General features: G+C 45.1%; 2 protein-coding genes across 3 annotated transcripts; both read left to right on the top strand.

Moving 5' to 3' along the window:
• The first annotated feature begins 62461 nt into the window (after window positions 1-62461).
• Window positions 62462-248889, top strand: mapk8ip1b (mitogen-activated protein kinase 8 interacting protein 1b). Of its 2 annotated transcripts, XM_078204367.1 has the most exons (12): window positions 62462-62580; window positions 133319-133424; window positions 182717-182944; window positions 192332-192413; window positions 196797-197609; window positions 219203-219278; window positions 229862-230034; window positions 231110-231222; window positions 236253-236372; window positions 242097-242167; window positions 244806-244904; window positions 248323-248889. In XM_078204367.1, exons 1-12 carry the CDS (start codon window positions 62501-62503, stop codon window positions 248393-248395), a joined length of 2034 nt encoding a protein of 677 aa, XP_078060493.1. In that variant the 5' UTR covers window positions 62462-62500; the 3' UTR covers window positions 248396-248889. The 2 variants fall into 2 exon arrangements, with proteins under 2 accessions (XP_078060493.1, XP_078060494.1); XM_078204368.1 differs by lacking the exons at window positions 62462-62580; window positions 133319-133424 and adding an exon at window positions 162128-162214.
• An 18332-nt stretch (window positions 248890-267221) lies between these two features.
• On the top strand, window positions 267222-286742 carry LOC144486343 (ARL14 effector protein-like; the record flags this gene model as incomplete). Its single annotated transcript, XM_078204369.1, has 4 exons — window positions 267222-267336; window positions 269875-269921; window positions 275177-275313; window positions 286064-286742. Coding segments are annotated over 4 exons (528 nt in total), but the record flags the coding sequence as incomplete, so codon positions are not given.
• Between the last annotated feature and the right edge of the window lie 1616 nt (window positions 286743-288358).

Below are 288358 nucleotides of genomic sequence, written 5' to 3'. Positions count from 1 at the left end.
CTCCGCAAGAATTCATTCATACATTTACAGATTACGAGCAAACGCCTCCAAACCCAGCAACCACTGGATCAGTCAGTGGTTATTTATAGGGGTTTTAATTTTTTTTTTAAAGTTACAAAGCCAATGTGCAGAGTGGATTGGGCAAACCCTTAATCCATTCCTTGCTTGCTCCAAAAATCAAGTTCAAATTGAATACAATTCACGGTCCCCACAAGAGAGACATACAAGATCCAAGCTGACAAGAAAAGGCATTACTCCTGATATTGGGCTTGATCTTAGCTAAAAGGCTGAGAAGTGATGAGAATGCACATAGCAGAGGATGGTTTCCATTGATCAACCTCTGGGTTATGAACCCAGCACATTTCTGTTGAGCCACACTGCTCAATAAGTGAACCATTACGGAGACAGAGCAAATGTATCACCAATGAATCTCCAGTTAATGTTCACCACCTGCCAACAATTAATTACAATTAACATACATTTAACATTTAGGACTAACAAATGGGGACAGAGAGGAATCTTGGATTAATTCAGGTCCCCACAAATTGGAGGAAGAAGATTGAAACCAGCCAAAGGTTAGGAGTGTTAGGTTAGGAGCATATGAAGCTGGTCGCCCTTTCTCAACCTGAACACACAAACATAAGTAAGCTGCTCTTATGTTGCTATTCTACTATCAGCTTCAGTGTGTTGACTTTGGACAACCAGCAACAATATCAAAATAAAGGTACTGCATTCTTTAAGGTCAGAGGCCATGAAGACTGATATTTTACTGTGTGCTGTCCAACTGCTGCTCATCTTCTTGAGTCATCAATGGTCTTCTTTTGGCTGGGGAACTGATTTGGCTATGATGGACTGGAGCACATAGTATACCAAAACATTTTGGACAATGGCCTGTCACAATAAGAGCAGTCACAGTGTCAGATTGCTGTGTAAGAGAGTGAAACTATTAGTTCACTTTGTCAGGATCCAGTGGCCCCACATTCTGCAAGATCAGCTATTTTGCCATTTGCATCATGCTTCATACAATAACCTTTAAAAGGACTTCACTGTATAGCCGTTTGGGATGTTCTGAGGTGATGAAAGGTGCTATTTGCTTTTCTTCTTTTTTTTGCAGGTTTTTCAGAACAATAGTCCAAAAGAGAGTAAGTGAGAGAGAAAGGATAATGGAGAGAAGAAAACAACTTGAGAAACATTGAGGTGAATGTTCAGGTGAATACTTCCTTTAGGTGAGTGGTCCAAGAGCCAGCTAGTTTTCATGGCCAGGCTTCATTGACGTACTGTTGTGAAAGTGGGGGAGTTGGGTGGGAGGGGAAATAAATCATTTTCTTGTTTTTAAAGCTATTTTGTGAAATTTCCAATGGATCTGCAAAGAACATTACAACACAGGAACAGGCCCTTCAGCCCTCCAAGCCTGCACCGACCATGCTGCCCGACTTAACTAAAACTCCCTACCCTTGCGGGGACCAGATCCCTCCATTCCCATCCTATTCATGATGCCTCTTAAAAGTCATTATCGTATCCGCTTCCACTACCTACCCCGGTTAGATCTAGTTCAATCCAAAAACAAAGAGGAACAACATTTACATGATGTTGGATGTTTCAAAAACACTTCACAACCAATGAATTCTCTATCTTTGTATGTTACCAAATGTTGTCCGATGACTTTTAGTGCAGTCCTTGTATGTTGGAAGGATGATGCTAAAGCCACTTTACTTCATCAGATAATGTGGAAACAACTGCCTCGGTGTTTGTTTATAAACTATTGTTTATGTTGGTAAACATGCCAGCTAATTGGTGCACAGTAAACTATGTCAAATAATGAAACAATTGCCAGATAAACCATTTTCTCAATAATGTCAGCTGAGGGATAAACCAATTAAAAGCCACTGGTCAGAGAACATTATAGTCCAGTAAGAGGGCAGTCAACTCACTGAATCCATGCTGGCTCCCTCTAGAGCAATCTTGTCATGTTCATTCCCCTGCTCTATCCCTGTGGCCCAGCAAATTTATTCCCCTACAGTGTTCATCTAATTTCCTGTGGCCCAGTAATGAAATCATTGATCATCTTTGCTTGTTGTAGGTAACAAGTTCCAGGTTATTACCACTTGCTGCATAAAAAAATTCTGCCTCACATTCCACGACATTTATTGTCCAAAACCTTAAATGTATGTTCCCGAGACCTTATATCATCAGGTAATGGGAAAAGGTTTACTTCGTCTACTTTATCTAAACCTGCCATTGCCATGTTTGCCCACTTCTGGTTTACACAAAAAGGAACAAAAGAATCAGGTCAGTACATTAGTCTATGCAGTTGGAGATATTGATAATGACACAATAACTGAGGCAAGGATTCGATGAGATTTCAAACTCTGCCGAGGAGTTCCTCCATTCATTTGACATTATTTCAGCATTCACAAAAATTTTATTATAGAATGGGCAAAATCCAACATGCAAAAACAATGACCATGTGAAAACATGGATACATTCATCAACAATCCATACAGGCTGGTAGATAATTATGACTATGGAATTTTTAGGGATCAATTAATTCTAAATTGCATAATACTTGGAGTCATAGATGAAGCTCTGTGAAATCCCTTGCAAATGGGAGAAGATCTAACTCTAATTAAGGCAATAAAAATCACGAGACTAACTGACCTCAGAAAGCAAATTGGAATGTTTATTCATGGGGAAAATGATGTTCCTGCTAAATGAATGAAGGAGGCCTTTCAATAAATCGGCCAGAAGAGGAAAAGTACATCAAAAGAAAAGCCATGAAAATCGGAATAAGTGTAGCAAACACCATTTTGAAATGCTCTCGGTGTGGCGGGAAAAACCTGAACAAACGGGAAACATGTCCATCAGGGGTGACAGAGTGCCACAATGGCGGGCAGTTAGAACATTTTAAAATTGCTGATTTAAAACACAGCCTGAAAATAGAAAGGATAATATTAAGGTCAAACCACGTTCACATGTGGAAGAACCACAGAAAAAGGAAATAACTTTTCTAGGAGAAGTACATGAAACAGAAAATAAATACTAGAGTATTAAACTTGAAGTGGATGGACACTCCACAGAGTTTAAAATTAGACACCGGGGCAGGTGTTTCAATCTTATCTGCAGAAGTAAAGTGGCTTTAGCACATTACACTACCGGTATCATCCTCCCAATACACAGGGTCCAGATAGGACAGCACTAAAGAACACTTGGTAAAATACAAGGATAGAGAAACCTCTGTATGCCAGACAGAACCAAGAATCATCGTTATTAAGCAGAAGTCATGCTTGCAATTGAAGCTAATCTATAAGGTCGATGAAGTTGCTGATGATCAGTACTCTAGTGCGTTCAGGAATAAATTTCCACAGTTATTTACAGGCTTGGCAAAACTGAAGACCAAATACCATGTTACCCTGAGAGCTGATGCTAAACCAGTTTGCCTTTTCACACCAAGGAAGGTCCCTTACCCACTCTTGGACAAAGTCAAGGGTGAAATTGAACACATACTATGCCAGGGGATTATCTCTCCAGTAACCACACAGGCAAAGTGGTGTTCAAGGATGATCATGACCCCAAAGCCAAATGGCTCAATTAGAATCTGTGGACTTAACTAAACAAATCAGTTGAATGTGAGATCCACCCAATGGCATCAGTGGATGGGCATCTTGCCAAACCAGCTTAGAGTACCCTATTCTCCAAATTAGATGCGCACAGTAGATTTTGGCAGATCCCTCTGGACAGTTATATAACGCCATTTGGTCACTATTGCTCTAACAGATTACCATTTGAAATTTGTCTCTTCTAAAAATAGTGCAGGGAACAATGCCTCAGATCCTAGACGGCGTGGAAGGAGCAATATGACAGATGGATGACATACTTGTACACGGCTCCATGAGAGAAAGCATGACTGCAGAGTGGGAGCAGTTCTGGATGCAGGATGTGGGTTCGACATTGAACGGAAAATGTGAACTTACAACCCCTGTGATTAGATTTCTAGGGCATGTCATGCAAGCTTTGGGAATAACAGCCGACCCATAGAAAATAAACGTGATTAGAAAGATCCACAACCCAGGAACATTACAGAGCTACAGAGATTCCTATGAATTTGATTTGATTTATTATTGTCACATGTAATTGTATTCAGTGAAAAGTATTGCCAAGTAGACAATTCCTACCAAATTTGGCAGAAAGCAATGAGCCGTTGAGACAACTGTTGAGATCAAATCAACAGCGGTGCTAGAATGCAGACCAGAAAATTGCTTCTGTGCCAATCAGAAATCTTCTACTTTCTCCTGAAAATGCTATAATCCTGAACTGCTGACCATACTAGGAGCAGATACATTGTCTCTAGGTCTGGGTGCAGTTTCATTCCCAGTACAAAGAGATGGTAAATGTAAACCAGCTTATTATGCATTAAGATCCCTCACAGAAAAAGGATATGCTACAATTGAGAAGGAAGCATTGGCAGCAACCTGGGCATGTGAGAAGCTCTCAGACAATGTGATATGTTCGGCACAACTTGTGGGGCCGAAGGGCCTGTTTGTGCTGTAGTTTTGTTTTCTATGTTTCTAACGTGATGGGATTGTGGTTTAAAATTGAAATTGACCATAAGCCATTAATCACTCCTCAGAACTTGAAAAAGATTGTGAAGATGTCATCTGGGACGGTACGGTAGCATAGTGGTTAGCACTGCTGCCTCACAGCACCACGGTCCCAGGTTCAATTCCGGCCTTGGGTCACTGTCTGTGTGGAGTTTGCACATTCTCCCCGTGTCTGCGTGGGTTTCCTCTGGGTGCTCCGGTTTCCTCCCACACTCCAAAGATGTGCGGGTTAGGTTGATTGGCCATGCTAAATTGCCCCTTAGTGGCAGGGGGATTAGCAGAGTAAATGTGTGGGGTTACGGGAATAGGGCTGGATGGGATTGGTGCAGACTCAATGGGCCAGATGACCTCCTTCTGCAGTGTAGGATTCTATGATTCTAGTGAATTTTGAATATTGAATTTTTTGATATCTGTAGTGAACAGCCAAGAGGAAAGAAAACCACTGTCACTCTCCACTTGCCCATCAAGATCGTGGGAGTTCGTGGGATGGATTCATTTGACTATCAAGGCCAGTTATTTCCCATTGTCATTGATTTGCTACTCCAGTTGGATTGAAGGGAACAGATTGCAGTCATTCACTCACTGAAGAGAGTCTCTGCCAAACATGTCAGAAAATGGTCCACAATTTGCGAAGGAATTATTCAACAACTTTGTGAAGAAATGTGGATTAATTCATGTGACCAGCTCACCTCAAAATCCTCAAGTGAATGAAGAAGCTGAGAGAGGTGTTTGAACCATTAAAAACTTGGTGAGTAAGAATGAAGATCTCAACTTAACTCCTCTTCATTGGTGAATCTCACCGCTACAAAATGGGTTCTCATCATCAGAGTTGTTAATGGAAAGATGACTGAGAATGCAGCTTCCAGCTCTACAACAGAAACTGCATTGAATTATCACCTCAATTGATCATGAAAGGGTTAAAATGCATGAAGAGACACAAACAACCCCATAACTTCAACTTCAGGCACGGAGCATGAGACTTATCAGTGCTGCAAACCAGGAAAGAGTGCGGATGCATGACCAACAGAAAGAGGCTTATTAGAAAGAGCTCTGCAACCAAGATCTTACAGGATTAAGACTGGATCAGGGAAATATAAGAATAAACAGCAGCCATTTTTATTCATTCGTGGGACACAGGCATCACTAGCTGGCCAGTATTTATTGCCCATTCCTCGTTGCCCTTGAACTGAGTGGCTTGCTAGGCCATTTCAGAGGGAAGTTGAGAGTCAACCACATTGCTGTGGCTCTGGAGTCACATGTAGGCCAGACCAGGTAAGGATGGCAGATTTCCTTCCCTAAAGGACATTAGTGAACCAGATGGGTTTTTCCGACAATCAACAATGGTTTCATGGTCATCAGTAGATTCTTAATTCCAGTTATTTTTTGTTGAATTCAAATTCCACCATCTGCCGTGGTGGGATTCGAACCTGGGTCTCCAGAATATTAGCTGAGTTTCTGGATTAATAGGCGAGTGATAATACCCCTAGGCCATCACCTTCCCTCAATATATCTTAATATAAGCAAATTACTGCAGTGCTGGAGCTTTGACAAAGGGTCATCTGGACTCAAAACGTCAGCTCTTTTCTCTCTTTACAGATGCTGCCAGATCTGCTGAGATTTTCCAGAATTTTCTTTTTTGGAGCCATCTTAATATCCTTGAAGAAAACCAATAGAAACTTGCGTTTACAATTCAGATCCAAACAGAGATATGGAACAAGAAGCAAGACAAAGGTCTACAATCACCCAGGCGAGGAACACTCACAATGTGAGAGTGCAAAATGTCCTCAACCTCAGAAATATCTGAACAAAATGAAGGAGAATGGTTAATGCACCTCAGAGACTAACCCTGTGAAATTTGAGACATTGGAGGGTGGAAGATGTAGAGGGATGTATATAGTTGAGATAAAGACTGGGGAGCAGAGTAAATTGTTAACATCAGAAAAACCTGATACTGATGGAACCATGATGTAATGGTACATGACTAAGTAACAGAGATCTGAAGAGAGGAAAAGTCCAACTTCATGCAACGTTCCTAAGATGTACATAGAGCTATAAATAAATAATCATGGTGTTTTGCGAACTACAGTCTTGGATAACTTACTCGGGGAAAATAGGAAAATTCCGAAGAACCCCATCTAGACTCCAAACACATGACAAAACAACAATTCAACAAGTGATGTCCAACCAGAAGTGATCTACACTCCAGGCACAGTTTCTGAGATGGACAGATGCTTAAGATACAATTTCGTGTAGACTTCTTTCAGATCTCCCCTTGGTCTCTTTTGCTCCAAGTAGAGCAACCACAGCTTCTCCAATCAAACCTTGTAGCCAACTCCCTCTCCCTAGTATCATTCCAGTCAATCTCCTCTGCACTCTCTCAAGGACCCTCACAACCTTCTTTGATTGATTGATTAATTGAGACAGGGATATTTGCCAAAGAACCTCCCTACTCTTCACATCAACCTATAAAAGCAGACATTCCACCTGAAGGACACTTTGACGACTCAGCGCACCATCAGCCCTGTGAGGAAGTGTCAGCCTAGATTAGGTACTCATCCATCTTAGAATTCACACTGAAGAGAGTGCTACCAACTGAACCAAGCTGGCAGTAAATGGGCAATTCATGAGGGAGTTCTCAGTTTCTGTAATATATTAGGTTCTATATTTCCAATCTTTCTTACTTTGCTGACTGATGACCCTTTAGTCACACTGTACAAAGTCTGTGTGTTGAGGTAGTTATCCGATGGTGCAATAGAGAAACACAGACATATCTTTATTAGTGCGATACAAATCTGTACAAAGAACTTACAAGGTGAATAATTAGTGAAATCACACAGGTTACTGGCAGAATGTCTCACATGAATAAAGTTGGAAGTCATGGCACTCTCTTGGAACTTCCCAATGACATTCAACAACAGAATCTTGGCTACTAATCAGGCCCATTTGCTCGCTTTACATGACCTACTTTATCAACAACAACAACAGGGAATCATTTCCACAGCTCATTCTCAGGTTTATTTTTGAATGTACCAAACAAAGCCTTTTTTCTATTCACCAGATGTGACTTTATAATGTTCTCTTTGCGAGAGAAAGAGTAACTCACTCTTATTTCTTTTACTTGGCACAACCCGATTCTTGGACCGTCACCCTGCCTACGGAAAACTCCACAAACACCAGATCATCTGATTTCTCAATGCCGTCAGATGAGGGAGTTCTGAGGCTTCTCTTCAAAAGGGAGTCTTGGGCTTGTTTGCAGTGGCCTGAGAGAACAGAGAGAGTGCCTCAGCTTAATGTTTCAGTTGAAAAATAGCGGGTGGGATTTTACAGCTTCGCTCGGGCGAGACCGGAAATTCCCGCCCAAGGTCACTGGAGATTGCAGTTGTCAGACCCTCGCCCGGGGCCAATTCTGTGGCGGGCGAGGTGGTAGAGTTCCAGCCAGCATCTCTGATGGTGCAGCAGCACTCGTACTCAAGATTAATTGTATCCTAATTCATACATTCGTATAGATTCCTGATAAGCAAGGGAGGGGGGGGGGGGGGGGTGAAAGGTTATAAATGGTAGGTGGGAATGGGGAGTTGTGATGACAATCAGATCAGTCATGTTCTTGTTAAATGGCGGAGCAACCTGAGAGGCCGAGTGACCTGTTCCTGCTCCCAACTTGTATGTTCGTGGGACTTGAACCCACAACCTTCTAACTCTGAGGTAAGAGTATTATCATTTGTAAATATAGAAAGTTGACAGTGTGGAACTTTTTTCAAATTAGTTAGCATCTAATAATAGTATTTGGGGAGCAAATCAGCCAAGAGGAGTTTCTTCAAACTATTCTTCATGCAGGTTCCCTCTTTAGAATGCATCTCTTAGTTTAAGAGGGTGATGCACCACCTAAGTATTGGAGTATAACATTTTAATTCCCCTGGTAAATCAGATATATGGCTAAAGTCCCATTTAATGACTGGGATTTTCCAGCCTGCCCATAGCTGGTTTCCGAATGGCGGTGGCGGCTCGCCATTGGTTGCCCACGGGATTTTTCAGTCCCGCTGAAGTCAATGGCCATTTGCGTTGCTCACCGGACATGCGGCCAGAAAACCTGCCGCGGTGGGTGGGGGGTGGAAAAACCCAACCAATTAAACTGGAAGTTCCAGTTGAATGAAGCACATTAGACATGAATTGTGGGGATTGTACCATTTCAGGGTTAATACAGAAGGAAGCTTTAGGGTAGAGAGTTCTGGGGAGGTGGGGCACAGAGCTGGCTGAGGAGTTAGCACATTCTCCCCATGTCTGCGTGAGTTTCCTCCGGGTACTCCGGTTTCCTCCCACAGTCCAACGATGTGTGGGTTAGGTGGATTGGCCGTGCTAAATTGCCCGTTAGTGTCAGGAGGACTAGCTAGGTTAAATGCATTGGGTTATGCGGATAGGGCCTGGGTGGGATTGTGGTCGGTGCAGACTCAATGGGCCGAATGGCCTCCTTCTTCACTATAGGATTCTATGATTCTATGAAATTATGAAATGGTTTGCAAGGGTAGAGATAGAAAATATATAGACCACTTGCAGGTGAGACCAGAACTAAAGGCCACAAGTATAAGATGGTCACTAATAAATCCAGTAGGGAAGCCAGGACAGATAACTTTACCCAGGGAGTAATGAGAATGTGGAAGCCACGACCACAAGGACTGGTTGAATTGAATAGGTAGATTCATTTAAGAGGACATTCGATAAATGCATGAGGGAGAGAGGAATAGAAAGATACATTAACAGGAGGAGGCTCAAGTGGAGAATAAGCACCAACATAGACTAGTTGGGCTGAATGGCTCATTTGCGTGCTGTGTTTTTTCCTGGGAAGCAGGAAGGTGACAGGAGAAACAGCTGGTCTATTGGATGATCAGCCAATATGGATATTGATATCCGTATTATTGATGGGCTGAATGGCCTACTCCTGCTCCTATGTTCCATTAAAAATGTCACAAGAGGTGAGAAAGAAGGCATTATTGGTGAAGGAGGAAATGAATGTTGAGATACTGTAGAAACAACACGTACACAAAGAAAGAGGCTGATAAAGAGTTAATATAGCAAGAACTCAAATAATAAGAAATAGATTGTTAAATTAATGAGAGTGAAAGAAAAGCAGATGTCTGAAGACAGACAAACACGATGAGTAAGGATGCTAACATTTATGTTGGCTGCTGCTAATTATTTTCCTGCTTGTTCAGTAATTTCATCTTTAATTAAAGGTTCTCTGTCACTGAATGGAAATTCATCCTTATGGAATATTAAAGACAAATACAATGGAGATGGGTCCAATAGAAGGATTTTGAGTCAATAGAGAGGGTACAGCACAGATACACTGAGATGCTCCTTGAAGTGAGTAAATGCAAGAAAAGTCTGGAAAAATACAGAATCACTGCAACTCATGGGTGGCACGGTGGCATAGTGGTTAGCACTGCTGCCTCACAGCGCCAGGGATCCAGGTTCAATTCCAAGCTTGTTTGACTGACTGTGTGGAGTTGGCACAGACTCCCTGTGTCTGTGTGGGTTTCCTCCAGGTGCTCCAGTTTCTCCCACAGTCCAAAGACATGAGGTTAGGTTGATTAGCCATAGTAAATTGCCCCTTAGAGCAAGGGGGATGAGCAGAGTAAATAAGTGGAGTTATGGGGATAGAACCTGGATGGGATTGTGGTCGGTGCAGACTCAATGGGCCAAATGGCCTCTTCTGCACTGTAGGGATTTTATGATTCTATGAACTAATTGAGGAGCCTGGTATTATGACCGAGAGGAATTAATATGGGTTGGGTTGGAGCAGCTAAGTACTTGACAAAATCAAACTCTGTGAAGGGTGCTGTGGAAATAGGTGCTGAAAGTATAGATAAAAGTTTTGGAAGTGACAAGATCAAAGTTAGAATGGAGATGAGTGACCTTGTGGAGATGAGCTTAATTTGTTAATGGTGATGTGCATGAGAGTCTGAAACATAGCTCTTTTCAGGACAGGACATGATGGCTAGGCTAAGAGCTATTGGATGGAAATGTGATGAAAGGCAGGGGCTCAGATAAATTAACAAGTGTGTCTGGGGTCTGAGGTCTGTGTATGATTGTCCTGCCTAGACACTGGTGGCATTTATATTTTTCACAGGTCAGCAGCTCCCTGATACAGCTCCGCAGTGGCTGTCTCCCTGAGAGAGCATATTGGAAATGCCAGCCCACATCCTCCCTTCTCTCGGCACCGGCCCTTTCCACCTTCCCCAGCAGCACATAGCCTTTCACAGCGGCGTTGCAGGCTGACTGGCCATTAATTAGCCAACCAGTGTGAAATAAGACCATAAGATATAGGAGCAGAATTAGGCCATTCAGCCCATTGAGTCTGCTCCGTCATTCAATCATGGCTGATCTGATTCTCATCCCCTTTCTCCTGCCCTCACTCCGTAACCCTTGATCCCCTTATTGATCAAGAAATCACGCTCCGGGCCAACCATGGCCAGGAGTGCTTTTCGTTCCCGCTTCTCAGCCTGCCCAACGGGTGAACAATTCAGGCCAAAGCGTTTATTTGTAACAGATAACTTTGTACCTATATACATGGCATAGTCCAAGCCACGAGCTAACACCATGTTTGCTTTGACACAGGTCTCTGTCCAGTCCTCAACTGACCCTAGTCTCAGTTCATGTGTCTCTTTCTATCATACTGTGAGCGGCTCTGCTTCCCAGTCCCACATCAATGCTTGCTCTGATAGATACCCTTTTATTACATTCAGGAGAACTTCATTGAGGTGGAGCGCTATCTTAGTATCTCATCAGAAAAGCAGTTTCCCTGACAGTGCAGCATTCCCTCAGCACTAAACGGCTGTGCTATTGAAGGAACCAAAGCTGAACTTGTCCTCTAGGCCACTGCTTGCTTCCTTGTTATTCTCTGCGCATATTCTCATCTCGATCTACCAAAGAAAGAACAGTTATGGTGAGAAAATGGAAACAGGTTCAGAAGGATTTAGTCGATAGATAGGTGGCACAGAGGTTAGCATTGCTGCTTCACAGCGCCAGGGACCAGGGTTCAATTCCGGCTTCGGGTGACTGTCTTTGTGGAGTTCGTACATTCTCCCTGTGATTGTGTGGGTTTCCTCCAAGTGCTCCCACAGTCTAAAGATGTGCAGGTTATGTGAATTGGTCATGGTAAATGTGCGGGGCTACTGGGATAGGGCTGAGTGGAGGGCCTGGGTAAGATGCTAAGTCAGTGCAGACTCATTGGGCTGAAAGGCCTTCTTCTGCACTGTAGGGATTCTATGGTAATTCTATGGTAATAAGCTTTAATGGGAGCAAAATCAACACAATTCACAACTTGTCAGGGTGTTAATATATAGTCTCATTGCATAAAGTTCTACAATTGGAACATGAACTAATAAAATATATCTACAGCTTGTTATGGTTCAGCTCAGCAACGCCAAAGTGTTTTATGAAGCCTGCCTAAATCATAAGTTTTGCACCTTGAATTTGGCTGGGATAAGCATGATACGTTTCACCTCAGGTATGAATCAAATGACCCACAAGGGAGCTTTTATCAAACAAAGTTTATTTAAGAATATAGTTAACATATATAGCAAGAATATTAGTAATAGCTGTTATCAATGACAAACAAATCCACAATAATGTATAACCCTTAACAGATATATCTAAGATGTTCCAATCAAACCAATGCTATTAACAAAAAATCCCTTCCACAGGTTTAACACAGCAAAGACTAGTGCTTTGCACCCTGGTTTTGCACCTTGAATTTGGCGAGGATAAGCATGATATTTTTCACCTCAGATATGATTCAAATGACCCACTTTTATCAAAGTTTATTTAAGAATATAATTAACATGTATAGTAAGAATATTAGCAATAACTTTTATCAATTAGAAACAAAACAAAACAACCACAATAATGTATAACCCTTAACAAATATATCTAAGATGTTCCAATCAAACCAATCCCATAAACAAAACCCTTCCACAGTTTTAACTCAGCAAAGACTAATGCTCACGTGATACTGAAACTGAGTCCTTTGGATGAATGCTGCAGTTCTCTTGATACACTCACAACAGTTTGAAGTCGGAACAGCTTCTCAGAACACCAGGGAGAGACTCTGGTCAAGCAACCAACAGCAGATTTTCTCTTCCAGGAAGGTTTTCAGCTCACCAGCAGAATTTCCCAAAACCAGAGAGAGAGAGACTACTGTGAGTCTGATGTCCCTTCCAAACTAAAACTAAACAGCAGGTCAAAACAGAAAAAGAAAGAGCTCCCATCACCTGGCCTGTAAACATTCTTCCTCCTGACAATGCAGGATCATTAAACTAATTCCCAAAGTAAAAATAAACAACCCCCATTTAAACCACAGAAGGAGCAATAAAAGGGTTTCTCGTAGACAGCCTGGCAACAATGACATCAGCTAGGGCTGTGAGCTACAGAGAACATGATATAAAAAAATCTCTTAAAGGTGCAATAATGTCACAAGCTAAACAAACTACAGGTGGTAGAGTTCGTACAGCAGGTTTTAAGCAAAGATTGATCAAGTTTTGTGCGTTGGGCTAATGCCAGTTCTTTGGTATGTGGCTATTGCGAAGATTTCCTATTTGAACTAGCAATCAGGTATGCAGTGTTTACACTTACCTTCAGTATGCAGCAGCTGGGTACAAAGTCCAGGGCTGAAGGAATGTCCTTTGCTGAGAAACAGGGAGCATACCAGGAGAGCAAACATGAACTATAATAGTCGCGGTCCGCTAGGGAATGTTCACTCTGAGCTACTGCACAGGCATGGTAACCCATACCTACAGCACATGTAATTGCAGAATAATTGTACAGTGCCAGCAGGACTAAGGTGGAAGCAGATTCAACAGTAATTTTCAGAAAGAGATTAGATAAATAATTGAAGGGGAATATTTTTGCAGGGCTCTGGGGAAGAAGCAGGGGAGTGGGACCAATTGGATAGCTCTGTCAAAGAGCTGGCGCTGACATGATAGGCTAAATGATCTCCTTCTGTGCTATACCACTCTCTGATTCATGTCAGGGCTCATCCCGAGGTAGCCCAGTTCCCGTTTCTGTGCAGCACTGGAGGCAGGTACGTTCATTGTTGTATGATCTGTAGAATGTGCAGAGATTAGGGGAACTGAAGGGACTTTGCCACTGTCAGGGACTGAACGTCACTGTCTTGTTTTTGCATTGGTTCTCTTTCAGTTTAGTTCTTGGCCACATTTCCCTTCCCCTTCTCCTGATGTCTGTTTTACTTTTACTGTTTTCACATATTTCACAATGACTGAAGTTCTGATGAACTCAGTGTGGATCATTTAACCCAACTCATGCCTTTGTTCATTCAAAACCTGACTATTCTAACATATTCCAGGCTGCTCTCAAAATACTACCCTCTTGTAAATATGAGGTATTCCAAAACTTTGCTGCCCCTGTCTATACTTGCACCACGTCCCATTCACTTATCTGCCCTGTGCTTACTGACTTACACTGACTTCTAAATGGAGTAAATAGTGATGTAGGGTGTAGGGACTTGGAACTCACTGACTGTTGTGGTCGAGGCAGAAACTTTTACTACATTTAAAAAGCACTTGGGTGTCCATTAGATGACCTGTGACCTCCAGGACCATGCACCTAATTCAAAAAGGTGGAATTAGGCTGCCAGTATGGACACAAGAGCCAAATGGCCTCCTTCTGTGTTGTAGATTTTCTATGATTTCTCTGACTCCCAGTCCAGCAACGCATTGATTTTAAAATTCTCATCATGTTTTCAAATCCCTCCATGGTCTCTTAAGTTTAAATTTATTTATTATTGTCACAAGTAGGCTTACATTAACACTGCAATGAAGTTACTGTGAAAATCCCCTAGTCGCCACACTCCGGCACCAATTGGGGTACACTGAGTGAGTATTTAGCATGGTCAATGCATCTAACCACACATCTTACGGACTGTGGAAGGAAACTGAAGCACCCGGAGGAAACCCACGCAGACACGGGGAGAATATACAGACTCCGCACAGACAGTGACCCAAGCTGGGAATCGAACCCGGGGTCCTTGACGCTGTGAGGCAGCAGTGCTAACCACTGTGCCACCCTATCTCTGTAACCTTCTGCAGCCTCACAGCCCTCCAAGATATCTGTACTAATCTAATTCCAGACCCTTAAGTATTCCTGACTTTAATCATTCCACCTTTGGCAGTCGTGTCTTCTGCTGCCTGGTCTCCCTCCATAAACTTCTCTGGCCCTCTACCTCACTCCAATCCTTTAAGATGCTCCTGACAACCTACCTCTCTGGCCAAGCTTTTGGCCATTTGTCCAAATATCATCTGATCAAATTTAGTTTTATAACGCTCCTATGAAATAGCTTGAGATGTTAGTGGCACTCTAACTTGTAACTTGCAGCCAGGAATCACACAGGATTAGGGGGGGAGCACTGTCCAGTGTAGGTCTCTAATTGATGTCAATGGCCATGCATCATGGTAAATTCACGCCCATCCGTTCCAACTGGTAGGTCATGGTAAAATGGTCACAGGCACTTTCGTCTGGGCCCAACAACCTTTTGTTTAAGATTCACCCTCTGTTGGAGTCGTTTGGCACAAGTAGATAGGGGTCAGCATTTATATGAACTTTACTCCAGTTGTTGAACTTGGGAATGGTAACATAGTGCTTTATGTGAGTGGACTAGTAATTCAGAGAACTTGGAATAATAACTGGGGGCAGGAAGTCTAAGCCACACCTTAGCTGGTATCAGTAATGGTGATCATGAAATTCCCAGATTGTTGGAAAAGTCCTCCTGGGTCATTCATGTACTTTAGGGAAGGAAAACTTCTGACCTTACCTGATCTGGTCTATATGTGACTTTGGATCCATAACTGCTCTCTGAAAAGGTCAAACAAATTCCTCGGTCATAGCAAAACTGCTGCAAAAATGTATACATGATGTGGAGATGCCGACGTTGGACTGAGGTGGGCACAGTAAGGAGTTTCACAACACCAGGTTAAAGTCCAACAGGTTTATTTGGAATCATGAGCTTTCAGAGCGCTGCTCCTTCATCAGGTGAGTGATGAAGGGGCAGCGCTCTGAAAGCTCGTACTTCCAAATAAACCCGTTGGACTTTAACCTGGTGTTGTGAAACTTCTTACTGCAAAAATGCATAAACAGAACAGAAACTTTGATCTCTGAGCATCCATTATTTATAGGAGTAATCAGAGAACTGGGTGGTGGAAACTGTGATGGTGGTCTTTCCATCAATAATGAGGTTGCAACTTTAGCACAAAGTCACTTACAGATCAATGTTCTTGCTTTACCAGGCACATCCAAAGTCGACACACCCAAAAGCAAGTCAAAGGCATCATTCCTTGGGATAAACCAATCGGGCCTCAAACTGTCTCCAACCCACGACTCTGGAAAAGACGACTGGAAAACTGAAACAAAAGAAGAAGCGGCTGGAAATACCCACAAGTCTGTCAGCCTCTGAACAAAAGAAACGCGGCACGGTAGCACAATGGTTAGCACTGCTGCTTCACAGCTCCAGGGATCTGGGTTCGAATCCCGGCTTGGGTCACTGTCTGTGTGGAGTTTGCACATTCTCCCTGTGTCTGCGTGGGTTTCCTCCGGGTGCTCCGGTTTCCTCCCACAGTCCAAAGATGTGCGAGTTAGGTTGATTGGCCATTCTAAATTGCCCCTTAGTGTCCCGGGATGCATAGGTTAGAGGGATTAGTGCGTAAATATGTAGGGATATGGGGATAGGGTCTGCGTGGGATTGTGGTTGGTGCAGACTGGATGGGCCGAATGCCTCTTTCTGCACTGTAGGATTCTAGGAAAGGATGGTTTTATGTTGCGGGCATGAGCCTAAGTCAGAACGTTTGAGCTTTTGCGAATTTTCTTTCAAACTTTAAAGTGTTGTAATTAGTACACTGGTTGTAATCTTGTTCTATTACGTTTGATTACTGTGGGGGCTTGTGCAGTTGGGAGAAATTAAGTGAAGCTTAACAACACCAACAACATGGGAAGACTTGCATTTATATAGCGCTTTTTGTGACCTCAGAGTGTTCTAAAGCTCTTCGCAGCCAATGAAGTGATTTTGGAGATTGCAATGTACATGTTGTCATACCAAGCACGTCAGGTCATTCCTTTTGCTAAATCTATAAACTGTTTATCTCCTGAAGGATTTATATCTGAAAAAGCTGCCTATTTTGACTTGTAGCTGATGGATTTTAACTCTGCCCTTTACCTCATGGTCATCAGTAGATTCTTAATTCCAGTTTTGTTTTCATTGAATTCTAATTCCACCATCTGCTGTGTTGGGATTTGAACCCAGGACCCAGAACATTAGTTGAGTTTCTGGATTAATAGTCTAGCAATAATACCACTAGGCCATAGCCTCCCCCGTTGTTTAGTGAATTGATATAGTCTATTTTATACCATTGCTCAAAATCAAAATGAAACCTCGTATCACTTAAAGGGGTGAAGTTCCACAGTAGAATATACTACCTTCCAGAGGTAGTAGTAGAGGCAGGTATAATTTTGTCTTTGAAAAAGCATTTAGATAGTTACATGGGTAAGAAGGGTAGAAAGGGATATGGGCCAGACGCGGGATCAGATGGTTAGGATTTGGAATACACTGTCTGATAGGGAATTCAATTTAATAGTAGCCTCCAGAAGGGAATTGGATAAATACATGAAGGAGAAAAAAAATCCAGGGATATAGGGAAAGAGCAAAAGGTGTGGGATGAACTGGGTTGTTCTTCAAAAAAGCTGGTCCAGACTCGATGGGCCGAATAGTCTCTCTGTTGAGTTATTTGATGATTCAATGCTTCACCATGTAGCAAAATGTTTTGGAACTAGCTTAGGGGTTAAAAAAAGGGGCGGCATGAACAAGTTGGGCCGAAGGGCCTGTTTCCATGCTATAAACCTCTATGACTTTATGACTCTATAAATCCTACCTGTCGCTTGTCAGGAAAAACTCATCTGGTTCACTAATGCTCCTTAGGGAAAGAAATCTGCCACCCTTACCTGATCAGGTCTACATGTGACTCCAGAGCCACAGCTATGTGGTTGATTCTTAACTGCCCTTAGGCAACTAGGGATGGGCAATAAATGCTGGCCAGCCAGTGGTGCTAGTGTCCCATCAATGAGTTTCATTTCCATTGACTTGAAAGGAATTTCAATGCTCAAAGTCACAAGAGGTTTAGACAGGAGAAACTGTTGCCAATGGCTGAATGTCTGATGAAAGGTCATTGGCAATCGAACCAGAGGCAACAGATGGTTAGGATTTGGAATACACTGTCTGATAGGGAATTCAATTTAATAGTAGCCTCCAGAAGGGAATTGGATAAATACATGAAGGAGAAAAAAAATCCAGGGATATAGGGAAAGAGCAAAAGGTGTGGGATGAACTGGGTTGTTCTTCAAAAAAGCTGGTCCAGACTCGATGGGCCGAATAGTCTCTCTGTTGAGTTATTTGATGATTCAATGCTTCACCATGTAGCAAAATGTTTTGGAATTTTTATGCTGTGTCATCTGACATGTTTTTGAGTGCTCACCTCTAAGACACAGAATGATTGAATGGTTCTGAGATATCCTGCAGCCAGACAGGCCTTGCAATATATAATGACCCATCATGAGTTTGACATTAACTCTGAAAATCCCGGCTAAAGGCAGCGACAGAAATATCACTGTGTCGCACCTGTTGGATTCAATGTCGAACTTAGGATATCCTTTCATACAATAGTTAGAATTGGCAGTTGTTAAGCGCATTCAGTTACTCAGGTCTGCAGCTGTCTAGACTGGTCTGGTTACAGCTTATTGCCTCATTAATCTCCTTTCCCTGCCCAAAATCGATGGGAATTCAACCTAGTCTGTCCACCCCCTGTCTCAGAATACAGCCTTATTAAATGTACTCAGTTCTGCTGCCCCACGCCACCACCTAGTCATAAAGAAAGTAAGATAAACTGAGAAAACTGTATGAAATTATTGATCAATTCAGAATGGATTGAGCAGGTGGAACTCTGACCCCTGTGTTCACTCTCTAATTACATAAATCCTCAGTCCCATTCAACCACTGTGGTTGCTTCACAATTCTATTGCTAGAGCTGTTTGTGTATTGTCAGAGCAGTGCTGTGCTGGCACTTTCATGTCGATCGAGCGAGCAATGACCTGTATTGTGATTATGGATGATGATGGTAAAACAGGGAGGCCACGTGACTGGGAGCATAATTGTCTGTAATGAACACAGATTCGACCGGCTGGATTCAGTTTTCGCAACATAAGCAAACATTTTCGTCGGACTTTACTGAAAATACTTAGCTGTTGGGGTGTCAGGCTTTGATTTGGTTTGATTTATTATTGTCACACGTATTTGTATACAGTGAAAAGTACTGTTTCTTGTGCGCTATACATACAAAGCATACCGTTCATAGAGAAGGAAAGGAGAGGGTGCAGAATGTAGTGTTACAGTCATAGCTAGGGTGTAGAGAAAAATCAACTCAATGCAACCAAAAGAAAAAATGTTGGAAAATCTCAGCAGGTCTGGCAGCATCTGTAAGGAGAGAAAAGAGCTGACGTTTCAAGTCCAAATTGACAAAGGGTCATCTGGACTCGAAACGTCAGCTCTTTTCTCTCCTTACAGATGCTGCCAGACCTGCTGAGATTTTCCAGCATTTTCTCTTTTGGTTTCAGATTCCAGCATCCGCAGTAATTTGCTTTTATCAACTTAATGCAAGGTAGGTCTATTCAAAAGTCTAATGGCAGCAGGGAAGAGAGAGTTTAAAAGAGTTAGAATAAAGTTTTAGAAGCATAGAACGAGAATAAAAGATAGAATTAGAAGGTATGCTGGGCACAGTTTGCAAGAAGTTGTCTCGCTCCGGCGCCATCATGGGAAATCTGGTTTCTCTCAATGGTTAGCACTTTCACAATCCTCTACACCTTCAGAGTCTAAGGTTGTGGGTCCAAGCTCCTCTCCAGAGACCTGAGCACAACAGTTATGCTGACATTCCAGTGGGACCATTGTACTGACAGAGGAACAAGATCCCGCATGGTGTCATTTTAAAGACAGATAGGGGAGTTCTCCCCAGTGTCTTCACCAATATCTCTCACCCAGCATTGCAAAGGTACTTTAGTTTTGTTTGTTAATGTGATGTGGCAAAGTCAACATTTATTGCCCATCCCTAAGGCGTGAGAAGGTGTTGATGAGCTGCCATCTTGAAATGTTACAGTCCATCCGGTATAGTTACAACCACAGTGCTTATAGAGAGAGAGAGTTCCAGGATTATGACCCACTGACAGTGAAAGAACCGCGATATAGTTCTAAATCAGGATGGCATGTGATTTGGAGGGGAACTTGCAGGTGATGGTGTTCCCATGTGTCTGCTGCCCTTCTTCTGGGTGGTAGAGGTCATGGGTTCAGAAGATGCTGCCAATGGGAGCCTTGGCAATATGTTGAAACAACTTGGACCCACAACATCCCCTAACCAACACATAAAATGAGAAGGAAAGGTTATAAGATAAGGTTTTTTTTTCTCGAGAAAGGAGAAGGTTGAGAAGTGACTTGATAGATGTCTTTAAAATTATGGAACATCTAGAAAAGGTAAATATAGAGATGTGCCCACTTGGTGTGGAGGCCAAAACTGGAGCCAGAATTTTACCACCACGGAAATTGGAGCGGGCGAGGGGCGGACCATAGAAAGGCCTGTTGATCTCGGGTGGGATTTTCCAGTTTTGGGAGAAGCGAAGCAGTAAAATCCTGCCCCAGATGCCACGAATGTATTCAATGATAAAACCAATAGGAAATGCCGGAGAAATCTCTTTACCCAGAGATTTGTGAGAGTGTGGAACTCACAACCGCAGAGAGTAGTCAAGGCACATATCAAAATGCATTTAAGGGGAAGGTGGATGAACACAGGAGGGAGAAAGGAATAGAAGGAATTGGTGGTGAGGGTAAATGAAGACTAGCAGGAGGAGACTCCTGGGGAGCAAAGTCACCAGTTGGGCCGAATGAACTGTGTGGTCAAAGTTTGTTAAACCAAACTAGCTGACCACAATAAAGCAAGTTCCCAAAACCCAGTCCCAGGTAAGTTTAATGCAAACAAACATACAAGCGATGACATAAGAAAAGGCCATCTGATCCATCCAACCTGCCCCACACGCCGATGATGTCAAAATATATATACTCTGCACCCCAGGCTTATGGTGTCCAGGGAAAGGTGAAACACCAGGTAAAAACCACGGGGATAGAAAAACTGGGAATCCCTCAGCCTTTCATCACTGATCTAATGTCCATTAGGGAAGGAAATCTGCCATCCTTACCTAGACTGGCCTACATGCGACGCCAGAGCCACAGCAATGTGATAGCCTCTCAACTGCCCTTCGAGAGCAACTAGGGATGGGCAAAAAATGCTGGCCAGCCAGCTACGTTCATGTCCTATGAATGAATTTTTAAAACTCCCCTTGAAACCGGTCCAGGAGACCCCACAGGCACTGATTGGACAACAATTATTCAATCTTATTCAGAGTCAAAATATCTTTAACATCTCTGCAATGTAAAGATTTATTATTATTTGGTTTATCTTCATTTGATTAAAAATGACAAAATGGCCACTCATTGACTTCCCTCGAAGTGTTCGGAGGGGCTGGACTACCTGGGCAGGATTCTTGTTTTTAATTCGCTGACAGAAATGGCACTTTTACACATGTAGTACTCACTTTGTGTCATTAGATGGGGCTATAGAATGGCCAAAATAGCACCTCCTATTGACAGAATGGCAGTACTATGGTTTTAGGCAATGTTATTACAGAATCACTACAGTACAGAAAGAGGCCATTCGGCCCATCGAGTCTGCACCGACCACAATCCCACCCAGGCCCTACCCCCATATCCCTACATATGTTACCCACTAATCCCTCTAACCTACGCACCCCAGGACACTAAGGGACAATTTTAGCATGGCCAATCAACCTAACCTGCACATCTTTGGGCTGTGGGAAGAAACCGGCGCACCCGGAGGAAACCCACGCAGACACGAGGAGAATGTGCAAACTCCACACAGACAGTGACCCAAGCCGGGAATCAAACCCAGGTCCCTGGAGCTGTGAAGCAACTGTGCTAACCACTGTGCTACCGTGCTGTCATTGATAAATGGATGTACTGTGCCCATGCAACCTCCACGATGCCAAGCGCCATGATGCATAGGCAAGTCAAGCTCCGGACAAATGCTAAGTGATGCATTTTGGAGGATCAAATTCAGGTGTGAATTATACTGTAAATGGCAGAACCATTAGGAACATTAACATATAGAGGGACCTGGGCATGCAACTCCACAGTTCTCTAAAAGTGGCAACATCAGTGCCACTTTTGTGCTTTCATTGTCTAGGGCAGTGAGTACAAGTGTTGGCAAATCATGTTGCAGCTACGTAAAACCTTATCTGGCCGCATTTGGAGTATTGCATACAGTTCTGGTCACCAGAAGGACATGGAAGTTTTGGAGACAGTGCTAAGAAGGTTCAGCAGGATGTTGCCTGGTCTCAAGGGCGTTGGCTATGAGGAGAGATTGATTAAACTAGGATCGTTTAAAGACGGAGGCTGAGAGGAGACCTGAAAGAAGCTTACAAAATTATGTGAGGCACAGACAGGGTGGGTAGTCAGAAGCTTTTTCCCAGGGTGGAAGAGTCAATTACAAGGGGGCACAGGTTCAAGGTGAGAGGGGGAAAGTTTAAGGGAGATGTGCGGGGAATGCCTTTCATGCTGAGAGTGGTGGGATGTGCTGCCCTGAGGTGGTGGAAGCAGGCACATTCGCAATATTTAAGGGACATCTGGATGGGTACATGGATAAGGAGGGAATAGAGGGATACAGACCAAGTAAGGGCAGAAAGATTTTTTTTAGTTTAGCCAGGGCATCATGATCGGCTCGGGGTTGGAGGGCCGAAGGGCCTGTTCCTGTGCTGTACCTTTCTTTGCTCCTTGTTGGAAGAACCTTCTGTTTGAAACTCTCTGAAACCTTTGCTGTATTGATTGAACTAATGAATTTACACCGTGATGCAGTCAGTGACTGACCGTTGCCATGTAAACACTAACGGCTGGCAGATTTATACTTGGTCAGGTCACCAGCTGCATCATTGCTACATTCCCTCCCTTCCCCCACCATGCACCCCGCCCCCCTCCACCTCACCCCACCCTGACAACGACCATGGCAGTGTGAGATGCTCGTTCACCAGTTTACAGAAAACACAACTCATTAATATACAGGTTAAACCTATACAGAGGCTTGCAGCCTCGTGGCTGCAATCGGCTCCTGAGATGACTCTGAGTACAGAAGCCCATACTTACCCAGGTGATCCCCCCCCCCCGACCCTGTTCCCCCATTGAATCCCTGGGTCATGTAAAGATTGATCCTTAAAGGGACAATCACCATTGACAGGTTAAAGAAAAAGGAAAGTCTTCCATTTATATAGCACTTTTAAAATCTTACACTTCACAGACAATGAAATATCTTTTATGAAGTCACTGCTGCTATGCGGGAACCATGGCAGACAACTTGTGCACATTTCTGCATCCCATGAGTAGCAAGGCTCTAATGACCGGATGCTCCACCCTTAAGAAGAATGAGGGGGGATCTTATAGAAGTATATAAAATTATGAAGGGAATAGATAAGATAGAAGGAGGGAGGTTATTTCCACTGGCAGGTGAAACTAGAACTAGGTGGCATAGCCTCAAAATAAGGGGGAGCAAATTTAGGACTGAGTTGAGGAGGAACTCCTTCACCCAAAGGGTTGTGCATCTGTAGAATTCCCTGCCCAGTGAAGCAGTTGAATGTTTTTAAGGCAAAGATAGATAGACCTTTGAACAGTAAAGGAAGTAAGGGTTATGTTGAGCGGGTGGGTAAGTGAAGCTAAGTCCATGAAAAGATCAGCCATGATCTTATTGAATGGCGGAGCAGGCTCGAGGGGTCAAATGGCCGACTTATGCTCCTAGTTCTTATGTTCTTTGGTGTAGATTGAATGATAAATATTCACTTGATGACCAAGGAACATTGCTGAAACAGTGTCATGGGATCTTTTACATCTTCCTCTGCAATCATCCTCAACATTGGTGCCCCACAAGGCTGTGTTCTCAGCCCCCTACTCTACTCCTTATACACCGATGACTGTGTGGCCAAATTCCCCTCCAACTCGATTTTCAAGTTTGCTGACGACACCACCGTACTGGGTCTGATCTCAAACAATGACGAGACAGAGTACAGGAATGAGATAGAGAATCTGGTGAACTGGTGCAGCAACAATAATCTCTCCCTCAATGTCAACAAAACAAAGGAGATTGTCATTGACTTCAGGAAGCGTAAAGGAGAACCTGCCCCTACCTACATCAATGGGGATGAAGTAGAAAGGGTCGAGAGCTTCAAGTTTTTAGGTGTCCAGATCACCAACAACCTGTCCTGGTTCCCCGATGCTGACACTATAGTTAAGAAAGCCCACCAACGCCTCTACTTTCTCAGAAGACTAAGGAAATTTGGCGTGTCAGCTGCGAATCTCACCAACTTTTACAGATGCACCATAGAAAACATTCTTTCTGGTTGTATCACAGCTTGGTATGACTCCTGCTCTGCCCAAGACCGCAAGGAACTACAAAAGGTCGTGAATATAGCCCAATCCATCACGCAAACCAGCCTCCCATCCATTGACTCTGTCTACACTTCCTGCTGCCTCGGCAAAGCAGCCAGCATAATTAAGGACCCCACGCACCCCAGACATTCTCTCTTCCACCTTCTTCCTTCGGGAAAAAGACACAAAGTCTGAGGTCACGTACCAACTGACTCAAAAACAGTTTCTTCCCTGCTGCCATCAGACTTTTGAATGGACCTACCTTGCATTAAGTTGATCTTTCTCTACACCCTAGCTATGACTGTGACACTACATTCTGCACTCTCTCGTTTCCTTCTCTATGAACGGTATGTTTTGTCTGTATAACGCGCAAGAAACAATACTTTTCACAATGTTAATACATGTGACAATCAAATCAAATCAAAAGAGGGACATTGGTTTCCTATCTCATATGAAAGGACAGAACCTCTAATAGTGCAGTTATCCCATTGAATAGTGTACCAACTCTGAGCGTGTCGACTGACATTTCACTATCCTTGGCCACAGTACGATCTTATATACAGCAGCTGAATTAGCACAGGCCTAATCCCCTCTATCAGAGGTTAGAGGCAAGACGCTGATTTTGCAAGGTTTTAGAACCAAGGCTGAAGCAATGTTCTGAGTGGGTCAGTTAATGACTAACACACTGGATGCACAGCAGGAGTGGAAGAGGTCTAGAATTTACTGTTAGTGAAAGGATGTGTTGTCCGTTTGCATCACAGTTGTTTGTCAGCTATTTTAACCTGTCAGCTATTTTAACCTAAAGAGGTTGACTCCTCCGCTGTTCCATGTGAAATACAAAATCTGTCTATTAAAATATTCCATTTGGCTATGGCATTGACAACACAAACAGCTCACATTTATATAGTGTCTTTAACAGGAGAAAAGACACTTCAAAGGAGTAACCATCGAACAAAATTTGACAGAAAGTCACATCAGGCGATATTAAGGCAGGGATGGCGATGGCCTAGTGGTATTATCACTAGACTATTAATGCAGAAACTCAGCTAATATTCTGGGACCCCGGGTTCGAATCCCGCCATGGCCAAAAATCTGGAATCAAGAATCTACTGATGACCATGAAACCATTGGCAATTGTTTGAAAAACCCATCTGGTTCACTAATGCCCTTTAGGGAAGTAAATTTGCTGTCCTTACCTGGTCTGGTCTACATTTGACTCCAGACCCACAGCAATGTGGTTGACTCTCAACTGCCCTCTGAACAAGGGCAACTAGGGATGGACAATAAATGCTGGCCAGCCATGGTCATCCATGTCCCACGAATTCACCTATAAAAAAAATGAAAAGCTTGGTCACTGAGGTTGGTGTTAAGAAGCAGCTAACAGGAGCAGAGAGCGGTAGAGAAGTAAAGAGGTTTACAGAGAGAATTCCAGAGTTTAGGACCTTGGCGGTCACCAATAGTGGGGCAGAAGAAACTGAGAATGTTCAGTAGGCCAGAATCAGAAGAACTCAGAGATCTCATAGAAACAGAGGGAATAGGCCATTCGACCCTTTGAGTCTGCTCTGCCATTCATTATGAACTTGGATGCGCATCCAACTCATATATAGCACTGTCCCTGCCTTTCCCCCATATCCTCTGATCCCTTTAGCCCCAAGAGCCATGTCAAACTCCTTCTTGAAAGCATACTGACCGGAATTTTACGCCCCGCCCGCCACAGGAATTGTTGTAGGTGGGACATGGACTATGCAACGGTCCATTGACTTCGGCAGGATTTTCCGACCTTGGGACGAGCGCAGCCGGAAAATCCCGCCCGCAATGTTTTGGCCGCAACTGCTTTCTGTGGTAGCAAATTCCTCAGGCTTACCAGAGTTGTAGGGGCTGAAGGAGTTTATGGAGATAGGGAGGATGAGGCCATGGAGGGAGGAAGGGGGGGGGGGGGCAATTTAAATGCTACTAACAATCGCTCATACATTGGAGCAACAAATGCGAAAGATTTCCAAAACTGAAAAACAGTCTGACTGAATTGGGATCCTGGGGCCCATTTTCCCAGTAATTTTCCAAGCAGTTGTTTCAGCATCTATCACAGTTGGGGAGAGGGAGAGAGGGGGTGGAAGGCTGGTTCCAAACTCACATGAGTTTCCAGGGAGGTGAAGAGTTAATCATTTCTAAAACGTGACTCACTCGAGTGATAGAGTGCTGCCATGGGTTTCTTTTATGGGTTTGGTCTATAATTAACTTCCATTCTATCCAAGTAACCTCGCTATCATTCATGTGATCTGCATCTGCCCCAAAGCGCTTGTTGAGTCTGTTCCAGTCATGTTATGTGTTGCTGTTGGGCTCCCGCACTTCCTGAGTTAGACATTAGATTACATTGCATTAGGAGTGACAGGGGGGGTTATTTTTATGTTACTGGACAAGCAATCTGGGCGCCTGCATTAATGATCCTGTCTGGAACCTCGCCACCTCGGCAGTTTTCAAATTTAAATATTGTTCCTTTCATTCACATTTTTTTTTAAACAGTGTATCAGGAGAAGCCGCAGGAGAGGTGTAAAAACTCAACTGGCCCATTTCTGTCCACTAGGGAGACAGGAACCTGCTGACCTTACCTGGCCTGGGCTGATAGGTGACTCCAGTCCCACACCAGTTGGGTTGACTCTAAACTGCCCTCTAAAGTGGCTTAATAAGCCCACCATTACAGGGCAACAAAGGAAGGGAAATAAATGGCAGCCTTGCCGACGATGGCCTGATCTCAGAACTGAATGAATTGTAAAGAATCAATGATCAATAATGAATTGGTAAGAACTGGCAGATTTTAAATTATATTTCACGCCGTGAATTGTTAGGATCTGAAATGTTACTGCCGGAAAGGATGGAGGAAGCTGATTCAATGGGAGCTTTCAAAAGGGAATACAGAGCGGGATTTTCCGATTCTTCCGGCTGGTGGGATCTTCCAGTCCCACTGAATTCGACACCCCCCTCACCCCAGCAAATGCCCTGGTGGTGGAGCTGGCAAGGCATGCAAATTGCCATTGACTTCAGCGGGTCCAAAAGATCTTGCCGGCAGCCAATAGCTTGCTGTGCCCATAGCGGGGGGCAGTGGGGGTGAGGGGAGACAGAAAATTCTGGCCGCAGATTTTAAAATCAGAAAATCCTGTGGGGAAAGACTGGGCTATGCAGCCGACTAGATAGCTCTCCCAAAGGTGGGCTGAATAGCCTTCTTTGGTGCTGTATGATTCTATGAAAGAGGTGAGGTACAGCAATTCACCAAAGATGCTTAGGCAGCACCTTCCAAACCCATGACCACTTCCATCTAGAAGGACAAGGGCAGCAGATAATGGGAACACCACCACCTACCTGCAAGTTACCCTCTACTCACCATGCTGACTTGGAAATATATCACTGTTCCTTCCCAGTCGCTGGGTCAAAATCCTGGAATTCCCTCCCTAACGGCATTGTGGATCAACCCACAGCGCATGGACTGCAGAGATTCAAGAAGGCAGCTCACCAGCACCTTCTCAAGGGCAACTAGGGATGGGCAATAAATGCTGGCCATCCAGCGACGCCCATGTCCCATGAATGAATTTTTAAAAAGCAATACAAAAACCCTTAAAGACTTCCACCTCTAGTAAGTGCCACAGCAAACATCAGCCCACTCCTTCCCCACCACCCTCACTCTTCCCCACACCCACACCCCCACATCAGGCAGGGATGATTGCCTTTAGCAAGATGCTTAAGCAAATTTTAAAAAACTTGCAGGACCTCTGGGTTGGAATGTACTGCGCAAAAGAATTTCCAGTAATGGCAGGAATAACCTGGAAAAGCAATTCATTTTTGACTTTCCCTAGAGCCAAATGATCTGGAATGTTTTATAGCTACACAGGCAGGAGCCAGATCATCTTTCCCAGCAGGCAGTGTCAGAAACACAAGCAACAATCTTTCTTTGGTACTTTATCGCCACTCGATTTTCTCAGCACAGGCAGAAAACAGCACCGATTTCAATCAATAGAACGCCCCGGTTTAAATACATGGGAATGCACTGCAGTGCATCCCTTGCGAAACAGATTGTGTTTTGGTGCAGCAACAGAGCAGGGCCAGGAATTATGGGCCAAATGTCCCATTTCCCCTGCGCCAGGGAATTCCATGCTTCTTAAAGTTGAAATAGCCTTTCCGTGGTTAACGGATAAATTAACCACACTCATTAACAAATCGGTGGTGTCTAAATTAGTTGTCTCCATACCCATCCTCTCTTTATCACCAATGCCACCCACTTCTACTTTTTTTTAATTCATTCGTGGCACAAGGGTGGCCAACATTTATTCTCCACCCTCGTTGCCCTTGACCTGAGTGGCTTGCTAGGGCAGTTGAGAGTTAACTACATTGCTGTGTGTCTGGAGTCCCATGTAGGCCAGACCAGGTAAGGATGGCAGATTTCCTTCCCTGAACGACATTGATGAACTAAATGGGTTTTTTCGACAATTGACAATGATCTCATGGTCATCAGTAGATTCTTAATTCCAGATTTTTGTTATTGAATTCAAATTCCACCACCTGCCAAAGTTGGGATTCGAACCTGGGTCCCCAGAACATTAGCTGAGTTTCTGGATTAACAGTCCAGTGATAATACCACTAGGCCATCGCCTCCAAAACATTACCTGTCTCAGTCCCTGTCTCAATCTATTGGCTGCTGAAATTCTTGTCCTTGCTTTTATGACCTCCAGACTCAACTACTCCAGTGCATTCCAGTGCTTCCCACTCTCCACTCTTTCTGACTTCAGCTCATCCGAGTCTCTGCTGTCCCCTGTTCTAATTTGTTTACACATCACCTCCCCCCACCCCACCCCCCAGACCCTAGTCTAGCAAAGTATTGGATTTTAAATTCTCAATCTTGTGTTCAACTTCTTTCACGGACCCGACCCTCTCTTTCTCCCACCAGCCCTGCGACCCTCTGAGGTCTCTGAACTCCTCCAGTTTTGGCCCTTCGCACATTCCCAATTTTCTCGCAGACCCTGGATTACAAATTCAGTGATGTGATACACGCACCCTCATACTGCGCAGAAGGTGGCAACTGCACCGGGCATGAGGTGATTTCTGAGAAGGTTTAATTCAACTGTAACCAAACCTGTATTCTGTGCAGGTCTATTAAGATCCGTTTGGAGGGGAAACGTATCCCTCCTACCCCCCATCTTTCAGGTACCCTGTCCTAAAATGGGGCATTGAGCACCCATGCTCCATTGTTTGGCAAGTTACTACAGTGCCTTCTGCAGTATGGCTGATCAGGAAACACTCCCACTCTTGCCACTGGCATGTTGGAAAGATTTACCAGCTGATAATCAACCTGTTCCAAACACATCCAGACCTGAACCCTGAAATTCTAGCCCTAAGGGAGGGACACTACCACTGCACCACAAAACCTCCCCTGAAGCTCATATATGATGATTAAAGGGACTAGACACATTAGAATCCCTATAGTGCAGAAGGAGGCCATTCGGCCCATCGAGTCTGCACCGACCACAATCCCACCCAGGCCCTATTCTCGTAGCCCCACATATTTACCCCACTAATCCCCTGACACCAGTGTCAATTTAGCATGGCCAATCAACCTAACCCACACATCTTTGGAGTGTGGGAGGAAACCGGAGCACCCGGGGGAAACCCACGCAGACATGGGGAGAACGTACAAACTCCACACAGACGGTGACCCGAAGCCGGAATTGAACCCAGGGCCCTGCCGCTGTTTGCACATTCTCTCCATATCTGCGTGGGTTTACTCCGGGTGCTCCGGTTTCCTCTCACAGTCTAAAGATGTGCAGGTTAGGTCCATTGGCCATGCTAAATTGCCCCTTAGTGTCAGGGGTACTAGCTAGGGTAAATGCATGGGGTGCTAACCACTGTGCCACCATGCCGCCCTGAAGCTGATTACAAACTGACGGGCTTGAGCTGATTTTGACCAGATTAGGTTTCGCTTTTTGAGGGACATTGTAAAACGACGTCATAGTTGGCAGAAGAGCGGAATCTCAGAGCTCAGGTGGAAGTGACGGCTCTCGATGTGAAGGTTGGTTCACTTGGCTGATTGGCGAGTGTGGATTAGCCGGGTGAACAGCACAGGGGTGGATTCAAGACCTGCCTCCTCGCCCTACCCTGTGGTGCAAGTTGTGAGTTGGCACCGCGTTCGGACAGGGAACCAAGGAAAAAAAATTAATTATCTGAGGAGAAGGGCTAACTGCATTGCTCTTGCAGAGAGCCAGTGCAAACACAGTGAGCCAAATAACCTCCTTTTGTGCTGTACCCATTCTATTATTCCAGACAAAAATTGGAAATAGGATTTAATGGGCACAGTGGTTAGCACTGCTGCCTCACAGCGCCAGGGACCCGGGTTTGACTCCTGGCTTGGGTCACTGTCTGTGTGGAATCAGCACGTTCTCCCCGTGTCTGCGTGGGTTTCTTCCGGGCGCTCCGGTTTCCTCCCACAATCCGGAGGGCGTGCTGGTTAAGTGGATTGGCCATGCTAAATTCTCCCTCAGTGTACCCGAACAGGCACCGAAGTGTGGCGAGTAGGGGATTTTAACAGTAACTCAATGTAAGCCTACTTGTGAGACTAATAAATAAAATTTAAACTTGATGGTTGTTTGATAGACAGAAATGAATCATCCGATTGGGGAATAAATTGTCTGCTCATTTTTTGATTGGCTGAGGGGAGATGGGTTGCGGCGATGGTGGACGTATCACCTGACCAATAGTTGTTGGTTAACACTGGGCGGTTAGGTGATGAAACCTCGAGGGATGCCTCAACCAGAGTTGACAACCATCGCACCTAGAGCAGAGGTTCAATAACCCAGGCCTACATAACGCTAATCCCTATCTGAAAAATAAATACTGGCGTTAAGAGATTAAAGAAGAGATTGTGTTCAACAAATAGAAATTCAAGTAATAGAAAAGTTTGTTATAGAGAAAAAGAGATTGAACATGAAAACTGAGGAAGATGTATTCAGCAGTTTTTGACTACCCTCTGGTGGTGATTAGAGCTTATAACAAGAACCTTTGGAAGAAAGAGAAAAGGGAAGAAAGAGAAGAAAGGAAGGAAAATAAGGAAGAGAAGAAAGGAAGGAAGGAAGGAAGGAAGGAAGGAAAGGAAAGGAAAGAGGAAGGAAGGAAGAGTTTTTATTTATTTAGCACATTTCATGACTTAGGGGGCGGCACAGTGACACAGTGGTTAGCACTGCTGCCTCACAACGCCAGGGACCCGGGTTCGATTCCCGGCTTGGGTCACTGTCTGTGTGGAGTTTGCACATTCTCCTCGTGTCTGCGTGGGTTTCCTCCGGGTTCTCCGGTTTCCTCCCACAGTCCAAAGCTGTGCGGGTTAGGTGGATTGGCCGTGCTAAATTGCCCCTCAGTGTCAGGGGCACCAGCTAGGGTAAATGCATGGAGTTATGGGGATAGGGCCTGGGTGGGATTGTGGTCGGTGTGGACTCGATGGGCCGAATGGCCTCCTTCTGCAATGTAGGATTCTATGACTTTAGGAAATTCCAATCATTTTACAGCCAATTAGGGGCTGTTGGAATTTTGGATACAATGTTGATCAAAGGCCCTGTCTGCTCTCTCAGGTGGATGCAAAAGATCCCATGATGCTATGTTGAAGAAGATCAAGTGTGTTCACCCCAGTGCTGTGGCCAATATTTAATCCCTCAATCAACATTGTTTAAAGAACTGATGATCGGGTCATTTTCACATTGCTCTTTGTGGAAATTTGCTGTGTATAAGTTGGCTACCGCATTTCCTACATTGCAACTTTTCGTTCGCTGAAGGTTTAAATGTGGAGGCCCTGATAGACAGGACACAAAACGTACCATTGCTACTGGTCATTGGCCTGTAAATGGGCTTGATTTTAATTTGGTGCAAGGGGGTGGGTTTTGAATGGGTTAAAATTGGGCACCAGTGCTAATTGTCACCGACTCATTAATTGTGTTATCGGAGATGAACCAGGAGACTCAAAGCACAGTCCCCCCTTGGCGCATCGGACAAGTTGGTCATGATGCAGGTTGCCATGGCAATGCGGACAAAGCAAACACAGGCATCGCGACCCACTTTATAATGGGATGGAGGATGTGCTGAGTTGTAGCCGAGTAACAAATAGTAAATGCTTCTCTCCCGACATCCTCATTCATCATTTTAATGAGCACACAGACACTGTCTCAGAACGCACGTAAGAAAGGCTGGCTATATTGACTCCATGTGTGTCTGAGTACTTGTTTAGCATTGGTAAATGAACCAGAGGCAACACGAGGAAACGTTTCTTCTGTGCAGTGGGTTGTTGTGATGTGGAACCGGCTGCCTGAAAAGACAGTAGAAGCAGATTCAATAGAAATTTTTGGACTGTAAAAAGATTCGCAGGACTATGGGGAAAGAACAATGGGGATGGCAAGGTCATTGGATATCTCTTTCACAGAGCCAGCACAGGTATTGGGCTGACTGGCCTGGCTCTGTACTGTGGCATCCTATGATTCTATGAATTGAAACCCACTGCAGGCTCAGGAACGGGCACGGTTAAGGCAAGCAATTTGTCATCGTGTGAACTGTGATGAGATGACACCCAATAATGCCTACAAGCCTTGACAATTATGGAACGGCATGGATTCGGAACTCAAATCATAAGAGAACCTGTTTCTTTTATATATATATAGTCTATATATAGATTTTTAATATAGAATTACAGAATCCCTACAGTGAAAAAGGAGGCTATTTGGCCCATCAGGTCTGCACCGACTCTCTGACAGAATATCTCACCCATACCCTCTTCCCCTGCCCTATGCCTGTTACCCCACACATTTACCATGGCTAATCCATCTAAGATACTGTGGCCAATCCACCCAACCTGCACACTGTTGGATTAAAATATTAATTGTCCTGTTACCTTAGTTTTCCCCAGGCTAGAGAAAGTACACATTACTACCTGATATCCAAAAGGTCACTTTGATTATTCCGCTGCAGGTATATCTTGATTTTAAAAAGATTCAGTCTAGGAATGGCAGAACTCCCCTGTGCTTCTTTGAAATATAAGATGTAAGATTTTGAGAAGACAGACAGGGCCTCGATTTAAGGCCTTATCCGACATGGTAAGATATTCCTCAGCGCAGTTGAGCTTTTTTTGACAGAGTGTGACCTGAACTATGGCCTCGGGTCAAGAGGTGAATTTTCTACCCACTAAGTCGCAATTTGGGAGACTTAATAGAGGTTTATAAAATGAGGAAGGGGATAGATAGAGTGAACGTTCAAAGACTATTTCCTCGGGTGGATGGAGCTATTACAAGGGGGCATAACTATAGGGTTCGTGGTGGGAGATATAGGAAGGATATCAGAGGTAGGTTCTTTACGCAGAGAGTGGTTGGGGTGTGGAATGGACTGCCTGCAGTGATAGTGGAGTCAGACACTTTAGGAACATTTAAGCGGTTATTGGATAGGCACATGGAGCGCACCAGGATGATAGGGAGTGGGATAGCTTGATCTTGGTTTCAGATAAAGCTCAGCACAACATCGTGGGCCGAAGGGCCTGTTCTGTGCTGTACTGTTCTATGTTCTATGTAAGCCGCAATTGGCACCAGCGTGGCACCACTGGCTTCAGCATACTGGTGCACAGCTTCAGATGACACCTCCGCTTGCCAGTAAGAAAATGCCCAAACTCTGACCTTCACCCTTCACTAACTCAGGGAGCCAGGGCATAAGGAGGGTGTGGTACCATTCAGTCTCCTCGTTTTCTCAGCAGCTGACTTGAAATGAATAATTCCACACAGTCAGGAGAGTTTCTGGTGGGGGAGGAGGAGGGATGAGAGGGAGTTGTGCAATCACGGCGTGAAGAGGAATCTTAGTCGATGACCTTTCCTCTCAGCTGCTGTGGGCTGACAAGGCCTGTGTGCCCTTCTGTTTGGAAGGAAACACAAATTAAATCCCCAGTTCCTCCTGTACATGTTATTACCATGTTATTTCCAGCATGGATGGATGTGTGCTGGACCCTGTGATTCTCTCACAGCTGCTTGTGTAGAGAAAGCAGCAGTCCCTCTCAAAAGCCCACATGCACAAATTGTAACTGGTAAGACCATAAGACCATAAGACATAGGAGCGGAAGTAAGGCCATTCGGCCCATCGAGTCCACTCCACCATTCAATCATGGTTGATTTCAACTCCATTTACCCGCTCTCTCCCCATAGCCCTTAATTCCTCGAGAAATCAAGAATTTATCAATTTCTGTCTTGAAGACGCTCAACGTCTCGGCCTCCACAGCCCTCTGTGGCAATGAATTCCACAGACCCACCACTCTCTGGCTGAAGAAATTTCTCCTCATCTCTGTTCTAAAGTGACTCCCTTTTATTCTAAGGCTGTGCCCCCGCGTCCTAGTCTCCCCTGTTAATGGAAACAACTTCCCTACGTCCATCCTATCTAAGCCGTTCATTATCTTGTAAGTTTCTATCAGATCTCCCCTCAACCTCCTAAACTCCAATGAATATAATCCCACGATCCTCAGACGTTCATCGTATGTCAGGCCTACCATTCCTGGGATCATCCGTGTGAATCTCCGCTGGACCCGCTCCAGTGCCAGTATGTCCTTCCTGAGGTGTGGGGCCCAAAATTGCTCACAGTACTCCAAATGGGGCCTAACCAGTGCTTTATAAAGCCTCAGAAGTACATCCCTGCTTTTGTATTCCAAGCCTCTTGAGATAAATGACAACATTACATTTGCTTTCTTAATTACGGACTCAACCTGCAAGTTTACCTTTAGAGAATCCTGGACTAGGACTCCCAAGTCCCTTTGCACTTTAGCATTATGAATTTTGTCACCGTTTAGAAAATAGTCCATGCCTCTATTCTTTTTTCCAAAGTGTACGACCTCGCACTTGCCCACGTTGAATTTCATCAGCCACTTCTTGGACCACTCTCCTAAACTGTCCAAATCTTTCTGCAGCCTCCCCACCTCCTCAATACTACCTGCCCCTCCACCTATCTTTGTATCATCGGCAAACTTGGCCAGAATGCTCCCAGTCCCGTCATCTAGATCGTTAATATATAAAGAGAACAGCTGTGGCCCCAACACTGAACCCTGCGGGACACCACTTGTCACCGGTTGCCATTCTGAGAAAGAACCTTTTATCCCAACTCTCTGCCTTCTGTCTGACAGCCAATCGTCAATCCATGTTAGTACCTTGCCTCGAATACCATGGGCCCTTATTTTACTCAGCAGTCTCCCGTGAGGCACCTTGTCAAAGGCCTTTTGGAAGTCAAGATAGATAACATCCATTGGCTCTCCTTGGTCTAACCTATTTGTTATCTCTTCAAAGAACTCTAACAGGTTTGTCAGGCACGACCTCCCCTTACTAAATCCATGCTGACTTGTCTTAATCCGACCCTGTCGGTAAGAAATATTATTGGACTCTACATTGGAAAGAAACTCACCAAGGATCACAGCTAATTTTTTTTAAGGCGCAGTTGTACAAGTTAATTTCAGGTCAGTTCATCATTTTTTTTTGGATTCACTCATGGGTCACTGGCTAGGCCAGCATTTCCCGCTGCCTCGGAAAAGCAGCCAGCTTAATCAAGGACCCCACATCCAGACCTACGCCCTTCCACCTTCTTCCGTCGGGAAAAAGATACAGAAGTCTGAGATCACGTACAACCGACGCAAGAACAGCTTCTTCTCTGCTGCCATCAGAAGTTTGAATGTTTCTATCATTCAAATATCTGTTGGCAGCAGGTGGCACAGTGGTTAGCACTGCTGCCTCACAGTGCCAGGGACCTGGGTTCAATTCCTGGCTTGGGTCACTGTCCGTGTAGAGTTTGCACGTTCTCCCCATGTCTGTATGGGTTTCCTCCGGATGCTCTGGTTTCCTCCCACAGTCCAAAGATGTGCAGGTTAGCTGAATTGGCAATTCTAAATTGTCCCTTAGTGTCAGGGGGATTAGCAGGATAAAATATATTAAACTGATCTTTCTCTATCTATATCTGCAACACTACATTCTGCACCCTCTCCTTTCCTTCTCTCCTATGTGCTCTATGAATGGTATGCTTTGTCTGTATAGCACGCAAGAAACAATACATTTCACTGCATCCCAATGCATGTGACAATAATAAATCAAATCAAATTTATTGCCCTTGAGAAGATAGAGGCCCACTGGCCTCTCTGATTGCTTGGAGTGGGGAGGGCAAGGAAAATAGGTTCTGGGATGATTGTTTGCCCTCCTGCTTCAGATGGGAAGCTGATGCCTGATGGCATGTTTCATCCGGCATCCTACATTCCGGTGTCACTCCGCAGGGCAGGCTGCCTTTCCCTGACTTCATCTGATGAATGGGATGAACGGTTATTTTTTTTCATGCAGGTTCTGTGCATGACAGACAGGGATTTTTAAAAGAGGATCCCACTCAATTTCCTAAAATAAAATCATCCCAGGCTGCCTTATTCCTGCACGGAAAGCTGTGCCCAATTAGTCTTATCAATGAGCCAAAAATCCATTCAATGTTAAATAACATAATTAGACAGGGCTGAGTGCACTCAATCCCACCTGGATTGCACTGCAGGAGGAACAGATGGCCTCTCCCTGGGTCTCTTAAAACACAATGTTAGCGCCTGCCTGCCACTGTAAAAAAGCAAAAAAATTGCACAAATCATTTCAAAGGTGACAATTGTTAAGTCTAAATTATCCCAATGTCAGCTTTAATAAAAAGAACACGTGACTTGAAGAGTGATACCCACCCCACTTATTCTAAAAGCCTGTGCTACCCATTGAAACGGGAGCCAAAATACATTTGCACAATGAGCCGGGTAAAGCTTTCACAGAGACACAGCGGTCCAGTGCTCTCCTCCTGTGCTGCAGGATTCGACAATCCCAAGCTGCACCTAAGCGGGCATCGATGACAAATCCTCGGATGGCAAAGATGCCAAGGAGGCAGTTGCTGCCGTGTTTGGTGCTGGCATGATATGGGCAAAAGGAAAAGCTGCCCGGTGACAGCAACAGCAACCCCTCTCACCCCAATGATTTATCCTGCACTATAACTGTCAGAAATACTCAAATGACCCTGAAGGCTCTTGCTGTTGTCTGGGACCTGACTCCCTCACTTTGACTGAATAAATTAAGGCGGCACGGTGGCACAGTGGTTGGCACTGCTGCCTCACAGCACCAGGGACCCGGGTTCGATTCGCACCTCAGGTCACTGTGTATGTGGAGTCTGCACGTTCTCCCTGTGTCCGCGTGGGTTTCCTCCGGGTGCTCCGGTTTCAAAGAACAAAGAACAGTACAGCACAGGAAACAGGCCCTTCAGCCCTCCAAGCCTGTGCCGCTCCTTGGTCCAACTAGACCAATCGTTTGTATCCCTCCATTCCCAGGCTGCTCATGTGACTATCCAGGTAAGTCTTAAACAATGTCAGCGTGCCTGCCTCCACCACCCTACTTGGCAGCGCATTCCAGGCCCCCACCACCCTCTGTGTAAAAAACGTCCCTCTGATGTCTGAGTTATACTTCGCCCCTCTCAGCTTGAGCCCGTGACCCCTCGTGATCGTCACCTCCGACCTGGGAAAAAGCTTCCCACTGTTCACCCTATCTATACCCTTCATAATCTTGTACACCTCTATTAGATCTCCCCTCATTCTCCGTCTTTCCAAGGAGAACAACCCCAGTCTACCCAATCTCTCCTCATAGCTAAGACCCTCCATACCAGGCAACATCCTGGTAAACCTTCTCTGCACTCTCTCTAACGCCTCCACGTCCTTCTGGTAGTGCGGCGACCAGAACTGGACACAGTACTCCAAATGTGGCCTAACCAGTGTTCTATACAGCTGCATCATCAGACTCCAGCTTTTATACTCTATACCCCGTCCTATAAAGGCAAGCATACCATATGCCTTCTTCACCACCTTCTCCACCTGTGTTGCCACCTTCAAGGATTTGTGGACTTGCACACCTAGGTCCCTCTGTGTTTCTATACTCCTGATGACTCTGCCATTTATTGTATAACTCCTCCCTACATTATTTCTTCCAAAATGCATCACTTCGCATTTATCCGGATTAAACTCCATCTGCCACCTCTCCGCCCAATTTTCCAGCCTATCTATATCCTGCTGTATTGCCCAACAATGCTCTTCGCTATCCGCAAGTCCAGCCATCTTCGTGTCATCCGCAAACTTGCTGATTACACCAGTGACACGTTCTTCCAAATCATTTATATATATCACAAATAGCAGAGGTCCCAGTACAGAGCCCTGCGGAACACCACTGGTCACAGACCTCCAGCCGGAAAAAGACCCTTCGACCACTACCCTCTGTCTCCTATGGCCAAGCCAGTTCTCCACCCACCTAGCCACTTCTCCTTGTATCCCATGAGCCTTAACCTTCTTAACCAACCTGCCATTTCCTCCCACAGTCCAAAGATGTATGGGTTTGGTTGATTGGCCATGCTAAATTGCCCCTTAGTGTCAGGGGGATTAGCAGGGTAAACAAGTAGGGTTACAGGAATAGGGCCTGGGTGGGATTGTGGTCGGTGCAGACTCGATGGGCCGAATGGCCTCCTTCTGCACTGTAGGGATTCTATGGATTCTATGAAAATGATATTTGCAAGACTAAGGAATTGGCCCAATGGTTGTAAAACCATTGCTTGTAAAAGAAACTGCCTGTGTGGCGTAGTGGTATTGTCACTAGACTAGCATCCCAGAGACTGGCTGGAATTCTCCGGCCGTTCACACTCCGTCACTGCAGCTGCAAGCAAGAATGGAGAACTCAGCCAAATCTCCATTACTGCAACGGGACTGGAGAATCCTGCTGGCGTGAACGGCTGGAGAATTCCGGTCTCTGTTCCATTCAGTGCAGAAGGAGGCCATTCGGCCCATTGAGTCCGCACCAAATAACTGACTGTGTTGAGGCCCTATCCCTGTAACTCCAAGCGTTTACCCCGCTAATCCTCCTAACGTACACATCTTGGGACACCAAGAGGCAATTTAGCATGGCCAATCCACCTAACCCGCACATCTTTGCTCAATTTTCTTTTGAGACCGCTGTGGAGAGGGTGTCCCCAGATCCACTGCACATGTTGACCCAGGCAGTACGTCACAAAGATGGATGTGTTGGCTGACTCATGGCTGGAGCATGGGGGCAAGTCATGTGGTGAAACCTCCAGGAATATATTCCAACACAATTCTGAACTCTATTCACACAACAAAAAAGCAGTAAAGAACGTGCATTACATCACATGTAATTTATCACACAGAAACAAATCAATTGGCCCAACAGGTCCAAATCAGTATATATGCTTCACAGGAGCCTCTTCCCACCTACTTTATCTCATCCGATCAGTATATCCTTCATCCTTACTCCCTCATGTATTTATCCAGGTTCTTGTTAAATACAGCAGCCACACCCTGTGCTAGCAAGTTCCACATCCTAACCATCCTGGATGAAAATATTTCTCCTGAATTTCCTATTGAATTTATTCATGACTATCTTATATTCATGGCCCTTGCCTTGATCCCACCCATATATGGAAATATCTTTTCTGCCCAATCAAACCCCTTCATTATTTTAAAGACATTTATGAAGACACCCCATCAGCCTTCTCTTTTTAAAAGATACCCAGGCAGTCCACAGACCTAAAATACAATTGGTTCCTCAAAACTGTGTCCTAAGGACGGCATGGTGGCACAGTGGTTAGCACTGCTGCCTCACAGCACCCGGGTTCAATTCTGGGCTTGGGTAACTGACTGTGTTGAGTTTGCACGTTCTCCCCGTGCCTGCGTGGGTTTCCTCCGGGTGCCCCAGTTTCCTCCCACACTCCAAAGATGTGCAGGTTAGGTTGATGTGCTGTGCAAAATTGCCCCTCCGTGTTAGGGTAAATAGGTGGGGTTACGGGGATAGGGTCTGGGTAGGATTGTGATCGGTGCAGACTCGATGGGCCAAATGGCCTCTTTCTGCACTGTAAGGATTCTATGATTCTAAGTGGAAATGTCATTAGTCGGAACCGATTTTCTTGTAAGAAGAATGGTATAAAATGAGAATTGATTCCTGAACAAAGGCCCAGTGCCCTACTTTCATTCTGTTCATGTCTCTGGGAGGCAGATATTGTTTCCTCGGCATGCCCTATGGGAGCTCCACTGGCAGTGAGGGTTTTCCAATGGTCTATGGATCAGCTCCATGCAGGACAACCCTATGAAATCATTGTTGATGCCATCCTAGTCGAGGGTTATACAATGCAAGAACATGATGCACATTTACACTGGGAGCATACAATTGAAACTCAACCCTGCTAAATACAGATTCACGGTCAACCCAATCCCCTATGTGGGCTACCTGCTCACAGCCGATGGTGTGAAGCCAGATCTGGTTAAGACAAAGGCTACATAGCAAATGTCCGCTCCTGAGGACAAGCATTCCCTGCAGTGCACTCTTGGTATGTTGAATTATTTATCTAAGTTCATTCCCAGTTACAATGCAATGGTTGGATCCATCCATCAGCTTCTCCACCAGAATGTCAAATGGTGTTGGCTGATCACACTGCCGCGTTCAACAAACTCAAGCACCTGCACTCAGACCCTTCGAGCACCTGTACTTATATCAGCAGATGCCTCCCAGCATGGACTTGGTGCTGTCTGTATCCAGAATGGCAGGCCAGCAACCATCCCATCAAGGGCCCTCGCTGACATTGAGACTCGCTATGCCCAGATCGAGAAGGAGCTCCTTGCCTTAATCTTCGCGCATCAGAAATTTCATGACTTCACCTCTGGTCGCCTTGCCAACTTTGAAACAGATCACATAGAAACTAGAAGCAGGAGTAGGCCATTTGGCCCTTCGAGCTTGCTCTGCCATTCATTATGATCATGGTTGATCATCGAATTCAATATCCTGACCCCCCCCCTTTCCCCATATCCCTTGACCCTTTAACCCCAAGAGCTATATCTAATTTCTTCTTGAAATCACCAGCCGCTCATAACTATACTTAAAAAGCTTCTACACACTGCGTCACCACGCCTGCAGCGATGATGTTCAAGCTACAACACAACAACCTCAGTGTCCTCTACAAGCGTGGTAAGAGCTATTCCTCACTATTGCCCTTGCTGGAGTTTATCTACCTATCACTGATCAGGTAGATCATGAGGAGGACATTGATATCATGACGATTCAAGTATTGTCGCACCGTAGAATTGACAAACTCAAAGGTGTCCGACAGATGGATCGCAGGCAGTTCCATGACGTCATTATGAAAGGTTGGTCAGTGCCATTGAAGGAGCTTCCCAATGAGCTCTGTGCCTTCTACCCCATGAGAGAGGCGTTAACCATGCAAGACAGCCTGATACTGCATGGCCAGAGATTCATCATCCCTATTTCTCTGCAGAGGTACTGCACACAGCAACTCCACCAAGCGCATCCAGAGGTTCAGTTTTTAGGTGGCCGGATCACCAACAACCTGTCCTGGTCCCCCATGCCGACACTATAGTTAAGAAAGCCCACCAACGCCTCTACTTTCTCAGAACACTCAGGAAATTTGGCATGTCAGCTATGACTCTCACCAACTTTTAAAGATGCACCATAGAAAGCATTCTTCCTGGTTGTATCACAGCTTGGTATGGCTCTTGCTCTGCCCAAGACCGCAAGGAACCACAAAAGGTCGTGAATATAGCCCAATCCATCACGCAAACCAGCCTCCCACCCATTGACTCTGTCTACACTTCCCGCTGTCTCGACAAAGCTGCCAGCATAATTAAGGACCCCACGCACCCTGGACATTCTCTCTTCCACCTTCTGCCATCGGGAAAAAGATACAAAAGTCTGAGGTCACGTACCAACCGACTCAAGAACAGCTTCTTCCCTGCTGCTGTTAGACTTTTGAATGGATTTACCTTGCATTAAGTTGATCTTTCTTTACACCCTAGCTATGACTGTAACACTACATTCTGCACTCCCTCGTTTCCTTCTCTATGAATGGTATGCTTTGTCTGTACAGCACGCAAGAAACAATACTTTTCACTGTATGTTAATACATGTGACAATAATAAATCAAATCAAATCAAATCAAAACAACAAAGTGTAGGGCAAAGGAAGTCAAATACTGGCCTCAGTGTACATGGACATAGAGAGGGAAGTGTCTCGATGTGTACAGTGCAACGCGCTCAGGACTCATCTAACCAAAGAACTGCTGCACTTCCATGAGTTCCCAAACCTTCCATGGTCACTCACAATGGCAGATCCCTTAAATATTTTTTTAAAAGTCCTTTCATAGAGGCAGCGCATGGAATGGTGGGCTGACTGATCTCTGGTGTGATAATAGATTAAACATCAAAGTGAAGAAGGCCAAACAATTTCTTTCCAAGTCAGGTCATTAAAATACCAACCATTTTTAGTAATTGGATAGATAACAATAACAAGGAGATGAAGTGAAGCTCCTTGCAGCCCCACAAATCTCTGTCTCTGTTTTTCAATCTTTCCTGACCATACAATTATCATTGAGTTGTGGAATTATACAGCACAGAATAAGACCATTTGGTCCATTACCCCTGCTGTCTCATTGCAAGATTAGTCTCACGTCCCCACCCTTGGTCTTTTCCTCATAATGTGGAGATGCCGGCATTGGATTGGGGTAAACACAGTAAGAAGTCTAGCTTTCAGCTAGTGGCTTTTGCTACCAAATAAACCTATTGGACTTTAACCTGGTGTTGTGAGACTTCTTACTGTCTTTTCCTCATAACCATGGAATTGTTTTTCTATCTCTCTCACTGAAATTCTGTGCAGCAAATGTCAAATACACAAGTCCATTCTCTTTTGTACAAAAAAACAATAACTTACATTGATATCAAGCCTCTCAAACTCCATTCGCAGGAGTGATTATCAAATAACATTTGACGCTGAGCCACATAAGGCAATACTAAGACAGATGACCAAAAGCTTGGTCAAAGTAGTAGGTTTTACAGAAGGGAAGCAAGATGGGGTTTAGGAAGGGAATTCCATCGCTGTCCATACTACATAATGGTAACTATACTGAGCTGTGTGTTGGTTACTTGCTGCAGACGAACTCAGTTCATGTGATGATATATATTGAAGAATAGACATACTTCGCTCCCATAATTCTTCCACAAAGGGCCTGATGAATTGCCTATTTCTTATAATTTGAATGCTGTGTCAAGGGTTTTCTCCGGGTGCTCCAGTTTCCTCCCACAGTCTGAAAGACGTGCTGGTTAGGTGCATTGGCCATGATAAATTCTCCTTCGGTGTACCCAAACAGGCGTTGGAGTGTGGTGACTAGGGGATTTTCACAGTAACTTCATTGCAGTGCTAATCTAAGCCTGCTTGTGGCACTAATAAATTAAAAAAATTTATAATGGCGTCTGTTACAGAGTGTGATTTTGAGTACGGAGTGTTCTGATAAGCCTTTTCTCTGTGTAATTATTTAAAGGCATTCTTTTAAACAATGCACCCGATGACCTTATTTGTTGTCTCAAGGTCACCATGTCTTTGTGGTGATGAGGAAAAAGCGGCAAGAAAACAAAATAAAGTTTTTTGATGTTCAGCGTGGCAACACGAGGTTGCATACAGTAAGTAGCTAGTTTTTGTCGTGGGTTTATTCAACGGAATTTCAAGTTAGCAGCACCATGGCTATGTTCGGGGCGGTCGGTGAGTTCAAAGAGTGCAGCGAGAACTGGGCTGAATAGTCCAGAGGTTGCAGCATTTCTTTTTAGCGAATGGAATAGAAGAGGAAGTGAAGCAGTGTTCTAGTCGCCTGAGTGCGGGTGGGGCAAAGACTGATAAGTTGATGAAGAATCTGCAGATGCCATGGATGCCAGGGAGATTCCATTATCAGATTTAGTTGCTCCAGTCCAGAATCACCATAACTCGAAGACTTTGGCCATTGTTCAAAGATTCAAATCTTCAATTCAAATTGAAAAGCAGGTCAATCGATTGTTAACTTTGTGGCAGAGAGACGCCAGCTTTCAAAACAATGTGATTTCAAAGCACTTTTAGAAGTTATGGGTGGCACGGTGGCACAGTGGTTAGAACTGCTGCCTCACAGCTTCAGGGACCTGGGTTCGATTCCTGGCTTGGTTCACTGTGTGCGGAGATTGCACATTCTCCTTGTCCCTGCGTGGGTTTCCTCCAGGTGCTCCGGTTTCCTCCAACAGTCCAAAGATGTGCGGGTTAGTGACTGGCCATGGTAAATTGCCCCTGAGTGTCCCAGGATGCTTGGTGAGAGGGGTTAGCGGGGTAAATATGTGGGGTTAAGGGGATAGGGTCTCGGTGGGATTGTTGTCGGTGCAGGCACGATGGGCTGAATGGCCTCCCTCTGCACTGTAGGATTCTAGATCTAATTCTATATCTATATGCTCAGAGATAGGTAGGGCTGTGACATTCACGAGGACAGCATTCAGCATTGGTTGTTGGGCGAAGCTACACTGACTTTTAAGAAGGTTCTAGAAATTTTGGTAGGATAGGGAAATGGCTGCCAGTAACGCTGAAGATAATCCGAAGGCTAATGTTGATAACCGACCAGAGGCACGGCATCAAATGAAGGAAGAGGTTGCAAGCAAAATGGTGAAAGCAGTGGGGTGCTGTAGGTGTGGAGGACCACACAATGAGAATTATTGCATATTTATGGACGATGTTTGTCACTGGTGCAATGAGAGGGACATTTAGCGAAGAAATGTATGGGTGCGAAGAGCAAGGCGAAGGCTGAGCAAGAAAGTTTAAATCTGAAGAAATTTCAAACAGCTACACATCACCTGGACAGCTCAGAACAGGCAGAGGAGCTAACATTACGACATGTTTCATGTGAATAAGGCACGAACAGAGTCTATTTTTACTACAATGTTGGTTCAATGGTAAGCAAGTCAAGATGGCGGTGGACGCAGGAGCCTCCCCGTTCGTAATTAGTGAAGAGACCTGCAGGTTGATGTTGGACTCTAACCGAGCATCAGCCCTTACCCCGGCAGAGATTAATCTTTGGATTTATACCTGAGGGCCCATATTGGGTATTAGAGTCAAGAAGCAAGAGCACGCCTCCTTGTGGTCAAAGAGAAGGAGCTGAGTTTGCTGGGACATGACTGGATCAGGAAAATTCCACTGAGGTGAAGTACGGAAAATTGAATGAGGATGTTGTTAGCCGGTATCTGGACATGTTTGATGATGAACTGGATACATTGCCTGGTGCTACTGTGAAGTTGTACATAGATCCTCAGGCTACTCCTCATTTTTTCAAGCCCAGAACCGTGCCCTATGCCGTGAGAAGGAAAGTGAAGGAGGAATTTGACTGGCAGCAAAGGCTTGGAATCATTGAGCCTCTTCAGTTTTCCCATTGGGCAGCTCCAATTGTTCGTGTCCTTAAAAATGGCGGTACGGTCAAACATGTGACTGACTACAAACTCACCATTAACCAGGATTCCAAATTAGATACATATCCATTACCTTGGGTGCAAGATTTGTGTGCAACTCTTGCGGGAGGCAAGATGTTTTCAAAACTGGACTTGAGACAGGTATATCAACAGCTCTTGCTAGGGGAAGATTTGAAGCAGTATGTGACCATCAACATGCATTAAAAGTTCTTTGTTAAGGACCAGATCAGAAACTCCAAAGTATCTTAGATCCTAGCCTTTACATTTGATTTTGGCTTTAGGGGGAGTGTAAGGTGTTTCACTCCAGGTATGATTCAAGTAACCCACTAGGGAGCTTTTATTGAAACAAAGTTTTTTGAAGAACACAGTTAGAATAAAACAAATTAGCATAATGTTTACCAATAAAAATACTCAAACATGATTAAACATAATTCTTAACAGCTAGCTATCGCTATTGTTCCAATTTCACAGTAGACATGGACATAAACCACCCCTTTAGAACCAGCCGGCACAGAAACCAAATATGCTTATTTAGGTCCTAGATTTCTGGCCTTTTTACACCTCTGGAGAGTGACCCAGACAGACACCAGTCTTCTAATTCTCCTGCAGCAATTTCCAGAGAAAGCTTCACCCCAAGCAGTGGAATCTCAGAGAAAAAGGCTTAATTCTTGGCAGATTCCAGTGCCAAATTCAGACAGAGCAAGAGATACAGAGAAAGCGACCTCTCTAAAAATCCAAAAAAGCAGACTGCCTTTAGTTCTCTGTGAAAGCCTAGCTGTACCCAGTCATATGACCTTACTTGTCAATCAACCTAATCAAACCCTACTCTGCAATATCCCAGAAACACAAGTCAACAGAACCCCGCATTAGTTCAGGTTAAAACAAACATTGTATCAATTAAGATCAATTATGTTGCTGCAGTAACAATAATGTGCATCTAGATCAGACAAAACAGCTCTGATAATAAAAACAAATTGCTGCAACAGATCCTGCACAAACAACATGACAAATACATTTCTTAAAGGCACTGTATCAGCACATGTTCAAGTACAATCATTTTGCCGTGTCCGCCAGTCTGGCAATTTTTCAACAGATGACCTGTTGCAAAGCATTCCTCATGTTGCAGTCTACTTGGATGACATCTTAATTATGGGAAGACCGAGGAGGAGCACTTCAGCAACCTGGATCAAGTTCTAAAAAAGGTTTTCAGAGTCTGCATTTTCCAGACACAGCATGGAGTATCTAGGCCACTGAATCGCTCCACAAGGCTTATCTCCTATGAAGGGGAAACTTCGAGCCATTAAGGAAGCTCTGGGGCCCAGGAGTGTGAGCAAGCATAGGCCAGTTATATGCTTGGTAAACCATTATGGAAAGTTTTTGTCAGACCTGTCTATAGTGTTGGCTCCACTAACCTACTTCAGCACAAAGAAACCAAATGGAAGTGGAAGGCCACACAAAAGAAAGCTTTCAAGGATGTGAAAGGGCTGCTGCCATCGACAAGTCTGCTAGTCCATTTTGATGTGGAGATGCCGGTGTTGGACTGGGGTAAATACAGTAAGAGTTTTAACAACACCAGGTTAAAGTCCAACAGGTTTATTTGGTAGCAAATGCCATTAGCTTTCGGAGCGCTGCTCCTTCATCAGATGGAATGGATATCTGCTCTCAAACAGGGCAGTCAGAGACACAAAATCAAGTTACAGAATACTGATTAGAATGCGAATCTTTACAGCTACATTTAAAGATACAGACAATGTGAGTGGTGGGAGCATTAGGCACAGGTTAAAGAAATGTGTATTTGTCTCCAGACAGGACAGCCAGTGAGATTCTGCAAGTCCAGGAGGCAAGCTGTGGGGGGTTACCGATAGTGTGACATGAACCCAAGATCCCGGTTTAGGCCGTCCTCATGTGTGCGGAACTTGGCTATCAGTTTCTGCTCAGCGACTCTGCGCTGTCGTGTGTCATGAAGGCCGCCATGGAGAACGCTTACCCGAAGATCAGAGGCTGAATGCCCGTGACCGCTGAAGACCCAGACAGGGAACTTATCCCTGTCGCGCAGTGCCTTGCCCTACGATGTGCGGGTGGTACTCTCTCATTTAATGGAGGACGGGTCTGAAAAGCCCATCGGTTTTGCGTCTAGGACACTGACAAATGCTGAAAAGGGACATTCGCAGTTGGACAGAGGGCCCAGCTATTGTTGTTGCGATGAAAATATACCATTGTTAACACTATGGTTGTTTGTTCACCATATATACCGACCACAAGCCATTGATGAGTTTTTTCAGTGAAGTGAAATGTACTCCTTCCATAGCCTCAGCAAGAATACAGTGCTGGGCACTTATGTTGTCAGTGTATCATATTGTGTACAATACGCAGACAACACAAATACAGAGATGTTGAATTGTCTCCCTTTACTGGATTTGTCACCCAAGGTATTGTGTCTGTGATGTTAGTCTACTTTTAAGAGATTTAAAAAAGAATCATGTTCTCTGCAGCTCTCAGCTCTCATTGCTGCTGAGTTGTCTGTCGGAGTCCTTTTATTGCTCCTTCAGTGGTTTAAATGGGGGTTGTTTATTTTTCCTCTGGGTTGTTTTATGGCCCTGCATTGTTAGGAGGAAACCTGGTTGGCAGGTCAGGTGACAGGAGCTCTTCCGTTTTCAGTTTTGAGCTGCTGTTTGGTTTTAGTTTAGAAGGGACTGGACATCAGAATGATCTCGCTCTCTCTCTCTGTCCTTGTATTTTGGAAGTTCTGCTTGTCAGCTGAAAACAAAGCTACTTGACTTTTTGCAGTAGAAAATCTGCTGCTGGTGGCTTGACCAGAGTCTCTCCCTGGCGTTGCGGGAAGCTATTCTGACTTCAAGCTGTTCTGAGTGTATCAAGAGAACTGCAGAATTCATCCAAAGGACTCAGTTTCAGTATCACGTGAGCATTAGTCTTTGCTGTGTTAAACCTGTGGAAGGGTTTTGTTTATGGGATTGATTTGACTGGAACATCTTAGATATATTTGTTAAGGGTTATACATTATTGTGGTTGTTTTATTTTGTTTGTCATTGATAAAAGTTATTACTAATATTCTTACTATACATGTTAACTATATTCTTAAATAGACTTTGATAAAAGCTCCCGAGTGGGTCATTTGAATCATACCTGAAACATGTCATGCTTATCCTAGCCAAATTCAAGGTGCAAAACCGATGATCCATGCGGGCTCTATAAAATATTTTGGAGTTTCTGTCCTAAACCCATAGCATGTCCTCCTGAAACAATCTTCTTACTCAAGAGTTGCACTTTTTCCAGAAAGTGCCAAGCGGATTAAGCAATGGATAGACAGAGATCCTATGTCGCAAGTTAAAATATTTCTGATGCCAAGATGGCCACCATCATAGAAGATGATGAGTTAAAACCTTAAGTAAAACATAAGAATGAGTTAAGTGTGCAAGATGGATACCTACTGTGCGTGTCAAGAGTGGTCGTTCTGTCCCCTGGTTATACATAAGTCATGGATAAAATTCATGAAGCTCATCCCAATGCTTCTAGAATGAAAGTCTAGCCAGGTTTGTGTCACAACTTGGTATGGCTCCTGCTCTGCCCAAGATCGCAAGAAACTACAAAAGGTCATGAGTGTAGCCCAATCCATCACGCAAACCAGCCTCCCACCTAATACATGTGACAACAATGAATCAAATCAAATCAAATGTTTGGTAGTCTAATATTGATCTGGACTTGGAGAACAAGGTAAAATCCTGTTTGACATGTCAAATACACCAGAAGATGGTGCCACCAGCACCATCTGATACTTGAGAGTGGGCTGACAAACCAAAGTCCCGACTGCATGTGGACCTCGCAGGATCTTTCATAAACGACATGCTTTTGGTTGTAGATGCACATTTGAAATGATTGGAAGCACACATCTTGAGTAATATTACAGTGCCTGTGACAATTGAGAAGCTACCTCAAATTTTTGCGACACATGGTCTACCAGATTTGATTGTTTTGGATAAAGGCACTATGTTTACAAGTGAGTTGTTTAAGGAATTCATGCAAAAGAATGGTAAACACCATGTATGTACTGTACCATCTCATCCGGTTTCGAATGGTTTGGTGGAGTGAGCTGTTCAAATCTGAAGGAGAGATTGTAGACAATGGCAGATGATACTTTGAGTATAAAGCTCTCAAGATTTTTATTTTTATCACAATCCACAACCAGGCTCTCTCCAGCGGAATTGTTGCTGGGTAGAAGGCTGAAGTCTCACCTGGATCTGCTTCATTCAATCTCAGAGTGAAGGTGAGCAGGAATCAAAAGATGGCACGGTGGCACAGTGGTTAGCACAGCCGCTTCACAGCGCCAGGGACCTGTGGAGTTTGCGTGGGTTTCCTCTGGGTGCTCCGGTTTCCTCCCACAGTCCGAAAGACGTGCTGGTTAGGTGGATTGGTCATGCTAAATTCTCCCTCAGTGTCCCCAACAGGCACCGGAGTGTGGCGACTAGGGGATTTTCACAGTAACTTCACTGCGGTGTTAATGTAAGCCTACTTGTGACAATAATAGATAAACATAAATCTTAATCTTAATCAGAGAAGCAGAAGGAGCGGCACGGCTACCATGCCATAGTGAGGCAGTTCAAACCAGCTGATCAAGTTTACATCAGGAACTTTGGCAGTAACCAGAAGCAGTTACTGGGAATAATTATAAACCAAAGTGGTCCAGTAGCTTAGATTGTGTGACTGCAACAGGAAAGAGCTGTTCAGAGACACCAAGACCATATTCCTTTACATCGTGATTCAGACAGGAAAAGTTTCAGAGTCAGCAACCATTACAGGTAACAGAAGGTAATGCCGCTGTGGGCGTTCCCACCAGGAAGTGGTTCCTGTGTTTTCATATTTGCCAGTTGACTCTGCTGGGAGAGCTGGAGAGGAACATTCATGGACAGATCCTCAATCCACCTCTTCATCTACCTTTCCGGATCAACTGTTACAAGATTCACCAGTGGCATTGTAAAGGCCATAACGCAACTGCAAAGCCCGTGACAGGCTCTCGTATAGTTAAGACATTATTTTTGTTGCATTTCTGTCCTGATGAGGGATTGAAATTTAAGAGCGGGGGACGGGGAATGGGGGACAGGGGATGGGGGACGGGGGTGGGGGGGTGTGGGGGGGAAGGGGGGTGTGCAGTGTTACAGAATGTCATTTCGAGTACAGAGTGTTTTTATAAACCTTTTCTCCTATGTAATTGGGGGCGGCACAGTGGTTAGCACTGCTGCCTCACAGCGCTAGGGACATAGGTTTGATTCCTGGCTTGGGTCACTGCCTGTGTGGAGTTTGCATGCTCTCCTCGTGTCTGCATGGGTTTCCTCCGGGTGCTCCTGTTTCCTCCCACAGTCCAAAAGACGTGCTGATAGGTGCATTGGCCATGCTAAATTCTCCCTCAGTGTACCCGAACAGGTGCCGGAGTGTGGCGACTAGGGGATTTTCACATTAACTGAATTGCAGTTTTAATCGAAGCCTACCTGTGACTAATAAATAAACTACTTTACTTTACTTTAATTGGGCATCTCTTGAGGGTTGTTTGAGCCTCTTGGTTGCTGTAGAGTAAAGGAGACACGAGTTCTGCTTCTTCATAAAATACCTTTATTTCTTTGATCCAATTCAACACACAACTCTCCACCAACAACCGAGTGTCACCTGTAGCCCCTTTATATGTCAGCAACTTCTATTGAAGAATTGACATCAAATTAGGACTTAATTATACCCATTTCTAACAAGGGTTCTGAACATGTGTTGGCCTTGGCGGGCTTTTCAGTCAGCAAAATCTGTAAGCAAAACCTGTTTTACTGGTGCTCCTGTTTTCATAGTTATTAGTGTTATTACTGTTCTGCTGAGTTATTGTTAAATATTGTTATTTATTTATACAAAGAAGTTCCATCTTTTAAACAATGCATTTGACTACCTTATTCACCACAGTGTCCACGCACTCCGATGAATCGCAGTCCTGTCAAGTGACACACCAATTTCTCAGGGAATTTTCTTTCTCTCCTTGATCTCCCTTGTGGAAGTGGCCTCCGTCTCCTCTGCTGTTCCAGTCCCTCGCCGCCGAGCAATCCAGTTTGTGCCAACACATTATTCCATTAGTCACTTCTCTTGGAAAGTATGTAAATGAGAACATACTAACATATTTCTAATTCTAATTTAAATCCCAGTGAGTATCTGGTGGAATAATAGCAAACTGAAAATTAAAGGGAAGCAAATTAATTTGAAACATTAAGGGAGTGGACTCTTATTTTCTTTTAAATAACCGAGATAAGAATCTTTTGTTGCTTTGAGAAGCTGACAGTAATAATTGCTTTGTATATTGGAATCTTAAAGACACAAGACCTGAATCTTAAACAGTGTTTAATTATTTAATTTAATCCCGACTACTGGCTTCAGCTTGCTTAGATCTTTTTGAAATGAAAACTGCACCCAGCAACATTTGATGTTTGATATCTAAGCATTTGTTCGGCACTGTTCTATTGATTACACGCAGGGGCTGGGTTTTATCAAAGCAAAAATAAAAAGGGAGGAAGAAAGTTTAAATTTCCATAATGCCTTAATCACGATCTTGGAGTATCCTGAATTACTCTCTGAAGTGCAGTCACAATTCCCATGCTGTAAAATGCAACAGACACTCAAATGAATAGACATGTATCTGGATATAAATGCAAATTGTTCTGTCTTTCAACTAGCTTGTTTTTACTGACACTGGTTAAGAGCAAAAATGTTTGCTCTGTAATTTGTAGCTAATACAAATCCCTCCTAGAATGGAAATGATTGGGTCATTCTCCTGTTAATTATACCTGTTGCCTCCACTGCTCTAAGGTCAGAAGTGGAGATGGCTGATGATTGCACAATGTTCACTAGCATATCCAATTCCTCAGATACTGAAGCCATCTATGTCCAAATGTAGAAAGACCTGGCTGATAAATTGCAAGTGGTACTTGTGCCACACAAGTGCCAGAGAATCACCATCACCAACAAGAGAGAATCTAATCTTCTCTCCTTGACATTCAATGGCATTACCATTGCTGAATCCTCCACTATCAACATCCTGGGAGGTTACAATTGGCCAGAAATGGTGTTCAGCACCATTTGCAACTCCTCAGATACAAGAGTAGTCTGTGTCCAAATGCTACAAGACTTGGACGATATCCAGGCTTGGGCTGACAATTGGCAAGTAACATTCAGGCCACATAAGGGCCAGGCAATGACCATATCCAGCAAGAGAAAATCTAATCATCACCCCTTGACGTTCAGTAGCATTACCATTGCTGAATCCTCCACTACCAACATCCTGGGGGTTACCATTGACCAGAAACTGAACTGAACTAGCCATATAAATACTGTGGCTGCAAGAGCAGTTCAGAGGCTAGGTATCCTGTAGTGAGTAACTCAACTCCTGACTTCCCAAAACAAGTCCACAATCTACAAGGCACAAGTCAGGAGTGTGATGGAATACACTCCACTTGCCTGGATGAGTGCAACTCCAACAAGACTCAAGAAGTTTGACACCATCCAGGATAAAGCAGCCTGCTTGATTGGAACCCCACCCACAAACATTCACTCCTTTCACCACTAAGCCAAACAAGCAGCATTGGGTACCATCTACAAGATACACCGCAGGAACTCACCAAGGCTCTTCAGACAGCGCTTTCAAACCTATAACCACTACTATCTAGAAAGACAAGGGCATCAGATACATTAGGAATACCACCACCTGCAAGTTCTCCGCCGAGCCACCCAGCATCTTGAATGTAAATATATCGCCATTTCTTCACTGTCTAAATCCTGGAACTCCCTCTCTAACAGCGTAGTGTTTGTAACTACACCACGTGGACTGCAGCAGTTCAAGAAGGCAGCTCACCACCACCTTCTCAAGGGCAATGTAGGGCTGAGCAATAAATGCTGGCTTAGCTACCGCAGCCCACATCCCTTGAATGAATAAAATTAAAAGAAACTTAACTGAACTAGCTATATAAATACCGTGGCTATAAGAAGAAATCAGAGGCTGGGAATTCGGTGTCAAATAATTCACTTTCTGATTCCCCTAAGTCTGTCCACCTTAAACATTCACTGCCTCCAGCACTGATACAGTGCCAGTAGTGTGTACCATATGCAAGATATGCAGCAACTTGGCAAGGCTCCATTGAGAGTATCTTCCAAACCCACGACCACTGCCATCTCGAAGGACAAGAGCAGCAGATACATGGAGACATCACCACCTGATGTTCTCCTGAAGTCGGTTACCAACTGGAGTAGTGAGTCCCTTCACGGGGCATTCTTTCAGAGGGTAATGTGACCCCTTCGGCCAATCAGGCTGAAGCATGTAAATCCTGGAGCTGAGCATGGGGTCTTTCAGGCAGCCTAGATTATGAAATCGAAGAAATCAGTAGCATCATTATCACTCTCTGTAAATAGTTATTGTGGTTAAATAAATAGGTTTTTTGTTACTCCAGTTGGTGGTTGCCACTCCTTCTATTGGATTACACTGTCCTTCTCATCATTCACTACATTTCCAGATTTCATGTCCTCTGCGAATTGCCTCCGATACCCAAGTATAGATCCTTGGTGTATATCAAAGAGAACGGTGGTCCTCAGTGAATGATGACACCTATTAAATCCTCATGTTCAATGAATTACAGAGTAAGAATACATATATGAGACAAGCACCTTATTAATAATTAAATATTGATTTCTTGTCGTTCATCACACAATTAAAGGACAATTATAACACCTGATTTAAAACCCTTGATAAATATTGACCAGATAGAATTTATTAAACGGAATGTTTTCCCAGTAATATTTGATGTAATTTAAAATGGCTGATTTTCAATACCTAAAAGAGTAATTGAAGGATGAATAATGTAATATAAACCAACAAAGGAAAGTCATATTGTTATCATGTACAGGATTTGGATAGTCCTCAACAAACTGGCAAATCTAATGATCTATATTCCATGTTAGTAAAAGCCAAAATGCAACTCAAGGTTGTTCTGAATGATCAGAGCAAAATCTGGCTTCCCTGACACCAGATCCTGATGAAAAAGCCAAGGAAATTATCTGATGAAAAAGCACCTTCTGATGCTCAAAGGCTTTTAAATTATTTGTTCTTGTGTCCCAGATATATCTATTTTTTAAATTCAATGAGTTATAGAATAATAACTCATTGAATGTTAAAAAATAATATAGAACTCTAACTCATTGTAGTTATATTTTTATATAACTATATAAAAATATAACTATAATGAGTTATAGTTATAAAGCGGTTACAGCAGAGAAGAAGGCCATTCAGCCCATTGAGCCTGTGCCATCACTCTGTGCAAGCAATTCAGCTAATCCGGCCCCTTTCCAGCCAAGCCCTGCAACAGCTTTTCCCTGATCTAATCTTTGACCCGGTTTCGATTCCGGACTTGGGCCACTGTCTGTGCAGAGTCTGTACATTGTCCCAGTGTCTGCTTAGGTTTCCTCCGGGTGTTCCAGTCTCCTCCCACACTCTGAAAATCATGAGGCATCAAGATGGAATAATTCCCATTGTTAATTGCATTTAATTGGTTGCAGTGGGCATTAACTGGGGACTGATTTGTGCTCCTGCAAATATGAACAGACTGTGGTTGTTCGGTTAGGAGGTATGGATTTGCACTGTGTATTCCTGTAAATAAATGCTTATAAAAGATTGGCTTCATTAGTATCATTCACTGTCTGGCTTTCTGGGGTATAATATCCATTGGCATAAGTGTTGAAAATAAGAGGACTGGTTAGGTGCATTGGCCATGCTAAATTCTCTCTCGGTGTACCTGAAAAGGTGCCAGAGTGTGGCGACTTGGGGATTTTCACAGTAACTTCATTGCAGTGTTAATATAAGCTGACTTGTGACACTAATAAATAAACTTTAAACTTCTGAAAGGCATGACTGAATCTACTTCATGATGTGGAGATGCCAGAGTTGAATTGGGGTGGGCACAGTAAGAAATCTCACAACACCGGGTTAAAGTCCAATAGGTTTATTTGGAATCACAAGCTTTCGGACTGCTGCTCCTTCATCAGGTGAGTCCTTCATCAGTCATCTGATGAAGCAGCAGCGCTCCCGAAAGCTTGTGATTCCAAATACACCTGTTGGACTTTAACCTAGTGTTGTGAGACTTCTTACGGAATCTACTTCCACAACCCTTCCAGATGGTGCATTGCAGATCAGAACCACTCATCACATAAATTATTTTCCCTAAGATTACCTTTGGTTCTTTTGCTAATCACATTAAACATGTGTCCTCTTATTTTCAACACTTATGCCAATGGATATTATACTCCAGAAAGCCAAACAGTGAATGATACTAATGAAGCCAATCTTTACAAACTTTTATAAGCATTTATTTACAGGAATACACATTGCAAATACATACCTCCTAACCGAATAACCATCGTCTGTTCATGTTTGCAGGAGCACAAATCAATCCCCAGTTAATGCTTACTGCATCCAATTAAATACAATTAACAATGGGAACTATTCCATCTTGACGCCTCTTGATTTTGAGTAATTCCATCAAATCTCTTCTCAACTTGCCATCTACAGAGAACCGCCTCAGCTTCTCCAATTAATCTAATTAACTGAAGTCCCTTATCCCTGGAACCGTTCTCATAAATCTGTCATACTCTCTAAGGCCTTCACATCCTTCCTGAAAACGTGCTGCTCAGAACAGGACTCAATATTCCAGTTGTTAACATCTGGAATGGATTGCCTGAAAGGATGACGGAAATAGATTCAGTCGTAACTTCCAATACATAAAAATGGAAAATAAAATGGAAGAATATGGGCAAAGAGGGGGTGAGTAGGATCAATTGCATCGCTCCTTCAGATAGTCAGGACAGGCCCCTTGGGCGGGTTTTTACAGCCTCGCTCACCCTGAAACCGCAAAATCCTGCCCAAGGTCAATGGACCTTCCCATTGTCTGCCCCTCGCCCGCTCCGATTCCCGTGGTGGGCAGGGTGGTAAAATTCCAGCCCTTGTGTATTCTATGATTCTATGATGGATAGTTCTTTTCCGTGTTGGGTTTTTCTTCAAAAGCTTTGCCGCTCTGACTCATCCTTTTCTGTTGAACATAATAGAAAATCCCAGAATCAAATCTCCTCTCTATTAAGCAAGAAGCTAAAAGGTTTCAGAAATACTTTCTTTTCTTCCCTGGAGAATGTGAGGATGCAATTTAAAACTCATCTCAGGAGATGGCTAGATTAAAGGTAATTGGCTCTCATGACTGATCCACCCCTTTTTGAAGTTCACTTAATGACATTTGGAGACACAAAGAATTGTATTTATGTGGTATCTCTCTTGTAAGGAGGAGTCCAGGTGTGAGAAAGAGAGTACTTTCATTTATATAACACCTTACAGAACCCACAAGATTTCCCAATTACCACCAATTAAATATATTTGAAGTGTCTTCACTATTACAGTGTAGGACATACATGCAGCAAGTTCCCAAAAACAGCAATGTGAGAATGAGCTTTGGTAATGTTGATTGAGAGATAAATAGGACCATGGAATCCTTTATGGCCACACAAAAAGTTACATGTGACGAATGCATTACAGCCAAGGAACTTGCTAGGCCACTTCAGAAGCAAGTCTAAAATGAACCAGGCTGGTGTGGGACTGGTGACAAATATAGAATAGACCTGGCAGGTGTCTCTTCCCGAAAGAAAGACAGACTTGCATTTCTCCATCACATTTCATGACCTCAGGACACCCCCAAGAATTTTACAATGAATTATGTCTTTTCGAAGTGTCACTGCTGTTGCATTGTAAGCAATAATGGTCCGTACAACCTTCAGGAGAGGTGGGCACTGCAGATGTAGGAGGAAGACTATGAGGGCATCTCTAGATAGAGGCACTCCTGAAGATTTCTTCAATCGTTAGAAGTATGGCCATGGATTGTAGACCATCATTGTTGTGGGGGAAACCCTTCCACAGGATGGCTGTAGCCACGGCTGTGACTGTCTGGCATCCGTGGCACAGAGGAGAGTGAGAGTTAAAGGAGACAAAGGATCATCTAGACACAAAACATTGGCTCTGTTCTCTCCCCACAGATGCTGTCAGACTGCTGAGATTTTCCAGCATTTTCTGTTTTTGTTTCAGATGCCACTCTTAGTTGGGTATATCCTTGGATATACGCTTGGCACATTGGTTAGCACTGCTGCCTCACAGCGACAGGGACCCGGGTTCAATTCCGGTCTTGGGTGACTGTCTGTGTTGAGTTTCTCCCCATGTCTGCATGGTTTCCTCCAGGTGCTCCGGTTTCCTCCCACGCTGTGAAGATGTGCAGGTTAGGTGGATTGGCCATGTGAAATTTGCCCTAGTGCGTAGATTAGTGGATTAGCTCTGGTGGAAGTACTGGGTTCCGAGGATGGAGTCAGGGTTTGGGCCTGGGCGGAATGCTCTTCAGAGGGTCTGCACTGTAGGGGTTCTATAATTTTATCCCATGATCACATCAACTGCCCCACCCAACACTTTCATTGTTCCATCTTCTAGGAGCCCTGCTTCCCCCACGGCCAATCGGAAGGTCAACAAACACTTTGGGCAAAATTTTAATTGGCAAGTGGGAGGTGGGTTCACAGGGAGGCAGAGGGTCTAAGGCCCTTAAAGGTGCCGCCAGGTTGGGAACATATTCCTGTTCACTTCTGGGTTTAGCAGGTTTGTGTTTTGCATTATTTTGGGAGCAGAGCACCCATGAGAAGTTGTCAAGTCAATAATTAAATAATCAACTGATTGTAAATGGAAGCCAGAGTTCTGGCTTTGAACAGCCACACACATGGGTTTCCCAAGGTGCTGTGAAACTCATCAGGGTCAACAAGGCACAAGAATTGTACAGAGGAAATAATCAATTAAATTAACAGGCTGGAAAAACCTTCAAATAGAGTGAAAGTGAACAGCTGCTGCCTTTGGCTCACTTGTTCAGAGAGCCTACTTTTACTGTTTCAAAGGTGGTTTCCAACCTTTTAGACATCAGTTTACCTGTCTTGGGGCTTCCCCCACATTGATCTGCAGTTCCCACTGCCAGCCTTCACTGGAGCATGGGGGCAGCACCTACAGCCCTCCATTGGACCTCTGATGAATAACATCACCAGCAGCAGCACTTGCTGCCTTCTCCTCGGCCACATGCCACTCCCTGGAACAAAGGGAATGGGCAATGAGATTCACCTGGAAGGTCCCCAACACAAGATTAGCTTTCTCTGAGGATCAGTGCCTCAGGTTTTCATGACAAGTCACTTCTGTCATCTTTAGTCGTTGGATGGAGCAAAACCTCCTTTAGTATGGACCATGTGGGCATGCATTGCCTTTAGCCATCAAGGTAGCACTCATTGGAGGGCCAGCCAAGTTTTTGGTGAAGAGACTGGGTTTGGCACCTGTGTTTAGCACCCACCTTTCATGCCATTATTACTTAATTGAATCTCTTTGGACACTGCATCTAGGCTCAAGGCACCATTCTCCTGCTGGCTGCTTCCTCAACCACTTCCATCCATGCTTGGTTTAAGATGCTAGCCTCTACCCCTCATCTGCAGGACTTAGCTGGACTTCCAGGGAAGAGTCCGAGGTCTTCTCAGTTTTGCTCTCCGTTTCTGTGGTTGTTGATGCCGGGAATCATAGAGTCCCTACAGTACAGAAGGAAGTCATTTGACCCATCAAGTCTGCACTGACCACAATCCCACCTAGGCCCTATTCCAGTAACCCTCATTTACCCTGTCAATCCCCCTGACGCTATGGTCAATTTATCATGGCTACTCAACCTAACCTGTGGGAGGAAACGAGAGTTGTCAGGGAGAAAATCGGACCTCTCAGGGACAAAGGAGGGGAATTATGCTTAGAACCCAAGGGAATAGGGGAGATCCTAAATGAATACTTTGCATCGGTATTCACGAAGGAGAGGGGCGTGTTAACCGGGAGTTTCGGAGGGAGGTGTTGACCCGTTAGAGAAAATCTCCATTACAAGAGGGGAAGTGTTAGGTTTTTTAGGGAACATTAAAACTGACAAAGCCCCAGGGCCTGATGGCATCTATCCTCGACTGCTCAGGGAGACGAGAGGTGAAATTGCTGGGCCTCTGACGGAAATCTTTGTCGCTTCTTTGGACACGGGTGAGGTCCCTGAGGATTGGGGGATAGCGAATGTGGTCCCGTTGTTTAAGAAGGGTAGCAGGGATAACCCAGGAAATTATAGGCCGGTGAGCTTGACGTCCGTGGTAGGGAAGTTGTTGGAGAGGATTCTTAGAGACAGGATGTATGTGCATTTAGAACGGAACAATCTCATTAGTGACAGACAGCATGGTTTTGTAAGAGGGAGGTCGTGCCTTACAAATTTGGTGGAGTTTTTTGAGGAAGTGACAAAAACGGTTGATGAAGGAAGGGCCGTGGATGTCGTCTATATGGATTTCAGTAAGGCATTTGACAAAGTCCCACATGGCAGGTTGGTTAAGAAGGTTAAGGCTCATGGGATACAAGGAGAAGTGGCTAGATGGGTGGAGAACTGGCTTGGCCATAGGAGACAGAGGGTAGTGGTCGAAGGGTCTTTTTCCGGCTGGAGGTCTGTGACCAGTGGTGTTCCGCAGGGCTCTGTACTGGGACCTCTGCTATTTGTGATATATATAAATGATTTGGAAGAACGTGTCACTGGTGTAATCAGCAAGTTTGCGGATGACACGAAGATGGCTGGACTTGTTCCGCAGGGCTCTGTACTGGGACCTCTGCTATTTGTGATATATATAAATGATTTGGAAGAACGTGTCACTGGTGTAATCAGCAAGTTTGCGGATGACACGAAGATGGCTGGACTTGCGGATAGCAAAGAGCATTGTCGGGCAATACAGCAGGATATAGATAGGCTGGAAAATTGGGCGGAGAGGTGGCAGATGGAATTTAATCCGGATAAATGCGAAGTGATGCATTTTGGAAGAAATAATGTCGGGAGGAGTTATACAATAAATGGCAGAGTCATCAGGAGTATAGAAACACAGAGGGACCTAGGTGTGCAAGTCCACAAATCCTTGAAGGTGGCAACACGGGTGGAGAAGGTGGTGAAGAAGGCATATGGTATGCTTGCCTTTATAGGACGGGGTATAGAGTATAAAAGCTGGAGTCTGATGATGCAGCTGTATAGAACGCTGGTTAGGCCACATTTGGAGTACTGCGTCCAGTTCTGGTCGCCGCACTACCAGAAGGACGTGGAGGCATTGGAGAGAGTGCAGAGAAGGTTTACCAGGATGTTGCCTGGTATGGAGGGTCTTAGCTATGAGGAGAGATTGGGTAGACTGGGGTTGTTCTCCTTGGAAAGACGGAGAATGAGGGGAGATCTAATAGAGGTATACAAGATTATGAAGGGTATAGATAGGGTGAACAGTGGGAAGCTTTTTCCCAGGTCGGAGGTGACGATCACGAGGGGTCACGGGCTCAAGCTGAGAGGGGCGAAGTATAACTCAGACATCAGAGGGACGTTTTTTACACAGAGGGTGGTGGGGGCCTGGAATGCGCTGCCAAGTAGGATGGTGGAGGCAGGCACGCTGACATTGTTTAAGACTTACCTGGATAGTCACATGAGCAGCCTGGGAATGGAGGGATACAAACGATTGGTCTAGTTGGACCAAGGAGCGGCACAGGCTTGGAGGGCCGAAGGGCCTGTTTCCTGTGCTGTACTGTTCTTTGTTCTTGTTCTTTGAAAGCACCCGGAGGAAATCCACGCAGACACAGGGAGATCGTGCAAACTCCGCACAGACAGTGATCCGAGACCGGAATTGAACCCGGGTCCCTGGCGCTGTGAGGCAGCAGTGCTAACCACTGTGCCACCCTGCCGCCCAAGGGAAGTAATGTAGAATTCAGCCATACTGCCCCCTGCTGGAGCCCCTTTAACTAGAGACCCTCCCTTTGACGGAGTGTGGGTAGTAGTCACGCCTGCCCCCAAGTGATTGGTCTAGAGACATGGATGCTAATGCCATGGCTGAGTTAAAGAGATCCAGCAAACCCCTTCAACAGCCCCTTCTGAACCCGTGACCTCTCCCACCAAGAAGGACAAAGGGTAGCAGATACATGGGAACATCACCAACTGTAAGTTCCCCTCCAAACCACTCACCATCCTGACTTGGAACTATATCACTATTCCTTCAGTGTCGCTGAGTCAAAATAATAGCACTCCCTCCCTAACAGCACGGTGGGGGGCAGGGTACCTACACCACACATGGACTGCAGACAGTGGTTCAAGAAGGCAGCTCTACACCACTTTGTCAGGGACAATTAGGCAATAAATACTGGCCTAGCCAGTGACACCCAGACCAAGAAAGAATCTTTTAAAAAAAGAAAACTATCTACTGTGTGAGGGTCTATTTCAGTGAAATTCTGCACATTGTTACCCAACTGGATTAAAGGTGACATTTAGCAAAGCAAACCTCTGTATGACACCTGCAATATTTTTCAGTTGTTATTGTTCAAGGGTGTTTATTTTTGGGGGGTGAAATGTCATTTGTCTTATTTTTTTGTTTCTCCCTCCTGTGGTGGAACAAATTAATTTATATTTCATGTAGACTCCAGACAGTCCTTGGGGGTGAGAGGGGATTGAGTCAACCCCTCCACCCCCCCAAGTGCCTGGCTTTTAATGGGTCCCAGCAGTTGGCAGAATGGTTAGGTGGGGAGGTGGAGCCGACACTGATCCCATCACGCCGTATCACGGTGACACACATCAGCAGACTGTGTGTGCCTCCTCTGCTTCAACAGGGTGGAGGAGGGAGCGACTTGGGCAAGCGTGCAATGGACCAAAAGCCCTGATGGAGTCCCTGAACCCTCTTGCAGCGATGGGCAAAGTGGGTTAAATTTCTTTGCATTTGAAAGCTGTTTTTCTTCTTTCTCCCACCTCCCTTCCTCCTCCTGCCCGGTCTGACGTCGAGAGAGAGAGAGAGAGAGCTGCCAGCCTCTGTGCAGGATATGAATGGAGAATGGCGGATGCAGACTCAATGAACTCCCCGGCTGCCTCTCCCTATCTGGGGCTGCACATCGCCTCTCCTCCCAATTTCAGGTAAAGCGAGGGACACCGCCAGTGAAAGCTGGGCGGACGTTGAGGAGGGAGGGGGCTTTGTATAAAATGCTGTCCTTGCTATCTGGCAATATTTTATCTCCAGTGTAAGCAATACAGGGAGGAGGAGAGGGAAATATTAAAAGCATTTTGTATCAAAAAATATAGGGGGAGAGATGCTGAAACCTGCTCACAGCAGGGCACGGGAGCATCGCCCATCCCTGTTCCTAGTTGATGCCTCAATAACACTGGCAAATTGGGTTTAATTTCACTTCATTTCTCAGCATTTTGTCAGTAATTTTTTTTTGGGGGGGTTTCGTTTTTTTGAGAATCGCTGTTTAAAGTGCCGGAGAGATTATTTCAGGGCGTGGACAGCTCCCACTCAGAATGAACTGGGAAGGGAAGCAAGGGAGCTTTGCTTTTTCAATGCTTCGTTGATTCAGCTAAAAAAAAACACAATTGAAACATTTTTGGAAATTGCAACTTTCCTGGGGTGGAAAAAATAATCCCAAGGATTGTTTTATTGAGCTGTCATTCCCCTGAAGGTAAACTGGGATTTGTGTCGGTCAGGTCAGGCTATTCCTGGGCTTGGTGAGCTAGCTATACGTATGTGTGTGTGTCTGTCATTAATACATGCTAAATATTGGGATGATTATAACTCTGGTTGGGGGGCGGGGGGTGCGGTGGTGGAAAGGGCAGTCCAGAAACCAATTGTGTGTTATTGTGAATTTAAAATCTTGACCTGATGCTGAGGCTGCTTTGGGAATATTATGGATTTAAGTCCCAGTCCATGGTACTTGAGCAAATGAATCTAGGTTAAGGCGGTGGTGTATTGCAAGTGAGAAGGACTCAGGTGCTGTCTTGCCCCCATCTGCCCCCCTCACATGGGTATTAAAGATCCTATTTGACGCAAAGCTAGGGAGTTCTGGCAGCATCACAGCTGGTGCTTAAGGCCCAGCCAACACACTTTAAATATAATAAGGTCGTTAGCATATTGCTGTTTGTGGGATCTTGCTGTGTGTAAATTGATAGCTGTGTTTCCCAAATTACAGCAGTGGCTGCACGTAATTGGCTGTCAAGTGTTTTGAGGCGTCTTGAGCGATCAAAGGAGCTCCATATAAAATGCAAATCTCCCATTATTAACTCAGCTGCTGCACAGGGTCTGAATTCCGCTCTCCATATGTGGGATTTTCCTGGGAATTTTATGTGTTCTTTTGAGAGAAATCACTTCCCACTATTCAGTCTCATCAGGATTTAGGCCAGTTAGTTCATGGAGGCACAAATCAGTCAAATTTCTTTATTATTTAGGATTTAAGCATTTTCCCAGGATTTTTAAATGAGTGGGATGGATTCCATTATTCTGTCAGACCACAATACAGCATAGTAACAGGCCCTTTGACCCACCAAGCCTGCATTGATATGTGGTTTCTCTCCCGTTCATGTGTCTTATCAAGATACACCTTGAACGTTGCTAATGTACCTGCTTCCACCACCTCCACTGGCAGTGTGTTCCAGGCACCCACCACCATCTGTGTGAAAAACTTTCCCTGCACATCTCCCCTAAACTTAGCATCTCTCATCTTAAACCTGTGCTGACTTGTAGTCGACCCTGCCGCCGTGGGAAAAAGTCTCTGACTATCCAATCTATCTATGTCTCATAATTTTGTAGACTTCTATCAGGTCACCCCTCAGCCCCCGTCTTTCCAGTGAAAACAATCCAAGTTTATCCAACCTCTCCTCACACCTAAAACCCTCCAGACCAGGCAACATCCTGGTAAATGTTTTTTGCGCACTCTCCAAAGCATCCATGCCCTTCTGGTAGTGTGGCGACCAGAACTGCATACAATATTCCAAATGCGGCCCAACTAAAATTTTATATAGCTGTAACATGATTTGCCAACTTTTAAACTTGATGCCCCGACCAATGAAGGCAAGCATGCTGTATGCCTTGTTGCCACTTTCAGGGATTCATGGACCTGTACACCCAGATCCCTCTATATGTCAATGCTCTTATGGGTTCTGTCTTTTGCAATTGGGACCACTGGTTTAGGGCTTTTCCTCAGAAATGAAAAAAACTGAAGGGAGGTTGACCTGATAGAGGTCTTTAAAATGATGATAGGGTTCCATAAGGTAGGTGTGAAGAAGGTGCGGTGATTCTCCCAGTGGGCTGGGAGACTCAAGTGGAGGCTGTATAGCGGCTCCCTGCTGGGCGCCGTGGTAGATGGTAGTGTTTGTGGGTTTGGAAGGTGCCACCTAAGGAACCTTGGTGAGTTCCTGCAGTGCATCTTGTAGATGGGACACAGAGCTGCCATTGTTCATCACTGGTGGAGGAATTGAATGTTTGTGGAATGAGTAGCAATCAAACTAGCTGCTTTGTCCTGGATGGTGTTGAGCTTCTGTAGTGTTGTTGGAGCTGCACTCATCCAGACTAGTGGAGAGTATTCCATTAAGTGTCTTACTCAATTTCCAATAACTATTTAAGTGTTTAATTGGATCTCCATCAGTTAGGCAGTGTCTGTATTGGCTCAGTGGGTGGCACACTCATAGAAAATCTAAGCTGACACTCCAGAGCACTCCAAACTTTTCAACCTCTATAATGTTCGGATGAGGGTGCACTGGGCCAAGGCTAATGCTCCTCTTGGCTCCATATTAAGTAATTTAAGAAAACAATCTTGTTTCTTTCTTCAAGGGCCTCCAGCAGTCCATTTTAAGCATCTCAAATATTGGAGATAGGTGATGCAGGAACATCGACATGGTGCTTTGCAGCAACTTGCCACGCTTCCTTCGACAGCTCCTTTTCAACCCACAATGGGCAGCACGATGTTACGATGGTTAGCACTGCTGTCTCACAGTGTTAGGGCCCAGGTTCAATTCCAGCCTCGGGTCACTGTCTGTGTGGGGTTTGCACATTCCGCCCGTGTCTGAATGGCTTTCCTCTGGGAGCTTCGGTTTACTCCCACATTCCAAAGATGTGCGGGTTAGGTGGATTGGCCATGCTAAATTGTCCCTTAGTGTCAGGGGACCAGCAGGGTAAATGCATGGGGTGATGAGGATAGGGCCTGGGTCGGATTGTTGTTGGTGTGGGCTCGATGGGCCAAATGGCCTCCTTCTGCACTGCAGATTCTATGATTCCACCATTCCACCACCTAGGTCAAGGGCAACAGATACAATTGATGGTATTCCAATGCAAGTTGCCCTCCAAGCCACACACCATCCTGACTTGGAATCATATCACCACTCCTTCACTGTCACTGGGTCAAAATCCTGGAACTCCCTCCTTCCTTAACAGCACTGTGGTTGTAGCTATTCCATATGGACTGCAGTGGCTCAAGAAGGTGGCTCACCACCACTTTCTCAAGGAAAATTTGTGGTGGGCAATGAAAGCTGATCTATATTAGGAGTGAATAATCCTTGCATATAGAGATAAATTACAAGATATTAAAGATAACAAGGCATTATAGGGATAATTTGGTCAAATGGCATTGAGGTTGAAGATCAACCATGATCTTGTTAAATGGCGGCGCAGACTTGAGGGCTGAATGGCCCACTCCACCTATTTCCTATATTCCTATATCTGGGGATTGAGGGAGATCTTCAGAGATAAGAGACTTTAATTTGACCTGGGGCAGGGGGATAGAATGAAGTTTAGGCTATTTTACCTCAGACCTCACTTTAAAGTGACAGCAAACATGTCAATTGTCCCTGTCCCACAAGAGAATGCTGGGAAAAATACATCGAATTGACTAAGGAAACATTGTTCTCTACTCCCACCCGGTTTCTCTGGTGGCTATTGTGCACTGTGCCATGGGTGACTGTCCGTGTGGAGTTCACACATTCTCCACGAGTCTGCGTGGGTTTCCTCCGGGTGCTCCGGTTTCCTCCCACCTCCAAAGATGTGCGGGTTAGATGGATTGGCCATGCTAAATTGCCCCTTTAGAGTCAGGGGGATTAGCAGGGTAAATATATGGGTTATGGGGATAGGGCTTGGGTAGGATTGTTGTCACTGTCAGGTTCGATGGGCCAAATGGCTTCCTTCTGCACTGTAGGGATTCTATGATTCAATTCTTTGTCAAAATTGTGTCGGTGTCCATATTGTATCATCACACGCTAACTTTGAATATGAATGATATGTCTGCATTTCCTGTGGCACCAATTGGTGGCATTAGAACAGCTATGTGTGTTATGTTTTAAGAACAGTTTGGACCATTCCCACCATTTGAACCACACGCTTGCCTTCCTGCCTATTAACCACAGGCCCACACTATTCCCATTTTAGCCCTATTCCTGCTTGGACGAGAGGTTATTGAAGCTGCTTGCTCCAATGCCAGATCAGCATTATTATGGGGGCGGGGTAGTGAGTATTTTAACAAATTTAATTTAATATTTTCTCAGAGCTACGGCATTGATTCATCCACAGTGGCAATGAGGGAGTAAAATTGTCAGCTCGTCACTTTCATTATTCGTTCCTGGGGTGTGGGCATCACTTGGCAAGGCCAGTGCTTATGGCCCATCCCTAATTGTCCTTGACATGCCTGTCGTAGAATCATATGTGGTGCAGAAGGAGGCCATTCGGCCCATCAAGCATGTACTGGCAACCTTCCCACCCAGATCCTATCCCCATAATCGTACTTATTTACCCTCTGCTAGTCCTCACTAAGGGACAATTTACCATGGCCAACCCACCTAACACGTCCATCTTTTTGACAAGTTCCGAGCTCCACTATTTCAACTAATTTTGTAAATGACTTAATGCCTCTAAAACATTGAGAGGGGATAAAATATTAGTTCCTAGAATAACACGACTGACTGGATATTCTATCCCAAGAAGAGGGTTGAATCAACGGAGAGCATGCAGCAGCAGAGCCTGCTCGCAGAGATACTGATTGCATAGTGTTAAGGAACAAAGGCCGTTATTATTGTTCAGATCATTTGGAGACAGTTTGAGCTGGCACTGCACTATTCAGAACAGAGAGCTAGAGCGAAAGTGGTTAAAGGGATGGGTCTATGACGAAAGGGAACCCGGAGGTAGGGAAAGTGACAGAGGAATTTACTCCAAGGTGCAGAATAATTCAGCAGGAATTACCCAAAGAAATCCATATTCCCATGAAAATGCCAAGCACCGAGAGAGGGTAAACATCTGCCTTCAACAACAGGCCATCTCTACTCAGTAAGTGACCAGCCTGTTGCTTTGCTGCAAACAGTTCCCTTCAAAGAGAGAGCATCATAACATACTTGACGATCTGTTATCCATTTCCACCATTGCCGTGTTTTCAATGGGGTGTTAATTATAGATTGCAGAAAGAAACCATTCAGCCCATTGTACCTGTGCCAACTCTTCGAAAGAACCGTCCAATTGGTCACTGACTCCCTTACTGTTCTTTCCCAATTGCCCAACAGATATTTTTCCGTTTGTTATTTGTCTAATTCCTATCTGTGGACACTTACCATTAGTCCACAGCCGTGACTCTTGCCCACCGCACCACCTCGGTCTGCAGTTACACTACAGTCGCAGAGTCAGTGTGTGAAGTGGTTTCACTTCACTTCAGAGCAACAGTTGCAAAGGTAATTCTTCAGCACCAGCTGAAAAAAAAGCTTGCATTTATATAGCTCCTTTCACCATCTTGGGACATCCCAAAATGCTTTACAACCAATCAGGTACACCTGTGGCATAGCCATTGCTGTAAATGTAAGAAACATGGCAGTTAGCTGTGCACAGCATGCTTCCATCAAACTAAGAGATAATGGCCTGATATGTTTTTTTTTGTGGTGTTGGTTGAGGGATAAATATTGACCCAGGATTTACCTCAGAGGATCATTTGAATGTCTCCTCTGGAAGATGGCAGCTGTAGCAGTGCAGTGCTCCTGCTATACTGCGCTGGAGTGTCCGTCATAGAAATTCTGCCACTGTCTCTGGAGTAGGACTTGAACCCACAATCTTTGGAGCCAGAGAGTCACGAACTACATGGGCAACACCCATGGTGCCTAACTCTCGCACTTAGTCATGCTTGTGAATGAGTGAAATCACAGCTTTATCAATTTTTAATTAATGTTACAGTTCCTTTTTTATTGGAACATGTTGTGGTCAAGACTCACCACAAACACTAAAGTGTTGGCTCCAGCACAGCACTGGGTTAAATAGTGATTTGGGGTTGAATAGACATACTTGACGATCCTCTCAAGTTTAGAAGATTAAGGGGTGATCTGATCGAAGAGTTCAAGTCAATTTTAAAGAAGTTGATGGGGTGAATGGGGAGAGAAAATATGCCCTATAGTGGGGAGTGCAGAACAAGAAGGCACAATCTTAATCTTTAAGTTAAACTCTTCAGGGTGATGTTAGGAAGATTGTTTCTTCATAGAAAGGTTGGAGGAAATCTTCAACTCTCTCCCACAAAAAGCACTGAGGGTGATGATCAATGGAAAAGTTTGTAGCAGAGATTGGTAGATTTTTTTTGTTAGGCACAAAGATGTTCAGGGATATGGAACCAAGGTTGGTAGATGAGTTAAGATGCAGATCAACTATGATCTAATTGAGATTCAATGCTACAACAGGTTCGAGGAGCTGAATGACCCATTACAGTTCTTGTGATGCAATGAGTGTCGGTTTTCTTTTCACTGAATCCCATTGAGCCTCTTTCACTGTGAAATGAGTAAATACATTGGTTTTCTTTGGTTAAAATTAGTATGCCACTGAAATTCTAAACTTGCTTAGAGGGTTTCATCTATTTCCCATCAGCTATGAATGTGCAAAGAGGATCATAACAAAACTCCATAGGCTCTTGCACCCAAATTCCTCGAGCACTCTTCCAGTGTAAATAGTGTAAATGTCATTACTGTTGATGCTCTTACACAAACATTCAACCAGATTCCCTTCCTCCCCTTACTTTATTAGAGGTGTTTACCTTTCCATTTCGAGTGGTGAGGGTCTAGTGGAGTAAGAGATACCAGAATGGTGTGTAACCACAACCGGAGTGACTGGGACATAAATGCAAATATTGAAATTTTCATTTTTATGTTGTACTTTACATTGAGCTTAACTTTAATTGATTTGAGTTTAGCTACGCAACACGAGGCACTGTTTAAAATTGCTTATTTGTTGCTGCATTGCTGGAGATGTCAACCTTGGCTTTGTGGATACGACTGATGCTTTTCAGTCAGGATATTGTGGGATTGAGTCCCATTCCAATCTCTTAGGCACGTAATTTAGGCTGACACGGGCCATTAAAACTTTGGAAAGTGGAAAGTAGATTCATCAGGATGTTGTCGGGGATAAGAATTCATTGTCATGAGTAGAAACTTGACATATTGTAACTATTTCCATTAGAACTGATGTGGAGATACCGGCGTTGGACTGGGGTGAGCACAGTAAGAAGTCTCACAGCACCAGGTTAAAGTCCAACAGGTTTATTTGGAATCATGAGCTTTCGGAGCGCTGCTCCTTCATCAGGTGATCCACTCACTGTATCTACTAGAACTGATCAGGCTAAGCGGATATCTAGTAGAAATGTTTTTTTTAAATTATGAAGAGCTTTTAAAAAATTTGGGAAGGATGTTTCCTCTGGTTGGGGTGGCAGTGACGAGGGGGTCCTTAATTTTAAATGGTTACGACTAAGACAGTGAGAGGAGGAGAAATTTCTTTACAACGAAGGCTGCTGGAATAAGGGGTGGAATTTTCCTGTCCCACCCGCTATGGGAAAATCATAGCGGGTGGGGGGCGCGTGGACCATGCAAAGATCCATTGACTTCAGGCAGGATTTTCCAGTCTTGGGGTGAGCGTGGCCAGAAAATCCCGCACAGGATGTTTTGCCACAAGAAATGGTCGATGTTTAAAGGAAAAGAATGGGCGTTTATTTGAAGACGAGGAAGATACCAGGTTCTGTACAGGAGCACGATTAGGTTGGGGTTACTTCAAAGAACTATTGCAGACGAGATGGACAGAACGGCCCTCCTGCTGCGCTGCAAACGTTTTAATGTTTATTTCAAATGGATTAACAGCTTCAGAGAATAACAGAGAGAGAGCAGCACCCACTCACGGTGCAAGAGCATTCAGCTTTTGTGCAATAACATTGTCAATTGTCTATCCTTAAGATTTTTCTTGCATATGCAATGTGTGAATGCTGCTATGAGGTTTGGCAACGACACAATGTTAATGTTGTTTACCAGAGAATGGTTTTAAGCAGCATTGAGATTAAATTGCTGTGAAATTCACGATAACAGAATGAATTGGCTACTATTCAGCTGGTAATTGAATGTTCCTGGTGGAACCACTGTGGGAGGAGAATGGGTCCGTGCGCGCATCTGCTGTGAGCCCGACCCTTCACTCTGGGAGGTAGGGGTAGGTGGGTTTGTATTACACGGGCATTGCAGGCTGCCTCTCCCTCTGGCAGCTCGAAAGGGTCTGACAGATGCAAGCAATCTCACTCAGGTTCTCAGTGGAGATGTTCGACAGTATGGACATGCTTCTTATTATACGCTCTGACACTGAAAAGATAAATGTGCGAAATACAAGTCTCGATGGAGTTTTCATAGAATAGGAGCCCTGCAGCGCAGAAGGTGGCCATTTGGTCCATCAGGTCAGCACCGACTCTCTGATAGAGCTCCTTATCTCGGTCCTATCCCTGTAATGCAATGTATTTACTCCACTAATCCCACTAAGGGGCAATTTAGCATTGCAATCAACCTAACCTGCATATCTATGGATTTGCAGCACAGGAGCAAGCCCCTCAGCCCAATGAGATTGTCCTGGCTCTTTGAACGTGCAGGCAAAATGCTCTCACTACCCTTGCTCCTTCCCCATAACTCTGGAAATGACTTTTTAAACATATATATCCAACAGCAACAACTTGTGTTTTGTACGGTGCCTTTAACAAAGTGAAATGTCCCAAGGCACATCCGGTGTGCAATTTTGTCATACAAAATTTGAAACTGAACTACGTAAAGAAATATGAGGAACCAAATAATAAATAATAGGGGACTCGCTAGTTAGAAGCACAGACAGGCGTTTCTGTGGCTGCGATCGAAACTCCAGAATGGTGTGTTGCCTCCCTGGTGCCAGGGTCAAGGACGTCTCTGAGCGGTTGCAGGACACTTAAGATGGAGGGTGAGCAGCCAGAAGTCATTGTACACGTTGGTGCCAACAACATAGGTAGCAAAAGGGATGAGGTGCTGAAGTATGAACTTAGAGTTAGGCAGAAGGCTAAGGGTAGTAATTTCTGGACTACTGCCAGTGCCATGTGCTAGTGAGAGTAGGAATAGGAAGATTAGGGAGATGATTGCGTGGCTTGAGAGCTGGTGCAGGGGGCAAGGATTTAGATTTGTGGATCATTGGGAACTCTTCTGGGGCAGGAGTGACCTGTTCAAGAGGGACGGGTTACACCTGAACTGGAGGGAGACTAAGATCCTGGCAAGGAGATTTGCTAGAGCCACTCGGGAGGGTTTAAATTAGTTTGGCAGGGGGTTTGGGACCCAAAGCAATATGGAGACAGAAGAGAAGCTTGAGGACAGCACAGACGTTAAAGAGAGCACATTAAATAGTAAAAGCAGTGTAGGTAATTCTAGTACTAGACAGGTCAGGCAAGCGCAGGGCAGAGAGCAAGGGAAGTCCAGATTAAACTGCATTTATTTCAATGCAAGAGGCCTGACGGGCAAGGCAGATGAACTCAGGGCATGGATGGGTACATGGGACTGGGATATTATAGCGATTACTGACTCATGGCTAAGGGAAGGACAGGACTGGGAGCTCAATGTTTCAGGGTACAGATCATAGAATTATAGAAACCTTACAGTATAGAAAGAGGCCATTGGGTCCGTGAAGCCTGCACCGACCACAATCCCACCCAGGCCCTACCCCCATATCCCTACATATTTACCCACTAATCCCTCCAACCTACGCATTTCAGGACACTAAGGGGCAATTTTTAGCATGGCCAATCAACCTAACCCACACATTTTTGGACTGTGGGAGGAAACCAGAGTACCCGGAGGAAACCCACGCAGACATGAGGAGAATGTGTGAACTCCACATAGACAGTGACCCAAGCCGGAAATCGAACCCAGGTCCCTGGAGCTGTGAAGCAGCCGCCCCAGGCTGGTGGAAAGATAGAACAGGAGGTAAGAGAGGAGGGGGAGTAGCGTTTTTGATTAGGGAGAACATCACAGCAGTACTGTGAGGGAATATTTCAGAGGGTTTGGCCTCTATGTCTATATGGATAGAAATGAAAAATAAAAAGGTGGAGATCACTTTGATAGCATTGTACTATAGGCCCCCAAATAGTCAGCGGGAAATTGAGGAACAAATATGTAAGGAGATTACAGATGGCTCCAAGAAAAATGGGGTGGTAATAAAAGGGAACTTTAACTTTCCCAACATTGACTGGGACAGCCATAGTATTAGGGGCTTGGATGGAGAGAAATTTTTTGATTGTATTCAGGAGGAACTTCTCATTCAGTATGTGGGTGGCCCGACTAGAGAGAGGGCAATACTTGACCTCCTCTTGGGAAATAAGGAAGGGCAGGTGACAGGAGTGTTAGTGAGCGGTCACTTTAGGACCAGTGACCATAGTTCCATTAGTTTTAAGATAGCTATGGAAAATGATAGGTCTGGCCCTAAAGTTAAAATTCTAAATTGGGGCATGGCCAAGTTTGATGGTATTAGACAGGAACTTTCAAAAGTTGATTGGGGGAGTCTGTTGGCAGGCAAAGGGACGTCTGGTGAGTGGGAAGCTTTCAAAAGTGTGTTAACAAGGGTTCAGGGTAAACACATTCCTCTTAGAGTGAAGAGCAAGGCTGGTGGAAGTAGGGAACCCTGGATGACTCAGGATATTGGCCATGCTAAATTGACCCTAGTGTCAGGGGGATTAGCAGTTTAAATATGTGGGGTTACAGGAAGAGGGCCTGGATGGGATTGTGGTTGGTGCAGACTCGATGGGCTGAATGGCCTCCTTCTGCACTGTAAAGATTCAATGATTCCATGATATTGAGGCCCTGATCAAGAAGAAGAAGGAGGCATTTGACATAGGCAGCTGGGATCAAGTGGATCCCTTGAAGAGAATAGAGGATGTCAGAGTAGAGTTAAGAGAGAAATCAGGAGGACAAAAAGGGAACGCAAGATTGCTTTGGCAGATAAGGCGAAGGAAAATCCAAAGAATTTCTTAAATACATAAAGGACAAAAGAATAACTAGGGAGAGAACAGGGCCTCTTAAGGATCAACAAGATCCTCTATGTATGGATCCACATGAGATGAGTGAGGTCCTAAACGAATATTTCTCACCAATATTTAGTGTTGAGAAAGGCATGGATGTTAGGGAACTTGGGGGAATAAATAGTGATATCTTGAGGAGTGTCGATATTACAGAGAGAGAGGTGCTGGAAGTCTTAAAGCACATCAAGGTAGATAAATCCCCGGGACCCAATGAAGTGTATCCCAGGACCCTGTGGGAGAAAATTGCGGGTTCCCTAGCAGAGATATCTGAATTATCCACAGGTGAGGTGCCTGAAGATTGGAGGATGGCAAATTTTGTGCCTTTGTTTAAGAAGGGCTGCAGGGAAAAGCCTGGGAATTACAGGCCGGTGAGCCTAACATCTGCGGTGAGTAAGTTGTTAGAAGATATTTTGAGAGACAGGATCTATAGGCATTTAGAGACACAAGGACTGATTAGAGACAGTCAGTATGGATTTGTGAGTGGAAAATCATGTCTCACAAATTTGATGTTTTTTGAAAGGGTAACCAAGAAGGTAGATGAGGGCGGTGCAGTTGATGTTGTCTACATGGACTTTAGCAAGGCCTTTGACAAGGTCCCACATGGTAGGTTGTTGCATAAGGTTAAATCTCATGGGATCCAGGGTGAGGTAGCCAATTGGATAAAAATTGACTTGATGACAGAAGACAGAGAGTGGTTGTAAAGTGTTGTTTTTCGAACTGGAGGCTTGTGATCAGTGGTGTGCCTCAGGGATCGGTGCTGGGTCCGCTGATATTTGTCATTTATATTAATGATTTGGATGAGAATTTAGGAGGCATGGGTTAGTAAGTTCGCAGATGACACCAAGATTGGTGGCATAGTGGACAGTGAAGAAGGTTATCTAGGATTGCAATGGGATCTTGATCAATTGGGCTGATGAATGGCAGATGGAGTTTAATTTAGATAAATGTGAGATAATGTGTTTTGGTAGATCGAACCAAGGCAGGACTTACTCAGTTAATGGTAGGGCGTTGGGGAGAGTTACAGAACAAAGAGACCTATGGCTACAGGTTCATAGCTCCTTGAAAGTGGAGTCACAGGTGGACAGAGTGGTGAGGAAGGCATTCAGCATGTTTGGTTTCATTGGTCAGAACATTGAATACAGGAGTTGGGACATCTTGTTGAAGTTGTACAAGACATTGGTAAGGCCATGCTTAGAATACAGTGTACAGTTCTGGTCACCCTATTATAGAAAGGATATTAGTAAACTAAAAAAGAGTGCAGAAAAGATTTATTAAGGTGCTTGATGGATAGAGTTATAAGGAGAGGCTGGATAGACTGGGACTTTTTTCCCCTGGAGCATAGGAGGCTTAGGGGTGATCTTATAGAGGTCTATAAAATAATGAGGGGCATAGATCAGGTAGTCAACATCTTTTCGCAAAGGTAAGGGAGTCTAAAACTAGAGGGCATCGGTTTAAGGTGAGAGGAGAGATACAAAAGGGTCCAGAGTGGCAATTTATTCACACACAGGGTTGTGAGTGTCTGGAACAAGCTGCCAGAGGCAGTAGTAGAGGCGGGTACAATTTTGTCTTTTGAAAAGCATTTAGACAATTACATGGGTAAGATGGGTATAGAGGGATATGAGCTAAATGCTGGCAATTGGGACTAGCTTAATTGGGCGGCATGGACAAGTTTGGCTGAAGGGTCTGTTTCCATGCTGTAAACCTGATTCTAAATGCTTGATCAAAGAGTTCTTAAGAGGCATCTTAAAAGAGCGAGAGGGAGCAAAGGCGAAAGAGAAGTGAAAAGATTTAGGGATAGCTGCAGTCACGACCACCAATGGTGGGATAGTAACATTGGAATCAGGAGCGGAAGTAGGCAAATTCAGCCCTTTGAACCTGCACCGCCATTCAATCAGATCATGGCTGATCTCTCCCTGGTCTCAAATCCACCTCCCCACCTGTTCCCCATATCCCTCTTTCCCTTTTTTTATTAGAAATTTATCTATCTCCCTCTTGAAACTATTCAATGATTCAGACTCCACTGTGCTATGGGGCAGCGAGTTCCACAAATTCACCACCTTCTGCAAGAAGTTGTTCGTCCTCCTCTCAGTTTTAAATCTACCACCTCACAACCTATACCTGTGACCTCTTGTTCCAGATTGCCCCATAAGAGGAAACATTTGGTCTACATTTACTTTATCAATCCCTTTTACAATTTTATATATCTCGATCAGATCTCCTCATATCCTTCTAAACTCCAGCAACTATAAGCCAAACTGTTTAATCTCTCCTCATATGTCAATCCCTTTGTCCCTGGAATCAATCTGGTGAATCTCTGAATTGCCTTCAATGCCACCACATCCTTCCTCAAATGAGGAGACCAAAACTGGACACACTACTCCAGATGTGGTCTCGCCAACATCCTATACAATTGCAACAAAACTTCTCTACTTTTATGCGCCATCCTATTTGTCTTTTTATTACTTGCATACCGACTTTCTGCGATTCATGAACGTAGACACCCAGATCCCTCTACCCGGATGTATTTTGAAACTGCTTTCCATTTCGGTAATAATTTGCCCTTCTATTTCTTCTGCCAAAATGGATAACCTCACACTTATCCACATTAAACTCCATCTGCCAAATTTTGGCCCATTCTCCTAGCCTATCTATATCCATCTGTAGATTCTTTATAACATCTTCACTGTCTTTTTTGCCATCTATTTTATTATCATTTGCAAATTTTGCTGCGTTACATCTGTCTCTACTTGTAGACCAGTTATATAGTTGTATGGAAATTGGGATTGTGCAAGATGTCAGAACAAATTGATAGAAGACTTAACGGTTGCAGAGTGGTTAGCACTGATGTCTCAATGCCAGGGACTTGGGTTCAATTCTGGTCTTGGGAAACTGGGTGGAGTTTGCACATTCTCCCTGTGTCTGCATGGGTTTCCTCTGGGTGCTCCGGTTTCCTCCCACAGTCCAAAGATGAGCAAGTTAGGTGGATTGGCCGTGCTGAATTGTCCCTTAGTGTCCCAGGATGTGTAGGTTAGGGGGATTAGTGGGGTAAATACTTGGGGCTCAGGGGCTAGAGCCTGGGTGGGTTGCTGTTTTTTACTTGATTTATTATTGTCATATACAGTGAAAAATATTGTTTCTTGTGTGCTATACAGCCAAAGTATACCGTACATCGGGAAGGGAAGGAGAGTGCAGAATGTAGTGTTACAGTCATAGCTAGGGTGTAGAGAAAGGTCAACTTAAGGTTGAGGTAGATCCATTCAAAAGTATGATGGCAGCAGGGAAGAAGCTGTTCTTGAGTCGAATGGTATGTAATCTCAGGCTTTTGTACCTTTTTCCCGATGGAAGAAGGTGGAAGAGAGCATGTCTGCTGTGCTTGGGGTCCTTGATTATGCTGGCTGCTTTTCCGAGGCAGTGTGGAAGTGTAGACAGTGTCAATGGATGGAAGGCTGGTTTGAGTGATGGACTGGGCTTCATCCTCAACCCTTTGTAGTTTCTTGCACTCTTGGACAGAGAAGGAGCCATACCAAACTCTGATACAACCAGGAAGAATGCTTTCTATGGTGCATCTGTAGAAGTTGGTGAGAGTCGTAGTAGACATGCCAAATTTAATTAGTCTCCTGAGAACGTTGGTTGGCTTCTTTAACTATAGTGTCGGCATGGGGGGACCAGGACAGATTGGTGGTGATCAGGACACCTAAAAACTTGAACTCTTTTGGAGAGTTGATGCAGACTCGATGGGCCGAATGTCTTCCTTCTGCACTGTAGGGATTCTATGATTCTATAAAACAGTGCATTATTATGGAAATCAGTTGTAGCTCGTCCACCACCAGAGGTAAACCGAGTGTATGAGACATTGCGCAAATAAATTTGCATCGCAAAGATGTAGATTAATTGAATATTGTGTGGAATGGGGGAAGCAAAGCCAACTTGGAAGCAATTAAGACAAAGTACGATAATGATATGGATTTGCAATCCACCAGCAGAAAGAGAGAGATAGGGACAGAAATGGATGTTTCTGACGACATATGGGAAGCTGCCAGGATTCTGGGTATAAAATGAATGAGAAGTTATGCACCATTCAGACTGCAGTGTTGTGAATTATTTACTTTTACCTTTATTTCTCTTTTTTCTTTACTGTTTAATTATTTAAGATTCATTCTTACCAGCCATTCATAATCTCAGTGCCAACTCAGCTATGTTATCGGGAAAATGTCTGGCAAACCTTTAATTCATCTATATGTAAATTTGACCTCCAGACATCACAAAGCCCTTCATAGCTGATGAAGGAGCACTCTTTGAGGTGCAGTCATAAAGGAAATGCAACAGCTCCTTTAGAATCATCGAATCCCTGCAGTGCAGAAGGAGGCCATTTGGCCCATCGAGTCTGCACCAACAACAAACCCCCTGACACTAAGGGGCAAGTTAGCATAGCCAATTCACCTAACCTGCACATCTTTGGAGTGTGGGAGGAAACCAGAGCACCTGGAGGAAACCTGCGCAGACAGGGGGGAATGTGCAAACTCCACGCAGACACGGGGAGGGGGGGGGGAAATGTGCAAACTCCACGCAGACAGTCAGCTGAGGCCGGAATTGAAACCGGGTCCCTGGCGCTGTGAGGCAGCAGTGCTAACCACTGTGCCACCATGCGCAACAAGTTCCCAGAAAGGGTACTATGGTGATGACCTGTTTATCTGTTTCAACGCTGTCAATAAAGGGCCAGGGCATGGATGCAAACTTGAAGTAATGCCATGGGGTCTTCTACGTTCACCTGAGTGGGCAGATGGTTTAACATCTCATCTGAAAAACAGTCCCTCCAACAGTGAAGCACTCCCTCAATACTGCATTGGAGTAATGATACAAATGACCTCTCTATAGGTCAGAGGCAGGGGGCCAATTCGCTCAGTTATCTGGATGGCTAGTCCGACTCATTTTTAAAAAAAATCATGGCAGTTTGTGCAAATAATCCCCAAGGTCCTGCCTTTGGGCAGAGAATTCAGGAAGAGATACAGAGGAGAATTTTCCCATCCCGCCCATCACGGGAATCGTAGCGGGTGTGGGGATGGAAAATGCAATGGTCCGTTGACCTCGGGCGAGATTTTCTGATTTTTGGGGCGAGCGCAGCCAGAAAATCCAACCAATGGTGTTTGTGACAAAAATGAAATTCACTTTTCTTTCTGAAACACTTTATTTTGTTTTGGAATGGGAAGTAAGCATCCCTTTAATAATATCTCGGAAATATTTGAATCAATTATTTAATTGCAGATTGAACCAATATGAATTAGAGATATGAGAATTGATTTTTTTGACTGGTGCTGTACCTTTACAGTTTTTTCACACACACTCACTAAACTCTTCATGCACCTCTAAGATAATTGGCAAGTGGAAGCCGAGTCCTTGGAGAGGGTAAGATAGAGGAGAATCATTGGAATGACACCATGACTGAGAAATTAGAGAAGCTGGGATTGTTCTCCTTAGAATTAGGAAGGCAAATGGCATGTGGACCTTTATTGCAAGAGGATTGGGGTACAAGAATAACGAAGTCTTGCTACAATTGTATAGAGCTTTGGCAAGATCTCACTTGGCATGTTGTGCGCAGTTTTAGTCTCCATGTTTAAGGAATGACATACCTTAACTGGAGATGGCACCAGCACTGAGAATAGGTGGGGCAGTGGAATTGAGTCAGAAAAGTGGAAGGTGGAGGAGACTCGAGGGGCTGTATGGTCTACTGCTCCTATTTCTTATGTTCATATTTAAGGCTAAAGAGAGATTTAATAGGGGAACTCTAAATAATGAATGGTTTGATGTAGTAAAGAAGGTGGAACTGTTTCCAATGGCAGAAGGATTGGTGATCAGAAGACACATTTAAGTTGGTTGGTAGAAGAACCGGAGGGGAATTTAAATCGATACTTATTTTACACAGTGATGTGGTTTTGATTTGAATTGCACTATCTGAAAGAGCGATGGAAGCAGACTCGAAAGTAAAATGGGTTTTTTTTGGAAAAGAAAAGTTTGCAGGGCTATGGGGAAAGAACAGGATTGAGTGGACTTTATCGGATTGATCTTTCAAAGGCAAAATAGCCACTCTTTTTCTGTGCTGTGAGATCCTAAGTGTGTGACAATAGGATGTTGATTCCTTAGCTCCAGTTTTGCCACATTGTCGAAGATGAATTTCACCCTGATAAACCTGCATGTGTGAACTCTACGGCACAGGCGTTCAACATTCGAACAGCGATGGTGTTACCTCTGCTTTTAAAAAGGTGTACAGGTGAATCAACCATGTGAATGTGAAACATTTGTAATGAGTACAATGATGGTCAAGCAATATATCGCACTGTGTCTTTTGTATGCTTCCCTTAACCACTCCACATCATAAACATTTTGCTTGTTCCCTTATATTTGCCTGAATCTGACAGCATGAGGGGGATACGCATGATGCTCGCTTACTCATTCCTGAAAGTAACTGTCAGTTCAGTGATCTATTGGGTCGCACGCTTGTTCTCTTGTTCATATCCAGTGGGTTCCATGTGCTTTTCTTTTCTTTTTGAAGACTCCTTCAGTTAATGTTGCCTTGGTAACTGTGCCTTTAGTGCGCTTTACATGAGTAAATTGTGACAAGTGAGATTCTGCATGGGCAATTTTGCATTGTTTGTTTGTTTTGTCACCTACTCTGAAAGTTGTGGGGATGTCAAATCACACTCGATCCCACATTCCTCAGAGCAGCAAGGAAAGGCATCAAACTGAACGTTGGGAAGACTGAGGCAAATTTGATTCCTGCCATGAACTTTGCTCCCTGGGCACTGACCCCAGCCTTTCTGCCTGGCAAATCTGAGGTACAACCACATTTGTTGCAATTTTGGTGTTGTGATTGACCCTGAGATGAGCTCATTTCCCATATCCACACCATCATTTAAGAGCAGACATTTCCACCTCCATAACATTGCCGGATTCTACCCCTTCTACCCCCCTTCCCCCGCCCCCCCCCCCCCCCCCCCCCCCCCCCCCTTGATCTGGCTGTGGATGTTGGTGGACAATTGGAACTCTCAAAGATATCAAAGAATGTGGAGTTGGACTCAGTGAGTACGATTAAGATGTAGATCAGCCATGGTCTGATGGCATGGCAGTGCAGGCTGAAGGGACTGAATGGCGTCCTCCTGTTCCTCTGAAACTGAGATACAGAAAATCCTTGTTCTTGTCCGTGGGTGTCTTTCATTTGAGGACAGATCCTATATTCATAAACTCTCCCACTGAAGGTTAGGAACTTTGCAGTTTCCCCCAGAACTTGAATTTTAATCTTTCCAACACTGTGGGTGTTAACTTGGATTGAAATATTCAAGATGGAGAACTCCCCATTTGAAACTAACAAAGCTTCTTTCAGAGGTTCGAAGGAAACAGATATTTTTTAATTGCCAGCATATTCAACTTGATTCTCAATGTCTGTGCAATCACAGTTCTTGTGGGTTAACGATACTGTACACCCTGAGGTCTGGAGTGTAAGAGCAGGGATATTATGTTGGAGTTGCATAAAACACTAGTAGGACCACAACTAGATTAACGTGCATAGTCTGGTCACCACATTCCAAGAAGGATGTAATCAAACTGGAGAAGGTGCAAATGAGATTTGTAAGGATGTTGCCAGGAATGTGGAATTTTAGCCAAGAGGAAAGATTTTTTTATATTTGTTCATGAGATGTGGGTGTCATTGGCTGGGCCAGCATTTATTGCCCATCCCTGAGGGCAATTAAGAGTCAACCACATTGCTGTGGGTCTGGAGTCACATGCAGGCCAGACAAGATAAGGATGGCAAATTTCCTTCCCTAAAGGGCATTAGTGAACCAGATGGGTTTTTCCGACAATCGACCATGGTTTCATAGTCATCAGTAGATTCCTAATTCCAGATATCTCTTATTGAATTCAAATTCCACCATCTGCCGTGGCGGGATTCGAACCCGGTCCCCAGACATTAGCTGAGTTTCTGGATTAATAGCCAAGTGATAACACCAGTAGGCCATCGCCTCCTTCATTGTACATTATACCATTGGTTCCAAGACAGAACCTTGCAGCTTTCCTTCCCTCTTTGTTGTATCTTGTATAGAAGTCGTCTAACAATGATGCTGGAAATACTCAGCAGGCCAGGCATCATCTGTGGAGAGCGAAACGGAGTTAATGTTTTAGATAGCGTTTCGCAGTTCCGGTGAAGGTTTGACGTTGTAATAGGTTTGAAGCAAATGTGAAGGAGGAGGATGAGAGATGGAATAAGAGGAAAGGTCTGTCGTAGGGTGGAAGAGAGGAGGTATTAAATGGCAAAAGAGTTGGTGCTGCTTGGCCAAAGAGGGGGATAATGCGACAAGTAGAGAAACAAATGATGTGTTTGCAGGAGGTGTGAGCAGCAGAATCATCAACAGCTGTTGTCTGGAAGCAAAAACTACTAGAGGCAAAAACAAGAGAGTAAAATCAAACCTGGAAAGAAAATGAGGGCCAAGTTTATGTTTTGAAATTGTTGAAGTCAATTTTGAAAACACACATTCAAAATTAACTTGAACTGTGCTATCTTTGTAGGCAGGTACAAGTTTATTTATTAGTGTCATCAGTAGGCTTACATTAACACTGCAATGAAGTTATTGTGAAAATCCCCCAGTTGCCACCCACGGGTGCCTGTTCGGGTACACTGAGGGAGAATTTAACATGACCAATGCACAGAACCAGCACGTCTTTCGGACTGTGGGAGGAAACCGGAGCACCCAAAAGAAACCTACGCAGACACAGGGAGAACATGCAGACTCCATATAGACAGTGACCCAAGCCGGGTCACATCTCACATTGAACCCGGGTCCCTGGTGCTGAGAGGAGTGAGAATTTCAGGGTAGAAACATAGAAAATAGGGGCAGGTAGGCCATCCATTATGATCATGGTTGACCTTCCAACTCAATAACCTGTTCCCACTTTCACCCATATCCTTTGATCCCTTTAGCCCCAAGTGCTTTATCATAGAAATCATAGCAACCCTACAGTGCAGAAAGAAGCCATTCGGCCCATCAAGTCTGCACTGACAACAATCCCACCCCAAGCACTCTCCCCCATAACCCCACACATTTACCTCGCTAATCCCTCTAACCTACATTCCCAGGACACTAGGGGGCAATTTAGCATGGCCAATCAACCTAACCTGCACATCTTTGGACTGTGGGAGGAAACCGTAGCACCCGGAGGAAACCCACACAGACACGGGGAGAACGTGCAAACTCCGCACAGACAGTCACCCAAACCGGGAATCGAACTCATGTCCCTGGAGCTGTGAGGCAGCAGTGCTAACCACTGTGCCGCCTGCTTCATCTAGTTCCTTCTTGAAGTCGTACAATATTTTGGCCTCAATTACTTTCTGTGGTAGTGAATTCTACAGCCTCATCTCTCTGGGTCAAGAAATTGCCCCTCATCTCAGTCCTAAATGGTTTACCCTATATCTTTGGACCGTGACCCCTGGTTCTGGATGCCCCCGCCATTGGGAACATCTTTCTGCATCCACTCTGTCTAGTCCTGTTAGAAATTTATATTTTCTATGTGATTCCCCCCTCATTCTTATAAACTGCAGCAAATGTAATCCTAACCGACTGCATCCCTCCTTTTACATCCGTTTGGCCAGTCTGGTAAATCTTTGCTGCACTCCCTCTATAGCAAGAACATCCTTTCTCAGATAAGGATACCAAAATTGCACACAATACTCCAGGTGCTCTCACCAAGGCCCTGTGTAACTGCATCAAGAAATCCCTGCTCCTCTACTCAACATCTCGCTATGAAAGCCAACATAACTTCATATAGGAGCAGAATTAGGCCATTCGGTCCATCGGATCTGCTCAGCCATTCGATCATGGTTGATATGCTCCTCATCCCCATTTTCCTGCCTTCTCCCCATGACCCTTCAACCCATTACCAATTAAAAATCTGTCTAATTCCCCCTTAAATTTACTCACTGTCCCAGCATCCACCGCACTTTGTTAAAGTTTACTTATTACTGTCACAAGTAGGCTATAATTTAGGGTAGTGAATTCCACAGACTCACAACCATTTGGGAGAAGTACTTTCTCCTCAAATCTGTTTTAAATTCACCATTTGTCATCTTCACTGCCTGCTGCACATATATGTTTTCTTTCACTGACTGGTGTACGAGGACACCCAGGTCTGATTGCACATTCCCCCTCTCAATTTATAGCCATTCAGATAATCTGACTTCCTGCTTTTGCTACCAAAATGGATAACCTCATATTTATCCACATTATACTGCATTTGTTCATTTACTCAACTTGTCCAAATCACACTGAAGCATCTCCGCATCCTCCTCACAGCTCACCCTCCCACTCAGCTTTGTGTCATCTGCAAATTTGGAGAAGTTACATTTAGTTCCCTCATCTAAATCATTAATAAATATTGTGAATAGCTGGGGTTCCAGCACTATTCCCTGCGGTACCCCACTAGTCACTACCTGCCAATTGGAATAATACCTGTTTATTCCGACTCCTTGTTTACTGTCTGCTGACTAGTTTTCCAAACACTACCTCCAATCCCATGCGCTTGAATTTTACACACTAATCTCTTATGTGGGACTTTGTCGAAAGCCTTCTGAAAGTTCAAATAAATCTGTGATGCTGGGGACCCCAGGAGGAGCCTTAATTTGGTTTATGTCCAGTCACCATGCTGCAAGTATCATTAGTTGTAGGGCAACTGGGGGTATTTTCCAGTACGTCCTTGTCTCTCTGAGACATATCTTGAACTTTTTCACATGAAAGGCAATTTTCCTGGCAGAGCTTTGGTCAAATATGTTTGTTTATGAAAAAAAAACAAGGTTCAAACACTATTCCCCTGCTGTTGGCAGATCCTAACTATATTCTTCTTTATTTCTCGGTTCTGATGAATGGAAATCATCAAGCAGAAATTCTAACCCTCCTTTTCTCTGAATGGTGGCAGAGTGGTCAGAACTGCTGCCTCACAGCGCCAGGGACCCAGGTTCGATTCCTGGCTTGGATCACTGTCTGTGCGGAGTCTCCCTTGAGTGGGTTTCCTCCGGGTACTCTGGTTTCCTCCCTGTGGTGAACCATTGTTGGTTCCCACCAGGTAGTGCTGAGCCATGGTCTGGCCAGTACTATGAGTCTGTATATATGTTACTGTTGGGGTTAGGGTTGGGCTGTTCTACCTGTTAATATAGTTGTTATGGTACACCCCAGTCGGCTCCGCCTCCTGGGAGAGGTATAAAGGTCACTGCTCTGCCTGGTGACCCTTTAGTCTGGGATCGTATACTGTATATGGTAGCTCTGTTATTGTTGGCAATAAAAGCCTTTATTTCCCGAGTATATCCAGCCTCTCGTGTGTTATATCGCGCATCAATTTTATTGCCAACAAATAAATTTTTTTTTTTGGAAAAAAAAACGACAAAGAAAACATGGAGCAAATGCTTAAACCCGAACGGCTTACGTTGGACCCACGTGCGGCGGGAGCATCGAACACTTTCGACCACTGGTTGAAGTGTTTCCAGGATTACCTCGACGCCTCCACAGTGGTCACCGACGACGCCGGGTCCTCCACGCGAGGGTAAACGACGCTGTATACCTAGCGATCCGTGGGGCCACCGACTACAAAGGGGCCCTCGAGCTTCTCAAGAAGCGATACAACAAACCGCCGAATGAGATGCATGCTCGATACCTTCTAGCCACTCGACGGCGGCAGCCCGGCGAAACGACGGAACAGTACGCGTGCGAGCTTCAACAGCTAGCCAGAGCCTGCAACTGCAAGGCAGTGTCGGCAGACCAGTACATGAACGACCTAGCTCGAGATGCGTTCGTGGCCCGAATCGGCTCGTCGTACATCCGCCTTTGGCTGTTGGAGCAAGGTAACCTCGATCTCACTAAATCCATAGAGTGAGCTGACTCTCTAGAAACGGCCTCCAAAAGTCTGGCGATGTACCCCGACGACCACGTGGAGACAGTGTGGCAGGGGCAGTCACAGACCCCACTTCATTCAGCGGGACCAAAAAACTGCGCGGTTGCGTTCCCAGCCTCGGACCTGACGACGGCAGCAGCTCCAGGTGGCCCGCGGTGTTACTTCTGTGGGGGGGTGAAACACCCTCGGCAGCGATGTCCAGCTAAAGCGGTGTTGTGCTCCGCCTGCGGCAAGAAGGGGCACTATTCCAAGGTATGCCGGTCCAAACTTCCATCCAAGAACAGCAGTGCGGCGTGTGACTCCCCGGAGCCGGCCTCCTTGTCTTCTGCTCCTTCAAGGTCTTCTACCACGTGCGATTCCAGGACGTTGCCATTCCGAACGACGGAGTCGCAAGAAACGTGCGACCTGCAGGGGCCGCAGGTTTTGGCGCCATCGTCCACGTGCGACCTATGGGGGCAGCCATTTTAGTCGGCACCGACCGCGAATGACCAGAAGGGGTCGTCATCAACCATCTCAGCTGCCTGCAGTTGCGCCCATGAACCAACGGTGGCGTCGATCATCCTGGACCAGGCCAAGCCTCACAGACTCGACAAGTCCATGATGGACATACAGGTAAACAAACGCCCGATTTATTGTTTGTTTGACAGCGGGAGCACGGAGAGCTTCATTCACCCAGACACCGTGAAGAGGTGTGGTCTCCAGATTCGGACTGTCAAGCAGACAATTTCGATGGCGTCAAGGTCCCGGTCTGTCACCGTGCTAGGGAGTTGCGTGGTCAATCTGACGGTGCAGGGCACGGTTTACGAGAACTTCAAGCTCCTTGTGTTACCGCACCTTTGCGCGCCAATACTCCTAGGACTAGATTTTATGGTCCACTTGAAGAGTGTTACCCTGCAGTACGTTGGGCCACTCACTCCGCTTTCAGTGGGAGACCCGCAGCCTCTAAATTGCCCAATGCGCTCCACATGTAGTCTCTCAACGCTTAGGATTACCACACCCTCCCTATTCCAGAATCTCGTGCCAGGCTGCAAGTCCATCGCAACAAAGAGCAGGCATTACAGCGCTGAGGATCGGATCTTCATTCGATCTGAAGTTCAGCGGCTCCTCAAGGAAGGGATCATCCAACCTAGCGCTAGTCCTTGGAGAGCGCAAGTCGTGGTGGTTAAGAATGGGAACAAACCCCGGATGGTCATAGACTATAGTCAGACCATTAACAGATACACGCAGCTGGATGCGTATCCCCTCCTGCGCATATCTGACATGGTCAATCAGATTGCGCAGTACCGGGTGTTCTCCACCATCGACTTAAAATCTGCTTACCACCAGCTCCCCATTCGCCCAGAGGACCGACAATACACGGCCTTTGAGGCGGATGGTCGCCTGTACCATTTTTTAAGGGTTCCTTTTGGTGTCACGAATGGGGTCTCGGTCTTCCAGCGTGCTATGGACCGAATGGTGGACCAGAACGGACTGCGCGCTACCTTCCCGTACCTGGATAACATCACCATCTGCGGCCATGACCAGCAGGACCACGATGCCAACCTTCTTAGATTCTTACGCACTGCATCTCGCCTGAATCTGACCTACAACAGGGAGAAATGTGTATTTCGTACACGCCGCCTAGCTATCCTCAGATACGTGGTGGAAAACGGGGTCCTTGGCCCTGATCCAGACTGTATGCGTCCTCTCCTCAAACTTCCCCTGCCCACTAGCGTCAAAGCACTGAGAAGATGTTTAGGCTTCTTCTCATACTACGCACAGTGGGTTCCCAATTACGCGGACAAAGCCCGTCCGCTCATCAAGTCTACCTCTTTTCCCCTAGCAACAGAGGCTCGCTTAGCCTTTGCAAGAATAAAAGCCGACATCGCGAAAGCCACGATGCACGCTATCGATGAGTCCACCCCCTTCCAGGTGGAGAGTGATGCATCTGATTTCGCCCTGGCTGCCACACTTAACCAGGCGGGCAGGCCCGTCGCCTTTTTCTCTTGCACCCTCCAAGGCCCTGAAATTCGACATTCGGCGGTGGAAAAGGAGGCCCAGGCCATTGTGGAGGCCATTCGGCATTGGCGCCATTACTTGGCGGGAAAACGGTTCACTCTACTCACGGACCAGCGGTCCGTGGCGTTCATGTTCAACAACACGTTACGGGGCAAGATCAAGAATGATAAGATCTTGAGGTGGAGAATCGAACTCTCCACCTACAATTATGATATCATGTATCGTCCAGGGAAGCTCAACGAGCCCTCGGATGCCCTGTCACGTGGAACATGCGCTAGTATGCAGGAGAATTGATTGCAGGCTCTCCACAATGACCTCTGCCATCCGGGGGTCACTCGGCTCTTCCACTTCATAAAAGCCCGGAATCTACCCTACTCGGTGGAGGATGTCAGGTCCATAACCAGAAGCTGCCGGGTATGCGCGGAATGCAAACCGCACTTCTACCGACCTGACAGGGCACAACTCGTTAAGGCCGCTTGTCCCTTCGAAAGACTGAGTGTGGACTTTAAGGGCCCCCTTCCCTCGACAGATCGGAACGTGTACTTCCTCAATGTGGTTGATGAGTACTCACGATTCCCTTTTGTCATTCCCTGTTCTGACATGACCGCTGCCACGGTTATCAAGGCATTTCGTGATCTTTTCGCCCTGTTCGGTTACCCCTGTTACATCCACAGCGATAGGGGCACGTCGTTCATGAGCGATGACTTGAGGCAATACCTGCTCTCATATGGGATTGCCTCTAGTAGAACCACGAGCTACAACCCAAGGGGTAACGGACAGGTCGAACGAGAGAATGCTACAGTCTGGAAGGCTGTCTTACTGGCGTTGAGGTCTAAAGGTCTTCCAGTCTCCCGTTGGCAAGAGGTACTCCCTGATGCGCTCCACTCCATACGCTCACTCCTGTGTATGGCAACCAACGCTACTCCTCATGAGAGAATGTTTTCATTCCCTAGGAAGTCTTCCTCTGGGACCTCATTACCGTCTTGGTTGACGTACTCAGGACCTGTCCTCCTGCGGTGACATGTTAGGACCCGCAAGTCCGACCCTTTGGTTGAACAGGTCCATCTCCTCCACGCCAACCCTCAGTATGCCTACGTGGCATATCCTGACGGGTGAGAGGACACGGTCTCGATTCGAGATCTGGCGCCAGCAGGGGGCTTGGAAACCCCTGTCGCTCCCACACCCCCTGTTAGGGACCCCCCAACCATTATTTCCCCTCCTGACACGGCGCGGGCAGTTTCGGGACCACCACTTAACCCTCTTACTCCCGTGTACAGCTTGCCTGAGTCCAGGAGATGGTCGCCACTTCAAGGCGTGCCCGAGTTCAGCGGATTGTCACCACCTCGGGGTCTACCGGCCCGTGAGGCACTGGAGGAGTCGCTGGACACCGCCTTGGAGAGAACGTCACCGCGATTGCCTGAACCGGTGTCATCGCCGGTGTTGAGGAGGTCACAACGACGGTGCGGTCCCCCTGACCGTTTGAACTTATAGACAAATGAACAATTGTTCTGTGTTTTGTACCCCGCCGGCCTTTGTTTTCAAAGGAGGGGTGAATGTGGTGAACCATTGTTGGTTCCCACCAGGTAGTGCTGAGCCATGGTCTGGCCAGTACTATGAGTCTGTATATATGTTACTGTTGGGGTTAGGGTTGGGCTGTTCTACCTGTTAATATAGTTGTTATGGTACACCCCAGTCGGCTCCGCCTCCTGGGAGAGGTATAAAGGTCACTGCTCTGCCTGGTGACCCTTTAGTCTGGGATTGTATACTGTATATGGTAGCTCTGTTATTGTTGGCAATAAAAGCCTTTATTTCCCGAGTACATCACGCCTCTCGTGTGTTATATCGCGCATCACTCCCACAGTCCAAAAGATATATTGGCTGGTGCATTGGCCATGCTAAATTCTCCCTCAGTGTACCCGAACTGGCCTGGAGTGTGGCATTTTCACAGTCACTTCATTGCAGTGTTAGTGTAAGCCTACTTGTGACACTAATAAATAAACTTAAAACTTAAACGAGATGTTGCCTGACCTACTGGGTATTTCCAGAGTTTTCCGTTTTTATTTCAAAGCAGTATTTTGCTTTTGTCCCTCTTTGGAGTCTCCTGATTTCCAAACACATCTCTGTGGATGTGCCCTTCGAGTAAATTCTATTCTCTCCATTCCCCTCTCCATCAGCAACCTTCTACTCAGTTTCCAGTTCCTCCTCGTTGCAACACAATTCAATTACTTCCTGCTGGAAAGCTAAAGGAAGAAAGGTTTGCATTTAAATAAGGCCTTCTGCAGCCTCAGGATGGTCTGAAGTGCTTTACAGTCAGTGAGGTAGTTTTGAAGTGTATTCACTGTTGTATTGCAGTAATGGAGGCAGCTGATTTGTGCACAGCAAGCTCCCACAAACTACACTGTGATAAGAAATCAGAATTTGTTTTCCAGTGATGTTGGTCGGGGCCAAGACACCAGGGAGAGTGCCCCCCGCCCCCTGTTCGAAATAGTGCACTGGAATCTTTTTCATTCACCTGAGAGGACCTTAGTTTAACATCTCATCTGAAAGTTGGCACCTCCAACAGTGCAACACTCCCTCAGTACTGCACTGGAGTCAGCCTCGATTTCATCTTCCAATATAAATAATCATTGTTGCTACTTGACATTGTAACATTGCCTGCTAAGTGGCACTTCAAAGCTTCTCGAACAAAAGAGAATGGGCCGAATGGCTTCTTCCTACACTGTAACAATCCTGTATTTGGCTCAGACAGGAAGCCATTGTCAGGCGGTGAGATGTGTCAGTCCCAATGCTGTGTGACAACACTGCTCATCAGCTCTGGAAAAGGAACCATCACAAATTGCATTGTTTGAGAATAAAAAGGGCTTTGTCTGGAGGGATGACGCCGAACAATGCATCACAGCAATCTAATGGCGCTGTTGCTTTTAGCAACATTAACCTCTGACAGTATTTCTCACGGACAGAGATAATGATAAGAAAAATCTAAAACTCTCTCTGGCCCACATTTCCGTTCCCAGGTTGGGCGCACAGTGACGGGAGAATTCCTGGCTTCGTGAACCAACCTTTAAAAATGGCTGCCGAGACATTGGGCTTTTAGTCCAAGGGTGGGCTGGAATAGGAGTTAGTGCTGGTGAGCCGGGAAGCAGTGAGGGGACTGCCAGGTGTGGAGGTGGCCTTGGGCGGGTGTCTTCCTGCAGGGCTCTGGCACTTTGTTGAAGATATTTAAAAAACATAATTAAAACAAAACTGCCTTCAGTAGCCCCCCCCCCCCCCCCCGCCACTACACTCCCCATGCCTCATTGTTGCTAACCTGTATCACCTCATGCCCCACTGACCACCCCCCCCCCCCCCCGTCCTGCTCATAGCCCTTCATAACTTAGTGCCATCTCAACCCCATCTATCACCCTTTGTCCTTATGCCCTCCATACCCTGGGCTAATCTCAGGAGCCATGCTGACGTAAAATAGAGTTGTGTTTATTGATGACATCACTATTTTAAAGATACGCATTATTCTTTTTAAAACCATTCAAAACATTGAAATTCCTTCAATTAATCTTTTATGAAAATCAGTGTTTGTATTCTATATTCACTTGAGCTGTCCTATAATGATAATGTGGAGATGCCGGCGTTGGACTGGGGTAAATACAGTAAGAGTTTTAACAAGTGCATTTGCTACCAAATAAACCTGTTGGACTTTAACCTGGTGTTGTTAAAACTCTTACTATAATGATAACCCATAGGTTTATGTTAACAGGCAGAGTGTACTATCCAGCATTGCTATTTTTTTTTAAACATCATTTTTTTTCATTTAAAGCCCAGCAGAGTTAAATCCATTAGTTATTTATAAGACAGTGCAGATACAAACACTGATTTCAGTGACTGGCTCAGCCCTCATTAACGTGATCTGCACGTTGCACCATGTGGACATGGTGACAGTAAATTCATATTTGGGGGAAAGATTCAATATTTATAACCCAGATATTTATTTATTTATAACCCGCTGTGAAGAAGGCCTATAGTGTGTTAGCTTTTATTAACAGGGGGTTGGAGTTTAAGAGCCGTGGGGTTATGCTGCAACTGTACAGGACCTTGGTGAGACCACATTTGGAATATTGTGTGCAGTTCTGGTCACCTCACTATAAGAAGGATGTGGAAGCGCTGGAAAGAGTGCAAAGGAGATTTACCAGGATGCTGCCTGGTTTGGAGGGTAGGTCTTATGAGGAAAGGTTGAGGGAGCTAGGGCTGTTCTCGCTGGAGCGGAGGAGGCTGAGGGGAGACTTAATAGAGGTTTATAAAATGATGAAGGGGATAGGTAGAGTGAACGTTCAAAGACTATTTCCTCGGGTGGATGGAGCTATTACAAGGGGACATAACTATAGGGTTCGTGGTGGGAGATACAGGAAGGATATCAGAGGTAGGTTCTTTACGCAGAGAGTGGTTGGAGTGTGGAATGGACTGCCTGCAGTGATAGTGGAGTCAGACACTTTAGGAACATTTAAGCGGTTATTGGATAGGCACATGGAGCACACCAGGATGATAGGGAGTGGGATAGCTTGATCTTGGTTTCAGATAAAGCTCGGCACAACATCGTGGGCCGAAGGGCCTGTTCTGTGCTGTACTGTTCTATGTTCTATGTTCAGATAAACTTTCTCCATTCCAGGTAGCACTTTCTCCCGCCTGTGTGCAGATATTATTCAATATAGTTATTATTTCATGCAAGGGATACAGTTAGTTTCTATTTTATCAGTAGGCTCAGGGTGGAGAGATCAAATGATTCCTGAGTAATAAAGCAGCATAGCTGTTCAGTGTGAGTGAGAAGCATTGGAGCCTTTGGGTATCGGTTGGAGTACAAAGACTGAATGATTCACAATTTGAACTCTGTTTATTGATGTGATCAAGTCTGAAGACTCTGTTGCTTCTCACTGCAATATATTTTCAATATGTACTGTGTAATCCAACTTGTGTTGCAATATTTGTGGAGGTGATGGCATAGTGGTAACTTAACACTAATCCGGAGACCCGAGTAATGTTCTGGGGACCCAGGTTTCAAGGCAGATGGTGAAAATTGAATTCGCCAAATACTGCAGTGCAGAAGGTGCCCTTCGGCCCATCGAGCCTGCACCGATGCATGAAGGGCCCTCCTAGAATCCCTACAGTGCAGAAGGAGGCCACCTGACCCACCGAGCCCGCACTGACAATAATCCCACCCATGCCCCATCCCTGTAACCCCCCCACACATCCACCTCACCAATCCCCCTGACACCAAAAAGCAATTTAGCATGACCAATCAACCTAACCAACACATTTTTGGACTGTGGGAGGAAACCGGAGCACCCGGAGGAAACCCACGCAGACATGGAGAAGATGTGCAAACTCCACACCGACAGTCACCCAAGCTGGGAATCGAACCCGGGGTCCCTGGCACTATGAAGCAGCAGTGCTAACACATTGTGCCGCCCAATTCAATAAAAAGAAATCTGGAATTAAGTCTAATGATGACCAGGAAGCCATGGTCATCCAGAAGGGAAATCTACCATCCTCATGTGATCCACAGCTGTGGTTGACTCCACTCTGCTCAAGGGCAATTAGGCTTGGGCAATACATGCTGGCCCAGCCAGCAATGCCCACCTCCCGTGAATTAATTTAAAAAATTCAATATCTCAAAAAAAAATCAAAAGCACCAAGATAAAGTGAAATATGAGGTAAATAGGCGGAGGGGCGAGTGGGCTGAATGGGCACAGTGCAGGAGGTAGTCATTTATGATTCTGTGAAGTACGTGTGCCTGTGGATTGATTCTGTTTAGACAGGGATTGGGAGCAAACATTCGCTGCTAATGCGGAGGCAATCTCTTCAAGCAATTTTCACAAATCAGTGCCATCACTCAAACGATAACTGCACCTTGTGATGGTTTTATTTTTATCTGCCCTTGACCCAGCTCTTTCTCTTTAGAAAGGGAAACACATGTATAACCAAGCTCTCTATTAATTGCAGTCATTACTCTATGCTGTATAGCACCATGAAGGAAGTGAGAGGCTTTTGGGAATGTAAGAATGTGTTTAGTGTCACAAGCAGGCTCACGTTAACACTGCAATGAAGTTAGTGAGAAAATACCCCAGTTGCCACACTCCGGCACCTGTTCGGGTACACTGAGGGGCAATTTATAATGACCAATCAACCTAACCAGCACATGTTTTTCAGGAAGAGAAGGTGTTACAGGCTAATAGGCTGGAGGAAATAGATGTTCGGAGGGAGGATGTATTGGCAGTTTTGAATAAACTGAAGGTCGATAAGTCCCCTGGGCCTGATGAAATGTATCCTAGGATTCTTTGGGAGGCGAGGGATGAGATTGCAGAGCCTTTGGCTTTGATCTTTGGGTCCTCGCTGTCCACGGGGATGGTGCCAGAGGACTGGAGAGTGGCAAATGTTGTTCCTCTGTTTAAGAAAGGGAATAGAAATGACCCTGGTAATTATAGACCGGTTAGTCTGACTTCGGTGGTTGGTAAATTGATGGAAAAGGTCCTTAGGGATGGGATTTACGACCATTTAGAAAGATGCAGATTAATCCGGGATAGTCAGCACGGATTTGTGAAGGGCAAATCGTGCCTCACAAATTTGATAGAATTTTTTGAGGAGGTAACTAGGTGTGTTGATGAAGGTAGGGCGGTTGATGTCATATACATGGATTTTAGTAAGGCGTTTGATAAGGTCCCCCATGGTCGGCTTATGATGAAAGTAAGGAGGTGTGGGATAGAGGGAAAGTTGGCCGATTGGATAGGTAACTGGCTGTCTGATCGAAGACAGAGGGTGGTGGTGGATGGAAAATTTTCGGACTGGAGGCAGGTTGCTAGCGGAGTGCCGCAGGGATCGGTGCTTGGTCCTCTGCTCTTTGTGATTTTTATTAATGACTTAGAGGAGGGGGCTGAAGGGTGGATCAGTAAATTTGCTGATGACACCAAGATTGGTGGAGTAGTGGATGAGGTGGAGGGGTGTTGTAGGCTGCAAAGAGACATAGATAGGATGCAAAGCTGGGTTGAAAAATGGCAAATGGAGTTTAACCCTGATAAATGTGAGGTGATTCATTTTGGTAGGACTAATTTAAATGTGGATTACAGGGTCAAAGGTAGGGTTCTGAAGACTGTGGAGGAACAGAGAGATCTTGGGGTCCATATCCACAGATCTCTAAAGGTTGCCACTCAAGTGGATAGAGCTGTGAAGAAGGCATATAGTGTGTTAGCTTTTATTAACAGGGGGTTGGAGTTTAAGAGCCGTGGGGTTATGCTGCAACTGTACAGGACCTTGGTGAGACCGCATTTGGAATATTGCGTGCAGTTCTGGTCACCTCACTATAAGAAGGATGTGGAAGCGCTGGAAAGAGTGCAGAGGAGATTTACCAGGATGCTGCCTGGTTTGGAGTGTCGGTCTTATGAGGAAAGGTTGAGGGAGCTGGGGCTGTTCTCTCTGGAGCGGAGGAGATTGAGGGGAGACTTAATAGAGGTTTATAAAATGATGAAGGGGATAGATCGAGTGAACGTTCAAAGACTATTTCCTCGGGTGGATGGAGCTATTACGAGGGGGCATAACTATAGGGTTCATGGTGGGAGATATAGGAAGGATATCAGAGGTAGGTTCTTTACGCAGAGAGTGGTTGGGGTGTGGAATGGACTGCCTGCAGTGATAGTGGAGTCAGACACTTTAGGAACATTTAAGCGGTTATTGGATAGGCACATGGAGCACACCAGGATGGTAGGGAGTGGGATAGCTTGATCTTGGTTTCAGATGAAGGTCGGCACAACATCGTGGGCCGAAGGGCCTGTTCTGTGCTGTACTGTTCTATGTTCTATGTTCTATCTTTGGACTGTGGAAGGAAACCGGAGCACCTGCACAAAACCCATGCAGACACGGGGAGAATGTCTGTGTGGAGTTTGCACAGTGACCCAAGCTGGGAATCGAACCCATGTCCCTGGAGCTGTGAGGCAGCAGCGCTACCACTGTGCTACCAAACGTGTGCAATAGCGAGAGAACAGGACCATATTTGGGGCGACATGGTGGCACAGTGGTTAGCACTGTTGCCTCTCAGCGCGAGGGACCCAGGTTCGATCCCCAGCTTGGGTCACCGTCTGTGTGGAGTTTGCATGTTCTCCCTGTGTCTGCGTAGGTTTCCTCCGGGTGCTCCGGTTTCCTCCCACAGTCCAAAGATATGCGGGTTATGTTGATTGGCTATGCTAAATTGACTCTAGTGTCAGGAGGATTAGCAGGGTAAATATGTGGGGTTACGGGAATAGGGCCTGGGTGTGATTGTGGTTGGTGCATACGCGATGGGCCGAATGGCTTCCTGTAGGGATTCTGCGATATTTCGGAGGGGAAGTAAAAGAGGGAAGGAAGAAACATGTGATCACTCGTCCTCCTCCCTGGTGAAGTCAATGCTAGGTTAGTGGCCTGAGTTGAGGCTTCAGAGGTGAATTTCTTTCAGTGAGGAGGGTTTAGTTTTGTTGAGCAGAAGTTATCCCAAGTTAATTTTGATTAGGACCCCTAGAGGATTGAAAGAATCTTTGACCCCTGCAGTCCAGGCTGGATTGAACCCTGGCCCCAATGTTTAGGCTGGTGTGCGTTGAAGTGGCTTGATGATTGTGGGTTTGAGTCCCACTTGAGATTTGAGCATAAAATCTAGACTGACACTCCAATGCAGTACCGAGGGAGTGCAGCACTGCCAGAGGGAGATGCCATCTATCAGAAGAGGCACTAAACTGAGGCACCAGCTGCCACAATTTCAAGGAAGCATTTTCCATAAGACATAGGAGCAGAATTAGGCCACTCGGCCCATCGAGTATGCTCCGCCATTCAATCATGGCTGATTTTCTTTCTCATCCCCATTCTCCTGCCTTTTCCCCATAACCCCTGATCCCCTTATTAATCAAGAACCTATCTATCTCTGTCTTAAAGACATGAAATGACCTGGCCTCCACAGCCTTCTGCAGCAAAGAGTTCCACAGATTCACCAGTATCTGGTTGAAGAAATTCCTCCTCATCTCTGTTTTAAAGGATTGTCCCTTTAGCCTCAGGTTGTGTCCTCTGGTTCTAATTTTTCCTACAAGTGGAAATATCCTCTCCACGTCCACTCTATCCAGGCCTGTATACAGGCAGTATCCTGTAAGTTTCAATAAGATCCCTCCTCATCCTTCTAAGCTCCAACGAGTACAGACCCAGAGTCCTCAACTGTTCCTCATACAACAAGCTCTTCATTCCAGGGATCATTCTTGTGAACCACCTCTGGGCACTTTCCAAGGCCAGCACATCCTTCCTTGGATACCGGGCCCAAAACTGCTCACAGTACTCCAAATGGGGTCTGACCAGAGCCTTATACAGCCTCAGAAGTACATCCCTGCTCTTGTATTCTAGCCCTCTCAACATGAGTACTAACATTGCATTTGCCTTCCTAACCGCTGACTGAACTTGCACGTTAACCTTAAGAGAATCTTGAACAATGACTGCCAAGTCCCTTTGTGTTTCTGATTTCCTAAGCATTTTCCCATTTAGAAAATAGTCTATGCCTCCATTCCTCCTTCCAAAGTGCATAACCTCACACTTTTCCACATTGTATTCCATCTGCCACTTCTTTACCCACTCTCCTAACCTGTCCAAGTCCTTCTGCAGCCCCTCTGCTTCCTCAATACTACCTGCCCCTCTACATATCTGCAAACTTAGCAACAGTGCCTTCAGTTCCTTCTTCCAAATCGTTAATGTATATTGTGAAAAGTTGTGGTCCCAGCACTGACCCCTGAGGCACACCACTAGTCACCAGCTGCCATCCTGAAAAAGACCTCTTTATCCCCACTCCCTACCTTCTGCCAGTCAGCCAATCCTCTATCCATGCCAGCATCTTATCCTTAACACCATGGGCACTTAACTTAGTTAACAGTCTCCTATGCGGCACCTTGTCAAAGGCCTTCTGGCCTTCCCTGGTGTTCTGGGCAATATTTTTACTTCAGTCAACTTCACCAAGAACAAATTATCCACAACAGCATCTTACATTTAATCAACTTATTCAACATAGTAAAATGCCCCAAAGTGTTTAGATCTGGTCGTTTGCTGTCTCTGGGAGCTTGCTGTGCACAAATTGGCTGCTGTGCTTCTTACGTTACAACAATGACTACATTTCAAAGCATCTTCTTGGCGAAGTGCTTTGGGATGGCCTGAATTCATAGTAGTGCCATGGGATCTAATAACATCTCATCAGAAAGATAGCGCATCCAACAGTACAGAACTCCTTCAGCACTGTACTGCGTGCGCCTGTCTAATGTTTGTGCTGTCCCTCAATAAAAGGTGTTGCTGCTTTTGGGTGTCCTGAAATCGTGAAAAGCATTCCGGACATGAATTTTTCCTTTTGAAAACTCTCGGCCTCATTTTCCAAGTTGTCGCTTATGCTGCGTGCCGGAAAAGCATAGTTCCCAGGAAATTATCCCCAAGTAACTGGACACGGGATCATTTATAAAGCATTGATCATCAAAGCAGCTACTGTACAAATGGATGAGAATAATTTTTCTACAGATCTGATTAATGATCTGAACCTTGCAGTGTCCATAGCAACCACAGTGTGTCAATCGGAAGAGATGGCGATGACTTGTACGTGAAGCAGTTTCTCCTGAATTTCCCCTGAGATGAATCCCAAAGGTGGTCATTAAACTGGATTTCACCACCTTTTGGAATCGAGCTGTCTGGTTGTTTTATCTCTCTTTTTTCTGAAAGCCCCATTCATGTTTATTTTATTTCCAGTAAGAAGTTTAACAACACCAGGTTAAAGTCCAACAGGTTTATTTGGTAGCAAAAGCCACACAAGCTTTCGGAGCCCCAAGCCCCTTCTTCAGGTGAGTGGGAATTCTGTTCACAAATAGGGCATGTAAAACCATTTTCATGAATAATGGTTGGAATGCGAATACTTACAGCTAATCAAGTCTTTAAGATACAAACAATGTGAGTGGAGAGAGCATCAAGACAGGCTAAAAAGATGTGTATTGTCTCCAGACAGGATAGCCAGTGAAACTCTGCAGGTCCAGGCAGGCTGTGGGGATTACAAATAGTGTGACATGAACCCAATATCCCGGTTGAGGCTGTCCTCATGTGTACGGAACTTGGCTATCAGTTTCTGCTCAGCGACTCTGCGCCGTCGTGTGTCGTGAAGGCCGCCTAGGAGAACGCTTACCCGAATATCAGAGGCCGAATGCCCGTGACCGCTGAAGTGCTCCCCAACAGGAAGAGAACAGTCTTGCCTGGTGATTGTCGAGCGGTGTTCATTCATCCGTTGTCGCAGCGTCTGCATGGTTTCCCCAATGTACCATGCCTCGGGACATCCTTTTCTGCAGCGTATCAGGTAGACAACGTTGGCCGAGTTGCAAGAGTATGTACCGTGTACCTGGTGGATGGTGTTCTCACGTGAGATGATGGCATCCGTGTCGATGATCCGGCACGTCTTGCAGAGGTTGCTGTGGCAGGGTTGTGTGGTGTCATGGTCACTGTTCTCCTGAAGGCTGGGTAGTTTGCTGCGGACAATGGTCTGTTTGAGGTTGTGCGGTTGTTTGAAGGCAAGAAGTGGGGGTGTGGGGATGGCCTTGGCGAGATGTTCGTCTTCATCAATGACATGTTGAAGGCTCCGGAGGAGATGCCGTAGCTTCTCCGCTCCGGGGAAGTACTGGACGACGAAGGGTACTCTGTCCACCGTGTCCCGTGTTTGTCTTCTGAGGAGGTCGGTGCGTTTTTTCGCTGTGGCGCGTTGGAACTGTTGATCGATGAGTCGAGCGCTATATCCTGTTCTTATGAGGGCATCTTTCAGTGTCTGGAGGTGTCTGTTGCGATCCTCCTCATCCGAGCAGATCCTGTGTATATGGAGGGCTTGTCCGTAGGGGATGGCTTCTTTAACGTGTTTAGGGTGGAAGCTGGAGAAATGGAGCATCGTGAGGTTATCCGTGGGCTTGCGGTACAGTGAGGTGCTGAGGTGACCGTCCTTAATGGAGATGCGTGTGTCCAAGAATGCAACCACATCATATTTTATTTCCAGCCAGGAAAGTCATTTACTCAGCTTCTGGCCTTGGACTTTTTTATTCATTCACATGGGCATCTCTGGCTGGCCGCCATCTATTGCCCATCCCTTGGTTTACCAGGCTGATTCCGGGAATGGCGGCTCTGATGTATGAGGAGAGATTGATTAGGTTAGGATTGTTTTCGTTGGAGTTCCGATGAATGAAGAGGGATTTCATAGAGACTTATAAAATTCTAACAGGACTAGACAGGGTAGATGCAGAGAGGATGTTCCCGATGGTGGGGGGAGTCCAGAACCAGGGGTCACAGTCTGAGGATTCAGGATAGATCATTTGAGACAGAGGTGAGGAGACATTTCTTCACACAGAGTGGTGAGCCTGTGGAATTCATTACCACAGGAAGTGGTTGATGCCAAAACATTGAATGTATTCAAGAGGCGGCTGGATGTAGCACTTGGGGCGAATGGGATCAAAGGTTATGGGGAGAAAGCAGGATTAGGCTATTGAATTGGACGATCAGCCATGAATAGCATATTTGGCTCGAAGGGCCAAATGGATTCCTCCTGCTCCTATCTTCTATGTTTCTAGTTGCCCTTGAGAAGGTGGTGGTGAGCTGCCTCCTTGAACCGCTGCAGTCCACATGCTCTGGGTTGACCCACAATGCCGTTAGGGAGGGAATTCCAGGATTTTGACCCAGCGTCTGCGAAGGAACGGCGATATTTTTCCAAGTCAGGATGGTGAGTGGTTTGGAGGGGAACTTGCAGGGGATGGTGTTCCCATGTATCTGCTGCCTTTGTCCTTCCAGATGGAAGGTGCTGTCTAAGGGTAATGTGTATTGAGGCTGCTGCTACCACACTCGCAGGCCATCACCAGGGGCGAGGACACAAATCCACAACAGAGTCTGATTGATTGAATACATTCCTGCAGTTTTTATTGCCTGAACAGCTGCCACACCCCCATGCAACCCTGCCATTGTCCCTCACCCCTCAATGCATAACTGTGTCAAACAGGAAGCAAAAATGTTTTTCTTTATCCAAGTTAGATTTTCTCCCACAAACAACAGTGCGATAATGACTCATTAATCTGTTTTGATGATATCAGCTGAGGGATGAATGCTGTCAAGAACACTGGGGAGAAACTGATATGGATTATATATCCATGGTTAACAGAGCCCCCAGTTTCATCTGAAAAGTGGCAGCTTTTGTTTTAATATTCATTCACGGGCTGTGGGCATCACTGGTTGGGCCAGCGTTTTTATTGCCCTTGAGAAAGTGGTGGTGAGCCACCTTCTTGAACGGCTGCAGTCCATGTGTTGTAGGAACACCCACAGTACTGACTCAGTAAAATGTCTCACAACACCAGGTTAAAGTCCAACAGGTTTATTTGGAATCATGGTTCACGAAAGAGGTGGAATGTCTTGTGAAAAGGAAGAGGGAAGCTTATGTAGGGATGAGGAAACAAGGTTCAGATGGCTCGATTGAGGGTTACAAGTTAGCAAGGAACGAGCTGAAAAAGGGGCTTAGGAGAGCTAGGAGGGGACATGAGAAGTCCTTGGCGGGTCGGATCAAGGAAAACCCCAAGGCTTTTTATTCTTATGTGAGGAATAAAAGAATGACCAGGGTGAGGTCAGGGCCGGTCAAGGACAGTAGTGGGAACTTGTGTATGGAGTCAGTAGAGATAGGCGAGGTGATGAATGAATACTTTTCTTCAGTGTTCACCAAGGAGAGGGGCCATGTTTTTGAGGAAGAGAAGGTGTTACAGGCTAATAGGCTGGAGGAAATAGATGTTCTGAGGGAGGATGTCCTGGCAGTTTTGAATAAACTGAAGGTCAATAAGTCCCCTGGGCCTGATGAAATATATCCTAGGATTCTTTGGGAGGCAAGGGATGAGATTGCAGAGCCTTTGGCTTTGATCTTTGGGTCCTCACTGTCCACGTGGATGGTGCCAGAGGACTGGAGCGTGGCGAATGTTGTTCCTCTGTTTAAGAAAGGGAATAGAAATGACCCTGGTAATTATAGACCGGTTAGTCTGACTTCGGTGGTTGGTAAATTGATGGAAAAGGTCCTTAGGGATGGGTTTTACGACCATTTAGAAAGATGCGAATTAATCTGGGATAGTCAGCACGGATTCGTGAAGGGCAAGTCATGCCTCACAAATTTGATTGAATTTTTTGAGGAGGTAACTAAGTGCGTTGATGAAGGTAGGGCAGTTGATGTCATATACATGGATTTTAGTAAGGCGTTTGATAAGGTCCCCCATGGTCGGCTTATGATGAAAGTGAGGAGGTGTGGGATAGAGGGAAAGTTGGCCGATTGGATAGGTAACTGGCTGTCTGATCGAAGACAGAGGGTGGTGGTGGATGGAAAATTTTCGGATTGGAGGCAGGCTGCTAGCGGAGTGCCACAGGGATCAGTGCTTGGTCCCCTGCTATTTGTGATTTTTATTAATGACTTGGAGGAGGGGGCTGAAGGGTGGATCAGTAAATTTGCTGATGACACCAAGATTGGTGGAGTAGTGGATGAGGTGGAGGGCTGTTGTAGGCTGCAAAGAGACATAGATAGGATGCAAAGCTGGGCTGAAAAATGGCAAATGGAGTTTAACCCTGATAAATGTGAGGTGATTCATTTTGGTAGGACTAATTTAAATGTGGATTACAGGGTCAAAGGTAGGGTTCTGAAGACTGTGGAGGAACAGAGAGATCTTGGGGTCCATATCCACAGATCTCTAAAGGTTGCCAGTCAAGTGGATAGAGCTGTGAAGAAGGCCTATAGTGTGTTAGCTTTTATTAACAGGGGGTTGGAGTTTAAGAGCCGTGGGGTTATGCTGCAACTGTACAGGACCTTGGTGAGACCACATTTGGAATATTGTGTGCAGTTCTGGTCACCTCACTATAAGAAGGATGTGGAAGCGCTGGAAAGAGTGCAGAGGAGATTTACCAGGATGCTGCCTGGTTTGGAGGGTAGGTCTTATGAGGAAAGGTTGAGGGAGCTAGGGCTGTTCTCTCTGGAGATGAGGAGGCTGAGGGGAGACTTAATCGAGGTTTATAAAATGATGAAGGGGATAGATAGAGTGAACGTTCAAAGACTATTTCCTCGAGTGGATGGAGCTATTACAAGGGGGCATAACTATAGGGTTCGTGGTGGGAGATATAGGAAGGATATCAGAGGTAGGTTCTTTACGCAGAGAGTGGTTGGGGTCTGGAATGGACTGCCTGCAGTGATAGTGGAGTCAGACACTTTAGGAACATTTAAGCGATTATTGGATAGGCACATGGAGCACACCAGGATGATAGGGAGTGGGATAGCTTGATCTTGGTTTCAGATAAAGCTCGGCACAACATTGTGGGCCGAAGGGCCTGTTCTGTGCTGTACTGTTCTATGTTCTATGAGCTTTCGGAGTGCTGCTCCTTCCTCAGGTGGCCTAGCCAGCATCTCCGTCTCACAGTATGGTTAGGAAGGGATTTCCAGGATTTAGACCGAGCAACAGTGAAGGAATGACAATGTAACTCCAAGTCAGGATGGTGTGCGATTTGGAGGGAAACTTGCAGGCAATCACGTTCCATGCATCTGTTGCCCTTGTCCTTTGAAGTGGCAGAAGTGGTTTGAAAGGTGCTGACAAAGGAGCCATGGTGAGTTGCTGCAGTACATCTTGTGGATGGTGCACACTGCTGCCAGTGTGCATCTGTAGTGAAGTGAGTGGATGTTTAAGGTGGTGTAGAGGATGCCAATCAACTGTTTTGTCCTGGATGATGTCAAGCTGCTTGAGTGTTGTTGGATCTGCACCCATCCAGGTATGTGGGGAGCATTCCATCACACTCCTGACTTGTGCCTTGTAGATGGTGAACAGGCTTTGGGAGGTCAGAAGGTGAGTCACTCACCACAAAATTCCCAGTCTCTGACCTGCTCTTGTGGTCACAGTATTTATGTGGATGGTTCAGTTCACCTGGTCTCAAACCTCCAGGATTTTGTTAGTGGGGAATTCAGCGACAGTAATACAATCGAATGTCGAGATTCTCTTTGTTGGAGATGGTCGTTACCTGGCACTTGTGTGGTGCGAATGTTTCTACTTATCAGCCCAAGCCTGAATATTATCCAAGTCTTTCTGTATATGGACTGCTTCAGTATGTGAGAAATCACAAATAGTACTGAACATCATGCAGTCATCGGTGAACATCCCCATTCTGACCTTGTGATGGAAGGAAGGTCATTGAAGCGCCACGACACTACCCTGACGAACTCCTGCAGAGTTGTCCTGGGGCTAAGATCATTGACCTCCAACAATGCTGATTAATAATTAATAATTGCATTTATATGTGTCTTTAATGTAATAAAACATCCCAAGGTGCTTCACAGAGGTATTGTATTACAAATTCTGTCACTGAAGCGCGTCAGGAGGTATTCGAGCAGATGACCGAAAGTTTGGTCAAAGATGTGGGTTTTAAAGGAGCAGCGAAGGAGGCAGAGGAATGGGTAGAAGTCCCAATGCCAAACAGTTCAATGCCTGATTGCCATAGAATTGGGTTGGGGCTCCCAGAAACTCAGATACCAAAGCAATCTGTGTCCACGTGCAGTAAGACCTGCATGATATTTAGGCTTGAGCTGATAAGTGGCAAGTGCCAGACAATGACCTTCTTCCCTTGACATTCAATGGCTAAATTCCCCACCATCAACATCCTGGGGTTTACCATTGAACAGAAACTGAACTGGACCAGCCATTTAAATGCTGGCTACAAGAGCAGGCCAGAGTCTGTTACAATTCAATCCCTGGGTAATGGACACTGTGGTAATATTATTAATTTTATAAGATTTACCATTTTGTATTCGATTAGTTTCCTCCTTCATAAAAGGCACTTCCTGCTTGTTTTCGCTTGATGACCTGGATGTGCCAATGTTATTAAATACTCGTAATCCAATTTGACTGGCTGTTACCTGTATCAACGAAAGCCCTCCTACACAAAGTCTGGAATTGAAGGTGACAAGGGGGGAGGATAAGAAGCGGCAAATTTCCAAGAAGGGTGACAGAGCCCTGAGGAAACTGAACAAAGGGTTGCAAAAAGAGAAGGAAATCCAGGAAGGAGAGTTTCTGCATCTACACCTACAAAATGAAGAAGCAGGTTTACCCCGAAACCGGCATCTCCTCCAAGGCCATGAGCATCATGAAATTGTTCATCGACGACATCTTTGAGCGCATCGTGAGTGAGGCTTCCCACCTGGCCCATTGCAACAAGCGTAGCACCATCAGCTCCCGGGAGGTCCAGATCACCGTATGCCTGCTGCTGCCTGGGGAACTGGACAAGCACGCCATGTCGGAGGGGACAAAAGCGGTGACCAAGTACACCGCTCCGAGTTAAACTCTGGTGTGCTTTCAGTGCATTGTAATGTTGCAATAACCATCCCCTTGAGCAGCTAACAAATAAACACCCCATTCATTCAAGAACATGACACTTTGTGACTATATTCACAATGTGTTGTGCATGGTTTAAGAGGAGCATGCAGGACAAGCAGTACAGGCAGCCGAAACTACTGAACATCAGATAGATATCTGGGTAACATCCAAATTTAGTTTGAAACTGAAATAATAAAGTAATACTGCAGGTGTTGCAATTCTGAAATAGGTTCAAAACTGTCCAGCCAATGGACTGGGTGATAATGAACATTGAACAACGTCCTGATGCAATGGTTCTGGTGGGGTGCTCTCCCCACTGAAAGCCCCCAGCCCTTTTCTGAGGCTGTGTCATTTTGGTAATGGTTCACTAGTAAGTGCTATAATGTGACCTTTCTGGAGGTTAATGGTGTTTAATGGCGGAGAGGTCAAACCAGTTTCTGTACCAGCTGTCTGTTCCATCTGCTTTTAAAGATGGCATTTGACCTTCGAAGAACATCATCATATCCATTTGTAAACTGATACTTCCCCTGAGGCAATGTGTCTAGGACAGGCTTTAGTTTGTAACACTTTTTCACCTCGCTCCATTGTTTCTATGTCCCAAAAAGGGTGCAGAATTTTCCGGAATGGAGAATCCTTCCTGCCTTGTGAGTTAGGCCTTTGCCCTCAAACTTCATCTCAATAATTTGTTTTTTTTTGCCGAGAATTGCTGGAAATGAGTGAGACCGGGGCAGGTGAATAATAGGACCAACAGGTTAGAGAAAGGGATAAGAATGATGGAGATAGAAATAGGATGAGGTGGCTAGAGTCAGATCAGGTACAGAAAGAGCAATAAAGGGTGAATCATAGAATCCCTGCAGTGCAGAAGGAGGCCATTCGGCCCATTGAGTCTGCACCGACAACAATTCCACCCAGGTCCTATCCCCATAATCCCACATATTCACCCCGCTAATCCCTCTAACCTACGCATCCTGGGACACTAAGGGGCAATTTAGCATGGCCAATGCACCTAACCCGGACATCTTTGGACTGTGGGAGGAAACCAGAGCATCAGGAGGAAACCCACGCAGACACGGGGAGAACGTGCAAACTCCACACAGACCGTGACCCAAGCTGGGAATCGAACCCAGGTCCCTGGCGCTGCAAGGCAGCAGTGCTAACCACTGTGCTACCGTGCTGGAGGAATGAAAAGAGACCAAAAGGAAAAGTATAAAAACAAATTAATATCTTTAAAGTTTTCAAAATCTGTAAAAACATTACTGTCGAGTTGAGCGTCCACCGTTTAAATTGACCCTTTCTTCCTGGAGGAGGTGACTGGCATTGAAGGAGCTAAAATCTTGTCATGAAAAGGATCCTTACACTGTCGAGTACTAGCCCTAATGTTTTGTGACTGGTTCATTTGGTAAGTAACGCACAAATGCAGCAATTTCTGGAAACTTGCGTGGCGTTTGGTGAGCAGCTTCTTTCCTGAGGTGATTGGTTCAGCAACTTTTGGTGATTTTTCAGCTCATCTCTTCTTTCATTACCGGTTGCTGATCAGTTTACCCACAAAGGCAAAGCCATTAAACACACGGGGTGCGATTCTCCGGCCACTCACACCAACAGGATTCCCCGGTCCCGCTACACCAAATGGAGAGTTGGTTGAACGCCAAATTCTACGTCCTTGCCAGCAGCAGTGGGATGGGAGTGTCCAGAGAATAACGGTCATGATTGTTTAGGCATCAAATTCTGGCCCAACCACTGGAATTGGGACGATGTCAAACCACTTTTATTTCTATGCCCTCCACGGCTCTCAAAGAATACGAAAAAGTAATACTGAGTGGAGAGTAATTACTGTGTCATGCCTCTTCCTCAGGATATTTGGTTCACAACTTGCGAGTACCATAACTACCGTTTGTACAGTCCTTACCACACTCGTGTTCTGTGCTTATCTCTGATGTAAGAAAGGATGTCCCGAGGCATGGTACATTGGGGAAACTATGCAGACGCTGCGACAACGGATGAATGAACACCGCTCGACAATCACCAGGCAAGACTGTTCTCTTCCTGTTGGGGAGCACTTCAGCGGTCACGGGCATTCGGCCTCTGATATTCGGGTAAGCGTTCTCCAAGGCGGCCTTCGCGACACACGACAGCGCAGAGTCACTGAGCAGAAACTGATAGCCAAGTTCCGCACACACGAGGACAGCCTCAACCGGGATATTGGGTTCATGTCACACTATTTGTAACTCCCACAGTTGCGTGGACCTGCAGAGTTTCACTGGCTGTCTTGTCTGGAGACAATACACATCTTTTTAGCCTGTCTTGATGCTCTCTCCACTCCCATTGTTTTGTTTCTTAAAGACTTGATTAGTTGTAAGTATTCGCATTCCAACCATTATTCATGTAAATTGAGTTTGTGTCTTTATATGCCCTGTTTGTGAACAGAATTCCCACTCACCTGAAGAAGGGGCTTAGAGCTTCGAAAGCTTGTGTGGCTTTTGCTACCAAATAAACCTGTTGGACTTTAACCTGGTGTTGTTAAACTTCTTACTGTGTTATCTCCGATAACAGGCTTTATTGGCAAATTATGCTAACCATTCACCATTGCTACAATCTATCAGTTACAAAGGTGTCAGACAATGCATTCAGCTCATTGACGATGTAGGGCAGTTCCAACAGAACAATTTTGTTTTTCAATTCAGTCCATTCATGGTGCTGTCCTCACTGATATTATTTTAAGCCTTTCTAACCAATGCATCGTTTCCTTAGATCCTTTCCTTTTAAATAACAGAAGCATCGCTACTATGGGGAGGTGATGGCCAAGTGGTATTGTCGTTAGACTATTAATCTAGAAACCTAGCTAATGTTCTGGCGACCAAGATTCGAATCCCACCACGGCAGCTGATGGAATTTGAATTCAATAAAAAAATATCTGGAATTAAGAATCTACTGATGACCATGAAGCCATTGTCGGAAAAACCCATCTTGTTCACTAATGTCCTTTAGGGAAGGAAATCTGCCGTCCTTACCTGGTCTGGCCTACACGTGACTCCAGATCCACAGCAATGTGGTTGACTCTCAACTGCTCTCCAAGGGAAACTAGAGATGGGCAATAAATGCTGGCCAGCCAGCGACGCCCATGTCTCACGAATGAATTTAAAAAATGGATGGGCCAAATGGCCTCCTCTGCACCGTAGGGATTCAGTGATTCTATATATCACCCCTGGATTTGGATTTCCACCACAAGTGGTCACATCCTCTCCTATATCCAGCCAAAATCCAGTCTGTGTCGTCATGTAGAGAACTGTCACCTAGATCTGCACACAGCAAGATCCCACTATCAGTATTATTTATTAGTGTCACAAGCAGGTTACATTGACAGTGCAATGAAGTTACTCTGAAAATCCCCTAGTCGCCACACTCCAGCACCTGTTCGTATACACTGAGGGAGAATTTAGCATGGCCAATGCAGCTAACCAGCATGTCTTTTTGGACTGTACGAGGAAACTGAAGCACCCGGAGGAAACCCATGCAGACATGGGGAGGATGTGCAAACTCCACACATCCAGACAGTGACCCAAGCTGGGAATCGAACCTGGGTCACTTGCTCTGTGAGGCAGCAGTGCTAACCACTGTGCCACCCATATGCTCCTTCAATAGTGCTGGCTGAGACCATGAGGGAGACGTCCACTGCTGTCTTCTTTAAGTAGCACCTTTGGATCTGCAAGGATAGCTGCAGCCTCGCTTTACTGTCTCTTCTGGGAAGAAAAGCACCCCGACAATGCAGCACTCTATCTCCACTGCACTGTGCCTTCTTTATGAGCACAAGCCTCTGGAGTGGGTCTTGAACCCACAATCAGCTGACTCTGAGGTGAGCATGCTACCATAGAATCATAAAATCTACAGTGCAGAAGGAGATCATTTGGCCCATCGAGTCTGCACCGACAACAATCCCACCCAGGTCCTATCCCCGTAACCCCACATATTTACCCTGCTAATCCCCCTGACACTGAGCCAATTTAGCATGGCCAGTCAACCTAAAGTGCACATCTTTGGACTGTGGGGGGAAACCGGAGCATCCTGAGGAAACCCACGCAGACACGGGGAACGTGCAAACTCCACACAGACAGTGACCCAAGGCCACAATCAAACCCGGGACCCTAGTGCTGTGAGGCAGCAGTGCCAACCACTGTGCCACCATGCCACCCTACCAACTGAGCTATGGTTCAGATGCTGGTGTGAGTGAAGGAGGAAGTGCCACAACTCAGGCTGCTATGGAATACAAGGGGTTTCACTAACGCCGTTGGAAAGATTTTACACTGCATGGTATTGTGGCCACGAGTTGCAAGCAGAATGCTCAGTATGTGTCTCTGTCTTGGTCATCTGTCCACAGAAACAGCTTTATCTTTGCCCTGGCACTGTTGTTTGTCTGTGAGCAGTGCCTGGGACAGGGAGTGCAGATTTATGCAGTTCTGGATTATTGATTCGATAGGGTAACAGGATCTCCCAGACTGCAGGGATACAGAGAAAGAGAGAAATAACAGTGCTTGGAAAATGAAACTTATTGATTTAAGCTCTAAATAATGAATGAGGATGGCTTTGCCTCGAGGCTGTGTGAGCTGGGACAGCCTGCATTTCCTGTTTCAGGCTGGTTATATATAACGGCGCATGCCGTAATTGCTGCTGCTTCTTTCTCGTGGAAGGAAGGACAGGTTCTGCTGGGCTGATGAATGGATTATATGTGAAGCGAGCCCAAGAGTCAGGGCATTGAAGAGAGTGGAGTCTCGGTGTGAGTTTGTTGACAATGATTTATTTGACAAACATGTGAAAAGAAAAGGATAAAGTGACTGATCAATGTCTCCCCCGCCTTCCAAGATGGACTCTGAGGAGGAGAAGAACTGGATTGAGGATCACTGGGAAGAATGGTAGGAAAATTCCCAAATCCAGTGCATGATGGTGTTGAAGGTTGCAGGCCAGTGGATGTTTGGATTTCCATTAAGGCGGATTTATTTTGTGTCCATCTTTAACCAGTGAATGAACGATTTATTACGCAATGCAAGGTGGACTCTGGCTATTTTGTTTTCGACCTGTTTCCTGACCAAAGATTGTTTTATGCATTGTATCTAAACGTTAGATTGATAGAATGATCCATCAGAGAATTTTATCGAAGGATTTTCTCCTTCTCACTGGAATTTTCTTGTGATCGTTCCTGGCTGGAATCATCTGGTGGTCCTTCTGTTACAATGCAACCTACAATGTCTATAAACCATTCCGCTAACTCTCCTCTTCCCACCCCTGTTTCCTGAAAGCAGGTGTTCAATTCATAAGACATGATTTTCTTATCATGGCAAAATAGCTTTGTCTTGCGGTCGAAACCTGGGTGCGCTTTGAGATAGATGCTGAATATGAATATGTAATGTATAGTCGGGTTTAAACAGTCACTGCTGTCCCAGTGGTTGGCACAGCGGTTAGCATTGTTGCCTCACAACGCCAGGGATCTGGGTCCAATTCCGGCCTTGGGTCACTGTCTGTGTGGAACTTGCACGTTCTCCCCATTGTGACCTTTAAGGGGCGTCTTGACAAATGCATGAATAGGATGGGAATAGAGGGATGTGGTCACCGGAACGGTAAGGGGTTTTAGTTCAGGTGGGCAGCATGGTTGGTGCAGGCTTGGAGGGCTGAAGGGCCTGTTCTTGTGTTGTAACTTTCTTTGTTCTTCTGTCTCTGCGTGGGTTTCCTTCGGGTGCTCCGGTTTCCTCCCACAGTCCAAAGATGTGCAGGTTAGATGAATTGGCCATGTTAAATTGTCCCTCAGTGTCAGGGAGATTATTGGCAGGGTAAATACGTGGGGTTACAGGGATAGCGCCTGGGTGGGATTGCTGTCGGTGCAGGGTTGATGGGCTGAATGGCCTCCTTCTGTACTGTAGGGATTCTATGATGATGTAAATTATGAAACATATGTTATTCTGATGCTGGGATATTAATATTTCAATGATTGTGTGTTACATTGTGTCATGAATGACTGTTATTCTGCAGCCAATTGTTTTGACCCCATTGAGAAAATGATTTGGTCCTTAGACTGTATAATAATGGTTTATTTCACCATCAAGTAAAGGATATGTGGACTTTCTCCACATGTTCAGTGTCAAGGTTTAGACGCGAAATGAGTGCTTTAATCCTTGATTCGAAAATTAACCAATAAGCAGTGTGTGTTTCGCTGTCTTTGTACTTTCCTTCTGTTTCACTGTTGTCTCCTCTCCCATGTTGAAATGTGGGGCAGGGGGAGGCTGTTTAACTCCTTAAGCTTGTTCTACTGTTTGATGAGATCATGACTGACCTGTACGTTTGATTAACAAAAACCTATCCGTCTTGGATTTAACATTAACAATTGATCTGACATCTGCCCTTTGCAGGAGAAAGTTCCAAACTTTTACCAGTTTTACATGTAGGAGTGGAGCAGAAAAAAATCAAGGCTGACACCCTGGTACTGAGGGAGTGCTGTACTGCCAGAGGTGCCACCTTTCGGATGACACATTAAATCAGGGCCTCCTCTTGCCTCTCTGGTTCACTATTTTGAAGGGGGGGGGGGGGTAGTTCTCTTTGGTGATCTGATGCAATCACATTGTTTGTGGGATCTTGCTGTGCACTAATTGCCTTCTACATTTCCCATATTTCCTACATTTCCTACATTTGCTGGTATTTTCTCCTTAGACCTAGAGTGCCCACAATGGATCAAATTTTCAACTTTTGCGTGAAAACCTCCAGCTTTTAACAGACAGGTTTCTGATGTAATTTTAATTTAGCACCCTTGCAACGAGCTTAATTCATTGGCACAGCGGCACAATGGTTAGCACTGCTCCCTCACAGCACCGGGGACCTGGGTTCAATTCCAGCCTTGGGGTTAACTGTCTGTGTCGGGTTTGCACATGTTCTCCCAGTGTCTGTGTGGGTTTCCTCCCACACTCCAAAGATGTGCAGGTCAGGTGGATTGGCCGTGCTGAATAGCCCCTTAGTGTCAGGGGCGTTAGCAGGGTGAATACAAGGGGTTACAGAGATGGGGCCTGGGTGGGATTGTTGTCGGTGCAGGCTCGATGGGCCAAATGGCCACCTTCTGCACTGTAGGGATTCTATGACAACAATGACTTTCAAAAGATTGTCATTACCTGCAAAGCATTTTGGGACATTTAGTGGCCGTGAATGGTGCTATGTAAATGCAACTGTTTGTGTACCGAGGGGAATCAGATCTGGAGTTGTGCTGTTATTTTCCCCTGCAAAAGCTCTGCGCACCAATGTGAAGGTTACAGTGTAACTGCATCCTTCGAGTGAACCTGTGCCAGAACACCCATTTGCTACTTGCGTAACTCGATGCAATGCAGCAGCCTTAGCATAATGGAGTTAACACTGACCTGCAAGGAAAATGGTGAAACATTAATAGTTTGACTTGTTTAAGTGGAAAGTTTTCGTAGCTCGTTGGTGTTTGCAGTCTTTTGATGCTTGTGGGGGCGCGTTGGAATTGATTTGCTAGTGGGGCTATGCAGACTTGCCTCGATTGCCCAGGGATCGAGCAGTATCTTGGGTTGATACTTATGGGGCCCATGTGGCACGGTGGCACAATGGTTAGCACTGCTGCCTCACAGCGCCAGGGACCTGGGTTCGATTCCCGACTTGGGTCACTGTCCGTGTGGAGTTTACTTATTCTCCCCATGTCTGCGTGGGTTTCCTCTGGGTGCTCTGGTTTCCTCCCACAGCCCAAAGATGTGTGGGTTAGGTAGATTGGCCATGCTAAATTGCCCCTCAGTGTCAGGGGAACTAGCTAGGGTAAATGAATGGGGTTATGGGGATAGGGCCTGGGTGGGATTGTGGTCGGTACAGACTTGATGGGCTGAATGGCTTCCTTCTGCACTGTAGGGATTCTATGTGGCATTCATCATTGATATCATTGAAGTGGCGCTACACAATTTAAATTTATCCTCCAATGTATCTTCCAACTTGGGCGGGGAGAAAAGGCAATTAAGTTTGGGTAGAAAGATCAAATAAAATGCTTAAATAAATCAGTCGGTTTCCATATCATTAGTGAGCCTGGGATAGTATCCTCTGGGCTTGCGAAGGTCTCCCATCCTGCCGGGTGACTTTACCATCAGCACGGATTAAAGCTGGTTCCCATAAACAGGGACCAGGCAGAATCACCGTGCTAGTGGGGACAGAGGCCATTGAGCCCCCCCCCCCAGGTGGACGGCGGCTGGAGGGTGGTGCTGCCCCTTGGGTGCTGCCCTTCTGGGGGAGGGGTGTCATGGAGCCCCGAAGGATAAAGGGATAGAGTCAGTCACTGCGTACTAGAGTTTAGAGTAGGGACTGAAGATAACTCCTGTCTTCCCAATATGTAAATAAAGGAGATCTCTGCTCGTCCAGTGCAGGATGTAGGATAAGCAATCTGATCAATTCGAAACCATGGCAGAGTTGAGAAAGTGGTATTGTGGTAGAGTTGGGTGCATTAAGGGATAATTTCCAGATAAAAGAGGAGGGGCCAAGAATAGGATACCAATGGCAGTGTGGGCACAGGAATAGAAGCCATTGCAAGTGATACTCTGGCTATGATTAGATAAATAAGAATGGAAGCAGATGAGCGCAGTCCCACTCAGCTGGACAACATTGGAAAGACATTGGAGAAGGATGCAGGCAGACTGAAAAAGATGAGGGCGGAGAGTTTACCTCTGTCACAGTCATTAGGATGTCATTTGTGACTTTGATAGTAGTTGTTTTGGTGGTATGGCAGGCGTAGAAATCTGATTAGATTCAAGCATGGAGTGCAGGAAATATAAGCATGAATTTGGAAGGTGACAAGCTGTCCAAGGCTCGCGTGATGAAATATTCTTCTGTGTTTTCCCCCTTATTGAATCTGGGATCTTCCGATCTTCTTCCATGACTGTGCTTTGGAGTGTGGGTAGGGTTAGGAAGTATGTGAACATGATGCGCTGAGCTTGACCAAGTTTGATTGGCCAGCTGGTATTTTTCTTTCCAATTTTTGAATTTTGTGGGTATTATTCTGCAGCTGCAGAGTAACTGTGAAAATTAATATACCTCTTTAAGGAGGTTAGCTCAGTTGCTGGACGGCTTGTTCACGATGCAGAATGATGCCAACAGCGTTGGTTCAATTCCCGTACAGGCCGAGGTTATCCATGAAGGCCCACCTTCTCAACCTTGACCCTCACCTGAGGTGTAGTGATCCTCGGGTTAAATCACCACCAGTCAGCAGCCTATGGTCATCTGGGACCATGAAGACAATAAGCTGTAACTTCCGCAATTTAATTGGTTGCTCTTGGACAGATTCTCTGGGCAATTCGAAGCCAGATTAAGTTTTTTTTCTCTAAACTGTGACTCCAGTGGCAAATGAAAACATATTAATGGGCAAATATGTGGGCCATGATGGGCTTTCTTTCTCAATGAAGTGTGGCAAGGAGATTTATGCACGCGTGGCAGTATGATATGACCATGAGGTGCACATCCCTAAAGGTTTACTCGTATACCAGGAGTTTCCTGTGATGTCACTTGCAGTTAATCAGAGGAACTGGTGAGTGCCATAGTCTCATGGATGGTAACCTGGCCAAGTGTCTATTACAGAATTCACAGATCTTTATCCCACACGGTATGGTTGGGCTTTACAACAGGCCAGAAGTCTACACTTGCATTTCTCAATTTTTGTCCCCTTACCATCATTGTACCAAATTGTAATGCCACCTAACTGGCATAGTTGAAATATTATTTTAGACCTTTGGAATGAGCGCGAACACCAGGTTTTACAATAACCGCATTAACTATTGATAAACTGAGAGAGCATTATAGTGGTGTGGCCAACTCAAGGATTTTAATGGGCTATCATTAACTGTAACAATCTATCTAATGGTGTCTGCATTAGTTAGGTTTGCCCTTTGTAGGTAGTAACTTGCTGAAAGTGCGAGCTAATGATGATACTGTGAAGGGGGAAATGGCACCTGGGACCTGAATATCTCCGGTATATCTCCTTAAGCAGTCAGATTTAAGGATTGGGAAATAAACAGCACAAGGACTAGAAAGGAATTGTAAATTCGAATGGGTGAATTCAATGTCAAATCATGTACAGGAAGAGAAGTACATAGAGGGAAAGATGAGAGGTTTTTTTAAATGATAAAGATGCAAATTTTACAGTTTTAAACTTTCCAAATCGATTGGACGGCACGGTGGCGCAGTGGTTAGCAATGCTGCCTCACAGTGCCAGGCACCCTGGTTCGATTCCAGCCTTGGTGACTGTCAGTGTGGAGTTTGCACATTCTCCCCGTGTCTGCGTGAGTTTCCTCTGGGTACTCCAGTTTCTACCCACACTCCAAAGATGTGCGGGTTAGGTTGATTGGCCATGCTAAATTGCCCATTACTGTCAGGGGGACTAGCAGGGTGAATACATCGGGTTACGGGGATAGGGCCTGGGTGAGATTGTTGTCAGTGCATGTTGTCGATGGGCCGAATGGCCTCGTACTGCACTGTAGGGATTCTAATTAAAACCTTAAGGGATGAGACTCCACACGTTAATTTTCAGTGTCAAAGTGGTTGGTTGGCAGTAATTAGTACTCCCACACCTTTACCTCTGGTGCTGCCAAAGGGTCTGTCTTGGCCTCTTTTCCCCATTGACGTACTGAACTTTGGTGACATCATCCAAAGAGACACCACAGTCTCTCTAAATTGTCAGACTATTTACCCGACAATAGTACTGGGTGAGCAGAAATTTCCTCCAATTAAATAGTGGGGAGACTGAAGCCATTGCCTTCAGTCAAACCCTGTAACCAAGCCAGCTGACTCCAATCCCTTTTCCTGACCACTGCCTGAGACTAAACAGACTGTTTACAAACTTGGTGTCATTTTTGACCCCAAGAACAAACATCCGTCCACACACAAAGGGAGAGATAACGTCACTGGAATAGTAATCCAGAGGACACTGATTCAAATCCCCCCATGGCAACAGGTGGAATTTTAAATTCAATTAATAAATTTGGAATATAAAACTAGTCTTAGTAATGGTGGCCATGGAACAATCACCACTTCTCGTTACAAACCCATCTGGTTCACTAATGTCCTTTGAGGAAGAAAATCTGCTGCCTTCCCTGGTCTGGCCTACATGTGACTCCAGGTCCACAGCAATGTGGTTGACTCTTAATTGCCTCTTAAATGGCCTAGCAAGCCACTCAGTTCAAGGACAATTGGGGTGGACAACAAATGCTGATCTTACTGGCAATGCGCACATCCCATGAAAGAATATCAAATAAGGGAAATCCCCAATTTTAGTCACTCCTTCATTGGTAGCCATACCTTCAACTGACTGAGCTGTAACCCCTGGAAATCCCTCCCTAAACCTCTCTGACTGCCTACCTCTCTTTCTACCTTGAGGCTCCTGTTTGATCAAGCTTTTGACCATTGGTACATAATTTTGTTTTATAATAGTCCTGGGATGTTTTATTACAGTAAATGTGCTATACGAGTTATTGTTAGCACGCCATTGAAAAGGTACTTAAACTTGAAATCAATTACTTAACTAAGGGCGGCACGGTGGCTAGCACAGCTGCTTCAGCGCCAGGGACCCAGGTTCAATTCTGGCCTTGGGTCACTGTCTGTGTGGAGTTTGCATGTTCTCTCCGTGCCTGTGTGGGTTTCCTCCGGGTGCTCCAGTTTCCTCCCACAGTCCAAAGATGTGTGGGTTAGGTTGATTGGCCGTGCTAGATTGACCCTAGTGTCTGGGGGATTAACAGGGCAAAATGTGTGGGGTTATCGGGATTAGGGCCAGGGGGGGACTGTGGTTGGTACAGACCCGATGGGCTGAATGGCCTCCTTCTGTACTGCAGGGATTCTATGAACTTTTGTAAAGAGTTTAGTTTGTATCTACCACACAAATACAGATATTGGATGATATTGAAGGATTCTAGTGGTGATACTAATGACCTTTTTCTCTGCCCACGATACTGTCTTATGTGATGATATAATTCAGTATTTTGTCAAGACATGCACCAAAAAATGGTAAAACTGTTTTTATTGTATATCATGAGTCAGTGTGATATCTTTTAGTAAAATTCTCAACTCGAGCAATCTGGACACCATGAAGCAAGAGTGGGAAAAAATAATTTGAAACCTAAGTTCATTCTTTTGAGAATGATGGGCGATACCGTTTAGGGAATTTGAAGAATTAATTCAATTGAGACAGTCTGGTAGACATTTAGAAATCTCCAGAGCTTTACTCACTGGCTTGATGATGTCATCTGAAGCACTCGAATGTGATTACTGATCTTGTAATTCCCCCTGAGGTAGCCATTACTCCCATGTAAACCAGACAGTGTCGATGTGTTGGAGCTGAGCTTCTGTGTCCCCATATTATCATTAATCAAGCACAGATACAATGAGGCTCTGATCACCCGCTTGTTAACCGTTGCCGCCTTAGATATAGAGAGTTGTTTGTGTGTCTCAGATGGTGCAAGTCTGCTTAATTGCAACTGTGTGGAATAGGTGCAGGATACGCAGGACTGCTTGTGAAGATACCATGGATTAAAAGGTTTTTAAGTGCTGTTGCTCAAAGTACAAGATTTTATTAGCGTTCATAGAATCCCTGCAGTGCAGAAGAGGCCATTCAGCGCACCATCTGATAGAGTATCTTACCCAATCCCTTTTCCCCAGCCTATCCCGGCACGGTAGCGCAGTGGTTAGCACTGCTGTTTCACAGCTCCAGGGTCCCGGGTTCGATTCCCGGCTCGGGTCACTGTCTGTGTCGAGTTTGCACATTCTCCTCGTGTCTGCGTGGGTTTCCTCCGGGTGCTCCGGTTTCCTCCCACAGTCCAAAGATGTGCGGGTTAGGTTGATTGGCCAGGTTAAAAATTGCCCCTTAGAATCGTAAGATGCGTAGGTTAGAGGGATATGGGGGTAGGGCCTGGGTGGGATTGTGGTCGGTGCAGACTCGATAGGCCGAATGGCCTCCTTCTGCACTGTAGGGTTTCTTTGATTTCTATGATCCCTGTAACCCCACACATTTACCCTGGCTAAACTGCCTAATCTACACATCTTTGGACACTAAGGGGTAATTTAGCATGGCCAAACCACCTAACCTGCCCATCTTTGGACTGTGGGTAGAAACCAGAGTACCCGGAGGAAACCCACGCAGAAACGGGGCGAAACTCCACACAGTCATCCAAGGCTGGAATTGAACCCAGGTCCCTGGAGCTGTGGTGTAGCGGTGTTAACTTCTGTGCCATCATGTCGCCCGTTGTATACCATGTGATCCCCATTTGCTAGATTGAAGGTATAGCAACATCTAATTGTTGTGAAATAAACTCCAGTTTGAGTCACACAAAGTTTAATTGCTGTTTGGGGAGGAAACTTTGCAAAGTGTGAAAATACTTGACAATTTCAGCTGCTGTTGTGAAGGACACAGCCATAAATAGCAAACAGTTATTTTCATGATTGGTCTTGTTACTATAGCAAAGTATGACGATTAGAATTTTCAGACTCCAGTCTGTCTGTTATTGTGCTGTTATGCTGTTTCCAATGCAGGGTATTAGAAACAGATAGATGTGGCAAGATAATAGGAGAACATTTTCCTATATTTTTGTTTTAAAAGTCACCGGATAAGAAAATCTCACCAATGCCTTATTCTCATTCATCGCACAGTGGATGCAAATTCAGGTCAGTGTTTGTGCTGGTGATGTAGATTTTTGTAGCACAGGTCATCGGTTTGCTTTGGTCGTTCTGGAAACTGGTGTTGCTTTTCTGAGTGACGCAGTTCAGTTTTGGGATGTTGCAGTTAATGATAAGGCAGGCTTTTTAAAAATTCATAGAATCATACAATCCTACAGTGCAGAAGGAGGCCATTCAGCCCATCGAGTCTGCACCGATCGCAATCCCATCCAGGTCCTATTCCCATGACCCCACGCATTTACCCTCGCTAGTCTCCCTGACACTAAGAGGCAATTTAGCATGGCCAACGCACCTAACCCGCATATCTTTGTACTGTGGAAGAAAGCCGGAGCACCCAGAGGAAACCCACGCAGACACGGGGAGAATGTGCAAACTTCACACAGACAGTAACCCAAGCCGGGAATTGAACCAGAGTCCCTGGCGCTGTGAGGCAGCAGTGCTAACCACTGTGCCACCGTGGTTCGTCACAGGCTAGGCCAACATTTATTGCCCATCCCTAACTGTTCTTGAACTGAGTGGCTTGCCCAGCCATTTCAGAAGCTATTTACGAGTAAACTGGTATCATAGAGTGCAGAAGAGGCCCTTCGGCTCATCAAGTCTGTGCCAACACATGAGAAACACCTGACCTCCTGCCTAATCCCATTTACCAGCACTTGGCCCATGCCCTTGAGTGTTATGACGTGCCAAGTTTTAAAGGATGTGAGGCAACCCGCCTCTCCCACCCTCCCAGGCAGCGCATTCCAGACCAGCACCACCCTCTGGGTAAAAAAGATTTTTCTCACAACTCTCCTAAGCCTACTGCCTCTCGCCGCCTCTCATAATCTTGGACAGCTCAATCAGGTCAGGTGACCGAAAGCATGGTCAAATGCTTGTGTTTTATGGAGGGTCAGTATTCTCTGCTCCAACAAAAAGAAATCCCAAGCCCACATTGCTGTGGTTCTGGAGTTACATCTAGGCCAAACCAGCTAAGGAGGCAGGTTTCCTTCCTTAAGGGGCATTAGTGAAACAGAGGAGGGAATGGCCTAGTGGTATTATCATTGGACTATTAATCCAGAAACTCAGCTAATGTTTTGAGGACCTGGGTTCAAATCCCACCACGGCAGGTGGTGGAATTTGAATTCAATAAAAAATATCTGGAATTAAGAATCTACTGATGACCATGAAACCATTGTCAACTGTCGGAAAAATCCATCTGGTTCACTGATGTCCTTTAGGGAGGGAAATCTGCTGTCCTTACCTGGTCTGGGCCTACATGTGACTCCAGAGCCGCAGCAACGTGGTTGACTCTCAACTGCCCTCGGGAACTAGGGATGGACAAAAATGTTGGCACAGCCAGCGATGCCCATGTCCCATGAATGAATTAAAAAAAGACAGGTTTTTGACAATGGTTTCATGGTCATCAATAGACTTTTAAGACAGATTAAAATTACGAACCCCGGCCCGAGAACATTTACACCCTAGTCTTGGGGTTACTAATCCAGTGACCACTACAGCTGCCAATACCCACCCCCCCACCGTCCCTGCTGCCGCCGAGCTGCCATTACTGCAGGCACACAGTGGAGGTATGGGCATCCCTCGCCCATTCCCTTGTTTTCTCTGGTCTCAAATGTTCCAATGCTTTCTTGGTGAGCTCTCGCCTCACATCTTCCTTTTAAATATGAGCTCATCTAAAAGATGACTTCCCATTTCATAGCTTGCACCAAATTCCGGTTTCGACATCGCCCACTGACCATGGTTCTGTCAGGGCCTTGAACTTAAAATTTTCATCCTTATTTTCCCATCCCTACTTGACTTTGCCCCTCCTGAAACCCTGCAACCCTCCCAAGATCTCTGTGCTCCTCCAATTCCAGCCTCTTGTCCATTCCTAATTTCTTTCTTCCCGCAGTTGGTGGTGGTGTCTTCAAGTTGTTTTGGCACTCAGCTCTGGGATTCCTTCCCTAAACCCCTCTGCCACTCTCCCATTTTCTGAACCATTCGGACCCTCCAGAAAATGTCAGTATTTGACCATGCTCTCGGTCACCTGGCCTGTTATCATAGAATCATTGAAACCCTATAGTGCAGAGGGAGGCTATTCGACCCATCGAGCCTGCACTGAAAACAATCCCACCCAGGCCCTATCCCCGTAATCCACACATTTACCCCGCTAATCCCCCTAACCTACGCATCCCGAGACACCTAAGGGGCAATTTACCATGGCCAATCAACCTAATCCGCACATCTTTGGACTGTGGGAGGAAACCGGAGCACCTGGAGGAAACCCACGCAGACATGGGGAGAACATGCAAACTCCACACAGTCAGTGACCCAAGCTGGGAATCGAACCCAGGTCCCTGGAGCTGTGAGGCAGCAGTGCTAACCACTGTGCCACCATGCCGTCGTTATCTCTGTTAGTGGCTTGCTGCCAAATTATTTTTGAAACACCTTAGGTTGAAGACTCTATATCAATATAAACTACTGTTGCACTGACCTGTTAAGAATATTCCATGTGCATATTCCGTTAATTCTGCATAATAATTTAAATTGCATCTGATTTGGATGAAAATGGGGAAAGGAATATTTTGCACTGAAGCAAAAGAAACAAGAGATTTAACCCCCAAAGCAACACTGGCAGCATCTTTGGGTGCAGTTTGAATGTTAGTGATGCAGAACATCACTCCATCCCTCCCGCTTTCCAGAATAAGGTCATGTCCTCTGTGAAGCCAAGGCTCCCTTGGGCGTGAATAATTTCAATTTTTCAAATAAATCTGTTTAAGTTCAAGCCTCCAGGATCCAGCTGAATTTGGAAAAGACTTTGTGGCTGATTGACAGCTTTTGAACTTGAGTATAGTGGCTGCCTACAGGTGTACATATTGAGTAGTGGAAGGATGGTGGGTGATGGAGGAAGATGGCTTTAAAAGAACTGTCAAGTTGTTCATCTGTATAATACATATTTCCCCCACACACAGCAGTAAGTCACCCTATCTATGTAACCTGCTCCAGCCCTACAACCCTTTTTAAGATCTCTGCACTCCTCCAAATTTGACCAATTGCACATCCTCAGTTCCATTACTCCACCATTGGCAGCAATGTTGTCCAGGCCCTAAATTCCAGCAACAGTCCAGTACATCTTACTGCCTCGGTATATCTCTCTCATCCCCTTAAGATGCTCCTCAAAGCTACTACTGCGACCAAGCTTTTGGTCACCATATTAGACTCGAAGAGCCGAATGACCTACTTCTGCTCCTATTTCGAACCTTCAAATGTAATACCTTGTGTGGCTCGGTGTCAAATCTTGTTTGATAATCACTGCTATGGAGTGTCTTAAGATTTGTTTTTCATGTTAACGGTGCTATATAAATGTAAGTTGCTGTTGTCTAATCCTGAGTTCACCTCAGCTCGCCGCAGGAAATACTCGGTGGACACAGGAACCGGAGTACCTGTATCCTCTGAAAAAAGCACAGAAGCTGCTAGATAAACTCAGCAGGTCCAGCAGCATCTGTGGAGAAAGAAACAAGGGTTAATGTTTTGAGTCAGTATGATTCTTCAGAGTTAAAGAGAGGGAGGAATCATAGAATCCTCCAGTGCAGAAGGAGGCCAGTTGACCCATTGAGCCTGCACCAACCACAGTTCCACTCAGGTCCTATCCACATAACCCCTTGCATTTACCCTAGTTAGTCCCCCTGACACTAAGGAGCAATTTAGCATGGCCAATCAACCTAACCCGCACATCTTTGGATTGTGGGAGGAAAGCCACGCAGACACGGGAAGAATGTGCAAACTCGACACAGTGACCCAAGCCAGTGACTGCTGACCCAAGAGGGAGAAATGTCATAGAATTCAGACTGTTTAGGAGGGGGTGGAGTAGCTGGACCAAGATAGAAGATCAGGGGTAAGTGGGAACTCAGGAGAGAGTTAACAAAGATGTTATAGGCACAAAACAAAGAGTGTTAATGGTCATGTTAAAGACTAAAGAAGATGCGAATAGTGGCACAAAGATAAGATGGCAGAACGCGTTAATCTGACTTTGGCAACCACACATAAAAATTAAGTGCTGCTGATTTTCAGATGGGATCGTGACAGTGCTTTCCAATACACAACATTCATTCACCAAATCTTAATTAAACTCTAACCCCAGTTTGTGTTCACTTAGCAACAATTGGGCTTTATGACCATAAGGGGGAAAGTCCACTTTAGCTAGCTCAACCTTGTTTCTTGCACTAAAAGAAAATATGAATTATTCAGTAATTTTGGATTAAGCAATGTGCTCATTGTCCTATGTAAGTAGGAAAGAAGGAATTTAGTGCCGAAGGAATTTAGCACCAAAGGAAAATTGAATTAAGAAACTTTAAACTAAGGAGACCCTGCTATATAGAATGTTCCTGATAAATCAGCAAATTGTCGCGCTCGCCACATGCAATGCCACAAGAGATCTAGAATTAATGATTATTGGGGAATGACATTTACTCCAAACTAGAAATTATTCAAGACATGAACAGATGTTAAACAAATGCAGTGGCAGAGAAAGAACTAAGTAGGTGTCTGCGATAAGTTGGAGGACAGAAGGAGATAGTATGCAGCAAAAGGAGTGGATAACGTGACGCAGATTGAGACAAACTATGGCTTCTGAGCACACGTAAATAACAACAGGAATAGCTGAGCGGAGAGGGGCAGGAAGAAAAGTGGAAAGAGGAGAAGAGATTCCTGGCCTGTGTCACAGACAGGTTCGGGAGAGAACTTAAACCCTTGAGTCCTTGCCTAAATTTCCATAATTGGCGTGTTTTATCTTGGAAAGGAGTATGAGTATGCAGTCAACTTTTTACATTGTCAGCAGCAAGCTATTGAGGGTTTAAATAAAGAGGATTACTTTTTGAAGTATTCGTCCCACTCTGACCCCAATCTGTGTTCACTTAGCAACAATTGGACCTTATGGCCGTAAGGGGAAAGTTCACTTTAGATGTAAACTCTTGCACTTTCACTCGCTCATTCTCACCCTCGTCCACTCTCAAGCCCCCCTGGCCTTGGTCTCAACAACTCTCAGGTTCCCACCCCCCCTCCCCACTGACCACGAAACGCCTGCAGGAGTCCTGTAGAACCCTGGGGTTCTGTGGAGCCCAGTCTGGGAACTGATACACCATGCACAGCCAGAAATACTGCTCTATTAAAGATAACACCGTAAGATGATGTTCTGCTAGCTGGATCCAGAATAATCGTACCCACGCAATGCAGGAACAACCTCTCCAGAAGATACGTACAGGCGACATGGAAATGGAGAAGTGTACGCTCAGAACCACATAGCTGTGAACAGGAAAAACATCCACAAATAGATTGGAAATATGATGCCTACATGCAATGTGACTCAGAATTACAGAAACGGACAAAAAGAGAAGATAGCTACTGAAGTACCACCCAGACCATGACACACCATAATTTATCGACTCAACCAAGAATAGTAACTCACAGTTGCAGAGTACTACTTAAAGTTCCCTTTTATCCGAAAGGTAAAGGAATTGAGAGCTATAATGCTCATCTCTGCAGTACGAGCTCGAGGTGCCGAGCAAGGGATTCCTGAAAGGACAATACAATTAGCCACCAGAGAATTCATCGAATTTGCTGAATGGTAGAGCTTCAATGTCATCACCTCATTACCACATTATTCAAGGGGACACGGGCTTATCGAAGATGTCTGAGGATGGTCATGAAATCCTCACGAAATGCTGAGAGATGGAGGAAGGCCTGAACCTTGCCTTATTCTTACTCCAATCTACACCTCTCAAGGCTGGCATGAAATCCCCTGCAGAGATTTTGAACGGAGGAAAGTATAAGACAGCTCTGCCAAGCAAGATACTCCCTCCAGGTGACTAGGAGGAAGGAAGATGACAACTCCTTGCACAGGTTGGAGGTGGCCAACAATTGAACAAGCATGTACATCACTGCCTGAGCTGTTGAAAGGACAAACTGCACATATATCAAATCATGAAAACCTGGATAAAAGCAAAAAACTGTAGATGCTGGAATCTGAAACAAGAACAGAAAATGCTGGAAAATCTCAGCAGGCCTGACAGCATCTGTGGCGAGAGAATGTGATGGAATACTCCCCACTTGCCTGGATGGGTGCAGCTCCAACAACACTCAAGAAGCTTGACACCATCCAGGACAAAGCAGCCCGCTTGATTGGCACCACATCCACAAACACTCAATCCCTCCATCACCGACACTCAGTAGCAGCAGTGTGTACTATCTACAAGATGCACTGCAGCAATTCACCAAAGATCCCTAGACAGCACCTTCCAAACCCACGACCACTTCCATCTAGAAGGACAAGAGTAGCAGATACATGGGACACCACCACCTGCAAGTTCCCCTCCAAGCCTCTCACATCCTGACTTGGAAATATATCGCCGTTCCTTCGCAGTCGCTGGGTCAAAATCCTGGAATTTCCTTCCTAACAGCATTGTGGGTCAACCCACAGCACATGGACTGCAGTGGTTCAAGAAGGCAGCTCACCACCACCCTCAAGGGCAACTAGGGATGGGCAATAAATGCTGGCCAGCCAGTGATGCCCATGTCCCATGAATGAATAAATAAAAAACAGAGCCAATGTTTTGAGTCTGGAAGACCCTTTGTCAGAGCTGATAATCATTTTTAGTTTCCAAAAGAAAGTTGACATTGAAAGACTTGTATTTATACAGAGGCATTACATATTTTTTAAAAGAGGGATGCTATATTGTTTTGATATTTCTATAGAGCTGGGAGCCAATTATTAGGGGAACATATATCCCTGCCACAACGCAGCCATGTGCTGGGTAATACTGCGCTGTACCAATCCAACAGCCACACGGAGAGGTGTAAGAAATATACTCAATGAAACTTCAGCATTCTGAACCTGAAGTGTGATTAATACTAACCTCTTGGAACTGGAAGACGTAAGAGTGGTTGAGTGTTGTGTCTCCTGGTTATTCCGTCAAGTTGGGTTTGGGATTCTTGGTTAGTTCAGTATGTTAGGTGTTTGTGGGGGTTTTTTTTGTTTAGCAAGTGCAAAGTCCCCAAGCCAAGCAGTTTCTTCCAGTTCTGCTGTGTTGAGTGCGGATAGACCTTCGCTGAGTCTGTGGATTGGACACTCTTCTATGACGTGTTGCATGGGTTGCTCTCTCTCTCAGGCATGTAGGGGGCTGGCACTAATGTCCCAGCTGTGGAGGTTGGCCAAGCATGGGCCATGGTCGGTCCTGAACCGGTTGAGGATGGACTAGGCTTTCCTTGGAAGGTTGAAACCTGGCAGCAGCTGGGTTGGGTTTGAGACCAGGTGCTTGTTTGTCGTGTCCAATCATTCCCATTCATTTGCCCAGCTGGAATTTGCATTGAGTGGCAGGGTTTTTCCAGATCGGCCCTCTTGATGGGAGTTGTACCTTGTGCGGGCTGAATAGATCAGCGTGAAGTGGCAGACTGGTGGTTAATCTGGTGTTTTAGATGCAACTGGTTGCTTATGCAGAACAGTCCATTGCCCTGGTCAGATTTCTAGTGGAATCACATTGTATGAGCAGGTTTTCAAGGGGCCAAAGTTGAACATAGAACAGTACAGCACAGAACAGGCCCTTCGGCCCACGATGTTGTGCCGAGCTTTATCTGAAACCAAGATCAAGCTATCCCACTCCCTATCATCCTGGTGTGCTCCATGTGCCTATCCAATAACCGCTTAAATGTTCCTAAAGTGTCTGACTCCACTATCACTGCGGGCAGTCCATTCCACACCCCAACCACTCTCTGCGAAAAGAACCTACCTCTGATATCCTTCCTATATCTCCCACCACGAACCCTATAGTTATGCCACCTTGTAATAGCTCCATCCACCCGAGGAAATAGTCTTTGAACGTTCACTCTATCTATTCCCTTCATCATTTTATAAACCTCTATTAAATCTCCCCTCAGCCTCCTCCGCTCCAGAGAGAACAGCCCTAGCTCCCTCAATCTTTCCTCATAAGACCTACCCTCTATATAAAATATAATCATGATGCACAATAGGTTTGTCTGTTCCTTAAGGAATACTAGTTAGATGTGAGCCGAGTGGCAGCTTGGCTCAGCTGGTAAGTCTCCTGACTGTGAGTCAGATGATTGTAGGTTCAAGGCACACCAGGGATATAAAAACAAAATCAAGGCTGACTTAATTGTCAGTGTTAACTCAGGGAATGCTGCAATGTACAAATGAATTGTGACAGTCATTGCACTAAAGATCCCATTTGCCTGTTCAGGTAGATGAAGAGGAGTTAGGAGTTTTCCCAGTGATCTGGTCAAATATTCTTCCCTCAACGCTTTCATTCGTTTGCTGTTTTTTTGGGATCTTGCTGTGCACATGCTCTTTCTATATAGTTTCATTATATGAAAGATAGGATGATCAACAACTGGGACCTTGCCAATGAATGCATTTAAAAACTAAATGCAGTCACTGTAATGACAATGACTACACTTGGAAATGAACCAACTGGATGTGAAGTTATAGAATCATTGAACCCCTGCAGTGCAGAAGGAGGCCATTTGGCCCATTGAGTCTGCACTGACTCTCTGATAGAAGATAAGGACTAGGAACAGGAGTAGGCCACTTGGCCCCTCGAGCCTGCTCGGTCATTCAATAAGATCATGGCTGATCTTTTTGTGGACTCAGCTCCACTTACCCGCCCGCTCACCATAACCCTTAATTCATTTACTGTTCAAAAATCTATATTTGCCTTAAAAACATGCAACAAGGTAGCCTCAACTGCTTCACTGGGCAGGGAATTCCACAGATTTGCAACTCTTTGTGTGAAGAAGTTCCTCCTCAACTCAGTCCTAAATCTGCTCCCCCTCATTTTGAGGCCATGCCCCCTAGTTCTGACTTCACCCGCCAGTGGAAACAACCTAACTGCTTCTATCTTGTCTACTCCCTTCATAATTTTATATATTTCTATAAGATCTCCCCTCATTCATCTAAATTCCAGTGAGTATAGTCCCACTCTACTCAGGCTCTCCTCATAAGCCAACCCTCTCAACTCCGGAATCAACCTAGTGATTCTCCTCTGCACCCCCTCCAGTGCCAGTATATCCTTTCTTAACTTATCCAATATAAGTTAAGAAAGGTCCTATCCCTGTAACCCCACACTTACCCCACGTAAGTGTTTTGGATTGCCCGAGAATGCAGAACACTTAACACAAATGGCAAGTTCCTTCCCATATACAATTCCCACATTTCAACAGAGATTTCAACCATTGTCAGCTGACGTACTGAACCTAAAAAGCAGGATATAAGAATGGAAATATATATGTTACCTCCACAGAATTAAAACCAATACCATAATCAGGGACATGAACCTCTCAGGATGAGACTAACCCACTGAATTTGGGGATTACTAAAACGCACATGTCAAAGCCTGATGCAAGCATGGAGTTCCATTTTCACTGATTAATTCTCATTCTCCCACTACACAAATTTTATTAAGGTAAAGGAAGACTTGCCTTGTCATAGTGCCTTTTGTAAGCTCAGATCATCCTATAGGGCGGCACGGTGGCACAGAGGTTTGCACTGCTGCCTCACAGCGCCAGAGACCCGGGTTCAATTCCCAGCCTGGGTCGCTGTCTATGTGGAGTCTGCACATTCTCCCCGTGTCTGCGTGGGTTTCCTCCGGGAACTCCGGTTTCCTCCGAAAGACGTGCTGGTTAGGTGCATTGGCTGTGCTAACTTCTCCCTCAGTGTATCTGAACAGGTGCCAGAGTGTGGCGACTAGGGGATTTTCACAGTTACTTCATTGCAGTGTTAATGTAAGCCTACTTGTGACGCTAATAAATAAACTAAACTTTTTTTTTAAAAAAAGGCCTTTGCAGCTAATTAAGTATTTTTTAAAGTGGAGTCGCTGTTGCCTTGCAGGAAACATGGGGCAGCAATTTCTGCACAGCAAGAGCCCAAACAAATGACAATGTGATCAGGACCAGATTATCTTTTTCTTTTTTGTGACGTTGGTTGAAGGCTAATATGGGCCAGAACTCCCTCCAGTTTTTCTTCAATACAGTGAACTGGAATAATTTGTGTCCATCTGAGAAGGTTTAATGTCCTGTCTAACACATGGTTCCTCTGAGCAGCTGTCCATCAATACTATACTGGTAGGACATTATCCCTCGAAAGCTGCTTCCACATTTCTATCCCTAATGCTTGGTTTTGGTGAAGATTGTTAATGCATGGTGGCACAGTGGTCAGCACTGCTGACTTAGCACCAGACCAAGGTTCAATTCTGCTCTCGGGTCATTGTCTGCGTGCGGATTGCACATTCTCCCCATGTCTACATGTGTTTACTCCGGGTGCTCCAGTTTCCTCCCACAGTCCAAAGATGCGCAGGTTAGCTTGATTGGCCATGCTAAATTGCCCCATAGTGTCAGGGGAATTAGCAGGGTAAATACGTGGGGTTACGGAGATGGGGTCTGGGTGGGATTGTTGTTAGTGCAGATTCGATGGGCCAAATGGCCTCCTCCTATATTGTAAGGGTTCTATGCATCTCATTTTTTTTCATAAATTTTTTGTTTTGGGTGGTAACCCAAAGCAGTAGGGAGACAGAAGAGAAGGTTGAGGACAGCACAGAAGTTAAAGAGAGCACATTAAATAGTAAGGGCAGTGTCAGTAATCCTAGTACTGGACAAATCGGGCAAAAGCAAGACAGAGAGCAAGGGAAGTCCAGGTTAAACTGCATTTATTTCAATGCAAGAGGTCTGACGGGCAAGGCAGATGAACTCTAGGCATGGACAGGTACATGGGACTAGGATATTTATAGCAATTACTGAAACATGGCTAAGGGAAAGGCAGGACTGGCAGCTCAATGCTCCAGAGTACAGATGCTATCGAAAAGATGGAACAGCAGGTAAGAGAGGAGGGGGTGTTGCACTTTTGATTAAGGAAAACATCACGGCAGTTCTGAGGGGGGATATATCTGAGGGTTCGCCCTTTAAGTCTATATGGGTAGGACTGAGAAATAAGAAGGGAGAAATCACTTTGATAGGGTTGTACTATAACTCCCAAATAGTCGGCAGGAAATTGAGGAGCAAATATGTAAGGAGATTACAGATAGCTCCAAGAAAAATAGGGTGTTAATAGTAGGGGATTTTAACTTTCCCAACATTGACTGGGACAGCCATAGCATTAGAGGCTTGGATGGAGAGAAATTTGAGTGTATTCAGGGGAATTTCTCATTCAGTATGTGGATGGCCCGACTAAAGAGAGGGCAAAACCTGCTGCCCTCTTGGGAAATAAGGAAGGGCAGGTGACAGAAGTGTTAGTGAGGGATCACTTTGGGACCAGTGATCATAATTCCATTAGTTTTAGTTTCAGGTAGCTATGGAGAATGATAGGCCTGGCCCAAAAGTTAAAATTCTAAATTGGGGCAAGGCCAATTTTGATGGTATCAGGCAGGAACTTTCAACAGTTAATTGGGGGAGTCTGTGGGAAGGCAAAGGCTTTCAAAAGTGTGTTTGAACAGGGTTCGGAGTAAGCACATTCCTCTTTGAGTGAAGGGCAAGGCTGGTAGAAGTAAGGAACCCTGGATGACTTGGGATATTGAGGCCGTGGTCAAGAAGAAGGAGGAGGCATATGACATGCTTAGGCAGCTGGGATCAAGTGGATCCCTTGAGAGTATAAAGGGTGTAGGAGCAGAGTTAAGAGAGAAATCAGGAGGGCAAAAAGGGGACACGAGATTGTTTTGGCAGATGAGGCATGGGAGAATCCAAAGAGCTTCTACAAATACATAAAGGGCAAAAGTGTAACTAGGGAAAGAGTAGGACCTCTTAAGGATCAACAGGGTCATCTATGTGTGGATCCACAAGAGATGAGTGAAATCCTAAATAAATATTTCTCATCAGTATTCATTGTTGAGAAAAGCATGGATGTAAGGGAACTTGGTGAAATAATTAGTGATGTCTTGAGGAGTGTACATAGAGAAGGAGGTGCTGGAAGTCTTAAAGTGCATCAAGGTAGATTAATCCTTGGACCTGATTAGGTGTATCCCAGGACATTGTGGGAGGCCAGGGAGGAAATTGCAGGTCCCCTAGTAGAGATATTTGAATCATCGATAGTCACAGTTAAGGTGCCTAAAGATTGGAGGATGGCAAATGTGCCTTAGTTTAAGAAGGGCTGCAGGGAAAAGCCTGGGAACTACAGGCTGATGGGCCTCATATCTGTAGTGGGTAAGTTGTTAGGAGATATTTTGAGAGACAGGATCTATAGGCATTTCGAGACGCAAGGACTGATTAGGGAGAGTCAGCATGGCTTTGTGAGTGGAAAATCATGTCTCACAAATTTGATTGAGTTTTTTGAAAGGGTAACGAGGATAAGGAGTAAAGGACTAAGGTGAGGGGAAATTTCTTCACCCAGAGAGTGGTGAATGTGTGGAATTCACTACCACAGAATGTAGTTGAGGCCAAAACGTTGTGAGATTTCGAGAAGAAATTAGGTCTAGCTCTTGGGACTAAAGGGATCAAGGGATATGAGGGAAGGGGGAGATCAGGATATTGATTTCGATGGTCAGCCATGATCAAAATGAATGGCGGGGCAGGCTCAAAGGGCAGAATGGCCTACTCCTGCTTCTGGCTTCTATGCTTCTACTGCACAGGATCACTGAGATAGAATCAGCATAAATACAGCACATCAACATATCGAATTTTATTATATTAGAGAAGAGAAGGGTGGGAGGAGAGTTGATGAAGGTGTTTAAAATCATGAGGGATTTGGACAGAGTAGATCATTGAATCGCTACAGTGCAGAAGGAGGGCTCATCGAGTCTGCACTGACCACAATCCCACACAGGCCCTACTCCCTTAATCCCACCTATTTACCCTGCTAGCACCCCCGCCTCCCTCCGACACTAAGGGGCAATTTAGCATGACCAATCCACCTAGCCCACACATCTTTGGAGGATATTGAGAAGCTAGATATTGAGAAGCTTTTTCCATTGGTGGTGGAAAAACCCTTTGACTTGGCAGTTGGCTAAGATCTGGAATGCACTGCTTGAGAGCGTTGATGGAGGCAGTGAAGGGGTAAATTTGTAGGATAACAACAAAAGGCATGGGAGTGGCACTAGGTGAATTGTTCTTGTGGAGAGCCGACAGACACGATGGCCCGAATGGCCTCCATCTGTGCTCTAACTTATCTATAATTCTATTTCTGAGATACCCAATCCCATGGCATCACAAGTTTACGAGTTCATTTGAGATGACTCAATAAAAAAAGTCTCAAAGTTGTGAGTTAGAATCAAGTAGCATGGCAGGAGGCCATTTGGCCTGTTGTCCCTGTGCCAACTCCCTGAAAAAACCATCTCATTAGCTCCATTCTGCTGTTCTATTTCCCATAGCCCTGCAAAATATTTCCGTTTGTAAGTATTTATCCAATTCCTTTATAGTTTATTAATTTATTAGTCACAAGTAGGCTAACATTAACACTGCAATGAAGTTACTGTGAAAATCCCCTAGTCGCCACACTCCAGCGCCTGTTCAGGTACACGGAGGGAGAATTTAACATGCCAATGCATTTAATCACTGGATAAAAGCAAATTACTGCGGATGCTGGAATCTGAAACCAAAAGAGAAAGAGCTGATGTTTCGAGTCTGGATAACCCTTTGTCAATGCGTCATCTGGACTCGAAGCGTCAGCTCTTTTCTCTCCTCACAGATGCTGCCAGATCTACTCAGATTTTCCAGCATTTTCTCTTTTGGCTCCTAACTCGCACGTCTTTTGGACTGTGGTAGGAAACCAGAGCTCCCGGAGGAAGCCCATGCAGACGCAGGGAGAACGTGCAGACTGCGCACAGTGACCCAAGTCAAGAATCGAACCCGGGTCCCTGGCGCTGTGAGGCAGCAGTGCTAACCACCGTGCCACCATGTTTGTGAAGCAGGAATGGTATTGGTCATGGATTGAAAGTTAAAGAAATATTCTTCCCTAGCACTCAAATTCCTCAATCGGATAAATGTTAAAACAAGGTAAGGATGTTGAGAACAGAATATATATTAAGAACACACCAATTTATTCAACTTGTTGGACACCACTGAAAAGAATTTGCATTTATATAGCACCTCTCATATCTCAATATCTCAGCCATTGAAGTACTATTGAAGTGTTGTCACTGATGTAATGGAAGAAACGCTGCAGCCAATTTTCACACAGGTAGATCCCACAAACAGCAATGCAGCAATGGGCAGGTTATTTATTTTAATTATGTTGGTTGAGGGATAAATTGTACCACAGGATCTTCTATATCCAAATGAATGAGCTGATGAGGTCTTGGTTTAGCACTGAATTGGAAAGATGGCACCTCCAACAGTGCAGCAGTCTTTCACCATTGCACTTGGGTGTCAGCCTAGGTTTGTTGTTGAACTCTCCGGAGTGGGACTTGAAGCAACAATATTTGGGCTCCAGAGGTTAGCCACGACAACACCACTGTCGGTACACGTGTTAAGGCGGACAGGCTGCAGAATAGTGTGTGGAAGAGCATTTTCTCAATGTGTTCTAGCATTTGATCTTGCGCTAACTCAGACCCCATTATGTTGCTGCAGGTTAACTCATGACATAAGTTTGGAGGAGTTTGAAGATGAAGACTTGTCTGAAATAACAGATGAATGCGGAATAAGTCTGCACTGTAAGGATGGCCTGGCCACAAGGGTAAGAATTTGTGAGCTGTGAGTATGGTGTGAATGTTGGCCCCCGGGTGTGTCTCACCTTGGTGGTGTGGAGCGGGGCGGGGAAACATTGGTGAGCAAAGTCATCACTGCACCAATAACCTCTCTTCGGCACCGTGGGTCTGAACCAACATGATGGGAAGTTGCAATTGAAATTGAGTAGAGAATGCTGCTAATATAGTAACAGCTATGCAAATATACTCTGGAAAAAATGCTTTCCTGTTCTTAGAAAAGTCCAAGACTTCTGGCAATTACCTCTGTCCAGTATTTTCCACATGATGTTAAGTTGTAATCAGAATCATGGGAGTGTCTGGTAAATGTCTGGAGATAAAATTAATGTAAGAAGTTTAACAACACCAGGTTAAAGTCCAACAGGTTTATTTGGTAGCAAAAGCCACACAAGCTTTCGGAGCTCCAAGCCCCTTCTTCAGGTGAACAACTCACCTGAAGAAGGGGCTTGGAGCTCCGAAAGCTCGTGTGGCTTTTGCTACCAAATAAACCTGTTGGACTTTAACCTGGTGTTGTTAAACTTCTTACTGTGTTTACCCCAGTCCAACGCCGGCATCTCCACATCATGATAAAATTAATGCCCATGAGGGTGAAGCGATGCCAACAGCATGGGTTCAATTCCCATACCAGCTGAGGTTATTCATGAAGACCTGCCTTCTCAACCTTGCCCCTCGTTTGAGGTGATCCTCGGGTTAAATCACCACCAGTCAGCTCTCCCCCCTCAAAGGAGAAAGCAGCCTCTGGTCATCTGGGACTACGGTGACTTTATCTGATGTTAACTCTGTCACAGCGCCACAAGTAGCCAGCCCTGGAGTTGCACGCATGCGCTCAATAAATTCCAGATAACTAGGGGGTGATTCTCCAAAAAAAATTCTCAGTGTTGAATGTGTGTAAAAACTGGAGTAAATCCCGCAGTTTTTTTCAGCAGGAATTTCAGAATGAATCTCCCACACTGCAGTGCACAAACGTGGATCATGCTGAAATTCAATGGGCTGAATTCCCGCTGGAGAGGCCAGCAGCAGTTTATTTATTAATGTCACAAGTGGGCTTACATTAACACTGCATTATTGTGAAAATCCCCTCGTCGCCACACTCCAGCACCTGTTCGGGTACACTGAGGGAGAATTTATCATGGCCAATGCATCGAACCAGTACATCTTTCGGACTGTGGGAGTAAACCGGAGCACCCGGAGGAAACCCACGCAGACACGGGGAGAACATTGCACAGACAGTGACCTAAGCCAGGAATCAGACCCTGGTCCCTGGTGGTGTGAAGCAGCAGTGCTAACCACTCTACCGCTGTGAGTGGGCCCCTGTACATGCGCCAATCTGTCAGCGTCGAGATCGGTGCATGTGCAGTGGCCCTGCATTGCCGGCCTCACAGTCACTGGCCAGCCTCGCGACCCCCCCATGTTGCTGCCCCTCCGACCCCACACGGCCTGATCGTTGGTCTCCCAGACACGTCTGGGCCAGCCCCACCCCTCCCCCCGCAGCTCGGATCTCCTGATGGTGCTGGAAATCTGGCTGCCCGAGGCGCACAGAGGCTGTGGTGCCCAGCGAGGAGCCTGAGAAACAGCCTCTGCTCCCGTCTCCCAGCCCGGTGCGCTACAAATGCAGCACAGCGGCCTGGGAGAAACACCCCCGTGGTGCTTCCGGAATTTGGAATTCCGGATTGGAGAATGACCGTGAAACTATCGGATTGTTGTAAAAATCCATCTTGCTCATTAATGCACTTGGAGGAAGGAAATCTACAGTTGTTACCCAGTCTGACCAGTGTGTGACTCCTGACCCACAGCTGACTCAATCTTACTTGCCCTCTGAAATGGCCCAGCAAGCCACTCCATTGTATTCAAGAAGGCAGCTCACCACCACCACATTGAGGACAATTGGGAATGGGTAACAAATACTGTGTTTTCTTATGACATGATGTGGAGAAACCAGCATTGGACTGGGGTGAACACAGTAAGAAGTCTCACAACACCAGGTTAAAGTCCAACAGGTTTATTTGGTAGCAAATACCATAAGCTTTCGGAGCGCTGCTCCTTCGTCAGATGGAGTGAAGGAGCAGCGCTCCGAAAGCTTATGGTATTTGCTACCAAATAAACCTGTTGGACTTTAACCTGGTGTTGTGAGACTTCTTACTTTCTTATGACAGCCATATACTGTGAGCGAATTAAAAGAAAAAATATCACCAGAAGAATATAGGGCTATTGGTTTATGAGATGGTTTATGACAACTGACTATTGTGATAGAGGTTATAATGTAATTTAAAACAGAATTGTTAAAATATTTGAGAAGGAACTATATAAAAGGATTTGGAAAACCAGCAGAGGGTATACAGGTAAAGAAGAGAACTTTATTTAACGCCTTACACAACCTCAGGACGTCGCAAAACACTTGATAATAAATGAAAGTACTTGTGAATTGTTACGATGTAGGATATAAGATAGATCTTACTAAATAACTGACACATGAACAATGGATCAAGTGATTTATTTCTAGGCTGTAATTTTTATGAAGTTGTGATTCAGTTTGCTGCCGTTACCCTTGCAATATCCATAATTTGAAAAGTTTTTCGTCTGAGGTTTGCCTCAAGAACATAAAGGATCTGGAATAAATAGTGTCGAGGAGAATAACCCCTGGCTTTGACATACCTTGCTGTGAATATTGGTTCTTGGCTCAGTAACACCTCCCAAATTCAGAATTCTCATCCTTCCCTTGTCCTGCCCCATCTCTGTAACCTCCTCCATTTTTACAATTACATATCATGGGGCCCTTCCACTGAGGGTTAGCGGACCAAATTTTGCATTGAGTCACATTGGGAGATATCCGGACAAGTCAAGCTTGATCAAAGAGTCGCTTAAAAAATGCGAGAAGTAGAGAGGTGAAGATTTTCAGGGAGGGAATTCTACAAGCCTGGGCAGCTGAAGGCATGGTTACCAATGGTAGAGCGATTAAGATTGGGAATGTACATGGTTCTGGATTGGAGGAAAGCAGGGTGTTGCCTCACAGATACAGTGGCCTTTGCTATCTTATTGAAGAGCACAATTACACCTGCCACTCCTCCAAGATGATCAGAGGATTAGATAGGGTGGATAGTGAGAGCTTTTTTCCTCAGATGGTGATAGCTAGCACGAGGGGACATAGCTTTAAATTGAGGGGTGATAGATACAGGACAGATGTCAGAGGTAGGTTCTTCACTCGGAGAGTAGTAAGGGCGTGGAATGCCCTGCCTGCAGCAGTAGTGGACTCGCCAAAATTAAGGGCATTTAAATGGTCATTGGATAAACATATGGATGATATTGGAATAGTATAGGTTAGATGGGCTTTAGATTGGTTTCACTGGTCGGTGCCACATCGAGGGCCGAAGGGCCTGTACTGTGCTGTAATGTTCTATGTTCTAAAACAATGGGCATGGCATTAATAAGACTGCATCTGTATTGCTTCTGGGGTTCTGGGCAGCCAAACTGTACATGATATGGTTTCCAGGATAATCTCTTCCTGGGGGGGCACAGTGGTTAGCACTTCTGCCTCAGGGCGCCAGGGACCTGGGTTCGATTCCCGGCTTGGGTCATTGTCCGTGTGGAGTTTGCACATTCTCCCTGTGTCTGCGTGGGTTTTCTCCGGGTGCTGTGGTTTCCTCCCATAGTCTAAAGATATGCAGGTTAGGTTCATTGGCCATGTTAAATTCTCCCTCAGTGTACCTGAACAGGTGCCGGAGTATGGTGAGTAGAGGATTTTTGCAGTAACTTCATTACAGTGTGAATGTAAGCCTACTTGTGATAATAAATAAGCTTTAATAAATAAACTTTATTGATGCTAATCAGGATGACCTCCTGAATGTCTTGACTCACTTTGCAGCATAGATTGTGACCCATCTGTCACGTCAGCAAAACCAAAACTCAGAGCTAATTGTCAGAGGGACAACTGTCCAGCCCGTGTCAGCAAAAGCCAAAATATAGTCCCGATTCAATTCTTTACTTGGACTAAGTCAAGGGCAGGCAGAGCACTTGGTAAACTATCCCATTGGAAAATCTGCTGAACTAATTTGTGGCTGCTGCATTAGCTTTGGTTCTATCGTCCCAGACATCGGAACTGAATACTGACAAATAGGATTCGAATAAAGCCGGCAAGTCTGTTCTAGTCATGGACTGTAGTGGTTCAAGAAGACGGCTCACTGCCACCTTCTCAAGGGCATTTAGGTATTGGCAATAAATGTTGGCCTTGCCAGTGTGGTGAACCATCGTTGGTTCCCACTAGGTAGTACTGGCCAGTGTCTGGCCAGTACTACGAGTATGTATATATGTTGCTGTTGGGGTTAGGGATGGGTTGTTCTACTTGTTGCTGTTGGGGTTAGGGTTGGGCTGTTACACCTGTATTATAGTTATTATGGTACATCCCAGTCAGGCTCCGCCTCCTGGGAGAGGTATAAAGGTCACTGCTCTGTCTGGGACCCCTCAGTCTGGGATCGTGTACTATACATGGTAGCTTCGTTGTAATAGTAAATAAAAGCCTTTATTTCCTTGAGCATCTCAAGCCTCATGTGTGATAACGCGCATCAGCCAGTAACTCCCACATCACGTGAAATAAAATAAAAGCCAATTAATGAGCACTAATTATTAGATCCCTGGCTGCGATGTACCCTTTAGCTTTGGTGGGTCACATTCTTATCATTGAGTTAGGAACTTACGAGTTCAAGTTACAAACCAGAGACTTGACCACAAAATCTAGGCTGCTTTTTTGATTTGATTTATTATTGTCACATGTATTGGTATGCAGTGAAAAGTATTGTTTCTTGCGCGCTATACAGACAAAAGCATACTGCACATAGAATACATAGGGGAGAAGGAAAGGAGAGGGTGTAAAATGTAGTGTTACATTCATAGCTAGGGATGTAGAGAAAGATCAAATTAATATAAAGTAAGTCCATTCAAAAGTCTGATGGCAGCAGGGAAGAAGCTGTTCTTGAGTCGGTTGGTTCGTGATCTCAGACTTTTGTATCTTTCTCCCGACGGAAGAAGATGGAAGAGTATGTCCGGGATGTGTAGGGTCCTTGATTATGCTGGCTGCTTTTCTGAGGCAGTGGGAAGTGTAGACAGAGTCAATGGATGGGAGGCCGGTTTGCTGATGCACCCAGCGCAGAACTGAAAGAGTGCTGCACTGTTAGAGGCGCTGTTTGTCAGGGGAGACATTAAACTGAAGCCCAGTTGGCCCCTCGGGTAGATCACATAGTATTATTTCAAAGAATTGCTGGGGAAATATGCTCCGTGTCCTGAGTCTTTCTCAGAAGACTGAGTAAACTTCTCAGAAGACTAAGGAAATTTGACATGTGAGCTACAACTCTCACCAACTTTAACAGATGCACCACAGAAAGCATTCTTCCTGGTTGTATCACAGCTTGGTGTGGCTCTGCCCAAGACCGCAAGGAACTACAAAAGGTCGTGAATGTTGCCCAATCCATCACGCAACCAGCCTCCCATCCATTGACTCTGTCTACTCTTTCCGCTGCCTCGGCAAAGCAGCCAGCATAATGAAGGACCCCACGCACCCTGGACATACTCTTCCACCTTCTTCCTTCGAGGAAAGGATACAAAAGTCTGAGGTCACGTACCAACCGACTCAAGAACAGCTTCTTCCCTGCTGCTGTCAGACTTTTGAATGGACTTGCCTTGCATTAAGTTGATCTTTCTCTACACCCTAGCTATGACTGTAACACTACATTCTGCACTTTCTCGTTTCCTTCTTTATGAACGGTATGCTTTGTCTGCACAGCGTGCAAGAAACAATACTTTTCACTGTGTTAATACATGTGACAATAATAAATCAAATCATAAAACGTTTATCCTTGGTGGGGCAGTGAGCTAAAGATGACGGATCCACAGCTGGGCCGGATTTTTCTCAGAAAGTTAGAGGTTTCTGGTTTGAGACCAAAATTTAAAGTAGTTGGCAAAAGCATTGGAACTAAGATGAGATTTCTTTTAAAGTAGCGGGTTGCAATCTGGAATACGCTGCCTAAAAGGGAAGTGGACGCAGATTTAATTATAACTTACAAAAGGGAATTGAATAATTGATTGAAGCAAAAACACTTGGAAGGTTAGGGGGAAAGAACAGAGAAATGAGATGAATTGAAAATGTCTTTAAGCACCTAGTGCAGACACGCTGGGCTGAATGCTGCCCTCCTGTTCCAGCGTTAAACTGAGCAGCCACAGTACTTAAGCAGAAAATCTGACTTTTTTCTCTACTTAAGCATTTGTACATGTTTTAAGTACGTGTGTCGTAGATAGTTACACAAAGATGGTAGTCTCACCAACGGTAATGGTGTCCAAAGTCCATGAGAAAGATGGTTGCTTCTTTGTATCATTCAAACATTTGATTGGATTTATCATTCTCACATGTGTTGGGATAAAGTGAAAGGTATTGTTTCTTACACATGAAACAGACAAAACATACCATTCATAGAGTACAGAGGGGAGAAGAAAAGAAGAGGGTTGCAGATCTTCTGATATCCTGGACACCTTCTTTCAAGCTTGCAATATGCTCAACTATGTCTCAGCTTCCGTTCAGCATCTTATCTGCAATTCATAGAATCATAGATTCCCGCTGTGCAGAAGGAAGCCATTCGGCCCATCGAGCCTGCACCGCCAACAATCCCGCCCAGGCCCTAGCCCCAAAACCCCACGTATTTACCCTGCTGGTCCCCCTGACACTAAGGGACAATTTAGCATGGCCAATCAACCTAACCAGTACATCTCAGTTACGAAGAAAGGGGAATTTTATTTTTCATTTGAAGGGTTCTAAATCTTTGGAATTCTCTACCCCAGAGATCTGTGGATGCTTAGTTGTTAAGTATATTCTAGGCAGAGATCAATAGGGTTTTGTACTCTAAGGGAATCAAATGATATTTGGGCTTAGTGCTGGAATGTGGAGTTGAGGTGGATGATCAGCCAAGTGTTCGGATCCCGGACCAGAATCCCAAGGTATATTAGGAAGCCAGATTAAACCCCAACAAATTATCTATTTTGGCGTAAGTGTGAGGATAGGGTATTTCTTTCCAGGAATGATCCCACTGACAAAGAAGGGATCTTCTATAGTGAGACAAATTTATTTAATAATACAGTTTAAATATAACGCTAACAAATGAAGCAGCTTAACCATTAATAGTTGAACAATATTTAAAATTAAAATTTAAAATTTAAAAAAAAAAATTTAAAATCCTCCGGGTGCTCCGGTTTCCGCCCACAGTCCAAAGATGTGCGGGTTAGGTTGATTGGCCATGTTAAAATTGCCCCTTAGTGTCCTGAGATGCGTAGGTTAGAGGGATTAGTGGGTAAAATATTTAGGGATATGGGGGTAGGGTCTGGGTGAGATTGTGGTCGGTGCAGACTCGATGGGCCGAATGGCCTCTTTCTGTACTGTAGGGTTTCTATGATTTCTATGATAAAATTGAAAGGAAGCAGCTTTTACTTTCTAGCTGAGGACTGTTCCAGTTCCAAATAAGCCCCAGTCATGCATAAATCAAATGCACTTTTAAATAAATACAGCTAGCAAACCCAGGCATACTTGCCTTCAGAGAGAGATAGAGGTCCAAAAGCCTGCAGAATCCTTCTAACTTCTACCAAGTTTCAGCTGCAACTCACTACTTTTTGCAAAAGCTTTTTGTTCTCTGCTACAAACACAAGTCTGTACTTAAACCACATCATCACATGACCCTGTCAATCACTCTAATCAGTAATCCCAGGGGAAATTAAGTAAACAAAAATACATTTACTAAAAGTAAACACTTGTGAGGCTGAAATGAGTAATTATCCTGCTCTCCCAAAATCTGAGCTGCATTTCCTTCAGACATACTGACTGCTTGCAGAATAAAGCTGAATTTTTAAACATTCCCCTCAAACATATAGAGATGTAGAGAAAGATCAACTTAAGGTGAGGTAGGTCGATTCAAAAGTCTGATGGCAGCAGGAAAGAAACTGTTCATGAGACCATTGGTATGTGACCTCAGACTTTTGTATCTTTTTCCTGATGGAAGAAGGTGGAAGAGAGTATGTCTGGGGTGCATGGCATCCTTAATTGTCCTGGCTGCTTTTCTGAGGCTGTGGGAAGTATAGACAGAGTCAATGGATGGGAGGCTTGTTTGTGAGATGGACCCGGCGACATTCACAACCCTTTGTAGTTTCTTGAAGTCCTGGTCAGAGCAGGAGCCATACCAAGCTGTGGTACATCCGGAAAGAATGCTTTCTATGGTGCATCTGTAAGATTTGGTGAATTGTAATGGACATGCCAAATTTCCTTAGCCTCGTGAGAAAGTAGAGGCGTTGGTGGGCTTTCTTAACTGTAGTGTCGGTATGGGGGGCCCAGGACAGGTTGTTGGTGATCTGGACACCTAAAGACTTGAAACCCTCGACTATTTCCATTTCATCACCTTGATGCGAGTTTAAAAACTGGACTTGCTGGCAATGAATGGGTGGACAGTTTATAGATGAAGACTGATCAAAGGCAGGGTAATTGAATTTAGAAGGATAAAACATGTGAAAACGTATAGCTCTGAAATGAAAATGCTTGGCTTGGAACCAAGAAAGCAAACCATTGCAGCAAAGTTTACAAATTGGTTGTGGGTCAATATTAGATTCAGCGACTTTCTCTCCTAATGTATAATTGCGCAAACAGTTCCTCACTGCGAGAGGCCTCCTGTTCAGCATTTTGGAGAGTCTTTTGGCCCATTACTTTCTGCTGTAGCCGCTGTGACGGGGAACTGTTGTTGGATTGTGATGAATGGCTGGATTCTGCTTCTTCTCTGGCACTGAAACCTGCAGCTGTGCCAGCTGTCGGGCTCTTCAGGTCCACAGGAGCAGGAGAATATAATTCTGCTCCTCCAGCCTACTCTGCCGTTCAATGACTGATGTGTATCTTAACTCCATCCACCTGATTGCTTCCATGTTTTTGCAACATGGGAGTCGTTTATAGCACGGTGGGAGATGTTCCTCTCACCATCCATCCACAAGCAGAGCGGTGTTTTGGATTTGCTTTCCTCTTTATAAGTGGTGGTGTCTTTCCCAACCCCTTGGTTTTGTAGTGATCCAGATTTCTATTAACCCCACCGCGAGCTCGAGTTAGGACAAACTCAAAGGGTTAGTTTATTTGCACATAAAATGCAAAAGGTTGGTCGCAATGTTGCCTCGACACAGAGGGATAGAGAAAAGAAGATTTTCAGTGCCGAGACCACCGAGGAAAGAAATATTCTTCATGTGGGTTCCACAATCGAGGTATTCCTTCACTGAATGAAGTCTGCAGGATGAAAACCGATGCTGTATAATTCACTTTTCCGGTGGCGTTGAATCCACACAATGAGAAAAGCAAGCAGAAATGAATGAGTCATGTAGGTGATGGTACAGGAAAAGCCTTGTGGATGGGGCCAAGTGATCAATCTGGAGCAGAGCTCCTTTTCTGTGAGGCTGACGGTTAGATGGTAAACATCGTATTGAGCTTTGCAGTTCAGCAACGCAATATTACTTATCCATAAGCCACAGGTCCGAGTCACATGACTCTTCCCCCCCTCCCCCCTTCTTTCCATCTGGCCTTTAACAAAGGGTGTGTATCCATCACCTGGGTTCCAAAGACTTTTGATTGTCTCAGCCATTAAGAATTGAAAGGAAGGCCTTTGTCTTAGCAGGCAATCCATCTCCACCTGCCAGCCTGCATGATTAAATGGGGACGGCCTTTGTGTAGCTCGCGTTGAAGTTGGGCTATGTATTCTGCCGGGGGCTCATTAGTGGCTCCTCAGAGATAACGAGGTACACATTTTCCTAAAACTGCCAGCTGGCTTCTTTTGTTCAGGGGTCACAGACATAGTTTCAGCCTTTTCCAGGAGCCTTGCTCAGTTTTAAAGTTTTAGAAATAGCAATGAGCACATCTATATATATTTTATAAAAATATACAGTGTGAGGTCTTAGTAGCTCAGACCATTAATCCTATTTGAATCCATGCTGGATCCTTCTAGAGCAAACAAGGCCCACTCTTTATCCCCATAGCCCTGCAAGCTGATTTATTTCAAATGACCATCCAATTTCCTTCTGATCATCTCCGCTTGCACCACATTAACCCCTGAATCTCTTACCTAAAACCTTAAACCTGTGTCCCCTAATCCTTGTACCATCAACTAATATGAACAGCCTTTTCTCGTCTATCCAAATCTGTTATAATCTTGTACCCCTCTATCAAATCCCCTCTCAACCTCCTTTGAAAGAACAACCTCCCCTTCCCCAATCTGGCCTTGTAGCTCAACCCACATCGCTAAAAAAGCTTTATCTTGTCATTATTGGTAGTGGACGGGGTACCAGTCAAGTGGGTTGCTTTGATGAGGATGGTGTTGGAGCTTCTCGAGTGTTGTTGGAGCTGCACTCATCCGGGCAAATGGAGAGTCTGGCAACACAGGGACTGTCTTCCTTGAAATAGAGAAGGCCAAGGAGAGACTTAATAGAAGTGTTTTGTCTCACTGGTGTCCGCGGGAATTTGCTGCCTATGTGTTGGCTGCCACATTTCCAACATTCTAACAGTGGCTACATTTCAGAAGTGCTTCACTGGCTCCAGAGTGTTTTGGGACGATCGTCATGGAAGTCCTGCTTTGTAAAAATTGCTGATGTGTCGTTGAAATCTTTAATGTAGTGAGTTGTTATGATCTGGAATGTTCTGCCTAAAAGGGTGGTGGCAGCAGATTTAATCGTAACTTTTGAAAGGGAACTGGATAAAAACTTGGACAGGAAAAATGTGTGCAGGCCTTCAGGAAATCCTCATCCATGTCATTGATGGGACAAAGATGTTGTGTTCCTCCAGCAGTGAGATGAAGCTCTTGCTAATCTGAGTATCTATGTGTAGAAGCGGGATAACCGCAGCAAAGTCTTTCACGAGACCGATAGGTCTGGGTAATGGTAAAGATTTCTTCTCAAGTCCCCTCCATTATTTTGCCAATGATATTAAACCTGTGGCCTCTCTTTAACAACCCTTCTTCACTGAAAACAGTTTCTCTTCATTGACTTAATGATTCAGAACTCCTCAATTAGGGGCGGCACGCTGGCACAGTGGTTAGCACTGCTGTCTCAGAGCACCAGAGACCCGGGTTCGATTCCTGGCTTGGGTCACTGTCTGTGTAGGGTTTACACGTTCTCCCCATGTCTGCGTGGGTTTCCTCCCGGGTGCTCCGGTTTCCTCCCACACTCCAAAGATGTGTGGGTTAATTGGATTGGCCATGCTAAATTGCCCCTTAGTGTCAGGGGGACTAGTTAGGGTAAATGCATGGGGTTACAGGAATAGGGCCTGGGTGGGATTGTGGTGGGTGCAGACTCGATGGGCCGAATGGCCTCCTCCTGCACTGTAGAGGTTCTATAATGAGTCTCTCTTTGGCCTTTTCTACTCCAAAAAAGATAATCCCTGCTTTGCCGGAGTCTCCATTTGCCGGGATGAGTGCAACTTGAACAACATTTGAGAAGCTCAACACCATCCAGGACAAAGCAGCCCGCTTGATTAGTACCCCTTCCACAAACATGTACTCCCTCCACCATCGATGCACAGTTGCAGCCGTATGTATGCTACACAAGATGCACTGCAGGAACTCACCAAGGTCCCTTAGGCAGCACCTTGCAAACCCACGACCACTACCATCTAGAAGGACAAGAGCAGCAGACATGTGGGAACTCCACCAACTGCAAGTTCCCCCTCCAAGCCACTCACCATCTCGACTTGGAAATATATTGCCGTTCCTTCACTGTCACTGGGTCAAAATCCTGGAATTCCCTCCCCAGCAGCACAGTGGGTGTACCTACACCCCATGAACTGCAGTGGTTTAAGGAGGCAGCTCACCACCACCACCTTGAGGGCAATAAATGCTGGCCTGGCCAGTGACACCCATGTCCCATAAATGAATTACAAAAAAAGGTTAAGAACTGAAAAGCGATTGAAGGTGCGATAAAGCCGTACCTATCACGAGTGATTTAAATCTCAGCTCTGTACTGTATTGAGACAGAACTTGGTGGGAATATTCACCTCGTACACACTAGTTTACAGCTCCCTCTAGTGACTCGACAGTTCTGTGCAGGAATCAGTCCCAAACACACCACCATTTAATGTATTTTCACACAAATTTTAAGGGGATCTAGTAATCCACAAAGAAAATTTGTACTAAGAATGTCTTGAATAAGAAAGTTAGTTGGAGGCTGCTTTAACCTTATGATGGGCGGCACGGTAGCGCAGTGGTTAGCACTGCTGCTTCACAGCTCCAGGGACCTGGGTTCGAATCCCAGCTTGGGTCACTGTCTGTGCGGAGTTTGCACATTCCCCTCGTGTCTGCGTGGGTTTCCTCCGGGTGCTCCGGTATCCTCCCACAGTCCAAAGATGTGTGGGCTAGGTTGATTGGCCATTCTAAATTGCCCCTTAGTGTCCCAGGGTGCATAGGTTAGAGGGATTAGTTGGTAAATATATGGGGATAGGGCCTGGGTGGGATTGTGGTTGGTGCAGACTCGATGGGCCGAACGGCCTCTTTCTGCACCGTAGGATTCTATGATCATTTTTTTGTTCAAGAGTTTCTCACATTAGACTGCTCTCTTCCCATTAATATCGAGAGAGAAGCCTCATCTTACACATATCAAATAAATTGATGTACAACACTTATCCAAGGAATGGTTCTGACTGTCCAACACATCAACGGAAAAATCCCACTCCAGTCACTTAAAAAAAAATCTTGCATTGAATCCAACACCTTTTATTGAGCAAAAATATAAAAGCAAATTCCTGCGGATGCTAATTTTATAAAATTTTAAGTTCATTTATTTATTAGTCACATGTAGGCTTACATTCACACTGCAATGAAGTTACAGTGAAAATCCCCTAGTCGCCACACTCTGGCACCTGTTCGGGTACACTGAGGGAGAATTTAGCACGACCAATGCACCCAACCAGCACGCCTTTCAGACTGTGGGAGGAAACCGAAGCACCCGGAGGAAACCCACGCAGGCACGGGGAGAATGTGCAGACTCCGCACAAACAGTTACCCAAGCCGGGAATCTGGCACTGTGAGGCAGTGGTGCTAATCACTGTGCCACTGAGCCATTGAAATCTGAAACAAAAACAGAAAATGCTGGAAAATCTCAGCAGCATCTGTGGAGAGAGAATAGAACCAATGTTTCGAGTCAGGATAACTTTTGATCAGACCTTTATTGAGCATTTTAACCAAAGCAGTTTAGTTAAATCATACAGTCAATTCTCAAGTGGGCAGCCTGAGATGACTATAGGTCACCTCGGAGTGATCTTTAACTGAGGTTTTCCTGCTTGGTTCTTTGGGGCTCTTCCTGTTGGTTTCTATCCTCTGTCTTCCTTTTCTGGTGCTGTTGTGAGGAACCTTTTGGGGGGGTTTACATACAGTGCTCTGCCTGAAGGCAGAACCTTGGTTCATTGTTTGCAGATGCTTCATCCTGAGCTGTTTTCATAGTCAGAGAACCCCTTCAGAGAAGAAGGAGGCCATTTAGCCCTCCAAACCTGCACCGACAACATTATCATCACTGAATCACCCACTATCAACATCCTGAGGATTCCTATTGACCAGAAACTGAGCTGGACTAGCTATATAAATACTGAGGCTACAAGAATAGATCAGAAGTGGAATTCTGTGACAACCTTATAACTTGCCTCCTAACTCCCCAAAGCCTGTCCACCATTTCGAAGACACAAGTCTTATGATGGAATTATATCAGCTTGGTTGAACGAGTGCCACTCCAACAACTCTCAAGAAACCTGATGCCATCTAGGACAAAGCAGCCTGCTTGATTGGCACCTCATCCACCCCTTTAAACATTCACATCTTCCACCTTCAGTGTGTGTGGCAGCAGTGTGCACCATCTACTGGATACTTTGTAGCATCCATCACCTAAAAGGACAAGGGCAGCAGTCACAAGGAAGCACCACTACTTGTAAGTTTCCCTCCAAGACACACACCATCCTCACTTGGAAATGTATCATTGTACGTCATTGTCATTGAGTCCAAATCCTGGAACTCCCTCCCTAACAACACTGTGCATGTATGGGGTGGCACAGTGGTTAGCACCGCTGCCTCACAGTGCCAGGGACCCGGGTTCAATTCCCGGCTTGGGTCACTGCCTGTGTGGAGTTTGCACATTCTCATCGGGTCAGCTTGGGTTTCCTTCGGGTGCTCCGGTTTCCTCCCACAATCCAAAGATGTGTAGGGTTAGGTGCATTGGCCGTGGTAAATGCTTCCTCAGTGTACCAGAGAGTGGCAACTAGGGGATTTTCACAGTAACTTCATTGCAGTGTTAACGTAAGCCTACTTGTGACTAATAAATGTACTTTACTTTACCTACACTACATGGACTGCAGCGGTTTAAGAAGATGGCTCAAGACCAAATTCTCAAGGGCAATTAGTGATGGGCAATAAATGTTGGTCCAGCCCACTCTCCAGGAATGAATAACAGCAGAAATAAATACGGCTAGATGAAGGAGGAGGCTCGCTTGGAGCAAAAACACCCACTATTGACCAGCTGAACTGACTGGCCTGTCACTGTGTCGTACATTCTATGTAATTCAATATAAATTAAATTGCCTCCAATCTAATTAGATGGAACATTTCCTGTTGCAGTGACACTGTTTCGCAGTAGGTCAGAAATTACAGGAGAGAGAAATCCGACAGCTGAAGGTCACTGTGTGTTTGAAGATTATTGGTTTTCTGTCAAGGGAAGCCTAATTTTGATCTTTCCTTCCTGCTCCTCCAAGACTGTTGGAAGATCAGGATTTACTTTCCAACAAGCAGCATATTCCAGACTGTCGCTTTTAACAGATTCATTCAGTTGCATTGCTGCATTTCTGAGCATTTTTTAGGAGTCTTCTGTACGTTGGGAATGAGTTATTCTAGGAATTTTCATTGACGTCTTAGGATCCTTTTAGAAGCAGCCAAAGAAATGCTTTTGAAAGGTTGACGGAAGTTCCGGAGTGGGATATGAGGATTTTAATTTTAATCAGATCTGGGAAGCATTGATGGAAATAACAGAATTTAACAGCATGGAAGGAAGAAGCTATGATTTATTTCTGAGTCAGTTGGGCACCAGGAGAAAGGCAAACTGAACAAGTCATCGCATCGAATTTGCTGCACAGAAATAGGCCATTTGGCCCGACAGTTCTATGATGGTGTTTGTGTTCCGAACAAGTCTCCTCCCATTATACGTCATCTTATTCTGACCACAGCAGATGAATTAAATGCCACTCATTCATCTTTCTTTTTCACTTTACAACAATCGACATTGGCTTCGTGATCATCATTAGACTTATAATTCCAGATTTTTAAAAAATTGAATTCAAATCTCTCGGTCTGCCGTAGCGGGATTCGAACCTGTGTCCCTCGGAGCATTACCCTGGCTCTCTGGATTACTCATCCAGTGACAATACCACTATGCCACTGCCTCCCCCCAGGAATGCATTTATATGTTACATAAATGCACAAGGCTTCACTTATCCCATACTGATCTCAACAAACTAGACTCTAAACTGGGGAATGTCCTCCCTGCTCTCTGTCTCGCCACCTCTCGCATCTTCTTTAATGGGGAGGCAATGACCTAGTGGTATTGTCACTGGGCTAGTAACCCAGAGACCTAGGACAATTCTCTGGGGAATCGGGTTTGAATCCCACCACAGCAGATGGTGACATTTTACCTCAATAAAAATTTGGAATTAAGTCTAATGATGACCATGAAACCATTGCCATAAAAATCCATGAGGTTCGTTAATGCCCTTTGTGACTCTTAAATGCCCTCTGAAAGGGCCAAACAAGCCACTCAGCTGAAGAGCAATTTGGGATGGGCTAAAATGCAGGCCCAGCCATCGACGCCCACATCCAATGAATAAATAACACACCTTAAAACCTAGCTATTTGACCAAGCTTTTGGTCACCCATCCTTCTGTCTCCTTATGTTCCTCCAGGTCAAATCTTAAGTCTAAGCTGGACATGCTGGAAATACTCAGTAGGTTAGCCAACATCTGGGAAGACGTGAATGGCTGGGAATTTCTGGCCCCATCGTGATGGGACATGCCGTAGGGATGGGGTTAGAAAATCTCACTCAAAATGTTTCCGACTTTTTGTCAGAACTAGAAAATGTTACAGATTGAACAGGTTTTAAGCAAGTACAAAGGCAGGGAAATGGGAGGAAAACACAAAGGCGAAGAATTAGGTGGATTAGCCATGGTAAATCCGCGGGGTTGCAGTGATAGGGCGGTGGGGGGAGGTGGGCCTGGGTAAGATGCTCTGTGGGGAGAGTCAGTGCTGACTCGACAGGCCAAATGACCACCTCCTGCACTGCAGGGATTCTATATTATCCATGATAGGGTGGAAGGCAAGTGTGATCCAAAGCCACTCTCTCTACCACCTTGAATGATAAGAGAGCAGATGCATAGAAACACTATCATTATGCAAGTTCCCCTTCAAGTCATACACCATCCTGACTTATCACCGTTCCTTCACTATCACTGGGTTAAAATCCTGGAACTCCGAAGCAGCGGTGGGTGTACCTGCACCACATGACCTGTAGCGGTTCACGAAGGTGACTCAGTACGGTGCACCACTTTCCTGTGGCAATTAAGGATGGGCAATAAATGCTGGTCTAGCCAATGATGCCCACACACCATGAAAGGATAAAAAGAATGCCACAAAGGAAAATGGTCCAAAAAGCGGACGTTAATGAGACAAGAAACAGAATCCTTATCAGCTTTCCAAACCGAATGGGAGCAGTGGTTTAATCTGAAAATGTTGCAATCAATTGACTTCAGCATTCAACGTTTTGTTTGATGACCACACCAGTGGAGTGCCTTGGGACATTTTACTTCATTAACAGTGCCATATAAATACAAGTTGTTGTTGCTGGTCTGGCCTCTATAAAGTTTATTTATTAGTCACATATAAGCATACGTTAACACTGCAATGAGGTCACTGTGAAAATCCCCTAGTTGCCACACTCCGGCGCCTGTTCGGGTACACTGAGGGAGAATTAGCATGGCCAATGCACCTAACCAGCACATCTTTGGACTGTGGGAGGGAACCGAGGCACCCGGAGGAAACCCACGCAGACACTGGGAGAAAGAACGTGCTGACTCCACACAGACAGTGACCCAACGCGGTATTGAACCCGGGTCCCTGGCACTATGAAACAGCAGTGCCACCGCGCCACCCCATTTGGACCAGAACAGACTGCTTCAAACCTGACTGGTTGCTTAATTGGTGACTCACAATGCCTATTGTTCTTTCTGCCATCAATGCATGACCTCACTCAGTTGTCACTTTGAGTGACAATTGAGTTCTATCTTATTCAAAATTGCCCAGCATGCTCTCAGATTCTTTCCTGCATTCTTCAAGCTCCCTTCAAGTGGACATTAGCCTAGACAAAACTATATGGGAGGGATTTTCTGGCAGTGCTCGCCCCAAGGCCGAAAGGTCCCGCCCGAGGCCCACAGACCTTTGCATGGTCCGTGTCCCGCTTGCTACTATTCTCGTGGTGAGTAGGACGGGAAAATTCTGCCCTTTATGCTGTTGTTTCCCAAATGTCTTTCATTATCTGTCATAGTCCCAGTCGATTGACATGCAGCTCAGATTCCTAAACATCTGCAGGTACTTCAACTGATCATCTCCTTGGCTTTTAGCTTTTCTCACAGCATCACCATCACTGGTATCTATCTCCTTCTTTTCAGAACGGCCTTGTACCTACAACCCATACACAGTCCTGCCCTCCATCTTATAAAAAGGACATAGAGGTATTGACGAAGATGCAAAAAAAAAGATTTATATGGATGATACAGGCACTGAGAGGCTCTAAGTATTAGGAAAGTCTGAGCAGACTGGGGCTCATTCCTCAGGAGAAGGGAAGGCTGAGGGATGGTCTGACAGAAGGAGATTAAAACTACAGAGAAAAGGTAGTAACTAATAAATCCAATAATGTATACAGGGGAAACCTCTTTACCCCTAGAATAGTGAGAATTCCCTCTGCCTTGGAAAGCAGCCAGCATAATCGAGGACCCCACACGACCCGGGCATTCTCTCTTCCACCTTCTTCCATCGGGAAAAAGATACAAAAGTCTGAGATCACATACCAACCGACTCAAGACCAGCTTCTTCCCTGCTGCCATTAGGCTTTTGAACTTTTTTTGATCATAGATTAAGTTGATCTTTCTCTTCAACCTTGCTGTAGTAGCAACAATATATTCTGTACCCTATGGGTAGCACGGTAGCACAGTTGCTAGCACTGCTGCCTCACAGCGCCAGGGACCTGGGTTTGATTCTCAGCTTGAGTCACTGTCTGTACAAAGTTTGCATGTTCTCATTGTGTCTGCGTGGGATTCCTTTGGGAGCTCCGGTTTCCTCCCATAGTCCGAAACACATGCTGGTTAAATGCATTGGCCATGCTAAATTCTCCCTCAGTGTACCCGAACAGGTGCCGGAGTGTGGCGACTAGGGGATTTTCACAGTAACTTCATTGCAGTGTTAAGGTAAGCCTACTTGTGACACTAATAAATAAACTTCAAACTAAAAAAAATCCTTTTCTTTCTCCTCTATGTATTTCATGAGCAGTATGTCTAGTGTGCAAGAAGCAATACTTTTCACTGCATGTGACAATAAATCAAATTCAAACAAAGTGTTGCAGATGTATTTAATCGGAGGCCAGATAAGCTCATGAGGGAGAATTGAACAAAGGATATACAGATGGGGTGAAATGAAGTAGGATGGAAGAAGACATTGACTAGTTGGGCTGAATGGCTTGATGTCCCTGTGCTAAAGACTCAGTAAGTCTCTGTAACGTTAGCAACCCTTTTCTCTCTTCAATCACCCAACAGTACTAATGCTGGAATCACTTTCTTTCTCTGGTCATGTTGCAGAGCTAATAAACCAAGCATCCACTAATTGTTTTTCATTGCGCTCGCAACTGACCCAGTGCTGACTATTGTTACAGAGCACTACCCCAGTACGCAGCCTGCTCGTGACTCCCCACCCCCACCCCATTGTTGGCACAGAATATCAGTGGATGAATAGAAGTCTTTACATCTACAAACGGGAAACAAGTCCGAGAAAACAGGGAAAATACTGCGGATGCTGGAAATCTGAAATACAATCAGAAAATGCTGGAAACCTGTCAGCTGGTCAGGTAGCTTCTGTGGTGTGAGAGAGAGAGAAACAGTTAACCTTTCAGTTCAATGGCTTTCATTAGAACTGGGGCCTTGTTAAGGGATTGAATATAGCAAGTACAGAGAAGGCAGGGGGAGGAAGGAAAGAACAAAGGGTGGTACAGTGGTTAGCACTGCTGCCTCACAGCGACAGGGACCCAGGTTCAATTCTGGCCTCGGGTCATTGTGTGGAGTTTGCACGTTCTCCCCATGTCTGCGTGGGTTTCCTCCGCGTGCTCTGGTTTCCTCCCACATTCCAAAGATGTGCGGGTTAGGTTGATTGGCCATGGTAAATTGACCCTTGGTGTCAGGGGGAGATGGAGCCTGGGTGGGATTGGTGCTGGTGCAGGCTCGATGGGCCAAATGGCCTCCTTTTGCATTGTAGGGTTTCTAAGATTCTATGAAAGACCTGCGGTTGGCTGTAAAGTGGGAGTAATTAAACAACAAAAGGGATGACGGTGCATGGCCAGTGGACATGGAGAGGGTTTAAGTCAAGGAACAGTAGACGGGTACAGTGATGGTACATAAATGGTTACAATTAGAGAGTCAGCAGTTTCTAATTTTTTCAGTTTTTATTGAGTTTATTTTCCTCTTAGAAATGCTCACAACATAAGGGGATAATTTTGTACGATGGTGAAAAGGGTTTTGATTGTTAGTTGAACTCGGTGTCCCAGTTTGGGAACAGACTGATGCAGTAAATTATATATTCCTCGCGAACGCACAGCCCGGGGCTAAAATAACCCAGTGCTTATTCCAGCAATTTATTCCACATTCAGCAGTGAAATGCTGAGGCAGGGGAAATGTCATCTGGGGATAAAAGGGTCAGATAGCCATGCGAGGCGGCGTCTGATTTTGTTTATTGTGCGCCTCTCTCTCATAATTTATTTTGTCAGTCTAACCAGGGTTTCTATACCAACCCCACCCAACCATCCTGGGGATTTACCCAGAAGGTGACTGTGCTGCCTAGTTTTTAAGATTTAGATGGATGTATTTGGCAATAATGGAGGTATCATCAGGTCATTATGGCACAAAAGGAGACCATTCAGTCCATCGAGCTCATGCCAGCTCGGGACTGGATGTAGTTAGTCTCATTCTCCCATTCTGTCCCCGTAGTCCTTCAAGTGCCCATCCAATTTGCTTCTCAAATCATCAATCATCGCTGCTTCCTCCATCCACGAAGGCAGCAAGTTCCAGGTTTTTGCCAATTGCTGTTTAAAATAGTTCTTCCTTACATTCTGCTGCATCTCTTGTCCCAAATCTGTGTCTGTCAGCCCTTGTACTCTCAGCTGATGGCGATAGATTTTCTTTACCTTCCTCACCTTAAACCTGTCATAATCTTGTACATCTCTGTCAGATATCTTCTCTGCTCCAAGGAGAACAATGATACCTTCTCCATCCTCAGCTTGCAGCTGAAAGTCCTCATTGAACCATCCAGATCAATCTCCTCTGCACTCTTTGTCCATTACTGGAGAGACTGAATCCTGGTCAACAGTCTGTCAGGTAAAACCTGGTGAGCCTTATGCCAGGGGGTGCATGGGTTTCTCTCTGGGCACCCTTTGCCCATTTGATGACCCATCCCTCCCAAGTTCCCCTCTTACCCTTCCAAACATGGTCCCCCCACTCCCCTCAACAACTTAATGGGGCATGCCAGCCTGGTCTGGGTGAAACCCCAATTTCGAGTAAAAGTTCATTTATTAGTCACAAGTAAGACTCACATTAACACTGCAATGAAGTTACCGTGAAATTTCCCTTTCATTTCACCTTCCATCCTGGCTCGAAAGATGAACGCATTCCTCTTGAACTTGCTGCAGTCCCAGCAGTGACCAACACTCATGGGGGCACTGCTGGTGCATGAGTGCTGCCAGCCATCCCAAGTGGGCGGTATCTCACTGAGGCAGGAATACTTGGTGAGGGGGTGGACGTCTCACCCCTAACCAATTAAAGGATGGTCAACCTTTTAATGGCTAAAGGGGCGAATGGACAAGGCGGAGGTGGGATCATCCCCACCAATTCACACCCCTCCCCCGACACTCCCAGCATAAAATTCAGCTAATTCTAAGACGTGAATGTGCGACATGACAAAGTTAGCTTTGTTTTTTATACAAATTGGCCACTGAGCATGTTCATCCTTCCTCCATTACAAATGAGAAAGCATTGTTGATGTCCAATTTATGTATTCAGACTCACGTTGTTCTAGATGAGGGATATAAACAGAACAATGTTCATTATAATCTGTCTATACAAGTGCCTCACAGTGGGTTGCCTCTGTCTACACTTACAATAAACAGTGTTATGCTGTAGATGCCACATCTGCACCAGCTCCAAACACCAATTTACACAATGATCCCGTGAAATGTCAAATGCTAATTTTTGTTAACAAATGATTGTCGATCCAAAGATACGCGAATGTTAGGACCTGTTAAAATACTGCATGCTGTGCATAAATAATATTGCTTCTGACATTACAATATTGGGCTCATTTCATATACACCACCAGTGTTATTAAAATGCTAGGAAATTGCCCACGGTGTATTCTCTGATTGCAATTAGATGTTAATAGGCTTTTTTAAAATTAAAGAAAACACTTTTTTTTAAACAGCGCAATGAAGTTACTGTGAAAATTCCCGAGCGCCTGTTCGAGTGCACGGAGGGAGAATTTAGCACAGCCAATGCACCTAACCAGCACATGACAGAGGAGGAGTGGAGGGCTGGGGGGATGGTTGTGGCTGTGAATATGCGAATGCAGCCACAGTACTGCAGCACGTCTTTCAGACTGTGGGAGGAAACCCACGCAGACACCGGGAGAATGTGCAGACTCCGCACAGACAGTGACCCAAGCTGGGAATTGAACCCGAGTCCCTGGTACTGTGAGGCAGCAGTGCTAACCACTGTGCCGCCCCAGCTCACCTTAAAGCAGAAACGACCTCTTTACTTGGAATTAAATGAAACCACTGTCGATTGTAAAAACTCATCTGGTTCACTAATATCCTTTAGGGAAGGAAACCTGCTGTCCTTACCTGGTCTGGCCTACATGTGACTCCAGACCCTCAGCAATGTGGTTGACTTTTAAAATGCCCTTTTGAAGTGGCCTAGCAAGCTATTCCATTCAAGGGTAATTCAAGATGGGGAATATATGCTGGCCCAGCCAGCGACACCCACATCCCATGAATGAATTTTAAAAATCATTATAATTCCCTTTCTACCAGGTATGTGTCACATTGAAGTGAAAGCAAACAGATTCTCTCCATTACCAGATGCGGGGCGGCATGGTGGCACAGTGGTTAGCACTGCTGCCTCTTAGCATCAGCGACCTGGGTTCAATGCCAGCCTTGGGTGACTGTGTGGAGTTTCAATGTTCTTCCTGTGTCTGCTTGCGTTTCCTCCCACAATCCAAAAATATGCAGGTTAGGTGGATTGGCCATGCTAAATTGCCCCTTAGTGTCACAAGATGGATTAGGTATGGTAAATATATGGGGTTACAGGGATGTTGGGGTGTGGGTAAGTTGCTCGGTTAGAGAGTCGGTGCAGACTCGATGGGCCGAATGGCCTATTCTGTGGTGTAGGGATCCTATGATTCTATAAGTGCAGCTCCAACAGCACCAAAGAAGCTGGACAGTATCCAGGACAAAGCAGTCCACTTGCTCACGACCCCATCCATCACCTTAATCATTCACTCCCTCACTGCAGCAACTCCTCCTTCATCAAGCCTCCTGCTTCGACAGCAGCTTTCAAAGAGCAGCATCCCAGAAGAACAAAGGCAGTCGATGCATGGGAACACCACCACCTGCAAGTTCCCCTCCAAGCCACGCTCCTGATATAAACTATATCGCTGTTCCTTCACTGTTGCTGGGTCAAAGCCCTGGAGCCTCCTTCCCCTAACAGCACTGTGGGCATATCTGCACATTACGGATTGCAGCGTTCAAGAAAGCAGTTCGCCACCATCTTCCCAAAGGAAATTAGGGATGGATAATAAATACTGGCCATGCTAATGACACGCACAACTCACAAACATAAGATCATGAATGGATTGAATAAAGAAATAAACTTGTATTCATTCAAACTGAATGAGAAAAAATGTTTTGAGTAAATTCCCCCTTTCTTTACTACTCTCTGGAGGATTTAACTGTCACACCTTAACCCACCATTGCAAATCTTAAAATAGTTTACAATACAGAAGGAGGCCATTCGGCTCATCATCCATTCTAGCCACTCCATCAAAAGCCACAAAATGTCTGAGACCTGAAGGAAAACATGGACACCCAGCATTTGAGATTAGACAACAGTAATCCTAACAATCCTCTAATTCCCCCACCATCCATCCCCATCATGAAATGTATTCAGCATGAGTTACCCTCATAGGAACAATGGCAGCCAGGAAAAGGCACTCTTGCCCATCCAGCTTTCCCCACACTCTGACATTACATATTATATACTCACCCGCTGTGCAATCTCCTGGGAGAGGTGAAAGGCCAGATAGAAACCCAGGCCAACTGGTGAAAGAATCCGGGAATAAAAACGTAGATGCATCGGCATAGAGAAAGAAACACAGTACATTTCAGGTCTGTGGCCCTTCATTGGAACTGGCACAAGGTGGAAGTATCATAGGCTTTGAGCAAGGGGTGGGTGGGACAAGGACAAAGGGAAGGCCTGTGATCTGGTGGAAGACAAAGGGAGTAGAGATTGGTCAAGGAAAGAAATGAAGAAGCATAAAGATGTGTCTGAAATGGCTAACTGCAAGCAACAAATAAGAGAAAAACTGAAATCTGCAAAGGAAACAAAACAAAATGGGAGGAGAGAGTTTACAGTTGGAAATTTTTGACCTCTGTGTTGAGTCCAGAAGGCTGTAAAGTGTCTAATTGGAGTTCTATACAGCTCCAATAAGACTTTCCTGCTTTTGTAATCAATGCCTCGATTGCTAAAGGCAAGTGTCCCATATTCCTTTATCACCACCCTCCTAATGTGGAAATTAGGTTGTAATTCCAGCTATGGTCAAAGATTTAATTCACTTTGTTCTGCAAGATTAAGGATGCTCACTTCAAATACAGGACTGCAGGGGTGCTGGAACTTGTGAAACTATGGTTAAAAGCAGTTAAAAACTGCAGATGCTGGTGTGGAAAATTAAGTTACAATAACAACAAGGCAACTGTCAGCAAATATGTAAACAAGGCCTTCAGTGAGGCCAGCACTTGCCTATTCAAGATAAGCGACTAATCTAAACCTTGTTTCAGTTTCACATTGTGTCCCCAGCCTTGGCCACAGGGTGAAAATAAGACCCATTCAATATCAAAGTTTCAAAGAGCAAGATACAGTGAACTATAACTGCTACTTTGTCTGTATGAATCGGGAGGACACTTGCAATGCTTTGCGCTGTATTGTGTTCTCACTTGTGCAGAAGTAATTAAAGCTTGGAAGTTTAAGTACTCTTAGTGCCTAGTGTTGTTTGTACCCAGGTTGACAACACTATCTTCAAACACCTCAAGGTCCTTTTGTTCCACAGAACTTCCTAGTGTCATGCCATTCATTGAATACTTCTTTGTCAAATTACTCCTTCCAAAGTATATCACCGCACACTTTTCAGGCTTAAATTCCATCTGCCACTTATCTGCCCATTTGACCATTCCGTCTCTATCTTCTTGTAGCCCAAATCTTGCTCAAAAGGAATTCAGCAAATCGGCATCTTCCCCGTGAGCCACTAGCTTGTTCCACAGACACACTTCCCTCTGGGGAACAGAACCATCTCTGGATCTCCCTTTCTTAGTCAGCATCACTATAAACAGATTATCTGGCATGAACACATTGCTGTTCAGGGGAGCTTGCTGTGTGTAAACTGGTTGTTGCATTTCCTACATTATAACAATGGCTACATTTCAAAAAGCACATAGACAGTAAAGTGCTTTGGAACGCGCAGAGGTTGTGAAAAGAGCTATATAAATGCAAGTCTTTTTTTCTTTACGATGTCTCACCTGTACTCTCATTATATAATGTTGAGAGAGAAGATAACCCAGACGACAAATTTTCCTGTCTTGCCCACCACGGGAACCCCGTAGTGAGCGGGACCCAAACTATGTAAAGGTTCATTGACCTCGAGTGGGATTTTCCAGCCTTGGGGCGAGCGCAGCCGGAAAATCCTGCCCAGAGTCTCTGATAACTTGTGCAACCCAAAGAGTTACTGAATGGAAGTGACTGTGGGTGACATCATTGCATGCTCTTATTAAAATGAGGCTGAAACTCCTGTTAAAATGACAGAGAAACATTTGACACCAGCCTGCTAAATATTCATAAAATAGTATCATTGACATATGAACATACAAATTTAGGAGTAGGAATAGGCCATTCAGCCCATCGAACCTACTCTGCCATTGGCTGATCTGATCGTGGCCTCTACGTTCCTGTCTATCCCCTACACCCTTCGATTGCCTCATTAGTCAAGATTATAATGCAGCCTTAGAAATATTCAGTGACCCTGTCTACACTGCTCTCTGGAGGAAAGATTTCCACAGATCGACGACCCTCTGAAGACCCTCATCTCTGTCTTAAATGGAAGACCCTCTTGGGCTGGATTTTGTGTGCTCGCACCAGGTGTACTTTGTGGGGGGGACAGGCAAAACATGGCAGGTGTCCATCCCACCACCTTCCTGCCCACCCCTATAAAACGGTAGGTGGGCAAGTGCCGAAACCCACCTGCCATATCTAAATGAACAATAAGGGACAATTGAACTTGATAAGAAATCAGTTGACCCTACACTACACCGCCTGTGTCATAATGTGGTGGGAGTGGGCAGACTGTTTCTTTAAAACTTTATCAAAGGGCAGGAAGGAAAGGGTCTATCTTCAGGTGGTGCCCTTGGCACATCAGGGGGCAAACCACCCTTCCCCCCACAACTAAGATAGGAATCTCCTTCCTACATGCTGCTCTGTAAAACTAACCGCCATTGCCCTCCTCTCCAAGCTGCCCAAAGCCTCCATGGCCAATACCCCACACTTGCCTTGCTTCGCGATCCATCGCGCCTCCTTCGTGGACCTGGTTGTATCCTGGCAGTGCCCACAGATGTGCTCTTGGTGTAATCAGGACTGCTGGAGCTGCCAGCCAGACAGTGAGGGGCGGAGGTCCCTCTGTTTAGGTTTGTTTAGCTGGCCTCTAGACCCTCCCCTAGTTCTGGACTTCCCCAACATCAGGAACATTCTTCCCATATCTAGCCTGTCCAGTGCTGTCAGGATTTTCATGTTTCAATGAGATTGTCTCTCATTCTTCTAAATTCCAGTGAGTACAAGCCCAGTCGATCCAGTCTCCCTTCATATGTCAGTCCTGCCAGTCTTGAGCGACACGGTAGCACAGTGGTTAGCACTGCTGCTTCACAGCGCCAGGGACCCGGGTTCGCATTCCCGGCTCGGGTCACTGTCTGTGTGGAGTGTGCACGTTCTCCCCGTGTCTGCGTGGGTTTCCTCCGGATGCTCTGGTTTCCTCCCACAATCTGAAAGATGTGCCGGTTAGGGTGCATTGACCTGAACAGGCGCCGGAGTGTGGCGACTCGGGGAAGTTCACCGTAACTTCATTGCAGTGTTAATGTGAGCCTTACTTGTGACGAATAAATAAACTTTAACTTTAAAATCATAGGGCGTTATATCTGGGGGGAAACGAGCTGGCATCCAGCGAGTAGGTCGATGAGGGCAGTGCAGTTGATGTTGTCTACATGGACTTTAGCAAGGCCTTTGACAAGGTACCGCATGGTAGGTTGCTGCATAAGCTTAAATCTCATGGGATCCAGGATGAGGCATCTAAATGGATACAAAATTGGCTTCTTGACAGGTGGTTGTAAAGGGTTGTTTTTCAAACTGGAGGCCTGTGATCAGCGGTGTGTCTCAGGGATCAGTGCTGGGTCCACTGTTATTTGTCATTTATATTAATGATTTGGATGAGAATATAGGAGGCATGATTTGTAAGTTTGCAGATGACACCAAGATTGGTGGCATAGTGGACAGTGAAGAAAGTTATCTCCGATTGCAACGGGATCTTGATCAATTGGGCCAGTGGGCTGACGAATGGCAGATGGTGTTTAAATTAGACAAATGTGAGGTGATGCATTTTGGTAGATTGAACCAGGGCAGGACTTACTCAGTTAATGATAGGGCATTGGGGAGAGTTACAGAACAAAGAGATCTTGGGGTACATGTTCATAGCTCCTTGAAAGTGGAGTCACAGGTGGACAGAGTGGTGAAGAAGGCATTCGGCATGCTTGGTTTCATCGGTCAGAACATTGAATACAGGAGTTGGAATGTCTTGTTGAAGTTGTACAAGACATTGGTAACGCCACACTTGGAATACAGTGTGCAGTTCTGGTCACCCTATTATAGAAAGGATATTATTAAACTAGAAAGAGTGCAGAAAAGATTTACTGGGATGCTACCGGAACTTGATGGTTTGAGTTATAAGGAGAGGCTGGATAGACTGGAACTTTTTTCTCTGGAGCGTAGAAAGCTGAGGGGTGATCTTATAGAGGTCTATAAAATAATGAGGGGCACAGATCAGCTAGATAATCAATATCTTTTCCCAAAGGTAGGGGAGTCTAAAACTAGAGGGCATAGGTTTAAGGTGAGAGGGGTGAGATACAAAAGTGTCCAGAGGGGCAATTGTTTCACACAGAGGGTGGTGAGTGTCTGGAACAAGCTGCCAGAGGTAGTATTAGATGTGGGTACAATTTTCTCTTTTAAAAAGCATTTAGATAGTTACATGGATAAGATGGGTATAGAGGGATGTGGACCAAACGCGGGCAATTGGGATTAGCTTAGGGGTTTAAAAAAGAAGGGCGGCATGGACAAGTTGGGCCGAAGGGCCTGTTTCCATGCTGTAAACCTCTATGACTCTATGAGTCAGCTACACACTGCCTTTGCTTCCGAGGGTGGGGGGTGAGGCACTTGACCCATCCGTCTGTTCGCCCATTTCCCCTCATAATATGTTTTTCTTTAGTTCTGCCTCTTCCACAGGGGAAACATCCCTTTCAGCACAGAAGTGACAGTAATTTCTACCCTGTATATCTGTCGAACAGACATTTATTTCAACAAGTTATGGAGTAGGATAGTTTCGAGACCTATAATTATTCGATTTATGCTTTGAGGAAAGAGCTAGCGGGACGTCTGGTCTCCTGCAGAATACGTGTGTGATATTTAATGGCTTCCTTACTGCAGTAGTAACTGTAAATGATCCATAAACTGTTCCAGTCAGACAATATTCCCCCAACTGAGAAACCATTCTGAACCTGTGCCCAGCGCTGACCCATCAAGATCAATAAAGGATGGGCCAGTCCTGTTTTGCCAGAGACAGCTGTAGAAAGGGATGATCTAATGCAGCAATGGATGAGGTAATGAATTTCAATGGGGCATTGAGAGTTTAGCAGTGTGTGTGTGTGTGCGCGCGCGTGTGTGTGTGTGTGACTGAGTGCAAGAGTTAAGCTGCATTGTTTCTGCCAGAGTCCCATTTATGACCCTTTGCCTGCCTGTTGTAACGGATCAGAAGATGATCTTTACATGGGGGAAGGAAATTACAGCTGAACTCTGGATTTTAAACTGAAGGTAGGTGGCTATGGGCTTGCACTGTATGACAGAATCAGATCAGTTAGCAGTCTTGTCAGCCAGATTGGTTCCAGATAAGGTGTGGGAGACAGGGAGCTCCCGTCGATCTTAATGGTGAGTTAATTGTTTTGTTAACGTGTTGCATGGTGGCACAGTGGTTAGCACTGCTGTGTCACAGCGCCAGGGACCCAGGTTCGATTCCTGGCTTGGTTCACTGTCTGTGTGGAGTTTGCATGTTCTCCCCATGTCTGCGTGGGTTTCCTCCGGTTTCCTCCCTTGAATTAACCGCCAGGGTCTGACCCTGAGGATTTCTGGCCATTGCCTCCTGATGTTAATTCCTGTTTTAGTTCCTGTTCCTTGAGTTGAGGAGGAACTTCTTCACACAAAGGGTTGTGAATCTGTGGAATTCCCTGCCCAATGAAGCAGTTGAGGCTACCTCATTGAATGTTTTTAAGGCAAGGATAGATAAATTTTTGAACAGTAAAGGAATTAAGGGTTATGGTGAGCGGGCGGGTAAGTGGAGCTGAGTCCACAAAAAGATCAGCCTTGATCTTATTGAATGGCGGAGCAGGCTCGAGGGGCCAGATGGCCTACTCCTGCTCCTAGTACTTATTGCTATCTCTTCACCGCCTCCACCGCACTCCCCAAATCGCACCCCCTGTCACACACAGACCCCCCAAAAACAACCAGGTTGTCAATCAACCCGGTTCTCAGGTGGGAGTCAGCAAAGTTTTTATTTATTAATGTCACAAGTAGGCTTACATGAATGCTGTAATGAAGTTGCTGTGAAAATCCCCCAGTCGCCACACTCTGGCGCCTGTTCAGGTACACTGAGGGAGAATTTAGCACCTAACCAGCACATGACTGAAGAGGAGTGGAGAGGGGAGAGCTGGGGGGATGGTTGTGTTCATGGTGGAGGTATCTGTTAACAGTCAGAGGAGGAGGGGATGGTGGGTATCCAGTTGTAATTGAGGGATGGGGTTGTGTGGCGGGAGGCAGATTTGTCAGCTCCCCTTGGAACTGCAAGGAGTGATGAGGAGGTGCAGTTTAGCCCTGTTACAAGCCCAAGACTTCCTGATGTAACCTGGTGCATTCCTCCCTCTCCTGACCCACAGGCAAATACATTTTAAACTTACCATTTGGACCTCTTCTGGCCTTAGATTTGGCTCCAGACAGGTTTTGCCAGCTGAATGGGGAAGGCGATGGCCTAGTGGTATTATCGCCAGGCTATTAATCCAGAAACTCAGCCAATGTTCTGGGGACCCGGGTTCGAATCCTGCCACGGCAGCTGGTAGAATCTGAATTAAATAAAAAATATCTGGAATTAAGAATCTACTGATGATTGTGAAACCATTGTTGATTGTTGGAAAAACCCATCTGGTTCACTAATGCCCTTTTAGGGAAGGAAATCTGCCATCCTTACCTGGTCTGGCCTACATGTGACTCCAGAGCCACAGCAATGTGGCTGACTCTCAACTGCCCTCTGAAATGGCCTAGCAAGCCATTCAGTTCAAGGGCAATTAGGGATGGGCAATAAATGCTGATGTGGAGATGCCGACGTTGGACTGGGGTGAACACAGTAAGAGTTTTAACAACACCAGGTTAAAGACCAACAGGTTTATTTGGTAGCAAATACCATTAGCTTTCGGAGCGCTGCTCCTTCGTCAGATGGAGTGGAAATGACTGACGAAGGAGCAGCGCTCCGAAAGCTAATGGTATTTGCTACCAAATAAACCTGTTGGACTTTAACCTGGTGTTGTTAAAACAATAAATGCTGGCCCAGCCAGTGAGGCCCATGTCCCATCAGTGAATAAAAAATCAAAGCTGCTTCCCTCTGCTTCCCCTTCGACCCTTGCTCCCTCTGTCCCTACCTGCCTCCCCTCTTCCCACATCCCCTCTCCTACTTCACCCCCTTCCCTGACTCATGCCTTAACTCGGAATTGCAGATTGGTCCCAGGTGACGTCAAGCGACCGGATCTCCATATTTAAAACCCGGCCTCTGCTTCTTTCTTCTCTGCTCATATGTACTAATTATGTATTAGTTGTGTTCAATTATATGGAGGTGGAGGACAATAATCCACTTAAGCACATATAAAAAGATGTTCACCCCCCGGGAATGACATTTTCATTTCATTTATTAAGTTTCCTTTTGAGATGTTTTAGTTACAGTGCCCCACCAGGGCTGTCACCACCTGTAATTTTTGCTTAATTTATTTATTATTGTTTTCTTCAAAGAGTATAAAAAGTTGGTAGAGCATCAGACTTTTAATCAGAGGGTGGATGGTTCCAGTCTCTGTCCGGGGACTGTTTTTTGTCTCAGAGTTTTCACTCCCTATGAAATCTTCAAGGAAAGGGAAAGTGATGGAGATGTTTCTTCAATTTACCATAAAAATCCATCGTCTCGGAAATTGTGTTTGGCTTGTCCATTTTCACCCATGCAGAGGGGAGTAGGGAGAGAGGAGGATCACCTGGAAAGCCTGCCCCAGGGCCTGACCAAGGTGACCATTAACAGGTCTAGGGAACAGGCGGTCTCTGGGGATTGTCCAACCTGACTCTCTGTCCCTTTGCCACGGTTATGTTTGTGGCCCTGTGGCCCTGGAGAGGGAGCGCATGCTTCAGGCCTTCCGTGACTGGTGGATTCCACAGGGACTGAGGTGCATCATCACCCCTGGAAATGATACGTTGTTTAAAGTTTATTTATAATTGTCACAATTAGGCTGATATTAACATTGCAATGAAGTAACTGTGAAAATCCCCTAGTTGTTGCCACACTCCGGCACCTGTTCGGGTACACTGAGGGAGAATTAAACACGGCCAATGTACTAACCAGCACGTCTTTTGGATTGTGCGAGAAAACTGGAATTACAGAATCATAGAAACCCTAATGTGCAGAAGCAGGCCATTCGGCCCATCAAGTCTGCACCGACTCTCCAATGGAGTATTCCACCCAGACTCTATCCCCATAACCTCACATGTTTACCCCATTAATTCCCCCCCCCCCAATCTACGCATCTTGAGACACTAAGGGGCAAATATAACACTCCTGTTTCATCCTTCACCAAGTGGGTTTCTGGAACATCATATGGGTTGTTCAAAGATTAACACGGGGCACAACAGGAAGGAAGTGGGATCGATGGGGTTAAATGACTTCTGTTATTTTGACACCTTCCCCGCCCTGTCCTGGTTTGTGGGTTTGGATTACGTCAGTGTCTTTATGCGACAAATTGTTCATTGGAGCGGTGGCTCAGTTATGGTTTGATTTGTCTTAGAGTGGCGAATCATTTGGTTTTATTACTCATTTTTGTTACTTTCCCATCTTGCAATCCTTTCTTATATCTGTTTTGGGATGTGCGTGATGCTTGTGAATAAGTATTTACTGATCCTTAATTGCTTGAGGATATTGAATCAACCACCACCTAGAGTCACGAGTAGGGTCGACCAGGAAGAGCGGGCAAGTAGAATCATAGAATCCAACAGTGCAGGAGGAGCCAATTCGGCCCATCGAGCCTGCATTGACAACAATCCCATCCAGGTCCTATCCCCATAACCCCATGTGTTTACCTGACTAGTCCCACTGACACTAAGGGGCAATGGAGCATGGCCAATCCACCTAACCCGCACATCTCTGGATTGCGGGAGAAACCAGAGCACCCGGAGGAATCCCACGCAGACACGGGGAGAATGTGCAAACTCCACATAGACAGTCATCCGAGGCCAGAATTGAACCCAGGTCCCTGGCGCTGCCCTGTTACCTTCCCTGAAGGAGGGCAATGATGCAGTTGGCTTCTTACATGCATAGTGCCATCGAGGTTTACAGCATGGAAACAGGCCCTTTGGCCCAACTTGTCCATGCCGCCTTTTTTTAAACCCCTAAGCTAGTCCCAATTGCCCTCATTTGGCCCATATTCCTCTATACACATCTTACCCATGTAACTGTCTAAACGCTTTTTAAAAGACAAAATTGTACTCGCCTCTACTACTACCTCTGGCAGCTTGTTCCATTCACTCACCACCCTCTGTGTGAAAGAATTACCCCTCTGGACACTTTTGTTTCTCTTCTCTCTCACCTTAAACCTATGCCCTCTAGTTTTAGACTCCCCTACCTTTGGGAAAAGATATTGACTAACTAGTTGATCTATGCCCCTCATTATTTTATTGACCTCGAAAAGATCACTCCTCAGTCTCTGCTCCAGAGAAAAAAGTTCCAGTCTATCCAGCCTCTCCTTATAACTCAAACCATCAAGTCCCAGTAGCATCCTAGTAAATCTTTTCTGCACTCTTCCTAGTTTAATAAAGCACCTTGTCAACTTTCATTAGACTAGGACGGCACAATAGCACTGCTGCTTCACAGCGCCAGGGACCCGCGTTCGATTCCCGGCTTGGGCCACAGTCTGTGTGGAGTTTGCACGTTCTCTCCGTGTCTGCATGAGTTTCCTCCGGGTGCTCCGGTTTCCTCCCACATTCTGAAAGACGTGCTGGTTAGGTGCATTGACCTGAACAGGTGCCGGACTATGGCGACTTGGGGAATTTCACAGTAATTTAATTGCAGTGTTAATGTGACTAATAAATAAACTTTTAAAAAAAAACTGATTAGGGTAACACTATCAAGAACAACAAGTTACATTTATATAGCACCTTTTAATGTAGTCAAATGTCCCGCGGCTTCATGGGACTTAATAGCAGGAATAGGCTATTTGGGTCTTCATAGAAAAAGTTAACAATTAACATTGATAAGGAGATATTTGGATTAGCGTCCAAAGCTTGGTCAAGGAGCAGTTTTAAGGGTGGTATTAAAAATGTGATAGCGAGATATATCAATGTTTAGACCCTGGCGACTCACAGGGAATGAGGCTAATCATTTCAATGCAGCAAATTGCTTTGAGTGAATCATAGAATCCCAACAGTGCAGAATGAGGCCATTCAGCCAATCGAGTCTGCTCCGAGTCTCCAACAGAGTATCTGACCTAGGACCAACACCCCCCCCGCCTCCAACACACACCCACCCCCCCCCCCCCCTGCTGCATTATCCCCATTACCCCACGCATGGCAAATCTATCTAACCTACACATCTTTGGACACTAAGGGCCTATTTAGAATGGCCAATCCATCTAACCTGCCCTTCTTTGGACTGTGGGAGGAAACCGGAGCACCCGAAGAAAACTCATGCAGACACGGGGAGAACGTGCAAATTCCATACAGACAGTGACTCAAGTCGGGAATCAAACCTGGATCCCTGGCGCTGTGAGGCAGCAGCGTTAACCACTGTACCACCATGTCGCCAATGTTTTGGCTGAAAAGGCAGATTGAATAATAACTTTCAAACTGAAATAGAATAAATGCTCAAAGGAAAGGAACCGCAGGGTTTAGGAGAAAGGCAGGGGACTGGGACTAATTGGTGAGCTCTAAGAGCTGGCCAAGGCGCGATGAGCTGGAATAGCCTTCTCCACAATCCGGTGATCTGATTTTAGGATGATCCTGCTGTCCTGCTATTTTTAAACCCCGCATGTATGGCTCATTAAGTAGTCAAATTCAATCATCTCTTGACCTGCTGAGAGGCTATGGCTGGAAGAAATCTCCTGGCTCCCTTTCTCGAGCTGTCCTTTGCCCCCTGGCCGAGCCCTAATTGGCAACGTCTGAGCCTCTGAAATTAGCATTTGCTTCGACTGAACCAAATAATCACGGCCGACAGCTGGAACGCTTGTTTTTTTATTTGTCTGTTCCTCTCCTGGAAGCGGCGACTGAGTGGCTCACAATGCCATCTGCTCCTTGCCACTTTAGCCGGGTGACCTCAGCCCTGTGTCCACACTTCACAAGTAGTCAGGCCACACGGGGAAGCAGCAGCCCATCCAGTCAAGCCTGACCCAGCATGGGAATCTAGTAAGTTTAAAGTTTATTTATTAGTGTCACAAGTAGTCTTACATTAACATTGCAATGAAGTTACTGTGAAAATCCCTTAGTCGCCACACTCCGGCGCCTGTTCGGTTACATTGAGGGAGAATTTGGCATGGCCAATGCACCTGACCAGCACATCTTTTGGACTGTGCGAGGAAACTGGAGCACCCGGAGGAAACCCACGCAGACATGGGGAGAATGTGCAAAATCCACACAGACAGTGACCCATGCAGGGAATCGAACCCAGGTTCCTGGGCTCTGAGGCAGCAGTGCTAACCACCATGCCACCATGCCACCCCACTGTGCCACCGTACCGCCATGCAGGAGAGGCACTTGGAGCTGATCTTTATTTTCAGTCCTCAAGTCTCAGGGCCATCCAAGGTCAATCGTAATGTGTATACCGCTCTTGACGGCGATCAGCCGAGTCTTTTCGCATGGTAATGAGGGATTAGAGATTTTAATTTCCCTGTATCAATCTGGCCAGCTCTGATGCAGTGTTTCACCATTCACAACCCAACTTAACTATCTCTCTCTCGCTCCTTCTATCCTGACTTTGTTACACCAAGGAGTCAGCCATGAGTGCTTAAAAACAGCTTATGTTTCTCCACTGAAATTATTCCATTGAAGTGGCTGTACTTAAAAAAGACTCAAAACAAATAGGCAGCAAATAAGCAATTGCTCAGCAAGTTGGAAGACACTTAAGATAATTAGTCTGCCTTATAATTAATCCTATACTGGTTTATAATTAATTCTTCCTATGGTTTAAAAATAATACCATAGAGTCATAAAGGTTTACAGCATGGAAACAGGCTCTTCGGCCCAACTTGTCCATGCCGCCCCTTTTTTTAACCCCTAAGCTAGTCCCAATTGCCCGCATTTGACCCATATTCCTCTATACACATCTTACCCATGTAACTGTCCAAACGCTTTTTAAAAGACAAAATTGTACCCGCCTCTATTACTGCTCCTGGCAGCTTGTTCCAGACACTCACCACCCTCTGTGTGAAAAAATTGCCCCTCTGGACACTTTTGTATCTCTCCCCTCTTACCTTAAACCTATGCCCTCTAGTTTTAGACTTCCCTACCTTTGGGAAGAGATATTGACTAACTAGCTGATCTATGCCCCTCATTATTTTATAGACGTCTATAAAATCACCCCTAAGCCTCCTACGCTCCAGAGAAAATAGTCCCAGTCTTTCCAACCTGTCCTTATAACTCAAACCATCAAGTCCCAGGAGCATCCTAGTAGAAGTCCCAGGAGCATCCTAATAAAACAACAAGGTACAACACAAGGACCCCCTCAGCAGGCAGAGGTTTCTCTCCCTGTGAAACACGCGAGTGCCATTATAAACACATCACCCAACTGCTTTATTCTGAAGAAATTATTAAAGGGCGGGTTTAATGATCAGAGAAAATCTTTCCTGATTTTTTTCGTACTCAATGGCATAACAAAGGTCTTGACCTGAATTTGTGTGGCTCTCTCTACGCTGGCAGGAGACTTGATAAATTCAAGTGGCACGTGACACACAGGTTCAAGATAAGTAGCAGTAGGTGTAGAGGGGACAGGGGGAAGAACTTTTTTACGCAGAAGGTGGCGGGTGTCTGGGATTCACTGCCAGAGTTGGTGGCGGAGGCAGAGACCTTAAAGTCTTTTAAAAAGTACTTGGATCGGCATCTTAAGTGCTGTTGGCTACATGGCTATGGGCCGGATGGCGGATTAGAAAGGGCATCTGGGTGTCCTCGAGCTGGCATGGACAAGAAGGGACAAATGGCCTCCTTCTGTGCTGTAACTTGTCTATGGCTCTAGGTGCTGGCATGTGTGTGAAACAACAGCATGTGTACAGGCCTATACACAATTTTGGATTTATATAATATATTGGAGATAAAAGAGACATGTTGAAGTGTTTTGTCTTATGCTCAATTAGAACACTTCCGGACAAGACAGCCAGAATTTTCCAGCCATTCATGGCATTGGGATTCTCTGGTCCCGCTGCAGTGAACGCAGATTTGGCTGAGCACCAAATTCTCCATCCTCGCTGGCAGCGGCGGCGGGTCGCAAACGGCCAGAAAATTCCAGCCGACCTGTTATTGCCAGCAATATTCAAGTTCCGTCCTGCCAAACGACTAGAAAAACAATATAATTTTTAACTGGCGCTCTGGCGAGTGAGTGAAGTAACTTGGGCCTATCAGGAGCAAAACTCAAAGGCCTGATACATTGAGCTTGAAGGTGGTTTTCAATCGGGCCATTGAGATTGGCCTATTGGAGTATGAACTCCCTGATTAAGGAGCCAATTGATGGGCCAATCAGGGATTCTTTGCCTTGTAGTTAACCGGGAGTGTCAGTTCCTCTGGCACTCCGGATGTAGACTGATAACTGAGAGCGCTCTGTATGGTATTGTTAGATGTTGTAAATAAAGGAATTTTGGTGAGGAGACTTCCGCCTCTGAGGCTATTACAGGTTTATAACTGTTAAGAAATTTAGCACCTCACAACATGAGGATTGTGAATTTCAGCTCTGAAATAATTTTTTATTTGCGTTATTAGCAGTGTTTTGTCTCCAAAATCACACTCCCAGTGCTCATGCACACTTCTGCTGCTACCCATTCCAGACGCAGTTTGGAGAGGGTGTTAGTATGCGTGCAGGGAGAATCCACTGCAAATATAGAGAGGAGACAGATTGTGAGCTCAATCATTGAGATTTTCTCCACCATTGTTGGCTGTACCATTACAAGGGGAGGTGATGGTCTGGTGGTATTATCACAAGTCTATTAATCCAGAAACCCAGCTAATGTTCTGGGGACCTGGGTTCAAATCCCGCCACAGCAGATGGTGGAATTTGAATTCAATCAAATAAATCTGGAATAAGATTCTTCTGATGACCTTGAAACTATTGTCGATTGTCGGAAAAACCCATCTGGTTCACTGATGTCCTTCAGGGAAGGAAATCTACCGTCCTTACCTGATCTGGCCTACATGTGACTCCAGAGCCACAGCAATGTGGTTGACTCTCAACTGCCCTCCAAGGGCAACTAAGAATGGGTGATAAATGCTGGCCAGCCAGCGACGCCCATGTCCCACGAATGAATAAAACAAAAATGTCTGCTCCCCCACCGAACTGAAAATCTGACATTCATGGCCACATTTACAGAAGTTTGTGAGAATTACCCCCTCCCTGAGCAACCCACAGGAGGAAGAAGTTAAAAACTGGTCTCAGTAAAAGAACTGTTGGATTGTCAAAAAAAAACACAACTGGTTCAATCATATCCCTTTAGGGAAGGAAACCTGCTCTTCTTACCCGGCCTGAGACTGTGTGTGGCTCCAACCCGACATCAGCATGGCTGAATCTTAATTGTCATCTGATGTGGCTGATAGTGAGTATAGTGCTATAGTTTCAACTAGAAGACCCACCACTATCTTGGGATGAGCAGCTCGTGAGTACCCATTGCTGACTTGTTGGTGATGCCCATATCCTGAGAGCTAAAAAAACCAAGCTAAAGTAGGTGTGACCAAAAGCTTGGTTAAAGGGGTAACTTTAAAGGAGCGTCTTTAAACCATTCTTTTAACCATTTAGACCACTGATACCAGAGATGAGGGGTTTGTCGTATGAAGAGAGATTGAACAGTTTAGGCCTATATTCTTTGGAATTTAGAGGAATGAGGGGAGATCAAATTGAGGTATACAAGATATAAAAGGTATGGATAAAGTAGACAAGGAGCGGATGCTTCCTCTTGTGGGGCATTCTAGGACGAGAGGTCATAGTCTTAGGATAAATGGTAGCAAATTTAAAACCGAGTTGAGAAACTACTTCTCCCAAAGGGTTGTGAATCTGTGGAATTCGCTACCCCAAAGTGCGGTGCTTGCTGGGACAGTGAGTAAATTTAAGGAGAAGTAAGACAGATTTTTAATTGGTAATGGGTTGAAGGGTTATGGGGAGATGGCAGGAAAATGGGGATGAGGAGCATATCAGCCATGGTCGAGTGGCGGAGCAGACTCGATGGGCCGAATGGCCTAATTCTGCTTCTATATCCTATGGCCTTAGATCTTATAATCTTAAGGAAGAAGAGGTAAATAAAATCACCCACGAAAAGGGAATTATATGATTGTTCTTGAAGTTGCCTAGACAATTTACTAAAATTCCTTTCTCATTGAACTGACCTTCTCTGTAACCATTACTGTCACAGATTTTAAATATTTATTATGGCTTACCAATTGAGAAGTGAATGCACTTTTATACATGATCAGAAATGCTGTGTCCAGTGAAATATAATGTGAATTGATTACAACACAGACTGGGGATGCAATAATGTTTTCTCGCATCCACATCCTGGAAGCAATGTCTTAGGGAAAGGCTCGATATTTGGTTGGCAGGAAGTGAGGCATATTTTTGGAAAAGATAGTTAAACAAACCGCTCAAAGCATTTCCCAGCACCTCGCTGAGTAACCACCTGCTTATGTCATCAAAGCACTCAACTGGGCACAAGAGATGCAAAGAATGAGCTGTAAATCCATTTGCAGTTACGCAGCATCAGGTTCCCCCTTGTTACTTAGCAACAGCATTGTCATTGGATGTTAAAAGATGCCTCAGTAATATGGAAAAAATTAATGATAAACTGCTCTTCGCGCTTCATGTGATGTAGGAACTTATATATTGAATTGGCTTCTCACAATGTAAAGACAACTCGGGTTGCTTCGTAGATTTTACAATATACATTCTTTTTATCACCAATTGGGATGTGTTGCAGATTCATAGAATCCCTACAATGCAGAAGGAGGCCATTCGGCCCATAGAGTCTGCACCGACAACAATCCCACCCAGGCCCTATCCCCATAGCCCCATGTATTTACCCTGCTAATCTCCCTGACACCAAGGGTCAATTTATCATGGCCAATCTACCTAACCTGCACATCTTTGGAGTGTGGGAGGAAACTGGAGCACCCGGAGAAAGCCCACGCAGACACGGGGAGAATGTGCAAACTCCATACAGAAAATGACACGGGGCCGGAATTGAACCCTTGCGGTCCCTTGCGCTGTGAGGCAGCAGTGCTAACCATTGTGCCACTGTGCCGCCCCCTTGCACTCTCTTTGGGTTATTTTAAGCTAATTCTCTGGAGGCTCTTGAATCAGCCTGCAGCTGGGGACCTAAGGAGCTATTTTCAGAAGGGCTCTCACTCACCTATCTCTAGATTTGTTCTGTCTTTCGCCCAATTGCTAATTGTGTCAGGAAGTGGAAGAAGAGTCAGTTGGATTAGAACCTGCAGAGAGACAGGCTGCAAAGGTGTCTTGGGAGAGCTGTTATCACTGCTGGATGAAGTGTCGCAGTTTTTTTCCATCATAAACCAGTAACAGATACAGAATGCAGTGTGCGTCAGACGGAATAAATCCAGGACTGTCAGATAACCTGCTTTGCCGCATAGCTATTCCATAGCAATTCCCCAGAAAGTTGGATTCCTGAGTTTATGAGTCTGCAAAGCAGTCGGCGAATCATGCCATTGAACTTAGTTTCTATCGAATGGAGCTAAGTTGATCTTTCTCTACACCCTAGCTATGATTGCAATACTGCATTCTGCACTCTCTCCCTTCCTTCTCCATGAACGGTATGCTTTGTCTGTATAGTGTGCAAGAAACAATACTTTTCACCAATACATGTGACAATAAATCAAATCAAAATCAAATCAAAACCAAATCACATTGGAATATGATTCTATAAGTCTGCCAGCTACCTAATTCCTGGTGAGTATGGCGTTGAGATAGAGGTTTAGCCATGATCACTTTGAATGGCAGAGCAAGCTCAATGGGCCAAATGGCCTACTCTACTTATTTTCTATGTTTGTATTACTTGCTCCCTCATGTTTGTCCAGCTTCCCTCGGATGCATCTATGCTCTTTGTCTAAACCACTCAATGTGCTAGTGAGTTCCACTGAGTCCTGAATTCCCCATTTATTAGTATATTTCATAAGTGGAAACACCTTTTCTATTCCCTGAATTAACAGCATAAGCATAACAGCACATAGGTGACATGGTGGCACAGTGGTTAGCACTGCTGCCTCACAGCACCAGGGACCCGGGTTCAATTCCCAGCTTGGGTCACTGTCTGTGTGGAGTTTGCACGTTCTCCCTGTGTCTGCGTGGGTTTCTTCCGGCTGCTCCGGTTTCCTTCCACACTCCAAAAGATGTGCAGCTTAGGTGGATTAGCCATGATAAATGCGTGGGGTTATGAGAATAGGGCAGGGCAGGACCTGGGTAGGATGCTCCTCCGGAGAGCCAGTGCAGACTTGGTGGGCCGAATGGCCTCCCTCTGCACTGTTGGGATCCTAAGATTCTAAGTGGTAGGATCTGCTCATGAGATTCTGCATAAAAGACCAACAGTAAAGGGGCCTTAATAACTTGTCAATCAATTTCACACTTTTTTCCAGTCAAATCTCCCACCCTCACATCTCAGAATCACAGGCTGCAATTAGAAATGTGGGCCTGTGGTTTAAATACAGGCTTCAGAATCGTACAGCACAGAAAAGGTCCACTCAGCCCATTGTGATTCTGCTGGTAGTCTTCCACAATAATAAAAAATCACTGTACTTCTCTAAAATGTTTTATTTATTTTTTTGCTTCTGCCTTGGACATGTTTCAGAATTCAGTTTGAAATCTGCAGTCCAAGCTAGTTCTGAAAATAGCTGAACCAGCTGCTTGAGTCAGGTGAGACGTCAGCATCAATCTAACACAAAGGCCGAGTGGGGCCAGAAAGTCTCAAGGTTCCTCAGGGCTCTTTCTCCTGATTGCTGTCATGAATTACATTATAAGTGAGTTTTTCTGATCTTGAAATTGCTGCATGATCAGTGCCTTTATCCTGGTCAGTGCTGTTAGCCTGGCTCAGGGGGTCTGACTTCAGTCGAACCTTTGTCTTTAGCCTGGTCAGTGTCTTTAGCCTTTCACTGAATCGAAGGGAACTTCAATTCGGCACTGTGGCACAGTGGTTAGCACTGGCCCGAGTTCATTTCCCGGCTTGGGTCACTGTGCAACATCTGCACGTTCTCCCCATATCTACGTGGGTTTCCTCTGGGGCTCCGGTTTCCTCCCACAGTCTGAAAGACATGCTGGTTGGATGCATTGGCCATGCTAAATTCTCCCTCAGTGTATCCAAACAGGCGCTGGAATGTGGCGACTAGGGGATTTTCACAATAAATTCATTGCAGTGTGAATATAAGCCTACTTGTGACACTAATAAATAAACTTTAAACTTAAACTTATTAAACTGGTTTGCTGAGTGGAAGGAGGTCAGGATCATGGGCAGGTATCTGACTGACAGGTTGTGACTGGCGGTGTCTCGCAAGGATCTGTGTTGGAGCCTCAGCTATTAGTTGATGGGTTAGAAAATTACTTACTCAAAATCGCAGAAAAATAGGTCGCATTCTAAACAGAATAGGTGGAAGCGTAGCATTATGAAGAGGTAAAGATAGATTGAGGGAATAGGCAAAACTGTGGTAAATGGATTTCAATGTAGACAAATGCGAGGTCATCCACAGTGTGCCCCTCCACTGAAGGAGGAAAGAACAGGGCACTTTCTAAATGGTTAAATGCAAGAAACAGTGTCCATCAAGAGAGACTTGGGAGTCCAGGTACACACATCAGTAAAATATCATGAATGGGTATAGCAAATCATCAAAAAGGCTAATAGAATGCTGGCCCTTTCATCCTTTCACAGGATGTGGGCATTGTTGGCTCGGCCAGTATTTATTGCCCTAATTGCCCTTGAGAAGGTGGTGGTATCGGGGGCCTCCAGGAAAATTAAACTGCCCATAACAACAAATGCTGATGGTCCACATGTGGTCAGACGAATAACCCATTACTTTTCATCTATCACTATGTCATTAGCCCTAAAAATAAGTATTCATTCTACATATTGGGCCAATCCTCCACAGCAGGGTCAAAGAGACCAGTTTCCCAAACAGAGGCATGATGCCTGACAATGGCTTATCCCCAGTGCGTCATGGCTGTCAACGAGCAAGTTCCTTAAGGTCATTCCTTTTTTCCTCGTCGCCACTGATGTCAGTCAGCAGAGGCCAGTATCCCTTCACCAGATTCCTTTTGATTATAGTTCATAAGGTGTTACAAGTTCTGAGACCTGACACTCCCAGTTTTATATATATATAGAAAAGGCTCCCTGGACAAGCAATAATGAGCTCAATCAGGGGGTTCATATTCCAAGAGGTCAACCTCAATGGCCTCATTACAAGTTACTCATTCAGAGAGCCAGTGCAGACACAATGGGCCAAATAGCCTCCCTTTTCCTGCAGCATAACAATTCTGTGATATTAAGGGGAACAGATAGAGTGGATAAGGAGCACTTGTTTCTGTTGGAGAATCTAGGACTGGACAGCACTGGCAAAAAGTTAGAGCCAGGCCCTTAAGGAAATTCGGAAATACTTCCTCACGCAAAGAGAGGTATAAGTTTGGAACACCTCTCTGCAAATGGCAATTAATGTTAGATCAGTTGTTAATAGTAAAATTGAGATTCATAGATATTTGTTAACCAAATGTATTCAGGGATATGGTCCAGGCATGATATGGAATTAAGCTACAGATCAGCCATAATCTCAATGAATGGTGGAGCAGGTCAAGGGGCTAAATGCTCCCATGTTCCAACCTCTGTTTTCCTATTGAGACCAGCCACTGAAGGGATGGTTAAAATAGAAGCTTTAAAGGGGTAGGCCAGCCTATACAAATATCTACCTCAGCAGCTTAACATTTCAACTGCCCTCCCACACTTCCCTGAACAATATTGGTAACAGAAAATTATAAATATCAGTACTGTGCCAAACCCCTGACAACTTGGACTTGTTGAATCCCAAATTGTATGGCCAGGGGCATCTGAAAGGGCAGTTAATATCGGGGTACAAGATCCAGCAGTGCCAGTTTGTGCACAGCAAGCTCCCAACAACTGGATTTAAGATAATGACCAGATAATCTTTATTCAGTAATGTTGGGTAAGAGTTCAATATTGACCAGGACGGCAGAGAGAATTAAAAACATAAGAAATAGAGGTGGGAGTTGGCCATTTTGCCTCTTGAACCTGCTCACCATTCAAGTCATGACTGATCTGATTGTGGTCTTAACACGACTTTCCTACTAATTCCTACAGTGCAGAAAGAGGTCATTCGGCCCAACAAGTCTGCACCAACTCTCTGACAGAGCACCTCATCCAGGCCCATCCCCCGCCCTATCTCGATCACCCCACACATTTACCACTAGGGCAATTTTAGCATGGCCAATCCACCTAACCTGCAGATCTTTGGAGTGTGGGAGGAAACCGGAGCACCCTGAGGAAACCCACACAGACATGGAGAGAACATGCAAACTTCACACAGGCAGTGACCCGAGCCGGGAATCGAACCCGGGTCCTTGGTGCTGTGAGGCAGCAGTGCTAACCACTGTGCCACCGTGCCACCCCAGTAACCTTTGACTCCCCTGCAGATCAAAAATTTGACTAACTTAGATGTCAATATATTCAAAGCCTCCACCGTGACCCAGCCCCCACTGCTCATTGGGGTGGTGAATTCCAAAAGATTAACAACTCTCTGAGAGAGGAAATTTCTCCTCATCTCCCTCTTGTATGGGAGACCTCTTATTTGAAACTGTGCCCCCCACCCCCAAGTTCTAGATCCCCCCACAAGGAAAACATTATCTGTGCTTCTACTCTGTCAAACCCCCTTAGAACCTTACAAGTTTGAATAAGATCGCATCTCATTCTGCTGAACAGGTCCAACTTCCTCATATAACAACTTGTATCTCCAGGAATTAGCCGATAATGAGCCGCCTTTGATCTGCAGTCTATGCTGGTTCTTTTTAATTCATCCATGGGATTTGGATGCCCTGGCAAGGACAATATTTATTGCTTGTGCCTAATTGCCCTTGAGAAAGTGATGATAAACTGCTGCCGTCCATTTGGTGGTGGTACACCCACCGTGCTATTAGGAGGGGAGTTGCAAGACTTTTTTTGTTCTTTCATGGGACATGGGTTGCATTAGCTGGGCCAGCATTTATTGCCCACCCCTAATTGCCCCTATTGGAAGGAGTCAACCATGTTGCTGTGGCTCTGGAGTCACGTGTAGGCGGGAACAGGTAAGGGTGGCAGATTTCCTTCCCTAATGGAAAATAGTGAATCAGTTGAACGAGTCTTTTTTAATTCCAGATTTATTTTTTGAATACAAATTTCACCATCTGCTGTGAGCTTCTGAATTACTAGTTCAGTGACAATACCACTAGATACTGCCTCCCCAGTGACGGGGAAAGAACGGTGATATAGTTCTATGTCAGGATGATGTGTGACCTGGAGAGGAACTTGCAGGCGGTGGTGTCCCCATGCATTTGCAGCCCTTGTCTTTCTAGATGGTAGCTGTCATGGATTTGGAAGGTGTCGTCTAAGGAGCCTTGTTGAGCTCCTCCTTAAGTAAGGAAACAAAGACATTTCTCCAGGTGTAGCCCCAGTAATAACCTTTACAGCTGTAACAAGAATTCCCTGTTTTCATACTCCATCCCTCTTGCAGTAAAGGCCGACTTTCCATTTGCCTTCCTATTACTTGCTGTGCCCTGCATGCGAGCTTTTTGTGATTCTGTTCAAAGTTGCCCTGATCCCTCTGTAGCACACTTTTATCATTGTGATACATCTCCTTAGAATAGTAGCATGGGATTATTGTACCCACGCCTCAAAAGGCAGACAGGGGCCTTCAGTTTAATTTTTCATCCAAACAACAGCACCTCCAGATGTGCAGCACTTGACATTGACGTCAAAGATTCATAGAATCCCTACAGTGCCCAAGGAGGCCGTTCGGCCCACTGACTCTGCACTGACCACAATTCCCGTAACCCCACATATTTACCCTGCTAATCCCACTGACACTTGGGTCAATTTAGCATGGCCAATCAACCTAACCTGCGCACTGTTGGACTGTGGGAGAAATCCCACGCAGACACGGGGAAAATGTGCAAACTCCGCACAGTCAGTGACCCGAGGCCGGAATTGAACCTAGATCCCTGGCGCCAGCAGCATTGCTAAGCGCTGTGCCAAAGTCAGACTGGATTTTGTGCTCACAATCCTGGACTGGGACTTGAACACACATCCTCTAACTTGGAGGTGAATGTACCACACGCTGAGTCACACCTAATATATTTTAAACCTTGGGCAGAATCTTCCAAACTGTAGTCCAAGTTTGGTGGTGGGAGTGGAAGTCGGAGTAATTCCTGTTGCGGGGGAAGGGTGCTGGGGGAGGGGGGGTTGAATGGCTGAGTATGCATGATCTTGTATTGTCCAGCACTTTATTCATTACCCGTGTGGAGCACGGTGAATCAAGTGACGGGGTAGGTAGGAGATTGCCCTCCCCACTAATACCACATGGGATTGCAGGCCTGGGTGCACTATCTAAATGGCATCAGGACAGCCTCTGTCGCTCCCCCTCTCCACACTTCTTCTATGAGGATCCTAACTGAATGATGAAGACTCTTGTGCAATGAAAGCGCAGGAAACTAGCCACGTGTGTACTGCAACATTGTCGGTTCTGCACAAAGCGCATTGTGGTATAGATCGAGAATTCAGAATTCACGTCTGTTCAGACCGTTTGACGTTACCCCAGAGGATTCACCTTATGTTGGGTTTATACCAGCCTCGCATCTCAAATAAATCTGAGTGTTGGCAGCCCTCAGATTTGGAAGGAATCTCTTGCTGGCGTGTATTTTAATTCATACCCATGTCCCATTCACCCATCAACGCCTCTGCTCACATTGGCTCCAAATCTAGCAGTGCCTCGATTTTGAAAAATTCAACCTCCTCCAAGACCTAGCCCCTTCCTATCTCTGTAATCTCCTCCAGCTCTCCAACCCTCTTATATCTCTGCATTGTTCCAACTCTGCCCTTTCACGCACTTCTCTTTCTTCCTTTATGACGTTCCTGAACAAAGTTTTCAGTTCCTTGTCCAAAGACCTCTTTGTCACTCACGTGAATCATTGTCAAAATTTTTTTGAAGACATTCTTGTGAAGGGCCTTGTTTTTTTTAATTTACAGGGTGCTAGCTAGGCCAACCTTTATTGCTCATTCCTAGTTGCACTTGAGAAGATGGTGGTGAGTTGTCTTAGAATCATAGGATCCTACAGTGCAGAAGGAGGCCATTCGGCCCATCAAGTCTGCACTGACAACAATACCTCATAACCCCTCATATTTAACCTGCTAACCCCTCTAATTTACGCATCCCGGGACACTAAGGGGCTATTTAGCATTGTCAATCAACCTAACCTGCACATCTTTGGAGTGCGGGAGAAAACCGGAGCACGTGGAGGAAACCCACGCAGATACAGGGAGAATGTGCAAACTCCACACAGACAGTGACCCAAGCCAGGAATCGAACCCGGGTCCCTGGAGCTGTGAGGCAGTAGTGCTAACCACTGTTCCACCGTGCTGCCTTCTTGAATTGTCGCAATCCCTGAAGTGTAGGTGCTGTTAAAGAGGGAATTTTCACCAAGTAACAATGAAGGAACGGTAATATATTTCCAAATCAGGATGGTGTGCAACTTGGAGGGGAATCTCCAGGTGGTGGTGTTCTCAGGTATCTGCTGCCCTTGACCTTCTTGATGGTAGTGGTTGTGGGTTTGGAAGGTACTGTCTAAAGAACCTTGGTGAGTTCCTGCAGTACATCTTGTAGATGGTACACTGTTCATACCTGGTGGAAGGATTGGCACCCCTTGTGGAAGGGGTGCCAATCATGCAGGCTGCTTTGTTCTGGATGGTGTCAAGCTTCTTGAGTGTTGCTGGAGCTGCACCCATCCAGGCAAGTGGGGAGTATTCCATTACAATCCTGACTTGCGCTTTGTAGATAGTGGACAGGCTTTGGGGAGTCAGGAGGCAAGTTATTTGCCTCAAGATTCCAAGCATTTCACCTGTTCTTATAGCCACAGTATTTATATGGCTAGTCCTGTTCAATTTCTGGTCAATGCTAACAGACAGTATGTTAATAGTGGGGGATTCAGCGATGGTAACCACAGAATCATAGAATGCTATTGAATATCAAGGGACGATGGTTAGACCCTCTCTTGTTGGAGATGGTTATTGCCTGGCACTTATGCGGCATGCATTTCACTTGGCACTCATCAGCCGAAGCCTGGATATTATCAGTATCTGAAGAGTCGTAAATGGTGCTGAACTTTGATGGAGGGAAGGTCATTGATGAAGCAGCTAAAGATGGTTGGGCCGAGGACACTACCCTAAAGAATTTCTTCAGTGATGTTCTGGAGCTGAGATGATTGGCCTTCAACCACCATAGGATCTTCCTTTGTGCCAGGTATGACTCCAACCAGCAGAGTGTTTTCTCCTTGATTCCTATCAAGATTTGCTAGGGCTCCTTGATGCAACACTCAGTCAAATGCTGCCTTGATGTTAGGGGCAGTCACTCTCACCCCACCTCTGGAGTTCAGCTCCTTTGTACATGTTTGAACCAAGGCTGTAATGAGGTCAGGAACTGAATGACCCTGGCGGAACCCAAACTGAGCATCCTTGTGTGACATTTTACTACCTAAAGAAGCTATATAAATGCTCTTCCAGTTGTGAGAAAGATCTGATTTTATTTTTGTTGCGTGTGACCCTGGGAATTTGGGAATTGTCTTGGTGTTTTGGACAGTACATTTCTGGATCTGATGTGGATTTTCTGCAGGATTTGTATATCAGTGGCTTCTGACATTTGACACGTGGTTAATGAAATAATGGTCACATCTAACGTGTTGATGAGCAGGATAACACTGTGATGTGTGTGCTGAATACTTGAAGGGGGGGGCGAAAATTAGCAGGACAAAGGTCAGCAGAATACAATTAATTGGACAGCTCATTCAAAGAGGTAACAGTGGCATGATGGCCTGAATGGGCTCCTTTTGTGCATTACATCGTCAGATGATTCAATGATTCATAGAATCAATACGGTGCAGAAAGGAGGCCATTCGGCCCATCGAGTCTGCACCGACCACAATCCCACCCAGGCCCTATCCCCACAAGCCCATGCACTTACCCTGGCTAATGCTCCTGACACTACGGGGCAATTCAGCACGGCCAATCCACCTAACCCGCACATTTTTGGATTGTGGGAGGAAACCGGAGCACCCGGAGAAAACCCACGCAGACACAGGGAGAATGTGCAAACTCCACACAGACAGTGACCGGAATCGAACCTGGGTCCCTGGCGCTGTGAGGCAGCAGTGCTAACCACTGTACCACCGTGTCGCCCTGATGCTGTTGGTGCGTTTGTTTCGGATTGAAAGGAAGTGTGCTTCTGTGTGAAAATTATTGTTTTTTTGATGATGAGGGCTGTGATTTGCACTGATGTTAACCTGGAGCATTTTTCTGCTTGTTCAGACAGCAGGAGAGCAGAAAGATTTTAAGCCTATCATGCACCGATTTACAATCATCTTATCTATTGCCTATATATATTTATGTATATTTATATAATTTTACATAAATTATTATTTATATTTATGATATATAGATTATTCATATATATAATTTTTTATATATAGTATATATATAGCATCTACCTTCATATAAATCAGCTACACCTTACTGTCCAATCTCCTTCTCTCCTCAGTCCCGTGTGACCCTGGAGACCAATAATGCTGCAACGACAAGCGGAAATGATGTCTGCACAATCCAGGCAGAGATGCTGCAGCTGGACCTGATTGATGCCGTCGACGACATCGAGGAGGAAGAGGAGGACAACGGTCCTCTGAAGGAAACAAAGCCTGTCAGCATGGCGTCTTACAAACCCAAGCGGCCCACCACCCTGAATCTCTTCCCACAAGTTCCTCGGACTCAGGTAAGACGGACGGATGAAGGCGGGCGGTGTTCCCTCGCTGATCTGCTGAGGAGAGCTCGCATATTAAAATGACCTCTGAAACTGATTCCACCCCCCCACTGTATAATCTTAATTTTTCTTGGACTGTACGTAACAGACAGAAGATTACTTGTTTTCCTTGTCGCCCTCTTTTGCCCAGCTGAATTGCAATAAAGGTGGATCTTGAACTTTACCTTGTTTATGCTCATTAGCAGTGGGAATCAAACATCCGTGCTTCCACGCTCATCATTGCTTGCCCCGGTTAGTTAATCCTGTAGGAGATTGCAAGGATTGCCTTCAGCAGCGAGTGTCTGTTCAGATTACTGTACCAGTAGACAGTTGCATCAATGAAATGCAGACTTGATTATCAGGTCAAAGCGTATAATACGTTGGCCTTGTAATCTGTGCACAGATGGATTCCAGTAATATATTGGCAATTGAATCTGCAGTCAATGCTGAAAATTGTGACAATGCAGGAATCCATTCCTGATCAAATTGAGTAATATCAATTGTCTTTGCATTAAAAGCATTTATAAGAATGCTTGTTAGCTGCAAATTAATGCCTCATAACTGTCTGAAAACTATAAAGTGAAAATGAAAGCGTTGCATTTATATAGTGCCTTGCTCAACTTCGGGACGCCGCAAGGCACTAGACAACAATTGAAGTACTTATTTAAGTGTATTAATTGTGGGAAATATCATTGCCATTTTGTGCACAGCAAGCTCCCACAAACAGCAACATTTAAGAGGCATCTGGATGGATACATGAATAGGGAGGGAATAGAGGGATATGGACCGAGTAAGGGCAGAAAGTTTCTTTTTGGTTAAGTTCAGGCATCAAGATCGGCATAGGCTTGGAGAGCTGAAGGGTCTGTTCCTGTGCTGTATTTTTCTTTGTTCTCTTTGTAATAGAGACCAGATCATCTACTCCAGTGATATTGATTGGGGGATAAGTATTTTAAGTTAATTTATTAATGTCACAAGTAGGCTTACATTAAAACTGCAATGAAGTTACTGTGAAAATCCCCTGGTTGCCACACTCCAGCACCTGTTTTGGTACACTGAGGGAGAATTTAGCATGGTCAATGCACCTAACCAGCAGGTCTTTTGGACTGTGGGAGAAAACTGAAACACCCGGAGGAAACCCATGCAGATACAGGGAGAACGTGCAGACTCCGCACAGACAGTGACCCACGCCGGGAATCGAACCCAGGTCCCTGACACTGTGAGGCAGCAGTGCTAACCACTGTGCCACCATGCCGCCCTTATTGACCAGGGTGTCAGGAGAATTTTTCTTTGAAATATGGAGAGTGGGATCTTTTGTAGCAACCTGAAAGGGCAGATGTGACCTCAGTTAATTGTCTCATCCGATCTGACTGTGTGGCACTCCCTCAGTGTAGCACTGGGAGCGGCAGTCTAGACTTTTGTGCTGAAGTTTCTGGAGTGGGACTGGAACTTACCACCTTTTGACTCAGAGAAATGATTGCCTCCCAGTCTCCCACTCAAACGCAAATGTCACGCCTTCAGTGATTAATCCATCCCCACTGCCGTCACTCTGTGCTGACCTGGCCTAATATGTGCAGAATAACAGCAGGCTTTCGATCCACATACAAATTGATGACTGTTTTCAAAGAAGGTTTCATTTTTTAATCAATATATTACCACAGAAACTGATCCACCGTGGCATACTTCAAGGCAAAAATGAGAAATAAACTATTTTGGTGGATCAGACAGGGAGGAAAGAGATGCAGTCTCCTCTGAATGGAATGGGAAGATGTCTCCGATATTCTCGAGCGATTGACTGGTTTCTGGAGAAGAGCACTTCCCTTACCCCCTTCAGAAAGGGAAATAAATAAACTCATTGTCCTAATTTACCAGTTACATAAGTCAATAAATCACCACCTTTCTCCCAGTGGGAACAGCACTCTAGAATATCAAAGGAAAAATAATGTCTCATCTATTTGAAGTGGGAATTTATGCAGTATGTTCAAAATATTTGTGAGATTGTTATTTGCATTTTGTTGACAGTCAGAATCTTTTCCCCAGAGTTGAAGTGTCTAATTCTAGGGGGCATGCACTTAAGATGAGAGGGGGAAAGTTAAAGGAGATGCGAGGGGCAAGTTTTTTTTACAAGGAGAGTGGTAGGCATCTGGAACACGCTGCCAGGGGTGGTGGTGCAGGCAGATGGGATAGGGGCGTTTGAGGGTTTTTTAGATAAATATATGAATATGCAAGGAATAGAGGGATATGGACCAAGGGCAGGCAGAAAGGATTAGTTTAATTTAGCGTCATTGTGATGCAACATTGTGGGCTGAAGGGCCTGTTCCTGTGCTGTACTGTTCTATGTTCTATTTTTCCTCCTTACTGAATACCTCTGTGGCAATATTTAGTGCTCTGGTTAAGTAACATTTAGGATTTTTATTCAGAGTCATCTTCTGAACCTGAATCCTTCCAGAATTAGGTACAGTTCACAATATTAATTAATTTTTTTGCTGGCTATCTGAGCTCTTTGAGGTAAAACTAACCGAAGAGTAAAGTTGTAATTATTTTGAGCACATTGCAAAATATGTGGATGAAAATTGAAATGGGAGCAAAATTGACTTTTGTTTGTCGTGCTTTAATTAACAAATCAGAAGCAAGATGCCTGAAGTAATGGAAGATGACATGAACAAATTGGCCTTGTGGTAGCCAATAAGGCCATGTCAATAGTGGTGTGCAGGAACCCATGCTGTTGGCCTCACTAACTCTAATCAGTTAAGCATAGAATTTAACAACACAGAAACACCGTTCAGCCCAGCTGCTTCATGCCAATGTTTATGCCCCACATGAGTCTTCTCTCACCCTATATCATCTCACTCTATCAGCATATCCTTCTATTCCTGTCTCCCTGTGCCCAGGGAGAGCTGATCCCAGCATACCCTCAAATTCAATGTTTAACTCTCTTCTGTGCACTTAAAACTGTATTTTAACTCTTTTAAACTTCCTAATAATACCATCCGACTTTCCTGTCACACATTAAGCTGATCTTTCTCTTCACCCTGTCGGTAACTGTAACATCAGGTTCTTCGTGCCTGAATTCTCACCTCTCGAGATCTTACTGGGCCCGGATTTCGGCGAGATTAGCCTCGCACCTAGGAAGGACACAAGGCTGATCTCAACATTTAAATCCATTTAAATGTTGATTTAAATATTATTAGTGAAGTCCAGGAGCTCACTTACCTTAGCAACGTTGCCGGTGAAGATTCTCACCGGCGAGGATCACCTATGGTCCCCATCAATGGAGACCTGTTGTGATGGCCTTGCTGGTAGGACCGAAGGCCATTGAGGCCCCCAGGAGGTCAGGGGCGGGGGGGGGGGGGGGGAGGGGCAGTGCTGCTTGGGCAGTGTTAGCCTGACACTGCCCACTAGGCACCCTGGCACTGCAAGCCTGGCACGGTTGTTGGGGGGGGGGGGGGGGGGGGGGAGGGGGTGCACAGAACAGAGAGAACTGCGCATATGCAATTTCACCTTCTACTGTGAGCTGCAGGATTTCTGGCGAGCTGAGGACCTGCCCCCTCCCCTACTGGCGGGAAACAGATTGTGCTTTAATTTTTGCACAGAGTGGCATAAGATTGGACTTGTGGCCTCGCTGAGAAAATCGGATCTGAAATTCTCCCGTTTTCACACTCGTTCGGGACTCAGAATTTGTTTGGTGAGATCGCCCCATAGTATCAAACCTGCCGCCACCTTGCTATCACCTGTTTAACTCTGCAAAGTTGAGTCTCTGTGACATCAAATAACAATGATTCTCCACAGCGAGAAGAGAATCATTGTTATTTGATGTCACAAAGACTCATGGATGTCCCTGTAATTTTCTGTGATTCCAATGTAATTTTTTAGCTGAAAGGAGGGAAATGTTAGCCATTTGAACTCTTAAGGTCAATCTTGATGGAAGCCACATCATGTCATAGAGGTTTACAGCATGGAAACAGGCCCTTCAGCTCAACTTGTCTATGCCACCCTTTTTTTTAAAACCCCTAAGCTAATCCCAATTGACTTCATTTGGCCCATATCCCTCGATATCCATTTTACCCATGTAACTGTCTAAATGCTTTTTAAAAGACAAAATTGTACCCGCCTTTACTACTACCTCTGGCAGCTTGTTCCAGACACTGAAACAATTGTCCCTCTGGACACTTTCGTATCTCTCCCCTCTCACCGTAAACCTATGCTCTCTAGTTTTAGACTCCCCTACCTTTGGGAAAAGATATTGACTATCTAGCTGATCTGTGCCCCTCATTATTTTATAGATCTCTATAAGGTCACCCCTCAGCCATCTACGCTCCAGAGAAAAAAGTTCCAGTCTATCCAGCCTCTCCTTATAACCCAAACCATCAAGTCCCGGTAGCATCCTAGTAAATCTTTTCTGCACTCTTCCTAGTTTAATAATATCCTTTCTATAATAAGGTGACCAGAATTGAACACAGTATTCCAAGTGTGGCCTTACCAATGTCTTGTACAACTTCAACAAGACGTTCCAACTCCTGTATTCAATGTTCTGACCAATGAAACCAAGCATGCCGAATGCCTTCTTCACCACTCTGTCCACCTGTGACTCCACTTTCAAGGAGCTATGAACATGTACCCCTAGACCTCATGCTTTGATTATCTGAACATTTAACTTTCCTTATATCTTGGGGATGTAATGCTGTAAACATTTGACACCATAAGAGATAAAAAGAAACAATAGTTCCTTTCATAACCTCTGGACATCCCATGGCAATTAACAGCCAATGAAGTATTTTTTGAAGTGGTCATTGTGCTAGGTAAGGAATTGCTGCCTGAGTTATTACAAATACCTCACTTCAGCATGTATTTTCGAGTATAAAAGTCAACAAGAAAAATACCACAGCCAGAGAACTGGTATGCTCAACTAAAGCAGGTGCAATGAGGTTGGCCGGGTGATCATGTGGATGCTGGGATGATCTGGTACAAAAGGGGTCACGTGTCAGGAGCGCAGGAGTTCTGCCCTGGGTGCGGGCAAACACACAGCCTGTAAAAGCTGCTCAGTATTATCAAAAATCTTAATTGTTGTCAGTACCTTGTCGGCAGACAGTTCTACAGCCAGTACACCCAAGAGATGTGTAGCTTTCAGAACTACAAGGACATTGGAGCCAAAGGAAACATAGAGTGCCAAGTTGATGGATATTAAATGGCAAGATGATGCCAGGGTGTTGGTACCTTGGGTGTGAGAGTACGACAGATAATGAGCACATTGTGGACAAGCCAATACAGAATGCAACAATTTTAATTCTGAAGCAATGACTTTTCTTCCAGTCAGAAAATTGCAGAACTTGATTATCTGGTCTGAAGTGGCAAAGAGTTGCCAGTGCACCCAATCATTGCAGAGCTAGAGTCATAGAGTTTTACAGCACAGAGAGAGGCCCTTCGACCCATCATGTCCATGCCGGCCATCAAGCACCTATCTATTCGAATCGCGTTTTCCAGCACTTGGCCCTTAGCCTTGTATGTTATGGCATTTCAAGTTATATACTGAAATACTTAACTGTTGTGAGGGTTCCTGCCTCCCCCCTTTCAGGCAGTGAGTTCCAGATTCCCATCACCCTCTGGGTGAAAAGGTTTGATCTCACATCTCCCATAAATCTCCTGCCCCTTAACTTAAATCTATGCCCCCTGGTTATTGATCCCTCTGCTAAGAGGAAAGGTTCCTTCCTATCCACCTTACAATCTGTGCCCCTCATATTTTAAACACTTCAATCAGGTCCCTCCACAACCTTCTCTGCTCGAAGGAAAATAACCCCAGCCTATCCAGTCTCTTTTATAGCAGCACAGTGGTTAGCACACCTGCCTCACAGCATCAGGGACCAGGGTTCGATTCCGGCCTTGTGTGGAGTTTGCACATTCTCCCTATGTCTGCGTGGGTTTCCTCCGGGTGTTCTGGTTTCATCCCAGAGTCCCAAGATGTGCAAGTTAGATGGATTGGCCATGCTAAATTGCCCCTTAGCGGGATATTTGCATGGGGTTAGAGATGAGGATGGGCCTGGAAAAGATGCTCTCTTGGAGAGTCGGTGCAGACTTGTTGGGCCGAATGGCCCCCTTCTGCACTATAGGGATTCTATGAATCTCCTTTGCACCTTCTCTAGTGCAATCACTTCCTATACTGTGTGGTGACCAGAATTGCACACAGTACTCCCGCTGTGGTCTAACCAGCTTTTTATACAGCTCCATCATAACCTCCCTGCTCTTACATTCAATGCCCCAGTTATATTTTTTCTTGTCGATGGTATTAGATGAGGCGATCATTTTCTTAAAGCGATAGGCCTTGCTGAGTTGGGAGAGGGCAAATAGGTACAAGCCCACCAAATGTGGATTGAGTTGAAATGTGGTTGAAAGAGAAAGAAATTGCTGCTGTCTAACAATTTCAAGGTTGAGATGTTTTTCAGACAGAAAGATTGTGTCTAATATACTGATCCCAAAGAGGAGAGAAATTTTAAAATATCCCCATTTAACTATCCGGTCACTTAGCTGATTAGGAGCCCTGTAAAGACCAACATTTCCTTTCGGCTAAATGAAGTGCCTGCTCTTGGTTTTATGTCACAAGAATATGATTTTCAGCAGTCATTGCTCAGAACCATTTCTCCTGGGGCAGGCAATGGATTTGGCAAGGAAGGTTTCACATTATTAGTAAGATCTGAATCCTGTAGCAAATATTCTAGTTGATTAATGTTCAGCAACAGAATTGTACTTCTTTCTTTATCAACAAAAATAATAAGTGTCAAGTCAGCGGTTGTTGCAAAAATAATTTTACATCCAGTCTTAGACAAGAAGCCAACTAAATTACAGTCAAGATTATGAAAGTGTTTGGATGGTTGGACAATGTTGACAACTAATAGTGCTTTTAATGTAATAAAATGCTCCATGGCGTTTCATCAGAGCGTGATAAATAAAAACTAGACTTTGTGGTGATTGTCCCTTTTACAGTCACAGGGGCGGCATGGTAGCACAGTGGTTAGCACTGCTGCTTCACAGCTCCAGGGTCCTGGGTTCGATTCCCGGCTCAGGTCACTGTCTGTGTGGAGTTTGTACATTCTCCTCGTGTCTGCGTGGATTTCCTCCGGGTGCTCCGGTTTCCTCCCACAGTCCAAAGATGTGCGGGTTAGGTTGATTGGCCAGGTTAAAAATTGCCCCTGAGAGTCCTGAGATTCGTAGGTTAGCGGGATTAGCGGGTAAATATGTGGGGGTAGGGCCTGGGTGGGATTGTGGTCGGTGCAGACTCGATGGGCCGAATGGCCTCCTTCTGCACTGTAGGGTTTCTATGATTTCTATGATTTAGGACAACACAGCAGAAGAGGGTCACTTGGGTTGTGGGACCAATTGGGACTGAGAGTGGGTAATCACTCCAGAGGATGGAGCTCTCTCTTAGGCAGAAGACAGTCTGAAGACATGTAGGAACTGGTGCAGCCAGGGGGCTGCCAGCCTCTATTCAGTTTTTCCTTGTTAATTAATACCCTTTGTACTCCTGCTGAAGTTTGTAGTGTGAATCATTACAGACACAGAGCCATGTAGTAAGGTGATGTTAGGCAAGATGGTCAAAGGGGTTGGTTTAGCGGGGTAGGTTTTAAGGAGCATCTTGAAGGAAAAAGAGGAGTTAGGGAGATGGAGAGATTTAAGGCCTTGGCAGCTGAAAGCATGCATGGCCACCAAGAGAATGCTGAAGAGGCCAGAACTTGATGAGTACAGATATCTTGGGTGGTTGTGGGGCTGGAGCTGGTTACAGAGGTAGGAAGGGATGAACTCTTGAAAACAAGAGTGAGATTTTTAAACCAAGTCATTGTTTGATCAGGAGCCAATGTAGGTCAGCGAACACCAGCTCAAAGCAAAATGGGACTTGGTGTCAGTTAAGATGTGGGCAGCAAGGTTTTAAATTTTGTATGGAGAGTAGAATGCGGGAGACCAACCGGAATGCACTAATAGCTGATGAGACGCAGGGGGTGGGGGGGAAGGGGGGGGGGGGGGTGGAGGGAGGAGGTGGGGAGGGTGGAGGGAGGGGGGTGGAGGGAGGAGGGGGGGACGGTGGGGGGAGGGTGGAGGGGGGGTGGAGGGAGGGGGGGGAAGGGAGGGGGGGGGCGGAGGGGCAGTCTGACAATGCTACAGAGCGAAAATCTATCTTATACCTTAGAGAAAGATTTTCCATTTCTGGGGGAGTTCAAAACCGGCGGAGGGGTGGGGCATAAACATATGATGGCAATAAATCCACAGGGGATTCAGGAAGAACTCCTTTATCCAGAGAGTGATTCAAATGTGGAACTTGCTCCCACATGGAATGTTTGAGGCAAATAATCAAAATCAAAAAGAACCGAGATAAAGGAAGGAAAGGATAGATGGATACGCTGATGGGGTGCGATAGAGCAAGGTGGGAGAAGGCACCTGTGAAACATAAGCAGTTGGGCCGAATGGCCTGTTTATGCAGTTCTATAGAATAAAACTGGGGAAGAATATAAAATGGGTTGCTAACTCACCATCATCTCTCTCATGCAAAATCAAGGCCAACCCCAGTATATGTGGATAAGAGATAATCAGGCTGATTATTTCATGTTTTTTATTCACTAAACTGCAGCTGTCGAAGGTCAAAGTTAGCAAAGGTCATTTTTGACCTTCAGCAGTCGTGTAGAACTGGGTGAACCACCTGTTTAAACTCTCTTCAGATTGAAGGCAATGTCACCAGAGATCAGGATAGGTGTCTAACATGCAGCCGAGCCTAAGTTTATTTATTAGTGTCACGAGTAGGCTTACATTAACACTACAATGAAGTCACTGTGAAAATCCCCTAGTTGCCACACTCCGGCGCCTGTTCGGGTACACTGAGGACGAATTTAGCATGGTCAATGCACCTAACCAGCATGTCTTTCGGACTGTGGGAGGAAACCCGAGCACCCAGAGGCAACCCACGCAGACAGGGGGAGAACGTACAAACTCCACACACACAGTGACCCAAGCGGGAATTGAACCCGGGTCCCTGGTGCTGTGAGGTCGCAATGCTAACCACTGTGCCACCATGCTGTCCAATTGTTGGTTTATTTAGTTAAATTATTTATGTTAAGTTATTTACTTATAATATTTTGGTTTATTTAGTTAAGTTTCTTTTGATGTTTTGTTTTAGTTCGTGTCATGATTCTCACCCCCATTCCTTGTGGCTTCAGGTCATTCGTAAGCAAGGGTTTTTTAGTGAAATAATCTTTGTTATTTTATGTCGCCTGGCAACTTGTTGATAAGATGTCGCTTGGCCCATTGTGTGTCAGCACCTTCTGCTGCCCCAGCTCCACAAGGCTGTCACCATCTGCTCATGACGCCTTTGTCTTCTGATTGCAGGATACACTGAACAACAACTCATTCGGCAAAAAGTTCAGCTGGCAGGAAAAAGTCTCCCGATCATCGTCACCACTGAAAACTGGTACGTATGCCTACATGGCATGCCCTGTTGGCATGTCCATATTGGAGCTGCATCTGTAAGAGTAAACTTTACCTATTTGGTTCTTAATCCATCAAAGTTGTTTAGTGAACTCCAGTGTGTGTGTTTTATGTAGTGACTTCTTTTAAAACAAAATGACTGTTGTGTAACCATTTGAAAAAGGAAACAGGTGCTTGCATTTATGTAGCGCCTTTAATAAAGTAAAACGCCTTAAGGTGCTTCATTGAGATGTTTTGAGGTAAACTCTTAGCCAGATCAGGAGATATTAGGGGAGGTAACCAAATGCTTGGTCAAAGAGCTAGGTTTAAAGAGTCTTAAAGGAGAAAAGGGAGATGGAGAGGTTTAGGGTGGGAATCCCAGAGTTTGGGATCCCAGCAGCTGAAGGCATGGCTGGCAGTAATGGGATGAAGGAGTGGATATGTGCAAAAAAGGCCAGAACTGAAGGAGCGCAGAGGAATCGGAGATCTGGAGGACGTTGCAGAGATAGGGAGGGAATGAGGACTTGGAGGGGTCTGAAGACAAGGGTGAGAATTTTAAATCTGAAATGTGTATTGTCCATTTATCTTCTAACTTTAACAATCATGTCTGCTTTGCTGATGACTCACGACAGCAATCTCCTGAAGCTAGGCTGACAACTAGTGCACTGGGAGCCAATGCCAGGCAGTGAGCACAGAGATGAGCAGGACTTGGTGAGAATAGTGGAGTCTAATTTTGTCTATCATGTTGTCGGGAGTCAGGTACTATAGTGTTAAATGCAGAAGGCCAATCAAAGAAGAAGGTTCACCATTGAATTTCTGCCCTTTGGAGAGCTGCCTCTCTCTTGCTGTCTTGCCAATGAGAGAACATGGTTGCCTGACCTTTGATAATCCCACTGCATCAAAATGGGAATGTGGGACTGGGGAGGCAGGATATTATCTCTTCATATCGCTGTAATTACTACATTTAAGACCCTCCTTAAAACCCATCTCTTGCCCATGTATTTGGTCACCTGTCCTAATATCTCCTCCTTTGGCTTGGTGTCAATTTAGCCTGTACAATCCTGTGAAGTGCCTCAGACATTTCGCTTCATTAAATAGTGATCTATAATAAATGCAAGTTGTTCCTTCAGTGGAATAAAAACCGGGTAGGTTCTCTAATGAGCAGATGATCTGTCCCCCCAGTGTACCAGCCAGGCAGTGAAGGTGATAATCTACCCCTTAGGTATTTGTCTTCAGTCTGGGCAACAGGTTTGGTGGATTGCTAAACTCCTTGTAATTGTTCTACTTGACAATCAGTGCTCTTCCCTCACTGCACATTCCCACTAGGAACGGGGACGACAACTGATTTGGGGCGAATGGGATCAAAGGTTATGGGGAGGAAGCAGGATTAGGCTATTGAGTTGGACGATCAGCCATGATCGTGATGAATGGCGGAGCAGGCTCGAAGGGCCAAATGGCCTCCTCCTTCCTATCTCCTATGTTTCTATGTTTGCTGACCACTCCACTGGGAATCCAAGACTTTAACAATCGTGCCTGCTTTGCTGATGACTCACTGCAGCAATCACCTGAAGCTAGGCTGACAACTAGCTGCTTGCATTGTGAGCATGTCACAAACAGGTTTACCAGTTTGTATTTGGAGGAGCCTCTGGTGAGGGGGGGAGAACGGCAGCTCCATGCATGTTTCTGCAAGGCTGGGCAAGATTATAATGGCTCAGTTTTGAAATGAGAGAACAATGGGCCTGCCCACTATATCAGTTATAGGAGGAAGATAGAGATTAGGGGAGTGGTTAACTTTTACTGCTCAGACAATTTCTGATACAGTTTCCCCATTTCTTGTTTGGAGATGTCAGTACTTTGGTCTAAGAAAGACTCCCAGAAATAATCATTTTAATTACCCAATCCCTGAATCTGCGATTAACCGCAACAGCAGTGTAAAGCACAGTGTATTATTCTTCTGTTGGAGTGCACTTGTCCTTAAGCTAATCTCTCTCTGACGTCTAGCTGGGTCAATGAAAATGCAATTTGAAGGTCTTGTGGAGCAGTGGTAGCGTCCCTGCCTCTGGGCCAGAAGCTGTGGGTTAAAGTTTGAAATTTATTTATTAGTGTCACAAGTCAGCTTAACACTGCAATGAAGTTATTGTGAAAAACCCCTTGTCGCCACACTCTGGCACTTGTTCGGGTACACTGAGGGAGAATTTAGCATGGCCAATGCACCTAATCAGCATGTCTTTCAGACTGTGGGAGGAAACCAGAGCACCCTGAGGAAACCCACGCAGACGCGGGGAGAACATGCCGACTCCGCACAGACAGTGACCCAAACCGGGAATTGAACCCAGGTCCCTGGCGCTGTGAGGCAGCAGTGCTAACCACTGTGCCACCGTGCTGCCCCGTGAAGTGGGTTCAAATCCCACCTCAGGACTTGATGGTTATGGAAGGCATGTTCATAATGTGGCCAAAAAGGTTGAGTATCAGTCTGTAAGTCCTTCCAAGACACCTGATGGCACGCGATAAGAGTGGGACAGTTTCCTGATTGACCATACTGCAGAAAGTGATGGTAACCCACTGCAGTACTTTGCCAAGCATAATCATGGACCAGTGGAAGTCCATGGTTACCAACACCCGCTTTGGGCATGGTACCTGGAGGAGGGGGAGAGTGCAATTCATTGAATCAGAGAAGTACAGAACAGAAGAGACCATTCAGCCCATCATAACAATGTAATTTCTATTGTGGAACAGTTCAGTTTGTTCTACTTACCTCCTCTTTACCCATGTCCCTGTAATTTTTCCACTTCATGTATTTATCTCATTCCTTTTTCTAAGGCTATTTCCACCATCCTATCAGACAGCACTTTCCAAATCCTAGACGATTATCTGCACGCAGCCCCCGACACTTTTGACCATCACCTTTAACCTGCGCCCTCAGATTATCAACTTTCAATCAAGGAAACAGTTTCTCTTTATTTAACTTTTCACATTTCTCTGAAATCGACCCTTAACCTTCACTGCTCCAAGGAAAACAACCCCAACCTCTCCACTCTATCCGTTTAATTGCAATCTCTCATTGTTGACCCCATCCTAACAACAATTTTCACTGTCGGGGGTGAGAAGCGTGTAAATTTCCAGTTCCAGGTCACGGGAAACCAACATGAAATGGCAGGCTTGCTTTCTCTCTTTATTTTTGAGATACTTTTGAGTTTTGGTGGGGGAGGGGTGCTGACTATTCAGTTTGAATCATAGAATAGAATCCCCACAGTGCAGAAGGAGGCCATTCGGCCCATCGAGTCTGCACCGACCACAATCCCACCCAGCTCCTATCCCTATTAATCCTACCAATCTCCTAACACTAAGGAGCAATTGAGCATGGCCAATCCACCTAACCTGCACATCTTTGGACTGTGTAGGGAAACCGGAGCACCCGGAGGAAACCCACGCAGACACAGGGAGAATGTGCAAACTCCGTACAGACAGTGATTCAAGCCGGGAATCGAACCAGGGTCCCTGGCACTGTGAGGCAGCAGTGCTAATCACTGTGCCACTGTGCCGCCCACAAAAACATTGTCTGTCTCTTTATTGACGCACTTTAGATGTTGCCTCCAGGTTTGATATATTTTTAGAAGTGCGGTCCAGTTTCTAGTTTTGCTTTTTAATCTGGAGCTGACCTTATCTCTACACTGTGTGAAATTCAGAAATATCCAAGAGAAAGCTCCAAACACAGTTCTGAAAAGGGAACCTGATGCTTTTATAGTAACTGGTAAGAAGGATGCAAGTCAGTCAATGCGACTTTGGTTTGTGTCTGTGTCACTGTCCATTTGTTTGTCTCTATTCTTGTACCACAATTCAGTCCATCTTCTTCCTTCCCTCCCCACTTTCCTGCCCTCTTTTCCACTGCCCTCTCCCTCTTTTCCTTTCCTCCACCTTTTCCTTTCTCCCTCCAGGTCTTTATCCTTCCCCTCACTCCCCTCCTCTGTCCCTCTGTCCTCCTTGCTTCTTCCCTCCTCCTCCTCTTTCTTTCCCCTCCTGCACATCCCATTTCCCCTCGCCTCCCCTTCACCCCCTGCTCCTCAGCACTCTCTTGTCTCCTCCTCCCTTCAATCTCAATTTCCCGTCCCTCTCCTCCTTTCCTTTTGCACCGCCATCATCCCATTGACTCTCCCGAGTTTCGCTACACTCCGTTAAAAGAGGGCACCTTCCCACAGTCCCAGTCCCTCAGGGCAGGTCCAGGAGGTAGTTTGTGCCAACTAATTGGGAAGAAGGGGTAACACGGTCGAGCAATGCAGGCAAGGACCTATTCTGAAATGGTTCGCAGTGGCTTGGAGACAAAGGCAGCTCTTTGTTTCGGGATGGTGAGCTTTTGTTTGGAGCATTGAATAACCTGTGTGTATTACAGGAGAGGTGACCCCCGCTCACGGGTGCCTGGGAGACGAGGCGAAACCAGCAAGTGGCACCACCGACAAAGGGATGTCAACTGCCCAGGTCCACCCCTGCAGGCGGGCACCAGCAGGACAGAACGAGACTGCGGCTTCCAAATCCGGGGGGTGCCCGGCAATGGTGACGGCCACCAACCAGCGGGCGAAGGACAATGAGGGCCTGCAGGATGAGCGCAGCCGGTACCAAGCACAGGTGCCAATCGAGGCGACGGAGGAGATCTACCTGACCCCGGTGCAGAGGAACTCCGACAGCTCGGAAAACGAGAAGCCCTTCCTCTCACAGTCCAACGAGAACCGCATGTCCATCAGCTCGGATGTCGACTTTGCCCACTGCTTAACCCTGCCAGGGAACCCGAAGCCTTCGATCAGCGAGGAGGACGAAGAGCTCTCTTGCCTTTCCACATCCCACAGCTGCTCACTGGCACGAACCTCGCTCAAGGCAGAGCAGCTGTTCCCGCGGACCTCAGTGAGCTCAGACAGTGCGCTGTCCTACGACTCGGTTAAGTACACACTGGTTGTGGACGACAACATGCAGCTGGAGCTGGTGAGCCTAAAACACTGTTACTCAGGGTACAGCGATGACAGTGATTCAGCAACCGTCTACGACAACTGCATTCCGTCTCCGTACGAGTCAGCCATCGGAGAGGAGTACGAGGAGGGCGTGCTGAAGAGAGACTCGGTCTGTCTGTCGGAAGACTCCACGCCAGAAGCAGATATTCCTTTCTCCAAGAAATTCCTCAATGTTTTTATGAGTGGAAGGTCAAGAACGTCCAGTAAGTAGCTTTAAGTTATTTCCTTTCCAGGGGAGTCAGGGAATGACGGTGACTGAATCTGGAGATTTAAACAGTGCTCCAAGATTGTGACAATGTGTGGGGAGGGGGTGGGAGGTTTTGATTTGATTTGATTTGATTTATCATTGTCACATGTATTAGCATACAGTGAGAAGTATTACTACTTCCGCATTATACAGATAAAGCATACTGGACATAGAGAAGGTGTCAGAGATCCTGGGTACCAGCAACCTAAGGCACACTTAGTCGACTCTTAATACAAACAGCACTAGACACCATGCATCCAATGCAAGGTCTTTAATTACTTGTGCACAAGGAGAACTCCCCTCCTTCATCAAAATGGCTGGAGTGGTTCTGACGTGACAGAAAAACAACTTAGTAGTTATAGTCAATTACAGCAAATGACAAACAAGCATTTTGTTCATATCCTTCATTGACGTACATATTTGCCAATTTAATCCCGGCTCTTCACCCTTTCTCATTCGATGAAAACTTGACTTCTACCAATCCTTAATTTGCATAGCATATCCCCATATCTCGCCTTTGATATTTGTTATGGAAAAAATCTGGTCTTGCTCACCCTCCAGTGAAGGTCAAAAAGCAGAATGTTATGAGGCCGATGCAAAAAGAAGATTAGTCTGAAAGCAGACAGGCTCCCTTGAAGGTCTGCAACTGATAACATTCTCTCAAACTGTTACAGAGAAGGCATGATTTTTAAAAAATCTGAGCATTTTAACTTCCACAAAGGAAAGGAGAGAGTGCAGAATGTAGTGTTACAGTCATAGCTAGGGTGTAGAGAAATACCAGCTTAATGCGAGGTAGGTCCATCTTAAAGTCCATTCAAAAGATGCCAGAGTTGTAAGAGCAGTTTTTTGGGGTGGGGTGATCGGGGGAAAGGGAGTGGTTTCCAGAGCATTGAGGGATGGGGGAAGGGCAGGATGCCAGAGTTGTGGGAGGAAGGGTGGTGTCTGAACTGTGAGGGGGAATGGTGCCAGGGGGCAGTACCGGTGTACGGTCCACCCCTCAGCCACCCATATTTAAATGAGGTACCTGACCTTTCTGGACAGTACTCCAGCACCACCGGAATTCTTGTTTCATAGGTCACAGGGGATTTTGCACCCATGTGGCCATTTGTGTCCACAGCAGCTAAGATTGCAGCTAAAAGCTCAATGTAGCATTTTTATGGTGACAACTTGCATTTATATAGCACCTTTGACAATCACAAGACATCCTAAATACTTTATAACCAACAAAGTAATTTTAAGTACTTCACAGGTGGTAGGGTGGCACAGTGGTTAGCACTGCTGACTCACAGTGCCAGGGACACGGGTTCAATTCTGGCCTTGGGTCACTGTCTGTGTTGAGTTTGCACATTCTCCCTGTATCTGCATGGGTTTCCTCAAGGTACTCCGGTTTCCTCCCACACTCCAAAGATATGCGGGTTAGGTTGATTGGCCATGCTAAATTGCCCCTTAGTGTCAGGGGGTTAGCAGGGTAAATAAGTTGGGTCATGGTGATAGGGCCTGGGTGGGATTGTGGTCGGTGCAGACTTGATGGGCCGAATGGCCTCTTTCTGCACTGTAGTGATTCTATGATTCGAAGTATCATTACTATTGTAACATATAGGAAAGGTGGCAGCCAGTTTGCGCGCAAAAGTTCCCACAAACAGCAATGAGATAAATGACTGGTATTCCTGTTGAGGAAGGCATGTTGTCCAAGCATATGAGTCTATTCTTCTTCTTTGAATAATGTCATACGGTTGTTAATGCCTATCTGAATAAGCAGGCAGGGCCTCAGTTCAATGCAGCACTCCCTCAGCACTGAATATAAATGTCAGCCTGGACAATGTGTTCAAGCCTCAAGGGATGAAACTGTGTGAGATATGCGTCATTGGTTCTCTTGGTGCGTACATTGTAATACATACACCATTTGGCTGATATCATTCTGAAGACAAGGGCCATCACTGCAATTTCTTGCCCTTACCTACAAAAGAAAGGCTTGTATTTATGTTGTGCTTTTCATGACTATTGGGCATCTCAAAGTGTTTAATGGCCAGTGCAGAACTGTTGTGTTTTAGGAAATGCGGCAGTCAGTTGGCACACAGCAAACTCCTTCAAACAATATGACAGTGACTGGACAATCTGTTTCTGTGATGTCCACTGAGGTTTAAATACTGGCCAGAACACCAGGGAGAGGTCCCGTGCTCTTTGTGGAAATAGTTCCATGAGATGTTTGAGGGCGGCACGGTAACATAGTGGTTAGCACTGCTGCCTCACAGCGCCAGGGACCCGGGTTTGATTTCAGCCTGGGGTCACTGTCTGTGTGGAGTTTGCACGTTCTTCCTGTGGCTGCGTGGGCTTCCTCCGGGTGCTCTGGTTTCCTCCCACAGTCCAAAGATGTGCGGGTTAAGCTGATTGGCCATGCTAAATTGTTCCTTAGTGTCAGGGGATTAGCAGGTTAAATATGTGGGGTAACGGGAATAGGACTATGGTCGGTGCAGACTCGATGGGCCAAATGGCCCTCTTCTGCACTGTCAGGATTCTATGATTGAGATTGCATATTGGGCCTTAATTTACTGTCCCTTCAAAAAGGTAACATCTCAGACAACGCTGTACTGCATTGAAGTGTCAGCCTTGTTTACTATAAGAAGTCTCACAACACCAGGTTATGTTCAGGTCTTGGAGTAGGAGAGCAGGACTTGAACCTGGAACTTTCGAGACTCCGAGAAAAAGCCATTATCAGTTGATCCATGGCTGGCACTTGTTCCTGTGCTGGTGGGAACTCTGCTTTGACAGTTTGGCATAGCCAAATGGTTATCTGGGCCACTTCAGATGGCAACGAAGAGTCAGCAATATTTGTGTGGGACCGGAGTCATGTTAGAATAAAGGATGTGAATGAACCAATTGGAGTTTTTGACTACAAGGTTGACATTGCTGTTTGTGGGAGTTTGCTGTGCACTAATTTGTATTTCCTCCATTATAACACTTCAGAAGTACTTCATTGGCTAATAAAGCATTTCGAGGTGCCCTGAGTTAATGAAATGTCTTTTTATGAAATGCAAGGTCTTCCTTTCAAGTTTCTTTTCACTTTTAGCGCTAAAATTAATGAACGTAAAGGGAACTCAGTTCCTATGTTGCTAGTTTTATTCACAGATTGTTGGTTAGCGTGGAGTCTGGGTTCATTTGAGCTTTGGAAGCACCCTGGAGCTCCCCGGTGTGGCCTCAAATAGTTTCTTATCTGATTGTACAGATATGACCTCTCCTGCACTTCTCTCTCCTGACCTAGCTGTCTATAAAATCCAAATCATCCATAATTCTGCCGTCCAGTCCTGTCCATTACACAGTTCTATTGGTCTTTCAACCAACCTTCATTGTCCTGCATCAGTCCACCATGCCATCAATGGATCAAATTGTTTTCCTCATCTACCTATCCTTACTGTGTCTCAGCACACTTGGCCTCTGTGACTTCACGAACTTAATGACCCCTTCAGGTGCTTGGTCCCTGAGTCCTGTATACACTCCTTCCTCTTCACCACCTTTTCCTGGCAGAGTCTTGAGCCAATTACCCTTTAGGACTTGACCTCCATACAGCTAGTTATAGAAATAGGAGCAGGAATAGGCCATTTGATCTTTCGAGCCTGCTTCGCCATTCAGTACAATTATGGCTGATCCTGTAAGTCAACACCACACTCCCATGCTGTCCTCATGCCCCTTGATGCCTTCAGAGTCTAGAAATCTATCGATTTCCTTATTAAATATTTGACCTCCACCTGTGGAGGTCAAATTCCACAGGTTCACCATCGTCCAAGTGAAGATCTTGCTCTGCATCTCAGTCCTAAATGGCCTTCCCCGAATCCTGAGACTGTGATTCCTTATTCTAGACCCCACCCCCAGCCAAAAGAAACATCATCTCTGCAGCCAATCTGTCCACCTCTGTCAGAATTTTATACATTTCAATTAGATCCTCTCTCATTCTTCTAAATTCCAGTGAATGCAGGCCCTGTCGATCCAATCTCTCCTCATATGACAATCCTGCCATCCCAGGAACCAGTCTGGTGAACCTTCACTCCACTCCCTCTGCGGCGTACATCCTTGATAAGTAGACCAAACTGCGCACAATACTCCTCATGTGACCTCACGAAGGCCCTGTTCTCTCTATATTTTCATTCCCTTTGACCATGATTTCATTCAGTTCTCTGCACTCACTCGATCAGGGTCAATGCTCAATTAATGTCAAACCTTGCAATATGCTTTTATATTAAAGGTGCTATATGTAAGTTAGGACATTTTCAAAGTGTAACCACTGATGTATGAGGAATGGCAATGGCCAATTTACACATGGCGAGATGCCACAAATGAGATGACTGCCCTGATGGTTTGATTTTTGGTGGTGTTGATTGACGAATGAATATTGATCAGGAGATGGAAAATTCCCTGCTCCTTTTCAAATTGTTCTATGTGCTCTTTTACGCCCACACTATATGGGCAGATAAGATTAAACATTTTGGGCTGGATTTTCGCTGAATTGGAATGACTCGGGAGCCCTTTAAAACTGTGAGTGGGTCCCAGTTCCGGGATTCCCAACCCCATACCCAGGGTTTTCAATTTTTGGGAATTTTTGGGAGCAGGCTTGAAGGGCTGAAGGGTCTGTTCTTCTGTTGTACTGTACTTTGTTCTTTGAGGCCTTGCAGGAGAGCAAGAGGAAAGAGAGAGAGATTTGGAAGGAGAGAGAAAATTGTGGGAGGGTGGTTTGAGAGATCAGGAGAGGAGGGGAGAAGATTGGAGGCCAGGGTGAAAATCAGGGGAGGGTATGGGTGGTGTTGCTGTTCCAATCTAAGAGGGTTTACTTGGAGTCTCAAAGCAGTGGTGGGAAAAGGCCTGGCCCCACAGACAGTGACCCCAGGCTGGAATCAAACCCGTGGAAGAACAGATGTTCACCCTTCAGGAAACCAACAACATTTTCAAAATGACAGAGAGAGAGGGAAAACACTTCTTTTTCACTTGCTGTCCCTTCTAAAACTCAACTCTAACTTGTAGCTCCAAACTGAAACTGAAAATGAAATCCCTGTCACCTGAGCTGCCCAGTTGTTTCTCCTCCCAACAACGACATCACCTGAGGCTGTGAGCATGAGTTTTTTAAAAACTCTTAAAGGTACACTCACATCACACCACACCACACTGACTGCAATGATTCAAGAAAGTGGTTTCCAACCACCCCCTCAATGACAGTTGGAGGTGGTGAATAAATGACGGCCCTGCCAATGACGCCAACATGCTGAGAATGTTTTAAGAAAGGCACAGTGCTACAGATAGCTCAGTGAGTTTATCCAGTGAGTATCTTAGCCTTGAAGAAGATGTCAGAATTGATGCTTCAGTTTCTGTTGTATTAGTCATTCCCAGCCAAGGTGGCAAGAGAGATTTAGCAGGTTCCAGTTTCATCCCGGAATGAAGTGCTCATGTGAGCGTCAAAGGGAGGACGTTATCAAGCCCAACATTTTCTCTCGTTAGTCATTCAGAAGATGTGATTATCACTGCCAAGATCAGTATTTAATGTCCATCCTTGAGAAGTTACATCTGAGTGGCTTGTTCAATCATTTCAGGGGGCAGTTAAATGTTAACCGCATTGCTGTGGGTCTGGAGTCACATATAGGCCAGGAGCCGATTTAAGAACATAAGAACATAAGAAATAGGAGCAGGAGTAGGCCATCTAGCCCCTCGAGCCTGCCCCGCCATTCAATAAGATCATGGCTGATCAGTTCCACTTACCTGCCTGATCCCTATAACCCCTAATTCCCTTACCGATCAGGAATCCATCTATCCGTGATTTAAACATATTCAACGAGGTGGCCTCCACCACTTCAGTGGGCAGAGAATTCCAGAGATTCACCACCCACTGAGAGAAGAAGTTCCTCCTCAACTCTCTCCTAAACCGATCCCCCTTTATTTTGAGGCTGTGCCCTCTAGTTCTAGTTTCCTTTCTAAGTGGAAAGAATCTTTCCATCTCTACCCTATCCAGCCCCTTCATTATCTTATAGGTCTCTATAAGATCCTCCCTCAGCCTTCTAAATTCCAACGAATACAAACCCAATCTGCTCAGTCTCTCCTCATAATCAACACCCCTCATCTCTGGTATCAACCTGGTGAACCTTCTCTGCACTCCCTCCAAGGCCAATATATCCTTCCGCAAATAAGGGGATCAATACTGCACACAGTATTCCAGCTGCGGCCTCACCAATGCCCTGTACAGATGCAGCAAGACATCTCTGCTTTTATATTCTATCCCCCTTGCGATATAGGCCAACATCCCATTTGCCTTCTTGATCACCTGTTGCACCTGCAGACTGGGTTTTTGCGTCTCGTGCACAAGGACCCCCAGGTCCCTCTGCACAGCAGCATGTTGTAATTTCTTTCCATTTACATAATAATCCAATTTGCTATTATTTCTTCCAAAGTGAATAACCTTGCATTTGTTAACGTTATACTCCATCTGCCAGATCCTCGCCCACTCATTCAGCCTGTCCAAATCTCTCTTCAGACCTTCTACGCCCTCCACATGATTCACTTTTCCACTTATCTTTGTGTCGTCTGCAAACTTTGTTACCCTACACTCAGTCCCCTCCTCCAGATCGTCTATATAAATGGTAAATAGTTGAGGCCCCAGTACCGATCCCTGCGGCACGCCACTAGTTACCATCCGCCAACCAGAAAAGCACCCATTTATTCCGACTCTCTGCTTCCTGTCGGATAGCCAATCCCCAATCCACGCTAACACCCTACCCCCAACTCCGTGTGACCCAATCTTCTTCAGCAACCTTTTGTGAGGCACCTTATCAAACGCCTTTTGGAAATCCAAAAACACCACATCCACCGGTTCCCCTCCGTCAACCGCACTAGTCACATCTTCATAAAAATCCAACAAGTTTGTCAAGCACGACTTTCCCCTCATGAATCCATGCTGCGTCTGCTTAATCGAACCATTCTTATCCAGATGGCCTGCTATTTCTTCTTTAATGATGGATTCCAGCATTTTCCCAACTACAGACGTTAAGCTAACCGGCCAGTAGTTACCCACCTTTTGTCTATTTCCTTTTTTAAACAGCGGCGTAACATTAGCCGTTTTCCAATCCGCCGGCACTACCCCAGAATCCAACGAATTGTCCTTCCATGAAGGACATTACTGAATCAGATGGGGGTTTTCGGGCAATCCAGGGAGGTTCGTGCCATCATTACTAATATTTGATTTACCTTGAATTCCAAATTTATTTAATTCATTGAATTTAAGTTCCCCAGCTGCCATGGTGGAACTTTAATCCACATTCCCGGATCATTCTTATTCGTCCAGTTTCATAAGCACTATTATACCACACCCTACAGTGATGTTGGCTGTGGTCAGATACCCTTTTGACACTCTTGAAGCTTCCCACATAATGAGAATCATAGAATCCCTACAGTGCAGAAGGAGGCCATTTGGCCCATCGAGTCTGCACTGACCACAATCTAGCTAGGCCCTCTTCCTGTAACCCCACATATTTACCCTGCTAATCCCCTGACACAAGGGTCAAATTGGCATGGCCAATCAACCTAACCCGCACATCATTGGACTGTGGAAGGAAACTGGAGCACCCAGAGGAAACCCACGCAGACACGGGGAGAATGTGCAAACTCCACACAGACAGTGACCCGAGGCTGGAATTGAACCCTGCTCCCTGACACTGTGAGGCAGCAGTGCTAACCACTGTGCCACCATGCTGCTTTCAAGTCACTTCTTACTCTTGTAAACTCCAGTGGATACAAGCCTAGCCTGACCAACCTTTCCTTGTAAGACAACCCACCCATTCCATAAGATCCTGTGTGCCGCCCCTTGGCACAGTTTCTTTACTTGCAAACAAAGTTTCAGAGGATCGTTCTGTCAGCGGCTGATCTAGCTGGATTTCAACCCCAGCATAAAACTTTGCCAGAGTGGAGTACGATCACAGGACCAGCCCCTATCATGTTGATGGGCCAATCTACAAACACAGCTCTCATTCAGAAGGCCCCTGGAAAGGCATGTAGAACCCCATTGATACTTGCTCGTTTATGTGATGAACCTGTGCATGGGTGCATGTGGAGCAACAAGGACAAACATATCCTAAGGACATGATCTAAGGGTAGCATGGTGGCACAGTGGTTAGCACTGCTGCCTCACAATGCCAGGGACCTGGGTTCGATTCCAGCCTTGGGTGACTGTGTGGAGTTTGTACGTTCTCCCTGTTTTTGCGTGGGTTTACTCCTATGATCCAAAGATGTGCAGTTAGATGGATTGGCCATGCTAAATTGCCCCTTAGTATCCAAAGATGTGTAAGTTAGGTGGATCAGTCGTGTTAAATGCACGGGGTTATGGGGATAGGGCAGAGGAGAGGGCTTGGTTGGGATGCTCATTCGGAGAGGTGGTGTAGACTCGATTGGTGAATGGCCTCTTTCTGCACTATAGGGATTCTATGGTGTCATTTACCATTTGTGCCAAGTATTTCCTAATTACAAGCATCTGTTTCGATGCTCGGTGCAACGTGGGCACATGTTGATTACAATAATTCCACTGGGGGTGTCCTCTCCAATTACAGAAGAGTTACCTCTAGTAGATGAAGGGTCAGATATTGCCTGTATTTCTGCTTTCCTCCCATATGAATGAGATGTTCTCTTTGAGCAGAGAGGACCAAGCAGAGTTTTGAGAAAGGTGTTTGAAATTATGAAGGGTTTGGATGGTGTAAATAAAGATAACTGTTTCTAATGGCTGAAGGGTCAACAACCAGAGGGCACAGAGTGAGGTGACAGACTAAAGAACCAGAGACAATATTAGGAAAAACCTTTTTATGTAACGAGTAGGATTTGAGATTGACGCTGATTTGGCACTTCCTGATGGGGTGGTGGAAACAGATTCAATAGTAGTCTTCAGAAGGGAATTTGCTTAATACTGGAATTAGTAAAATATTACAGGGATCTGAGGAAAGAACGTGAGAGTGGAAATAACTTGATTGCTCTTCGAAAGAGCAGGGAGCACGATGGTACAGTTGTTAGCACTACTGCCTCACAGCTCCCAGGGATCCAGGTTCAATTCTGGCCTCGGTGACTGTGTGGAGTTTGCACGTTCTCCCTGAGTCTGTGTGGATTTCCTCCAAGTGCTCCGGTTTGCTCCCACAGTCCAAATATGTGCAGGTTAGGTTGGTTGGCCATGGTGAATTGCCCCTTAATGTCAGGGGGATTAGGTGAATAAATTTGTGGGGTTACGGGGATAGGTCAGGATCTGGGTGGGATTGTTGTCAGTACAGGCTCGATGGGCCAAATGGCCTCCTTCTGTATTGTAGATTCTATGAATCTATGACTAGTTGTAGACTTGATAGGCCAAATGGCTTCCTTCTGCTCTGTCCAATCTAAGATTTGTCAGAGCCATTATAACCAAAGCTTCTTTCATTCCTTGCAGTGACAATAAGAAGACCATTCTTCCAGCCCAATGCAACCTGATTATGAATGATACCCAGCCTGACAGCTAAGGATGTAGAATAAGCTTACCCCAAAGGTGTCTGGTGGAAATGATAATAATCTGAGAATCCGGAGAGGGGCGGGAGATGATTTTTCATCTTCTTCATGAAACATGACCGATAATACTAAAAGCTGTTGAGGGATATGGGGCAAAGGTGGGTAGCTTTAACGGGTTCAAGGGGTTTAGTGGTCTCCTACTTTTCTGATGTTGCCATGGCCAAATTGCCTGTCGAATAGTGGCTTCCTTTCCAAGCTGCAGCAGTCCTTGTGGCATCGGTGTTCCATCAATGGTGTTAGGTGTTATCACAATTTATTTTGTGTTTTTATGCTAGTGCAGGCTCTCCAAACAGAGTTCCCTACCCTAATCCCATTGAGCTGCCTTCTATACGCTTCCTATTCAAATAATTCCACATTTGATCTCTGCTTCAATAGTCAATGTGGCAAAATGCCTCTCACCCACGGACGGCACGGTGGCACAGTGGTTTAGCACTGCTGCCTCACAGCACCAGGAATCTGGGTTCAATTCTGGCCTTGGGTGACTGCCAGTGCGGAGTTTGCACATTCTCCCTGGGTCTACGTGGGTTTCCTCTGGGTGCTCTGGTTTCCTCCCACTGTCCCAAGATGTGCGGGTTAGGCAGGTTGGCCATGGTAAATTGACCCTTAGACCCAAAGATGTGCAAGTTCGGTGGATGCATGATGGACAGGGCATAGGGGGACATTGGGCCTTCCGAAGAGTCGATACAGATTTGATGGGCCAAATGGCCTCCTTCTGCACTGTAGGGATTCTGTGGTCACTTTAAAACACAAAATTACCCATAATGTTACCCACACTCCTACACCTCACCCTGGCACACACTCATATATGATTGTGTATCTACTTGTAATGCACTTGAAGGAAATGAGGGTGTCCTATTGCAGGCAGAAGTTAGATACAGGGCTGAAGTAGAGTGAAGAATGACAGAGGAATAAAGAAATACTGGCAAACAGTTGTGCGAGTCGAATGAGGTATAGGACTAGGTTAAAGTATACTTTACAAAGAGCAGGAACATCCCACCTGTCAACTATGACTGATATAAAAACTGGTTTTATTTCATCATGGGATTGAAAATAGTTTCAATATGTCTTAAACTGGATTAACTGATTTTTATTTTATTTCTCGTTATTTTTTGTGGGCTCTTGTTCTGTGTAGATTGCTTACTGTGTTTGCCTACATAGCAACAACGACTGCCCTTCAGAAGTAATTAAGTGCCTGTGATTTTGGGACCTGAATTATGATGAAAAGTGCTTTATAAATGCAAGTTTGCTCGTTGATTTTTAAATGGGTGTTAATTATTTCTCATCTCAAGATTCGCTTTTATTGAATACATTTATATTACAATATGTCAGATTTGTGCTAATATTGCTCTCTGTGTGGTATTTTAATCATAGGTGGGGGGTGGAATTTAATCCAGCCCATTGAAATATCTCCTCAGAGGGCGGTGTCCCTTCACCAGATTCTCTTTTTTCACAATCTTAATTCCTAAGAGTGCTTCAAGTACAAAGTCTAAGCGGCACGGTGACACAGTGGTTAGCACTGCTGCCTCACAGCGCCAGGGACCCAAATTCAATTCTGGCCTGTAGTGTCTCTCTGTGTGGAGTTTGCACATCCTCCCAGTGTCTGGGTAGCTTTCCTCCAGGTGCTCCAGTTTTCTCCCACAGTCTGAAAGAGGTGCAGGTTAGGTTCATTGGTCATGTGAATTTTCCTTTCGCGTCAGGGGGATTAGCAGGGTATAAAACGTAGGGTCACGGATTGTAGTCGGTGCAGACTCGGTGGGCTGAAAGGCCTCCTTCTGCACTATAGGGATTCTATGAAAATCAGAGTCTGGAGTGCCGGAGGACCTGACACTCCCATATTTATGTACAGGTGAGGTTCCCTGATTGGGCAGGCAATTGTGACCTCAATCAGGGAGCTCATACTCCAACAGGCCAACTTCATCGGCCTCGTTGAAGCCATCACACCAGTAATGGTGAGAAACATGGTGGCCGAGCCCAGTAATTCACAAAGGAAGTTGCATCGCAGTTTGCTGGTGGTGGGAAAGTTTCCTGCAATTAAGTCAGAGGCAGGAAGGAGCAAATATGCACCACTCGCCTGCTCCCCATGGGAGTCAATTAGACCCATTAATGAGCCACTTGATAGTAATTATCACTGAGTCACCAGAATTTGGTGATGGTTGAGGGACTAAATGGGAGTCACATAGCTCTTCCATCCTCCCTGATGCCATCCAGCAGGAGAAGAACTCGGTTCCCGATTGAGGGACCCAGCTTTGGGAAGGGAGGGGTTGCTGCAAGCCAGTCATTTCCCTTGGCTCCAAATTCCAACCCTCCCAGTGACCTCCATTCCTCCTCACTCACCTGTGTCCAATGCTGATCCCTGGTGAAGTTCTCGGAGCATTGCCAGCATCATCCACCACTCCTGACGGCACTGTCAGGAATGGTGAACTTCCGGCCTCTGGCCAGCAGCTGTCTTGGTTCGGAGAGTGGGATTTTCTCTCCCAGGATCTTAAATCCTGTGGGAAACACAATGCCCAGTTAAGTGCTTGATGGGCACTTAATTTCATTGAGCTCCCCCCATGGTCTCCCCCCATGGAAGTGACGAGGAGCTCCCACTGCTTCTCCAACTCACCCACATTAAATCCCAGCCACTGTGTGTTTAAATTGGACTAAAATCTCTGTTAAAATGGTGAATGTCATGGCGCGTGGTTACCTGCTGATGTCACTGACATTAATTCCAGGACTGAATTTTAACTCCATTGGACTGTCCAGAAATAGAGTGACTGAGTTGCTGAATTATATTTCTACTCGTTCCCCTGCCTTTTTACAAAGTAATTCTTGGGAGGTGGGCATCATGGCATTTGCTGTCCATTCTTAGTTGCCATGAGAAGGTGAGGATGGGCCATCTTGAGCTACGGCAACCCTCTGAGGGAAAAAAATGTCTCCTTATCTCTGCTTTAAATGAGTGACACTTTATTTTTAAATTGTGAGCCTTAGTTCTAGATTCTCCCACAAGAGGAAACCTCCTCTCCACACCCACCCTGTCAATACTCCTCAGAATCTTATATGTTTCAATCAAGTCGCCTCTTACTCTTGTTATGGTTCAGGTTAGAAACCTCAAAGTGTTTTATGAAGCTCGCCTGAACCATAAATTTTGCATCTTGAATTTGGCTGGGATAGGGTATCAAACAAAGTTTATTTAAGAATATAGTTAACATGTATAGTAAGAAAATTAGGAAGAACTTTCATCAATTACAAACAAAAAACAAAATAACTACTATAATGTATAACTCGTAATGAATATCTCTAATATGTTCCATTACATAAAACCCATAGAAAAAAGCCTTTAAACAGATTTGCCACTGCATAGACTAAAGTTCACATAATACTGGAATCCAGTTCCCTGGGTTGAATGCTGATTTCAAATGATCTTGAAAACTCAGAGCCATCAGCTCCCCAAAACACCAAAAACATAGTTTATTTACTGCACATTGGCAACAAGCCTTCCTTTCAGCTAACTGTTAAACCTTTCAAAGCAAAATAGAGAGAATCTTCTTTCAGCTCTGCCTCTAACTCGGCAACCAATACGAAACTAAAAACAATTCTCATCATCTGACCGGCACACAGCTTTTTTTCTCCTCCCACCAATGACATCACCTAAGGCTGTGAGCACGATTTTAAAAAAAACCTTCTTAAAGGGAGGCTGAAATCACACTCTTCTAAACTCCAGTGAATACATGCCTGTCCAACCTTTCCTCATAAAACAACCCACCCATTCCATGTATTAGTAAACTTGGTTAATGGATTGGCAGTTTAACAATCTAGGATACAGATGTTTCAGGCAGAATAGAATGGAATGTAAAAGGGGTGGGTGAGTTGCATTACTGGCTAAGGAGAATATCACAGCTGTATTGCGGGAGGACACTTCGGAGGGCTCATACAGTGAGGTAATGTGGGTAGAGCTCAGGAATAGGAAGGTTGTAGTCACAATGTTGGGGATTTATTATCGGCCGCCCAACAGCCAGCGGGAGGTAGAGGAAAAGATATGGAGGCAGATTTTGGCAAGATGTAAAAGTAACAGGGCTGTTGTGGTGGGAGATTTTAACTTCCCCTATATTGACTGGGACTCACTTAGTGCTAGGGGTGTGGATGGGGCAGAGTTTGTAAAGAGTATCCAGGAGGACTTCTTGAAACAATTCCTGGCTCGGGTCACTGTCTGTGTGGAGTCTCCACGTTCTCCCCGTGCATGGGTTTCCTCCGGGTGCTCCAGTTTCCTCCCACGGTCTGAAAGATGTCCTGGTTAAGTTGCATTGACCCGAACAGGCACCGAAGTGTGGCAACTAGGGGAATTTCACAGTAGCTTCATTGCAGTGTAAATGTAAGACTTATTTGTGCCTAATAAATAAACTTTTAATGCATTTTGGAAGGTCTAATGCAGATGGGAAATATACAGTAAATGGTAGAACCCTTAAGAATATTGATAGGCAAAGGAATCTGGTGACACAGGTCACTGAAAGTGGCAATGCAGGTAGAGAAGGTAGTTAAGAAGACATACAGCATATTTGCCTTCATCGGCCGGGGCACTGAGTTTACAAATTGGCAAGTCATGTTGCAGCTTTATGGAACCTTAGTTAGGCCGCACTTGGAATATAATGTTCAATTCTGGTCGCCACACGACCAGAAGGATGTGGAGACTTTGGAGAGGGTACAGAAAAGATTCACCAGGATGTTGCCTGGTATGGAGGGCATTAGCTATGAGGTGAGGTTGGAGAAACTTGGTTTGTTCTCACTGGAACGACGGAGGTTGAGTGACAACCTGATAGAAGTTAACAAGATTATGACGGGCATGGACCCAGTGGATAGTCAGAAGCTTTTTCCTCGGATGGAAGAGTTAATTACCAGGGGGCATAGGTTTAAGGTGGGAGGGACAAGGTTTAAAGGAGATGTATGAGACAAGTATTTTACACAGAGAGTGGTGGGTGCCTGGAACTCGCTGCTGGGGGAGGTAGTGGAAGCAGATACGATAGTGACTTTTAAGGGGTGTCTTGACAAATACATGAATAGGATTGGAAGAGAGGGATACGGCCCCTGGAAAGAAAGGGGGCTTTAGTTGAGTCGGACAGCATGTTTGGTGCAGGCTTGGAGGGCTGAAGGGCTTGTTCCTGTGCTGTAATTTTCTTTGTTCTAAACCTTCTCTGAACTGCTTCTAATGTTTTTATATCTTTGCTTAAATAAGGAAACCAATACTTTACCCAGTTCTCCAGCTGTGTGGTCTCAGCAGTATCCTGCACAACTGAAACATAACCTCCCTACTTTTGTATTCAATTCCCAACACTATCAATGATAAAATCCTATTAGTTTTCCTAATTACTGTCAGCCTGCTGTCTCACTTCAGAAGGCAATGAAGAGTCAACCGCATTGTTTGGGACTGGAGTCACACATCAGACAGGATTGAGTAAGGACAGGTTTCCTTAATTAAAGGGACATAGTGAATCATATGAGTTTTTCCAATAATCCAACAGCTTTAAAGTCATTTTTACCAAGACCAACTTTGCATTTCATATCATTTGAACTGAACTGAACTTCTCAAATTTCCGCAATGGGATTTGAACTTGCGTTCTCTGGATTACCAGTTCAGTAATATTCAGTAATACTACCTCAGCAACCATGAAAGCTAACTTGCATATAGCCATGGACAAATTGGTGCAATTTGCATGTGACCACTCCTGTCATGAATGTCATGGGCTTCTGGCTTACCCTCTTTCTGTGATTGGCTGGGACAGCATTGGTACATATTTGTGCTTGTCTGATAATTTGGTGGCAGCAGCAGACATCTACAATGAACTTGGGGGGATGGCAGGGGAGGGCATCCAGAGCATACTACAAAAAGGGCAGTAAGAAAACTAAAATTGAGTGCCAATAAATACATCTTTTAAGGTCACATGTAGTTTGACCACATTGAGTACAGCTCAGGAATAATACATTGTATGGTAAGAACAATGTCTGAGGGAACCGAAAAATAACTTGGAAAAAAAGGACATGAATTTACAGAATAGAATCCCTACAGTGCAGAAGAAAGCCATTCAGCCCATCGAGCCTGCACCGACAACAATCCCACCCAGGCCCTATTCTTGCAACCCCACGTATCTACCCTGCTGATCTCCCTGACACCAAATGGCCAATTTAGCATGGCCAATCCACCTAACCTGCACCTCCCTCTGACTGTGGGAGGAAACCGGAGCACCCAGAGGAAACCCACGCAGACAACATGCAAACTCCATACAGACAGTGACCCAAGCTGGGAATCTAACCTGCACTGTGAGACAGCAGTGCTAATCACTGTGCCACTGTGCCACCGACATAGAGCCTTTTACCATCTCAGGATTTCCCAAAATCCTCCATAAGGCAAAGAAAGGACTTTAGAAAAGCAATCACTATTGTAACAGAGGAAACACAGCAGCTAATTTGCCCATAGCAATCTCTCACAACATTTCTAAGTTTTGTTCGAGAGTTAAGTATTGATTAGAATAATATAGAGAATTCCCCTGCTTTTCTTCAATGTAAGTTCACATGAGAGGCAGACAGGCCTCAGTTTGTTTGTTTGTATGTCTGTCTATCTAGCTAGCTCTCGATCTCTTTGTCAGTTGATTGGTCTGTCCTTCACGTGATAGGGTACCATTGGTACCTAATTATCCTTGAGTGAGTAGTTGGCTGCCCATTTCAGAGGGCATTTAAGAGTCAACCACATTGCTGTGAATCTAGAATCCCATATAGGCCGTACCAGGCTAAGGCGGCAGATTTCCTACCCTAAAGGGCATTACTGAACCAGATGTGCTTATACATCAACAATGGTTTCATAGTACTTTCCTTAGACCTCAAATTCCAGATTTTTAAAAAAATTCAAATTTCACCATCTGCCGTAATGCGATTGCAACCCGGGTCCCCAGAACATTGCACTGGGTCTCTGGATTACTAGTCCAGTGACAATAGCACTATGACCATTGACAATAGCACTATGACCATTGACAATAGCACTATGGCCATTGACAATAGCACTATGCCATCTCCTCTCCCTTTAACGTCCCATCCAAAAGCCAGCATTTCCAATAAGTGCAGCATTCCTTTCGTGCTGCGCTGGGAATGTTACCCTGGATTCTGTGGTAATGTCTATGGGGTGGTTCAATGAGGAGTATTGGAGAGCATGCCAGGAGCTGCACCAGGCAGGAGATGCTATCCTGATGAGGTTATAACACAGGACTTCAATGGGAGCAGTGTGATACAGACAGAGTTAACAATCCCACAGTGAAGAAATTAGATCAAAATTCTGCAGACCTGTCACATCCAGTTGTGAATGGTGGTTGACAATTAGACAACTAATAAGTGGAGCAAGTTCCACAAACACCTCACTCTCAATGAGATGGGAACCCATCACATCAGTGCAAAAGACAAAGCTGAAGCATTTCCAGCCAGAAATGTGGAGTGGATGATTTATCTCGGCCTACTCCTGAGGTCCACGGCATCACAGATGTCAGTCTTCAGCCAATTTGATTCACACCATGTGATATCAAGAAACTGCATTGGATACTGAAAAGGCTCAGGGCTCGGACAATATCTGGCCTGTTGTGCTGAGGACCTGTGCTTCAGACTAGCCATTCCCTCACCTAGCTGTTCCAGTACAGCTACAACACTGGCATTTATCCAACAACACGAGGAATTGCCCAGATACGTCCTGTCTCCAAAAAAAGGGACAAAACCAATCCAATAAATTCCCACCCCATCAGTCTATTCTCAATAATTAGCCAACGGATAGAAGGTGCCGTCAACAGTGCTAAAAATAGGCACTTACTCAGCAATAACCTGCTCGCTGACACTCAGTTTGGGTGCTCCAAGGCTACAAGAGCAGGTTAGAGGCTGAGAATTCAATGGCAAATAACTCACCTCCTGATTCTCCAAACCTGTCAACCAACTACAAGGGAAAAGTTAGGGTTGTGATGGAATACTCTTGCTGGGATGAATGAAGCTCCAATAACACTCATGAAGCTCAACACCATTCAGGACAAAGCGGCCCTCTTGATTAGCACTCTATCTACCACCTTAAACATTCAGTTCCTTCACTACTGATGCACAGTGCCAGCAGTATGTATCATCTACAAAATGCGCTGCTGCAACTCACCAAGGCTTCAAAAGCACCTTCCAAATCCATGACCTCTAACATCTAGAAGGACAAGGCTAGCAGATTCAGGGGAACAGTACCACCTGCAAGTTCCCCCCAAAGCCATAAGCCATCCTGACTTGGAACTATATCCCCGTTCCTTCACTGTCGTTGGGTCAAAAACCTGGAACTCCCCTCCCTAGCGCATTGTGAATGTACCTACATCACATGGAATGCAGCAGTTCAAAAAGGTGGCTCACCACCACTTTCACAAAGAACAATTGGGTTTGTTCACAAATGTTTGCCTTGTTAGCGGCACTTGCATCCCATGAAAGAGTAACAGGACAACATGCTCCTTAAGGATCTTTTCCCACCCAGCCTCAGTTTTTACGCTGGCGGGTAGATAATAGATAATGGGAGGAAAAGTTATGGTGATGAGGCAGGAAAGTGGAGTCGAGGATTATCATATCAAATCAGTCTCTGAATGGCAGAGCTGACTCGAATGGCCTTCCTCTGCCCCCACAGGGTCTAAAGCCAAGTTCTCAGGTGGGAATGTCGCAGAGAGAGGGGGGAGGGTTGAAGTGCATGGGACACCTCTAGAAGCCCCCTTTGGACTGGTGTGACCCTCCCATTGGGCCCAGTGATCTCTGGAACTCCCTTGACACCGACACCACCTCTGCCTAGCCCCTCCCCAAACCTACCCCCCTCCCCGGAGAGCCCACTCTCCCTCCTTGGATTCCCCCAGGCCTTCCCTACCCAGCCCCCAGCCCCACACGCACACATACTCACACACACACACGCACACATTCCCGCTCCCACCACCACCCCCCACTGGCCAATCTGATTGGCTGGCAACTCTCCAAGGATGGACCTCCTCCAGGTGATGGGCAGAAGCCCCGCCTTCTGTCCATCAATGCTCGTTAGAGCGTGAAACAGCAGCATCAAGCCTGCTGGAGTCAGCGGGGATGCTAATTTTGGCCCATGTGTTGAAACCTCTATGGTTGACAACTTCACTTCTGTCTGGCTTCCCAAACCTTCTTGACAAATATTGTGGGCACTTTAATTCCCCTCCTTTCTCTCCCCACGCCCATCAGAATTTCCCAGAGTGCTCAGGGTGGGCTGGTGAAGGGGTGGAACTCACTCTAAACACGGCCCACCCCAAATCCTTCCCAAGTTACATTCATACCACGTGCAAAATAGTTGAGAATTTATCAGCTCATACAACTTGCTTCTGTTTGCTTCACGATGTGTGAAGTCTGAAGGTGGCCCATGCGAGCGTTTCGTGTGCGAAAATCTCTCTGCAGTGTTACAAAGTGTTATCACAAACGCACAAGATTTGTGCCTTTTCCCACTTTCTCCAGTTAGTGACTGTGTCCACCAGTCAGAGATTGAGAATCTGCTCATGTTGGTGTATCATAGAAACATAGAAGATTGGAGCAGCAGGAGGCCATTCGACCCTTCGAGCCTGCTCCACCATTCATTACGATCATGGCTGATTGTCCAACTCAATAGCCTAATCCTGCTTTCTCCCCATAATCTTTGATCCCATTCACCCCAAGTGCTATATCCAGCCACCTCGTGAATATATTCAATGTTTTGGCATCAACTACGTCCTGTGGTAATGAATTCCACAGGCTCACCACTCTTTGGGTGAAGAAATGTCTCCTCACCTCCGTCCTAAATGGTCTACCCATAATCCTCAGACTGTGATCCCCGGTTCTGGACTCCCCCACCATCAGGAACATCCTCCTTGCATCTACCCTGTCTAGTCCTGTTAGAAATTTATAAGTCTCTATGAGATTCCCCCGTCATTTGTCTGAACTCCAGCGAAAACTATCCTAAGATAGTCAATCCCTCCTCATACATCAGTCCCACCATCCCTGGAATCAGCCTGGTAAACTTTTGCTGCACTCCTTCGAGAGCAAGAACATCCTTCCTCAGAAAAGGAGACCAAAGCTGCACACAATATTGTCTGGCTGTAGTGCAGAAAGGAAAACAGCGGGTGGGGAGGATTGCAAAATCTGCTTGATTCTCTCATCAAACAGAACTGTTTACCAAAATATCACAAAGTGAGAGCAAATTACTATCAGAACCTAATAATGCAGAGGAAAGGATCAGGATTCGTAGAACAGAGTGTATATCAAGAGGTAGTATTAATAACTTCTGGACCTTGTAATTGACAGATTATTGGTGATATTAGCAGACAAAAAGGGGAGGTTATTTTGCCTCCCCGTAGAGTGTTTCTTGCGACAGGAGGTGGTGCGTTGTTGCCGGCAGTGGGATCTTCTGGTTCTGCCTCTGTCAATGGGAAACCCACGGCGGAGGATGGGTGCGCCATCAGCGGGACCAGACGATCCCGCCGGTGTGAACAGCCAGAAAATTCCAGCCAAAGACTCTACAGCTGGAATCTTCCATTCTGTAGTCTAAGTTTGATGGCAGGTGTAGAGGTGTAAGGGAGGGGAGGAGGGGAACAGCTAACCATGCGTGATCTTGCGCTCTTCAACTCATTAAATATGGATCTGCAAGGAGCTTGTGGACTCTTAAAGTGGGGTGGGCAGGAATTTGCCATCTCCGTCATTACTTCCTGGTTGAAGGTCCAGGCGCCATATTTAAAGGACACCCCAGGAATCTCTTCCACCTTACCCCAGCCACTGCTCCACACTTCCCCACTAACCTTTCCCATCCTCCACCTAACTTGCACTACGACCATCTGGCCTTACGCGTAGTCTGGCATTTATTGACACTCTCCAAAGAGGACAACGCAGCGGCAACTTACCATTAATCATGAAAGAAGTCTGCCTCGCCAGATGCACACGTAAAACTGAACCCTCTATTTTCTCATGGTCGGGGATCTTAGTGCGCATGCATGCAAATGGGCTTCACGACATTGTCCTTTAGGAAGCTCAAAACCCCTTTAAAGGCTCAAGAACATAATTGATGAAGTTCATCCCACAGTCGAGAACAGAGTTTTGGCCTCACAACATTTTAAGTTCCTCTGCCCATCGAGCTTCCCACTCCTGGCAGGACTGGAAGATTTCACCACGTGTGTTCCTCCAATAATAATCCTCTTCCTGCTATTTTAACACAGGTGTTAATGCTCTGCTAAAATCAGAGAAAGCATTCTACACAAAATACTTAACATTGCATGCCATGTCGTGACTGAACACATGTCACCTATCACACTTTTTGGCAGCATATAGTAAAATGAAATCTTCCAGCCATTTGGCCCATCATACCTGTGGCATCTCTGTGAACAAACTGTTCATTTACTCCCATTCTCCCACGACCCTCTCTTTCTCGATAACGCTGTAATGTAATTTCCCTTCAAGTATTTATCCAATTCCCTTCTGAAAGTTACTATTGAATCTGCTTTTTTTTATTCATGGGAAATGGGCGTCACTGGTTGGTCAGCATTTATTGCCCATACCTAGCCGCCCGGGGGCAGTTGAGAGCCAACCACATTGCTGTGGCTCTGGAGTTACATGCAGGCCAGACCAGCTAAGCACAGCGCATTTCCTTCCCTAAAGGACATTAGTGAAGCTGATGGGTTTTTCTGACAATCGACAATGATTTCATGGTCATCAGTAGATTCTAAATCCCAGATATTCTTTATTGAATTCAAATTTCACCATCTGCCGTGGAGGGATTCGAACCCGGGTCCCCAGAACATCAGCTGAGTTTCTGGATTAATAGCACTAGGCCATTGCCTTCCTTTCAGGATGTGTACAGAAAGTAGCCAAGCAGAATATTAGCTTTCAGAGAAGTGGGCCCCGGGTATATTTATCTGAAATGTGTTGACACAGAATCTGCTTTTCACTTCTTAAGTTTACGGGGATCTTATTGCTCATGCAATGCAAATGTTTGTTTCTGTCACCTAGGTGCAGAATCCTTCGGATTATTTTCATGTACAATAAACGGAGAAGAAAGGGATCAAACACACAGAGCAGTATTCAGGTAAGAACCAGTTCACTTCACAAATACAGAAGGAGGCCATTTGGCCCACTGTGCCTGTAGGTGTGCTGGTGTTTAATGAGTGCTACAGGCTCCAATCCAATTGCTCTACCTTTAGTGTAAGTTGCTATCGCTTTCCTTGCTTTTTGTTTTGAGAACACCATCAAGTTAACTCCATATCTTGACAACGAATTATGGATCTGAAACTCGGGGCCTGACACTATCTATGATCATAGAATCCCGACAATACAGAAGGCCATTAGGCCCATTGAGCCTACACCGACAACAGTCCCATCCTATCCCTGTAACCCCACATATTTACCCTGCTAATCCCCTCGAAACTAGGGGCAATTTAGCATTGCCAGTCTACCTAACCCACACATCTTTGGACAATGGGAAGAAACCAGAGCACCTGGAGGAAACGGATGCAGACACGGGAGGAATGTGCAAACTCCACACAGACAGTCACCCAAGCCGGGAATCGAACCCGGGTCCCTGGCGCTGTGAGGCAGCAGTGCCAACCATTGTGCCACCGTGCTGCCCCTAATGATGTTCCTCACGACATTAAAACACTGCCAGTTGCTTCTGATTTTGAAGAAGTGCAAGAGAGTTCTCCCGAGTTGTGGCCAGTATTTGTCCCCCAGCCAGTGTCACAAAAACAGATTTTTTAAAAAATCATTTTCTATAGGCTGTGGGCATCTCTGGATGAGCCAACATTTATTGCCCATCTCTAATTGCTCTTGAAAAGATGGTTGTGAACCGCTGCATTTCCTGAGATGTAGGTACACCCACACTGCTGTTAGGGAGGGAACAATGCCGTTAGGGAAGGAATTCTGGGATTTTGACCCAGTAAAAGTGTAGGAACGGCAATATATTTTCAAGTCACGCTGGTGGGCATCTCAGTGGCACAATGTTTAGCACTGCTGCCTCACAGCGCCAGGGACCCGGGTTCGATTCCCAGTTTGGGTCACTGTGCAGAGTTTGCATGTTCTCCCCGTGTCTGCATGGGTTTCCTCCAGGTGCTCCGGTTTCCTCCCACGCTCCAAAGATGTACAGGTTAGGTGGATTGGCCATGCTGAATTGCCCCTTATTGTTAGGGGGATGAGCAAAGGCAAATGCATGGGGTTATGGGGATAAGGCCTGGGTGGGATTGTGATCAGTGCAGACTCGCTGGGCCGAATGGCCTCCTTCTGCACTGTGGGGATTCTATGTGAGTGGCTTGTAGGGGAACCTCCAGGTGGTGGTGTTCCCAGGTATCTGCTGCCCTCATTCTTTTAGGTAGTAGTGGTGTTAGTTTGGAAGACGCTGCCTAAAGAGCCTTGATGAGTTCGTGCAGTGCATCTTGTAGATGGTACACAGTGCTGCTACTCTGCGTCGGTGGAGGGAGTTAATGTCTGTGGAAGAGGCGTCAATCAAGCGGGCACTATCTTATTGCTGTTTGTGGGCAGGCCACGTTTCCTCCATTCGGAAACATTTTAGTGTTACTTAATTGGCTGGAAATCTCTTTAAGATGTCCTGAAGTGGTGAAAGCCTCCATGAAAATCCATGTTCTTTCTCACCTAGAGAAGCTTTTGGGAACTGGTTACAGATTTCCAGAGTCCACCAGGGGTAACTGCCCCACTACTGCAGCAATGGTTATGTTCCATGTTTGTCTCTCTGCCATTAGACATGGCATCCATGTTCCTCTCTATATTTAACTGTATGTTTCGAAAATTAAAGAGAAATTGCTTCACTCTGAGTGGGTTGATAAAATGGGTATATTTATATCTATCTAAATATATTAAAAATATTACATTTGCAGACACTTCCTATCTGCACATTTTGATTTCATGTCATATTTTCATCACACATTTGGGGTAGATTTACACTGTTCATGATCGTGTAAAACAATTGAAAGAAAGTTGGGATCTCTGCTCAAAGTTAACAGAAGAAGTGTTGATTTTCTATCACCCATTTTACACATAGGCATCAAATCTAAACCTATCTCCTCCATGTCACCTTTATCCATTACAAATATGTGGAGTTATGGGAATAGAGCCTGGGTGGGATTGTGGTCAGTGCAAACTCAATGGGCCAAATGGTCTCTTTCTGCACTGTAGGGATTCTATGATTTGGGTGGTCCCAAACGACAGACCTGGACTTTATGGGGTTTTGTAATTCCTTGGGGTACTTTTCTGATTGTCCGCTGTAATTATGCTGGAAAATCCAGAGGAGCCCTGGAGAAACTCCGCTAACATTGCCTTGTCAAGGATTCCGCATCTGCTGAAGTTATGAAGAGTGATCAGGAGAATTCCCCTGGGATTCTAGCCTTGATATTTTGCCTTGTATTTTTCTCTGATCTGAATATGAATTGTCTGGTTGAACTTAGACAGCACACTTGCTGTAATTTTACTTTCTGCTGAAACATTTTTGAACTTATTTAAACAAAAGCTGGAGGGGGCAAACCTCCAAATCTTTATCAGATGAAATTTGTACTGTTTTTAAAAAATATTTTGAACAGGGAGATTCTGTGCATTTTTAAAATAAAGAGGTTTTGTGAGATAAACACATTCTACTGAGATTTATTAATTTATTAGTCATAGGCTTACATTAACACCAAAATGAAGTTACTGTGAAAATCCCCTAGTAGCCACACTGTTTGGGTACTGAAGGAGAATTTAGCATAGCCAATGCACTGAACCAGCATGTCTTTCGGACTGTGGGAGGAAACCGGAGCACCCAGAGGAAACCCACACAGAGATGGGGAGAATGTGCAGACTCTGCGCAGACAGTGACCCAAGCTAGGAATTGAACCCAGGTCCCTGGAGCTGTGAGGCAGCAGTGCTAACCACTGCGCCACCATGCCGCCCCACTACCTGTCTTTAAAAATGAGTTGGAGATGCCGGCGTTGGACTGCAGTGGGTGGGCACAGTAAGAAGTCTCACAACACCAGGTTAAAGTCCAACAGGTTTGTATGGAATCTCAAGCTTTCGGACTTACCCGATAAAGGAGCAGTGCTCTGAAAGCTCGTGATTCCAAATAAACCTGTTGGACTTTAACCTGGTGTTGTGAGACTTGTTACCATGTCTTTAAAAAAGCAGTAAATGTTGGAAATACTCAGCAGATCAGGCAGCACCTGTGGAGAGAGAAACAGAGTGACTGGGTGGAACTTTCTGGCCGTTCATGCCGGCGGGATTCTCTGGTCCCGTTGCAGTGAATGAAGATTTGGCTGAGTGCCAAATTCTCCGTCCTCACTTGCAGCGGCAGCGGGGCGTGACTGGCCAGAAAATTCCGAGCATTGTTTCAAAGTTGATGATATTCTGACAAAATGTTAAATATTTCTCTCACAACAAAAACAGAAAAATGCTGGAAAATCTCAGCAGGTCTGACAGCATTGGTGGAGAGAGAGTAGAGCCAGCGTTTCTAGTCTAGGTGACCCTTCGTCAGAGCTCCGAGGGCTCGACTCTCTCTCCACAGATGCTGTCAGACCTGCTGAGATTTTCCATCATTTTTCTGTTTTTGTTTCAGATTCCACCATCCCCAGTATTTTGCGTTTATCTGAAATATTTCTCTCTCCACCAATACTGCTTGACCTATTGAATATTACCAGCAGTTTCTGTTTTTATTTCAGGTTTACAACGGCTGTGGTATTTTGCTTTTGCACAGAAATGTCAGAAAATGCAATAAGTAGAGAGAGAGTAACAATAGAGATAACTTTCACCTTTGGCGGGAATTTAAAATTGGTGTTTTAAAATACCTCCATTTATTAGACTATTCAAGTGTACCAGAAATAAATTAAAGAATTATCCTTGACCTGAACTGTTTAAAAAAAACTCACCAGTCAGATTCTTCCTTTAAACTGACGTGTCCTTACCTTTTCCCCAATTCCATTATCTCCTTTATTTATTAAACTTTATTGGTGGCACAGTGGTTAGCATTGCTGCCTCACAGCGCTAGAGACCTGCCCGGCTTGGGTCACTGTCTGTGCGGAGTCTGCACGTCCTCCCCGTGTCTGCGTGAGTTTCCTCCAGGTGCTCCAGTTTCCTTCCACATTCCGAAAGACGTGCTGGTTAGGTGCATTGGCCATGCTAAATTCTCCCTCAGTGTACCCGAACAGGCACCAGAGTGCAGCCACTGGCAGATTTTAACAGTAACTTCATTGCTGTGTTAATGTAAGCCTACTTATGACAATAAATGAATATTACCTTTATCAGATGCTAAAATACTAAACACACATACAGGATATAGAATTATCTTGCTATTCAGCCTATTTACTTACTTGAAAATCTTCGGGTCATGCTGTTCGTCTTGTTTTAATTTACATACATTACTTTTTGAAAGCTCCCCTACCTCTGAACTGGTCTTTGTTGTCCTGCACTGTCACTGCTTCCTGGTCCTCATGCTGCTTTTAAACATTCTGCTCTCCCAATGTGCTTTTGTTGCACTGTCTTGATTTCAGTGGTTCAAGAAGGCAACTCACCACCACTGACGAAGAACAGCTGGGAATGGGCAATAAATGCTGGCCTGGCCAGCAACTCCCACATCTCACAAATTAATAAATCAAAAATAAATTTAAACCGACACCATTGTAACCACTATTGGCGCTTCATGGAGCTCTTTGGGCGGCACGGTGGCACAGTGGTTAGCACTCGCTGCCTCACAGCGCCAGGGATTCAGGTTCGATTCCTGGCTTGGGTCACTGTCTGTGCGGAGTCTGCACGTTCTCCCCGAGTCTGCGTGGGTATCCTCCGCGTGTTCCGGATTCCTCCCACAGTCCGAAAGATGTGCTGGTTAGGTGCATTGGCTATGCTAAATTCTCCCTCAGTGTGCCCAAACAGATAGTTTTGTAACCCCCAGATATCTGTAACCCCCACGACTTGCCCGGGCTTGCAAAATCTCACTAACTGTCCTGACTGGAGACAATACACACCTCTTTAACCTGTGCTTGACCCTTCCTCCACTCTCATTGTCTGTACCTTTAAGACTTGATTGCCTGTAAAGACTCGCATTCCAACCATTATTTTGTAAATTGAGTTTGTGTCTTTATATGCCCTGTTTGTGAACAGAACTCCCACTCACCTGATGAAGGGGCAGTGCTCCGAAAGCTAGTGGCTTGTGCTACCAAATAAACCTGTTGGACTTTAACCTGGTGTTGTGAGACTTCTTACTTGTTTACCCCAGTCCAATGCCGGCATCTCCACATTATAAGGAGAGGGCAGGATAGACTGGGACTTTTTTCTCTGGAGCGTAGGAGGTTGAGGGGTGACCTGATAGAGGCTTATAAAATCATGAGAGGCATAGATAAGGTGAATAGCAAAGGTCTTTTCCCCAGGGTGGGGGAGTCCAAAACTAGAGGGCATAGGTTTAAGGTGAGAGGGGAAAGATTTAAAAGGGACCTGAGGAACAACTTTTTCACACAGAGGGTGGTGCGTATATGGAATGAGCTGCCAGGGGAGGTGGTAGAGGCGGGCACAATTACAACTTTAAGAAGACATTTGGACAGGTACATGGATAGGAAAGGTTTAGAGGGATATGGGCCAAACACAGGCAAGCGGGACTAGTTCACTTTAGGAAACCTGGTTGGCAAGGACGAGTTGGGCCGAAGGGCCTGTTTCTGTGCTGTATATCTCTGTCACTCTAGTAGAGTAAATCAAGAAGGCGACGGATGGAGTTCAGGAGGAAAATATTCAACCCAATTACTCAATAATAAAACCACTTGTATGAATTTTTTTTTAAATTGCAAACGGAGGCTAAAGCAAAAGCATAGACACAAGAAAGACTTGCATTTATGCAGTACCTTTCCTGACCGCAGGATGTTAAAGCCAATGAATTTGTTTTTGAAGTGTAGTCACTGTTGTAATGTAGGAAATGTGATAGCCGCCCTGTGAACAGTAAGATCTACAACTGCAAATTAATAATGACCAGATAATCTGGGGGAGTTTTTCTTTGCAATATTGGTTACCAGATAAATATTGGCGAGCGTACCAGTGAAAACTCCTCTGCTATTGGACAAAAAAGGCCTTGATTCAAAATCTCAACCTAAAGACAGCACCTCAGACACTGATTTTTGTTCTTGTAATAACTCCACGGAGGCGAAAGTCCCGTCACCAAGTTACTTTATTTACACCATACGTCTGTACACAGCCAGCTCTCATGTTGCTCCCTGCTGATTGCAGGCAGGGAGTCTGACACACCTGCTTTAAATAGGGAGCATGACGCTTCCTGATTTAACCATCAATTAGGACTCATCTCTCCAGTGGGACCTGGACCCACAACCTTCTGACTCAGAGGCACGAACCATGACAAATGCAGCTTTGTATAAAAACATAGATAATGAAAGAGGAGATGTACTCCTGATTCCTAAATCTCAATCATTTTGTGTAAATGGTAAAGAACAATGGTCTTAACACTAATTCCTATGGACCACCAGTTCCAACCTTCCAATAGTCTTGCGGAGCCACCTTTAATCTCTACCCTCTGGTTTCTATTTTGCTACTTGTCTTTGCGTGCCCTGACCTTGGTCACCAGTCTACTGGCATTAAACCCTTGGACTGAATAGCCTATTAGTGCGCTGTAAATTCCATTCTGTTCAACCTAAAAGGGTACATGTTTTCACACTGTAAATGATGTAGTGAGCTGTGGTTTAGCAGACTGCATTCATAATATAAGTCAGACACTTCACCTTGGGAACTGTGCTGTGACGCAAGTTAATGTTTCTGCCTATTCCTCTCCCCCGCAATGCCCTTCCTCGGCTATTTTAGTGCAGGAGTTAACCCACTTGAGAATTGGGTTCATTCTGGGTTCAAAATAGGGAAAAGGGAAGTTTCAGGTGAACACATTAGCATTTGTGTACTAATATCGTACGGTGTCATTTCAAAATCTTGTGTATAATTGGGATCAAGCATGACATGTGTAATGATTAATTGGAACTGTCAGTAGATTTGCTCTAAATAATTGAAACAGTGATTAATTATACCACCCCATAGACTGCAGGATTATTACCGTACTGAGTGAGTAATTTTAACACCCTGCGTCATAAATGTCAGAAAGTTATGGGTGCAAAATTTAATTTTAGCATCTCACGCAGGCTGCCTCAAAGTCATCTGGAATCGAAGCATTGGCTCTATTCTCTCACCACCAGGTGCTGTCAGACCTGCTGAGATTTTCCAGCATTTTCAGCTTTTGTTTCAGATTCCAGCATCCGCAGAATTTTGCTTTTGTCTCATCGTGCCCTAACTAAACTTAAAAGAAACCTTCTGCCCTTATTCAGTCCGTATCCCTCTATTCCCTCCTGATTCATGCACCCATCCAGATGCCTCATAAATATTGCTAATGTGCCTGCTTCCACCACCTCCTCTAGCAGCGTGTCCCAGGCACCCACCACTCTCTGTGTGATGTGTTACGACAATTGACCCGAACCCCAAGGTTTTGGTTTCATCCAATTTGGGACCAATAATGTTTTGTTTAAAGTAGATAGGTTTTATGTTCAAGACCCTGGGGCGATCTTACCAGAATTTGGCAAAGTGTCAGGCTTGTCAGAAAACGGATGTGCAACTCTCCAGTCACACAGGCCAATTTTCTCTCCAGATTTTGAGCCAATTTAAAGAAACAAATGTGTGGGCATGGTTTAGGACGTCACTCTGATGGGGCGGGCATTCTTAGAACCAGCAACAGGCTTCACAGTGATCAGAGTGCTAACTTTAAAATAAAACTAAACTACCCCCACTGCCTGACCTCCCCACCAGTAGGTATCAGGCCCCCACCTCCTGACCCTCATTGCCAGCTCTCCCCAATCCTTCCCCCCCATCCCCCTCCCCACCTTCCCATACGCATCATCGGCATTTCCCAATTCTACCGGCCCCCCCCTCCCCCCCCATCCTGAAATTCATTGCCGGAATTTTCCATAACTCTTCCCCCACCCCCCCGCACAATCATCATCGCAGTGCCGCCCCCCCCCATACAAACACACACATACACACACACACACACACACTCTCTCTCACACTCTCTCTCACACACTCACTCTCTCACACACTCACTCTCTCACACGCTCACTCTCACACGCTCACTCTCACACTCTCTCACACTCACACTCTCTCACACTCACACTCTCTCACACTCACACTCTCACACTCACTCTCTCACACACACTCACAATCGCCAGCATCTCACCCAGCTCCCTTGCCGACAATCATCATGGGCATTTCTTCCCCCCACCCACTGAACGGTTCCCCCCCACCCCCCCACCCCCGCTCCACACGCACACTCAATTGCCAGCATCTCACCCAATTCCTCCGCTGTCAGTCATCACTGGCGTTTGACAGTGCCAATCAGTGCCAGGGCGCTGCCTGACCCTGGCCTTCTCCCCTGGGGGCTATACTTTGTATCCTGAAGGAATCCCCCAGACAGGTTCATATTTTAAAAAACCCTTCAAGAACCTCATCAATGTGACGTCACGTCGGCAGGGTATGATGACGTGAGGAGCATCATGTGCTGAGCGGTCTACATAAGCATCATATTATTTAATTTAGGTTAATGCCCATTACGGCTGTGAGCCCGAATACGTCGCGGCGATGAGCGGGGCAATTTGGAAATAGTGATCTCGCCAATGAGAATTGCGATTCCCGGTTTTTCTGGAGTTTGTGCCTCCACCAGCAATCCCGTGCATGGAGAGTTTGAGTTCAGGATCCCGCCTACTTACTAAGAAAATAAAGCCACAAGATTCCACAGGTTTTTAACAAATAAAAATCAACCTAACTATTCAAGGTCAAAAGTTTGAACAATTTGCAACATCTATCTAATACTCTTCACATGCAAGGTTAATACGATGTACATTGGAATTAAGAGGCAAACATTAGTCAAACATACCACACTGTACAATAAATATCATGCAACCAAGATCCCATTGATTTCTTAGCAACTCACCCAGACTTTAGGAAAAAATGAATCAACCAATCTCATTGAAACACTGTCTCTCACTCTCTCATGAGGTGCTCCAAACTTTTGAAGATCAAGCCTCTTGCTTCCCTCAAAGCCACTCCAACTCGGACTACCTCTAAAACTTCAAAAATCCCAGTGTTTCAACCTGCTCTCCTGAAACTCTGCTCTTCAGGATTTCTGAGTATGCACTCCAGCCTGTACATACTGCCTCAATTTCAGTTCTTTAATAGCCGTTAGATTCACTGGGCTGGCACTGCCCCTGGATTTCACCAAGCTCCAATCTCCTCAGCTACACCAAAATGGCTCCCGGGGCTTCTTCTCAGCCCAAACTATCCAGCACAGAGCCAGTGACCTTCTGTCACCTTCCTAGCTCCCCAGGACTTCTCTGAGCCCTAACTGTACAGAGTTATCAAACTCTGGAATGTCTCCTGAGCCACAACCTCATAAGGTCAGATGACAGCAACACTTTTGCAGTCTGGAACCTGCTAACAGCAGCATCTTTTCAGTTTGGCATTTCCCTCTACTGCAGAGGGCCCCCCACCCCCTCACAATTCTCCCTGTGTCTGCGTGGGTTTCCTCCGGGTGCTCCGCTTTCCTCCCACATTCCAAAGATGTGCAAGTTAGGTGGACTGGCCATGCTAAATTGCCCCTTAGTGTCAGGTGTTATGTGGATGGGCCTGGGTGAGATTGTGGTCAGTGCAGACTCGACGGGCTGAATGGCCTCCTTCTATGATTCTATGATTTCCATATTTATATACAGATGAGGTTCCCTGATTTATCCCTGTAAAATAAACTTTACTCTAAAATTTACTACAAACCATGAACTGGGTAACAAAAGGTGGAATTTTACTTAGAATAAACCATTGGGCCTTAATGCAAATGGACTGACTGTGATTTCCACAAAAGCTAACACTCCAGTGCAGTAGTACTGAGGGAATATTAGAGATGCCATCTTTTTTGGATGAGACGTTAAATCCGAGGTCCCATCTGCCCTCTCAGGTGGACAGATCCCATGAAGAAGAACAGTGCGCTACAGCAGCACAGTGGTTAGCACTACTGCCTCACAGTGCCAGGGACCCGGCTTCCTGGCTTGGGTCACTGTCTGTGTGGGGTTTGCACTTTCTCCCGTGTCTGCGTGTGCTCCGGTTTCCTCCCACAGTCCAAAGATGTGCGGGTTAGGTTGACTGGCCAAGCCAAATTGCCCCTTAGCGTCAGGGGGACTAGCAGGGTAAATGTGTGGGGTTACGGGGAAAGGGCCTGGGTGGGATTGTGGCCGGTATAGATTCAATGGGCTGAATGGCCTCCTGTACTATGATTTCATGAATAAGGAAGTTATGTTTGGTGTCTTGGCCAATATCTATCAGCACCAATATTGCAAACAACATTACAACAGTGACTACACTTCAAAAGTACTTCATTGGCTCTAGAGTGCTTTGGAATATTCAATGGTCATGAAAAGCATTACTAAATGCAAGTCTTTCTTTTAAATATTCCACTATCTTACTTGATTAAACATTTGAATTTAATTCAAGATCCATAATTCATTAGCCCTGGCCATGTGTAAGTTGGCCAAAGTTACAATCCGCCATGTTTTTGTTTCATTAAAGTCTTGGTACTCGGAAAGTCTTTTCTTTCCTTCATGACAGTCTTTCTTGTCACCTACATAGATTTGTGCCTCGACATGACGATGAGCTGGAGCTAGAGGTGGACGACCCTCTCCTCGTGGACATTCAGGCTGACGATTACTGGTACCATGCCTACAATATGCGAACTGGCGAGACAGGAATCTTCCCAGCATACTATGCACTTGAGGTCAATGTGGAACGAGGACACTTTGCAGGTATTCCACTCCTCATCAAGATCAAAGAGTAGCAATGCAATGCACTTGAACCAAGAGGCATAATGCTGGAAACGTGAAAGGAGAAAACTCCAGCAGGTCAGTCAGCCTCTTATAGAAAAGGAAACGAGGTTAGCTCAGCCCTACAGACTTTCTTTTCCTGTTGGAATCGCACAGAAGCCAATGATTCAATGCAATAGGCCAGGGTCCTACTGAAAAAGTAATAAGGCGCACACTGTTTTAATGTTAGGTTAGGTTGATTGGCCATGCTAAATTGATCCTAGTGTCAGCGGGATTAGCAGGGTAAATATGTGGGTTACGGGAATAGGGCCTGGGTGGGATTGCGGTCGGTGCAGACTCGATGGGCTGACTGGCCTCCTTCTGCGCTTTAGGGATTCTATGATTCTATGAATACACAAAATGATCAGTGAGTTTGGGGAAGGAGATACACACCGTGAGTGATGAATTTCCCAATCCACCTCCCCTAACACACTCATGTCAAATTGTTCTTAGTGCTACTCTGATATAAATTAGACGGAGACAGTGGCGTAGTGGTATTGTCGCTGGACTTGTAATCCAGAGACTCAGGGTAATGCTCTGGGGACCCAGATTCAAATCCCACCATAGCAGATGGTGAAATTTGAATTCAATAAAAATCTGGAACTAAAACTCGAATGATGACCATGAAACCATTATCGATTGTCGTAAAAACCCATCTGGTTCACTAATGTCCTTCAGGGAAGGAAATCTGCTGTCCTTACCTGGTCTGGCCTACACGTGACTCCAGAGCCACAGCAATGTGGTTGACTCTTAAATGCCCTCGGGGATGGGCAATAAATGCTGGCCCAGCCAGCGGCGCTCACGTCCCATGAACGAATAAAAAAACACCCAGGAAAGTATGGATAGATGTTTCATTTCAATGTCAGTTCAACACCAGAAATAACATATTTCCATTCAAAAGGTTAAGCAATTGTAGAGCTTTTTTAAAAAAACATTTTTTCATCTAAACAAATTTGTTCTACATATATACATCTTTTCTCTTCTCTCTCTCTCTTTATCTCTCTCTCTCTCCCAGCAGCAGTAGCAGCTGAAAAGGATGACTGGGTAGACAAATTTCATCTGAAGTTTCTGGGTTCAGTCCAAGTGCCATACCATAAAGGGAATGATGTTCTATGTGCAGCCATGCAGAAGGTAAAGAGAAGACAAACTGGTAAATCCTGTATTCCAAAAATCAAAATGAAACTATTTTCACCCCTGACTTAACACAGTAGGAATTTATCTCATACAGACAGTGGTGGGAAACCTAACTCTTGTCTCAACTTGAGATTTAAGTCGTGCATCTAAATCTCCACCTTGAAACAATATCGTGTCAGGAAACAGATCATTCCTCAACCATGTAACTTCCTCCAGCCTGATAAGCTTCTGAATAGGGGATGGGATGGTCCACAGGTATTATCGCTAGATTATTAACCCAGAAACCCAGCTAATGTCTGGGCACCTGGGTTCGGATCCTGCCATGGCAGATGAATTCAATAACGAATATCTGGAATTAAGAATCTGCTGATGACCATGAAACCATTGTCGATTGTCGGGAAAACCCATCTGGTTCACGAATGTCCTTTAGGGAAGGAAATCTGCCGTCCTTACCTGGTCTGGCCTACATGTGACTCCAGAACCACAGCAATGTGGTTGACTCTCAATTGCCCCTGGGCAATTAGGGATGCATAATGAATGCTGGCCAGCCAGCAATACCTATGTCCCATGAATTAATTTAAAAAAGAAATTCTGGCCTCTGGTGAATCTCCACTTTGCTTCATCTTAACACTAGTGGCTGTACCTCAGACCTAATATACCGTAACCTCCAGAATTCTTTCCCCAAACCTATCCAAACCTCTTGTCCTCCTTTAATCTGCTCCTAAAACCTACACCATTGATCAAACTTTTGGTCATCTGTCTGCTATCTCTGCTGAAGAGAAAAGATACTGAAGAAACTTAAGAGACTAAGACCCCCATATCCCCCGGTCTACATTCCAGGTCTCTAACAGAGGTAGCTGCAGAGATAATGGATACACTGGTTATGATTTTCCAAAAATGGGTGGCACGGTGGCATAGTGGTTAGCACTGCTGCCTCACAGCGCCAGGGACCCGGGTTCGATTCCCAGCTTGGCTCACTGTCTGTGTGGAGTTTACACGTTCTCCCCGTGTCTGTGTGGGTTTCCTCTGGGTGCTCTGGTTTCCTCCCACAGTCTGAAAGACGTGCTGGTTAGGTGCATTGACCCGAACAGGCGCCAGAGTGTGGTGGCGAGGGGAATTTCACAGTAACTTCATTGCAGTGTTAATGTAAGCCTTACTTGTGACCAATAAATAAACTTTTAACTTTAAAATTCCCCAGATTCTAAAATAGTCCCAGTGGATAGGAAGTTAGCAAATGTAACACTGCTATTCAAGAAAGGATGGAGAGAGAAAAGGGGTAACTACGGACCAGTTGGTGTAACATCAGGAAAGTACTGGAATCTATTATTAAGGAAGTGTTAACAATGCACTTAGAAATTCATAGCATGATCAGACAAAGTCAGTAGTTTTATGAGAGATGAATCATACTTGACAAATTTATTAGTTTTTGGAGGATTTAACTGATAGGATAGATAAAGGGGAAACAGTAGCTATATTATACTTTGATTTCCAAAATGCATTTGATGAGATGCCACACAAAAGGTTAATATGCAAGAACAAGGCTCATAGAGTTGGAGATAATTTTCTGGCTGCGCTCACTCTGAAAGCAGAAAATCCTACCTAAGGTCAACTGACCTTTGCATAGTTCATGTCCCGCCTGCTACGATTCCCATGGTGAGCAGGATGGGAAAATTCCACCCAAAGGGCAGGATTATCCAATCTCATTCACCCTGCCAGCGAGAATGGAGAATTTGGCGCTGAGCCGAAACTCCATTCACTGCAGCGGGACTGGAGAATCTCAGCTACAGACGAGGCCAGAGATTTCCAGTGTATATTAGCATGGATAGAAGATTAGTTAACATACTAGAAGCAAAGAGCAGGATAAACAGAGCATTTTCAAGTCAGCAGGCTGTGACTAGTGGAGTACTGCAAGGAGTAATGCGAGAGCCATCTATTTACAGTGTATTTTCATGACAAAGAGAGTTTGCTGATGATACAAAGCTAGGTGGGCATGTAAGATGTGGGGCGTTCACAGATGCGGCAAAGAGATATGGACAGATTAATGTAGTGGGTATAAAGTGGGGTAATGTAAGGATATTCATGTTGTTAATAAGAATGGAAAAGCAGAACATTTTTTAAAACACGTGTTCAGAAGAACATGGGTGCAATCATACAAGGAATGCAGAAAGTTAGTTTGCAGGTATGGCAAGCAATTAGGAAAACAAATGGCATGTTATCCTTTATAGCAATGGGATTGGAGCGCAAGAATCAGGAATTCTTGCTGCCATTCTACAAAGCATGGTGAGATCACACCTGGAGTACCGTGTGTAGCTTTGGTCACCATATTTAAGGATGGATATACTTGCACTGAAGGCAGCACAGTGAAGGTTCACTAGATTGATTCCTGCGCTAAAGGATTGTATCTGGATGAGAGGCTGAGTAAATTGGATCCGTTTTCTCTGGTGTTTAGAAGAATGAGAGGTGATCTCATTGAAACTTTCAAGATTCAAGAGATTTGGCAGGATAGACCCTGCCAGATTGTTTCTCTGGACTGGGAAATTTACAACACGGGGGTCAGCCTGAGGGTGAAGGGTCTATCATTTAGGATTGAAAGGAGGAGAAATTTTCTCACCCAAATGTTTGTGAATCTTTGGAATTATCTAGCTCACAGGGTTGTCGATGCTCCATCATTGAATATATTTAAGGCTAGAATAGACAGATTTTTGGTTTCTCAGGGAATCAAGGGATATGGGACACTGGGTGGAAAGCGGACTTCAAGGCTGAACATTAGCCATTGATGTACTGAATGGCAGAGCAGGTTTGAGGGGCTGTATGGATATGGTCTTTTCCTGCTCTTATGTCTTATATTATGATCTCCTTACGCAGCTTGGTGTCAAATCCTTGTCTCATTGCTTTCTTGTGAAGTGCCTTGGGATGTATCACTACAGTAAAGGTGTTGTATAAATGTGAGTTGTTCTTGTAGATGAAGAGTTCAGCTTGACAGAAGAAGACAATAGGGACAATACATATAACTATAATCTAGAATTCACTGCCTGGAAAGATGATGGAAGTAGATTGAAAAGTGGGTGGCACAGTGACATAATGGTTAGCACTGCTGCCTCACGGCACCAGGGACCGGGTTCGATTCCCAACTTGGGTCACTGTCTGTGTGGAGTTTGCACGTTCTCCCCATGTCTGTGTGGGTTTCCCCCAGCAGTCCAAAAGATGAACTGGGTTAGGTGCAGTGGCCATTCTAAATACTCCCTCAGTGTACCCATACAGGCACCAGAGTGTGGTGACTCGGGGATTTTCACAGTAACTTCATTGCAGTGTTCGAGTAAGCTGCCTTGTGACGCTAATAAATAAACCTTAAAAAGTACCTTTCAAAAGGAAATTGGATATAATTCGATGTAAACTTTAAAAGGAGAAATTTGCAGGACTATTTGATGTGGACTGGGAATAATTGAATAATTCTTCCGCAGAGTTGCCACAGGCACAGTGGTCCAAATGGCCTTCTGTGCTATCGGATTCCATAATTCCATATACATATCATGAGGAAAGCCAGGCAGTTCACATTTAGGATCCTGACATGCAGGTTTAATGAATGATATCTAAAACTATTCTTTTGAACACAGAGCTGCAGTGAGATGTTTTAGGTATATATTTGTTTCTGGGATGGCTAGGCCAACATTTATTGCCCATTCCTGATTGCCCTTGAGAAGGTGGTGGTGAGCTGCTGCCTTGAACTGCTGCGTTGTAGGAACACCCACCGTGCTGTTAAGATAGGAATTCCAGTATTTTGACCCAGTGAAGGTGTAGGGACAACGATATAATTCCAGGTCAGAATGAAGAGTGACTTGCAGGGGAACTTGCATGTGGTGATGTTCACATGCATGTGATGCCCTTGTCCTAGGTGGTAGAGGTCGTGAGTTTGGATGGCTGAAAGACTGATTGAATACAGTACATTAAAGTCCTTTAAAAATACATTAAGACTTTAATGGATAGATGGTAGAGTTGGTACTCAGCAAAAACAAGATTAAATGTGCTGACAAAACGAAAGATTGAACTTGCATTTATACAGTGCCTTTCTTAATCTTATGACTTCCCAAAGTGCTTTACAGTCAATGAAGTACCTTTGATGTGTTGCCACCATTAGCATCCTCCCACAAACTGCGGTGAAATACATGATGTGGAGATGCCGGCGTTGGACTGGGGTAAGCACAGTAAGAAGTCTCACAACACCAGGTTAAAGTCCAACAGGTTTATTTGGTAGCAAATACCATAAGCTTTCGGAGCTTGCTGCTCCTTCGTCAGATGGAGTGGATATCTGTTCTCCAACAGTGCACAGACACAGAAATCAAGTTACAGAATACTAATTAGAATGCAAATCTCTACAGCCAGCCAGGTCTTAAAAGGTACAGATAATGTGCAAGGCGGCCTTCACGACACACGACAGCGCAGAGTCGCTGAGCAGAAACTGATAGCCAAGTTCCGCACACATGAGGACGGCCTAAACCGGGATGTTGGATTTATGTCACATTATCAGTAACCCCCACAGCTCGCCCCTGGTCTTGTATAATCTCACCAGCTGTTCTGTCTGGAGACAATACACATCTCTTTAACCTGTGTTTAATGTTCCCTCCAACCACATTATCTGTACCTTTTAAGACCTGGCTGGCTGTAGAGATTTGCATTCTAATTAGTATTCTGTAACTTGATTTCTGTGTCTGTGCACTGTTGGAGAACAGATATCCACTCCATCTGACGAAGGAGCAGCAAGCTCCGAAAGCTTATGATATTTGCTACCAAATAAACCTGTTGGACTTTAACCTGGTGTTGTGAGACTTCTTACTGTGAAATACATGACCAGATCATCTGTTTTAGTGATGTCAGTTGGGTGATAGATATTGGCTAGGCTTCACGTGCATCAGAATAAGGGGGGATGGGACATAAGGGAACAGACATTGGATTAAATTGCTCTTTTAAAATTGACATCTCAACTTCTTTATTTGGTGAAGTCTAAACAATTGTTGTTTGCTTCTTAACAGATTGCAACGACGAGAAGGTTGACTGTTCAGTTCAACCCTCCTTCGAGCTGTGTGCTGGAAATCAGCATGCGAGGAATTAAGATAGCTGTGCAACTCGATGGGTATGGAGTCTATGAGAAGGTAATTTATAACTTGTCTGCGATGATTGCAAAAACTTCCCATGGAACAGGCGGCACGGTGGCACAGTGGTTAGCACTGCTGCCTCACAGCGCCATGGGCCAGGGTTCAATTCCGGCCTCGGGTCACTGTCTGTGTGGAGTTTGGACGTTCTCCATGTGTCTGCATGAGTTTCCTCCAAGTGCTCTGGTTTCCACCCACACCCCAAAGATGTGCGGGTCAGATTGATTGACCATGCTAAATTGACCCGAGTGTCAGGGAATTGGCAGGGTAAATGCGTGGAGTTACGGGAATAGGGCCTGTGTGGGATTGTAGTCGGTACAGACTCGATGGGCCAAATGGCCTCCTTCTGCGCTGTAGGGATTCAATGAACGACAAATGTTCACAGTACAGAAAACTCTCACAAATACATTCACTTCTTGTCAATATTTTTCCCATTAGAAATTCCTATTTCCACATTTATGATAGAAATGACCTTGTATTGACTTAATTGCACATTTCTCCCAGTGGAAGCATTGAATTACTTCCAAATACACAGGTTCAATGTTTCCCTCCAACACCGACATGAGGAAAAACATTTTGTGCAGTGAATGGTTAGAATCTAGAACGTACCAACTGAATGTGGTGGAGGCAGATTTAGCAATGATTTTCAAAAGGGGATCAATAAGCAACTACAAAATATAAAATCCAAGATTATGGAGAAAGGGTGGGGGAGCTGATTTGCTCTTGCAGAGAGCAGGCACAGAGGAGACAGGCCCAGAATGGCCTCATTCTCTGCAGTAACGATTTTTTGAATCAAAGTTTTTCAAAACCAACTTAATCTGAAGGCTCCACTTGGTCTTGACCCTCCCTACTTAATACCACGTGAGATCAACTAATCAGAAGAAATTGTATCGTGCAACGTAAATTAGCATATCTTCTATGGGGATGCTTATGGCATGTCAGAGGTTATGTTGTTACTTAATCATAGAATCATTGAATCTACAGTGCAGAAGGAGGCCATTTGGCCCATCGAGCCTGCACCAACAAAAATCACACCCAGATCCTATCCCCATATATTTACCCTCCTAATCCCCCTGACACCAAGGGACAATTTAGCATGGGCAATCAACCTAACCTGCACATCTTTGGACTGTGGGAGAAAACCGGAGCACCCGGAGGAAACCCAGGCAGACATGGGGCGAATGTGCAGACTCCACAGAGACAGTCACCCGAGGTCGGAATTGAATCTGGGTCCCTGGCGTGTGAGGCAGTATGGCTAACCACTGTGCCACCATGCCGCCCCATATAAGAGGAAGGTTACCAGCAAAGTGTGATTTAGAAAGCCTGATTATTATGTGTAATATAAATCAGTTCCTGGTTTGTAGTCATCCATTCTGTACTTATTTTACACGTTTGACACAAGTTCCTGTGCCAAGTTTATATTGAAAAGTCTGTGTAAACGGTCACATGTTACTTGCATTCTTCGATCTTAGGTGGCACTGCAGCATCTTAAGTGATGCAAAGTGTCATTTTAGCATGATAACTTTCCCTCTACAGCCTCCACCGTAAATGTAGATTTGGGAATTTATACTGGAGAAAGTTGAGGGTACTTGGACAGAAACGTAACATTTTTAATAAATGTTAAAATTTAGGAGTTGACAGACCAGATTCACTGAAAAGATTCCAGGGATCAGTGAGTACAATTGTATACATGATGTGGAGATGCCGGCGTTGGACTGGGGTAAACACAGTAAGAAGTTTAACAACACCAGGTTAAAGTCCAACAGGTTTATTTGGTAGCAAAAGCCACACAAGCTTTCGAGGCTCTGAGCCTGAAGAAGGGGCTCAGAGCCTCGAAAGCTTGTGTGGCTTTTGCTACCAAATAAACCTGTTGGACTTTAACCTGGTGTTGTTAAACTTCTTACAATTGTATAGACAGGCTAGAGAAACTGGGGTGTTTCTCCTCAGAGCAAAGAAATTGAGAGGAGATTTTGTAGAGATCTTTAAAACCATGAAGGGTTTAGATAGAGTAAATCAGCAGAAACTGTTTCCAATGGCTGAAGGGCCAACAATCAGAGGACACTGATTTAATGTCATTGGTAAAAGGAACAGAGACGCACATGAGGGAAATCTTTTTTATGCAGCATATTTTTAGGATTTGAAATGCATTGGCTGATAGGGCGATGGATACAGATTCAATAGTCACCTTCAAAAGAGAATTGGGCAAATATTTGAAAGAGTAAAATTGCAGGGATCTAGAATACAAGCAAAGGAATGAGAATAACTGGAATGTTCTTTGGAGAAACCGGGGAAGATTTGGTCTTCCTTATGGCCTCTTTCAGTGCTGTGCTATTCTACAATTCTATAAAGTATTTATACATTCATTCACTTTATTCAAAAATCACTATATTGATCTAAAACTATTCAAATAAACAATTTATCTTTATGTTTCATTGATTTTTATTTTGAATCTTTACGATCATTCATTCTACATTAATTCCATAGAACCATAGAAAAGTTATGGTGCAAAAAGAGGCCATTTAGCCCATCTTGTCTGCGCCAGCCAACAATGAGAAGAAAGAAACTAGCAGCTCATTTTCCAATACCTGGTCTGTAGCCTTGCAGGTTACAGCACTTCAGATGCAGATCCAGGTACCTTTTCAATGAGTTGATGATACAGCCTCAACCACCAACTGAGGAGGTGAATTCCAGATGCCTACCACCCTCTAGGTGAAGAAGTTTTGCCTCAAGTCCCCTCTAATCCTTCTACCAATCACCTTAAAGCTCTGCCCCATGGAAATTGGCCCCTCAACTAGGGTAAACAAATCTTTCCTGCCTACCCTGTCTAGGTCCCCAATAATTTTGTACACCTCAATTGGATCACCCCTTAGCTTCCTCTGTTCGAAGGAAATCTAATTTCTAAGGGAAAGGGGTGACACGGTGGCACAGTGGTTAGCACTGCTGCCTCACAGTGCCAGGGACCCAGGTTCAATTCCGGCCTCGGGTGCCTGTCTATGTGGAGTTTGCACATTCTCCCCGTGTCCACGTGGGTTTCCTCCAGGTGCTCCAGTTTCGTCCCACCGTCCCAAAATGTGCGGGGTCGGTTGATTGGCCATGCTAAATTGACCCTAGTGTCAGGGAATTAGCAGGGTAAAGATGTGTGGTTACGGGAAAAGGGCCTTGATGGGATTGTTGTCAATGCAGACTCAATGGGCCGAATGGCCTCCTTCTGCACTGTAGGGATTCTATGATTCAATGATTCTAAATAAACCTCCTTAGAGGACTGGGCACAATCCACAGAGCATTTGGGCGATTACTTTCAGGCCAATGGAATAGAGGAGGAGGGGAAGAGAAAGGCAATCTTTCTGAGTGCATGTGGAACCCAGGCTTAAAATTTGATTTGTAGTCTCACAACTCCAAGCACACCTGACTCCCAAATCATTCCGTGAGATCATTGAATTGGTAAAGTCACATTTCCACCCGAAACCGTTGGTCATATTGCAGAGATTTAAGTTTAGTTTAAGAGGGAGAGCCCTGGGGAAACTATTGTGACCTGTATCACCAAGTTGAAGCAAATCTCAGAGAACTGCAACTGTGGAGCCACTTTGAATGACATGCTGCGGGACAGGTTAGTCTGTGAGGTGAATAATGAGGCTATTCAACGTAAGTTACTAGCAGAGGCAAATATAAATTTTAAATGAGCGTTGGAGCTAGCACCAGCAATGGAGAGTGCTGAAAAGGTGCACAAGAGTTACAAAGCTTGCAGTTCACCAGTTAGGGTGGGAGCCTGCAGCCAGCAGTGGTGCCAAAAACAAAGATGCAGTAGTGAAGCAGGAAGCAAATTCAACCACAAATAAAACAAGAAGATTTAGAAGAGGAAATCATTGGCAAAGGTTGAAGCAAAATGTTACCATTGTGTGGGTAATTGGCAGGTATAAAGAGGTTGAATATTTTTCTGTTACAGGAAAGGCTATTTAAGGCATTGGTGCAGAAGCAAGACAAGTCTGCCCAGTAGCCGATTAAGGAGGACATCATAAGTATATAATGTGGAAGAAGCTATCATCAATGATATAGATGTTCATTCCATGTTTAATGTGAAAGTGGACAAGTTAGCTCCCCTTACTGCAATGCTCCTGGTAAATGCCTCTGGCAGTGCCAAGGTAATGCCTGGATATGTTCCTCTCCTTCTGGAGGGTTTACTTACCTGGTGGGTTCCCTTTGTTTGGTTCCTGTTTTTAAAAAGCAGTTGTAAACCTCGCCAAGAGATTCTTGTTTTCTGTCTCTTGCGATATTTTGCACCCACATCGCCATTTGCGCTTGGGGCAAATGATGGCACATAAATCACAGCCGTGGTGGCCAGACCTGTACATAAAATTCTAGCTGTGGCCTCACCAGCGTTTTATACAGTTCCATCATTACATCTCTGTTTCTGTATTCAATCCCTCGCCCAATAAAGGAAAGCATTCCATGCGTTTTTTTTACCTCCTTGCCCACTTGTACCTGCCACCTTCAAGGACATGTAGACATTCACTTCCTCAACCCCTCTCAATATCTCCCCATGTATTGAGTATTCCCTTGCTTTGTTTGCCCAACGCAAATGCATTAACTCACACTTTTCCAGATTGAGCTTCAATTGCCACTTCTCCACCCTGTCAGCTAGACCATTGATATCATCCTGCAGTCAGCAGGTATCCTCTACGCGACCAACCAACATTTCTTTTATAGCCAACTTGGTTAAATATGCCAGCAGAATGATATTCATCATCCTTTCTCTATTTATCAAGCACACATTGTTTTAGAAAGTATGCACAATCACGGAACTTGAGATTTGAAAATAGCAGAATGATAGATCACATAGCGTCATTTTATTCATTCATGTGGCCCTTGTCTAAGCACAGGATGTAACAAGTCCAGTATCTCCAGAAAAATGTTTCCAGACTTCAGCTACCATGGTGCAATAATAAACACAAATCGCACTGGTTTCTTCTAACCCGGTGCTAGAAATTGATCAGCACACGCCAGTTTTACAGACTTCCCTTACTTGTTGCAGTTAAATTTTGCTTTGCCTCAGGTTGTGCTTTGAAGGATTGACCGGATTAAACAATGTCGCACCTTAGCAGCAGAATAAGACGTTCTGTGACACACAAAGTAACCATTCTGTTCTTATAAAGCAGTAAGAAGTCTCACAACACCAGATTAAAGTCCAACAGGTTTATTTGGTAGCAAATACCATAAGCTTTCGGAGCGCTGCTCCTTCGTCAGATGGAGTGGAAATGTGCTCTCAAACAGTGCACAGAATCACAGAAATCAAGTTGCAGAATACTAATTAGAATGCGAATCCCTACAGCCAGCCAGGTCTTAAAGGTACAGACAATGTGGTGGAGGGAGCATTAAATGTAGTGGAGGGAGCATCTGTGCACTGTTTGAGAGCACATTTCCACTCCATCTGACGAAGGAGCAGCGCTCCGAAAGCTTATGGTATTTGTTACCAAATAAACCTGTTGGACTTTAACCTGGTGTTGTGAGACTTCTTACTGTGTTCACCCCAGTCCAACACCGGCATCTCCACATCATGGCTTACAAAAGCAGCACATTGCGTGACTTATGAGCAACCCCATGGAAGAGTTTGTTATTGTTTTAATTTTAATAATATTGTACATAATCATAAATTTGCAACTGTACAAATGGCATAAGCGCAGCATGCCTTTTTTTTAATGAATTCTCTTATCTGTTGTCTTATGACAGGCCAGTAAATGCAGTCACTTCTTTCAGCTGAAGAACGTTTCATTCTGCGGGTATCATCCAAAGAACGCCAAGTAAGTTCCATCATGGGGGTTTAATATTCATCAAACGGCCAGATATCACTGCTAATATTGATGATACTGAGGTAACCACAATGAATATTTATTCATTTTTATGGGAAGTGGGCATCGCTATTATTGCCCATCCCTGAGGGCTTTTGAGAGTCAACCACATTGCTGTGGCTCTGGAGTCACATGTAGGCCAGACCAGGTACGGAAGGCAGATTTCCTTCCCTAAAGTACATTAGTGAACTAGATGGGTTTTTAACGACAATCGTCCGTGGTCATCCTTAGACATTTAATTCCAGACTTTTATTGAATTCAGATTTCACTATCTGCCGTGGTGGGATTCAAACCCAGTTCCTCAGAGCACTACTCTGGATTGCTAGTCCAGTGATAATTCCACTGCGCCACTGTCTCCCCACAGTCACCAGGGTGAGAAAGAGCATCCCATTTCTTAAAAAACCTTGTTGTCTTGGCCCTATTGTCTCCCTGCCTCAGATTTTTATTGTGTCAAAGACACTTTTTGAATGCAAGTTATTGCTGCACTGTTGGCTATAAGGTCATGTTGCAATAGAATGTTAGGACATGGCTCTGAGTCTATGATTTGCTACCTCAGTATGTTCCTGGTTTCAGTCATCCAGTCTGGAAAACAATACTGACTGAACGCTAAACTGGTTCCCAAAGACTAAAGGGAGGAAGCACATGAACAACTTCATCCACTTATCTCCTGAAGATACTGACTCTCGGCAGGACGCAGGTCCATAGGAGCCGATCGAACACTTGGTACTTCATGCGTGAGCCTGGACGGAAACTGCATTCTGGCTATTCAACCACGTAAAGCATCACTGATAAACCCACTCACTCCCAAACTGTTGTCCACTCATTGGGTACCACAGTGAAATGGTCGTGTGAGTGGAATAGTCACCCAGCAGGCTGGAATTAATAACACAGTAGAACATTGGTTCGCATTGCAGCGTCGCACTTTGATCACTTAAATTCAGTTTTAAAAATGTGGAACTAAAGATGATATCCGTCAAAGTGGCCCAGGAGCTGTTGGATTGTCATTGAAATCCATTTGTCTCACCAGTGTTGGCCAGTGAGGGGAACCTGCCACCCTTGCTCCTTCTGGCCTTTATGTAAGACCAGTCCCACACCAATATGACGGACTCTTAACTACCCGGTGAAGTGGCCTAGCAACCTGCTGCAGGTTAAGAAACGGGTAGCAGAGTCTTGAAATAGGTCAGGAGTTGAAGACACCTGGAGGCTGACCAGGGAATGTTGGAATAGTTAAGTCTGAAGCAGAGGTAACTAAAGAATGGGCCTGAAAATAATGAAGCTCTCACAAAAATATCTGTCAGCAAAGCAACACCCTCTAGTTTCATATAAATAGGGACAAGCTGGCTTTGGAGGGGTTGCAGAGGAGATTTGCTAGATTGGTTCCAGGGAATATAGTTACGTCGATGGACTGGAGAAGCTGGGAGTATTCGCATGAGAGTAGAGAAGGTGATTTAACAAAGGTATTTAAAATCAGATTTGATAGAGTAAGTGAAGAGAAACTACTCCAAATGGCAGAAGTCTTTAAAGTGATTGGCGGAAGAACCAGAGGTGACCACAGAATCCCTACAGTGCAGAAGGAGGCTACTCAGCCCTTTGAGTCTGTCCGACTCTGCAGCAGAGCATTTTACTCAGGGCCCACACCCTTCTGTGCATTTACCTTAGCTAATCCACCTAACCTACGCATCTTTAGACACTATGGGACAATTTCGCATGGCCAATCCATCTAATCTGCACAGCTTTGGACTGTGGGAGGAAACTGGAGCACCCAGAGGAAACCCACGCAGACAAGGGGAGAACATGCAAACTCCACATAGACAGTCACCCAAGGCCAGAGTTGAACGTGGATCCCTGACGCTGTGAGACAGCAGTGCTAACCACTCTGCCACTGTGCCGTGAAGTGAGCAGTCTTGTGGATTTAATTAATGGGTAGGACCTAATAAGAGAGTGGAAGATCCAATATTAACCTTCAAAAGGAAATTGGATTAATATTTGAAGGAAAAGAATTGTCACGATATGGGAAAAGAGTGAGACTAACTGGATTGCTCATTGAAAGACTAGATGGGCTGAATGGTGGTGGTGCACTGTTGTATAATTCTGTAGTTACCTGGATAGACCAGTGAAACTGGGCTTGCTTTCCTTAGAGCAGAGAAGATTAAAGGGAGATTTATTCGAGGCATTTCAGGTCATGAAGGGTTTTTAAAGAGTAAATCAGGAGCAAATGTTTTTCATTGGCAGGCGGGTTAATAACAAGAGAACACAGATGGAGAATCATTGGCAGAAAGTCCAGGGAGGAGATTGGGAGGTTTGTTTTTTGCACAGCAAGTTGTTACGATCTGGAATGCTTGACCCGAAAGGGAGTTGGAACCACATTCACCGCTAAGTTTCCAAAGGGAATTGGATAAAAACCTAAAAAAGGAGAGATTTTCAGGACCCTGGGGAAAGAGCAGGGGAGTGGGATTAATTAGATAACTCTTTGAAAGGGCTGGCACAGCCATGATGGGCCAAACAGCCTCTTTGCAAACTGTATGCTTCTGTGATTCTGTGAAAATTCTCAGCGTTGCCTATCCTATTTGCATTTTTTTTCTCTTTCCAGATATTTTGGATTTATTACCAAACATCCTTCAGATCACCGATTTGCTTCCCACGTTTTTGTCTCTGAGGATTCAACCAAACCAATAGCAGAATCAGTAGGGTATGTACTTCTCTCCCTCTTTCTCTCGAAAAGTCTCCTGTGCAGAAAGAAGGAAGGATAAATTCACTGATCCCATGCTGCCAGTGGGTCACTGTGTTCACACAGGAATGCACTTCGGGCAATCAGCTAGTGTCGCCTTGTACTTGACCCAATCTCCCTCCATGTCAGAGTGTCAGCCCTGGCTCCATTGGTAACATTCTCACCTCTTGAGTCACAGAGTTGTAGGTTCATGGTCCCACACTCGAGACTTGAGCACACAATTTTAGACTGACCTTCCCATAGCAGTCAATGAAGACAATAGAGGAAATAAAAACTGTTTTCTACAGGGGGCGGCACGGTAGCACAGTGGTTAACACTGCTGCTTCACAGCGCCAGGGACTTGGGTTTGATTCCCGGCTTGTGTCACTGTCTGTGTGGAGTTTGCACGTTCTCCCTGTGTCTGCGTGGGTTTCCTCCGGGTGCTCCGGTTTCCTCCCACATTCTGAAAGACGTGCTGGTTAGGTGCATTGATCCAAACAGGCGCCAGAGTGTGGTGACTCGGGGAATTTCACAGTAACTTCATGTGCAGTGTTAATGTAAATCTTACTTGTGACTAATAAATTAACAAACTTTAGTCATGGTGGCACAGTGGTTAACACTATTGTGTCACAGCGTCAGGGACTGGGTTCAATTCCGACCTTGGGTAACTATCTGTGTGGGCTTTGCACATTCTCCCCGTGTCTGCGTGGGTTTCCTCCGGGTGCTCCAGTTTCATTGAATCATAGAGTGCTAGAACCCTACAGTGCAGAAGTAGGCCATTCAGCCCATCGAGTCTGCACCGATCACAATCCCACCCAAGCCCTATCCCCGTAACCCCATTTACCCTAGCTAATCCCCCTGAGACTGAGGGGCAATTTAGCATGGCCAATCCACCTAACCCGCACATCTTTGGATTGTGGGAGGAAACTGGAGCACCCGAAGGAAACCCACGCAGGCACGGGCAGAACATGCAAACAGCACACAGACAGTGACCCAAGCTGGGAATCGAACCCGGGTCCCTGGTTTCCACCCCCCACACTCCAAAAGATGTGCAGGTTTAGTGGATTGGCAATGTTAAATTGCCCCTTAGTGTACCAAGATGTTTAGGTTAGATGGATTTGCCAGGGTAAATGTGTAGGGTTACAGGGATAAAATGGGGAGAGGGCCTGGGTAAGAAACTCTTGTCACAGAGTCAGTGCAGATTTGGTGGACCAATTGACCTCTTTCTGTACTGTAGGGATTCTATGATTAGTGCAGGTCATAGGAACACAGGAGCATAGAAATTAGGAACAGAAGTAGGCAGATTCAGCCCTTTGAGCCTGCTCTGCCATTCAATCAGATCATGGCTGATCTCTCCCTCGTCTCAAATCCACCTCCCCATCTGTTCCCTTTTTTTGTATTAGAAATATGTCTATTCCCTCTTGAAACCATTCAGACTCCACCGCACTATGGGGACTTGGTTTGCTTTTTCTATGACCTTGCTAATCTGTGCAATAACTTGTAGTGGTTGGTGCATTTATAGCCTGTGGTAACTCAGGAAACCCAAATGGAAAGGAACAGTATTTATTGTTGAGCACAAAATAAAGCCACTACTTTGTGGTGTACATCTACAACCGGGACAGTAATTCTGCAGACCCTTCCCAGTATCTGCCTTATAAGGGGCTCAGGTGACAAGTTCCACCTGGGCAGGACATTGCCTGTTTACCAAGGGAACTCCTATTCAATGAGCCACACAGGGAGATCAATTAGAGATTCCCCATGGAACTCATGGGGGTTTTCACATAGTAATCAAAGGTCATTACAAATAGAGAAGTTAGGAGATACCTTTTTTATACACAAGAGTGTTGGGATATGGGATGGCCAAACAGAACCAATAGTGGGAGCAGTATCTATTATTCCCTTTAAAAGGCAATTTCTGAAAAAGGCACATGTGTAATGAGCCAAATGGTTTCTTTCGGCATTCGGAGATTACATCTCCTCAAAACCTAACTTTTGGTTACTCGCCCTGCCTGGCATTTGTTTTCCTTACACTTATCAGGCATTATATAAAGCAAAGCTAATTTTAAGTGAGACCTAGGCAGACTTCTGTGTGTAATTTTTGCATCCAGTTTTGCTTTATCTCATCCTTCAGCATAGTGGCACAAAGGGTGGCATGGTGGCACAGTGGTTAGCACTGCTGCCTCACAGCGCCAGCGACCCGGGTTCGAATCCAACCTCGGCTCACTGTCTGTGTGGAGTTTGCACATTCTCCCCGTGTCTGCATGGGTTTCCTCCGGGTACTCTGGTTTCCTCCCACAGTCCAAAGATGTGTGGGTTAGGTGGATTGGCCGTGGCAAATTGCCCCTTAGTGTCAGGGGGACTAGCAGGGTAAAAACATGGGATTATGGGGATAGGGCCTGGGTGAAATTGTGGTCGGTATAGACTCGATGGGTCAAATGGCCTTCTTCTGCACTATAGGGATTCTATGATCCTTATCATTTATGTTGTGTTAGTTGGAGGCCATTCAGCCCTTCAAGCCTGTTCCACAATGCTCTGTTGATTGGTCGAATTATTCCTCAACTCTGCTCACCGACCTTTGTCCACATCCCTTGATGTCCGCACTCCTCCCCAAAAAAATCTGTCAATCTTAAGTTGTGAAAATGGATCCATGCACACCCTTTGCCAACACAAAGTAATCACAGAGGTACAAGCTGAGAAAATCTGACATTGGGTGGGTCTGGGAGTCATTACAACTTGCCTGCTTAGATCACCATTTATAGAACTTTTCCCCCTCTGCCCTGATTTGAATGGAATGAATGGGTTTAATGACAGGGGGTTTGGGGGTTGCGGGAATGAATCACTCCAACCTGGTTACCAACCAGGGTTCAAAGTTCATAATTACCCCCTCCCTCCCACATGGAGTCCATTATTGTAAATTTACTCTGTTATTTTCAGCCCAAGTTGCTAGTACATGTTACAGAAACTGTTTTCCTTCACCCCAAAAATCTTTTGAGATGGAGTGACACAGTGGCAAGATTTTGACCCAGCGAAAATAAAGGAACAGCGATGTGGTTCCAAGTCAGCATGGTGAGTGACTTTCAAGGGAACCTGGGGATAGCGGTGCTCCCATGCATCTGCTGCCCTTGTCTTTCTAGGTGGTATAGGTCGCTGGTTTGGAAGGTGCTGTTGAAGGAACCTTGGTTAGTTGCTGCAGTGCATCTTGTATCCGTCAGTGTTGGAGGGGATGAATGTTTAAGATGGTGGATGGGGTGCCATTTTTCCATAGAGTCTGTTGATTTGTGCAGTAACTATTTCCTTGCATTCCTTCCTGTATGATGAAATGATGTTGAGATAATTGCCAGTGAGGGAGATTTGAGCTTGCCATTTTGATGTTAAATATATTTCTTTCCCTCTTGTACAGGAGGGCCTTCCAGCTATTCTACAAAGAATACATTGAATACACCTGTCCGACAGAAGACATCTATCTGGAGTAGATGCCCCTGAGCTGCGGTGCTGCTCTGAACTCCTCACAGTCTCCTTCTCAAACTCGTCATGATGCATGAACACTCTGTGCCAGAGGCCCTTTATCATGATCCAAGACTATGCAGCATCTCAATTGAAACATTTTCCCTACTGTTACTTTTAGCCATGCTACATGGATTGACAGTGTCCTCCGTCAGTTTGCGCCTCTTATCCCTCATCGCTGCAAATCCGATCCCATCTCGTGTTCCATCGGTTCATGGCAAAACAGCTCAACTGCTTGCTTCTTAACACCCCCTTATGATGCATTTGGTATGTATTTGGTGCGATGGGCCAGGATTTAAATCTGGCAAAATGCCAGCACAGAATGGCACCAAAGCACAAGGGAGTTACGAGATTCATTGTAACAATGATGTTACACTGTATTCATTAATAGTGTTGTGTGTAAAGTTCTTAAACTTTGTTCATGGAGTGTACAACATGGTTTATTTAAAGGTTTGATGAGAGCATCTTCTTCTCCACTCTATTTCTTTGCTCCAATGCCAAGTATCCCTTACAAAAAGAAATCTGCACAATTCCCCCCTTCACAGGAGAAACATGTTTTGAAGGTCACAGGACATCATGGGTGACATCAAACGAATCTGTTCTTTGTACAATCACAAGCGTGTGATACCAAATGCAGTATAGGGGTGGCATGGTGGCACAGTGGTTAGCACTGCTGCCTCTCAGCGTCAGGGACCCGGGTTCAGTTCCCGCCTCAGGTGACTGTCTGTGTGGAGTTTGCACATTCTCCCCGTATCTGTGTGGGTTTCCTCCGGGTGCTCTGGTTTCCTCCCACAGTCCAAAGATATGCGGGTTAAGTGGATTGGCCGTGCTAAATTGCCCCTTAGTGTCGGAGGACTAGAGCAAATTCGTGGGTTACGTGGATAGGGCCTGGGTGGGATTGTTGTCGGTGCGCGTTTGATGGGCTGAATGGCCTCTTTCTGCAGTATAGGGATTCTATGATAGTTGGGGGCATTGAGTCGGTTGTGACTCAGTGAGTTAAATTCTTTTTCATCACATGGAATTCTGGAATAGCATGCTGATTTGAGATTCACATTTCATGGTTGCATCTGTTTACAATTAGGGCCATTGGATTGGCTGAAAATATCAAATTCTGTATTTATTATCCAGGATTGTGATTTAGGAATTAAATCCAGTCTTTAATCCGGTCTTTATTTTCTTATTTCACGGGATGCAGGCTGCTGGGCCAGCATTTATTGCCATATCTAGTTGCCCTTGAGAAGGTGGTGGTGAGCTGCCTTCTTGAACTGCTGCAGTCCATGTGGTGTAGGTTCACCCACAATGCTGGTGGGAAGGTTGTTCCAGGATTTTGACCCAGAGAAAATAGCGGAACAGCGATGTAGTTCCAAGTCAGGATGGTGAGTGGCTTTCAGGGGAACTGCCAAGTAGTGGTGCTCCATGCATCCGCTGCCCTTGTCTTTCTTGAGGGTATCATTCACTGGTTTGGAAGGTGCAGTTGAAGGATCCTTGGTTAGTTCCCGACTCCTCCTTGTGGCCATTATCCATCGGTGATGGAGGAAGTGAACGTTTAAGGTGTTGGGTGGGGTGCCATTTTTCCATAAAATCCATAGATTGATGCAGTAACTATTCCCTCGCACTCTTGCCCTTTTAGTCATTTTGTAAATGTATTTTCAATCATATTCTGATCTTTTATGGCTGTTAGTTTACCACAAGGCAGAGACATCCCCATCTCAGCTCCCAGCAGTGCTCTGGGGACTTGCAGAATGATTTTTGAACACTAGTCTTTCAGACCAAATATCACCGTTGAAGGTCTAGGCTGTTTGGTCATCAGAGTTGTTACTGAATCTGATCTATCAATAGTTATAAATTTTAATACATATTAACGAGGCTGGTTGATCTCTGCAGTTTTCATCACATTCAGCCTCGGGGCGGCACAGTGGTTAGCACTGCTGCCTCACAGCGCCAGGGACCCGAGTTCGATTCCGGCCTCGGGTCACTGTCTGTGTGGAGTTTGCACATTCTCCTCGTGTCTGCATGGGTTTCCTCCGGGTGCCCCAGTTTCCTCCCACAGTCCAAAGATTTGCAGGTTAGGGTTGATTGGCCACGATAAATTGCCCTTTATTTTCAGGGGGATTAGGAGGGTAAATATGTGGGGTTACAGGGACAGGACCTGGGTGGGATTGTGTCAGTTTAGGCTTGATGGGCCATATGGCCTCCTTCTGCATTGTAGATTTTATGATTCTACGTGTCCCCCGACAATGCAGCCATTTGTCCAACCATCAGGCACCACTGCCTTAATCCTACCGCCAATTAGAAAGAGAACAGACTGTCCTGTGACCTTCAATCCAGTTGGATTAACCATGAACAAAGAACAAAGAAAATTACAGCACAGGAACAGGTCCGTCGGCCCTCTAAGCCTGTACCGACCATGCTGCCCGACTGAACTAAAGCCCCCTACCCTTCAGGGGACCATATCCCTCCATTCCCATCCTATTCATGGATTTGTCAATAAGCCCCTTAAAACTCACTATCGTATCTGCTTCCACTACCTCCCCCAGCAGCGTGTTCCAGGCACCCACCATCCTCTGTTAGAGGGATTAGCGGGTAAAATATGTGGGGGTAGGGCCTGGGTGGGATTGTGGTCGGTGCAGACTCGATGGGCCGAATGGCCTCCTTCTGCACTGTAGGGATTCTATGATTCTATGATTCTATGATTCTGTGTAAAAAACTTGTCTCGTACATCTCCTTTAAACCTTGCCCCTCGCACCCTAAACCTATTCCCCCTAGTAATTAACTCTTCCACCCTGAGAAAAAGCTTCTGACTATCCACTCTGTCCATGCCCCTCATAATCTGGTAGACTTCTATCAGGTCACCCCTCAACCTCCGTCGTTCCAGTGAGAACAAACCAAGTTTCTCCAACCTCTCCTCATAGCTAATGCCCTCCATACCAGGCAACATCCTGGTAAATCTTTTCTGTACCCTCTCCAAAGCCTCAACATCTTTCTGGTAGTGTGGCGACCAAAATTGAACACTACATTCCAAGTGCGGCCTAACTAAACTATGATTTGTTCGCGAAACTGTGTTCCCCTCCCCTCACCATTTGGCAACATTTTTATAACAAATGAAAGACAAGTGTGGCACGGTGGCACAATGGTTAGCACTGCTGCCTCACAGCGCCAGGGATCTAGGTTCAATTCTGACCTCGGGTGACCGTCTGTATAAAGTTTGCACGTTCTCCCCATATCTGCGTGGGGTTTCCTCCGGGTGCACCAGTTTCCTCCCACAGTCCAAAGATGTGTGGATTAGGTTGATTGGCCATGCTAAAAATTGTCCCTTCGTGTCAGGGGGATTTGCAGGGTAAATATGTGGAGTTACAGGAATAGGGTTAGGGTCAGATTGTTGTTGGTGCAGACTCGATGCACTGTTGGGATTTTATGATTCTATGACAATGAAAAATGACACAATTTTTGTTTAATTTTGTTTGATATCCCCCCCCCCCCCTATAATTTTTCTCCTAGATTTTGCTCACAGCAGTTTTGTGGAACTTAATCTGCTAATTCCTGGGAATTCCTAGGCAATTTTAGAGGGTTCGTAACCCTAAAATCAACAGACCTGCTGTGACATGTCTTGTGAGCAGTCTGAGTTCTGGACTGCTTGTTAATTACACTGACCTACTCCTTTAAGGAAACTGCGCAAACAATGCTGTCCAGTTTCTTGGGGCTATGAGTAAATATTTGTGATTTCCTCCTTAGTCAGTCTGAAAGATAGGGTAGGTCAGAGTTTAATTGCTACTTGGTGATTTTTTTGGATAGTCAGTCACTTTTATATTAGCGGCTGCTGAACAGAAAGTCAGCAAATCATTTCACGTATATCCTAACACAGTTTGAAGTGTGACCTCCGAAGTGTGCTGGATGATATCAAATCTTCTGTCTCAATTGAAAAATAAACACTTTTCGTTTGAAGGAGCAGCAACAACAACTTGCATTTGTATAGCATCTTTAACATAACAAACCTTTCCCAGGCACTTCACGGGAGCAATTTTCAAACAGAATTTTAGATCAAGCCATTCAAGGACTTATTCAGAAAGCTGACTAAAGGGCACAACCTCAGGCTAAAGGGACGATCCTTTAAACCAGAGATGAAGAGGAATTTCTTCAGCCAGAGAGTGGTGAATCTGTGGAACTCTTTGCCGCAGAAGGCTGGGGAGGCCAGGTCATTGAGTATCTTTAAGACAGAGATAGATAGGTTCTTGATTAATAAGGGGATCAGGGGTTATGGAAAAAAGGCAGGAGAATGGGGATGAGAAAAATATCAGCCATGATTGAATGGCGGAGCAGACTCGATGGGCCGAGTGGCCTAATTCTGCTCCTATGTCTTATGGTCTTAAAAGCTTGGTCAAGAACAAGAAGAAAATCCTAGCATAACCTCCAAGAAATCTTTTATTGTGTTGGGATGGTGAAGTAGGGCAGTAGCGCACTCACCGACTGTCTCATTTCCTATTTCCCACTGTGACCATTGCATCTCCTCCAAAGTGCTTTGGGCTGTTTTGGTGGGTGAAAAGTGCGATTATAAAAGCAAGTTGTTGTATCATGAAGGCACAAACCCTGGAGCCAACACACAGAGATATAAACTGAATGCTTGTGGAATCATAGAATGTTCCAGCAAAAAAAGGGCCATTCAGCTCATTAAGTCTGTGCTGATGATTACCTCCACTCGAGCCAACAAGTCTAATCCACTCTATTTTTCACTCCCCACCCAAAGCCTGAAATATTTATGTTTTCTCAACTTGGAACATGAATAGATCATTTAGCCCCACTAGTCTTTCCTGCCATTTAGTATGTCATTGGCTGATCTGTAACCCTAACACTATATACACACCTTTACCTCCTGTCACTTAATACTTTGAATAACAGAAACCCATCACCTCTGATGAAAATTTACAATTGATCTCGCATCAATTACCATTTGTGGAAGACCCTTCCAATCTGCTAGTTATCGATTGTGTACAGAAATGTTTCATAAGTTCATTCCTGAAAGGTCTGGTTCTACTCTTTAGACTATGCTCCCTCGTCCGAGACTCACCAACCAATGGAAATAGTTTTCTTTTTATCTACCTGGCACAGGACAACAAGGGCTCTAGGATTATATGGTGATTTTTTTTTTCATTCATTGATGGGATGTGGGTGTCGCTGGCTCGACCAGTATTTATTGCCCTCAATTGCCCTTGAGAAGGTGGTGGTGAGCTGCCATCTTGAACTGTTGCAGTCCCTGAATGCTGTTAGGGAGTTCTGGGATTTTGAACCAGTGACAGTGAATATATTTCCAAGTCAGGATGGTGAGTAATTTGGAGGGGAACCTCACATGGTGGTCTTGTCAGGTATCTGCTTTTCCTGTCCTTCTAGATGGTAGTGGTCATGCGTTTGGAAGGTGCAGCCTAAAGGAATCTTGGTGAGTTCTTGCAGTGCGTCTTGTAGATGGTACAGAATCCTGCCATTGTTTGTCAGTGGTGGAGGAACTGAATGTTTATGGATGGGGCACTAATCAAATGGACTGCTCTGCCCTGGATGGTGTTGAGCTTCTTGGGTGTTGTTGGAGCTTTCATCCAGTCAAGTGGAAAATATTCCATACATTCCTGTCTTGTGCCTTGTAGATGATGGACAGGCTTTGGGGAGTCAGGAGGTGAGTTACTCACTGCAGGATTCCTAGTCTAGAATAACTTAATGCATTGGGACTTGTAAAATCTTGACTGCCTACAGACAGCAAGAGTGTGCAAACATGAGAGAAGAAGTAAAAGCCTTTGCCTGAGTGAAGGTAAATTGTGAAAGATGGAAAGATTGGCAATGCCAAAGGGATCATCAGGAGATTCCCCTCCCCCACCCCACAACATGATTCCATGAGGTTTGGAGTGGACAATATTTATCACATGGTGCCTTGCATCTCCATGACCACACACGTCCACCATGAACTTGTATCCTTTTATTGTTGGCAGGATCATCCTCAAGTTAGGGGACAACTTAACAAGAAGGAAAGAGAAAGAGTTGCATTTATAAAGCTTCCATCGTGAACTCCGGACACCTCAAAGTATTTTACAGTAAAATGGAGTACTTCTGAAGAACAATTACTGTTGTAATTAATGAAATGTGACAACCCAATTTGTGCACAGCAAGCTCCCACCAAAAGTATAAAAAAGACCAGATCATCTATTTCAGGTGTTGATTGAGGAGTAAACATTGGTCAGGAGACTGAGAAAACACGACTACTTTTTAAAATAGAGCAGCAGGATCTTTCTTGGCCATTTGCGAGGGCAGACAGGACCTCATTTTAACATCTTTTGCAAACGATGCCCATGCAGCACTTTCTCTCAATACATCATAGTATTGCCAGGCTGGAATAGTCACCCAAGACTCTGGAATTGGGCTTCCTTAGGACTCACTGAGCCAAGCTTCAAGGATGTCACCTGTGCAGATTCTCTCACTCAGAATCACCCAGTGGAACTATACTAGAATACAGAGGATATACAGTGCACAAATAGGCCTATCAGCCTAACAGTCCATGAAAATGTTTCATCTTCACTCAAACTTCCTTCCATCTTTCCTCATTTAAATCTATTGTAACCTTTAGTTTCCTTTCCCCTCAAATGCTTGTCCAGCGTCCCTGTAAATGCATCCATACTATTTGCTTCAAACACTCCGAGTGGAAGTGAGTTCTATATTCTCACCACTCTTTGGGTCAAGGTGTTTCTACTGATTTCCCTTTGGGAATTAGAAGCACTGGATCCAGAGAGGGATTTGTATTGCTGGAAATCATAGAATGGAGTAGTTAATACTGATTGCTGTTTTGCCCTTACTCAGGTGTCCATCATTTTATAGATTCCAAATTTATTGCACTCACCGGGTGGTGAACTAGTTATCCCGGGGCAGGGGAGGAGGGGAAACAGAGTGAAGAAATAAAGGGAATACTCGAGCAGGTTCAAGCACAGTTTGGATAGACTTCCAAATATCCAGCCAAGGTCATTGCTTTGCCAACTTGACAACTGGACAAGATATCTGGGCCCTAAAATCTCTCCCTGTGTTATTAGCAAGGGACACCTAGAACATTAATCTCAATTTATTTCTCCATTGTGTTAGAAGTTGCATTATAGCCAAATGATTAATTCTTGAACTGAGGTAGCAGAAGAAACTATTGATAACATGGGGAGGCAATGACCTAGTGAAATTATAGAATCATAGAAACCCTACAGTGCAGAAAGAGGCCATTTGGCCCATCGAGTCTGCACCGACCACAATCCCACCCAGGCCCTACCCCCATATCCCTACATATTTCCCCGCTAATCCCTCTAACCTACACATCTCAGGACACTAAGGGGCAATTTGTTTTTTCGCATAGCCAATCAACCTAACCTGCACATCTTTGGATGTGGGAGGAAACCGGAGCACCCGGAGGAAACCCACGCAGACACGAGGAGAATGTGCAAACTCCACACAGACAGTGACCCAAGCCGGGAATCAAACCCAGGTCCCTGGAGCTGTGAAGCAGCAGTGCTAACCACTGTGCTACCGTGCCGCCCCATTATTACGTTATTGCTAGACTATTAATTCAGAAACTCAGCTGATGTTCTGGGGACTCGGGTTCGAATCCCATCATGGCAAATGGTGGCATTTGAATTCAGTAAAAAATATCTGGAATTAAGAATCTATTTGATGACCATGAAACTATTGTCGGATCTGGTTCACTAACGTCCTTTAGGGCAGAAAATCTGCTGTCCTTACCTGGTCTGGCGTATATGTGACTTCAGAGACACAGCAATGTGGTTGACTCTCAACTGCCCTCGGGCAACTAGGGATAGACGATAAATGCTGACCAGCCAACGCGCTCATGTCCCCTGAATGAATGAATCAACGTTCGCATGCTACCAGCCCACTGTGTAATATCAAAACTGTGGGGAATAACTTATCCCCTGAACATGCTGTTAATAACTAAAAATACTGAGGATAATCAGCCTCTGAAATAGAAGGTTAGGCATTGATGTGACCTTGTCAGATAACAGGCTGGATTCAGGATTTATGTCTGATGCACTTAGACATGTTGTTGAGTTGGAACTGCTCTGCTGACTTCATGGTGAGGATCCATTTAACACGCTGCTTATCCAAAGGTATCAAGGAATGAACAGGACGCAGCTTAATGCAGAACTAATACCTACTTAAGGCACTGCTTGTATTTAAGTCCAGGATGAGACGGTTCTCAACTGAATCCCCATCATGGATAATTTGGGAGCTAAATTTAAACAATCCAACTATGTCCAATAAAGATAACAGTTTAAGTATTACAGCCTTGATTGGTCAAGTTCAACGTAATATATTGGTTTTGAGGATTACATTAATGTTCTTTCCGGCTTCTACAACAAAATAACAAGTCGTAATTATGCTCTCCATGTTTTGGATTTTATAAAGTAATGTTCGACAAGCAATTTAGTGAGATAGAACCCATATGGGAAATTGCTGATTGGCTGCTTGATGTAACACCACCAGTTCTTAAAACAAAGTGACAAATGTGTAATAAATATCTAATTCATTTATAGATTATTGATGAAAGCTATTTGATCTAAAGACTGAAATCGCGCTTGCCACACCTTAGTCGGTAGATCAGTCTGCCAGGGTTTACAAAAAACATCATCTGTGCTGAAGCAATGACAGATGAGATCTTCCCACTCTTGTGCTCTCTTAGCTTCAGTTAACATGGAGACAGCATGGAAGATGTTGCGACTGACTGGATTCATTCTCTGATTAGAGGAATCAAAACATCCATATTTCAAATATTATCCTGAGTGGAACAAGATGGACATTGCAAAAAGCTTCACAGAGGGATCACTTTAATGACATCTCAACTTAACGCTTTACTTGTGAAAATGTGGAGATAAATTGAGTGATCTGGACACCATCTCTCTCGTAAAGTTGTACAATTTGTGAGTTTTAAACCTAAGCTTTGCTCCCCCAATGGGCCTGTGGGCAAAGGCCATGACTAGCTGCAGAATACAGGTGAGAAGGCCCCCAACTTCAATTCTCAGGTTCTGCTGGGGAGCAACAAATAGTCGCGAGAGGGATGAATGGGTCAGAGAAATCAGCTGGAGTTTCAGATCCCAATTACTATCCAGTGATGAATGCTGGAGGCTGTGAAGTTGGGAACATGTTGCCCGTGGCTGTGATCCCCTCCATAATGGTCAGATGTCCTGCCAGCATTCATTTCTTTTTTTGAACACACTCAAACATGGCATGGTTGGGTGAGATGATAGAGGACACTTTCTCCTTTGGATCTGAAGAGGGGGAAAACAAAAGGTAACTAGATTTGAAAATGTATTTTTTTCTAGATACTGAAGTAAAGCACATTATAATGTCCATACATCCTAAAACAAAACCTGTACTTTAGTTTCATATTCATCATGGCTGCCGAGTTTTCAAATTTCATGTTTTATTAAATAGCTACAGAATAAATTATAAATGTTTTGATGCTAGTGGTTATCTAAAGTAATCATATAAACTATTCGGGTCTGGATCATCCCTTTTGCTCCGGCCTGCATTTCTTAGGAACAATGATGGCGCTTTCCTTTGTTGCTTCCTTAGTTTGGGAACCATTGGTTTAATGCCATACTCTGGAAAAAAAACAAAAGATCATTGTTTCATAGATTAAGATGTTGCTTCTATTTTCAATGGCTGTGTTGAGATAGATGGGATTATTAGTCAACATAGATTCATTGAATCCCCACAGTACAGAAGGAGCCATTCGGTCCATCGAGTCTATGCCGACTACAATCCCACTCAGGCCCAATTCCCATAACCCTAACTTACTCCGCTAATCCCCCGAAGCTCGGGTCAATTAAGCGTGCCAATCAACCTAACCCACACATCTTTGGACGGTGGGAGGAAACCAGAGCACCCGGAGGAAACCCATGCAGATGGGGAAAAAGTGTAAACTCCACACAGACAGTGACCTGAGGCTGGAATTGAACCTGGGTCCCTGGCACTGAGGCAGAAGTGCTAACCACTGCGCCACCATGCCAGATTGCTGATATTCCCATACAAGGGGACCTCAAAGGTCAGTACATATTTAGCTGGACTGTTTGGACTAATTGCCACTAATTGAGTAGCTTTCTAGACCATTTCAGAGGGCATTTAAGAGTCAACTACATTGTTGATTATCATATACAAGGAAGATCAGGTAAGGATTTTCCGTTCTTGAAGCAGGTGAGAAATGGATTTTACAACAAAGCTTTCATGGTCATCATCAGACTTTTAGTTCCATATTTTTGTTGAATTCAAATTTCACCACCAGCCGTTGTGAGATTCGAACCCAGGTCCTCAGGTCTTTGGATTACTAGCCCCATGATAATATCACTGCCTTCCCAGCAAATGGTCAGCTAGTAATGGATTTCCTCAAAGCATTTTCGGAGACATCTTGCATTAAGGCTAGAGAAGAATTCCCGACACAAAATAATAAAGATTTTACAGCCCAGGCAATATTTTGGAGGGAATTGTTGAAAACTGTAAGATTGTGCAAAATAATCTTGGGCAAGGTGTTCGGGCCACGTTTTCCCCAAAACCAGAAACTCCCACCCGAGGTCAACGGACCTTTGCATAGTCCGTCCCCCCCCTGTGATTCCCGTGACGTGGAGATGCCGGCGTTGGACTGGGGTAAACACAGTAAGAAGTTGACCTGAAGAAGGGGCTCAGAGCCTCGAAAGCTTGTGTGGCTTTTGCTACCAAATAAACCTGTTGGACTTTAACCTGGTGTTGTTAAACTTCTTCCCGTGACAGGCAGGATAGGAAACTTCCCTGTCTTGTCTCATTTGGTTGAATATGTCAAGGAAGTCAGAAGCAAAATGCCATTCTTACACCCCTTGGGACTGTCATATTGCATGAAGACACAAGCCACTTCAAAAAAGGAATGTTTCCATATTTTGTAAAACACATTTCAAACAAAAGTGTGAAAAAGTGAAAGCCAGTGACTGCAGGGGTGGATGGTTTAAGTATATGATAACATAGTACTGCATGCACATTCCTGCTTTTAAAACATATTACTAACTCAGTACTGTTTACATTCAATGATTGATGTACATTTTCCTTTGTCTGCAAATTTCTCTGCTCCCCCAGATAGATTCCCTGCTCATGGCTTCTTCATTGTCAACCTCTTCTACATTCCAGCTCATGTCCTTCAATTTTCCATCTCAAGCCTTCTACGCATTTCCCTTGGTCTATTCTGATATTCAGGGTATGGGCTTCATTTTTCTTGGCATTGCTATTTGGTACCCATCCTACTTTTATTTTCTTCCCTATCCTTATCCTGGGAGCCAGGAATGTTAAGCATCCAATCTTCCCCTTGTTGAGCCAAGTCTAAGTTATTGCCACCACATCATATATACCTGTAATCGATACCTTTAAAATGCCTTCTCAAAAATCTATCTTTTCATCTATACATTCAGCCAGACCTGGAACTTTTTGATTACTGATCCAGGTGTATTTCTCCTCTTTGTTGTAAGTGCGAGATTTTGCAGTGCCATATGTGTTAGATTGTGTTGGATCTCTGCCTAATTTGCCCCTCAGCTGAGATGGCCGAACTCAGCACTAACTTGCGAACTCACTGATCGGTTTGAGATGCTGCCTTATCTAGCTGAGCTACTGATGAAGCAATGGTCTAGGTGCTCTGTTATAGAATCACAGAATCCCTACAGTGCATTCGGCCCATCGAGCCTGCACCGACATGATCCCACCCAGGCCCTATCCCTGTAACCCCACATATTTACCGTTAATCCCCCTGACACTGATGGACAATTTATCATGGCCAATCCACCTAACTTGCAAATCTTTGGACTGTGGGAGGAAAACGGAGCAACGAGAGGAAACCCATGTAGACACGGGGAGAATGTGCAAATTCCACACAGACAGTGACCCAAGTCGGGAATCAAACCTGGGTACCTGGCGCTGTGAGGCACAGTGCTAACCACTGTGCCACTATGCTGCCCTGTTCGTGATTAATAATGAATTTCTCCCCGGGGAATCCTTTTGTACTTTAGATAGTATGGTGTCATCTGATAGTGTAACTGAACTGCTCACAAATACCTGTCCTGATGTACTATTTTGGAGAGGTGGAGGGAGGTTCTACCTGGTGTCCTGGTCAATATTTATCCCTTAACAAATATTCCTAAAACCAGATTATTTGATCATCATAGAATCCCTACAGTGCAGGAGGAGACCATTTGGCCCATCAATTCTGCACTGACTCTGAGAGACCATCTTACCCAGGCCCTCTTCCTTGTCTTATTCCCGTAACTCCACACATTTACCATGGCTAATCTACACATCTTTGGACACCAAGGGGCAATTTAGCAAGGCCAATCCACCTAACCTGCACATCTTTGGACTGTGGGAGAAAACTCGACCAACCGGGGGAAACCCATGCAGACACAGGGAGAACGTTCAAACTCCACACAGCCACCCAAGGCCGGAACTGAATCCGGGTCCCTGACGCTGTGAGGCAGCAGTGCTAGGCACCATGCTGCCCATTGTTATTTCATTGTTGCCATGTTTCCTACATTGCAGAGGTGACTACACCTCAAAAGTACTTCATTGGTTGTAATGCCTTGTGACGTCCTGAGGTCATGAAAGGCGCAACAAAAATGCAAGGAAGCAAAAGTTGATGTTACCATCTAAATATCCAAAGTGCTGTCTTGGATAATTCACGTCCATTGCACTCCCAAAGCTTTCTTTCTTCACTCTGATGGCGAGATGGAGATATAAACAGCACATAAATAAGGCTAGCTCCACACCATTCCATATGACTTTAATCTTTGGTAAATGACACTAGGTATAAAATGATTCTTACAAACACTGATGGCATACCGTTTCAGTCTGACCATTGCGCCCAAATCAAAAAGAATCGTGAGAAGTAAGAGGCAGTTGAGACAAGGTTTCTTTAAACAATTCTGCTTTATACCAGCACTCATTACTCCCTTAAGGGGAACTTAGAATCAAAATATATACAAGAATTAACTAACAAGGGCATCAAATCACAGCATTTCACAGACAATATATCAACACCAATAAAATACAACCCTGCCCAGGAAAGTGACGTCTAAACTTTAAATAGAAGCATTTGAAAAGATTGTCACCAAAACATAATTCTACTTGCAGTTGTGATGTCACTCTTTGTGATGCAAGAACATTTGTTATATTTACAAAGGATTGATTGTTAAAGGTTTTGTTCTTAAGTGTGTCCTGATAAAATACACGCCCACTGATGTATGGGCATTTGAGATAAATGTCATTTTTGTGTTGCTGTGGTCAAGTAAGGATTTGTATTCAAAAGAAACCTTTAACTCCTATTGTACAGTAGTTGTGAATGCCCATTTGTTATGTCACGGTAATCTTCTTTCAGACGACTGTAGAAAGTGGTTAGCATTGCTGCCTCACAGCGCCCAGGACCCGGGTTCGATTCCCAGCTTGGGTCACTGTCTGTGCGAAGTCTGCACGTTCTCCCCGTGTCTGCGTGGGTTTTCTCCAGGTGCTCCGGTTTCCTTCCAGAGTCTGAAAGACGTACTGGTTAGGAGCATTGGCCATGCTAAATTCTCCCTCAGTGTACTCGAACAAGCGCCAGAGTGTGACGACTAGGGGATTTTCAGTGCAGCGTTAATGTAAGCCTACTTGTGACACTAATAAATAAACAAAAAAAATTCCTATAATTTCCCAGAAGGAACATAACAAACTCTAAGTAAGTGACTAACCCACCAATTACAGAATAAACTATTTTGTTTTTCTCATAAGACAATAAGACGTAGGAACAGAAGTAGGCCATTTGGCCCATCGAGTCTGCTCTGCCATTCAATGAAATCGTGACTGATCTGATATAACCCTCAACTCCACTTCCCTGCCTTATCCCCGTGACCCTTAATTCCCTTACTGATTAAAAATGTGTCTTTCAGCCTTCATCATACTTAATGACCCAGCCTCCACAGCTCTCTGCAGTAAAGAATTCCACAGAATCGCTACCCTCTGAGAGAAGAAATTCCTCTCACCTCTGCCTTTAATGCACGATGTGGAGATGCCGACGTTGGACTGGAGTAAACACAGTAAGGAGTCTAACAACACCGGGTTAAAGTCCAACAGGTTTATTTGATAACAAACGCCACTAGCTTTCGGAGCACTGCTCCTTCGTCAGGTGAGTGGGAGATCTGCTCACAAACGGCAAACAGGGCATATAAAGACACAAACCATGCAGACACTACGACAACGGATGAATGAACACCGCTCGACAATCACCAGGCAAGACTGTTCTCTTCCTGTTGGGGAGCACTTCAGTGGTCACAGGCATTCGGCCTCCGATATTCGGGTAAGCATTCTCCAAGGCGGCCTTCACGACACACGACAGCGCAGAGTCGCTGAGCAGAGACTGATAGCCAAGTTCCGCACACATGAGGACGGCCTCAACCGGGATCTTGGGTTCATGTCACACTATCGGTAACCCCCACAACTTGCCTGGACTTGCAAAGTCTCACTGGCTGTCCTGTCTGGAGACAATACACATCTCTTTAACCTGTGCTTGATGCTCTCTCCACTCACATTGTCTGTACCTTTAAGACTTGATTAGCTGTAAAGACTCGCATTCCAATCATTATTCATTATTCTGTAAATTGAGTTTGTGTCTTTATATGCCCTGTTTGCTGTTTGTGAGCAGATCTCCCACTCACCTGACGAAGGAGCAGCGCTCCCTCTGAAAGCTAGTGGCGTTTGCTACCAAATAAACCTGTTGGACTTTAACCTGGTGTTGTTAGACTCCTTACTGTGTTTAATGCACGATCCCATATTCTGAGATTATGCCCGCTGGTCCTAGATTCTCCCACAACAGGAATCATCCTTTCATTATCGACCTTGTCAAGCCCCCTGAGAATCTTGTATCTCAATAAGGTTGCCTCATTTTTCTCAACTCCAATGAGTACAGGCCCAACCTACTTAACGTCTCCTTATAAGAAAATTCCTCCATTCCCGGGATCAACTGAGTGAACCTCCTCTGGACTGTCACTAATGTCAGTGAGTTCTTTGTGGATGTAACAGGTAGGGTGGATAAAGGAGAACCAGCAGATGTAATGTATTTGGATTTCCAGGAGACTTCTGATACGGTGTCACATAAAAGATTACTGCAAAAGTTAAGAGCTCATGATGTTGGTGGTGATATATTAACATGATTAGAGGATTGGCTAACCAACAGGAAAATTAGGATAAGTAGGTCAATTTGAGGTTGGCAAACTAGTGGAGTGCACAGGTATCAGTGCTGGGGCCGCAACTACTTACAATCTGTATTGATAACCTGGATGTAGGGGACTACTGTATTGCAACCAAATTTGCTGATAACACAAAGATATGTCGCGAAGCAAGTTGTGATGTTGATACAAAAAGAGTCTCCAAGGGGCTATCGCTAGGTTAAGTGAGTGGCAAAAATCTGGCAGCTTTTAAGTTTATTTATTAGTGTCACAAGTAGGCTTACATTAACACTGCAATGAAGTTACTGCGAAAATCCACTAGTTATCACACTTCAGCACCTGTTTAGGTACACTGAGAAGAATTTAGCATGGCCAATGCACCTAACCTTTTGGACTCTGGGAGAAAACCAGAGCACCCAGAAGAAAACCATGCAAACAGAGGGAAAACATGCAGACTCTGCACAGACAGTGACCCAAGCAAGGAATCGAACCCGGGTCCCTGGTGCTTTGAGGCAGCAGTGCTAACCACTGTACCACCGTGCCACCTGGAAAAATGTGAGCTTGTCCACTTGACAGTAATAATAGAAAAGAAGAATATTATTTAAATGGAGAGAATGCAGAAAGCTTCAGCAGAAAGGAATAACAAATGGAATATTGGCCTTTATTGGAAGGGGATAAAGTAGGTAGGTCTACTTGCTGCAACTGTACACGACATTGATGCAGCCACACCTGGAGTACTGTGTACAGTTTTGTTCTCCTTACTTCTTTGGAAACATTTCAACGAAGGTTCACTGGGCTGATTTGTGGAATGAAGGGATTGTCTTATGAGGTATGATTGAGCAAGTTTGGCCTGTACTCATTGGAGTTCGTAAGAACGAGAGATGATCTTACTGAAACATTTAAGGTTTTGAGGGGACTTGACAGTGAATGTCAAGGATGTTTCTCTCATGGGGGAGTCCAGAAACAGAGGGCACAGTTTAAAAATAAGGGATCTCCCATTTAAGATGGGAACAAAAATAATTTCTTTTCTCAGATTTAGTCTTTGGAATCTTCTTCTAGAGGCAGAAGTGGAAGCTGAGTTATACAGCATTTGATCAACAAGAGTGTTCAGGATTATGAGACAAGTAGGTAAATAGAGTTAAAGCAACAATCAGTTCAGCCATGATGTTATTGAAGAGGAGCAGATCCAAGGGGCAAAATGGCCTACTCCTATTTTTAAAGATTTTATGATGTTATGTTCGCTTCCCTCATTTCCTGCACCACATCTGTGCCCTCCACAGCCAACGAAATACATTTTGAAGTGCAGTCACTGTTGTAATAACTAAATGGGGTAGCCATTTGCACACAGAAAGCTCCCACGTGAGCAATGTACTAATGACCAGATGATCCATTCTTGTGATGTTGATGGATAAATATTGGCCATGCAGAGATAACTATTCTGATGAAAGGTCATCGACCTGAATGAAACATTAACTCTAAGATGCTGCTTGACCTACTGGGTTTTTGTTCTTATTTCAAATTTCCAGCTCTGATGTATTTGGCTTTTGTATAACTGCTCTGCTCTTCTTCGAAGTTGTTGCCATGGGATCTTTGACATCCACCTAACAGAATCATAGAATCCTTACAGCACAAAAGTCGTCTAAGGAGTTTAAGAAGCATTTAGATGAGCAATTGATGGGGGCACGTTGGCACAGTGGTTCGCACTATTGCCTCAGTGTCAGGGGCCCAGGTTCAATTTCGGCCTTGGGTGACTCCCTGTATGGAGATTGAACATTCTCCCCGTGTCTTCATGGGTTTCTTCTGGGTGCACCTCTCAAAGTCTAAAGATGTGCAAGTTTAGCTATGGTAAATGTGTGGGGTTATGGGGAAAGGGCCTGGATAAGCTACTCTGTCAGAGAATCAGTGCAGACTTGACGGGTCGAATGGCCTTTTCTGCACAGTAGGGATTCTATGACAAGGCTATGGCACCAGTGCTGGAAGATGGGATTAAAAGAGATAATGGGTACTTGATGATGGCTGGCACAGCCACAACGGGCCGAAGGGCCTCTTTCTGTGCTGTAAAACTCCCAGGTTCATTCACCCAATCCCGTCCGTGCTGGCTTTGATAAGGAGCAAATCACTTACTGCCCGAAATCTGCCCCCCCTCCCCACCCCCCCCCACCCACCCCCCGCCCCCGCCCTGGTCCCTGCACATTTCTCTTCTTCAAAAATGTATATACAGATAAGAGTCTCAGCTTATTGCCTCCTGCGAGGTACAGCACCTCTTGCAGTGCAGCACACCCTCAGTACCGCACAAGTCACTTTGTGCTCAAGTCTCTGGTAGGGACTTGATTCAACGACAGCTGTCCAAGTCACAGAGCCATGACTACAGAAACTGGATGTGGAGATGCCGGCGTTGGACTGGGGTAAGCACAGTAAGAAGTCTCACAACACCAGGTTAAAGTCCAACAGGTTTATTTGGTAGCAAATACCATAAGCTTTCGGAGCACAGCTCCTTCGTCAGATGGAGTGGAAATGTGCTCTCAAACAGACACAGAAATCAAATTACAGAATAACTGATTAGAATGCAAATCTCTACAGCCAGCCAGGTCTTAAATGTACAGACAATGTGGGTGGAGGGAGCATTCAACACAGGTTAAAGAGACTGTTCTGTCTGGAGACAATACACATCTCTTTAACCTGTGTTGAATGCTCCCTCCACCCACATTGTCTGTACATTTAAGACCTGGCTGGCTGTAGAGATTCGCATTCTAATCAGTATTCTGTAACTTGATTTCTGTGTCTGTGCCCTGTTTGAGAACAGATGTCCACTCCATCTGACGAAGGAGCTGTGCTCCGAAAGCTTATGGTATTTGCTACCAAATAAACCTGTTGGACTTTAACCTGGTGTTGTGAGACTTCTTACAGAAACTGGAAGCAGGAGTAGGCCATTCGGCCCTTCGAGCCTGCTCCACCATTCATTAAGATCATGGCTGATCATCGAATTCAATATCCTGATCACCCCCCTTCCTCTCCATATCCCTTTAGCCCTAAGAGCTATATTTATAGAAACATGACTGTCAGACACAAGAGTCGGAGCCACTATGGTCCACACTAATAAAAACACAAATTAAACCCACTCCAGACCCTCTCTTGTTTAAATCGACTAAGGATCCGCCCACTACCCATGTCTCACGCTAATCCCGCCCACTACCTCACCCATTGGACGAGGCGCAGCCTGGCAACCGATCAATCTGAAGTATTATTGGTGCATTTGACTGTCAGTCATCTATCACCCGCCTCGCGTGACGTCACTCCCGGGACTCCGCTCTGATTGGTCTATACTCCTGTCACTCCATGGTTTTCCGAACACCTATTGGTTCATCCCCCTGTCAGTCACGGCCTGAGTTAACAACTATTGGTGCATCCTCCTGTCAATCATTAGTTCACCGCCCCCTCCACCGAGTCATCCACCTACGAGCCCAGAATAATGATTGACAGGAGGCTGGACCAATCGGCTTCAAGAGCCCAGACCGCCTGCGAAGGCGATTGGTCCTTGCCACTGTCAATCATTAGCTAGCCCATCCCCTAAGGCCGGAGTCCGGAGTCCGGGGCGCAGGCGTCACGGCGCGTGTGTGCGGCCCTAACGGTCGCCGGCTGTGTGGAAAATGCGGAAGCTGAAGGGGGCGATGCGGCCGCTGAAGCAGGTGAGCGGGGCGGAGCGGGACCGATGGAGAGCCAGAGGCCGCAGCCGGCCGACAGTGGCGCCAGGAAGCCAGGCGGGAACGCACGCAATAGCGGCAAACCGGGCCAGCGAGCTCCGAAACCGGCGCGGAGAAAGGTGAAGTTTGTTCCCTTCCCACAGGAACACCCTCCGCCCCAACTGGAGTGGGGCGGGAGAGGAGGAAAACCCGGGGCTGGAGCAATCGGATTGACCGCTCCGGCAGCTGTCAAGACCGGGAAGCCCCCTCCCCAGGCTGGCAGCCTCCGCGCTGGGGCCGGGCTTGTCCTCCCTCCTGTGCCTGAGCCCCTCAATGTCTCAATCGGATTTTAAAGGAATTATTTCCACTGTTTCAGTGGTCGAGCTGCTCTGCTGTTTGCTACAAGTTATGTCCTATGTCAACATTTAATATCAAAATTGATGATCTTGTTGCACTGTCATTGCCACTCCTTCCTTGGTGGCAAGGTACAATCACACGGTAACTAGTTGACATGAGAAGTTTCCAGTTTCGGCACAGTACTGTGGGCCCTTGCGTCACTGACTTGTCACAACAAGGACAACTTGCATTTATATAGCACCTTCATGTAACCAAACACCCAAAGACACTTCACTGGTGCCAGGCCAACAAAGGACAGGAAACTAAAAGCTTGGTCAAAGAGGTAGATCTTCACATGTGTCCTAAAGGACGCTAGTGAGGGAATGCCAACGCTTGGGGCTGAAGGCATATCCTCCAAAAGTGGAGTGAAGGAAGTGGGGAATGTACAAGAGGCCAGTTTTCTGAGGACAGCAGATTCTTGAAACATTGTAGGGCTGAAGAAGGTGGCAGAGATGGGGAGGGCTGGGTAGTTTGACAGCAGAATAAGGTTCGTAGACCTTGGGTCGGTCAGTGATGACAGAGGGCAAGGGGACTGTAATTATGCAAGTTAGGATACTGGAGGATAGATCATTGGAGTCGGGGGAGCTCCAGAGGTAACGGGGGGAGGGCGGAGGAAATTGAAGAGAAGTCACCATAGGAGAATCTCTTACAATGACCAACCAGATAGACAAGAGTGGAACAAGGCAAAGCCAATCCCACTCAGCTAAACAGACAGGCATTGTTGGAGCCTGGTGTGGTTTGTCACAGGCTGCAGAGAAATCAGGAAGAATGAGGAGTGATAGTGTTAAGGGATGCTATGTGTTACTTCAAATATGTCCATGCCAGTTCTGGGGTGGAAACCTAATCTGAGAAGTTCGGATGTGGAGTTGAGGATAAAATGGCCATAAATCTGGGCGATACTAGCACATTCAGGATTTGGGAGAGAAAAAGATTGGATTTATAAGTAGCTTGTAAGGACCAAATTTTTTTTTGAAGGGGTTGGTGGAAGATTTGAAAAGGAGCGGGTGGGTCAGTGTCTGAAGAGGCAACTGTTGGCAGTTTGATAGGAATATGATCAAGAGAGCAGCTGGCAGGTCTCATGGACAAGATGAGCTTGGAGAGGGCAGGAGGTGTGATAAAGGAACTAGGGACGGATGTGGATTCGTGGCTAGGGCAGGGGGAAGATGCTTGGCTAGGGGACGGAAGAGCGAATAGAGGCAGCTGCATTGATAGTCTAAGTAACAAAGGAGGCTCCTGCGTGCACTTTAGAATTTAGTTTTGGTTGTTTGCAGCCAACAGATGTTGTTTGTGCTTCAGTATTCAGTTTGGGGCTCGCGACTGGTATTGGCATCAAGGTTATCACTCGGTCACTAGTGTTAAAAATCACAACTGCCAACATGGTGGCAATTGCAGAGCTACTGGCAATGATGTTTTGCTTCTATTCCACACTTTGAAAATAAAAAAATTAAATAGAAATGACCGGGGGATGATAGCGCCTGGTGGAGCACTGACTGAACCAAAACATCAATCCCGGGGGTGATGTACCCCAACCCCTGTGGTGCCCACCAGTCACAGAAAGACTGAAGTATATTGGTGGATACCGCATTCTCCCTCTCCAAGGCTGCGAATGTAGCCACGGGTAGAGGGGACTTCTATCTGGGTGCATAGGAGGTTTGCACAGATCTAAGGATTTTAAAAATATGCTCCTAGATTTTATGCAGGCTTTGTGTAACATTTTTAATTCATACTCATCTCTGCTAATGGATGAACCACAAGTACGTTTTCTGAATGACTCAGCAGCAGGGGGAGGAGAAAATGCACTTTCATGGGAGTGGAAGCATGAAATAATACGTTTTTTAATAAAAGCAAAATACTGCAAATGCTGGAGTTCAGAAATAAAAATCAGATGCTGCCAGACCTGAGTTTTTCCAGCACTCTGTTTCTGAATGCATATTTTAATGTTTGTTTTCACTTGATTGCATACTCTAAAGGAAAAATGCTTAGAAGTGTTGGTGAAAATGTTAGTGTTGATTACAAAGTTGCACTGACTGTCCCTGTTCTTGGCTGTTTTTAAAAGTTGATGGGAAAATTGAAGCACTGTCCCTGCTTAAATTATTTTAACCGGATTTGTCTTAAAACGCTTTTTCTTAACTATTTAAATTATTGCAGTAATCCATTTACTGGTGGCATCGCAACCCAAGTATTCAGCAATTGCGGTAAGTTAACCTTGCATTTGAAATTGACCTGAAAATGGACAAATGTGACAAGAACTGGGAATAGCATGCTGCATCTTTTTGTGGGTTAACACACAATCCAACCAAATGCGATATGCTGGTCTTTGTAGCCAAGAACTAGCACAACTGAGAATAGAGGCACTAATTCTGTAGTTCAGATACTATCCAACAATTCACTGCAGCCTCTTGATAGCAGAATCACTGTTTTATGGTCGGTCTTTGTGGAGGCAAGATCTATGTTTGATCTGTCAGTATTGTGGCTTTATTAGTCATGAGCTGACATGATATATTATTTAGGATAGTGGTCATTAAAGTCATGGAAAGGGCATGAAGGGGAAGTTAGACAAATTGAGGCCCTAAAACAAGTGGAGATGTTAAAACAAGTTGATATGCTACTGTGCAAAGGGACCTGGGGGTCCTTGTGCATGAGACGCAAAAACCCAGTCTGCAGGTGCAACAGGTGATCAAGAAGGCAAATGGGATGTTGGCCTATATCGCAAGGGGGATAGAATATAAAAGCAGAGATGTCTTGCTGCATTTGTACAGGGCATTGGTGAGGCCGCAGCTGGAATACTGTGCGCAGTATTGGTCCCCTTATTTGCAGAAGGATATATTGGCCTTGGAGGGAGTGCAGAGAAGGTTCACCAGGTTGATACCAGAGATGTGGGGTGTTGATTATGAGGAGAGACTGAGCAGATTGGGTTTGTACTCGTTGGAATTTAGAAGGCTGAGGGGGGGATCTTATAGAGACCTATAAGATAATGAAGGGGCTGGATAGGGTGGAGATGGAGAGATTCTTTCCACTTAGAAAGGAAACTAGAACTAGAGGGCACAGCCTCAAAATAAAGGGGGGTCAGTTTAGGACAGAGTTGAGGAGGAACTTCTTCTCTCAGGGTGGTGAATCTCTGGAATTCTCTGCCCACTGAAGTGGTGGAGGCTACCTCGTTGAATATGTTTAAATCACAGATGGATTCCTGATCGGTAAGGGAATTAGGGAGTTATGGGGATCAGGTGGGTAAGTGGAACTGATCCACTTCAGATCAGCCATGATCTTATTGAATGGCGGGGCAGGCTCAAGGGGCGAGATGGCCCACTCCTGCTCCTATTTCTTATGTTCTTATGTAAAAGACATCAACAAAATGTATCAAAACAGGGCTTAAAGTCACAAAGGCAAACTTTCCCTCCTCACTCTTAACCTGACTGCAACCTCTGGCATGGTTAACCAGACTACCCTCCTCCAACACCTCTCCATTGTCATTCAGTTGGGTGGGACTGCTCTCACCTGGTTCCATTCCTGTCTGTTTAATCATAGCATCACTTGCAATGGCTTTTCCTCCTGCTCCCATACAGTTTTGACTGGTATCTCTCAAGGATGTAGCCTTGGCCCCCTCCTATTTCTCATCTACACACTGGCACTCAAACATCCAAAAGTATTTGTTATTTTTCACATGAACAGTGATGACAGTCAGCTCTGTCTCATCATCACATCTCTCAGCTCCTTCACTGTTGTTAAGTTATCAGATTGCTTATCTGCCATCCAGTACTGGAGAAGCAGACATTTCCTCAATTAAATAGCAGAAAGACTGTAGCTAATGTTTTCAGTTCCCCCTTCAAACTTTGTTCACTGGCTACCAACACCATCCCTCTCCCTGGTAATATTCTGCCATTAAACTAACCTGTTTGCAATCACACTTAACCCTGAGTTGAGTATCTGACTTCACCCTTGAGTATTAAATTCACCCTTATCCCAGCCAATCTGTGAAATAACTCCTCAGAGGCCAGTGTCCCTGCACCAGATTCCCTTTAGTTACATGCTCACCTCCCAGCATGCTTCTGGTACACAGTCAGAATCTAGGGTGCTAGAAGACCTGACACTCCCATTTTTATAAACGGTGAAGCTCCCTGATTGGGCAAGCAATTATGGCCTTAATCAGGGAATTCCTTTTGTGTTCAAACCAAATAAACAAAATCAACTTAACTTAGGGACAACTCAAAAAGGGCAGCTCCCTAAAAGGAAGGGAACCGCCCAAAACAAAAGATAAAGCAGAAAGGAAACTCAAAACATCAAATTAAAATGTGATTAAACGGGTCAATAATACACCCAGTCCTAGCTGTGCCCAGAGGGCACTGAAGCCTTTAACAGTGCCCTCGGACCCTTTGGTCACCTAGTTACAGGAAGGATGTAAATAAGGTTGAAAGAGTGCAGAGAAGGTTCACAAGGATGTTGCCGGGACTTGAGAAGCTGAGTTACAGAGAGAGATTGAATAGGTTGGGACTTTATTCCCTGGAGCGTAGAAGATTGAGGGGAGATTTGATAGAGGTGTATAAGATTTTGATGGGTATAGATAGAGTGAATGCAAGCAGGCTTTTTCCGCTGAGGCTAGGGGAGAAAAAGACCAGAGGGCATGGGTTAAGGGTGAAAGGAGAAAAGTTTAAAGGGAATATTAGAGGGGGCTTCTTCACGCAGAGAGTGGTGGGAGTGTGGAATGAGCTGCCGGATAAAGTGGTAAATACGGGGTCACTTTTAACATTTAAGAAAAACTTGGACGGGTTCATGGATGAGAGGGGTGTGGAGGGATATGGTCCAAGTGCAGGTCAGTGGGACTAGGCAAAAAATGGTTCGGCACAGACAAGGGCCAAAAGGCCTGTTTCTGAGCTGTAATTTTCTATGGTTCTATGGACACCGCATGCTGCCTCTCCAGGCACACCCGGCTGCGGTAGCGGGGAAGACAGTCGGGTTGGATAACCCCGTCGATTGCCTGCTACCTGGACCTGTAGAGAAAACTGAAAAAGTTGTGCAGCCTATAACATAGAACGTAGACATGGTCCACGGACTCCATAAGGTTGCAAAAAGTGCACGCTTGGGAGCCTGTGGGCATTAATCAGGGATATCTTTCAATATCAACCAAATAAACAAACTCAAATTAACTTAGGGACAAATTAAAAGGGGCAGCTCCCCAAAAGGAGGGGGAACAGCCCAAACAAAAAACAAAGTCGAAAGGAAACTTAAAACATTAAATCATTATGTGATTTTCGGGGTTTATAATACACCCCAACCCCTGCGGTGCCCAGCGGGCGTGGAAGGCGTCAGCTGTGCCCGTGGACACCGCATGCTCCCTCTCCAGGGACACCTGGCCCCGAATATAGCTGCGGTAGGAGGCAGACAGTCAGGATGGACGACCCCGTCGATCGCCCGCTGCCTGGACCTGTAGAGAAAACTGAAAAAGTTGTGCAGCCTATAACATAGAACATAGGCATGGTCCACGGACTCCACAAGGTTGCAAAAAGAGCACGCTTGGGAGCCTGTGGGCATTAATCAGGGAGTTCATACTCCCTGATTAAGTAGCCAACCTCATATGCCTGATTGAAGTCATTACAATCTGTTATTGAAACTCTCACCCAGTGTGGATAACTTGACATTGAATTTGAAATTGAGCTAAAAATGGACAAATGTAACAAGAGCTAAGATTAGCATGCTGCATCTTTTTGTGGTTTAATACTCAATCCAACCAAGTGATACCTCCAGACTTGACTATGCCAACCCACCTCTACCTGGTTAATGGCATCCAAAGCTGCCCATGTCTTAACACACACCAAGTCCTGTTCCCCTATCACCCCTGTGCTTACTGACCAATTTTGGCTCCTGGTCAGGCAATGTCTTGATCTTTAAATTGCCATCCTTGTTTTAAAATCCCTCCTGTCCCAAAACCCTCCAAAATATCTGCGCTCCTTTAATCCCGCCTCTTGCACACTCCCAGTTATAATTGCTCCCTTGTGGGTGGCCACATCTTCAGGTGCTACGGTTCCAAACTGTTGAATTTCTTCCTTGCATCTCTCAGTCTTTCTATCTCACTTCCTTCTTTTAAGACACATCATAAAACCTACCTCTTTGACCAAGCTTTTGATCATCTGGCTTTTTATCTCCTTATGTGGCTTGATTTCATACTCTGTTTTATAATGCTGATGTGATGCACCTTGGGATGGTTTATTATGTTGAAGGTGCTATGTTAAAATAAGTTGTTGATACGGGGTCTGCTTAATTATTGGGGACTAACCGTTTGCTGATTGGTGGATTGGTAGCTAGAGGCCATAAATTTAAAATTGGCACCAAAATAATGAAAGGAGCGTTTAGAAGGGAAAACCATTCCATGCGGAGGGTAGTTCGGAGAGGTAATGCCCCACTGGAAACAGTGGTGGAAGCAGGATCCAAAATAGCATTCAAAATAAATAAATATTTGAAAAGTAGAAATGTTAAAGGGTGTGCAGGAAGGTCTGGAGAATGGGACTAAGTGAGAAAACCCAGCTGAATAGTCTCCTTCTGTGATGTCTTCAGATGTCCTTAAGAGTAAGACAAGAACACTCACAACTAGACGAGCTCTGAGATTAGATTCAGACTTTGAGTCGTGCCATTTACTGCAAAACTGAGCAAGTACAACCACTGACTGTGTAGATTTGAGAATTGTTTTGATTCTAAAATCCTTCAAAGGGAGAAAACCCACAAAATCTGGCCTGTGGAATGGCCCCTTGTCCACTTTATACTGAAGAAATTGTCAGTGGAAGTTTTTGAAAGATGGAAGCGCAGGAGCACGCGAACTCAGTTTTTAACGCATGTTCTCACCTTGGAATTAGTTTTGCCTCATGACCTATACTGACATTTAATAACTGATTTTCGTCAATTGTATTTCAAGATCGTGGAGTCCAACTTGCGGCATGGAGAATGTGCAAACTTAAGGAACTTGGATAATGTCAGGGTTTAAGAACACGCATTATGCAAAGAATACCTTTTTCTCAAGCTAGCCTATACATCAAACACTGGGATACTGGTAGGAACCTGGTTAGCACCTAATTTCCCACACTGCTGTATACTGCTCATATTAATTAGACTGCCTAACGAAAATAGAGACCAGGCAAATCAAAGGGTTTTGGAGTCATTGTTAACTGATACCAGGCAACTTTTCAGAGTAGCATAACCAAGTTTAGAAAAGGGCAGCTGTCTGCTCCGATCTAGTGTTGTAGGCTAGCCGAGATTAGTAAAAAGTGAAAAGATACCTTGACTGGGGTCGGCAAAAAAAAAAGACAGTGAAGAGCTGCTGGATCTGGTGCAAATTAACAGGGCACAACCAACCTATTCACATTCTGGTTATTTGCCATGTCTCAACTCGAGAAAGCAAGTGTTAATACAAATTGCCATTGTACAGATAACCTATATCTGTTTGCTTTTTTTGAAACTTCCATAGGCACGGACCACAAAAACACTCAGGTCCCTACAGTTTGCTAATCCGGGTCGTCAAATAACAGAGTTCACACCAGAAACCAGTCGGAGAGAGAAACGGAAACTACAGACGAAGCCATCAAGTCAATCTAATGCAGACAGGTAAGATATATGTGATTGTTCTTTTTAACATTTGAAAAATAAAGTTGAATGATTGAGTCCACATTGGGTTTGATCTGGACCCAGCACCTCTTAGCCATTGAGATGAGGGATGGGAATTGATTTTGAAGTTTCACTTGGGGAAAGTGGATAAATGGTGGGGAATGCAGTGGTTTTTAAACCTTCCCCGTAAGAGGTGGGAGAGGTTGTTGTTGTTGAGGTGTGTTGGTGCACAGTTCTGAGCTGAAATTCTGAAACAACAGGCGGCACAGTGGTTAGCACTGCTGCCTCACAGCGCCAGGGACCCGGGTTCAATTCCTGGCTTGGGTCACCGTCTATGTGGAGTTTGCACATTCTCCCCTTGTCTGCGTCAGTTTTCTCTGGGTTTCCTTCAGTTTCCTCCCACAGTCCAAAGATGTGCAGGTTAGCTGGAATGGTCATGCTAAATTACCCCTTAGTGTCAGGGGGACTAGCTAAAATAAATACATGAGGTTATGGGGATAGAGCCTGGGTGGGATTGTGGTTGGTGCAGACTCGATGGGCCGAATGGCCTCTTTCTGCACTGTATGATTCTATGAAAGCATCAGCTCCCAATAGGAAAGCAGTGCCTGTGTGGAGGAAAACGTGTTACAGCAACAAGAATTAAAAAGATTGTGAAGACAGCATGTGCAGAAAAATACCAGAAATCAAAGGTCCTTCACAAAGTGCTCAGGTCTGTGGGCTCGGGTTTGAAAACCTCAGCATGTCTGCCTGAGTATCCCTGATGCTTGGTTGCGCGTCAACTTCACCCCCTTTAATAGAATCCTTGGAGCTAACAGCACTGACATTTAAGCACACATCAAGTAATTTGCCTGCAATCCTATAATTTGCTTGCGCCTTGAGTGCATTTGACTCATTCAATGCAGCCCTCTTTGGATTATCAGAAAACCGAGGCCACAAAAGTTCCCTGTGCTCTTTGTGTAACTGCAGCAAATTGTATTACTTGAGATAAACAACTAACTGCATTTTGTAAATTCTGCATTCTGGTTAGTGAATTGTCTGGCCAGTTTGCTAGTAATGCATCTTATTCATTGAACTGTTTTTTTCCTAATGGATCATTCAAACAAGGCACCAAAAATAATAAACTGGGGCTGATTCATGATCAATGAGATTCTAATCAAAGGAGCTAATTTCTGTATCCAGTTATTCAAAATTCTCTCCATTAAGTTATTGTGCACAGCCAACTAAACTGAAAGCCTTTTCAGCTACATCGGCTAGAAAACTCTGGTTTTTCCAACGCTTAAATAACACAATTTCTAGCTTCCAGCAACGACATATTTAACTGGTTTTCTTCTCCTCTTCCATGAAATGTCTTCTTTTAATTGCTTTCCTCCTGAATTTGTTTGTCTCCAGACAATAATATTTCTGTTACTTGGGTGATGCATTTATTGATTTTTTGAATTGCAACTAACTGTGTGTGAGGATTTCCTCACACACCTTAATGTGCTTTATCCCCACTCAAGTTCACTTTTGAGATGGAGCAGTCTAATGCATACTAGCTGAGAAATCCAAAGTTTATGACTTTATGATTGGCTTTATCAGATATCTTGTAAATAGCACCCTAGCCATTTGCTCACCTTGCAAAACTCGATGCAAAAATAGAGAGCACACAGTTGTCCTGCTGGACAGTGTCTCTCCTGATCAGATCATTACTCACGGTGTATCAGGCAAACTAACAAATGGACCAAAGGTCCCCAATTTTGAACCTGAAAAGTGTCTGATCTATCTCATTTTACCCTGGAAAGGCAAAGTATCTCAACAATTGGAACAACAGGTGAAGCAACCTGTTTCATGGTGCGGCTATGCAGTGGCAGTGGCATTAACAGGATGTTGCAGTCAGTCCAAAAGTATTACTACACAATTGGGCAGTATTCTGTATGAAATTCAGAGCTGGTGTGATGCCAGACACATCCCAATAATTGGCCGATCGAATCAAACAACATGTTCTTCTGGCTGTTCATAATACAGACTGTACTCAACCACACCGCACTTGCAAGACCAAAAACAAAACTTTAATGATGAGATGTGATTCCATGATTGGGCTGCACTTGCTGAACAATCTTGAGTGTGCCAAGAGCTGCACTAACAACCAATTTAAAATAACCAGTCGAGCTTGTAATGGGGTTTGTTTTAATTGTTTGTTGCAGGGACCTGTTTGCCGAACGCCACAACAAGTCCACAACAAAAGAAATATGTCCAATGCCTTGTGCCTTTTTTGAATTACTGCGGAACTTGGGGAGCCTATAGTTTCCTTTGCTTTCTCCATGGCCTTGGCCACTCCAAGTCGAATTGCCAATCGTTCAGCACCCTTTTCTCCTGTGCTATAAATTGTTGTGATCGTTTGAAATTTGGCATTCTTGTATTTGTCCTAATGGACGCCAGATGAAAAGTTTTGGCAACATGCCTCTCTCTTTTCAGCAAAGTACAATTAGTGATGTCCCACACCATGTCCTGAATGGCGGAGGGAAAAAGAAAGAAGCAGAAACAATCTGTTGTAAAAATCCAGAAACTGATTTATGAGCAAAAATAAAACCACACAAGGCCAAGGCTTCCCTTCCTTTCCAGTTACTGGATCCTCTTCTCACACTAAAACTCGATTAACGATAATTCCAAGAGGGATGAAATCCAAGGATGAGAGTCAAACTTCACATGTTGCAGGGGGTGGATAGAAACTGAATTCTTCGTGTCTCCCATTGGGATTCAGAAGTTACCTCTTTGGAGAAGAAGGAGCATTTCTTATTAGCCCAATATTTTCAAGTTGAAATAAAGTAAATACCTCTTCAGAGAAACAGCTTGAGAAGTATGTAAGGTGACCCCATTGAAATATATGAACTCCTTAGAGGGCTTGACAGAGTAGATGCTGAGGGGCTGTTTCCCTTGTCTGAAGAATCTAGAACTAGCAGATCACAGTCTCAGGATAAGAGATCAGTCATTGAGGATTGAGATGAAGGGAAACATCTTCACTCAAAGGGTTGAGAGTATTTGACATTCTCAATATTAGAGGGCTGTGGATATAGAGAGCGATAGATCTTTGAATTTTTAAGTAAATCAAAGGTTAGCGTGACAAAGTCATGTAGAAAATCAGCCACGATCTTATTGAATGGCAGAGTAGGCCCAAACCTCATGACCTATTCCTGTTTCTATTTCTTGTGTTTAATAAGATACAACAAATATTTTTCAATTCTCATTTATGCAATTAAACAGAATATTAACAATTGCATTGTGGAACCAACAATGGGGTGTGATCAATAACTCTAAAATTCATTGAATGCAACTCCACAGCTGACATTTTCCAAAGGAAACTGAAGGTCTGCTGTGTACTCTGTTTCACGGAGACATGGCTCACTCTTGCTTCACTGGACTCCGCCCTACAACCAGAGGGCTTCTCAATCCATCGAATGGACCATACAGCGGTCTCAGGCAAGGCTAGGGGAGATGGGGTCTACTTCCTAATCAACACCTCTTGGTGCCTAGATGTAGCAATACTGGCAAGTTTCTGCTCAGTAAGAAGTCTAACAACACCAGGTTAAAGTCCAACAGCTGTTGGACTTTAACCTGGTGTTGTAAGACTTCTTACTGTGCTTACCCCAGTCCAATGCCGGCATCTCCACATCAAGTTTCTGCTCCCCAGAACTAGAATACCTGACGCTAAAATGCTGCCCCTATTACCTTCTGCGGGAGTTCACCTCCGTTATCCTGATGGCGGTTTATATCCCATCCCATGCAGACGTGAAGATCATGCTGGACGAAATATGCACAACTACGAATAGCCTTGAGACGAAACAACCCGAGGCCTTGTTCATCGTGGCCGGAGACTTCAATCAGGCCAAGCTCAAGAGCATACACATGTCCTGTTCCACCAGAGGCCCAAGCATCCTAGACCACGAGGATGGGTGGCACGGTAGCACAGTGGTTAGCACTGCTGCTTCACAGCTCCAGGGGCCTGGGTTCTGTCTTGGGTCACTGTCTGTGTGGAGTTTGCACATTCTCCCCGTGTCTGCGTGGGTTTCCTCCGGGTGCTCCGGTTTCCTCCCAGAGTCCAAAGATGTGTGGGTTAGGTTGGTTAGCCATGCTAAAATTGCCCCTTAGGGTCCTGAGATGTGTAGGTTAGAGGGATTAGTGGGTAAATATGTAGGGATATGGGGGTAGGGCCTGGGTGGGATTGTGGTTGGTGCAGACTCGATGGGCCAAATGGCCTCTTTCTGCACTGGAGGGTATCACTGTGACACAAATATCAAACATGCCTACCGCTCTATCGCCTGCCCACACTTTGGCAAATCAGACCACAAGGCTGTCCTCCTGTTCCTGGCTTACAGCTGAAGCGGGAGAATCCATCAAAGAAAGTCGTGCAATGTTGGTCTGAGGAATCGGATGATCTCCTACGGGACTGCTTGGAGTCAGTGACTGGTCAGTATTTAAAAACTCTGTGACCAGCCTGAACGAGTACGCCACTACAGTAACTGACTTCATTAGTAAGTGTGTCGAAGACTGTGTGCCAAAGAAGCAAATCCGTGTGTTCCCCAACCAGAAACCATGGATGAACAGGGATATCCACTGCTTGCTGAAGTCCAGGTCCGAGGTGTTCAAGTCAGGCGACCCGCGCCTATACAAGAAAGCCAGATATGATCTAAGGAGATCCATCAAAGATGCCAAAAGATAGCACCGGACCAAGCTAGAGTCCCAGGCTAGCCACACAGACCCCCGCTGACTATGGCAAGGTCTGCAAGACATAACAGGCTACAAGATGAAGGCATGTAAAATCACCGGCTCCAATGCACCCCTCCCTGACGAGCTCAATGCATTCTATGCCCGTTTTGAGCAAGAGGTCAGCGAGAGCATGCCCTCCACTCTGGAAGCCCTGGGTGAATGTGTATCTGGGGTCACAGCTTTCTCGAAGGTCCACCCATGAAAGGCGACTGGCCCAGATGGGGTGCACGGACGAGCACTCAGATCCTACGTGGATCAGCTGGTGGGGAGTATTCACAGACATCTTCAACGTCTCTTTACAACAATTTGAGGTTCGTATCTGCTTTAAGAAGATAACCATCATCCCGGTACCTAAGAAAAACCAAAGCAGCGTGCCTCAATGACTATCGTCTGGTGGCTCTGACATCCATCATTATGAAGTACTTCGAAAAGCTAGTCATGGCACAAATCAATTCCAGCCACCTGGACTACCTGGATCCATTACAGTTTGCCGAACGCCACAACAAGTCCACAGCAGACGCCATCTCCCTGGCCCTGCTCTCAACCTTGGAACATCTAGATAACAAAGACACCTGTGTCAGACTCCTATTTATTGACTACAGCTCAGCCTTCAACACTCAAGAGCATACACATGTCCTGTTCCACCAGAGGCCCAAGCATCCTAGACCACTAGGATGGGCGGCATGGTAGCACAGTGGTTAGCACTGCTGCTTCACAGCTCCAGGGAAACTCATCTCCAAACTCCGTGGCCTGGGCCTCGGCTCCTCCCTCTGTGACTGGATCTTGAACTTCCTAACTCACAGACCACAATCAGTAAGGATAGGCAACACCACCTCCACGATCATCCTCAACACAGGTGCCCCCCAAGGCTGTGTTCTCAGCCCCCTACTATACTCCTTATACACCTATGACTGGCCAAATTCCCATCAACTTGATTTTCAAGTTTGCTGACGACACCACCGTAGTGGGACAGATCTCAAACATTGACGAGACAGAGTACAGGAATGAGATAAATAATCTGATGAACTGGTGCGGTGACAATAATCTCAATGTCAACAAAACGAAGGAGATTGTTATCGACTTCAGGAAGCATAGAGGAGAACATGCCCCTGTCTACATCAACGGGGATGAAGTAGAAAGGGTCGAGAGCTTCAAGTTTTTAGGTGTCCAGATCACCAACAACCTGTCTGGTCCCCCCCCATTCCAACACTAGTTACAAAAGCCCACCAACACCTCTACTTTCTCAGAAGACTCGGGAAATTTGGCATGTCAGCTACGACTCTCACCAATTTTTACAGATGCATCATAGAAAGCATTCTTTCTGGTTGTATCACAGCTTGGTATGGCTCCTGCTCTGCCCAAGACCGCAAGAAACTACCAAAGGTCGTGAATGTAGCCCAATCCATCACGCAAACCAGCCTCCCATCCATTGACTCTGTCTACACTACCCGCTGCCTCGGCAAAGCAGCCAGCATAATTAAGGACCCCACGCACCCCGGACATTCTCTCCCACCTTCTGTCGGGAAAAAGATACAAAAGTCTGAGATCACATACCAACTGACTCAAGAACAGCTTCTTCCCTACTGCCGTCAGACTTTTGAATGGATCTACCTTGCATTAAGTTGATCTTTCTCTACACCGTAGCTATGACTGTAACACTACATTCTGCACTCTCTCATTTCCTTCTCTATGAACGGAATGCTTTGTCTGTATAGTGCGCAGGGAACAATACTTTTCACTGTATGCTAATACATGTGACAACAATAAATCAAATCAAGACATTTAGTTAATAGTAGTTCAGTAGAAATGGTGTCACAGTTTGAGTATCATGAAGTACAAAGAATCTGATGGACTTGATACAAATGGATAAATTGTAATTTAAAAAAAATGTCTTGTGTCATAGGGTCTGTTGTTGTACTGGACAGTGGAATCATTATCTGTCAAACAGATCTGCCAAACTGGAGTTTATCTTTTTGTGTGTGCTGAATACTATCCTTTGCAAATAAATTCTCCCTTGTAACAGTGTCCTATGCTTCTCAATTCAGCTCCTTTCTATGCAAGGCCATGAGTATCTGTAATTTCTTGGGAAGCATCTCCAAATCTATGACCTTCACCATCATTTCCATGTTCCACCACGCAGCTCTTCTCTCCCCCTCCCATTGCCCCCAAGTCTCAAACCATTCGAAGAAGTCTCACAACTCCAGGTTAAAGTCCAACAGGTTTATTTGGTAGCACGAACTTTCAGAGCACTGCCCCTTTATCAGTTGAGTGGAGGATTGGGTTCACAAACAGGGCATATATAGACACAAACTCAATTACAAGATAATGGTTGGAATGCGAGTCTTAACAGGTAATCAAGTCTTTACAGGTGCAGTCAATGTGAGTGGAGAGAGGATTAAGCACATGTTCAAGAGGTATGAATTGTCTCAAGCCAGGACAGTTAGTGAGATTTTGCAAGCCCAGGCAAGTTGTGGGGGTTACAGATAGTGTGACATGAACCCAAGATCCCGGTTGAGGCCGTCCTCATGTGTGGAACTTGGCTATCAGTTTCTGCTTGGCAATTCTGCGTTGTCGTGTGTCTTGAAGGCTGCCTTGGAGAATGCTTACCTGAAGAGGCTGAATGTCCTTGACTGCTGATGCGTTCCCCGACAGGAAGGGGACACTCCTGCCTGGTAATTGTCGAGCGGTGTCCATTCATTGATTGTCGTAGCGTCTGCATGGTCTCACCAATGTACCATGCCTCGGGACATCCTTTCCTGCAGCGTATCAGGTAGACAATGTTGGCCAAGTCACAAGAGTATGTACCGTGTACCTGGTGGATGGTGTTCTCATGTGAGATGATGGCATCCACGTCGATGATCCGGCACGTCTTGCAGAGGTTGCTGTGGCAGGGTTGTGTGGTGTCGTGGTCACTTGAATCTGGTATTGTGAGACTTCTTACTGTGCCTACCCCAGTCCAACGTCGGCATCTCCACATCGTCATACCATTCTGACGAGGACTGGATCAAAGTCCTGGAATTCCCCACTGAACAATATTGTGGGAGTACTTTCTCTACACAGACTTCGATAGTTCAAGAAGGTGGCTCACCACCCCCACTTCAGTGTTGCCATTGGGCAATAAATTCTGTTTTCCTAGCAATGCCACATGAACCAAGAATTAATATCAAAATTGGGGAAACTGCAACTGTTTGCATAATTTTGGTTTTACACAAAAATTGAAAACAAACTAATGAAATTAAAGCATCTTTCAGTAATCATAGATTCATTACAATGTAGAACTTCCCTGGTGGTCTAGTGGTTAGCATTCAGCTCTTACCGCCGCAGCCCGGGTTCGATTCCCGGTTAGGGAATGTAGATTTTGGGAGGCATGGTGGCACAGTGGTTAGCATTGCTGCCTCACAGCGCCAGGGACCCAGGTTAGATTCCCGGCTTGGGTCACTGTTTGTGTGGAACTTGCACATTCTCCCCGTTTCTGCATGGGTTTCCTTTGGGTGCTCTGGTTTCCTCCCACATTCCAAAGGCGTGTGGGTTAGGTGGATTGGCCATGCTAAGTTGCCCCTTAGTGTCAGGGAGACTAGCCAGGGTAAATGCATGGGGTTATGGGGGTAGGACCTGGGGGGATTGTGGTCGGTGCAGACCGAATGGCCTCCTTCTGCACTGTAGAATTCTCTGAAATCTTGCGGGTACAATTTTGTCTTTTAAAAAGCGTTTAGACAGTTACATGGGTAAGATGGGTATAGAGGGATATGGGCCAATTGCGGGCAATTGGGACTAACTTAGGGGTTTAAAAAAAAGGGTGGCATGGACAAATTGGGCTGAAGGGCCTGTTTCCATGCTGTAAACATCTATGACTCTATGAGGCCATTCAGCCCATCGAGGCTGCACCAACAACAATCCAATCCAATCCCGGAAACCCCATGTATTTATTTACCCTGTAATCCCCCTGACACCAAGGGGCAATTTAGCATGGCCAATCAATCTAACACTACATCTTTGGAGTGTGGGAGGAAACTGGAGCACCTGGAGGAAACCCACGCAGACATGGGGAGAATGTGCAAACTCCACACAGACAGTGACTCGAGGCCAGAATTGAACCCAGGTCCCTGGCGTTGTAAGGCAGCAGTGGTAACCACTGTGCCACCATGCTGCCATAATTCAATTGTTTATCCCTTTTCTAAAAGTCAGAGATGGTAAACTGTCATTCACATTGTACACCTTTTATTAAAATAGTGTCTTCGAATTATTTTTCATCAATCTGTTGTGTTCTGGCCAAACTGCACTGAGTTCTGTGACCAGCTTTGATCTCCAAGGTACAAAGGAATATTAAAGCTTTGTGGGTGACAAGCAGCACAAGATTGGCCTATGCAATGTTAGAGGATTGAATCAATGAGGGAAGCCTGATCCTTCTAGAACTGTTTAACCTTGAATGCAGACTTGTTATGGAAGTGAATATGCTGTAAATGGTCTGAGCAATCAAATTAAAAACAGTGATGGTTGAATGATGGTCCACACTGGCTACATTAGAGTTGAGTTTCTTTGCACACTTGGAGTAGATTTCTTTGTAGGTTAGTGGTGGGAAAAATCCTGGTCATTGTGGTGCTGGTGATGTTGGGGGAAGGTAGCTCTTTCTGTGCTATGAGCTAAGATGGACAGAGTAGCCTTCAGTGTCTATGGGGGCGATTCTCCCAAAAGTGCTGAATTGATGAGAAAACTGGTCTAGATCTTGACTTTTTTTCAGTGCAGCTTCAGACCTGAATCTCCGCACTCTGTGCAGTGCAGAGGTCACAATCATGAATATCATTAAAAACTTGGGGGGCGGGGCCTATTCGCACTGGAGTCTGACAGCTCCGGAACTCTGCGCATGCGTATTGGCTCCAATCTGTCAATCTCCCCGTAAGCTGGCCAGCTCGGAATCCCCGCAGTGCTGCCCCTCCAGCTCCCCACCACAGCCCGATCGTGGCCCCCACAACAGTTCCTGGGCCAGCCCTGACACCCCCCCCCTCCCCCACCCGCAACCCGGAGCGCCCTGATGTCCAGCCTACCCGCCCCCCAGCAGCGGTGATGACTCCACCCCCCTCACTCCGGCAGACCCCCCCCCTTCTCGGAGTCAGACCCCACCCTGGGAGGCAGAACAACACCCCTCCCCCGCTCCGATCGCTGGCCTCCCTTCAGCCCAGACCGATCTCCATGCAGAGTGGCAGCAGGATCCCCCACCCCCCCAAACGCCCTCTCGGCCCTGCCCACAATAGGCCCCACCCTGGCACTGCTCCATGCCAGGTGGGCAGTGCCAAAGTGCCCCCTGGGCATGGGCACTTGACCCCTTGGGCAGTGCTGGGGGCCAGCACTGCTGGGGTGCACATGCCCAGGGAGCACCACCCCCCCTGCCGCCCGACCCCCTGGGGGGGTCCCGATTGCTCTCCCCCCTCCCCCCCCCCTTCACTCCGGCGGAGTCTCCCGCTAGTTCCCTGAACGTGAGGAGCTAGTCTGAACCCCCACTGGAATGAAGTACTCCTGGCAGGGTGGGAGATGCTATCGGGTCCGGCAAGTTCCGTGCCAGGCCCGATAATCACATGCAAAATAGATTTAAAATACATTTTAAAAGATTTAAATGACTTCCCTCTCTTCCCGTCGGTTTCCAGTGCGGTCCCGACTGCGACTGTTCTCCGGCTCTGGGAGACGCGCACGCATCGGGAATACGTGCGAATCCCATGAAATGGCCGACACGTGATTCTCCCGACCGGACCCGCCAGAAAATTTGGGGGTCACAATGGGAGAATCGTCCCCTATATTTCTGAAAAATGTTGGGTGTGTAGATTTTGTTGTTTTTGATAACTCGGGCTGGAATTCAGTGTGTGCCAGATGGGAATTAGAAGGTGGGGTGTATTCAATACTTTGATTCCATGCCAATGATCAGGACAGAAAGACTTTTGTTTATGCAGCGTTAAGTGTAATATTTTCCATTGCAGTGTCAACCTAAATGCTCAAATTCACCTGTTTGTTCTTGCAGGCAAACGATGCCCATAAAAAGCAAAGTTTACGACAGTCAAGGTCTCCTCATCTATAGCAGGCTGGATCGGTGTGACTGTTTGGATGAGGATTGTTTAGGGTGCTTCTACCCCTGCCCTAGCTGTGGCTCCCAAAAATGTGGAGTAGAATGTCGCTGTGACCGCAAGTGGTTGTACGAGCAAATTGAAATTGAAGGTGGTGAGGTAATTCGCAATAAGAACGTGAACTAGGTTTTCAGAGATTTTGAAAGCTCTTTCTATTTATAACTTTAAACTAGAATGTGCCATTTCCCTCTGTGATTAATTGGCAATGTAGTCTTGTCAAAGTATTGGCTTAAGAAACCAAGGTACGTTCCATAGAGGGGAAACCTATTGCAGATCTTAAAAGATATACTTTACATATTTAAAGGTTTTTAATGTTAGAACATTTGAAATGATTATATGATCAGCAGTGTTAAATATTTCATGTATGCTGCAAGTGCTAATATTGGCTGGATAAGTGTATAGTAACTACTCTGAATAATCAAATTCAATTTTTTTAAGCAATAAATCCTACCTTTGTTAGTTACTTTGTTTACTTTGAATTACTGGATAATTCAGAAAAAAAAGTCAGTGCAAAAATTGAATTGTCAGGGTTAATCTGTGCCCATGTATTAACTGTAAATAAAGCTTACTACTTTGCATAGCATTCTGCTTCTTAATTAATTAAGAGATTATGGGTATAGTGCTTGAATCTATTTACCCACCTGCCTTTTGAAAAGTAGTGATTAGTCAATCGTGAATTAGTTTTTACTGGTAGACATTTCTGGTGAAATTAGTATCTTTATTGCAACGATACTTCCATAGACCCTGATCTTATGCTAGTCTATCTGTCCTCTGCCCTCTTATGTCAAACCCATCCCATTCCGTTCATCCATCCCATATCATTCCCCCATTTCACACTTCTCAGGACATTCCAGCACCCCCTCCCACCCCATGCCATCCCCCTTCTCCCTCCTCACATGCCATTTCCATCCTCCCATGTCATCGTCTTTCCCCTTCCCGGCTCTCCCTTTCCAATGTCATTCCTCTACCACATCATCCCCCACCCCCTCCAATTGTCTTCCAGAACCCAGTAACCAAGACCAAGGAGGCCAGCAAGTGGGGTGCCTGCATCAGGCACTGCCGACCTAATCAAATCACTGACCTATCAGCAAATGTGGATAAGCAGAAATTTGTGTATTATTATTGTTACAGATTCAAGAAAAAAATATACTCCCTTTTGCTCCAGAGATATTATCCCTTAATAAGACAATAAGGCCATTGCAGGAGATGTCTCCTGTACTGAGATGTATATTAGAAGAACAAAGAAAAGTACAGCACAGGAACAGGCCCTTCGATTCTCCAAGCCCGTGCTGATCATGATGCTCTAACAAAACTAAAAAAACCTGCTCTTACATGGTCCATATCCCTGTATTCCCTCTCTATTCATGTATCCATCCAGATGCCTCTTAAATGTTGCTAATGTGCCTGCTTCCACCACCTCCTCTGGCAACGCGTTCCAGGCACCTTCCACTCTGTGTGAAAAACTTCCCCGCGCATCTCCCTGTGTGGCAACCTTCCCCCTCTCACCTTGAACCTGTACCCCCTTGTAATTGACATTTCCACTCTTGGAAAAAGCCTCTGACTAGCCACCCTACCTATACCCCTCATAATCTTGTAGACCTCTATCAGGTCTCTCCTCAGCCTCCATCTTTCCAGTGAAAACAGTTCTAGTTTATTCAACCTCTCCTTATGGCCAACGCCCTCGAGACCAGGCAACATCCTGTGAACCTTCTTTGCATTCTCTCCAAAGCTTCCACATCCTTCTGGTAGTGTGGTGACCAGAACTGCATGCAGTACTCCAAATGCAGCCAAACTAAATTTTATATAGCTGCAACATGATTTGTCAGCTCTTGTACTCAGTGCCCTGGCCGATGAAGGCAAGCATGCCATATGCTTTTTTAATCACCTTGGCCACTTGTGTTGCCACTTTTAGGGAACTGTGCACCTGTACACCTAGATCCCTCTGTATATTAAAATTCCTAAGGGTTCTGCCATTTACAATATAATTCACACCTAAATTTGATCCTCCAAATGCATCAGCTCACGTTTGTCCGGATTAAACTCCACCTGCCATTTCTGTGCCCAAGTCTCCAATCTATCGATATCCTGTTGTATCCTCTGACAATCCCCGGCACTATCAGCAACTCCACCAATCTTCGTGTCATCCACAAACTTGCTAATCAGACTGCCCATATTTTCCATCAGATCATTTA

Source organism: Mustelus asterias, unplaced genomic scaffold, assembly GCF_964213995.1.
Source record: "Mustelus asterias unplaced genomic scaffold, sMusAst1.hap1.1 HAP1_SCAFFOLD_312, whole genome shotgun sequence".
NCBI lineage: Eukaryota > Metazoa > Chordata > Chondrichthyes > Carcharhiniformes > Triakidae > Mustelus > Mustelus asterias.
Note: the sequence above shows the minus strand (reverse complement) of the source record. Positions and strands in the feature narration are given on the sequence as shown.

Coding starts and splice junctions, on each gene's coding strand:
- mapk8ip1b (XM_078204367.1), top strand. CDS start 62,501: ATGGCGGATGCAGACTCAATGAACTCCCCGGCTGCCTCTCCCTATCTG. Junction 192,414..196,796: donor ATCGTCACCACTGAAAACTG/GTACGTATGCCT, acceptor TGTGTATTACAG/GAGAGGTGACCCCCGCTCAC. Junction 230,035..231,109: donor GGAACGAGGACACTTTGCAG/GTATTCCACTCC, acceptor CTCTCCCAGCAG/CAGTAGCAGCTGAAAAGGAT.